The following is a 288,358-nucleotide window of genomic DNA, read 5'->3' on the forward strand; positions in this document are numbered from 1 at the left end:
CAAATCTCTCTCACTTCACTTCTTTGGAAACACTAATGAAATGTGTCTTTCATTTATTTTCTACTTTCACTATATTCCTCCTTTTAAGTTCATAGATTTACTGTATAAAACAAATATTAGCATATGGAGATAGTGATTGATTTTGAATATATCATCAGCCAGTCTTCATAGCCTCCATAAGCTCATAAGTAGCAACAATGTTTTCCTTATAGAGTTTTCCCTATAGCAGGGGTGTCAAATGCAATTTCACTGAGGGCTGCATCAGGGTTGTGTTTGACCTGGGGTGGGGTGGCCAGGGTGGGCGTGGTCGGCTGGATGTCACTCATTTCAGGGGCCCCTGTGGTAGCCTAAGCACTCTGCCAGTAAAAACAGAGTTCAGGAGGGCCACAGGCGGCCCTCCTGGACTCCATTTTCCATGGCAGAGGGTTGCAGGAGGCCATTGCAGCTGACGACGGAGCTTGAGAGACCACATACAGTCCTCCTGAGCTTTTGTTTGCTGGTAGAGGCATCATGGATGGGTCCCTTGCTGTTTCCAGGATAGCCCGCGGGCAAGATCTAAGCACTCTGCGGGCTGAATCTGACCCATGGGCCTTGAATTTGACACCCCTGCCTTATAGAGTAGCTCCCTATGCTGCAGAGTAAACTGCTTTTTCTACCCTGTTTTCCCCAAAATAAGACCTCCCCGGATAATAAGTCCAATCGGGCTTTTGAGCACATGCGCTAAAATAAGCCCTCTCCCAGAAAAAAGCCCTCCCCCAAAATATTGCAACACAGGAGCAGCCATGAGGTGACCACTCTCGCTGCCTCCTGCACCTCAAAAATAATAATACGTCCGCAAAAATAAGGCCAAGTACTTATTTCGGGGGAAACACGGTATGTAGAGAAATTTGAAAAAGACTTCCTGAATGGACCTCTTTAAAATGCATCCAATATTCCTACAGGGATATTTCAGAAGGAGGAAAAAAGCTCTTTAGATTCTGGCCATTGATAACTTGTTGATGTTCCTCAGGTGACTGACATTTGCAATTTGGAATCTTTTGTATTTCAAAACAATTTTGAGAAAACATACCGGTACATTTTGAGGGAAAAAAATCTACAAACTTTTCAGTCAGGCAACTTAAGCACTGAGGCATGTTCTGATAGCTATTTATTTTCCCTAGGAGAAGGGATTTATTTATTTATTTATTTATTGGGGAAATATAAACAGCCAAACATGAACACTGACAATCCATGTGAATTCCGCAGGATCAAATACAATTTCTGCTTGAGATTCTATCTATCATTCTATAAGATTTATTGGCTGCTGTATTCCAGTGTAAACATTTTTCTGTAGTTACAGATAATGGATGAGCTGGACATCTAGAGAGCACTGGTTTGGGAAAGACTTAAGGTAATGCATTTCCTTTTCTTGCTAGTGTTAAGCATTGCCTTAATTTGATTATATAAATTATTCTAACTAATTATTGTATGACTTGCTTCTGTATTCTGTATTTCACGGAATGGTTTGGTGCTTTCAAAGTATTTGTGGATATGAATAACCATCCCAAACACATTATTGAATATGAAACCCAATTTAAAACATAACATACTTAAATGTTCTACACAGCATTTATTGTCATTTATTGTGGTTAGCGTAAACTATATAAATCACAAAACAATTCTTTCTGCATGGCAGTTTTCTGCCTGAAATTTGTTAACAATGCTGCATTTTAGTATAAAGTCAGGGATATATGGAGAGTTAGCTATCAATCATTGTTTTTAAGTACAGTGGGATACAAATCTTTATAATATAAATTACTTGTTACAAAAAAAGGGCATCTGGGTTAGCTAGTTAAGTACAAAAATCTGTTAACCTCTATAAATAATGAAATGCAAGAAGCTCAATAATACAACACATACATCGGGTTACAGTATTTGAATATGTAATTGCAGACATGTGGCACAGGCACATTTTATGGGACAGGCAAAAACACTGAACACATTAAAAGTTTAAAAATGTAAGCACTTTGGGGGGATATGAGCACACGATATAAACATCAAGCAACACTCTGAGCAGACAAAAGGAGCCACTGACAGTTGTAACGCATCCGAACCTGGCAGAAACCTGTCCAAACAGCTGCAGTGGGATACTGATTGATTGTGTTTTTATTCTTACTGCTCAAGTGCTGCAGACAGTCATCAGTCTCAGAAAAAGCCCAACATGGGCACCGCCACCCTCACAAACGCACCCAGAAAGTAATTTAACAGATGCCTGGAAGAGTGTAGCACCACAACTTCCTCAATTAAAACAAAGCAGGAATATTCAGTAGTGGTGAATTTTTCTCAGCAGTGTGAGCTAGAATATGGAAAGGGAATTTTTATGTCATTTATAATGGAATGCCAGATCGGGTGGGTGGGTGGGGAGGAAGGAACAGAGCAGGGTTAAAAACTGCTTACTGATTAATATACATTCAAGAACACTTGAAGTAGGTCATGCTTTTTAATATATTTTTTAAGAAATGTGAGGTGTTCAGGAATACAAAAGTGTTTTTGATATTAACCACAACTCCAAAATGGAATCCAACAGACATTAAAAATGAAAGGGATGATTCAAAGTCATTTAGCAGATCTGAAGTATCTTTTTTAATCAAGTAGAACAAAAGTCAAACATTTCTGATGGAAATTCTTAGAGAAATAATAACATTTTTATAAAAAATATTTTCATAAAAGTTCTGCAGGTAGACTGTATATATGTTAATCAAAGGAAAACTCCACAGAATACATTGCTTACTCCTTATTATAGTTAGGAATAGAATCCTAGTCTATGATTTGTAAAGGGACTAATTTTTTTTTACTCCTAAATAACTTTCTTTTATCAGTTTTTAACTAGATTTGGGGTAAATTAATGACTAAAGGTGGCAAAATTGTTTGACTCTTACCTGCTGGTCATGGTATTCCTTTAAAGAGACCCATAGGACCCAATTACGGTTACAGAGTTAGCTCCATTGTTTCCTCTTAAATGATTTTAATCATATTTATATAAATGGGAATCCCCCCTCATGTAAATGAAGAATGATTTGAGTCTATGAAAATTATCATATTCTTATATGATAGTTTCTTGTGATGGAGCTCGAGAGTTATAAAACATGAACTGAAAGAACCTGTTTATTTAATTTGTATACTGCCACATGCTTTCTAAACAAGCATTACTCTGTATAATTCAAAATGACTATCACTATAGAAATGGCATTGCAGGATGGAAAAAGTGGTGATGTCAAAAAATCAATTAGCATTACAATGTTTAGGTTTTGGTTTACTTTAATTTCTACATTTGGTAATCTCACCACTATTATTATATACAAATAATTATATACATGTGGCATCAGGAGTAATCAAAAGTAAAACTGGCTGTTTCCCAGGGGAGGGGGTAAATGTTTTTAACACAGAGATTTATAGATGAAATCACTTTTACCTCTCAATGTACAGATGTAAATTATGTAAAAGATGGCATTCTTTGCAAGAGATTTCTTTCTTCAGTTGTTTTAAAATTAAAGAAAAATCAAGCAAAAAATGAAGAAATAAAACCAAATCCTGCAGTATTTCAAGACTTATTCTACTCTAGTTTTGATCAAGGATTCTAATATCTAATATACAAATTCAACTTAAGAGCAATGCAGTGCTGTATTATGAACAAGGCAGTTTTAAATTTTGAAGCAATCTTCCAAAATCAGCAAAACTGGAAGATGGATACATTCTTGGAACTCAATGGAGTGTTGTCATGTATAACAAACAACAAAAATTTCTATTCTCAGGAAGCTTTTTTTTCCTTTTTACAATATTCAGTCTGGAATAAAATTTAAAAGAAATCTAATCCCCTGAAAATAGGGGTATTTAAAAAATATAGACAGTAGACTTTCAAATATAATTCAGAGACACTGAATTATTTTTTTAATAATTCCAAGGGCTAGGAATTCTAGCATAACACTAGTCATGAATAATACATCCAATGATTGTTTAAACATACTTATTGTTCTTATTTCTTGTTTTTAACTACAACTCCATTTCATCATCATTTTTATACAATCATCAACTTAATTTTAATTTACAAAGGAAATTTGCACTTGAGGCTTCCAAATCCTAACAAAATACTGATATTTTCATTGTTTGATGAATGAGATTTTTCTCATCTTTCCTATTAAATTAATGGTTTGCATTATTATTATTTTCTTTTGAAAAAATCAATTTGTAAGTGTTAAAAAGTAGGGGTGGGGTACATTCTTTGAAAAGTCTGCTGTTCTTTGCATCAAAATGAATTCCTTGGTTTCGAAACTTACTCTGGTTCTCAACGACTGTAATTTCCACAAAACTTTGGGTCTCCCTTTACAGCTGGATTTAAACTTTGCCCATACCAGCAAAATTCTGCATTATGGCTATTATAATTCAGGAAACTCTGATACAGCGAACTGGTTTGTTGGTAAATAACAAGAATTCACGATTCAGTAGTATAGGCGCCATTACTGAAACGAATCATAAATCTGATTCACAGAATTTATAAACAGACTTTCTGGGATTAATGCAAAAATATATTTATTGCAAGCTCTAACACATCCTTCTGTATACCAAACCATAATTCAGCTGAAAGAGAGACAAACAGGTACAATGTTATCTGAGAAGCGTCCTTGTTTTCTTCACATCCTTGAAGGCTCAAGATCTCTGTCTTCTAGTAAATTTATCAGAAAGCCAAAGCTGTCTTTTACTGACTCCATGTCATCCAACGAACAGGGTTTAAGTATCCAACGTTTCCCTCGTGCAAGTGGTTCAAGTTCCAAATACTTTTTGATCTATTTAAAAAAAGAGAAAAAGCAGCATTTTAAAAAAGTAGTTCTGTTTATTTGCCGGTTTATCATTTATTCTTTTCAAAATAGAAATGGCTGAATGCTCATTTTTGAAGTTATTTCTTGCTGTTCTTGACACCAAGTTGATCTTGTGCACTGTTATATGTTTATGTTATGGATAACTAGTTTGCCTAAATGCTATTTTTCCATTATACAATACATTATACAATAAGTTTCTAAATTAGAGATATTAGAGACATTTGGGTGACTAAGTTTGTTCAAATTCCCCAAGAGAAGATAATATAAAGACACTACAAACCCCAAACTAATTTTAATGAAATAGACAAACATCAAATTCCATTTAAAGTTATATGACTGGAAATATTCAGAATGATTATTAGTAAATAAGATAATTTTGTTGCACATCAACATCCCTCAGACAGCAGATTTAAAGTTATTTAATTCACTGGATTTCACACATCCTAAAAGTTACAAATCAAGTATAAACAGCTGTCAAAACAAATTTAAGATGTGTTTTTTTGAAAGCATATGTATAGACTTTGCAATGGGGCAAGGATTACTCTGAATTTAACTGAATTGACTAGCGAGCATTTATGGAAATTATGGATATGAATTTAACCTTGAGAATACCAGACTAACAAAGGCATCGTAAAATAAGAATCATGGAGATTTCAGAACAGGTGCTGGTATGCCTAAAGCTGATTCTACACCCAAATATGAAATATGAAAAGTAAAGAAAGAGACCAAGACTTTTGCAGCCCAATACAAAGTATAAAATAGTCTTCTTCCTCCATTCCACTCACAGACTACAGAAGCTTTCTTCAAGTTAAGCTTGAATTCTGGTGACTTTCTATAGACCTTCAGGTTGTATTCTTGGCCATAATACAGAAGTGGATTGCCTTTGCCGGGGATGTTTTCTCAACTTTTTAGTAAAGTCTATAGCCCTGGTATTTTGTGAAAGTCTTTCATTCACATACTAAACAGGTTTACATTAGTCTTATCTCAAAATCTAATAATAAAAGAATATCCACCACATCTGAAGATAGCAAATGATTTAAGGATTTTTTATTAGTTTCCCTTCCCAGCATTCACAGTCTAAGTTGTCCCATTAACTTTATTTAATGGGACAACAGATCCTGAGGCTTTATTTTTCCCTAAATGTTTAGATGAAGGTAGTACATAGACTAATTGTGAAGAAAGTGATTCAATGTATATTCTACCATCTAAAAATATCGTACATTTCACTGTATAATAGAGATATGACTCCTTTAACTTCTTCTTTTTTTGGTTGTCAATAAATTGTAGAAATATATTAAAGAGAAACGAATATTAATAGCTAATACTAAAAGTATTTGTATTAAATACTTAATAGTATTTAACCGAATGCTTGATTAAAATACTTAGTGTTAACTATTTAATACTAATTAAATTAAGTATTCAAAAACTAATACTGATACAAACGTATTGGAAAAGTCAATGATGCTAGGAATGGTTAGTGGAAGAAGAAGAGGGGGCAAGCAAAGAACATGCTGGCTTGATGCCATCAAAACTGATGCAAAGATGAACATCCAGCAACTGAAAGAAGCTGTGCTTCACAGGGAAGCATGGAGAGCACTTCCCTATAAAGTTGTCAAGAGTTGGATACAACCGAATGGTTAAAACAACAGCAACAATACTAGGGTCAACAACTTCAGACACCATATCTTAACCACAGTGCTAAGCAAGCACAATTGGAATCAGAATTTCCAAAGCTAAGCAAGATGGTTGTTAGGTAAGTTTACCCAACCATTGTTCAGTCAATGGTATTGAGATGGGCAGCTATAGAAACTGAATAGGTAGGTAGGTAGGCAGGCAGACAGACAGACAATAAATCTTGCAGTTAACCACACAAAATATATAAACTGATTTTAGAATATTAAATCAACAGCTGTCTATACTACAAAACACACTATTAAAAAGATAAAATTTGCATTTCTGCAACACAAAACTTAGTCAAACTTTAAGCTTTCTTATTATTTAAGATCATATATCACTGTAAATATGACTTCCATTAACTAGCTAAGTATTTGTAGTTGTTGAAATAAGAGAAAATCAATAACTCTGACCACTTAAATGGAATTAAAAATAAAATCAACTGGCAAGGTATGGCCAAGTATGAATTTAAAGCTAAGATTGAAAATATAATAAGAGAAATGGGTACATTTGTTTAGTTTAGATGGCTATTTTCTTATCAAACTCAACTTATTTTTGACTCAAAGATGCTATTACTTTTTCAGTTTTCTCAGTTGCAATACAGAAGGATTATGGAATATTCAAAAAGGAAATGCAGAGAATGGATGGCAGAGGGAACATGGTCAAAGGTTGCCAAAGTTTTAGAAGCTATTATTATGGCCTTGAAATGTCGTTGCTAAATTACAAGATACTATGTCCAATGAAAGTTGCTTCAAAGAGCTTAGTCTACATACATAAATGCAACCCTGTGTCTAAGAAAATTTATTTACAATTATTTTGTTCCTTTTCTTCATAGAATGCACAGAAGTTCAAAAAATGATTATGATGAACTTACCAAGTGGTTATACTGCTATGTGGCAATATCATAGAAAATTCCAATTTTATTGAGCAGTGCTAAAATTATAATAGGTATTAGAAAGATATACCCCGTGACTTGATATGTAATTTGCTCCTTAATTTATTTCTTTTCTTGCATTCTAACTACAATATATTAAAATATAACTGCCATTAAAAATGGCACCAATACAGAACAACAAAGTTTGCTAAGAAATATTCTGATCACTGAACGAAGTTAATGAGTTTAATTCCCAAACTCACATATCAGAGACAACCAATTACCCTGTCTGAAACACAGACTTGTAAAACTATCAAGTAATTGTAAAATGGTCTGCTACACACGAGTAAGATGTTGTTTAAATGGCTTGTTTGACTAGATGCACTCACCATGAAATTGATTCTGTTAAAACAGTATTTTAAAACCACGTTTACGTTAACTGCATGGACAGAAAATGAGAAAAAAATCTGGCATTATAAAGGGTGGGCTTAGGTATGAGTCCAATTTTATGAGGTCGAGGGTTACTTGAATGAGAAACTCATCAACTGTGGTCATGCCCTATACAGGAACTAAGGAGGCTGCATACAATTAAGTTATGCTACTAATTCCATGTCAAGGACAATAAGGTCCTTTCTAAACCATCATAAAAGCATGCACTTAAATTATGTGGCAAGGGGAAGTTACACAAATCCCTTATCATATTTGTGTAGAAGCACCGTGTAAAAATACTTATGTTTCATTCTTCAAGTAAAAGCACTGGTAACTGTATGGTTTGCATTTTGTTGTTTAAATTTCTGCTTATAGCTAATGCAGCATTTGATAAAAGACCTCTATCCATGTGCATATACCATAAGAAGAGCTCTTTTGGATTAGAATGCCTAGCCTGCTATTCTATTTTTACAGTAATTAATAAGATGCCAATGAGAACCCCAAAGGGGCTGAGAGCTCATGACAGCATCATCCTGATCATTTCCCCCCAACAACTGGTGTTGAAAAACATAACTTACTGCCTTCATAACTAGACACTGATTGCCTTTGCATTAATGACAGCACTTGTGACATAGGCAACCCAAGTTTGCCACTCAACACATACAGCATAAAGCTGTTGCCAGTTCTCATCATAGTATATTTACATGTATTCTCAGGTATACCTATGTTCACATGTATCATTTTAGAAAACAGACCTCTACTTATATCTACCATTCTTCCCACTCCTATCCTAGAAATGCCTCAATGATACCTTTAACAATTATTGTATCTAAAATTTATTTTACAATTAAAGTATAAGAATCCTTACCTATTTTCTATCATCTTAGTTAATTAAATAAAAGAGGAGTGTAAGTCCTTACAAATTGTAACCATAAGTATTGGGGTTTTGAACAATGAAGATGTACCCCCATCCCAATTTTGCAGAAGTTTTTTTTTAGCGGGAGATACAATTAACATATATAAGCAACGCAGAATTTGAGCAAACCAGGCCTGGTAAAGGACAGAACCAACCTATTTTAGTGTTACAGCTGTAAACACTTGTTGAAAGAGAAAACAAATTCATTTTAATGTGTGTTAGTGCTGGGATGCATCTAAATTAAGTTTTCATAAGGTTAAAAGGAGGGGAAATGTATTCAATTACAAGGCAGAATATGACAGTCTGAAGCCAGGAAATACTTTTGCAATAAAGCTAAAGGATCTCAATCATAAGAACTATGTGAAGAGCACAGAGACCCTCTCAAAGGATCTCTTTGATCTAAGACAGGCCAATCTGTTGCTCTCTTGATGACATTCTGGCGGCTCCACCCTTGTTTCCAATATACCTCTGTGCCCTGGTTGCTGTTCCCAGCAATCTGTATGTAACTGATAGGATCTGTATTGCTGTTTCCCTCCTATCAGTTACATACAGACTGTTGGGGAATAGGAAAACTAATCTACCCATAATTTTATACATCTGAAGGTGATATTGAGGGAAAGCTCTAACTTCTATTCCACATTAATCTAGGAAAATCCCTTGGTTCACTGTGGACACTCAGGAGATTGAAGAGAAAAGACCACCACTCCCAAATAAAAACAAACAAGAAAGTAGGTGTTTTTATAGGGTGCCAAGGTTTTAGGATAAAAGTGTTATCCAATTCAAAAACAAAGAAACATAGACACACAGCTACACATAGACACAGACAGAGTCAGAGAGAGACAGAGTGAGTGAGTGAGTGAGAGAGAGAGAGAGAGAGAGAGGGAGGGAGGGAGGGAGGGAGAGAGAGAGAGAGAGAGAGAGAGAGAGAGAGAGAGAAGTAGAATCTTGTTGGAAGTGAATCAGTGGTGGGTTCCGACGTGCACCACATGAACATGTGCAGCGCGCGCATGCATACTTACCTCTTGCGATGCCTCCGTGACGCTCCAGCTGCTTGGCGGAGCGTCGCGCAGGCACCACACGCTCCGTGTGCGTGGACGTAAAAGCTCAAATACAGGTAAGGAGCTTGGGAGGGCGGATAGGCCCTCTGGAGCACCGGAACAGAATGGTACCTGGTGCTCCAGGCAGGCACTGGTACACCCGTACCGGGGTGTACTGCCTGCAACCCACCACTGAAGTGAACAGATAGTAACTGAATTCTTAGATATATTTTTCAGAATCTTCAAACAGTAGGAACTTCAAATATATAGGAAGAAATATTCATTATTAAATTAAGTGGAATCAACAATTTTTAGCAATGCATGATGTTGTCAGTTTTATAAACATATATAAACACATATACTTGCTTCTTTTCTGATAGGGGATTGCAGATCAAAGCAGGAAGCAACACTACCACACCAATTACAAATCCATTCAAGATCTGAAGTCTGGTCTAACCCGAGTTTACCAACTAAAGAACAAAACTACTAATTTTTGTTGTTTTGGTTTATAATCTGAATTACAGAGATTGGTCTCAAACCTGATGGTGATAGTATATCAGTGAGCAATGTGAAAGGAGAATTAGCTAAGAGAGAGAAAATGGTGATTGCTAAGCTTAGTCAGGGAAATGTAGAGACTTACATATTTTTCAGTTATATCCTGTCTCCAAAAGCCACTCAAAGTTTCTTAAACAACACAGAAAAGTGGAACAGCAATAAAGTTGTGGCCTTCCAAATCAGAATTGTCTAATAAATATTTGATTTTTTTTAAAAAGTGCCAACAATAATCAATTATCAGAATCAGGATAAAAAGAACATAAATACAAGCCAAAAAACCCGATTAAAGATTAAAAAAGACATTGATTTTACACACCAATTGGAAGGGAACAGAATTAATAATAGGCTACCCTAGAAAAGAACTTATTTCCTGCACTGCAATTATAGAGTGAATCTTCTTGCTTTCCTAAATAGATAACCTCAAACAGGTTTATAGCAGTAGGAAGATATTGTTGCTATTAATACTGAAATGAATCTGGGACCAAGATGATAATAGAAGGTATAAGGAAGGGTGCAGGAAAATACAGATGACCAATGGAAGTATTCAGCTGGTTTGGACCAGTTCGCGTGAACAGATAGCAGAAATCGCGGGTGGGGCGTCCACCTGCCCTGGCTCGATGCCATCCTTTTTAGGGATGTTTTTTGAGTAAGATCGGGCACATGGGAGCATATTTGCGAACTGGTAGGAAAGGTAAGTGAAAACCACCCTTGGATAACATGTAGAATCATCTATGGACTGTTTCTTCCAAGGTAGTCAGATTTGGGTCAGATTTGATCTTAATAAGTGTTTTCTCTATGAGATCTACCTGCTTAATATTAAGGATTAAAAATTATATGAATGTTGCTTCATATTCACAACTGTCTAAAATAGTTACTAGTTAATTAGTAGTAAGGCTATTAATAGCCTGGAACAGATGTTCAAAAAAGATAGCAGGGGACTGTGCTTGGCACAGAGTCAATGTGAAACGAAACTGATTAACAATGGAGAAATTAAAGAATAATATGGAACAATAAACTGTCTAGAGAGCAAATGAGAAAGATCATAAAATTTGATCATAAAGTTAATATACTTTTATTACTGTCTCACAGCAGACTAGTAATAGAATATTTAAATTTGAAGAATGATGTACAAATTCTTCCATGCAATAGACAATTGCAGACAGCTCAATATTTATACCAAACACAAATGAACCTGACTAGATTTTTCTATTACGTGTTGCATTTATTTATTATTTGAAATCTTTTTCAATTGCCCCTCTTTTGTGCAGACATGAAAACAAAGCATGGATAAGGAGAAAACATCAATACAGCAAAATTTTCATAATGAAGCAGCTGAAAGGGAAAATAAAAGAACAATCTGATAAGCATAATTGTACCTGAAATGTCTGGACAAATAATTCCTATTTTGATTTGGGATTAAAACAGATTTTTTTAAAAAAGATTGATCTTAAAAATAATAAGCAGCCACTGCTACTCCTTTAGAATTGATATAAAATACTTACAGTGAAATGTACTAATTATAAATCTGCAGTTTCATTCTGTGCTAACTTAATAACTTCTTTGCTGTTGTATATTTCTAAACTTTCAGCAATTTGGGAAATTAACAGAGTATTGGTCAGTACCACCAAGAGTGGTATTCATCAGGTTCTGACCAGTTCTGGAGAACCGGTAGTGGAAAGTTTGAGTAGTTTGGAGAACCGGTAAATACCATCTCTGGCTGACCCCACCCCCATCTATTCTCTGCCTCCCAAGTCCCAGCTGATCCAGAGGGAATGGAGATTTTACAGTATCCTTTTGTTGCCACGCCCACCAAGCCATGTCACGCCCACCAAGCCAAGCCCATAGAACCGGTAGTAAAAAAAATATGAATCCCTCTACTGGTACCACCAGAGTATTATTGGGGCCAATCTCTTCAATAAAATACTTTGTATGAAAGGTCACTGAGAAATAGAAGGATTGCTATTCTCACTTTTTTAAAAGATTCATTTCAGGATCATTTCATGCTGTCCATTCATTTAAATTTAAACCCAACTGAAGTGGATTTTTGCTTTTTTACAAAGAACTTTCAGTCAAGTTACCACCATCTTTCCTTGTTCAAAAATATGATTTCTTTGATTCTATATCATTTTTGGTGTGGCAGGCAACACTACTTCAGATAGGTAGATCTATTAAGAGCCAATAAGAGGAAAGAATACAGAAAATACAAACAATCCTGAGATCTCCATAGGAACTTATGCATAGATCTTGAAAAGAATGTCACAACACTGTGAAGATTCTGTCTTAGTATCTAGAGGCTGGGGCAAGGGGCTGCGTGGAAACAACAGACTTCAGGTCAATCCTAGTAATTCTGAGTGGCTTTGGTTTTATGACTTACTAGTTCTGGAAACGTTCTATCTGTTCTTTCAAAACTTCAGCTGGGGCAAAATGCAGTGGTGTAAGCAATTATGGGTGTCGGTCATTGAATACATGTGATATTTCTGTTCTGTAAGCTGCATTGGCTATCATGATGCTTCCAGGTGTCACAAGCTTCATAGCTTGGGGCCAGGCTAGTTATGGAATTGTCTCTCTGCAGTGGTGCCTATTCATCCCTAGATCCAGCAAGAGAGGTCCTAGGTCCTTTCATTTTTAAACAAATCATTTTTAAACAAATGATTTGGAAATTATCAGTTATGTGCAACTTGAATAATAAATGAAATGTACAACCTAGAAACTATTAAAATGCACTAGTCCTAAAGACAAACCAACTGGAACAATAGACTGAAACCTACCCACAATATGACTTATGTTATACTACTTTTGTGTTTTAATGCCCAATATATGTCAGAATTTAAAAAAACATCAGAGTTAAGCAGCAGAATTAAATACATGAGGTCAATGACTGTGAATGAACTCTTCCACTGTTCTTAATTGAAGATTTAACAAACGGAGCCAAGCCAAGTAACAGGAAAGTGGTATTTGTCTGACCTTGTGACAGATTTGTTAAAGCTATGAGCATCTTGACAGGTAACATCTGGGTTCACCTCTTTCTGGGAACTTGGAAGATTGCCATGCCCTTAACTTTTCTACCATAAACCAACTTTCTAATAGAGCCCTTTCTGAGCTGGTGCTTTCCAAATGTGTTAGGAGAGCCAATTCAATGTTGTTGGAATTTTGGGGATTACGATCCTCAAACATATTGTCTAGGCTGTGTATAAGTATATATGTATATATACATACATACCCAGAGGCTGCTGTAGTGGCTATAAAATATATATAGTATATTTTAAAAAACCTTGAGATTCAGACCTAAGCACCATCATGAAAATGGACACTTACTTTTGCTTTTCATATAAATGGAATGTTTTAGTAGGTGAATGCAAAATGTTGACCCCTTTGGTAATCTAAAGAATTAAATAATACTTTGTAGGCTGTGAATCATTTATTTACCAGAGTGCTCCTGACAGTGCTAAACCAGAAACAATGAATGAGGGCTAATATTACACAAGGAAATAGCATGAAAACCAATGTGGATTTTTCTGAAAAATGAACTAATAATTATTTTTGCAATATAAACAAACTCTTTACACCCATGGCCTCTGATTTTTCAGTCAAAAGATTATTTGACAGCTTTGAAATCTGTACACAGAAATGCATTATTAACATGCAAACACTATCTGGAATTAAAGTGAAATTTCAATGTTTAAGACTTTTGTATTCAGCATTACCTGTAAAAACTGATAAAATCTGATCAATTATTTGAGGAATAAACATGGTTTTTCTTTGAAGTAAAATGAGCATTTACGGTAGAAGACCTATATGGGTAATATTACATGTATTGTGCCGTTTTTTTCTCTTAAAATGAACATTTGATCTGATAGTAAAAATAAAGGTGCACTTTACAATGATATTATTTTTTGTTTGCATCCCTTATTAAATATTCCAAGAATGAACATACTTGAAATACTGATGATGGGGATACGATATTGCATCATGTCTAAAGACAGTGAAGTAATTTAATGTTGCGAATATATCTTACACCACTCATGTTTCTGTCTTCTAATGCTTTGACTTCACTCCCCACCTTCCAGCATTTTCAGCCTAAAGCAGCCACTCCAATTTATTTAATGGCCAATCCTGAAAGAGCAATATCTATTAAGGATGAAATATATTTTACTCTGCCAGGGTTGAATTCATATCTTGTCACATAGAATGGACAGTTTGATATACACAATCACAAACCATACTAACATACAGACCATTAAATAACTTTTAAGCTTACAAAGAATAGCATGCAACTGCCCTTAATACTACTAATCTAGACAGAATAGTTTGAAAGAATCACATGATCTAAAACTTTGGAAAAAGTTTCCAAGTCTCCAAATATATGGAGTGTATTGGAATAAAAAGGCTGATTCCAATCCAAATTCATAGCAAAAAAAAACAAAAAAAAATTGGCAAAAGCATTTTCCTCAAGATCCAGATCGTGAAAGTTATCATTTGCTATATTTATAGCAGTAACAATAAAATGCTGCCAATAGAATAATAAAACAGGACAATATAGCCTTCTATATCAGTGACTCTCAAATACATTGTAAGAAACTAAAGTTTGGGTAAATAATTGTATTTTATGCGGCCCTGAAATTGATTGACTGACAATTACTGATTGTATTAACTGTTGTTCTGTTGTATTAACATATTCCTCTGCTTCCAAGTTGCTTAAGGTTCTTTTCCTCATGCTTATATGAGCTTCATAGCATCTTTATGTAGATTAAGCTGAGGAGCAAGTGACTGACCCTAAGTGTCCCATGAATATGTGAATGAGAGGAAGGCATGAACTCAAGTGTCCCTGTTCTTAGATCAATACTCTAATATTTCATTATATGTACTATCGAGGACATGCTCAGATAGAAAGTCATCAAGTTCAATACCCCACCAGTTACCTCTCAAGTTTATTTCTCTTACAAATGGCTACAATAGCTTCTGGAAAGCATAATTCATATCTCTTCCTTGGTTGGGCAACTCATTGTAAACACCACTGCTTTTATTATTTTCTTTATTTCAAATGTTCTTTTGCAGAACTGCCAAACTGATTCACTTGCATTTCTGAATAGAAGTAGAATTTAGAACTTTTTCTCTTTCTATTGCCTTTCTTCCTTTTCAGCAAATCTCTCCATACTATTTATTAAATATTTCTTTTCTTTCTAATATGTCATCTTGATTTTTTCCCATAAAGATTAATGTATTTGTTGTTGCTGTTAGTTGCAAAATTGTGTCCGACCCATCGCAACCACATGGACAATGTTCCTTCAGGCCTTCCGGTCCTCTACCATCTTATGGAATCCATTTAAGCTCACACCTACTGCTTCAGTGATTCAATCCAGCCTCCTCATTCTCTGTCATCCCCTTCTTTTGCCCTCAATCTTTCCCAGCATTAGGCTCTTCTCCAGTGAGTCCTTCCTTCTCATTAGGTGGCCAAAGTATTTGAGTTTCATCTTCAGGATCTAGCCTTCTAAAGAGCAGTCAGGGCTGATCTCCTTTAGGACTGACCGGTTTGATCGCCTTGCAGTCCAAGGGACTCGCAGGAGTCTTCTCCAGCACCAGAGTTCAAAGGCCTCAATTCTTTGGCACTCAGCCTTTCTTATAGTCCAATTTTCACACCCATACATTGCAACTGGAGATTAATGTATAGCTAATAACAAGTATGAGCCAATATTCTTTCTGATTTTCTAAAGGTTTTATATACCCTATTGAATCAGCAACCCTACTTCTCTTTATATTATGGAAATCTTTAAATTCATCTAATTTCTGCAAAACAGACCATAACCCACCCCACCCCCCAAAAAAATAGATCAGGCAAGCAAAATCCTTCATAATGAAAGAAACAAAACTAAATGGAAATTGTAGAAAGATTCATTCATACAGTTCATTTTATGATAACTGTTCCCTGGCATGATGAAGAAAAATATATATTAAGAAGTTTAAACACCGTAGCAGAACAAATGAAGGCAAAAACCAATTTGATGTAGGATTGTTGATGTCTTTTTCACTTCAAAATCAAGAGCACCTTGATGTCAGAACAGCAGAAGAGAGAACTTATTGAAAAGGAATGTATACTCTTTTCTCTCTGCTCCTGTCTCATGCTCATGTTATATAGAAAAGGATTATTTCGCCAAGTGCCCTGTTTCCAATAATAATAATAAATCCCAGTTCTTCAACAACTCCTTTGAAGTGAGTTGTACATACTACTATTGCTTACTTCCATTCTGAGAACTTCTGTTCTGAGAACAACTTTATTTACCTACTGCTCTTTGGTTGATGATAATGCCTTAGGCTCAATACTGCCTTGACTTTTTTAAAAAAATCCACCTTGAGCCATTTCACCACAAAGCTGAAATTTAAATATCTTCTTAATTAAACAATTAACAATCCATCAATCATAAGGAAGCCATTTCAAAACAGGCATCAGAAAGGATTTTATTCTACAAACATTAGGTTTAAAAGTGGACTCAGGAACCACGCTCTAATGCTCTGTGATTACTATAGGGGGAAAATCCTTCTCGTAACCACTGATTTTATCTACCTCAGGCAAGGGAAATGTATACATGCTTCAGTGTTGTTTTTACTAAAAATGTGCTAAAAAGATATATAAATAACAGAAATAGGATTTCATTCTAACAATTACAATATTATAATAAAATCAAGATTGGACTCATAGTATATATTGTGTATCAGCAGCGAATTGTACAGGAACAATGAGATAATGAAAATAAACATGAAGAAAGGCAACTGGACTTGTTTTGATTTCCTGTGTCTACTTCAAAACTGACAATTAATCATAATTAAAAGTGATTTATTCAGAATCTGACATTTTTCTATTGTTAAAGCTTCTTTGCAAAGAAAATCTTTATTGAGTGGTTGGTCCAAACAACTGAATCACAATTTTTATCCCCCCCCTCCCAAATTAGTGTCTCTCATTGATTTATCCTTAAAACTAAGCAGCTCTTTACTTTCTTCCATGAGACAAACAAAAATCCAGAAACTTAGTAGTAGGTTTAAAATCTCTTTTTAATTAAGAGAACTAGTTTGATTTATACCTGAAGATCTTCATAACAAAGAATTTTGACACACCAGCACAACATTGTACATACAAGAATGAACAGAAATATACTGCCATGGGCCACCAATCATATTCTTGGTCAAGTAAAGCATTAGGCACAGGCCTCATTTCTTATATATAACCTCTATTCAAAATAATGCATGAGAACCTTAAATCTCTTTTTGGATTCATACATAATGAAAAAGGGAATTATTATTCATCTTCTCACCCTTGCCAGGAACATTGTCTAGTTGTCACTAAGATACCTTCTGAAAAACATTGTAAGGAGTAACAGGTGGATTTAAATCACTTATCACGAGAGTCAGAAGCATTTTATTCATCTGTCACCATAAAAACAAGACTATGCCCTTAAGGTAGAACATGACCACAACTTTAGCTTTTTTTTTTTACATGCAGTACCTTCAAAAATTCACCTACATAATGAATGTCTAATTAAATTGTACAATCCCTTTCAAGCATGGGTATTAAAAGCATTTGGTGGGATGAGATTGATTTACAACCCCACGCAACAAATGTTTAATACAAAGGGAAATTCAGTATGGACAGGTTTGTGGAACTTCTCTTTCTCCTGCTAAGGAAAGTAGAATGGTATTGTACAACTATGTCTTGAAAAGGCAGTTATAAATTTTAATGTATTTTAATAAGCATTTCTGCTTTATTCACAGTAAACTCTGCAGTATAGATAGTCCTTGACTTATGATCACTACTGAGCCCAGAATTTATGTTGTGAAGTGAGATAGTTGTTAAGTGAATTTTGCTCCATTTTATGACCTTTCTTGCCACAGTTATTAAGTGAATCACCACAGCTGTTAAGTTAGCAACACACTTGTTAAGTGAATCTGGCTTCCCTACTGACTTTGCTTGTCAGATGATTTCAAAAGGGGATCACATGACCCCAGGACACTGCAACAGTTATAAATATACAATACAATACAATAGTAGAGTTGGAAGGGACCTTGGAGGTCTTCTAGTCCAACCCCCTGCCTAGGCAGGAAACCCTATACCGTTTCAGACAAATAGTTATCCAACATCTTCTTAAAGACTTCCAGTGTTGGGGCATTCACAACTTCTGGAGGCAAGCTGTTCCACTGATTAATTGTTCTAACTGTCAGGAAATTTCTCCTCAGTTCTAAGTTGCTTCTCTCCTTGATTAGTTTCCACCCATTGCTTCTTGTTCTACCCTCAGGTGCCTTGGAGAATAGTTTGACTCCCTCTTCTTTGTGGCAACCCCTGAGATATTGGAACAATGCTATCATATGAACCAGTTGCCAAGCGTCCGAATTTTAATCATGTGACCACAGGGATACTGCAACAGTTGTAAATGTGAAAAATGGCCATAAGTCACTTTTTTTCAGTGATGCTGTAACTTCAAATGGTCACTAAATGAACTATTGTAAGTCAAGGATTACTTGTATTATATATGTATTTCTTTAATTTACGTAAATTCTATAAAAGAGGAAACTCTAGGGAGTTTTGTATTCACAAATACTATTTTACAAATTCCAAAGTTTGAATGAAATATGGCTGCATTATATCATCAAGACAATTACAAAACCTCATGAAGTTGCAATTGTCCACAATCATCCAAAACTGCATCACTAAAACCCAGCATCAAAATATTTCATTTAACGCAACTGCCCATTGAAAATGAAAGGAAGGAGGTGTGGCAAATGGTTCCTTAACAGGCTTAAGGCACCTATTAATAACATAAATAATTTCCTCTACTGTCCTGCCTATATCCCTTTTATCAGGCTGGGAACATTTGTTTCAAAGCTATCATGCCTCTAGTGGTATAATTTCAGTACTTACAGCTCAGAGAATATGGCACAAAAAGAGGGCGCACTCTGGCCTCCAGCACAAGTTCTGACAATGGTGCTTGCATCATGACATCATAATGAAAGAGACATGGCCTGTGTGCCTGATAAGACCCACCTGTTCCAACTAGCCGGCCTGGCTCAACTATAGCTCTATCCTCTAATCCCCCTGGCAATTTTAAATTTTAGGGTATTTTAATGTTTTTTAACTCTATTTTTTAACTCTATTACTACTGTGTTATTTTATGAATTGTAATAATTGATGCTGTGAGTTTTTTATACCTCCTCCGTGCAACATGTGATATGTTTTTATTGTACGCCGCTCCGAGTCCCTTCGAGGAGAGGGAGCGGCTTATAAGTCTAATAAAATGAAAATGAAAATGAAATGAATGAAGACCACACAAACAATGTAATTTGCAATTAGTCGCCTGATGACACAACCTTGCAGGCACTCATGGAGTGATACTCAATAAAGCTTGTTTTTAGAATTTACTTGTATAGTTTTCTTAATTTTAAAAATGCAATGGGATCTTAAGTTTTTAGTCATCATTGTTCTTATCGAAGGTAATAATAAATAAAATCCCAGAGTTGTGTTTTAAGATGGGCAGCCATACACCTGATAAACAAACAACATACTATTTACTATGTTCATGAATCTTGAGTTTGGGCATTTCTCTTTGGCATCCTATATTTCATAGTATTAAGTGCAGTTACTTAACACATGCTAAATTCATAACACAATTACAGTTAAACTAATTGAAATTTATATTGGTTCAGACAGAATATTTAAGCATAATTACTTTTTTTTAAAAAAATTGTCAGACAATTATTCATTAAAATAAAAACTCATTATACAATGTATTATCCATTTCTCACTTCAACACAGTTTCCTAGAAATAGCTCAGGAACAGTAAACAACTGCAATGAATGTGAGCTAAGTAAGCATTCTCTTTTATAGTTGTAATACTTTATTCTTCAAATACTGAAAGAAAATGAGAGGGCAAATAATACAAAATTCTCAAAAGCCTTAGAATAGAATCTAACTCTCAAAGTAAAAGGAATTCCTCAATTTTTTTTACAATATGTGCAAAACATACCAAAAAACCTGGCTCTCTTTCTTTGACACTCTCAATTGTAAATATACCCTGTCATTTACATTCAGAATGTTTTTTAAGGATTTGTTGTTGTTATGTTTTGCTGGAAACTAGTATCAACTTACTTTTTTATTATTTGTATTTTTAAGATTTCTTTCTTCTTTGTTTAACATGTTTTCAACCCTTGTTGAGCATTTTAAAAGTGACATACAGTGTATTTAATCAGTTTATGTGGGAGCATGATTCTATTCTTATGTCTGAGCATGATTCTATTCTTAATAAGTTGTGGGTGCTCCATCGCTGGTGGCTTTTAAGAGGAGACTGGACAACCACTTGTCTGGAATGGTATAGGGTGTCCTGATTGAGCAGGGGGTTGGACTAGAAGACCTTCAAGGTCCCTTCCAACTCCGTTATTTGCTTTCTGCACAGCGTATATTAACACCAATTGCAAAATGTTAGGAACAAGGATGAGACAGGAAAGATCATTTCAAGATATTAGTTCTGTTAAAAAAAGTATTGATTTTACAATTTGAAATAAGCATCTTGGTGTTACCATGACAACAGACACTACTACATCAAATACTTTGGAGTTTTTGAGGGCTTTTAGAATAACCTTTTAAACTTCATAAATAATATTCGACCATCTTAACATATACATATATAAGTATTGTTATACATTATAAGTTGACTGCATACAATATGATTGAAGAAGGAAAAAGAGGGGCAAGAGATACTGGCTTGGCTAAAGGTGTTCATGCCAGACAGATTCTGTGAACAGGTAAATTGTTGACTTTTACATTATAATTTTAATCCTATTATATTTACAAAACCATGTTCTAAATTGAGATATATTAATGTCATTTATTATAGCACCTGAGGAGATACGTTCTAATTTATTTTTCCAAAAACAAAGCCTTATTAAAGTGGGGTTCTGGAGTTTGGGATTACACTGAATGATGGGAAAAGTAAGAACAGAAATGTAAGAAAATGCACAAACAAAAGTTGTTCTTCATCTCTGCTAATGCTGTAGATATCACTGAACACTGAACGCTATGAAACAACTTTCAAATGCTACTTTATCACAATTGATATCCTATTTCAGGGGTGTCCAAACTTGGGAACTTTAAGACTTGTGGACTTCAACTCCCCGAATTCCCCAGCCAGCCCCATGCTGGCTGGGGAATTCTGGGAGTTGAAGTCCACAAGTCTTAAAGTTCCCAAGTTTGGACACCCCTGTCCTATTTGAACTTGAGAACGTTTATACTTTTCTTCTGAAAAAGAAATTAAAATCGGAAAAAACATTATCTACAACTGCCACTGATTTACGCAACCCCATTTTTAAAATACTTATGGTACTACAGTGAATGTATTATAGCAACAGCAGTAGCACTTACATATGCTTCCTACTGCTTTACAGCACTCTCTGAGTAGTTTACAATGTCAGCATATTATCCCCAACAATCTTGATCCTCATTTTATTGACTTTAGAAGGGTGGAAGGCTGAGTTAACCTTGAGCTAGTCAGGGTTGAACTTCTGGCTGTGGGCAGAGCTAGCCTGCAATATTACCTTTTAATCACTGCGCCACATGATGGTTAGAGGGTTTAAAATAATACCATTATTTATACCCAACATTATGAAATCATAGCTGCCAGTTCTTTAGCTGGTATTGGCCTTCAATATGCATCAGGTTTGTCCCATGAACCATAGATGTTGTAATGTATCAGTATAATATGTGAAACCATCCCTATCTTTCACTGCTAAACCACTGCCCTGTACTTTAGAATAATGTGAGAAAATACTATACGGATAGTTAAGCATTCTTTTCTTCTTCTTCTGCCCATTTCTACAATTTCTATGGGAGTTGTATGCTGGGAGAACTCAAGGACGAAAGGGCCCAAACCTGAAAATAGTAATAACATCTATCATAAAGAGTTGATCAAACTCTGTATGAAATTAGCCCAAAGACCGAAAAGCCCTGTCCTGATTTTTTTTTTAAAAAGATATAGCAAGAGATGCTAGAGCAATGCTTATAACTGATGCTAGAAAAGCAGTTAGAGTTAGGATTTAATTCTTACTTACTGTATTTTTCGGAGTATAAGATGCAACGGAGTATAAGACGCACCCAGGTTTCGAAGAGGCAATTTTTTTTAAACAGTAGGTAGGTAGATAGAGGGATAGAGAGGGAGAGAAAGAGTGATAGAGTGTGTTGGCACGTAGAAAGGTAGAGGGATAGAGAGAGAAAGAGAAAGAGAGAGAGAGAGAGAAATACAGTAGATAGGTAGGGAGAGAGAGAGAGTAGGTAGGTTGGTAGGTAGAGGGATAGAGAGAGAGAAATAGAGAGAAAGAAATACAGTAGATAGGTAGGGAGAGAGAGAGTAGTTAGGTAGGTAGGTAGGTAGGTAGGTAGGTAGATAAAGGGATAGAGAGAGAGAGAGAAATACAGTAGGGAGGGAGAGAGTGTGTGTAGGTAAGTAGGTAGGTAGAGGGATAGAGAGAGAGAAATAGAGATAGAAATACAGTAGATAGGTAGGTGTTTCTGCTGGCACAGCAATTGATCAATGTAATTCTCATCAATCAGTTAAAGAGCTTTTGGAAAGGGGAAAAAAGTTTTTGCACTCTGCAAACCTCCCAAAAATGGCCCGTTTTTCCAAAAAAGAGAGGCATGAATAGCCTTGTGGGAGGCTTGCAGAGTGCTCGGGGGGGGGGGGGGGGACGAGCAAAAAACAGTCTGTTTTTCACAAAAACAGACCCGTTTTTTCTAAAAAAATATATGTATGCATAGCCTTATGGAAGCTTTTAGAGTGCTGCTGGCCCCCCCAAAATATGACCCATTTTTCGCTCATTTCTATTCTCCCCAGCCCCCAGGAGCTCCTTGAAAGCCTCCATAAGGGTATTCATGGCCATTTTGGTGAAGGGGGCGGGGCTTCAGGAGGCAAAAAATGCTGTATTCGGTGTATAAGATGCACCCAGATTTTCAGCCTCTTTTTTGAGGAAAAAAGGTGCGTCTTATACTCCGAAAAATGTGGTTTATATGTCTATGGAGATTATCAATCATGCAAATCATGGTTGTTCTAAAGGTGCTTTTTCCAAAAGCCAATTGAAGAAACTTCTTAAAGGAGAAGCAAAATAATAAAAACCAAGAAAGTCCAGTTGCCTTTTGGAAAAGCACTTTTCAGTCTTTGTTGTTGTTACTTACGAAGTCGTGTCTGACCCACCGCAACCCCATGGACAATGCTTCTCCAGGCCTTCCTGTTCTCCTGCTTCAGTGACTCCATCCAGCTACCTCATTCTCTGTCATCCCTTCCTTCTTTTGCCCTCAATCTTTCCCAGCATTAGGTTCTTCTTCAGTGAGTCCTTTCTTCCCATTAGATGGCCAAACTATACTTATATACAATTTTTCTACCTGTGAAATAATAGATTTTATGTCCCTAACAAAGCAGCAGACAGGTTTAACGAGGTGTAAACTTGCTCAAATTTTTAGGTATTAATTTATTATATATAAACTTACAGAACTGCTATAGTCTCACTCCTGCACTAAGTTAGCAAAAGAAGAGTTAACACCTTGGCAATCTCTTCACTTGTTAACACCTTGGCAAGTATTTCATAGAGGCAAACGTGGAATAGTAATAATACATAATATACTCAACAAAGGAGCCAGATCTTCAGGCAAAGATCAGAACACCTGTGAGAATGAGAGGAGAAAAAATAATAATAACTTCACTCCACATTAAAGAGGAAATTCCCTATGCAGAAAGGCAAGGCAGCTGCAAATTATTTCCATCCAAACCTTGAAGAATATTTTTTGCGCTCTGCCTCCTGCAGAAGATTTTTCTGCCCTACTTTGGGAAAGCACTATATTTTAATTTTGAAACTCCTGGTACTCAAAAACATGAAATGTCTTCTATCTCTGAAGCATTAGTTCTGAAGAGCAGGATGGGAGAAAAATGAAACCCGTCTCAATTAAACAATGAAGTTAGGAGCAAAATAAAAGAGGGATCTCAAGGGGATAAAAGAAGAATTAAAATAACTCTGTATCACTGAAGCTTATGTAGACATACAGGCAACAATTCATCACTGGACAGAGCTTCCTGGCTCAACTTCTAACTCTTACACACTGTCACAAATAAAGAGGCCCACTGAAGTAAGTCAATTTATTTTAGTTCCAGCTCTACACATTATTCAGCTGCCAAAAACAGAACTCAAACTGATAAACTGAGGCCTCTATTAACATTTCATTGGTTTATCTATGGCAAATCAAGATTCATAGTTAGCACATATGTAAAAAAAATCTACAATTTCTTTAGTGTTTCTGTTCTAAGTTTCAAAATTTATCAACATTCAGGCTTAGAAAATGAACACAACATGCTGCTACTGCTGCTTTATAATCCTCTTCTTTATAGCATGACAAGCTTCACTCCAAGGAACTGATGTTTCCCCAGCATTTGTTGCAGGTAAAGTTGGAGGGTCAAATCCCTTAGTAGCTACTTGAATGGCAAGACAACTCGTCAATTGTCCTTAAATCTACATTAGTGCCAGTCCTATTGCTGCTCATTTCTGTTTGTTCACATTGTACTCCAAAAACTTTCTTTCACCATGTAAAGGTAAACCTGGGGAGCTTCTACCTTCTTGAGAAAAAAAAAACATCCAGTTCCAAGCCTTGGAAATGAGTTCTTTCTTACTGCTACCAACGTTTTTGCTTGTAAGGGAGAAATATCTGCATCATCCATTTGTTATGTATGCTTTCCAGAACAATTGTCAGTATATTATCCAACTATATAAGCACAATTAGTTGTAAAGAGGAACTTTCTTTCATGTAAAGAGAATATCTTCCAAGTCTGACAGCTTTATAAATATATTAGATCCCCCCCCCCCGCCACGCCATGTACAAACTCAAAACAACATTAGGTATTTTTCCAGGTACAATGAATGACTAGCTCAAAATGAATCTAATGACTGAAGATTGCTTCTACAGAGTCAATTAAGATTTAATAAAGAGTGTATACAAATGTTTCTGGGGAACTTTAGACCACATACTACACTGCTTGCCAATGTTTAAAGCTGTTACAACTAGGTACTCAGGCAAGTGCCAGAGAAAATAAAAGTATTAATTGGAATTATTGCAAATGCATTCTTCCTCATAAATTATAACCCCTTTGCTGGCCAAAACTAGATTCAAAATAGAAACTCAAGGGTTTTTAAAGAACCTTTTATGTTGTTTGGTAAAGCTAAAACTGATCAAAACAAGTTTAAATCTATTCACAATCATATTTCAAAGATGTTATTACATAAATAACATTCAGAATTGGCTTGGGACGAGTTTAAAAGATGTTTGTTCTAAAAAGACTGTTTAAAATGAAAACACAGATGAAAGGTTTATTTGTTAATGAATACAAATCGTAAAATCTTTTTGCGGATCGTTTTTATGTTCTATAAGAGTGAGGAACTGTAAGGAAAAATAAAAGAAACATTAAGAAACACTGTGCAAATCCAAGTTTGAGCCCCAAAGAAAATTTAGAAAAGAGATATCTGTTAAGGTTTTAGACAAACCATCCAAACAGCTGGAAAAAATGTTGTTCTCTGAGGGAAATTTATAATACATTTGACTCATGTTTTTGTGTAATTATGGAAAGAGAGAAAGAGAAAGTGCCAAAAAATTACCAACTTATCTGGAAAGTGGAGCTTTTTGAGTTTTCCCTAATTAAAACACAATTGAAGAAATATAATATTTTAAATAAAAGAGACAAATAAATTATTGATTTAATTTTTTAAGTTATGAGTTTGTTATATTACCATGCCCAAGATTTCTCAGATTTAGGATATATTTTTTAAAAAATAAAATATCACATCACTTTTTAAACCACAGATCCTCAAGGATATACTATTTCTAGATTACAGGAATGTATTCTATTTTGGGTTACTGTTGCCCTTGGTTTGGAAATTGTTGAGGAGAATATTTGAAGTATCACACATTACATCTCAGTTGAAGCAAACAAAACTATCTGAATAAGGTGCAATACTATTTTTTGATATTTAAGGCTCTCATAACTCAGAACCAGGATCCTTGGCAGCCCTCCTTTCTTTACGAAAACAGAGCCACAATTTGCTTTAACATTGCTACAAGCCAGAGAAGATAGAACAGTAAATTGTATCTGTTGATTCAAGAAGCCCCGCGTGACAGTATATAGAAATGTTCAGTAATGCAATAAATAAATTAGAATCATTTTAGTCTTTAGACGCAAAGAAACAGCAAGATTTCCTTAAGTAGTGCTGCTCTGCTCATGAAAAAGTAAAGAGACCGTTCATTGACAGTGCAAATACATGGAAATCAGAACAATATACTATCACACCCATCCAAGGGCCAGTGGAGACCCAGTGGTAGATACAGTCGATAATAATGACTAAATCAACTTCCTATGATGAGATAAAGCTTTACATAAATATTACAATAACCTTAGACTTTGCAAACATTATGCTAAATACTTATTATCTACAAATAAAAATGCCAATGAGCAATTTCACTTATACTTTTGAAAGGCTAATAAAAATGAAGCTATCATTGTTTAGCAGATAACAATTAACCAGATAACTCCTGTACAGAGTCAAGAAACAAAAGCCAATAAAGAAATCTAAAGGGAATTCCTAATCAGTCCAAAGAATTTAAGCACTAAATCCGCATTTAATTAATCATAAACCAGAAAAACACAAACATATTCATTAGAATTACTGTGCTATAAATTGAGCTCAATTTAGAAAAAGGTCAGATCATGTTGAAAAATTGACAGAGAAACTAAAAGCAAGGAAGCATTGTATTATGGTATGTGTACTATGTACATAAACCCTTCTCAAGTGTATAACAACTTTATCTTGGCAAGCAAGAAACTCAGTATTCCAATTTTAGGAGATAAAAATAGTATTCTCTTAACAATTTGTCTCCCCTATTCTCCCCTCCCACAAAAGAGGAAAATAAATAATTATCAGATTGAGGTAATCAGAAGAAAAGCAATACTTTAGTTAATCCTTTGAAATTCTACAAATTTTTATAGTCACAGCCACGTTTCTGCTATATTTAATTTTCATAAAAATTGCCTCAAAAAACTACAGCAAGATCATTATAATATACACATCCTTAGAATTATAAATGTATACAGACTCCTGACCTCCTAATCCTTCCACAATGAGCAATGTTATCTACACATTTCATTCAATTCCATCATGATAATTTTTATATTTTAAACCATCAAAATTTAAACCGGCCAAAAAGAAAGTACTACATCTACTTATCTAACATTTAGAAGGTTTCAGCTGCTAACTTTTGTCTTTTACTCCTACTATTTTCATCCAAATATCTGAAATAGAAAAAAAAATAGCTAGAGCAATTTGTTTATTTTCAGGAATAACAATGAATCAGATTTCAAGTCTGAGATTGAAATTTGGGTCCAGAATTTGAATCAGGAGATCTCTGAATCAATCCAATGTGAAGCAGGCTGTTTTCCAAACTGGGATCAGTATACACATGTATTGACTAATTTTACAAAAATATGTGGAAAATAAAATATCGTTAATTCCTAAGCATGAGCAAAAAAATTTCTTTGAACATAATCCGAAGCCACAAGGCATCATATAATTAGTTCTGCTGCGTCACTATTTTCATCGCATACTTATATAAGTTTCACAAATATAGTAGTTACTTTAAGGATACAGAAAAGATACACATTTAGCCAATTATAGATATTCTAATTATCTGTGAAAGTGTTTGCTTTTCTACGTTCGTGTCTGCAAAGATTTGGCACAAGTATATAAGTAATACCAAAGTCCAGTTGGCCGAACTATCGAAACTGAAGCAACGGAAATCTGATATCTTGGAACAAGAAATTAAACTAATGTGGATAATAAGCCCATAATAATAGAAGAATGTCTCTACTGTTTAACATAGATCTCTACTAGGCATTATTCTGCATACATAAGTAATGCAAGTTGCCATCAACTTGAATTGTTTACAAGTTTCCATTCTTCCACTTCCTATCCTTCTCTACAATTACATGTACAATCGTTGTACATATTAACCCCTGCCCAGGTAGTATTGAAAATTCTGTCTCATATCCAGTTCATAAGTCTTTATGCCTCCGGATATTTCACAATATAAAGTGACAAAAATATTGTCCTAAGTCAGAAAGTTCACATTAATTATTACAGAAAGATTTACATGACAGTGAGAAGCCTTGTGACATTAATAAGAACATTGGGGAAAAGTCATTTTTCATCCAATAAATTGGATATGCTGTTCCCAACATCAGAATCTATTTACAAGTTGATGCTTGAAATACTGCCAAGTCTTGCTGTACAAGATGGATGAAAACATCTCAGTACTAGACTGCTTTTGAAACTCATCGAATTTGGTACTTGATGCATTTTGACGAGAAAATTTGTCCTAGTACTCATTGTTTGTTTGGTACTCGATGCACAAGGTACAACTAGTTGGTGCCGGTTGCCTCGTGATTCGCTACCCTTTCTAGCCGAAACAAAGGGTCACACATTAGTAACAGGGTAGTTCTTGCCCTGTGCACAACCCTTTACAGTCTTATCTTCTGTGTCTATTCATTTTGTCTATTTTTGCACTTTTGTTCTCACCAGTACAGATAAAGTGATGTTTTTATTTTATTTAATCTAAATATTTATTAATTTTTAGCTTTATTTCTCATGTAAAGTAACCCTATCTTTTTACATATTGCTTTAAATGTGGATTATCTTTAGTTTGGGAATGCATTGATTTTATTTAAATTATTCCCTATGGGGGAAAATATTTGGTATTTATCATTTTTGGTACTGGTCCCACCTCCCAGAACCAATTGACAAATATCATAGTACCACTAAAGAGGTAATATAGATTATCAACACACACATTAATTTATAATCTATTACTGACATATTTAGTTATAGTTTGTGTCATGCCATATGCCTAGCTACATTCAAAAATTGGTGAAGACATCCCAGTTCACATCTACATCAAGAATACATGTGAGTACATGTGTATGGGAAGTCATTCACACAAAATTACACTATCAAACATTTTAGAAGCTGAGTTGTATTAGTTTATTGTGTCAAAACCTGATTTGAATACAAATTTTCTTGTACTCAAATCATTCAAAAGGTGCTTTTTTCTTTTCAACATTCTGTTTTTTAATTTCCAGGAAAAAGTCTGCAAACTTTGGAAAAATAATACATATTTCAAAATAACTGCTCCATCTCTGCACACTATTCTCCAAGGCCTCATAAAAACAAGTATCAAAAACTTTTATTTCAAGTTTAAAAATATGGTTTCTTACAACAATTTCATGGAATTTCATGCTTTCTAGTGGAAAGAGAAAAATAGCTTGAAACATTAAACCACCTTGACAGAAATATGAAATCCTCCAAGTGGCAATAGTAGATAGTTATTTAATTCATACAGTTTACTGTTGACTTTGGAAGATGATAGTATAATGCAGATAGTGTACACAATAACATTGGGTTGTCATGTAGGAATGTTGCTTTCTGGTGACCATACTGATGTAATATCCTCAAATAAACCTATTTTGAAAAAATATTTTTAAATATTTGTGGAAAACTTAATATTTCGTAACAAGACAAACTTTTTCATGGGAAGGCCACTGAGCAAAGAGTTACACAATGGGCAAAGTAATAACAATGTTTTAAATTAATGATTGTCCAAGTACTAAGACATTCCATTAAGCATTGAATTAATACACACACACTCGGTGTGTGTGTGTGTATTTTCTTCATTTAAATAGGAGGTGCAACAGTATTGATTCATGAAGATTATCACTATGTTAATCTAATGTCTATTGCAAAAACAGGAAAAAAGTCAGAAAGGATTCCTATATATGGAAATAAAATGAGATACTGAGATAAATTATCATGTTGTACAATTATCATAGTACATCACTTTTTCCAACATCTCTTCCAGATGTTTTAGGACTTCAACTTTCTAAATTGCTATGCTGGGTGGAGATTCTTTTCCTAAAGAATTATTTTCCTAAAATATCCAGGGGACACTGTGCCCTTCGTGCAGCACAATTTAAAGCTAAGGATAAATTACCTGCTTGAACTCACTTTTTATCAGTAATTTCTTTGAAGCAAAGAGAAGTAGGGTAAACCGTTAGGCATTCTCACCTCTTTTTATCAACCTAGCGGGAGCATGACACCTTTATTTACAAAACTTTGTGTCAATGACTCAATCAATGATATTACCTGTTGCAGTTGTCATGAGACAGCTGCTCTTTCAGCTTACCCAGTCACTTTATTAGTCATTCATTCCAATCTGGAAATACTGCTTTTTTTATAATGACTCCTCACTACAGTGATCACTCTAGCCTAGAGATCAAACTAATAGTGCTGCAACATCAGGTGATATACATTTAATTGTATTGAATTGCCAATGGTTCCAAGACAGAAATCTTAACTGAGATGGAAGCAGGCATGGGCAAACCACTTGCAAACATTTCAACTATGCTTAAAGGCACGAACATGTCAATAAGTGATTCCTAGATGGATTTTTCTCTTCTTCAGAGTGTTTTCAGGTCTGAAATTACTATTATCACAAGGGATTAAAGCTATTCTAGCACCTTAAGTTAGTTAATTTATTAACTGTGCAGAGTAGGCCAACCTGAATAGAGCAAATTAGTGGACGTTATGAATTCCCTTTAAAACATTTCTTGAATCTGTGTGGTTTATCATATGGAAACAGTATTTATGGTAAATCATGCACCATTTATAAAGGCAGGTAAATTGTGTCATGCTAAATATGGTTTGAAGGAAAATTATAAATGGAGAACAATTGACAAAGAATCTAGCCAATAGGAGAAAGTCGTAATTGCCTGCCCACCGACCTTTTATGAAGATCTGAATCTTCTTCAATGTTCAAGCAGGATTTGTAGATGGAAAAACTGTTTAAACAGGAAGAAAGGCTAAAAGAGAGAGAGAAAGAGAAAGAGAGAGAGATGGACTATACAGAGTTAATTTTCTACTACACCTTTAATGACATTTTCTGGTAGAATTTACTTTGGTAGCTATGTGTTTCCGATGGCAGGAACATAACAGCATTATAAGTACAGTTCAAAATAACTGAGAAGAAATAATATACTAGTATCAGTAGTATCAGGGGCAGATGATGGATGAGTTCTTAAACATTATGGACCTTTATTTATGTAGGAGTACCAGACTGTCAATACATTAATATCCAATGAGGGATCTTTTTGTATGATGCCCAAACAATGGAAAACTCCCCCAAGGAAAGATAAAAACTTATTAAAATTGTTATTCACATCTGTAATATGTTAGCTGATTGAATGCTTTCTACACTATATTGCCAAAAGTATTCGCTCACCTGCCTTTACTCGCATATGAACTTACTGTAAGTGACATCCCATTCCTAATTCATAGGGTTCAATATGATGTCAACCCACCCTTTGCAGCTATAACAGCTTCAACTCTTCTGGGAAGGCTGTCCACAAGGTTCAGGAGTGTATTTATGGGGATTTTTGACATTCTTCCAGAAGCGCATTTGTGAGATCACACACTGATGTTGGATGAGTTTACGTGGCCTACCACTTCGTGGCTGAGTTGCTGTCATTCCCAAACACTTCCACGTTCTTATAATACAGCTCACAGTTGACTGTGGAAAATTTAGGAGCGAGGAAATTTCACGACTGGATTTGTTGCACAGGTGGCATCCTATCACAGTTCCACGCTGGAATTCACTGAGCTCCTGAGAGCGACCCATTCTTTCACAAATGTTTGTAAAAACAGTCTGCATGCCTAGGTACTTGATTTTATACGCCTGTGGCCATGGAAGTGATCAGAACACCTGATTCTGATTATTTGGATCGGTGAGCAAATACTTTTGGCAAATATAGTGTATGTTACAAGTTTTATTTCTTGAAATTGCATTATATTAAGAAGGTACAATTTTGTATTTAACCAATGCCATGGAATATATTTCTAATTATACAACATTTGAAAACAACTGAGCAATACCGGGGAAAGTGACACAACTTAAGGAAGAATAAAATAAAAAATAGAGCTATCACATCATTGAAATTAAGTATAAGCAGGTGCATTAATGCAAAAAAACAATTTTGAGGGCTTTTTATTAAGTTATTCTGAAACTCAAGCAGGAACTAGATGTTTTCTGAAAAACCTGAGTGGCAACTAATACAGCAGCCTTATGTAAGGATTCAAAGCTATTACTTTATGCCCTAAGGAGTTCAGCTTTTCTCCATTCTGCCAGTCATTAGAGAATGGCAAACAAGAGGTAGAAGGTTTAGAATGCAGAAAAGCATCATGAATAATTAATCTGTTCCAAGCATTTGCAGAAGCACATAAAAGAATGAGACACATGACTACATTGTTCTTATTGGTAGAATATTTTCCTTGCTTGTAGAATATTTCAAGTAATATGGATTGATAGCTCCACTAATATAGAAAGACAGCTTTAATTATTACATATTTTGAAATATTACATATTTTAAAATATGTATTTTTAAAATAAATTATCATAAATAAACAACAACAACAAAAAACCCAGATAGAGGAACCACCCATGAGATCACTATTCTCAAGACTCAGAACAGAGACAGCACCCCCGCACATACAAACGTATGGATCCGGAAATGTAAATGCCATCCAGAATGTAGATGACATTTTTGTCATAATAAAAAAGGAACAACTTTAGAGAAGATACATGAAACAATCAACATCTTCAAAGATATAAATTCATAAGGGAAGAAGAAAACAACACCAAACTAGCTTTCCTGGATAAGTGCCTCACCAGGGGAAACAAGGACAAATTGGAAATGCAAGTCTATCAAAATACATCCCAAAAAAACAACCAAGTGCTCTATTACCACAGTTAACAACCCAACTTCCCACAAAAGGAGATGTGTAAGAACATTATTTAGATGAGAAAAAATGTACTGCAGCAACCCAGCACACCAGAGTAGGAAAATAGACTGCCTGTACAACATTTTCCAACAAAATGGATACCTACGCAATATTATCAAAAAGTGCCAATCAACACGTTATGTCACAGTTGTAAGAAAGATTTTATCAAAAGTGTTTTAAGAGAATACGTTAAATTACTAATTAAGTCTTAGGGATCCTGACAAATGTTATGCTTAGTGTACAAATGTATTTATAATTGTAGGATAGTGAATCCAAATAATAATTGAGAAGTCTTTAAGAAGATGTTGGATAGCTATTTGTCTGAAACGGTATAGGGCTTCCTGCCTAGGCAGGGGGTTGGACTAGAAGACCTCCAAGGTCCCTTCCAACTCTACTATTGTATTGTATTGTATTATTGTATTGTAATGGTGATTAGAAAGCTGGAAAATCTAATGAGTAATACAAGTAGAGTATTTTGCTAAACTTGACTCTATGCTACCTATACATTCGCTAAATTAAATCAAATTATTTAAAAAAATCAAGACAAATGGTAAAATACCTCCCTTCAAAAAGTGTTGAAATGTTAATGTGGCCGTCTTTTAAAAAAAATCATACTGTAAGATTTAGCGGACAAAAGTCTACTTTCATGGATACATAAAGGTTAACTTCAGTTAGCACTCATGGTTGTCGAAAACAATATTCATTTTTAAATTTAAAAAGATTCTTTTTCATTTTGGCAAACTGTGGTAATCTTGTTAAGAGTTCATATTTCCTTATAGGTTGGATGTCACAAAAAGTAAATATAATTGTTGGAAAGCATTCTGCATTTTCTCTGCTGTCTCAAAAATTCTTTACTGCATAGACAAAAATTGTGAAATATTCTTCAAGCAGCTTAGAATAAAACTGCATAATGCTTATCATTGCCAGCAGTTGTAAATTTCATAACAACAGGCTATACAAACAGTTTGCATATGTCATGAACTGCCTGGAACAATCCTCATCTATACATTTATATAAGAGAAGCAGTGGGATGAGATTCTTGCTCAGTGAAATCCCACTGCAGAACTCTTGGCAGAACCAATTCCCACCCAATTCTTTGTTCTTAATGACCTGGTAAAGTGGTATGCCCTCAAGTTTATGAAAACAATGGCAGGTTGAAAGTCAAATAATGGTAAGGCAGAGGAAGCCTTGGAGAAATGGTGCCATGATGGTGCCAAATGAAACTCATCTAATGGTCCCAAATGATACTCATCTAATCAAGAGCCAGGAGATCCTCCAGAGTTGAACTGCATCCTGATTTTGACTTGAGTATGGACCATGATGTTTTCTGAATGAAAAGTTCTGACTCAAATCTATTCAGAGCTTTTCATACAAAAAACATGGGCATGGTCCATGCCCAAGTCAAAATCAAGATGCAGATCTACTCTGGAGAATCAGTGTCAACACTAACTTTCCTTATACTTTGAACTATAATTTGTTTTGGTAACTGCCTTTCTAGATAATTGATTTTTGCTGATGCATATATTATACTTGTTGATCAGCCTCTAAAACCTGGCCCTTGTAATCAGCTAATATAGCTTGAATACAGGACAATGCATTTTCTTGCCGATTCTATTTCTAAAGTACAAATGTGAATAATTCAATTCTAATGTCGGTGTCTGGAGGCCGTACGGGTCTGGATGGATGGCAACCGACTAAAACTCAACCCTTCCAAGACGGAGTGGCTGTGGCTTCCGGCCTCCCGGTTCAACCAGGTGTTTCCATCTCTGGCCATCGGGGGCGTCCAACTAGCCCCCATGGAACAGGTGCGCAATTTGGGCGTCCTCCTGGATGCCCGGCTGTCCATGGATAACCATGTAACAGCCGTGGCAAGGGGGGCGTTCCATCAGGTCCGCCTGATGCGCCAATTGCGCCCCTTATTGGACCGGGATGCCCTACGCACAGTCACCCATGCGCTAGTGACGTCTCGCCTGGATTACTGCAATGCTCTCTACATGGGGCTTCCCTTGAGATGCACTCGGAGACTACAGTTGGTCCAGAACGCGGCCGCGCGGGTGATTATGGGGAGGACTAGGTACTCCCCTGTAACACCTCTCCTGCGCGAGCTGCACTGGCTTCCTGTGGTCTACCGAGTGCGTTTCAAGGTTTTGATTATGATCTTTAAAGCGCTTCATGGCACAGGGCCTAGTTATATGCAGGATCGCATCCTGCCCCACACATCCCTACGACCAATTCGCTCACACAGAGAGGGACTTCTCCGGGTGCCGTCCGCCAAACAGTGCCGGGGGGCGACACCCAGGAGCAGAGCCTTCTCTGTGGTGGGCCCAGCCCTGTGGAATGACCTCCCCCGTGACATCAGGATTACTTCCGATCTCCGCTCCTTCCGTGTACAGCTGAAGACCCACCTCTTTCAATTATCTGGCCTGGCTCAATCGTAATTATTCTTATTCCTCCTAACTGTTTTTAAATTGTATTTTAAACGTTAAATCTTAATTTTATATCGGGTTTTTACAATTGGGGTATTTTAATGCGGGTCTTTTAACTGTCTATATGATGTAAATTGTTTACCTCCTCCGAGTCCGTGTTTGTGTATCTGTATGTATGTTCTGTATGTACGCTTATGTGTTTTATATATTTTCTGTGTTTTATATGCCCCATTGTACGCCGCCCCGAGTCCTACTTGGAAAGGGAGCGGCTAATAAATTCAAACTTATTATTATTATTATTATAAACTATTTGATTTTTTTGCTTGAAATGTCATTTCATATTGCCAATACTTATTGTTAATTAAGACTCTATGAAAAACTGATTACCAATGAAAGTGCATTATTTGTTCTGTGTTCTTTATTTTATGAATACAGTTAGTTAAAATGCTATCAAACTAAGCTCATTCCTGAGTCACTTCGAGCCCATGAGAAAATCCCATTTTCTTTATGTTGAAAATGCTCCAATTCCTTGAGAAGTGCTTACATTCATCTAAATCCACTATGGATTTACAGGATGGAAAATGCATGGTAAAGATTATTTCACTATCAAACAGGGGTAATAATTTTGTGCATGCTTGACGAACTGAGGCTGTCATCAATTGTTATTAGTATTGCTGAAAAATTAAAGTACAAGTTACTTTCTCTGGAAGCTACAAAAGAGGTTAGTAAAGTGATCAGTCTGCCTCTGCCTTACAGAGTTGACTCTCCAATTCTTAAAGAAGTTGCAGCTTATCTGCAAGGTTGTAGAAACCTGAAAAAAGAACTTTGTGCTAGCCTGAAAGTGCCAATACACCCACGGCTACTGTGTAATGAGTTTAATGGCTCTTATGTAGCCAAATTAGTACCCTCATTTTTTAAAATTCACATGTAGAAGATGAGAATCTTCTATCCCTGGAGATTCTCCAGAGTCCTGATTTGTTTCAAAGCTTCCTTGTATCAATAACCTGTTAACATGCATAAAACTAGATTGCAAAGCATAAAAACACGGTATATAGTCATTCCTGATCAGAGCATTAATTTCTGGATGATACAAAAACTTTGCTATTGGTTAAAAACTATTTCTCATCCATGTTATAGTAAAAGTCAATACTACATGGGTTTATCCCTAAAATCACAGATCAGATACTTCAGTTCAGGCCATAATTAACAGTTGTTTTGCTGCTGCTTCAAACCAAATTGTTTATTTTGTTCAGTGAAATAAAATGTTTTATCATCAATTTTTAATGGAAATTTTATTTTTAATATGACTCATGGTGAAGAGATATCAGAACAATAAGAAGACATTTTCATTTAAACATAAAATCGAAGACAAATCTTCACTAATGCCTTTTTCACTAATTCACTATATCCAACCATCAGTTAATTTTATAATTTACTGTAAATCAAAAACACAAAAAAAGATGTGCCTCTAAAATTATACTTTTATATACCCAAGAAACATAATGTTTCAAACATTATCAAATAAGACTATTTTAAATACAATATTCTCATTCTGTATATCATGAATATTTATACCAAAGGTTTTTTTTTACTAAAAGGTATAGAAAAGAGTACGATAAGAAGTTTGAAAGGCAGACTATAGAGGGTCTTTTATCAAATTATTCAATTGTTTTGACAAATATTCTTAAATTTTGTATCAGCGACATGATATATCAGATAAACCTGAAGTCCTGCAAATAAATATCTGTTCTTTCCTATCTCTGGTATGAAAGTAACACAGTGAAAGGAAATCAGCTTTTCCTTTGTAAATTAAAATTAGGCAAATCAAATGGCAAATCAAAATGTCCAACAAAAACAAATGAGCAGAAAGAAGTTAAGAGGCTTGCATTTGCTTTAGACCAATGCCTAATCATTTGTAAAGGCTAATGTCTTCCCATTATATGGGTTGCTCAGGGACAAAAGGAAATGCCAGTTACTGGACACTTATTCAGGATCATTATTGCACATTAAATTTATATATCCGGTTCTTCATTTTTAACTTATACAGACCTTGAAGGGCATAATGCTGTTACCTAATATCTCTTAATGACAAATACTAAGGCTAATATTACTATTTAGACTCATTGATAATTACTTCTTTTTCTATGTATTTCAAATCAATTTAAGTTGCAAAAATGTATTTTTTCTATTAAAAAAAACACCTTATGGTACATTTTAACTTTTTGCTTTATAATTTGTCAGCTTTTGTGTTCTTTGAGCAATATGTCATTATGTCTTTAATTCTGTGTATCTGCAGTAGGATATACTGTTTAAAATCTAAAGTACTCTCAACATAGATGGCGGGTAAAAACCCATGAACCATAAGTAAAGTCTTATAGGAACATACAAAAAAAGAAAAAGAGAGAGAGAGAAAGAGAGAGATTGTTCTTCAGTCAGACTTAAGCCATTACTTTCTTCAAAAGAAGAAAAGGCACAAGTTAAGAAAAAGGCACCGCCAAAGACTTTCTACTCAAAAGTGCATCTCCATGAAGTTTCCTGCTGAGAGAATATGAATGCCCCGAGATCTGGGAAAAGGATCCAAATAGGATTTCAAACATCCACAAATTTTAACTCAAACATGTAGGTATTTCACCACGCTGCTATTGATTCGATTTTTCTGTCTTAGTTTAAGGAGGTGCTAAACAAAGCAGACAAGTCCTACATGTATTTACATTCCAAAGTTCCCTTTACTAAACCTTCCTCCAATCCTCCAACCCTCTCATCACTTCAGAGCTAAACAAACCGTAAAGTCTAACCTGATGTTTGTGGAGCAATGTGTAACTAACTTAAGCAAAATGTTCCTCAAAAAAGGTTAGGGGGGAAAAAACCCTGTGGTTGTTATTACTTACACCACTGACCCAGTATAACACATAAACTAATTTAAACCAAGGGAGACATTCCTGCCTCGCCTCTTCAAAAACATTGATTTTCAATTTATATTTGATCACATTCTCCAGAATGAGATTGAAAGATCATCAAAATACAATGGGACTCTCTAGGTAAAGTTCCAAAGGAATTATATATGAATCTAAAATGTAAGCCAGAAATGTTACAGTGGTGCACCAAAAGCTAAAATGATATAAATAACTATCTATATCTATGGTGTGTTATACTTTATGGTATATTATATTTTCAGGTCTCTTACTATAAAGGTAGGTAAAATAATATTTTTTAAAAAATTGTATAGATTTTTCAAATGCAATTCTGTACAGCTACCTGACTTTCTGCCTGTCTGAGGACATCTTTACACTTATTAATACAACATTTCCAGCTCACAGGATCACATCTAATGCACCTATGCATTAGATGTGATCTGAAAACTGGGAGTCCAGCAATTTTTTTCTAACTAACAACTGCATAAACTTGTTACCTGGAAGGTGGAATAAAAATCTAATAAATAAATAAAAGGGGTCTTTTATTCCTTTTATTCCTCGGATTCCTCTGGATTTTTGCCATCATAGACTAAAACAACTCTCTTCCTATAATGTGTAGATATGATCAATTAAAAATAATGATTTTTTTTGTATTACGTTAACCTGTTCTTACCATGCAATGAGATATTCATATACAGTCCCAATATTTTCGGAGAGGGTTTATTTTCAGGGGAGAGCTTATTTTAGTGCATGCGCTCAAAAGCCTGATTGGCCCAATTATCCGGGCAGGTGTTATTTTTGGGGAAACAGAGTAGCAATGTCTAGGCCAGTGATTGCACACCTATGATACACTCCCCTTCCCCCCAATACATGATGTTTGGGTGACATGCCAGTGTTCACCAACATTCAACAACAGCTATTCTCAAAAGTATGCCCTGTTCTCATGTGATTTTCAGAGGAAGTAGAGAACATAGAACATGAGTTTGATTTTCTCACATTTCATTTTTGTAATTATTTGACATTTCGTTATATAATGTATAGAATCACACATGATTGGAGCGCATTGTTTTAAAGAAATGAATATGCAAAGAATGGTTTTTTCTTTTGTTTGGGGACGAGAGTACAAAGCCAGCAGAGTCAAGTTAGACATTTTTCACATATTTGACATACAGAGCTCAAAAGGTTCACCTCACTGGTGAGCCTTAGCTCTAAGAAAATCTAAGAGATCTTTCTCCGTTTTTTTTTTTTTAAAATTATTCCTACCTTACTTAAACAAATGGGAAGTCAGCTATCTTAATAGACTGGCTGGGAAAGAAAAGAAAGCAAAAAATGATCTCCTTTATGGTGACAATGATTGCAGCAATCTTGAAGACAATTCTAGAAAAAGGAAGATGGTTTCTCGGTAGCTGTTCTAACGGAAAGGAAGAAGAAATATCTATTTTCCATGCCTAGCGGGGCAGTGGGGAAAAATGTTTAGAAACAGCCCACATTTTCCACAGTAAAGTCTGCATGCTAAACGTTTCCACTTAAAAATAATGATGCACTGAATTAAACAACCAAATGTGCTTTATATTTTTGCAATAATATGTCTTTGTAATTCTTTGTCATTTGATAAGAATAAGGCTAGTTATACTGAATCTTATCTGAATCAGATATATGAATAAATTTTGAAGCATATAACAATAGGAAGATTATTAATAGAATAACTATGCCTTTGGAGACATAGCCCCTGTATTTTGTCTAACTAAAACAGATTGCATTGAAAATTTCATTGCACATTTTTAAGTTAAAATATTTGAAACAGTGGTTTACATTGTTTATTTTATTTATTGAATTTATATAGCTGTCCATTTGATGTGCATTTTACTTTGGTCAGTGTACACAACCAAAACACAAGCTAACAAATACCTAATTCAATCATTAAAACCAATTTAAACAGTTAAAATTATAAAAATAAAAAGACAAGGAAGAGTAAAGAAGAAATTAGGATTTTTAGGATATAGGACATTGGAACATTTTTAGGATATAGCAATTAGAACATTTACGATATACAAGGTAGTTTGTCTACAAATAATGTACAGAAACAAAATTACAACAGCTCAATAAAGAACAACTACTATTTTAATATGGTGACAATTAACATTCAAAGGCCCTACAAAAAATTTCATTTTTCAAGCTATCTGAATGGTAAATATCAAGAGAGAATTAAGGGAGGCTGCTCAGTAAGAAATGGAACATCATAGAAAAATACTGTCTTACACACACACACAATATAGATATATAGATATAGATTATATAGATATAGGGATATAGAGATGTATAGCTATAGATAGATGTACAGTGCCAATGTGATATTTCAGTTTTTTTCTTTTTAATAAATGTACATGCATTTTTTAAATTCTGTTTTCACTTTGTCATTATGGGATATGTAGATTAGTAAGAAAAAAATGAATTTCAACAAATGTAGACCAGGCAACAGCATAACAAAATCGATAAAAGTGAAAGGAGTCTGAATGCTTTCTGAATGCACTGCAGATATAGATAGATATCTACCCAGGATGAGTGTACAGAACTTATCAGAAAGAAATACAAACCATTTTCTCCAATCCATTATGGAACTGGATTTGGGTAGATACAGAATCCTATATGACAACAAAAAACATTCAAAAGCACTAATACTAAAATACTGAACTGACCTCTTCAGTTTTAATTTTTTCCTTTTAAATAAAATTTTCCTCCATGTGGTTTATTAAGGGGAAAAAACTTTAGCACTTTTTTAATCAAAGTATTTATTACCATGTTTCCCCGAAAATAAGACAGGGTCTTATTTTCTTTTGCCCCACGAAATATGGCCTTGGGCTTATTATAGGGGAGGGCTTATTTCTGGGGCAGGTGAGAAGCGAGGCGCACCTTTTACCTTTCCAGCTCCGTCGCGTTCCTCGCCATTGTGCTCAGAGAATCGGCTGGTAAAAAAAAAACCTTCTCGCAAGTTGTCAAACATCTTGAAATCGCGAGAAGGTTGTGTTTTTTTACCAGGGGCTTCCCTGAACACAATGGCGAGGAATGTGATGGAGCTGGAAAGGTAAGAGGCACACCTTGCGGCCCAACACCGCCCACCTCGCCCCAATGGTAAAGGCAGCCTGTCTGGTTCCCTTCCCTGCCATCCCTTTAACGAGGGGTGGCAAGTGGTGGGGGAGAAGCGAGGACATGCGTCTCGCTTCTCCCCCCACACCTACCACCCTTCGCTAAAGGGATGGCGGGGAAGGGAACCAGGCAGGCTGCCTTTACCATTGGGGCGAGGTGGGCGGTGTTGGGCTGCGAGGCGCGCCTCTTACCTTTCCAGCTTCGTCGCATTCCTCGCCCTTTCGTCCATTGAATCCCCTTGTAAAAAAAACCTCATGAGTTGAACTCATGAGTTTTTTTTTACAAGGGGATTCAATGGGTGAAAGGGCGAAGAACGCAATGGAGCTGGAAAGGTAGGAGGTGCACCTCGCTTCTCCCTCCCCACCTGCCACCCCTTGTTAAAGGGACAGCAGGGAAGGGAACCAGGCAGGCTGCCTTTACCATTGAGGCAAGGTGGCCGGTGTTGGGCTGCGAGGCATGCCTCTTACCTTTCCAGCTCCGTCGCGTTCCTCGCCATTGTATTCAGGGAAGCCCCTGGTAAAAAAAAAAAACTTCTCGCGATTTCAAGATGTTTGATTGAACTTGCGAGAAGGTTTTTTTTTCACCAGCCGCTTCCCTGAGCACAATGGCGAGGAACACGAGGAAGGGAACCAGGCAGGCTGCCTTTATCATTGGGGTGGGCGGTATTTTTTTGCATGAGAAGGAACAGCCGGGAGGGGGTGATCACATTGCTGGCCTGCCGCTGTTTTTGCGGCAGGCTCTTTTTGAGCGGGAGGGAAGGGCAGGGGTGGAAGCCCTTTGCTTCACCTGCTGCTGTTTTTGTGGTGGGCTCTTTTTGCATGGGAGGGAAGGGTGCGAAGTGGAAGCACTTTGCTTCGCCTGCCACTGTTTTTGCGGCGAGCCCTCTTTTTGCCCCGGTAGGTGGTACAGTGGTAATGGCGGGGACCGGTTGCACATGCGCTTAAATAGTTGGGGGCAGGCTTATTTTCAGGGGAGGGCGTATTATGGCACATGCTCTGAAAAGGGCTTATTAGCAGGGCATGTCTTATTTTCGGGGAAACACGGTACCACTGCTTAATAATACTTAGAAGAAAAATAGTAATACAGAGTGACTTTACGGGGGGAAATGCATCTCACCATGTCTTTAAAGCTATTCTAAAAATCAGATTCGTTTAGTTATTACTTAAACTTCTCTCTTGAAATTCAGGTATAGTCCCTAAGGCTTTATAAACAAAATGCACTTAGCTCAACTATAGAACATTGTCAAGGAGTACTTAATTATATTTAGCTAGGATGATTATAAATACCATACAGTCTTCAATTGCTGTAGCACAATATGCTAGACAAAGAATTAAACCTTGAAAAGGTTTTGACATGTACAACTAATTAATAAACTTTTGTAAACCAATTACATTTTGAAGGTTTTCATTTCATTAGCAGCACTGTGTATATTATGGTGTACCATACAAAAAAGGTAAAAATGCTCTAAAATTACCCTCTAGATGGTTACATTGCAGCATCCATAAAATTAATTTGGTGACAATATAGAAGTAGTTGCTATTAATCTTCTCTTGGGAGGCCCAAACAATCTAGCCCAAACGTCTTGGGTTGTTTTCCCCTTGAGGATTCTCATTCATGGAATTCTTTCCAAGCTCTCTTTATTAAAATCAGCTCTCTTAAAAGTCGAAGACTTGAGTTTGTTCTATTGCTTGTGCTTGCATAATGTTGAATTCCAATACTGTATGATCATCCCCCATCCCCCAGAGTTCCTGTAACTTCAACACCTTCTATCATTTCATCTCTGTTAATGAGAATTAAGTCCAATATGGCTGACCCTCTAGTTGCCTTCTTTACCTTTTGGGAAACAAAGTTGTCTGCTAGGTTTGTCAGCAATCTGTTTGATTTTCCACAAGGTGCAGAGTGATGTCAAGGTAGTTAAGAATCGTCCATTAATATTGTGGTGTCTTTCCTGCATACCTTAGTTAACTGACTTGGAAAAAGTTCGTCTATTTCCATTGGTTAGGTAGCCTGTAGTATATACCTTTGGCAATGTCATTCTTTTCCCCCAATCTTTTGTATTGACCCAAATGCATTCCAGATGGTTTTCATTATTGTTCTGCTATATTTATGTAGAGATATGGTTATTTCTAGTATATAGTGCAACTCCACCCCTTTTTTTATTTGGTCTTTTTCTTTTCAACAACTTACATCCCTTTAACTATATATTCCATTCATGGATTTCATCCCACCAAGTTTCCATAATGGCAATAATATCATATGTGCCCTCATGTACTTGGATTTCTAGTTCACCCTGTTTATTCCTCATACTTTGTGCATTAGTATACAGACCCATGATGGCGAACCTATGGCACACGTGCCACGTGTGGAGCCATATCTGTGGGCACGAGGCGTTGCCCTGTGACAGCATGCGCGTGCTGGCCAACTGATTTTCGGCCTTCCAGAAGAAACTTCTGGTAGGCCTGTTTGGCCGTTTTTTGCCATCCCCAGGCAATAGGCCTACTGGAAGTCCAGAGGCTTCAGTGAGGGCTCCATGCATGCGTCGGGGGAGGGAGGTTGTGTGCGCATGCCGGGAGGAAGCCATTGCATTGTGTGCATTGTGGGTTCTCCTTCTTTACCACCTGTTCGATTAGTGCACATGGTATGGCACACACTACCTAAAGCTTGATTTTTTTTAACAGCAACCTTAATATTCTTAACCACACAAATTGTTAATGACATATTAATGAAATGAATATTTTTTCCTGATCCTCTATTAGGAAGCATCCCCAAATCTCCACATGCGCTAAATGTGGATGAATGTGTTTTGATTGGAATAGGAAAAACTCATACAAAATAAACTTAAAGAAAATAGAACAAAGAAAGAAAGAATAAGAATTCAAGAAATAGAAATGGAAAGAAATATGTAATGAAGTAACTACCAAACTTGAAATTAATAAATCTTAATCCCCTCTACAGTTACAAACAGATAATCTCTTTATCCCATGCCCCATCCCTTATCTATAAGCAAATCCATAAAACATCAAATTTTCAATTCTGGTGTCAGCATAAAGTCTGTAGAAGGCTACCAGAACTTTACAAAAAAAAAAGGCTGAACTTTGATCAACTAAACCAACTCTATATTTCTTCCTTTTATTTTTAATAATGTTAATATTTAGTCTATCCATGTATTGTCAGGGGATTTAATTTCCCTTCAATTATTCTTCATCTCATCACACACTGACTTCAGGTTTTAACCATTCTTTTTTGTAGACCCAATATGAAAACATTTTATAGGTCCCCAATCCCCAGGGATACAGCCCGTTACCAGGCCTTGAGCTGTTTGCAATCAGGCCACGGAAGTGGTGGGTGAGCGCATGTGCAAATCCCCACTTGTGTGAGCAGCGGGTGAGCATGGGCATGTGTGCCCCATTTTCAGAACCATCCCCTCTCCCTCCTCCGATTGGTCCACAAATCTGGAAAGATTGGGAAACTCTGTTCTAGGTTATTCTCTTGGTTAGTCACTTGCATTTCCCCTTTAATTTTTAAATTTCATCCAATTTTTTTTATATATCCAATAAAGAATCCTATTTCAAATAATTGCCTTGCCCTGTCATTTATAGTTCCACTTTCAGTACTTTCTCTGTCTTGTCAGACAAAATTCCACCCACATCTGTCATTCCGTCAGTAACATTATTATCCATTAATATTCCAATGTCATGATGTTTTGTGTCATTTTTTAAGTCTCAGGACTAAGTGACACGAAAAGCAGACTTGTATCCCCCCCTTTCTACTTGGAATCTTTAGTCCCCTCTAGCGTTTAGTTTCTAAAATCATAACGTCACTTGTTTTTTTCTGATTTACAATAACCTAAAATAGCCAAATAAATCTGGTTTATTTTTTTGCACCCAAATCCACTTTTTATAGTATAAGAGCCAATATTTATTTTATTTATTCTAATAAACCAAATTTAACTGAACCCTTAATTCATTTATACGTTTCATGTAACAGAATCTTATTTAGCTTTTACTCTTTATTTCAAAATTCTAAGCTTTAAGCTTCTAAACTTATGGTAATTTTTCTCTTGTTCATCACTGAAGCTAAATTCACTCAGGAATGTTTTAAACTGATAGCTAATCCCTTCATTTCCCAGCACTCAAACTGCAGAAGACTCTCATCCACTTCTTGTCCAGAGGTTTTTGCCACAGTCATTAGCTCCACATTGGCGGAGTGGAGTAAGTCCACCAGAAATCCAAATACAGGTAGTTCTAAGTTACAAGAACTGGGACTTGAATGTTGCTGCTAAATTTATGTTGTGTTCATAAAGTGTGATGCTATATGACTACATTGCTTAGCAATGGAAATCCCTGCAGCCCTGTTGCTGTTGTTAAGCCAGAATTGTGAGTCATTAAGTGAGTACCTCATTCTAACTTCCTGATGGCTTCCACCAACCAAAGTCAGTGGGGAAGCCAGCAGGAAATTATGAGTTTCAGGTGGTTCACAAGGGGGCGCAATGTGAGTACAAATAGCAGAAATTATAATTATTGTTTAACAACTGTCTGCTTTTGCAAGATCCCAAGATTAAGAATATTAAAAACATTTATTATATTAATGTGTTAAATTCTGTATTTAATGAAGAATCATCAAAGTACACCTGTAATACTCCAGGCAGTCACCCACAAGATATAAATATAATCTTGTATTATATAATTTACAGGAGTAATTCTCTCTGTCTTTTTTTATATATAGGAAAGCAGGAAGACTTTGTCGGCAACTAGCCAAAGAATGAATAGAGAGTGTTCTTTTTCTGAGGAACCTTTGAAGGAATGTGTTGACGTGTTGGACAATTATCTCAGCTTCTTCTGGCTGATTTTCATCAGTCATAATTGGCATGAATTCATATTATAACTGATCGGGAAAATTCACTTTATTCCAACCACACCCATCATACCAATGGGTTAGCTCAGGACAAGATAGAGCTTTTTACATAGTTTCACTTTGGTTCTTTTTACAATGACCCATGTTCATGGCTCTGAACATGAAGCAGATTGCAAAACCATAGAAAGTGTATTATTTAGAAATGCCTTCTCAACTCCTGGAGCAACAAACCAAAGTATTTCTGGAATTATATCACAGTTTCAATGAATAACCAATCACCTACCAGAAAGCATAATTTACCACTACTATCAAGTTATTACCTATTTTGATTATTGCTAGATATTTACTCTATTAAACTCTAATTACATTACTCAGAATATTTGACATCCCCAAAGCAATCCACCGAGGTTTTTAACTATACATTGACTTATAACCTGAATAAAGATGAGAACTTTCATTGCTAAGTGATGCAGTTATTATGTGAGTTCCATCTGATTTTATGACTTTTTTGCCATGGTCGTTAAATCAATCTGGCTTCCATTGACTTTGCTTGTTCAAAACTCCCTAAGAAGGTCACAGATGGTAATCATTTGAGCCTTGGATGTTGCATCGTAAACACCTATTGGTTGCCAAGCGCCCAAATTTTGATCATATGATTGCAGGCTGTTATGGTCCTGTGACCAGTGGTTGTAAATGCTTTTATTCAGCACCGTAATAACTTTGAAAAGTCAAATGATCATAACCGAGGACTACCCAGCTTCTGCCAACCTAGCAGTTCGAAGCATGTAAAAATGCAAATAGAAAAATAGGAACCACCTTTGGTGAGAAAGTAACAGCGTTCCATGTGCCTTTGGCGTTTAGTCATGCTGGCCACAATACCATGGAGACATCTTCAGAACAGCGCTGGCTCTTTGGCTTTGAAACGGAGATGAGCACCCCTAGAGTTGGGAACAACTAGCACATATGTGCGAGGGGAACCATTACCTTTATCTTATATATCTATTTATCTATCTCTCAATGTATATGTTTAAATACTGAAGTGATACAGAAATGAATATTGACTATAACACTTTATTGACAGATATAGCAAACATTTTAGCTCCTAAGGAATTATTTTATTTTGGTTGTATCAGTTTTTCATTTTTCCCAACATGTGCATTTCATTCAATTGGCATATTGCAGTGATGGTGAACATTTTAGGCACCGGGTGCCCAAATTGCGCACATGCTTATGCCCAAGCTGAAAGGTGAACGTGTGCGTGAACACAGACATGCGCAGCAGAGACCCAAAGACTAGCTGGCCAACGGGGCATCCCAACACCGGCAGCACGCCAAGAGGTAAGATCTTTTTCTTTCGTGAGCTTCTGTTTCATTGTATTCAGGGAAATAAGAAATTTACAAAAGAAATGCCATGGAGATCTGACATGGGGTGACAGGTGTGCGTGCCAGCAGAGAGGGCTCTATGTGCCACCTCTGTCACGCATGCCATAGGTTTGTCATCACGGGCATATTGTGTATTTCTGAAAAAAATCCTCAACAAACCAATTTTCACATTCTGCTTCCGGTTTCTGATGACGACGGACATGTCATCCGCCGTTCACCATCTTGGTGGGCTCCCCCTGATTTAGGGGGGGCACAGGGTGCCTTGTAGGGGCGCCCTGACAAGGGGGCTGCTTGCTGGAGCCCCCTGGAGCGGCGGCGGCCGCAGGGGGGCTGCCTGGTATTGCCCTAGGTGCCGGGAGGCATAGGGGGTGCGTGCTCGTGCCTTCGTCCTGAGGGGATCGGAAGAAACTCTACACGTGAAGGCAACAGCTGAAATGCGGTGGGGGGGAGTTCCCCCGGGGTCTCTTCTTTTCTGAACAAATAAGTAAATAAGGATTAGCAGCTTTCTTAAGACTCTTCGATCTTGGAAAAGTGTAAAGATTGGAGAGGGGTTTCCCCCCCCCCCTCGGAAAAGCGGCTTTATACGATCTCTCTCTCGGAGGAGAGAGAGAGAATTGGGAAAAAAACTCTTTTGATATTCACTTCTTTCAAGCAATGGGACAATGACTTTCTAGATCAATTGCGAAAGAAAGAACGTGAGCTGACTTTATAAACTATATATGGAAACCTTTTGAACTGTTGTTCTCTGATCCCCTGGGAGGGCTGAGCCAAAATGGTGTTTCCTCCCCCTTTTCTATTGCCGCTATAAATGAAATGTCTCTCTTAAAAAATTTTCTGGGTTGGAATTATCATACCCCAGTGAATCCTAGAGGCATCTCTTTGTATATTCTTCCTTGGACTGGAAAAAATTGATCTCAACTGGCGTGGAGTTGTATTGAAATATTAATATCCCACATTGGATTTTGCCTGCTTGTGATCTCGCCTGACGGTGCATTTCTACAGACGCCATCTTTTTGCCTAGACTTATAACTTTCTCTGTGTTTCGTAATGCCTGCTAAGAAGCCTCCCTCCTAAACCGGCTTCGGCACCAACATCTTCTGTCTCAAGCCCTGTTCACCAACAAACACAATTATCTTCTTTTTTACAACCTAAAGCTTTTGAGGGGGATCAGCTGTCTCAAGAAATGTTTCAACAAATGTTCCAGATGATCATAAAGGGACAGGATGAAATTAAAAAGCAGTTGGCAGACTTAAATGAACAACTCAGAGAAAATCAACAACAAACTTCGCAAAATAGACAAAAGATAGACGTTCTGGAGGAGAGTGCTGTGGGGTGAGAGAAGAGATGAAGGCACTACAAAAAGAAAATATTGGAATTGAAAACTACATGGAAAAAATGGAATTTGAAAGGATGTCTTTCTTTCTTAGATTTCAAAATATACCTGAAACGGAGGGTGAAGATTTGAGGGAGACTATGATAACAATGTTAGCAGACTATATTAAAAGAGATAAACAACAGCTAGGGTGAGATATTGATCTGATATATAGAATTAACTCAGCATATGCTAGAACACACAATGTTCCAAGGGAAGTTCATGTTAAATTCTTTAGAAAGACTACAAGAGATGAGATTCTAAGGGTTCAAAGGGGGGAACCTTTAAGATATAAGGACAAAGAAATAACCATTTTAAAACAGATACCAAAGAAAATAAGAGATAAGAGGGAAAAATTTTCCTCTTTAGCTAAAAAATTGTATGAAAAAAATATCTGGTTTAGATGGCTAATACCAGAAGGGTTGTTGATTTTCTGGGAGGGTGGTAGAGTGAGAATCAATACAGTGATGGAGGCGGAAGCTTCATGGAAAAACACAAGACTCTTCTAGACGGAACAAGAGACAGTACACAAGACATGAAAGGGGGAGAGGCCATGGCTCTACCAGCAGACAGGGGGGACAAGGCAGCAATGAAACTTAGGTTACAGAAATGAACTGAAACTACATTGCAATTGTTGATACAATGAAATGGTTAGAAGTGATACAAAGTAAATGATTGAAGATGTTAAAGAATTTGAAGTAATTTTTTACTGCTAATATGTATGTAATAATGATATTTTCATATATACAAAAATAAGAGAGAGATATGAGATCCCGGGGGAGCACCACCTTCCGTATGATGTAGCTGTCAAAATTTTTCCCCTCACTTATGTACCCTTTTCCCCAAAATATTTGTAAAAATCAATTTTAAAAATTTCAAAAAAAACAAAAACAAACCAATTTTCACATAGTTTTCATTAATGCATTATATAAATACAGTGTTGTATATTTTACACTGATGTTTACATCAACGTCTAATGGTCATTAGTGTATACATTTGTATAGGGTAACTACATTGCTAAATTCATAATAAAGTTAAGATCGAAGTTGATACACATGTTGCATATGACATTTAAGTAATACAACTGGAGTACTTTAACAGTATTCACTCTAAATTATATAAAAAACGTAAAATATAATAGATGGATGGATGGATGGATGAATGGATGGATGGATGAATGGATGGATGGATGGATGGATAAGGAAGGAAGGAAAATGAATACTTTTCTGACTCATCCTTAGACTATCTATGCTTTGATTAAAGGGAAAATACTCTAGCAAAAGCCTTTATGCTAGAAATGTATGATTTTCACAACTCACATTTGCAGAGACGTACCAGGATTGTGAATACCTTTCATTTGCTAGAGCCTATGATACTGCATTTCAAAGAATGTGATTTTTTCCCCCCAGCACTGATAATGTTTTATTTACGGCAATTTTAATTTTAAAAAATAGCATAAATTGGTTTGTAAATACAATATGACTATGACATGTCAGGTCAAGTCAATCATCAAGCCATTTTCCAAGGAAATCATATTTACTAGTTGCACAATCATTGCCTTATTCCCTATGACTGAAGCTCTACCTCCTTTTAACATGTATCGCATACAAAGGTATTATTTTGGAATCTGTTCATTCAATTTATATTTGCAATATAAAGAATAATTTTACTCATTATTCTTGAAATCTGTTCTGAGAAATGTTTGATTTTTTAAAATTATCTACTAAAGATTTACTAACCGTACTACGCTAGAGTTATTACAGTTGCTGTTGAAATGTATATGAAATCAAAGGATTTACAGAAAGAAGATGTAAGCTTTAGCCACTCAGCTTTCAATAAACAATTTGGGAGCTCGACTTATATTTTAGCAGGAAAAAATACTTAGTTACATCTTTGCAAATACACATACAAAGAAAACCAGATCCTTTTGCACACTTAATGTTCTGCTAACCAGTATAATTCTTCTACATTCATATCTTTTTTTTCTACCCTATGAATTCTTCCTATTCCACCAGTCTCCTAAATCTTTATACAATCCCCTAAGGGAATTCACTTAATGACCATGGTAGTTCATTTAATGAGTACAACAAAAAAGTCATAAAATCAGATGCAGTTCACTTAACGGCAGCATTGCTTAGTGATAGTTCTGGTCCCAAATGGGGTTGTAACTCAAGGACTACTTATACATGCTAATTATCATAGAAAGGTCAATGGAGTAAAATGTGGGCAATTGATTCAACTATAGACCTTGAGGAAATACAAAAATGTCTTGTCAGCATAGATGAGAAGGAATTAGCCTTGCTAATTAGCCTTGCAAGTAAAGTTTTCTACTAAAATATCATGAAAAACGGTGCAATGTCCTTCGTAATATCTTTTCTAAGACATACCATGTTCCTTCACTATCCTTGTCAACTAAACTGGATGTTATATCAAAAACGGGAGGTCAGATCGGTTTGGAATTATTTATTCCTGATAAACACAAGCAAATGGATTTATGCTGCTAAGCAATTTATATTTTGAAATGTTCACAAGCCAAGAACTCTAATCTATATATGCATATCACATATCTGCATCTGTACGCTGATGACACTCAGCTGTATATTTCCACCCCAAACCACCCCAACGAGGCCGTCGAAGTGATGTCCCGGTGTCTGGAAGCCGTACGGGTCTGGATGGGTGACAACAGGCTCAGGCTCAACCCCTCCAAGACAGAATGGCTGTGGCTTCCGGCTTCCCGGTTCAACCAGCACATTCCATCGCTGGCCATCGGGGATGAGCAATTAGCCCCGGTGGAACGGGCGCGCAATTTGGGCGTCCTCCTTGATGCCCGGCTGGCTATGGAAGATCAGGTGGCAGCCGTGGCGAGGGGGGCGTTCCACCAGGTTCGCCTGGTGCGCCAATTGCGACCCCTTTTGGACCGGGAGGCCTTGCGCACAGTCACTCACGCGCTGGTGACGTCTCGCCTGGACTACTGTAATGCTCTCTACATGGGGCTCCCCTTGAGGTGCACCCGGAGACTGCAGTTGGTCCAGAATGCAGCCGCGCGGGTAATTATGGGGAGATCGAGGTTCTCCCATATAACACCTCTCCAGCGCGAGCTGCACTGGCTTCCTGTGGCCTACCGGGTGCGCTTCAAGGTGTTAGTCACCATCTTCAAAGCGCTCCATGGCACAGGGTCTAGTTATCTGCGGGATCGTGTCCTGCCCCATACATCCCTGCGACCCATTCGCTCATACAGAGAGGGACTCCTCCGGGTGCCGTCCTCCAGAGAATGTCAGAGGGCGGTGCCCAGGAGTAGGGCCTTCTCTGTGGTGGGCCCTACCCTTTGGAATGACCTCCCCCCAGACATTAGGACAACAACCGACCTCCGCTCCTTCCGTATGAAACTGAAGACCTACCTTTTTCGACTAGCCGGCCTGGCATAACTCTACAGCTTCTCCACCCCTTGGTCATTTTTTAACTGTTAATTTTAGTTTTTTAAATTTTTAATGTTATTGGGGTTTTAACTTTTTCTAAGCACTGAAATTTATTTATTCATTTTTACGTCCTCTATATGATACTGTTTTGATTGTTGCTTTTGTACGTCGCCCCGAGTCCCTGTGGGGAGAGGGGGCGACTAACAAGTTTAAATAGATAGATAGATAGATAGATAGATAGATAGATAGATAGATAGATAGATAGATAGATAGATAGATAGATAGATAGATAGATAGATAGATAGATAAATAAATAAATAAATAAATAAATATATACAATGTGTTAAGAGTATGCATTTCAACTTCAGCAAATATTTCAGCACAAACATTCTGTGGCTTTAACTATGTTTATTCATAAGTCTTTTCAAGTAAAAAAGTTCAGATGTCAAACATAAAATATAATTTTAAAAAAATGACAAGGTGACATTACTTCCGGGCAAAATATGGCATAAAAATATACCAAAGATGTATAAGTAGTACTTGATAATGTATTAATACAAAATCAATACAATCATTATTAATATTTATTTCTCAATTCATTCTGAGTATTTAATTCATTTTATAAATAGGTTCTATATTTAATCTCCAAAATAAGCACTGTAAGAAATCAATATAATTTACTCTAAAGATCTGTACTGTTTCAGAATTTTGAAATTCCTAAGACAATAACCGATTATAATGACTGATTTCAAGATACTCCACCCTTATTATTGAAGCCAAGTAAAAATAAATATATAAAAAGTTGAAGGAACAATAATTTTCTTGTAAATTATGATAAGCCAAATCTGGTTATGCTTTCATAATATTTCACAGTATTTTAATAACATAACTTTAAAGCATACTAAAATTCTTCTGCCAACATATAAAAAATAGTTTCAGCCCTATAAATATACATCAGAACAACAACTGAAATACTATCATATTGATTCTTGTGTGGCATCACAACACTTCAAAAGAAGCTAACTAGCTAGATGTAGCAAGAGCACCCTGGTACTATGACTTCAATCAAATACCTAGCCTATTTGTATCTTCTTCTACCTTTCTAATTCAAAATAGCCTTGCCGCTATTTCTTCCCATCTTGGTTCTGAAACACAGATGTTCAAAGTGTAAGAGTCAAGTGTCTGCAATAACACAGAACAAGAGAACAAAACTATATTAAGTGTAGGCAATATTTAAGAAATATTTTGAGTTTAGGCACGAAGAGAGAGAGAAATGGAAAGTGTGTGCCTTGTCCTGTCCTTGCAGAGCTACTCAAGGGCAAATTAGTTTGGACATAATAAAACACACCATCCAGTAGTCACTAGAACTGCCATAGTTTTTTTTTTTCCATTTGCTTGTAAATAGCAACGCCTGACACTGACAGACACATAGAGGACGATCATTGGGATTTACCTTCCCAACGTGGGAAGGCCTAATTACAACAGCTGCCCAGAATATTCAGGACCAATTGCCAAATAAGGTAAGCCCTTTATATCTGCGTTAGCAATGTCAATACTGCTCTGTTCAGTTATACAATCTTCTCGCTTATATATGTAGTCCTCAACTTACAACAGTTCATTTAGTGACCGTTCAGGGTTACAACAGCACTGAAAAAAGTGACTTTTGACCTGTTTTCCTACCTCCGACCGTTGCATCCCTGTGGTCACATGATCAAAATTCAGACGTTTGACAGCTGGTCCATATTTATGACCGTTGCAGTGTCCTGGGATCATGTGATCACATTTTGCGACCTTCTGACAAGCAAAAGTCAATGGGGAAGCTAGATTCATGAATCAAGGTGAATATAAGTCTCCCGGGATAATGTTGCAGGATTTTGTCTTCTGAGCATTTGGAATCGTGCTGGAGCCTATCAGGAAACTTCTCTAAGTCCGCTATTAACACACCAATCTACCTCTAAAATGATACACATCTAAAAATATCATATAAATATCACCATATTTATATCACATAAAGAACAGCCCAGAATGCAGAGAAGCTCCCTGAGGATGGGCTCCAGCATGAGTCCGAAAGCTCGGAAGATAAAATTTCTGGTCCCAGTGACAGACCCAGATTGGATCTTGCAAACTAGAGTCACTTTACAATGGTGTTGGCAATTTAATAACTGCAGTGATTCACTGTGGCAAAGGTCATAAAAGGAGACAAAATTTACTTAACAACTGTGTCTTTTAGCAACTTTTAGCAATTTTGGGCTTAACTGTGGTTATAAGTTGAGGACTACTTGTAAATTTCACTCACAAAGAGGAAAACAGAGTAGAATGTACAAGTTCTTCTTCTTTCTTTGTATGGTAGCTGCCAGCAGACAGATCTCTTTTATTCTTCAGACTCTCCTTGAATGGTTCGAACTGGGAAAGTAGGATATGTCTACTCGGATCTCTACTTTAAACATGTAGCAATATTTAGCTTAGGCCAGCGATGGCGAACCTTTTTTGACTCGCGTGCCATAAGTGGGAGGAGCGCAGGGGGGTAGTGTTTGGGCATGCTGCACCCATAATGCAATGCGCTCCCCCCCAGTGCGCATGCGCGCACTACAGGCGCTCCCCACCATTTTTTGCATGCTTTTTTTTTGCCCTCCCCAGGCTCCAGAGTATCCTTTCCTGACAATACCGTTCCTGACTTTCCCAGGTTCTTAATCATAAACTTGTGAGATGCCTCCATTATTATAAATTTCATCTGTTCTTTCCTTGTTTGTTTTTATAGTTTTTAAAATGTTTTTATAATCAGTAAGTGATTTGAAGTATTTATTCGGTTTTTTTTAGTTTTGTTGTAAGCGATCAGAATCATTTTGGTGATATGGACAGTTACATAAATAGATGGATGGATGGATGGATGGATGGATGGATGGATGGACGGACAGACAGATAGACAGAGACAGAGAGACACAGACACAGACAATGTTTGGCATCTTGTAAACACCTGAAGATCTGGATCAAAAGGAACTGTCAATCACACCCTGTCTTTCTTTTAAAGAAGCCGATGGATTCCATTTTTTGGATTGCAACATTTGTCGCAAACATCTTTCTGGTTATTTTCATATGAATAATGTCATTTCATCCAGTTCTACCTGTGCAGGGTGGGGTGGAGATTTTTTTTCATCCTCCCTCTCCTCTCTCTCCCTCTCTCTGAATGGTTTTCTTTAATGTTTTTTTTTTACTTTCGCTAACTACAGTTACAGAAAACGTGCTCAGAGAAGCTTTTGGTTCGTGCTTGACAGTTCTTTTTCTGGGAGGGGTCCTTCCTAGTGCTTATAATGCCTCTTCTTTGTGGGAATTGTTATGCAAACCCAGGATGCCTGGTTACTTGTCCTTCACTGTGGATTGGCAGGGGATAAGCATCCATCGGCAAATCACCCAGGAAGAGGTTGGGTTGGAGGAGCACCGGTGGACCATTGGCGGGGAAAAAGCACTGGCAGAGGGCCAGCCAAGAATAAATACCTATGATGGGTCGTCCTTGTTGGAGTGGGCGCAGCCATGTTCCCATGGTTAGTTGTCCTAGACTCACTCTTGGAGCCCTGGAATAATCATATTTTTAGATCTGGCATTTGATTAACACGTGCATAATTTTTCTTCCTTTATTAGAGTATAAAATCCTCTATAGAGCAATACATGCCATATAGAAATGCAACACATATAATTGGCAGAAATAATTAATTTTACCTATAAAGAAATTTTAAATAGCCAAATCATGTTATATTTATTTATCTCTTATTTAGGATTACAATATTTAATGTATATTTCTTTATACATAAGAAGATTTAATATGTTTAACAAAGCCAGAATTAAAGAACAAAAGATCGATAGTATGTGTTGAGAACAGGAATATTCAGAATAAGAAACTGGCTTCAGAAAATCTTCTATTTGATTTGAATGTACTTTAAGTGCTGGTAGTCTGGATTTTATACCTTTGCTTATTTCCTCAAATGAAGTGGGAAAATATTATTTTATAGCAAGTAGTGATCATTACCAATATAATAAATAAATGTTCATGGATTATTCTGTATGTAGGAAACTTCTTACAATTTTTCCTGTATTTCACATATTTTCTTTTTCACCTGGCCTACTCTACTGAGTAAAAAGCAAATAGATACACCCTAATAAAATGGGCATTTGATATAATATTGAATTATAATCTTTCAAAAAACAGATTCTGTTAAGCATTAAACTCAAAATGATACATATATGGAAGGAAGCAGGGACTGGAAGTAACCACTCACCTCAGATGTAGGTAATCATCTTTTGTTAGCTTTCTCTTCTTCCTCATCTGGATCAGTTTCAACTATGTGACTACAAAGACATGAAACACCAAAATAGCAGCAGCTACATATCCTCCTCCTGACAGTGTAATTTTTTTTTTGCCTTAAGGCACTGTCTAGCACTAAAATCATTGTCTGTTTACTTCCAACTGATGCTGCCGTTGATATCAAAAAGATTTAACTCTTCCTGATATATGTCTGAAGAAAGACTTATAAACTTGAACACTATGCTCGGATTAAAAGAAGCCAATGCAGTAACTCTTGCCAGTACATTTAAAATGTAGGTGATGATAACAGATATTTTCAGTTCTTATAATCAATGAGGATGATGTAAAGTAAGATTTTAATTCTGTCCTTCTCATCTTTCTGTTATTGCAAATTTTCCACCAATTTAATCTTTACAGAACTATTTCTTTTTATCATCCTTATTCTTAGGACAAATATGTTCAAAGAAGCTCATCAAAATATTCCTTTCCCCATCTTATATCTTTTCTCCTTCTGTTCAATTTTCAGGAACAGTATTTTCCACTTTCAGTAACAGATACAGTAATTCTAGACACCAGTCAACTTCCTAGTATTGCCCAAATGTTTGATTACAATTCCCATCTTACTCAGCCATGAAATGCTTTAGTACTGAACTTTAGCTTTATCCTTCCTATAACTTATTGTTATCAACATCAGCAACTTTCAGTTTGCACCCTTTTTCCTTCTGCATAATAAAATGTTATCTGTAAGTTTTAACCTACATGTTATGATTTGATCAGTTTATTCTGGGAAGTGATCCTGTAAATTTTCTTCAATGAAAGAAGAGCATATAAATTATGTCATCATATAAGAAAAAACAGAAAAAATCCTTATAAATGTACAGACAGCATCTTTTTTTTCACTTTTATAAACTATTAATAAACAATTAGCAAATATTGGATAGCATGCACATTTGCTTGTACAAAGGCTCTTCATACTACTGATATATATTAGTGATTCATAATATTAGTTATACTAGGTGTTAAAGAAGTGCTATGAAAATGAGAAACAAATTTGAGGAGAAAACATATGTTAAAATGTCTTGAAGAGCCTGCTAGGTTGCTTTATGCCTTCTTATATATTTTCAGAAATGAATCGCTACAACTTCAAATATAAACACAGAGCTAAAACTATACAATAACCTAGAGTAGAGAATAATTTTAGAGAAAAAGTCAGCCAAATGACTTAGGGCTGGTTAGTCTCTCAGCCTAACCTATATCACAAGGTTACTTTGTGGGGGAAATAGGAGCATTATGTATATGCTGCAGTGAGTTGAACAAAATAAGGTGCCTTATAAATCTAATAAATAAACTAGAGAGAAATTGCTTTGTTTTTCCTAGTTATGCACCATTAGCTCAGATCTAACTCCCAGTTCTGATGGTTATATGAACCAATATTGTGTCCCCCACCCATTGATTTACCTCTAATCCTGTATTTAAATAATATCACTGATCCTTCTTAAACTTTTCTTCTTAATTCAAAATGACCTCTTCCGAGTCAACACTTTTACCCAGCAATGCCCATATTCATATCTCAGCTTGTTAACTTTTTGACCAAATTTAATCACAGCTGTGATATTTTCCGGGTCTGCCATTCTTATATTCACTATAAGAGAAACAAAGATGGGAGAGTATTCATCCTTGTCTCACTCCTTTCCTGATTCTGACTAATACTGTTTTTCCAATACTCACAGCTCCAGTGAGCATTGTTCACTGTGAGGTTCCTCAAAAATACCTTCTGACATTCTTTTTAACTTTCTTATATTCCACATTCTGATCATAGTCTACACCAGGGGTGTCCAAACTTGGGAACTTTAACGCTGGCTGGGGAATTCTGGGAGTTGAAGTCCACAAGTCTTAAAGTTCCCAAGTTTGGACACCCCTGGTCTACACTATCAAGGGCCTTATATAATAAATGAAGCCAAGGTTAACCTGCTTATATTCTTCTACTTGCACCATAGTAGCCTGTCTTTGCTCATGTCTCCCTGCTTTCTGGGAAACTAGCCTGCTTCTTTCATGTTTGTCTCCATCCCTGTCTCTATTCTTCTGTATTAAAATTTAAACTAAACTTTATTTAGTGAAGAATTAGTAGTACAGTGATTTAGTTGTTCCCACATGCTCCATTCTCCAATAAAGACAAACAGAGTGATGTGTGACAAACACTATACCACACATGCGTTTCCCCCTATTTCCCCTGTTAATTTTAACTGCATCTTCTTTTTCTGCAGCTTTAAAGAGTTCAGTGAGTATTTCATCTGTACCTAATGCTTTCCTTTTTGACAGCTCATATTTTGACTGATGTACCTCACTTTCTAGTAGAGTTGGCTTCTGGCAATTTATTCTTTGTCTATAAATGATTCTGTCATTCTGTAATCCTATTTGCAAAGGCTTTCATTACAGTCTTCCCATCTTCCTTTAAACTAATTTGCCTCTATCAGATATCTGAAGACAAACAGGCTCAGACCTAGTTAAGACTTGGTTGGGAGGCACAAGGGAATTCCAGGGCTGTATTTAGACTGGAAAATCAAAACATACCCTGGAAGAAGGCAATTTTGCAACCTCGCCAACCCAAACCCACACACATGGTCACCAGGCATCTTAACTTACCAACAAATGCATCATTCTGTAGTCCCATTTGTAAGAATTTTAAAATAGAAATTCCATATTTCTTTATCCTGATTCACTCTAACAGATTTGTCCTTGCACTTGAATATTTCTACTTTAGCTGCAAATTTTCCTATGATTTCTCTGACCATCTTTATTTTCATTATATTCCTCTATTTGATGACATTTTTAATTAAGATATTTCTCTTTATCTTTGCTTGATGCTGGAAGTTGACCAATAGTTCATTGTTTTGTGGCTATTATATTAGTTGGTTCCAGTGGTGGGTTTCAAAATTTTTTAGAACCTCTTCTGTAGGTGTGGCCTGCTTTGTGGGAGTGGCTTGCTGGCCATGTGACTGGGTGGGAGTGGCTTGCCAGCCATGTGACTGGGTGGGCGTGACTCACTTAACAATGCTATTGCTTAGCAACCAAAATGTTGGCTCAGAAACTCTGGCATTTGAAGCATGCAAGTCTTAAAGCTGTCAAGTTACAAGACCCTTGCACCCCTGACTCTTTAGAAAAAAAAACCCAGGGAGTTCAAACTTGACAGCTTTAAGATTTGTGGACTTCAACTCCCAGAATTCCTCCTCTCGCTCTTCATCTTGATGATGTGCGGACGGGCGGGAGGAGGGAGCTGGAACCGGTTCTAACTGGCACTGTAGATTTGTAGAACCTCTTCTACAGAAGAGGTTAGAACTGGCAGGAACCAACCCCTGGTTGGTTCTTAAACTCACATGGATCCTCTTTGAAATGTGGGACTATTTTATTCTGCTTCAGTTTTTACAATGTCTCTTATCTCTTTCCACAGCTCCTCAAACTCCCCGGAAATATGTTAGGCATACTGTATCACTTCCTTATATTCTGGTTGTTATCTTCTCTAGGTCATATCTAATTTGCCTACTATCCTTCATTTTCTTTTTTTAATTAAAGTTTCTTATTTTTCCATTTTCATAACATATAATCACATGTATATACATATACATGTACATAGCCAACATCATATTGTATTATTAAATGTTATATCAATTCATCTTACCAACTACTCCCAAAAACTAATTATTGGCTCTTCTGCTCTCCATTTACCCATATAGTAGTTTCTAATTATCTAGTTCTTTTCCTGTTGAGTCTTTTGTCCCACTTCTCTGTTCCTGTCTTCTCCCTTTTCTTTATTTCGACAGATCCACTCCCTTCAAATTTCCCCAGGTAACCAAAAGAATAATTTATATTCCTCTTTGTTGGGGCATAACCTCTTGCTTCAATTTTCCTTATGCAACTAACAGCTTCCAAGACCACTTTTGTCAGCTTTCTTTTCCCTTTTGTTGGGACACTTCCCCTTTCCACAATTTTCCCTACACCATTGTCGAGACCAAAGGAGTTTTTTATCTGCTTTTTATTTCCCTCCGCTTCTACCCTTTCAATGTCTAGACCCCCTTCTTCTTTGAGTTCTATAGCTATCTGCTTCTCTGAATTCAAAATTCTAATTAGGTTTGATTTTACTGATTTATGTATATTTTTAAAAATGCCATAGAGTTCTTCAAATTCCCAGTTTTCCATGATGTCCAGTTCCAAAGTTACAGTTAATTATAAAGTTATGCAGTTCATATTTCACAGTTCTGTTCCACCTTAAATCTATCTGCTTCAATTGCTATGGGGAAAAATGATGGTGCCCATCTTAGTCTTTTATTCTATCTTAATGTCCAGATCCAAAATTGCAGTTAGTTATACAAATTTTGTTTCAAGATTCTGGACCACCTTAAATTCAGACCAGAAGAGAACTTAAGTCCACCTTAAGTCTATCCACTTCAATTGCTCTGGAAAAAAGCAATGGGGCCCATCTTAATCTTTTGTTCTTCCTTGATATCCAGTTCCAAGATTGCAGTTAGTTGTATAAATCTTATTTCAAAATTCTGGTCCACCTTAAGTTTAATTAATCCCTCTACTTTGAAACCGGAAGAGAAGCTAACACCATCTTAATCCTCCACAGCAAAAAAAAAAGAAGAAGAAGAGAGAGGAGAAGAGAATTAAAAAACCTTCGTAATTCCCAGGCCCGATATTTATTCTTTGCTTCAATCACTGCTCAAAATAAATTACTTATAATAAGTTTGTAATCAGCCAAAAGTTTTCCTCTACCTCTGCTTTTCCAAATTCTGATTTATGGCAGTTGGTTAATTAAAACTTTCTGGACAGTCAAGGTTAAGTTGTCTGTTATCAGTAAGAGGACGTGCTTTTTTTTCTTGGTTATATTAGCTGGAAGGAATTCAAACGAAGTAAAAGTATTGGCTTCTGTTTAAGATCCAAAGCCAAATTTAGAGTTTAAAATTGGGTGGGTTTGTCACTTCTCTGCTTTCTATTCTTCTGTTCAAAAGCATTTAAAACAGAACTTCTGGAGGGGCTGGTGTTACAACCCTCCACCTTCCTTTCTTCCTTCCTTTCTTAGGGAAAAAAAAAGTCCCGATCTGACCATCAGTATTATTTATGTTCTCAAGATTTCTTTGCCTTTTCCAGATTTAATTTATAGTTGTGGGTCAGATAAATTATCTTACCAGGACTATCATCTCTCCCGGTCTCCGCCTGCTCCATTTGCTTGACAAAAAGCCAGCATCTTGTCAGCCATGATGAATGACGCCCCGACTCCGATTCATAGGCAAATCTCTAACTCATGAGGAATCTGTTGCTCCCCCAAGGGTCTAATGCTGCCCTTCTTCGTCCCCACCTCCAGTGGGGGTTCAGATTCAAAAAAATCTCGGAATTGGATTGTCAGCCAGGGTTAATGTGAGACTCTTAAGAGCCCACACACCCCACATCAGTCCAGCTGGCAAACTTCCTGTCGACTCTCCTTCATTTTCTAAGCATAGTCCATGTTTTAAGGGTATGGCTCAAACTCTTAATCCTTAAATTACTATCATGACGGAACCAAATCTACTGTTACAGATAGCAGAAGAAAGAAAGAAATGGTCAGGCTAATAGTAAATAGCATTTATGTCTCTATTTCTTTGACTCTTAATGATTTCTCTCATGACAAATCTGCCATGTTGCTAATCATATGAAAACCTAAATTATAACTAATAAAAATAGTGTACAGAAGCTGGTAACAACAACTATTGCATTAGAATAAAGTTATTTTAATTTTTTTTAAGTATAAGTGTAACAGTTTAACAGTATCTCAAATTTTTCAGATTGTATGTTTAAACCTGAAGGACGGTTTGATGGTGAACCTATGGCATGCATGCCACGGGGGGCACACAGTGTCCTCTCTGTGGGCACACGAGTCCTTGCCCTAGTTCAGATCCACCGTGCATATCTGCACGCCTCCCACCGGCCAGCTGGTCATGAGGCCTCTGCTGTGCATACATGGGGAGCGGTGTATGTGCAGGGGGGCCACACATGCGTGCACTGGGGATGAGGCACGTTGGGGGCACACATTGCATTTTGGGGGGTTCAGGCACATGCGCTTTGGGCACTCAGTCCAGAAAAGGTTACTGGCCTATACAAAGTACTTCCAGGCTGGAAAATTCTTTCTTTACAGAATGTAGTTGGAAGAAAGATAGATATAACCCACACGTAGTCTTCAACGTATGACTATTTGTTTAGTAACTATTCAAAGTTACAAGAAGTGTGAAGCCACACTTATGACTATTGTGGCATTTCCATGGACACATAATCGTGATTTGGACACTTGGCACATTTACAATGGTTGCAGTGTCTCACGGCCACATTGGTGACCTTCCCAGGGGGTTCAGACAAGCAAAGTCAATGAGGAAACTGGCAGGGAAGCTCCCAAGGTGCAGTCGCATGAAGTTCTCACTTAATGAGCAGGATGTTTTGTTTAACAACCACAGCAAAAAAAATGGCATAAGATTGGGTATAGTTTTATGATGCATCACCTTCTGATTTCTTTTGTGGTTGTAAATTGAGGACTACTTGTACAGGAAGTTTTCTTAATTATGGAATGTCATTCATTTCTCCATTAAATCCTGAATGAGTTATTTTAAGGAAGCACAAAAGTTTACTTTTTCCACTGATTTTATTGTGATTTAATACTATTATATGGAATATATACACAGAGATACTGATTTTTTTTAAATAAATTTTTTTATTATAATTCTATATTTTAGCTCTCTCCAAGATTTCTGGAACTATTAAGCAAATGATAAATATTTCTAAATAATTATATTAAAAAATAAAAATGAACACTTTGAAAAACATGGTAACTTAAAAATCTATTTTTTGATCAGCAAGAAAAAAAGTCAATTTGAGCACAAATTTAAATAAAAATGTCCAATAAATTCATCAAATATTACCTCAATAATAGTAAATTAAAAAAATTATGAGGGTAGAACAAGAAGCAATGGGTGGAAACTAATCAAGGAGAGAAGCAACTTAGAACTGAGGAGAAATTTCCCGACAGATAGAACAATTAATCAGTGGAACAGCTTGCCTCCAGAAGTTGTGAAAGCCCCAACACTGGAAGTCTTTAAGAAGATGTTGGATAGCCATCTGCCTGAAGTGGTGTAGGGTTTCCTACCTAGGCAGGGGGTTGGACTAGAAGACCTCCAAGGTCCCTTCCAACTCTGCTATTGTATTGTATTGTAAATTTGATCATCAAACCATGTAATTTCCCAGACTAACATGCCTAGAAGCATGTCTAGATTTCATTTTTATTCTGCTGCATTGGGGGGGGGGGGAGAAGGGGTGTCCATTCCAAATGAATTTTAAAATATTCCCATTTAGCAGCCATCGCCAAATGGATACCTATCATCTTAATTCCCATCACCTTTAGTAAGCCTGCATAATTTCTTAAATGATACTGGCCCTACTGGTTGGAGTTATAAATTATTTATTAATAAGTGTTTAAATAGAGACATTAAGAAGTTTAAACATAGTTTAGCTAGTAGAGGTATAAATTTAACTTAGAAAAACATAGTAGAACTTCTATGTCATTATTCAATTAGAATGTAAGACTAAGCAAATGTTCTTGGAATGTTTTAAAACATAAATTTAAGAATCCCATTTGAAAAAAAATACTGATATTTTATGAAGTAGATAGTTTTCTTGAAAGGATCTTAATTTCTTTTGCATATGACTCAAATAATTTTAAGTAACTTGGCTCTAGAAACTGCTCATGAGACACATCATCTTCTGATGTAGCAGTCTGAAATGCTCCTTCCTTATTCAATGAGACTTAATTAGTATCCATCAATTGGCTAAAAGATAAAAACTGTGGTTTTCAGTCTTAAAACTTTTGTTGCTGGCATGAGGATGAAACTAAGCGGACTTAAGCTAGGAAAAAACAACTTAATTAAAATGGGATTGTACATTTGTTCTGTCACTTTAACAGCTACCTATTGATGTCAGCTTCCTCAAATCATGATTGCTCCAAAAGGGTGTAACTTGTTATGGTTACTAATTAGATAGATTTAAAGCATTTTAAAGACAGATGCTACACTGTGATTTATGGATTTTTGTTGTCACATAAGAATGACCTCTTGAACTCTGTCTTACAAATCTAACCTTGCTACTACTCATATCAAGCATTTAATACTCCTTTTAGCAGCAAAGTGACAAAGCTTTATACTGATCAAACAAAGGAGCCGAGCCTCATAAATTTATACATGTAAATAAGTATTGGAGCTTCAAATACTTCAGCGTAAGCACTTCTCAAACTTATAATGCTAAACATGCAAATTAACAAATCATATCAAAAAGTTAAGCATATCTAAATCTCAAGCAATGTTCCTGATTATATACTGTATTTTTCGGAGTATAAGACGCAGCGGAGTATAAGACGCATCAAGGTTTTGAAGAGGCAAATTTTAAAAAAAGTAGATAGAGGGAGAGAGAGGGAGAGAGAGAGAAATACAGTAGGTAGGTAGGTAGGTAGGTAGGTAGGTAGGTAGGTAGGTAGGTAGAGAGTAGGTAGATAGAGGGAAAGAGAGGGAGTGAGAGAGAGAAATACAGTAGGTAGGCAGGGAGAGAGAAAGAGTAGGTAGGTAGATAGAGGTAGAAAGAGAAAAATACAGTAAGTAGGTAGGGGGAGAGAGAGAGAAGTAGGGAGGGAGGGAGGGAGAGAAAGAGAGAGAGAGAGAAATACAGTAGGTAGGTAGGGAGAGAGAGAGAGAGTAGGTAGGGAGAGGGATAGAGAAAGAGAAATACAGTAGGTAGGTAGGGAGAGAGTAGGTAGATAGGTAGGTAGGTGGATGGATGGAGGGAGGGAGGGAGAGAGAGAGAGAGAGAGAGAGAGAGAAATACAGTAAGTAGGGAGAGAGAGAGGGGGTAGGTAGGTAGGTAGATGTTTCCAGGTGTATTTATCCATGTGCTGGAGAAGGAAATCACTGAGAACCTGCAGCACCTAAAACTTAGTTTCTGCTGGCACAGCACTTGTTTAATGTAATTCTCATCAATCACTCTAACTAAAGAGCTTTCCAAAAGGGAAAAAAAAGTTTTTGCACTCTGCAAAGCTCCCCAAAATGGCCCGTTTTTAGTGAAAACGGGCCCGTTTTTTTCAAATAAAAAGCATGAATAGCCTTGGGGGGGGGCTTGCAGAATGCTCCGGGGTGTGTGTGAGAGGGGGCAAAAGAAGAGCAAAGTCCAGCCCATTTTTCACAAAAACGGGCCCGTTTTTTGTCAAAAGAATTGCATGCATAGCCTTATGGAGGTTTATAGAGTGCTGCTGGGGGCTGGGGGGGGCAAAAAGCGGTCCATTTTTTGCTAATTTCTGCCCTCCCCATATTATGTAAGCAATATTAAATTTAGATTCAATCTAAAGATGATCCTTGATTTATGGACCTTTTGAAGTTCTAATGTATCTACCTGAATTCTAAGTTCCAGTGGTTGGTTCCCCTCTGGCAGTTACATTACTGCACTTCAGGTTCTCAGCAATGGACGGCATTTATGGCCATTTTCACTGGCCCACAGGCACACGATCACATTTTATGAGAGTTTTGCTGAAAACTAGCATTTACTTCTGCTCTTTGGCAAAACTGCACCCACAGTGAACCATTCTTTATATTAACTATCCCACTAGGATTCTGACTAACCAGAGATAAAAAGATGCTTCATTTTCATTTGTATTGCCCATCCTCATCCCCCATCATAAGGATTTAACAACTTAAACCAGGGGTGTCCAAACTTGGGAACTTTAAGACTTGTGGACTTCAACTCCCAAAATTCCCCAGCCACCATGGCTGGCTGGGGAATTCTGGGAGTTGAAATCCACAAGTCTTAAAGTTCCCAAGTTTGGACACCCCTGACTTAAACACTATATAATGAGTTATGGGCTCCTAAAGAATAGATAAAATATACCTAGCCCATTTCATTCCAATTTTTGTTCATAATGCTTTTAAGATGCAAATCTTCCTTAAAAAACATATTTAGAGCCTTGTTGCTTCCTAAGATTTAAACCCAGTCTAGGTTGTTTTTAAAAAAAGAAGATTGTTAAGGCTAACTTAAAACTAAAATTTTGGAATCATGTCAACTGATTGTTGATTGTGTTACACTAACATGTTCTTGTAGCTAAAGCCTAAATATAAGTCTTTAACGAATTTTTTTTCTTTTTTTTCTTTTTCCTGGGAAGATAATTAATTCCATTAAACTCATTACATTTCTGATCAAACATCTGCTTGCAGAACATGGCACTAATGATGAAACTTTGTATCTTCATCAGACGCCGTGACATGACATACAAATTACACAGTCCTTTCATTTGTGTGATGATATCATGATGCCTATGACAAAGTGCTATTGGAAGCACCAATCATACAGAAGCATACAGATTTACATTCAGAGACTATAAACTCATTTTGACTTTATCATTTCAGAATGTCAGAATTGTCTAGTAAGTAATTAAAATGAAAATAATCTACAAGGCAATAATAATAATTTTTTAAAGGGCACTTCACTTCACAGACAACCTGAACTGTAATTTATCTCACAATTTGTTGAATAAACTAAACTAGCACTATACAGACATATCACAACTTCTGCAATTCCCAAATGGCAATTAGCAAAATACCTTACTTTTTCATAACAATTCCCTTTATAAATTCTTTCTCCGCAACCCAATAATAGTTCACAATACTTTGTATATACTACACTTACTAATTTAGTTATCTGGAGCTGGTTGACAAGTTTCTAATTTATTTTCAAAAGCATTGTGCCAACATTAGACTATAGGAGTGCATTCTTGAGTTTAAAGTACTTAATAAATGTGACACAATCTATGAACCCAGATCATAATTTGTTCAATACAGGTAGCCTACGATTTACAACCACAATTTAGCCCAAAATTTCTGTTGTTAAGTGAGACATTGGTTAAGTAAGTTTTGTCCCATTTTATGACCTTTCTTGCCATACTTGTTAAGTGAATCACTGTAGCTGTTAAAGTAATAAGCTGGTTGTTAAGTGACTCTGGCTTCCCCATGTACTTTGCTTAACAGAAGGTTGCAAACTGTGATCAGATGAGCTTGGAGATCAGTTACCAAGCATCCTGAATTTTGATCACATGATCCATGGGGAGGCTGCAAAGGTCGTAATGGTGAAAATGGTCATAAGTCACTTTTTTCAATGCCATTGTAACTTTGAACGGTCATTAAATGAACTGTTGTAAGTCGAGGATTACCTGTATATACTTTATCCTGTCCTTCTGGGTACATTCCTCATAAGGTTGCTTATATGGTAGATGCAGTATCATATTTAAAAGAAAACATCAAAAACATCAACTCTTTTCAAAGGTGAAATAAAATAGATCAGCTGTAGGGTCCATTTATAAATTGCGAACAAAACGAGCTATTTTCTTTTCTGTTCTTTGTAGTAGCTGATCTTACCCATCTTGAGGAACAAACGAAACACTAAGACCAGTCATAACTCCTGAGATAGTTCACATGGTCTAGCTAGGCAGTTGTACAAAGCATTGAGGGTTTTAAAGGTCAAGCAGAAATCAACTGGAAGTTGCTAAAAATATCCAACCAAAGGAAGTCTACCACCCCTTGGAGGTAGTATTTTCCTTTGCTGCATGTGTTTAAAAAATATCATAGATAGATTATTGGTGATAGGTGTTCAGTTTAGAATCCTGAAGAGAGTAGGGGTTGGGATCAGTACTTCTTTTCAGTGCCAACAGAGCACTTGCACAATCAGTGAGAAACATGGTGAATCATAATGTTCTTAATTCTATCTATTCTATAAAGTTTAGGTAATGAATGCCTTCATACAACTACTTGGAAAAAGTTCAGCTCTTGCAAACTGACAGCCTTATTGTCTAAATTTCTTTCTCATTTTGGAATTTATTTATTGATCATATTAGTATGGCCACCCATCTCATGTGATATGACTCTGGTATACAAACAGACAATTTAAAAAAAATTCCAGAAGTTCAACAATTAATATTATTAGGAAAAGGATAAGAGAAGGGATCAAATTATGAACAATGGATTCTCATCATATTACCATTCCCTTGTGACCGCTAGGCCTGTTCACACAACCAGGTTTTAAGGGAATACTGAAAAAATTAACCGACAACAACCAAGACAGCAAATATCAAGTGCACAACAAGACAGGTTAATTTCTTCTGAACAGATTTCAGAGTTATGCAAACTATTTTTTGTAAATCTTTTCAAATAACAGTACTGTAATGTGAAAGATAGCAGGTTCAGCTAGGTAGTCATCTGTTAGCCAACATTTTTATATCTAGTGGAAATAAGCACATTTATACTCACAGCATGTTCAAAACTCATTAGCACATATAAAACATGTAGCACATAGGAACAAATAATTGCTTTGTAAGAGACAAAACATAAAGTTCTGGCTTGCTTAGTAGTGTTTAGTGTTTTTGCTTCCTGTAAATTGCTCGCTGAGACATTTTTCTCCTGTTCAATTTAGAATGTCTGCCTTTTTTGCATGTTATTAAATAAAATACCTCTCCAAAGCATTTTTAAATAAACATTTAACTGTATAACAATACTAAAACAGACACTTAATTATAAAAAACATGTCAGTACACATATGGCAGCAAGATGAATTATGGACATCTGGATCACTTTTGGCAAGAAATACAGTTAAGAGTCTACAGCCAAATTTAGCAATCTGTCACTAACAATATGTACATTCATTTTTGAAGATACTAAGGCCTCAAAGTGATTTTTAGAATATATTTATTCATCAGCTTTTCAGATCTCCTTAAAAGAACAAACAGGTGACAAAACATATTGCTCAAATTGCCCAGAGCTATATAAACAGGAAAAATTTTGACTCTCTCTCGACAGACACAACAGCATTCATAATTTAAAAGCAGCTCTAATGCTTCACTGATGTATGCCGAAACCAAGGATCAAAATACATTTTTATGACTAACTGGTAATCCAAACAGAATCTGAGGGTTTGGTCAATTTAGAGTAGCACACTGCTAGTAAAACAATATGATAGTCAGCAAATATTACAATAAAAAGATTAACTTTAAGAAGAGTTTATCTGATGATTTACAAAACAGCATCAGCAACTGTTCTGCTCGCACTAAAAGGAAGCTAAAGATAAACAATTACACATGAGCACAGCCCTATCTGGGCATTCAGCTTCATGCTACTCCACAGCAGCCCACTCCCCTAAAAACATGGTCCACAGTTGAAATGCACCCCAGTATGTCTCTTCTCTTGTTCAAAACGACGGCTAAGATATAGAGAACAGCCTCTCTGTTTTAAAAGCATATATAGGTTAATATGCAATCCCTTTAAGAAATCTGATCTTTGACATTCAAGTTACTGGAGTTAAGAAAGTATATAAATTATGATTTGGTGGACCTGGTGGTTTAGTAATGATGCCTTCCTTTTGGAAATGTATCTATTTATTAAATCAATTTATATAATTGCTTATCCAGCATAGTAATCAGAGGAGCAGAATGGTTATAATTTATTGATACTGTATTTGCTTGCATGGAGGTATTTTGGATTCTATATTCTTCTGAATGAAGGCCTTTTCATTTCTCCGAACAATAGAAAACTTTTTTTATCCACTCTAGTTTTAATTCTCAGACTCCTTTTTTTAGTCTCTGGTAATGTGACTCCAATAATGCAGAATCTTAGCACAAGTCAAAAACTGGTTAGACAAGGAGGAGCTGTAATTCTGAACTTATCCTAATATGCAGCTTCCAATGCAGTATAAATTGGTATTATATAGATTTCCTGGGCCATCAAGAACAGCTATACTCCTATTTAACAATCCTCTTGTATATAGCCTAAATTAGATATCAATGCCCCTAAGTACTTATTTCCTTTCCAATGTTCCCCAAATAATTTGGAGATAGGGGTTTTTTTAGCAGCTGACTCAACAGAAGAGAGATAAAAGTGTACAATATAAACTAACATTTTGATGAGCTATAGTAATAACCTTTACTATGAGAATACAGCTATCAAATTGTAAAATAGCCATGGGTAACTTCATGTCAGCTACAGCTTGCATCAATCTTGTTAACACCCCTTTTATTATTTCAAAAGAATGTAAAGTGATATTTCAAGTTTTGTTTGTATTACTGTGTTCCTTTGGGTAATCCCATAGTTGATCCAGCCCATGAAACAAACTCATTCTTTGCTTCAATAAAACATGTTTGCTGAAATCTGAAAGCAGTACAAAGATCTGAAGCCCAATTGCTAGACAAATGTGCTTGCCAGGCACATGTACAAACCTATCTTAGCAGACAGCTACATTCTTCCAAGACCAATCATTCAAAACTAATATAAAATGGCTGATTACAAATAAATCCTCAACAAAAATGGAGATTAAAAATAAGCAAAAACATAAATGCAACCATGTGAAATATCTTGAGAGAATGTTCTTACCATTTTGGTTAAATAATTGAACTTTGATTAGTAAAATCATCGATAATGCATTTTATTTAGTTTTATTTAAAATTTAAATTTAATTGTATATGTTGTAAAGTCAAGAAAATTTCCACTAACCACTACCCTGTTTCCCCCAAAATAACACCTCCCCGGATAATAAGCCCAATTGGGCTTTTGAGCGCATGCGCTAAAATAAACCACCCCCTGAAAATAAGCCCTCCCCAAAATATTGCAACACTGCTGCAGCCATGAGGTGACCACGTTCGCCGCCTCATGCACCTCAAAAATAATAAGACCTCCCCCAAAATAAGGCCAAGGGCTTATTTCGGGGGTCAAAAGAAAATAAGATCCTGTCTTATTTTCGGGGAAACACGGTAGTACCGGTATTAATTCACTTTTAAAAAAAGAACAAACAAAACAAAACATTCAGCACATACTACTGTATAAATCTTTCTATCTAGACTGCAGGTTTTATGGTTCTTGCCTTTAAAAAAATATTACTTAGAGCTGGCATGAAAATATTTCCGAATAAATAAGGAAACGTATGTAGGTCTCTAAAGTGTGCAAATACTCATAAATAAATACTTTTTAAAAAGAGTAATTTATTTTCTCACACCAAAAGTTTTATTTTATGTTTAATTAATTCAGGAATTAATAGATTAAGACTATGAAGAATTATAAACAGCCAAGGGCTATCCGAAAAGCAGGAACATACACTCCATATTACCGTAAGGACTGAAGAGAGTTATACTGATTTGACTAGCCTTATACATTTGTGAAATAGTCAGTCAGCCAATCAGTCAGTCAGTTAGATATCTGGGCATTAAATAGTCCAAATGCATTTGACCAAAGCTGTTACCAAAGAACAAATTTTCATCAAAAGAAAGTTATCCACAGGCTGCTGTCCACTACTACAAATTAAGAAGTTCAGTATTGGCTCTTAGTTTCTTTACAACCAGTGAATTAACCTGGATCCACCCAACACAATGGATTAGGCTAAAACAGGACCAGATGGTTCGTGGTGCAGCATGTTGTAAGACATGTTGTTAGAGAAAGCAATATTTAAGCATTGGACTCAGCCATCAAATTTCATTGAGTGATTTTGAGTTAATCTCGTTGACCAACCTTTCTCAGAGAACCGTTGTAGGAACAAAATTGAAAAGGGAAATGCTATATACTCTATGACCTTGAGTTTTTGAGAGAGAGAAAATGGATTTATAAATATCACAATAAAACTACTATTGTGAGACACCCAAAGTTTATCCAAAATTAATGTTTCCAAATACTGAAACAATTTTAAGTAGATGATTATAACCCCAACTCAGGAAATTCATCTCATCCAGCTGTTCTCAAAATTTTGTTTGGATTATTTGTTTAAAAATTTACAGGTTTCCACTATTCAGTTGTGACCTACTCAAGGGGGTGGTGCTCATCTCTGATTCTCAGCAGAGGGATCCTACTTTGTCTGGGAGATGCTTCTGTCATCATGTGGCCGGCGTGAAAGTTCAGCACACAGTAACCTTTGTGCCAAAGCAGTACATATTTATCTGCATTCTTTCAAACTCCTAGGTGGGCAGAAGCTAGGATGAGTAATGGGAACTCATCACATCAGATGGTGCTCAGGTCTCAAACTCAGGCTATTGGCTTGCCAACTGACAAGCATAGCATTTTAACCACTAAACCATTATGCTGCCCCAAATGGATTGGCCATTACTTGATCACAAAATTCATTTTCAGCTTTGGAATGCATTTAAAATGCCAGTTAATGGCCACTTCTCAGGATGTGGTGTAGTTCAGCCTGCAAGCCCGTCTTCTTCCATAGAAAAGACTAGAAGATGTTGCCAGAATGGTTGGGCCTGGCAATCAAACCTAATCTAGGTTTGTTTACTGCTTTGCCTCAGGTGTGCTCTCCAAAGCACTTCCCAGAAAGAAACAAGTCTCACTGCTAAAGTCCCAGAGGAGCAGAAGGAAGCAAAGGAACAAGACTACTTCAAGTTGGTGAAGTTTCAAAGCTCACAAAACTGTAGGGAAGGCCGTGTAGGACACTGTCAACGAAGTTGGTTTAAGTGCAAAGGCATGACCTTGTGTGGGTGGCCGGGAAGAATTTGATCATGTTACTCTTCTGGGAGTGGATAGAATCTTTTATTAGATTTTATCTTTCCTGCTGTTGAGAGCTGTTTGGGTATATGTGACTGAGCTCAAGTGGTATTGTCTCCAACTTTCTTTTCTGGGGAAAGATCCTTGAGAAGGTGGTCAGGTTGCAGTTAGAGAAGATCCCATTAAAAATAAGAATATCTGGAGCTTTTCAATTGGAATTTAGGATAATTCCCAAGATGGCATGGACTGCATTTGTTGATTCCCAATGGCAACGGCTAGTTGCACCCATTCCAAGACTGGACTGTCCTCCTTATAGTTACCCATGTCTTGGTTATCCTGCAACGTGGTCTCCCTTGAAGACTACTCAGAAGCTATAGCTGTTCCAGAATACAGTGGCACAATCAAAGAAGGACAAGCCTCACTATGTTCTTGTAACACACCTGCTCCATGAGTTTCTCATGGTACCAAGTGCAATTCAAGGTACTATTTATCTGTGGGACCATTTGCCTATATAAAGCAATGGAGTTATGTTTCTTTGTTGATTAAGTAATGTCATCCAGCAAGACCAAAGAAGCAAGCTCCCTGTAAGAACTTTTGCTCTTTGGAACATATCCCACAGAGATTCAATATATGGCCATCACCTATGAGCCTTAAAAATAAGACTCTTCCCCCAGTTCTTGGGCTAATGTGATTTGGATCCCTTTAATTCAGAGGATGGAAAAAGTGCTCTTTTCTATTTGCTTTTCTAGCTGTTCTTCTTAGAGTTTCCCATTTGCTTTTAACTATAAAGCTTAAGGTTGTTCTGAAATCGGAAGCGTAGACATTTGATGAATAAATGGTTAAATAAATATCACTTGCTGAAACTTGGATTTAATAAGAGACAAAGTTAAAGCAGAATTAAGATCTCTGTGTTATACAGAGCAGAACAGAACAGGGTGACTCTGACACAGCACCAACTAACCAATTAAAATTAGATTTAGTAATTGCTAGTAACAATTTCAGTCACTTGGAAATAATTCAGATTTCAACAGGATATTTATAACAGGGTTGCAAAATTTAAGGTTGCATTTCTAAAAATAATTATTACAGGATTCTATAGTAATGTGGTAAATGTAGTCAAATGGGACTATTTCTAACATGTAGTATCTAACCCTGCGCAAATAGCTCTTTGTGTAAATAGATATTTCCATAAATTATTTTCAAACAGATAAAATATATATTTTACAAAGGGAAAATTTGCTTTGAAGAACAGCACGTTTTCTAATTAATAAAAAAGTCTGTAGTATCAAGTACCTAGAACAGGGGTCACCAACCTTTCAGACCTCAGGGACCACTAAATTCTTAATTTTAAATCCCATGGACCACTAATATGATTTTAAAAAAAAGATAAATAGCATTTAGTGCAATATTAAAAATGCTAATAATTTTTCTGCGGACCACCAAAATTTTCTCACAGACCACCAGTTGGTGACCGCTGACCTAGAAGGAATACTTAAATAATATGATAGGAGTTAATGTAAATTTGCATCTTTTAAAACATTTTAAAATAGTTTAAATGGATTTTTAAGAAATGAAGGAAGAAAAATTAGAGAATATGAAGTAGAAATTCTCTCTGGAAATGTAAAGAACATTCTGTACTGTGGAAAAGGAACTGAAGCTCTCTTAAACCTGCAATACTTGGATATAAAAGCATAGGCTATGAAAGGAATAAGAATGCATGGAATTTAACAACAAACTTCTTTCTCCCTCTAAAAACTACAATCAGCAAAGCTCCTTTTGCATCAGATCTGTAGCCTATTGTCTTCTCAGGGACCTTTCCAGACCTTTAGACACCAGGGGTCAAAACCCAAATCTTTCACAATGAAAGCCCTTCCTATCTCCTGGTACTTTTGTCACCTCCTACTTTTCTTTCAACTCCTGTAAATTTCTCAAGTCCTTTCCATCCCTTTCACCATCACACGGTTTGTTCCTCATCAGTTTGAAACTCTCGCATTGCTCATTTTATCTTCTGCATCGTGCATGGAACCTTTCCTGGTTCATTTCTGAAGAATGGGTTTCTCCGTTAAGCACAAGTACCCCTTTTTACTGTTCCACAATAAGGTTAATTTCTTTACCTCCCTTGATCTTGTGTTCTGGAATACAGGGAAAAATTAGGCAATTTAAACTATCACACTTGTCAGATAAATCAGCACACCAATTCCACACACATTTATATGAAGTTTGATCCAAATATGGTGCACTGGGTTTTTGTCTTTGTTTTTATTGGTTCTATATATTTTTATTGGTTTTGTGGTTTCCTTCATGTCTAATCACACTTGGCCAATAAAGAATTCTAATTCTACTGTCATGGTAAAGCAACCAAAACTGGACTCTAACATAGTCAGCCATATCAATTTTTACATAAATAAATCTTCATCAATACAGCAGGTAATACTCACACAGTAGGAGATATGGCTTTGAGGTCTGTAGGAATTATCTCAACATTTAAGGATGATACAAAAACAAAGTATACCTCATTTTTCAGGCACACCTATTTGTGTTGCTACATATAGCTCAATGAATAACAATAATGTATCTGAAGGGGCTGCACTTTCATTTCTATGACAGTTCAGAAATAATGACCTCAGTATGTTACAAATCAAAGACTATCTGTGTAGCACAATAAATATATATTAAATATATACACATTCGTGCATCTCCCCTCATGCCAAAGTTTTCAAGCCTACTTCCAATGCAGCCAGTAGACAGCAATAAAGCAGCTACATTATGGTTCCCTCACTATTGGTATTCTTTCCTTCTGGATTTAAAAATCAGTAACATGAGTACATGGTGATTGACCTGAAAGCAGAATAGCGTTTTAATCCTTGGTTTTCCTTTTCATTCAAATGGACTTAAAATCAGTCAAGCATGAACCTAATATGCAAATGCTATTTTTGTAATTAAAATAAAACTTTCCATTAGACCCAATATTTTATAAGACTTTAAGGAACGGCAGACTCAGAATAGCTTTGGAATATTTTTTTTCCCACAGGTAGAATTGCCAGGTTTATACTCTCAGAAATCAACATGCTTTGGACAACAAGGTTTTAAACCTAGCAAACAAATTGTAGTTTGCTACAGCCTTTTCTGACCCACTGTGAAATAAATCAGGCTATCATGATCTAACAAGTCTTTTTTTCACACTGTTCAATCACTCTTCTTCTCCTCCTCACAGACACATTTTCTCTCCCACTCTGTCTAGCCATCCTCCCATCAAAGCAAACAAAATGTTCACTGTAACCCCACATTATTGCTCATTAGATCACAGATTAGTGAAGTGGAACTGCCTGAAGTTCTCAAATGAGAGCTACACTTTAAAAAAAACAAAAAACAAAAAAAACCCCACCCATGCCAAATGAAGGGGAAAAAAAGGCGTAAGCATGGGGTCATGCAGATCAATGATCAAAAGGAAGAAAGGGGGGGAAATCTTTTTCTTCCAAAATTTTCTAAATCACGAATCAAAACCAATAATAGTATTTTTTTTCTTGTTTAATATGCAACTATACAGAACTGGTGGGCTTCTTCCAAATATGGAAAATGACATGTTAGCATTTTCAGGCTTTTTTATTTATTTATGAAAACATATGCTGGCCTCTGGCACTGCCCTCTACTCACCAGGAATCTTAGAGGTGGTCTCACAAAAACCAAGGTCTTATAAAGTACTCCTGTTAAGATATATTCTGTTTCAATTGTAGAGTCACAGAACTCATTAATCAATCATTTCTTAAGTCCAAATTATAGTGTATAATTATTCGTTACATGTGGTTTCAAGTAAGTCAAAGTTTTTCTTCAATAAAGAAACTCATCTTGTGAGAATACATAACAAAATTAAGACTTCAGCAAATGAAAGCATAGGCAATGAAGTAGCATTCTACAAAATCTGTGGAGTTCCCAGAGCTTGAGTCTAAGATACTGTACTTAGAGCTACCGCTACATTTAAGATGGCTTCAAGAATATCAGAGGGAGCCTTTTCTCAATAATGAACTAAATTGTTTTATTTTAAATTAAGATTTGCAACCTGGTGCATTCAGGTGTGATGATGATTCATATAATCACTAATCAGAGCAATTATTGGCTAGATTGAAGGAAGGAAATGGAAATCATTGTCTGAAAACTCTAGACGTCAAACGGTTGGGTAAGAACATGTACTGTAAAAACTTCATGGGCCTCCCAGATGGAACAAGCGACAGCAGGTAAGTACTTTCCATAATTTGCAAGATGTTATGATGCGCCCAAAGTCTGTATATCAGGCATCTACACATTTAACAATAAAACAAAACAAAACTATATGACAATTGTTATCTTATTGCCTTTCAACTACAGAACAAAAAAACTATGCAGTTATTGCTTTATTTCTGCTTTAGTATCTATAAGTTTCCTACTGCTGAAGCCACAAGCCTGTATTAAATTAAAAGAGCAGATTGCTTTTTTGACAGAGAAATTACTGAATCATATTTTTCAGTCAAAATGTTCAGTAAACTTCTTATTCACTTCCATAAACATGGCCCAGTAGTTTTTTTAAAACCAGTTATTGTAAGAAAATTCACAGCTGCTGTAATTTAAATATATTTTTTGGTATTACTGCCTTAACGCTTAATTTTCAAAACAATTAATGTATTTCTGAATGAAAAAAGGATCCTATACTTGTTTGTCCAAAAAGAGCAATCTGAAATTCATCTTCCTATATCTACGGAAAAAGTAAGGAACAGCCATGCTAATGGGGAATGTTGACATTTGTGACTCAACGCGTCTGAGGACTAGGTTGGAAAAGGCTGCTGAAAATTAGCTATAAAAATGCATTTGTCGACTGAAGTATAAGAAAAGGTTTTCTATCTTTTGTAAGAATAGCTTTTCCATCCAGAGAAGCAAAATTTCAGATTATATATTACATTCTCTCAATACGGCTAAAAATTGAAGCTGAATAGAATATTAATTCCTGGAAATTTTAGAGATATTGATTTAGCAGTGTGTAGCAGTGTGTATACATGCAAAAGGGATGTGGTGGCTCAGTGGCTAAGATGGTGAGCTTGTCAATCAGAAAGGTCGGCAGTTCAGTGGTTCGAATCCCTAGCGCCATGCAATAGAGTAATCTCCTGTTACTTGTCCAAGCTTCTGCCAACCTAGCAGTTTAAAAGCATGTAAAGATACAAGTAGAAAAATAGTGACCACCTTTGGTGGGAAGGAAACACCGTGCACCTTTGGCCTTTAGTCATGCCGGCCACATGATCACGGGGACATCTTCTGACAGTGCTAGCTCTTCGGCTTTGAAATGGAGATCAGCCCCGTCCCGTAGAGTTGGGAACGACTAGCACATATGTGCGAGGGGAACCTTTATCTTTACTATACGTGCAAAACAAACTGCAAAATTTCAAGGCATGGTAATAGATTTCTATTAGGTTCACCAACCAAACAGGTGCCATGGCTCTCCAGAATCTCATCCATTCAAACTCTCTGCAGTTTAGGTGCAAATGGAAGTTCTTTCAAAGCCTAAGTGAATGAAGGGAACATGTTGGGGAAGAAATACCAATCTTGGAATGAAGGATTAATCATGGTTGCATAAAAATTCTCCCATTCATTTATTGATTTGGCTTTGCAAAAGATAATGATAAAGCCTTAACACAGCATAGGATGGCAAAGCGGAGTTACAATTGGAGACAGAAGTGTTAACTGAATCTGACAAACCTCAACTAAATTTTGTCATTCCCTACAAACTCAAAAAGGATTCCTACATTTAAGAGATCATAGAGCAGGGGTGTCCAAACTTGGCAACTTTAAGACTTGTGGACTTCAACTCCCAGAATTCCCCAGCCACCTGGCTGGGGAATTCTGGGAGTTGAAGTCCACAAGTCTTAAAGTTGCCAAGTTTGGACACCCCTGTCATAGAGGATTAAAAACGGTTATTGTAGCCAGTAAATGTTAACACTGCTTGTATTAGCAAATACTATTTATTCACATTATAGAGATAAATGTACTGTTAAACAGATATCAAATCTTTTCCAGATCTTTTAAATATTATGTTTCTGATTTTTCATGTGCTTGCCTAGATTTCAAGTGTTTCAAATCTAATATCTCTGCATAAAAATATGTCTTTTTGATGTATTTTTCCAGATAAGGGTCCTCTTAGAGTTAATCAATTAAAGGCTTCATTACCTTCAGTGGGTAGGTTAACTTGTTATTTTTTTCGATCTTTGCCTTTTTTGCTTTTCTGACAGCATCTTCTCCTCTATTCCTCTGCACACAGTAAGAAGCTAAATAAGCCCAAAAGATCAGTCCTGCCATCTCAGAAATCCTTTGCATGGAGCTTTTGAAATTAGGCAAAGGGCCCTATGTTGCCCAAGATTTTCGGAACATTTCAACTATGTACAAAATAAAATAATCTCCAATTTAATGCTGAAGTAGTATTCAATGCAGTATTAGCAAAATCATTTCAAGAATTTAATTATATGCATTACTACATTGTAGTCTTACAAAGATTGTTCACAGATGGCAGATAGGAAGTACATCACATTTCTCAGAGGGTGTATGTGTCTGCCACTGAATCACTGAGAGAGAAGAGTGATTTGTTATTCCTTTAACAAAGTGCCATTATACACTAGACAGACTTCATTTCAGAATAATGGGACAGACATTGCCCCTAGCATTATGTTTAATTCAAAAATTCAATACTGCCCACTTGACAGAAGCACTTACCGATTAATACAGTTTGTGAGGGGTATTTTGCAGGTTAAAATATGGAAATAAACACATGTTCATCTTTTAGGGCTTTTTTTTTAAGTAAGCATAATATAGTAAATTATTTTTATAGTAGGATGCACTATCTAAATGATTAATACAGCCAAATAAGTACCGGTGTGTACTTCTACTGTTCTGAATTTATAAAAAACATAGGATGGCAGCCTTACAAATCTGAACAGAACTCTGCCATATTTCATTTTATTGTTGGAACTCCCTGTTACAGAATGAATTAGTTATAGTACATGCACATATTGTCAATATAGATTCTTTTTCAATGCTGAATTTGCACAGTTGCATTCATGCGCATTTCCCGGATAACTCAATGTCATGGAGGATCTTCAGGTGAATCTACCAAATACTCATATTACAAAACTGATTGTGCTACTTTTTCACTTTTGTTTTCACTGGCCTGTTGTTTTTGATTAAAAACATTTTAATCAAAAACAACCTCAGTAAATAAAAGTTATTCACCTTTCTACATAGATGGCCAGGTTCAGCACCAAAACTGAAGCTAAATTATCAAAACTACAGTAGATTATCAAATGTGTTCTGCAGTTCTATTTGTCTACAGCAGGGGTGTCCAAACTTGGGAACTTTAAGACTTGTGGACTTCAACTCCCAGAATTCCCTAGCCAGCCATGCTGGCTGGGGAATTCTGGGAGTTGAAGTCCACAAGTCTTAAAGTTCCCTAGTTTGGACACCCCTGGTCTACAGCAAAATGTAATCGGTTGAAATGTAAAGTAGAATAACTCAGATTCAAATCTCACAAGATGAATTCCATGGAGAATATTCAAACTACTAAGCTATAGCTTTACTGCCCATTTTTAATAGCTAAGGTCTTAGTAACTAAGCCTCCTCCTTCCCCTCTCCTCCTCCTGGGAAATAGGTATTTCAAATGGTTATTTCAAATATTTAGATGTATTTGGGAGGTGTTTTCCCACTACTTTTAACTGTGTAACATTTATTTTAGGTTTATACTATAACCATTGGGTATTCTCCACCTCAAAGTTTCAGGAGACCATGCTGATTCTGTTATTTTCAATGATAGTCAAAGGGTATTCAAGAAACCAAAATAAAAGAGTTCTTGAGCTGTTGATTACCTCATGATAAGCCATACTTTTAAAAAACACAACAAAAAACAAATAAGCTTTGTTACTTGTTAATCAACATTGACAAATAGATCATCAAACTCTTACAGTTTTTTTAAAATCATGACCTCACTTACCATGATGCATAATATTCAACAGGCTCTTGTGCCATAAAGAAACTGGATAACTTTACTAAGCTTTCTCTTATATTCACATGAACTATGAAAGTGGCCATAGTTACAACAGTACTAATCTCTTGCTGGCAATTTATCCCTTTAAATTTTATAACTATCGATCTTGAAAGTAAATAATAGTCTATTGTAATGAAATACAACATTTTGCAAAAAAAAATGCCATTGGCTATTGGTTCTCTGTGGTAGCTAGTGAACAATGAGCAATGAGCATTGCTTAAACATAAAAGACACACTAACATAAATGCAGTTTAGTTTCTGTTTCTTGAAATAAAATCCTTTGGTCAGTTTCTAGAAAACAGAAATTAACATGTTATATCTCTCTTACAGGTATCTTTATGTGAATCAAGTTACTATGATGCTATTAACATATTTTGATTTATAGTCTTAATACAAATAAAGATTCCAAATTTCAGTGAAACCTGAAGCAGCCCCTAAAATCTCTACTTGCAATTCATATCCATTTCTCTCCTTTTATTCCATGGACTGTTACTGTTTTTTTTGTCCTCAAATCAGTATTGGCTCCTGGTTTGGACACTTTAATTTTCTTTAATCTACTTTTTCTGGAGTCATTTATCTAGCTATATACCCCTATTATCATTTCCACAACTCTTGCCTTTATTTATTCTTAGACTCATATTAAGTATATTCTATCAGTTAAGTCCAGTGATGTGTTCTCAAAACACTTAATGTAACCACCTTGCTGTCCACCCATTTTATTGGTTCTTTTTTGCAATTCCATTGTTTTCTTCTGCTACACTTTAGGTCAGACACCATCTCCATCACATTCTGTTTCCTCATATCCCTTCTGTGTCTTTTACCACACGCTTCACGTGCATGTATTGTTGCAAGTCTTATCTACAAACAACCGAGATGTTTTTCAGCATCCTAAAATCATCATTTTAACAGGAGCTTATTGCAAACTTCCCATCACCTCTACTTCTTTAAGCTGTTCAAATGAACAGGTCAGATTGTAACATGCTACAGACTAGACTCTACAAATGTCTTTGGAGCACCTGCACCTGTCTGCAACTCTAAAGAAGCTGTGGGTTTTCCCAGGATCGCAGGGCAGCTGTAGACGGGCAGATGGTCTCACACCCTAGGAGGCACCTTTTCCAAATTGCTTCTAAAAGGCTGCTCATTCCTACTATAGATCAGATTTTATTGGGTGACTCTATTCTATCAAATAGAACATGCCAACCTTTAGATGGCAATGCAATCAAAATGAACACAAGCAAGAAAAATGTTCAACTTATATCACTCTTGATTTATTCTCTTCAGAAAAATTATTTCTCGGAAGAAATGATGCTGAACATATTCAGAATGTCCACTTCTGAATGCATCCAAAGTCTTAAAAAAAAAAAACCTCAAGGATGTGACAAATGACAACTGGCATTTACTTTGTTTTTAAAACAACCCCTTATTCATTCTCAAGGTGACAGCTTCATTAATACTGTACTGAATATAGATAGGCACACAAAGTCATTAGCATCTAAGGTAGTCTAGCCCAAAATGCATACTGGATACTAATATCTGTAATAGAAGCTCAATGGCTTATTTAGATCAGTGGTCTGTTGATTTACATGAGCCTGACATGACTCAGTAAATAGATCAATCAAGGGATAATAATAAAGAGGGTAGAAACTGCATATGATTAGGACCGGGTAAGATGTATAAAAGGGAGGGGATTGCTATCTTGGCCAAGGAAATTCAAAACCTTGCAAAAGTGATGGGTTCCAGTCCAGATAATCTTACGAAACCTAGTTCTATGTAGTTCATTAGTATGATGATGATTTTCACAATATCAGTTATACTTAATCAACTAATAGGATAGTGAAACAGAAATCATTTTTACTTTTAAACACAACATGCTATCAAAATCTCAAAAGTTATATAATGGATAACCAAAAAGGTAAATAATGAATAAACAGAGTGAATCATGAGCAATGGGACTCTGCAGACACAAAAGAAGAAAAAAATTAAAAATCAAAAACCCCCAAATAAAATAAAAATGATTAAATGCAAACTCAGTACTGATGGAAGAATGAATACCTAGATAAAAATCAAGCTCCCCAGAATGGAGAAGTTTGCGACATACACAAATCTGTGAACTGACAAGAAAAAAAAAACCCTCTGAACAGGCAATTAAAGGGGGGGGGGAGCACACAGCCCAGATGGATTTTCAATGGAGTACATTTTCAATGGGTATCTATAAGAGCTTCCTAGACAGCATTATAGAACCATTCAGACAAAGGTTCTTGGATGCCATTCAAAACAAAGTCTGCATTATAGTAATTAGCAGAAAATGGAATGCTTAATTAACTGGGAAAAAGCCTACACTTTGCTCATCATACAGCCCCATCAACTGATCTATTTGGATGCCAAGAAAACAGCTATGGTCTTGGCTGTAAGATTGCAAAGATTTCCCCCCCCCCCCCCAAATTAATAAACCAAAGCCAAATTGATTTCATCCAAAAAGTCATTGCTCCTAAGCCACTCATAATAAGGACTGGAACTTCGCATTCCAAATCTATTCTAAAAATCTATCTTCTTCCATAATACATCAAAAGTGAGAATTTGGAATTTAATGTAGTAAAGAAATAAGGCAACATACACAGATGAACAACAGGGCATTGTGCAAACAAAAGCTTTCTTGAAACTTAAAAGTAGATTTAAGTTGTCCCCACTTGGTTTGTAACAATAAAGACATCACATATTAAAAACCTATGTGGGGACAAATGAGAATACTAAAATAAGATAATTTTTCAGAAGCAGTCTAATTTTACATTGAAGCAGATGATCTCATTGCAAGGAGACAAGTGCAATACTTCCAGAACTTTATTATATATATTATACTGGTTACCAAGTAATTCCTTGATTTGAGTGACATTTGATTTGCACATATAGAAAATCATATTTCTTGAATCATCATTTCTTTGATGTCCAAATCAGTTTATTTGAAAATTAAATGTTAAATTTCTTCCCAAAGTAAGGGGAAGAATCTCTCCTTTTCTCTTATGCATCTCACTTTTCTCTTGTGAGATATCTATAATGCAAATCAATGTATTTCCAAAATGTTAGCTTATTTTATTACAATAAAAATGTTGGATTTTAAAAAGATAAATGGAAACAACTGAATAAAGCAATTATAAACTTACTCTTAAACACACTGTAAAACTAGTGTAGCTGAAAAACAAATCAGGCATTTTTTTTTTCATATAAGCAAACAGTATTGCGATTTTGCGTAAGTTTCAAATAGTTACATGTGGTTCTTTTCCTAATGGTTTGGATAAATAGTTTACATCATACAATTTTAACAGTTTCCCCACGCAGTTTGGAAACCTTGCTTATAACTCCCACAAGTGAACATCACGAACAGCTGTCTGTGGAATCTTCTTGGCTCCTACAGCATTTGAGGCAAAAAAATTTCGGTAACTATTACTCAACATTTTATACACCTTGTCAGATTGAGAATGCTTCTGCAATCATTATTTCTGAAATAAATCACAATTATGCCAACACTAAAGCCTTGAATCCCTTCATGAGGAACAACTACTTAATATTGTGCCTATATAAAAGTAATAGATAAGGCCGAATTTTAAAGTATTATACCTCCTAGCAGCAAGAATGACTTCATCTAATATGAATCTGCCTGAATATTGGTATCAGTACTACCAAAGAAATACATTCAGATGCACGCAAAGACATGGCCTCTCACTGCATTGTTTGCTATTCAAACAAGTTGCTCCCTGGGTTTTTTTTGTTTTTCAGAAAAACACGTTCAGAGTCGCTGTTACCAGGGGAAAAGACAAAGAATCAGAAGCACAGATTCAGGAGTTTTCACTCTTTTTATCCTAAATTTTGTTTCACTTTTTGCTTTTCATACCATAAGGACCCCCCCCCCCGAAATGTGACTAGAAAATCTTTGCTCAGAAAGTGGTAGAAGCCATTGTTTCAATAAAAGGATTCTTTTCTGTGCATCATTTGCTTTGTGCATTAATCACAGAGAATATTAGAACTAATTAGGAATTAATACATATCTTCATATGATCTGTATACTTAATTAAGGTATACAGATCATATAATTGTTTGCCTCTTGTAAGTGGAATCATTTTTGATGTTGCTGTAAAATTAGACTGAATATATGGTTTAATTTTTTTAATGTCCTTGGATATGAAAAGCTGCCACCTTTATCTAGCTGTTGTGTTTGTATACTTTGTATATTTGTTCAGTATATTCAACAGTGATTTATAGCAATTCTCAATAGATTCGAACAAATTTTTCCCAGTCCTATATTGGAATGCTACTGATTGTCAACTTTTTATATGAAGTAATATTATTAAAAATTCAGTGTCAGGTTTACTGAAGTTTGAATTTTCAAGAAGTGAATATTGGCCATCATCTTCTTTGCCCTTCTTTGAATTTGTTCCAAATGCTTTTAATTCTCCTTAAAGTGGGGCCGAGTTTGAGTTAAGAGCTAACCAATATAGACATATGCTAGATTTTTAAAAGTGGAAGCTTTAACAAGTAAAAATCTAATACTTTTAAATAAATTTTAAGAAATATATTTGTTAAGGATATATAAAAGAAAATGTTAAGGTAGTAAGATAGAAGTAGAGAAACTTCACACAGATTAAAAAAAACACAATACACATAGGCAATCCTTAGCGTAGACAGTTAAAAGTATCTTTTCTTCATTCATTAAGAATTATGTTCATCCAAACTTTACAGACTCTACATGTGCATCAGATATACATACAGTCATGCCTTTACCATTATTGCATTCAAACAATTAGTAACACACATGTTGTTGCAGAACAAAACATACCTCTTGTACTGAGCGAGCGGCTGGCTTGTCTTGATGATTGGCCAATATTAAAAATGGCAAAGTGCATAATTGTGGATGCTGCAGCGCAGAATGCAGTTCATTCCTAGCAATTTCTAAATCGTCTTCTGAAGAAGCACTGTCTAATACAAATATTACTCCTTGAGATCCTTGATAGTAGCGACTCCAGTATTTTCTGATATTGTCAGCCCCTTTGGTAATTATCAAATAAAAAACAAGCATGAATATTAATCAGAAGACATACAGCACAAGTTTGCATACATCTTGTTTAGGCATATCAGAATTACGTTTCAATGCTTTCTTTTTATCGTATTTTAATTTATTACACTATTAGAAAATTGCATATCAACATTATAGGAAATGGGCTTCTAGTTTCTAGTCTGATGGCTCTCCCTCACTATCCATATCCCTAAAAATATTTACTTCTGCCAATTTTTTCACTGATTATATTTTTCAGCTGTAGCTTTTTCATCTTAAAAAAAAAACAAAATTAAAATTCACTCTCTTGCTTTTTAAAATATGTTCCTTCACTTCTCTCTGAAACTCTTTTGCTGACTTCTCTTCTATGCTTTATTTAATCAATTTGCATTATTCAGCAAAGAAATTTTGTTTTTATAGAACTACTCAGCACTAAATTGGGTATTTATCCAATGCCTTCATAAAACATGGTTGAATAATTAAGATTTGTTCTCTGAGCTTGTGGGTTGATTTCTGAACTCCGTGGCAACAAAATGTTTGGAAATCAACCCACAAGTTCAAAGAACGAATCTTCGCCCTTGTCCTACACCCAAGTTACAGCAGGGGTGGGTTCCTGCCCGTTCTAACCTCTTCTATAGAAGAGGTTCCACAAATCCACCCCCGCCTGTCTGCACATCATCAAGATGAAGAGCGAGAGGAGGAATTCTGGGAGTTGAAGTCCACAAGTCTTAAAGCTGTCAAGTTTGAACACCCCTGGGGTTTTTTTCTAAAGGGTTAGGGGTGCAAGGGTCATGTAACTTGACAGCTTTAAAGCTGCATGCTTCAAATGCCAGAGTTTCTGAGCCAATATTTTGGTTGCTAAGCAAGAGCGTTGTTAAGTGAGTTTCACCACATTTTACAAGTTGGCCATGCCCACCCAGTCACATGGCTGGCAAACCACTCCCACCAGGTCACATGGCCGGCAAGCCACTCCCACCCAGTCACGTGGCCGGTAAGCCACTCCCACAAAGCAGGCCACACCTACAGAAGAGGTTGTAAAAGATTTTGAAACCCACCACTGGTTTAAACCCAAGGTTGGTAAAATGAGGACCAGATTATTGGGGAAAATATGCTGACTCTGTAAACCGGTTAGAGAAAGCTGTAAAGTAAATAGGTCTAAGTTCTGTTGCTACGTTCTGTATGCCCCGTTGAGCATTTCCAGCCATAAAATTTTGTGCCACCCTCTGTAGTCATAAGGCCACATTTTTTGCTTGGCAAAGTGTTCACACTTACAACCAGTTCCCAAGTGCTCCACGATCATGTGATCACTATTTGCAATATTCTCTGCTTACTTCCCAGAAAGTCAATGGGGAAGCCAGCAGGGAAGGTTGAAAGCTGCTGTCGCTTGTTAAAATCTCCCTCTCATCTCTGGGGGCTGGCTGCCTCCTAAGTGAAGCTCAGTCCCTCCACTGGTCTAGACAAATGAGTCTTGGATCCAGAAGGCATAAGCTTCATTTTTGCAGCACAGTAGAGGTGTTCTACTTCATGCATGGAGGGAAGCTTGGCTACTCCATCAGGCTGCAGAAAATGAGACTTGTATCCTGAAGATCCAAGCGCTGTTTCTGCACTCTGGCTCAGCTCCTCCACTGAGCTGCAGAAATGGACTTCCGAGTTCCATTTCTACAGCCTGCCTGAGGCATACTCTTTTAGCCTTCTAGAATGATGGTGTTCTAGAACTTCTACACATCTTGAATGATGGTGCCAGAAAAAAGATTTCTATCCTTCAGCAGGATGGTGATCATTAGCTTTCTAGCTCTAGGAGGGGCCTTTTTTCCAAATCACATGATTTGGAAAAGAGTCCCTTTCAAGAATGGGACCCATTTGCAGGATGTCACAAGGCAGGCTTGATAGGAAGGCTATGTCCCATATTAGCTGAAGTTGCATGCAGCTGCAGAAAAAGGACATGATTGAGCAAAGAGAGGGTCCTCTCCCCAGAACTCAGTATAACAAACTGCATGATCACTTAATAACCACAACTGGGAGAGTTGGGATTGTGGTTGTTGAGTAAAGCTGTTACATGGGCGTCTGACTTAATGACTGCTTTGCTCAACGATGAAGACTCCAGTCCCAGTTTTGAACATAAGCTGAGAAATACCTGTATGTAGAACAAAAAATCCACAAAATAGTTTTGCTTTCATGTTTTCTTTGATGCCAATCAAAAGAGTCATATTTCCAAAGTTATTTTTCACATACATAATTTAGATGAGCAATGAAAACTTTATGAGTGAAACCAAACTCAAAATGTGGAGCTGAGGACCAAATTGCTGATTCTGTAGAGGCAGCCTAAATATATACAACAGATCAGCTAACATAGCCAAATCGGTGCTCAGAAAGCAATACCAGACTAGTATTCCCCAAGTTGATGTTCTCTATATGTATCAGACTTCACTTCCCAATGATGCTGTTTGTTCAAGAAGTTCTGTCTAATATCAAGATCCATAATGAATGGCAGTCTTGCTATAATATGTAAATAATGGGAAATGTGCATTCTAAGTACAATGTAGCAGCTCTAAGAAAAAAATTCTGTATCTGATAATTATGAATGAATTATCAGATAGTAGAATGTCTCGCAGTTCTTTGAACACCTGAAGAGTTGCCTTTCTTTTGTCTGAAATTTTTACATGCTTAGATAATATTTACCTAATTATTTTAAAAAAGATAAATTTCATCAACATGTAACATATATAACATAAAGCCTCCTTTTTAATGCATCTTTTTCTGTTTACACTTACTCATGGTTTGTATTAACTGGAAATATAGTTCAATTAAATTATAACTAAGGAAACACAAAATCTTCATTAAGCTGTTGCAGTGTCATCTGTCCCAAATCTTATACATGGTATTGATTAACACTGTTATTTATTGTACATTATTTTGATAGTAATACATCTCTTGGAAACTCAGCACGATGTATCAAACTGCTATATCTAGCCACCTTCAACAACAATTCTTAACTTATCTCTTTTTTCAAAAGTCAATTTCCCTGATCCGACCTTTTACTATTTAAACATTTTTCCTCACTTTCTTCCTGAGATAAATCTACTTTAGATTGTACCAGGCAGTGACTACACCTAGTGGTGAAAAGGTAGTTGATAAGTATGAAAACTATTGCTTCTTGTCATAAATCAAAGGAATCAAAAGCTACCATCAGTTGCGCATATTATAGATATATAGTGTTCTTTACCTCCAAGTTCTTTTACATTCAATATTGCATTCTGGAACGGCACTGCTTTTATGCTAAAACCTGAAAATACAAATAAATTAAACATGTACTTTTTTTCAATACATTTGTTCACTCTAACATTATTTTCCTCAGTTAATCTATTAGCATCTTGTTAGCTTAAGTTAGTAAATTCAAATGTGCTAATAATTGTTACCATAAGTTATATAATGGGTAGATAAAAAAAACAAAAGTACGCAAATATATTTTACATTATTTTAATTCAGAAGTCCTTGGTATTCCCTGAACTTGGTTGTTTACTTGCAGACATATCAGTACTCAAACAGGTAACATCATCAGTGCTAGCAAGTATGGGGTTTGCTTCCCATTTATATATAGTTTTTGACTTGCAACCATAATTGGGACTGGAACGTTGGCTACTGAGTCACTAATCAAGATGTCATGTCACTGATTCCTCAATGGCTGCAATCCTGACATGCCTGGTTGCAGTCATTAAATGATCTTTTGCATTTAATGCCTATAATTGAAGAGGCAAAACAAAACATCAGTTCACCTGTAGTTGACACTATATTTTCTCTATTTTCACTGCAGAGCTGAGACAACAGGCTCGTCTTCCCAGAGCCACTGAGACCTATGCAAACCAAGTCATATTCTGGTCGTGGAGGTGGAGGTCCTTTGCAGCAAAGGGCTCGAAAGCACTGTTGAGAAAACATCAAGAAAGATTGTTCACCTTTTGAGAAGTAACAAGAAAAGAAGGAAATAATATTTGCAAGACAGAATATTTGATCATCCAGAATCAAAATGCCTATAGATAAATAAGAAGAATATCCTGGTTTTGCTACATTATTACATAGAAAGGGTTATTTAGTTCTGCAATCTCTATCCCCAATGCATTATTACCTAAGCTAGGAATGCTTTGCTAATGTTTTCAAAAGGCCTAGTATACCACAGTCCTGAAAGAGAAATGGATACTATTCATGGAAATGCAAAAAGTTTTCCAAGGCCCAGTCTATATATTTTTTATTAAACCATGAAATAATTTATTTACTTCACAATCAATAGTTGTGGCACGCACTAAAAGGATTCCATTAATTCTTGAATGATACATATGACTTTCCAATGAGTCCTCAATCAATGAGGAAAGCACTTTTCCTATAGGTTACACAGCAGGCCTACATTGCCTAGTTCTCCCTTATTTTAATCTTCCCATGTGAAAGTTCTACATGAGAATAACGATCTGCCAGCTTCCAATATACTATGTTCAGACTCAAACCCAAGACAATAACAGATCTCTTTACCACTGTTACATAACCAAAAGCTTGGGGGAAAGCATGAAATATTTAGCAGAAATCTCTTAGAGGAACTATTTCAGCAATCCTTTTAAAAGGAACAACTCAACATGCTGAATTTTGGAATATTTCAAGTCTGCTGTTGTCACTCATTAACATACAGCTCTCATGGTTATCAAGCATCTTTGTAAAAAATATTATGCAATACGAAACAATGTGCCTGCAACAAAACTGGGATTCTTCTACAATTTGGGCAGGAAAGTCATTAAACCTTGGCTCCTTTAGAGGGCTTTGGGAGCAAATTTGTTTGATTAAAGGCTCCCCATTTTTTATTTAATCGAAACACCTTTATGCCACTTTAGTCATTAGTTTCTAAGCAACTGATCCTAAGCAGCAACATATATAACAATACAATACAATACAATACAATACAATACTGTATTATACTGATACACACACACAAAATACAAATGCCACCAACCATTATTATATTGTTAGACATAAAAACCATGACTCCATGAATCAGGGAACACAAAGATTCATCCCATAGAGCAGAGGTCCCCAAACTTGGCAACTTAAAGACTTGTGGACTTCAACTCTGGGAGCTGAAGTCCACAAGTCTTAAAGTTGCCAAGTTTGGGGACCTCTGCCAAAGAGAGTTACTCATATCCACACATGTTTTTCAATACATCTGATTATTAAATGTGAGGGCATGACCCTTATCCTCAATGGGAAGGTGTTCTATAGGAGAGGAGTTCTATAAAGAACTGGCTTGTTGCTGGCAGGGGCGGGGGCATTATCAGTAACCACAGTCTACTTTCTTTTGTGGCACACCTTAGGGACACATAGGCCCCAAGTAATGCAGACTTTAAAGGCTATCTCATTTGTACCTTGAATTACAATCTGAAACTAGCCAGTCACTAAGGCATGTTACATGGAATACTGGAATGCCCTGCTTAACATTAGTATTTTGCATTAATTGCAGATTGCAGATTTTTTAAAGGCAGCCCCCATGAAGAATGTGTTAGAGTAGTCCACTTGTGAGGTGACAAGGACAGGAGGGGCTATAGACACCACTTCTATTCCAGAACAGCTGCAATGTGTTTCAGGTTTGTTTATTCCCCTCATGCATATGTTTACGCTGATTGCATGTTTTTAATCTTTGTATTTTATATTTTATTTAGTCATTTGTTTTTGTCTTCTGATGTTTTTTAACCTTCTTATTGCCTGTGATAAACAACATGACGTCAATCTGTTTATAGATTACCAAACATTGCAAACATCATTGCAAGAGTCATTGGTTTAACATTTTATGACAGATGTCCGTAATTCATGTCAGGCAAGCAAATGCATCTGCACTTTTCAAATGTGTATAAAAATAGCAAGACCTACATACCACTTCATAGTGCTTTACAACCCTCTCTAAGTGGTTTTAGTCACTGCATCACCAAGCTTAGGTACCCCTGCGAACACTTATGTAATAAGGCAAAATGTGGTTTTGTGTGTGGGTGTGTGTTTGACATAGTGAGCCCATATATACCATGCTTTGCATGTTATCTCTCTCTCTCTCTCTCTCTCTCTCTCTCTCTCTCTCTCTCTCTCTCTCTCTCTCTCTCTCTCTCTCTGTGTGTGTGTGTGTCTACTTGTCTAGGCACAGAACATATAGAAATGCATACACGTAAATATATAGCCACATACGTATATACTTACAAAAATGTATAATTGCTAACAGTGTGATAATATTGAATTAAATAAACACGGTCTACCAATTAACACCAAAAATAATTCCCCAAAGGTTTGACCAAATTCCTTGGAATTTGTCTTCCATGTCATTTTGTTGAAAAATAAATATTCACATAAATCGTTAAAATAATACATATCAATAATTTATTACTGCAGATCGTTGTAAATTTATCCTTCCAGTGTTATATAATAATTGTTTTGGCTAGCCCCCACAATAATTTCACCAATCTTGATAACTAATAGGTTCCAAATACTGGGACGAGAGCCAACAAGGACATGTGTATCTCCTTGACATTCAACAAGAAATCTAAAATCATGTTAAAAACCCAAGTGGATTTCATTCCAAAATGTGACAATAAGGGAACAGACCTACTTTTTGTAGTTTATGCTTCCAGTTTCTACCTCCAAAGGAAAGCTATTACAGCTAACATGTATTAAATATACTCTGCAATATCCAATATTTGCAAAATAAAAATTTATGCAGTACTAACCTCATCCTAACATCAAAAACAGATAGTTTAAATTGTTTTAAGCAACTTACCATTTATTTATTTATTTAAAAAGTATGTTCCAAATTATTATTCCAAAAATTGTCTAAATGATTAATATCAATTTCATCAAATTCCTTCAACTTTTACAAATAGTTTTACTGGCTTAGGAGCCTTAACCGTTTCCTCCAAAACCTCTACCAGATGTGGAACTTTATAGGCCACAATTGTATCAAGAATAATCCAAATAACAAATGTTAAATTGAATAAATTGCCAAAAAACTCATTCTTTTAAAAGTCAAATTTCAGTCTTACAAAAGTTTTAAAATTGCTGCATCAGAACTAGACTGATCAAAATAAGAAAATTGAGAGATATCCACAAAAGATATTTGGATTAATAATTCAGGAGTTGTCATACTGTGTATTTTGTTTGCAGATGCTCTGTCAATCCTCTTGGCTTGACGGCTTGTCCAAGAAACCAAATCTAAACAGACCAATGCTGTTTTTAAATATATGTTTTTAAATCTGTTTTTCTATCTATTTTCAATGTAAGCATTTTATTTGGTAGAAAGCGACAACTTTATACTGTCATTAACCCTAACCTATATAGTCAGCAAAAGCTTTCTGCAGAGGCAATCTGCAGATCTTTTAGCATTGGTGACAAGACATACAGTAGATCCCTAGAACATTGCCTGAATAAAATACATTCAATCTACCATCTTCCTAGGAAGAACACGTCATGTTCTTCTGTTCTGTAAGCTAACAGAAAGTTGTCTCTTTCACATGGCCTCAAGAAGAGAATTTTACGTTACTTCCAAAGAGGAAGGAAAATTCTCTTTTCTATGACAATCTCTATGTGTGCTATCATACCCCAACTAAGCCTTTTTTCCTTTTCATGCCTAAAATTTTCCAAAACTTTACTCAAACGTTTCTAGTTGCAAAACCTAATCAGCTTGTTGAATTTTTCTAAACTTGTCCAGATTGCCTGAAATTTCAAGCAAATTAGACAAGTTAAGTGATTGCTCACCAATAACAAATAAAGTGGACTTTATTTAGATTTATATTATTTATATCAAAGAATGTCTTGTTAAGGGTGTTTTCTTATTAAAAATATTTTCTCTTTATTAAATGTCCTCTTCTTCTGCATATATCTTATATTTTTATGTGTTAGAATTATTGTTGCAACTTTTTAAAGTATTAATTGTTCTGAGGCATAATGGAGAATCAAATATATAAGGCAAGCATTATAAACATTATAAACAAATGCTATCATGCCATGAAAACATATAATGACATAGAAAGAAAATATATGTGTTAAGAGTCATAAATGATAAAACAATCATGAGCTTGGGATGATTGGATGTATCAATCAAAAGATGGCAATACTATAATATATCCCACAAGAGGGAAAATAAGTGAACAAAGTATTGGAAAGGACAGGAGCCTTAGAATACCCTTCCTATCAGAGAAATCGGAGAACAGTTGAGGAATAATTTCCAGACAATTTCCAGAAATAGGTGAATCTCTTTTAAAGCCTATTTTTTAGCTATTTAATAAAGTCATTTTGTTCCTTTGTTAACCAAGTGTCTATGTTAACCTATGTCTTCCCATGTTACCAACAACAAGAATAGAATGTGACAAAACTCTAGCCTAGTTATATACAAGTGTAACCATCTCTGCAGATACGGGTGTAGAAGTTTCATGAATACAAAAGCAAGTTAAAAATGAAATAGAAAATATCCAGTAGATGACACCAATTACAAATTATATCCATTATAGGTCATTACAACACAATACAATCTCACAGAAAGAATTGCACTAGAAATAAGTCCTACTAACTCTTTTTAAAACTTATTTTGCCAAAACCAAGGTATGTGCTTGTTACATTCATTATAGTTGAAATGCCAAAAGAAGATTGGCCATGATCAATATTTACTCCAGATATGTTTGTGTTCATGAGATGTGAGCAGAACAAAATAATTACAACTATTGTATCACCTGTAATTTTAAAAAACCATTTAAAATTTCCCTATATTCTTTATGAAACTGGCATCTACACTAATTCTGTCAACCTGTATCTTCACATTATTGTAGTTGATGCTTCTATACAGAACTTTTACCCTACACTTCTAATGTTTTTTAAGGATTTTTAGTTTTATACCTACATTTTTATACCTACTTAAGTGTTATGACTGGAACCAGAAATCAAGAGAGGGGAGTGCATTTAAATATATATATATATTAAAAACTGAACATACATTCAGTTATAAGAAACATGATAGCATCCATAATTTTTCTTAGCTTTGCCAATAAATATTAGCAGACCCACACAAGGATTCTATTGATTAAGGATGTCTGAGTGAACTGAAATAGCTGCCTATTTCATTAAGAACTAACTACTCCCTTATATTACTTTGAGGTTTTTTTAAAGGTAACCGAACAATGGAAATTAGGATTGTCAGGACTACTGTCATAAATAAGACATTGCACCTTTGCTGCATCAATTAGCAACAGAGTACCTGGTCCCAATTACTGCTGATAAGTGAGGATTACCTGCAAACCAGAAGCACTCTCTTCTGGTTTGCAGGTAATCCTCACTGCAGGTAAGGACATCCCAGTTTTCTGATCTTTTAAAGCTACTACCCACTAAGACCTTTCTAATGTTTTGTATTTTAAAAACCACAGTATTTGCATAGTCTTGATTTCTAGGTTTTTGGTTTTTTTTAATATTTTCTTGTTCAGAAATAGTACCGAAAACACAGATGACTCCTTTTGTGTAATAACTGCTGAAAAACAGCCCTTTGCAATGGTAAGAGCCATCCAAGGGTAAAACTCCAGGATATCTAGGAGAAGCAAATGAAAAGAGGATGTTATCATTTTCTAAAGGCCACAGTTCTTTCCGTTGTTGTCTAAAACCAGATCTAACCAAGGGGTGGTTTCCGGCTTCTGTTACTGCTGGTTCGCTCAGGGACGCGCTGTGTGTGCATGCACAGTAGTAAAAAAATTGCTTCTGCGCAGACATCAATTCTCTTACTATTCTGCTTCTCAAAAGTCCAACTTTTGCTTCCATAGAGCGTTACAGGGAATACCAGTGCCTGCACTATTTTGATCTTTGGAGATATAATCATATTACAGCATTTGAATATCTTTTCCAAGGCCTTTGTGTCAACTCTACCAAGTGCTAGTCAAAATAATCCTTATTAGCCAACGTGTTACTGCCAAAAGGCCTAGTTCCTCCTTTTCCAAAAAGATTAAAATTAATGCTGGGCACCCTAATTACTAAAGCAAAATTTCACAATTAAATAGGTAGTTCCAGAGCTTTTGTACATTAAGAATATAACCAAGTATAAAAATCATCTATTTGGCTAAGCAAAATAAAAATAAAAGATGAAGAAGAATGCAGATGTAAATAAAGTAATATTGTAAATAACATGTTCCAAACACTCAATTCCTCCTCATGCTTATAGCCTTTGCAATAGTGGTATCTTCTTCTTCTTTACTTCATCTTTTAGCATTTCAGATGTTGATGGAAATAGTGGTATTTTATCATATTTGTCCTGTAAGATTGAGGAAAATAAATGGAAGAGATCCATCAGATCTCAAAGCAAATTTTTATTAATAAATTCATGCCCAATAATTTCAATCATGATCAGGGATTATCATATTAATAACAAGATGGAGAATTCTTTTATACTCTTACTCCTCTAAAAGAACATTTTGAATCCTATTCAATCAAGCATTATATGGTTAAAATCAGAGCTTTCAAATATCCATCTCTTAAGCAGGTATCCCATGGGATAGCATTCAGCCTTTTGAACCCTCCTTTCTCAACTTTCAAAAATTATTTATTTATTTAGCTGCTCCTATATCCTGTATTCCTTATCCTGAATTCATGGCGCTGCACATAGAGAGTGGAGATAAAACCAATGATGATACTGAAATATGTGTATATTAATATCCACTCTTGTACAACTGATTTTTCCCATTAGACTGTGCTCACAAATGAATGAATGAATGAATGTACAATAGTTCTGCAATATCATCAGCCACCAACAGCAGTTTATGCTATTATGTGTCTGTTTAAAGCAGCAGCATATGAATTAGCAATACATGTGAATATTCAGATGTATTACATTGAAAAATAAGGAGTGTGGCTCTGCTTTTTTCTCAGTCTCAAATCCAAAATATTTCTTTCCATTGAAACTTGAGAAACAAGTAAAAATAAATCCATTACTTAGAATACATTACTGAAGCTGTAGCTCTCATAAGCAATACAATATCATATGCTACTATACCTGTGCATGTGCGTACATAAATACATAAAAAAATACTCATACACATCTACAAGACAGATCAACAGATCTTCAGTCTCAAGGGAACATATTTTCAGGTCCCAATCCAAACACTATAGCAATATAATTAGACACTATTAATTTTCTAGCAGAACAGAATGAAAGTCCAACAAATGTTGATTTTTTTTTAAATGCCCTCACAAACCAAAAGCTCCCAACCCTCCAATTTATCTTTTGCTCTGGTCAACAGCTAATCGTTCTTGCCTTGCATAGAAGCTCTGACCCTTCCATTTGAGGTAGTATGATCAAAGGCACTTTGGCCAGACTTGGAAAAACATTTTCACTGAGAATGGACATAGTGCCTGTCAAAAGGTTATTCCCACTGTGTGCAGGGAGCAGCTCATGTTACTTTAGTGTAACATGAAAGTTCAAACTCTAGCCACAGTAATCCACATACATGTTTTTCTTTCTAAAAGCAGCATATGGAGCACACTCTCCAGAAGAATACACCTAACGTCTGATCATCCGAAAGAGGAAATAAAAGGTTTCCGTTATCCATCGTGCAGCGAGTCACTTATTTTTAATCATCTCTCAAACCTGAACCATCTATTTGAAAATTGTTTCTATTGAATCTGAGATTGAGAAGGACTGGGAGCTTTGTAAATAAATTAGGCTCCCTATATCGTGTAGAAAACAAAATAACTTGGCAGCGTAAATCTTAATGTCAGTGATAGGAAGGCTTTGCTGAACCATTACCATAAATCTGACAAACGCTAATTTGATGGGTGGCTGTATCTGTCTGCTACAAAGCCAGTCTAGACAGTCTATTGAGAAATCCTAAAACACAACTGTTTGTTCCCCTAACACCATCTGGATCTGGCAATAAGAGCCGACCCAGAGCCATTCACACATGGATCAAAGCGCATGCTAATGCCATCATGAAGTCATACACATAAAAAATTCAATCTGAGAACTCTAAGCAATTTTGCTAAGTCCTCAGTGGAGAAACCTCCAACTTCGCTCGACTCCAGCGAAGGGCATGAAGAGGATGAGGGGGCTGTGGAGAAAAGCACAGACTATTTAATGAGCTTGGCCCTCCAGAGGAATGTTAGGCCACCTATTGTATTGGAAAAGGCTCATGTCACACTTCAGTCTGCACATCCATCAGGGTGCCGCCTTTTCAAAACTGATCCGAGGCCTTGGTAATTACCTGTTTCAAACAGACAACCCCAAAAGAACAGAAGGGTCTCCTAGGTATAATGCTTCAGTTTATTACAATAAGCGATTAGCCTGTTCTGCATTATAACAATATTCCAAATCTCCCTCATTAAAAAGTGTACTGTGGCATTAGATCAAAGCATTAAGGGCCCCCCATTGAATCACGTTAAGTATTACAAATGTAAAGAGCAGTCTGGATGCCAAGAAAATTTAGTTCCCTCTCCCAAATAGAACTTGGATTTAAATCTGAAATCTCTCTCTCTCTCTCTCTCTCTCTCTCTCTCTCTCTCTCTCTCTGTGTGTGTGTGTGTGTGTGTGTGTTTTTGTGTCTGTGTGTGTTACAAGATACCCTCCCCATCACTGTCAAAAACCTTTCCCAAACACCATTAGACAGCTTCTACCTCAAACGTTTCACGTTAGCCGTAAGCTTACAGGGGTAATTTTTGACATTTGCAGTGTATTGCGTAGAATTTGTTCTTTTTCTTGCAAAAAAGAGCATAAAGTACGTTAGACAACTTGGGATTCTTGTACACATTAGGGAGGAAGAAGGGATGTTCCTTCAATGCTAGTAAAAATGCTAATATTGATATTTCCCTGTGCTTGCAGATGGACAGTTTTGCTTTTAAATAGTCAGACCAGGATCTGACAAGCAAAATGAGCTCAAGAAATGAGCTTTCAAATAATCAAGTATAATTTATGGCTTTTATGGACATATCTGACCCTTCCCTCTCATTGGATCAGGTGGGGCTTTTCAAAGTTCTTTCCATCTCTTAAGTGCCATATATGCTTTTTAGGTAAAATTGGATTCATCTGTGTAATTTGCACTTCCTTGGGTTCTGGATTAGATTACCAAGAGTATCAAACCTATATTCTATTTTACAACCCATAATCTTTGTGTTGTAGATTAATGTATCTCTATGACTACAGGTAGAAGTTCAGTCTCTAGCCAAACCAATTCTACCATTATTGTTGTTGTTGTTGTTGTTGTTGTTGTTGTTGTTATCTTTATTCATTAAACATGAAACTCAGCCAACTGAACATTCAAAAATGCAATACAAATACCAGTGACTGGTGCTAATGGTTGATATGGTTTGCTGCCAGCATCCTAAGTATCAACCAAGTACCTTCTTAAAATATAAGATGTTCCAAGTAGCACAGGGTTTTTTGCAGTTCTGCTGGTGTTATTGCAGGAAGCTGCAATTTGTTGATGCATCTTGTAAAATTCTTGGAAATGTATTATTATTATTATTATTATTATTATTATTATTATTATTATTATTATTATTATTATTATTATATGACAAGAGATAGATTAATTTTCAAATAATAGTTCAAGGCCAATTAGACTAATCATTTATCAACATGAAGGTAATAATTTCAGTTACAAGTTCCACAATTTTACATACAATTATGAACTTTATATTCAATTAATATATAGGCATGTTTTCCCATGGTAGTTTTGAAAAGCAAATTTTATAATGAGCCGTTTTAGAGTAGACTCTTGAATAATTCAGAACCAGCTGATATAATGTGAAGATATCACAATGACATATCTCTGATTCACTTCAGCTGACTTTACATTGTATAATTTTATCTATGTGCTGAAAAGCAAATACAGTAGTCCAGTAAAATGTAACTAGTATCCGCTGTTCTGTTTTAGTTCACTGATTTGCAAATCAGATAAATATTAATTGAATATGTGAATTTTTTGTCAACTATTAAAAATTAGATTCTTCTGTTTGGTGGTGATGTGTTTGCAACATAATGTGTTCAAATTGTTCAATATTTTCATACACACACAAACACATAACACTATTCACTGTTCAGTTTGTAAATGGGCCTGTTCTTTTAAATATCCCATTCGCTGTTACCGAGTGATATTAAGCATAAAGATTTTCCCATGGGAAATACCAGCTACAGAAGGAAAACCATCTGGACTTTATTATACTGTTAAGTTTAATATATAGTATCAAAGTCTCAAAAGCAGATAAATCACAGTATATTTCAAAAACTAATGTTAAGGCAGTTCTACAACTAGAATTTCAATATGAATGAAATCAAGTACTACTTAAAAGAGGGGGAGGGAGGGAAGGAGGGAGAGAGAATGTGCACAAATCCACTTTGACCAAGCAGAACAATATTGCCATCTACTGTTCAGTACCATGATACTTTTTTTGGAATTAAGAGTATCTATATGTTAAATCAGGGAGAATCGCTACAAATAACAAAATTGGTGAAACATTGACAATCTAAAAGGAAACATACATTTCAATCATCATTCAAGATCATTGTAACCTTTTTTGAGCAAGGCATTCATATCACTCAAAAACAAGCTGCTAAAATTAGCTGTATGCTACTAAGAAAACTTCAAGGATGTGTCAATGTAAATACAAGGAAGAGAATGGAATATGATGTTATTTTTTTCTTTAATATTGCTGTCATGTGTCATAGGTGAAAAACTGCTAAACTATTCAAGACCTTTAAAGCTATTCCCTATATATTGCATGTTCAACTACACACAACAAACATAATAAAAAAAGAATTGCATGTGAAACATATTAAATAGGTCCGCTGCCTTGAATTTTTTATAAAAATTATACAGGTAGGATATAAATTAAATAAACAAATAGTGCACCCTTCATAGATAATAGTAATCTTAATGGATGCATATTACAATACCCATTAGTGGTGGGTTCCGGGTCCCAGTACGGTTGGAACGGGCCTGGCGTCACTCACATGGACGCGTGTGGCGCTCGCATGCATCGTACTTGCCTGCAACGCTTCCACAAGCCTCCGCGATGCTCCAGCTTCTCGGCAGAGCGTCACACAGGTGCCCTAGGCACCATGCGTGTGCACGGAAGCGCCAAAGGCTTAAAGAACAAGTAAGGAACTCGGGCGGACAGATGGGCCCTCCAGAGCACCATACCGGAATGGAACCCAGTGCTCAGGGCAGGCTCCGGTATGCTCGTACCAGGGCGTACCACCTGCAACCCATCACTGTACTGGATGTCTGTGAGAATAGAAACACTTGTTCACTAGCAGTCACCTTCAAAACAAGAATTACAAAAGAAATTGACACATTAACTCTTCCTTCCTACTATACAAAATTGCCAAAATCAAGCATCTCATACTAATATCCAGACGCATAGTCTATCCCTTCTAGAAAACCAAAATCTACATGTGGTGATATGTTACCAAGTGATTAGGCTGCTGTTCAACAAAACTACAGTAGCTTCACATGCTACTTTTAAGGAATATATTTTAATTCCCCATTTTAATGAATGATGCACAAATGAGCCAGAAAACTTTTTTTAACAGCCAAAAGAAAAAAAGGGGTGAATTTCACCTGATATTCAGAAAATAGGTTTCTATTACACATTCTTCTTCCACCGCACACATAGTTGAATAACTGTTAGCCATGATAAGATTTACAATTCTTTTTGTCATCATGGTATTTCTTTAGCTCAACTGATGGGATAGCATTTAGTTATCCTCTACTTGAGGTCGTGCACATGTTTTTCCTCAGCCTGATTTTTAGCTTCAAGACAATTGCCTGAGACAAATTGAACTTTGATATGTGGGGGAGGAGTTTTTGGAATTTTGGAAGAATTGTTTTCCACACTCAGCTTTTAAATCCTGCAATTAAAAGGGGGGAAGAGAGATAATAAAAGCCAAAAACATTTTTCCTTGATTTCTGAAAACATATAAATCACATTTTCCTGTCAGTATTAGTCATTCCAGTTCATCTTTTCCCCTCCCCTTATTCCAGGACCTGGGCATTTTACAATCTCTGGGCCAATTCAGCCCTCTGCCTGCCCCATGTACGGTCAATCCAAAATTAAAAATCAAATGAAAATAAGTGTATGCCACAAACACAATACAACTGCACTGTTTTATTTTGAAGGTAACTTAAAAAAAAATACATATGTGCATGCCTGCCTGCCTGCCTATGGACCTCCACAACCCTATTGGTTCGGCCCTCCAGAACAGTTCCAGTTTCTCATGTGGCCCCTTCGGAAAATTAATTGGCCACCTCCTGTTTATTCTGTGTCTGTTAAAGAAATGAAAATATATTTAAAATATTGCACCATAGAAGAGTTTCATCTTTCTTGCACCTGCATTCTGTCTGTATTCTCAAGAGGTAATGAATTAAAGTTGATGACTTTGCTTGCCCTGAGATTTGTATAATCTAATTTGCATGTATTTCTCTCACTTTTTATTTTAGCCAATATCCTGCACAAAGATAAGACTCCACATTCCCCCCCCCCATGCAAATGCATTTACTAGAAGATTTAGAAAAGTTAGCTTATTTCACTCTAATGGAAAGTATATTGGTCCCAGCAGATTCAGAACAGCAGAATTGGAAAAGTCACTCAATCCAATGAGCCAATCTATTGCTCCGTCCAGACTTCTAATAAAGAGCATCTCAGCATCCCTGAATGGCGTACATATATTAGAAGGATAAGAAAGTACTATTCTAATGCTACTTCTAAAGTTATTATTCAGTTTTATACAACTTTGAATCTCTTTTCTACCATACTATTTCCTCTTTTAATTCATCATAACTTTCCCACTCATAGGTACTTTCAAATATCTATTAAAACAAACAAAAGGATAGGAAAGGTAAATTTAAAACATGAAAATCTATAACTAGTGGTTGTCTAGCATCTGCATGAATATATTGAGCGACAGAAAGTTTAACAATATCCCGGGTGAGTATTTTCACTACTGGAACACTGTATTATTTTGAACATCTTTTAAAAAACTGTTTTAGAATCATAGTAAGAAGAAGCCATTTAGGCCACAGAACTCGGCTCCTTGCTCAGTGCAGGAATTCACATTAAAGCATCCCTGGCAGATGGTGGTCCAGCTTCCACTTGAACACATCCACTGACGGAGGTCCATGACCTCTCTGGGTCACCGGTTCCACTGTCAAATTGTTCAAACTGTTAGGAAGTTTTTCTAACATTCAGTTGGAATTTGCCTTCATGTAACTTAAATCCATTATTTTGTGTCCTGTGCTCAGGATGACAGAGAACAGGTCTTGACCTCCTTCTGTGTGACATTCTTTTGGAAATTTTAAAAATGCGATCATAGACTTCTTGGATTTTGTCCTCCAGGCCTAAACATGGCAATTTCTCCATTCTCTCTTTGTAGGATTCCATTTTATTTAATTTATGTATGCATTTATTTGTATCCCACTTTTATTATTTTTTTAAAATAACTCAAGGCAGCGAACGTACCCAGTATTCCTTCCACCTCCTATTTTCTCAACAACAATTCTGTGAGGATGGTTGGACTGAGAGAGTGAGTGACTCGCCAAATGTCTCCCAGCTGGTTTCATGGCTAAGGCAGGATTTGAACTCATGTGGTTTCTAGCCTGATACCTTAACCACCAGACCCAACTGGCCCTTCTCTGAATCTTTGTAGTTAATATGAATCACTTGTAGAATACAATATTCACAAATGGGGCATAGTAGCTAAGGGGTACTGACAAATGAGAATAAAGTGAAACTGTTACTCAAGATTTGGAACCTATTTCTACTCACAGAACCTAAAAATACATTTGCATTTCAAGAAGTGACATCACATTACTGCCTCATATTTAGTTTGTAATCAATTCTCTTCTAAAATCTTTCACAAAAAATTATTTATGAAAAAAAAATCTGAAACTATAATATCACAAAGCCAAATATTTGGGTATTATTGAATGATAAAGAACATGGCATGATTTTTAAATTAATTTAAGAATGCTATTATTTAAATTATTAATTAATTTATTAATTATTTAAACTATTAATTAAATTGAAGAATCCTTCAATTTCTTCTCACATAAATATATCAATTCCTACAATATCCCTCAGTTCTGAAACTTTCCAGTATATCTGAATCCTTTATCGAATGTGGTAAGTAAACCTCAACTCAATATATAAAACTTGCAGTTGAAGAGCAGACTGGAATAATCTGGGAATTATACTTCTCTTTTGGCAATCTCCCTCTTTTTTACTATCTTTTCAATAACATAGGTCCGGGATGGCGAACCTATGGCACACGTGCCACAGGTGGCACGCGGAGCCATTGTCAGGGCACGCGAAGGCGCTGCCCTGTCAGCTGGCCAGCGGGCATGCGAAGCCTTCAGGGGCCCTCCAGAATGTCCCTGAAGGCTCCAGAGGGCTTAAACCGGCCCTAAGAGCAAACTGGAAGTGACTTCCGGTTTGCTCATAGGGTCATTTTTCGTCCTCCGGAGCCTTCAGGGAAGCCTCTGGAAGGCCCCTGAAAGCTCCTGAGGGCTTAAACCAGCCTTACAAGTCCATTCCTGAACTTCCAGTTTTCCCATATGGCTGGGTTTTTTGCGCTCCGGAGGCTTCAGGGAAGCTCCTGAAGCCTCCAGAGGCCCTCGGGGGGGGGCTGTTTTGCCCTCCCCAGGCTCCTATAAAGCCTTTGGAGCCTGGAGAGGGCAAAAAAAGCATGCAAAAAATGGGGGGGAGCTATGGTCATGTGCGCATCTGCTTGCAAGTTCAGATAAATAACACAGACAACCAAAATATACTAAAACAATGGGTAGAATTTTTTTAAAAATAACTCTCGGGAAAAAATTCAACTGAGCAAGGAAATCTGAAAAAAACATATTTCTAAAAATGGGGCACATCTTGCCAGCAGTCTTTTCATCTCAATGCCTGTTTCAGACTAAGCCTTTATTAGCAGTTTGTTTGTTTAGGGAGAGTTCAAATCTTGTTTAGTCTCTGGACAAAAGGTCAGTCTCACTGACAAACCTTGAAGAAGGAGAATATCCAGCAGGTGCTGCTTTCTTCCGGGCAACCTGAATAGACATAAGCCACGTCTAATTTATTGAAATAGAGTATTTCATACTTGCTCTTAATTAAAAATTTCCTCGGAGATTTACATCACTATGAACACAGCTATTAAAATTAACTTAAAATATTATTATTTTAGGTTTTACATATAATATATAACTTAATTTTAAGTTTAATATAATACTAGCATTAAAATATTATTATAGCAATAAACATAATAGAAAAAGTAATTGATTAAACAAACAAAAACCACAAAAAGGCAAAAAGAGCATTTTTTAAAAAAAATAAAAAATAAACTGCAGGCACACCATGAAGTCCTGATCTGGTGCTAAGAAAAAATATAATCTGAGTCTGACATATCTTGCAGGATCATATGACAAGAGGTGCTTTATGGAGGAGTTGGATTCCAATCTGCTTATTGTTCAAAAGTACTTCAACAATTTGGTTTCAGTTTAGTAGAAGCAGCCAATAGTCAGAATAGATGCAACATGAACTTTAGTTGCCCCATTCAAAACTGCCAATTAAATTGTGCAATAACAAGTTTCCAAAAAGTCTTTTAAGTATAATTCCATGTATAATGCTTCACAACAGTGTTTCTCAACCTTATCAACTTTAGGATGCTGGCTGGAGAATTCAAGGACCTGGAATCCACACAGCTTAAAGTTTCTGGGGTTGAGAAATGCTGCTTTACACCATTCTAATTTGCTAATTCCTGCCTACAGAAGTATCTGTAGTTAATTACGATAATGCCAAGATGATGAAACATGCATTGTATTTCCTGATGCAGGAGCTACCTTTTTGTTATTTAACTCTCCATGGATGTTTAGAAACCAAAACATTCAAAGATAAAGCCAGTGATTCTTGTAAGGGTTGGATTTTAGTGCAAAGTCTAGGATCCAGACATCAAAGAGTCTCCAAATTATCATCCATAAAGAATAACTACTGTGCATTATAACACAGTTGCCAAAAATTCATTCTTCCCTCTTAAAGCAGTTATTAGTCAGATATCTGCTTTCAGACAATTGGATAATCCCCCACCCTAAATATACATACCGTATTTTTCGGAGTATAAGACGCACCCAGGTTTTGAAGAGGCATTTTTTTTTAAAAAAAGTAGATAGGTAGATAGAGGGATAGAGGGAGAGAAGGAGAGAGAAATACGGTATTAGGTAGGAAGAGAGAGAGAGAGTGAGTAGTTAGGTAGGTAGGTAGATAAAGGGACAGAGGGAGAGAGAGAGAGAGAGAGAGAGAGAGAGAGAGAAATAGAGAGAGAGAGAGAAATACAGTAGTAGGGAGGGAGGGAGAGAGAGAGTGTGTGAAGATAGGTAGGTAGGTAGAGGAATGTATATAGAGAGAAATAGAAAGAGATAGAGAGAAAGAAATATAGTAGATAGGGAGGGAGGGAGGAAGAGAATAGGTAGGTTGGTAGGTAGAGGGATAGAGAGAGAAAAATAGAGAGAAAAATATAGTAGATAGGTAGGGGGGGAGAGAGAGTAGGTAGGTAGGTATATAGGTAGATAGAGGGAGAGAGAGAGAGAAATATAGTAGGGAGGGAGGGAGGGAGGGAGGGAGAGAGAAGTAGGTAGGTAGGTAGGTAGGTAGGTAGGTAGGTAGGTAGGTAGGTAGGTAGATGTTTCCAGATGTATTTATCCATGTGGTGGTGAAGGAAATAGCTGACAACCTGTAGCACCTAAAACTTTGTTTCTGCTGGGGCAGCACTTGATCAATGTAATTCTCATCAACCACTCTAACTGAACAGCTTTCCGAAAGGGGGGAAAAAGTTTTTGCACTCTGCAAACCTCTCCAAAATGGCCCGTTTTTTGTGAAAATGGGCCCATTTTTTTTAAAAAAGGGGTGAATAGCCTTGGGGGGGCTTGCAAAGTACTCCTAGGTGGGTTAAGGGACCAAAAAGGAACCAAAAATGCCCCGTTTTTCACAAAAACGGGCCTTTTTGTCAAAAAAATTGCATGCATAGCCTTATGGAGGCTTATAGAGTGTTGCTGGGGGGTGGCAAAAGACGGCCCGATTTTTGCTCATTTCTGCCCTCCCCAGCCTCCAGAAGTTGTCTGAAATTCTCCATAAGGCTATGAATGGCCATTTTGGTGAAGGGGCGGGGCTTCAGGAGGCAAAAAAAATGCTGTACTCGGTGTATAAGACGTACCCAGATTTTCAGCCTCTTTTTAGAGGAAAAAGGGTGTGTCTTATACTCCGAATACCATACATACATACATACATACATACATACATACATACATACATACATACATACATTTATATGTCTACCTTTCTCACCTAGAGACAACTCTAGACAGCTTATAGTCATTAGTTCAGCTTACAATTATGAGTTCAAATTACATATGCTGTGGAAAGAGTAAAGGACAAAAACAAAATAGAACTAAAAATGTTTAGCAATGTGTCTTCACTATAACCCACTATATCAACATATAATTCTCTGAGGATGGGCTCTAGCATAAGTTTGAAAGCTCAGAAGATTAACCTCTGGTCCTGGTGACTGAACCAGATTGGATCCTGTATACATATTAATAAGCAGTGAACCTATACATTTGGTCTATTAAGTAACTATAGAATCCTTGGTGTTCTTTGAGTTTGGATGTTTGCTTGCAAATGTTTTGTTACCAGATTAAGTGACATCTTCAGTATACCTATGAAAGTACAGTAACCTTTGTTTATGGTTAAGAAGTCCTAAACCTTTAGAACTACTATGGATGCATGGAAATTTCACATTTTTCTTTGCAATAAGCTTCTTGCTCTGTATACACAAAGAAACAGAAGGAAAAAAATAGCTTTCACCTTATAACCTGCCACATGTTCCCTTTAACAATTTTAATGAGTAATGAAGGAAAAATATTCAAACTCAATAATATGTAAAGAGTTTGTGTATGTATTTTCACATATCACAACATTTTAAAGCATTTTGAACTGCCTGCATTATATTATCTCTAGAGATTTTCTAGCTCATGGTACTTGCTCAATTAAAAATAAATTGCACCCTCTAGTGGTCCAACAGATGATGCTGTGTAGCTGCTGTTTGTAAGCTATATGTTAAATAGTCCTTTGCTTAAAATAAGTACCATTTTCAACTGCTGAGACCTTGCTGGATGAAAAAGTCAAGGCTTTTAAAAGTGCCACACGGTGAGAGTGATGAGGAAAAGATCAGAAAGGACACATAGTGGGTGGAATAGACATTCTAAATTTAGCATCCTGAACTTTTTATTGTTTAAAACTTTTCTGATCCAGCGGATATTTTAAACATTTCAAGGTTTCCGGGTGGGGGGGGGGAGGGATAGGGCTTTCTTTCCTGCTATCCTCAAATATCCAAAAGAGTAGCAGCTTAACCGTTTTAGCTTATCTGCTCAAGGTATAGATGTTCACAAAATAAGGTAGTATTATTCAAGGCAGACTTCAACTGAGAATATACAAATATCCAAACCTTACCTGCTCCTAATTCACTAAGAAAATATTCAATTATCCATTGGTTATTATTGGTCAGACAGTCAGACAGATGTTTAGGCTGGATCTGGCATTTTTATCCTTGTATTGAGTCCATCTGCATAGGCAGTTCAATAATATTAAAGGTATCTTTGCAAAATGTAAGATGTTGCTGCATTTGCTACTGACTGATTAGTTGGGGGTGTTACTTGGAACTCTGTCGGTGAGTTTGTCAAAGATATTCAAGTGGCGCGCCAATTGTTTTTGAAGTAAGATTTGAATATAAAGTCTTTTATTACTGTACTTCATTTACAGTGAGGCTAAATATTAATAACATATTGATTTAAATGGATTTATTTTAAGTGCCTAAATCTGGGTCCAACATTTCGTCAAGAGTATGCAGGATATTAAATTCAGGCATCACATTGTTGTAAAAACAATAGTTTTATTGCCACAATTTCACTAGTATTTTTTTATATCACAATGCTTTCATGTATGTTTTGTTTATTTATTTTGTTTGCATTATACTCACTATGAAACTAGATTTTTATTACAATCAAAGCCAGGTTCCTTGAGAAGTCCATCATTCCGAGAAACATGGAAGTTAGGAGAAGATGGGTGGACTTGATTACAGTGATGCTGGGATCAATTTGGTTTCAGAATATCCTGGAGAATAATTACATATGTGATGTGTAAGAATAGGTAGACAGGCAGATAGGCAAGTGTATAGGTACTGTAGAGAAGCAGGCAAGCAGGCAGGCAGGCAGGCAGGCAGACAGATAATACCTCCTCTTCTTCCAGTACTTACATCTGCATTTAATTCAGACATTTTTTAAAAAGTTCACAAGCCCTTCCAATCTCTCTATATAAAAACCAAATACCACTCACTCATCACGAAATTTCCAGAACCGTAAAGCTACAAACTTAAAATTTGGCACGTATGTTCCTCTTGGCTTCAAGGTGCTAAGAAATGATTTTTTGAGATGACCATCAGATCATTAGTATTTCTTATACTATTATAGTAATTAATATGCTCTGATGCTAAGGAGTTCTACCCCACCTCTCCACCTGAAAAGAACTCTGTTCCAACTGCCATTTGCCTTATATTAATACGCTTTGATGCTAAGGAGTTAGACATTCTACTACTCCTCTCCACCTGAAAGGAACTCTGCTCCAACTGCCAGATGCCTCGGATTCCATTACCTGAGTTCAAACTGGCAGACATTCCACTCCTTTACTCAGGAGTGTTCTGGGACTTCTTACAGTATTAAATGTTGGTACCTCACCAAAATGTCTACGCCTTCCACATATGGAACTGCTTCTGGACTCAAGGCAGTGGGAGCAATATTCCTTATGTGTTTCAATCACTGACCACCACTGAGCCAACAGATTGAACCGGAGTGAACCGGGATTCTTCTGCATTGCCCGATCACATAATTTCATCGGGAAGCACGGGTATCCAGCTAGTATCAGAAATAAAACAATGTCACATAACTCTGTACTGACCATCATGGTCAATAAATGTTCAGCTATCTAGCATTATGAATGCTTTTAACAAGTCAATTAAATAAATGCAACCACAAGTATATGAGCCTTTTAAAATAACTACATATATACATACATACTGTATTCTCACTCACTCACACACAACTAAACTGAACAGGACACAACCCAGGAAATCTCTATTTCCTTCCTTTCTTCTTTTTATAATAACTCTAAAAACATGCTTAATCTTCACTACATTGGTCAATTGGATAAGAAAATGTAAACATGTTACATCTTATGGTTGCCAGGTATCTTAGGTATTCTGCCTATTTTTAGACATCACAGAGTCCCGTGCCATGTGCAAAGAGTTTACAAGTTTTGAACTTTTGGAAAGCAGATTTATCATTTTATATCCAGGATATGCTGAGAAAGTCTATCTCCATCTCCCAAAATAGTTTTATTGGAATCATGTCCTTCCTGCTGAACTAAAGCAGGAAAAAGTTACAGCCAACCACTTTTTTTCCTCTTCTCCTCTAGAAATTTTGAAAATGGAATGGGGTGAATATTACAGCATGGTGACTTCAAGTGTTACGTTTATTGAAAGAGAGATAATAGCACGATAAAGCAGCAATTTTAAAAGGTTATCACGTTTAAGAAAAAAAAATCTTTCTCATAACTATGCTCATTTTTTATGAATTATGCATGAATTATAAGTATAGCTAAATCTAACAAAAAATGGGCCTTCTGTTGGAGAATCATCATAGTTCTGATGTATTCATAAGACTCAAGAAATGGTACATTAAGGACACAAAACCTCTATCATTTAAACTGAGTGAAACAGTGAAATATCACTGAGAGCTCCCAAAACAATGATTGGGATAGCTGTATGCATTCCAATCTCCATCCTCTGGGCTGTTGTGTATCCCATCCACCCCTTCTGCATTTCTGTGCCATAGAACCTGTTAGGGTTTTTCTTTTAATTGAGAGTCCTGACTGTAAAGTAATAACCTCCTCCATTTAGCATTTAAGTATTTAAATATTTATGTATTCCACTGACTGTATACCGCCCCGAGTCCCTTTTGGGAGAGGGGGCGGTCTAGAAATATGAATAAAGTAAAGTAAAGTAAAGTGATCAAAAGGCAAAGTTCTAGTGATAGAAATTGGCTGTATGAACTTTTTGTCGTTGTTGCAATAGAACCCCTATCAAATTATTGTGGAAAATTCTATTCTGAAGGCTGAATTTTTAAATTCATTCATTCATTCATTAAATGTATTTGCTGACCACCTCATTTTGAAGCAAGATATGAAAAAGCTAGAAATGTGAGTGCATAACATTTCTGTTTTATCTTGCTAGTCTCTCTGTAACTTCATGAAACAAAGATGTTAGCCAGTGAATCCAGTGATCCTGTATAAAACAAAATACAGAACTTTACAAAGAATTAAAAATATCAAACATCTTTTATAACTGGTTTTAAAGTTTAAATCAAGCAGATAACCTCATGTGTTTTTATTATAAATTTGTATTGGTTCAGTGCATGATCTGTTTATGACTGATCATGTTCAAAAATATTCAAAAATTCATGTTCAAAAAACAATTGTACGATTCCATTCCAGTTCAGTTTTACAATTTGACATCATTTCAATTTTGTTCATCGGCAAAAAATCATACTATGTACATATTTAAAACTTTTTAAGCTAGCAAATATCTAGCATGATATCATGTAACCATGTCCCTTAGCAACAGCAAATCCAGCAGTCCACACTCCCATCAGAAGACTTCTTGCTGGCTTCCAATAACTGAATTTACTGGGGAAATCAGCAGGAAGTTTCAAGTCCCAGTGACTTGCAGGCAGGGCAGCAGGCAGGTAAGTGGCTGCTGCCAAGTGAGAGAAGATGCCTAACCTAGCACAGTGGCATGCACAATAAATTTTGGGCGTGGGACGGCTACAAACAGCAATCCCTAAAAAACTGGTTGCTAACAACCAGTTGTAATTTGTTAACACCATTTTGATTCTGTCTTCAGGGTATTAAGTATTTAATCTGATTTATGTCATATGCATGTTTTGAGGAGCATTCTCTTTATTTCTTCATGCCATCTCATTATGGTTGAGAGTACAGCATAAGTCCCATGGCTTTTCACTTGATAACTCAATTTTGATAAAGACTCTTTGAATATAATTTTTGAAGCAGATGTGTATCAATAAATATTTCTGTCTCCCATTTCATACATAATAATAATTTTGTAGGTAAAATGTAATGGGCTACTTTGTCAAATTCTTTCCTGAAATCAAGATACATTCACCTACATTTTCACAATCTATTATAGAACTCAGTGGTTCAAAAAGTTGTTAAGATTATAAGATTACTCTGGCAAAACTCATTCTTGAAAAATCTATTAGAAGTTTCTGAAACCACTGCATTGCTTTCAAAGTGCTTACATATCATTCTCTCTGCAATCTGATCTATAATCTTTTGTGTATTCTCCTCTAGTCCAGTACTTCACCTGTTGTCCAGGTTTTCACAAAAATACAAAAAATACATGCCTAGCCTAATAAATAAAATCTGTTACTTAGAAAAGGTGTTATCTGATTTTGGCCACCACAAATTAATACAGCTCTCTTTCTACACTTCTACAGCAAGAAGCACCAAGCTCAGCAAGATGGAGCAGAAATTCATAAAATGCATATTTCCTACATGCATATTTTTTAGCTTCCAAATCTTCACAAAACACACTGGTTTTGTTGTTTTGCTTTTCTCAAAATTACAATTTTCTGGAATTGTAATTTTAATACCTTACCCATTCGTTTCTACTGCCAAGGACTCCTTACTTATAACTGCTCTGAATTTAGTGAACTCTTTATCCTTTGAATGTCTATGGAGATTCTCAATCATCCAGGTCATGGTTGTACCAAAGGTGCTTTTTTCAAGAGGCAACTGGATTTTCTGGTTTTTCTTTGAAGATGTTTTGCTTCTCATCCAAGAAGCTTCTTCAGCTCTGACTAGATGGTGGAGAATGGAAGGATTTATACTCTTTGCAGACAGCTGGTCATTTGCATTCTTTTAGCAGGTCACCTTGAGGTTTGTCTGTGTCATCAAGGTGTCCACAGGGTCACCTGAGTGATGCAAATTGGTGTGGAGCCTTCTTGAAACTGTTGCAAGGACTGTGTTGTAGATTGAAGATAGATGATGTTGAGAAAGTGCTGTTCAATTTTGACATAAATGGCCTTTTTATAAATCCTTCCGTTCCCCACCATCTAGTCAGAGCTAAAGAAGCTTCTTGGATGAGAAGCAAAACATCTTCAAAGAAAAAAGTCCAGTTGCCTCTTGAAAAAAGCACCTTTGGTATATTCTTTATTCTTTGAGCACAAGAACTAAGTAGAAAAAAGGAATCTCCTTTCACAGAAGAAAACTTGTAAGAAGTTGCGAACCAGATTTCAGCCAAACATTTATTGTAAGATTCTGTTCATCAGTACATTATAAGCACTCTTTATCACATAACATCAAGAAGCTATTGAAACGGGACATCAAGGAAACTACAAAGAACAGCTTACAAAGAACATGTGGGAAAATTCCTTCGGACTCTTGCTTGTATTGAATTATTTATATCTGCATCCTGTTTAGAGAATGAATTGAACATGTCTACACTTTGTTGACATACTTTTTTACAAGAATTACCTCTTACTAAAGGAGAGATTCCAGTCAGCAGTTGCTTCCTGTCATTCATATTACCATACAACCACCACCCAAAAAATAATTCAATTGTATATTATGCATTTTTAAACACTCTTAAGGGGTCCCTTGAGCCTTTTACGCAAAATAACAATGTTATTTTATATTGCAATTGGAAGAAGAAGAAGAAGAAGAGGAGGAGGAGGAGGAGGAGGAGGAGGAGGAGGAGGAGGAGGAGGAGGGGGGAGGGGGAAGAGGAGGGGGGGAGGAGGAGGGGGAGGAGGAGGAAGCCTACTTCTTTAAAACAGCATCTACTCATGGATTGACTATATTCAAAATAAATATCAGACTAAAATTTTTCAATTAGCTTATGAGTGAAAGCACAAGGAATGCTACAATTTACCTAAAGTTAGGTTAACAAAAGGGGAATTAAAGCACAAGAGGAGGTAGGATGTTAAAATCAGTTAGCTTATGCTAGCGTATGATTGTTAAATGTTTATACCCTGTATTTTGCTCTGGGAAGTTGGGGGGGAGGGAGGGTTGGAGGGTGGAAAGGGGAAGGGGTAATACTTGTAAAACTTATTAAAACTTTTAATAAAAAAAACAGCATCTACTCCATGGCATACGAATTGAGGATATGAATTAAAAGTTGAGGATGTAAATTAAAAAGTTGCTCAAGGGTCACAAATCTGAAATCTCTGTCACTTTTATGTCTTGCATTATGTTCTTCCATACTCAATATTCATGTAGCAAGGGTGAACTCAACAGAAAGAAGTGCATTTGAGGGTAGGGCTGGAGATCTGTCAATATGCACTCTGGATGCCCGAGCTGAACAGTACAAATTTGTGTCCAGACAACAATTCTTTTAAGTCTTGCAAGATAAGTCAGGTAAAGGAACAGACATCATGATATTCCAGAAATGTCCCTTTATTGTTTGAGATTATAACAGAATACTGAAAACCTGCCCGTTTTATATCAGACAATATCATGGTGAGTTTCTTTCCCACACTTCATTTTCTGAACTGTATTACAGGTTCTCCAAGTTCCCTCTTAATGACTCTTTCATATATTTTCCAATATCAGTTCTAAATATAATAAACAGCTATACTGATTACTCCTGGAAAATATATTAGAAAAGCTTATAATGAGACATTCATTAGTTTTAAAGAAATACAATATTGTCGGAATGAGTAAAAGAACTAAAATCTAATACTTCTAGAAGATGTTAGGAAAGCTTGTAGTATTTCTAATGAAATACTATGTTCTCTAAATGAGTGTTCATAAACTGTAGCAAAGTTGGATAAACAGATTGCCTCTGGGAAGGAGATGGGTAGTTCTTAAATAAAATAAATAAGCGAAGATGCATAACTCTAAATTAATGGACTAAACAACTCTTTTTTACACATTTAAAATCTTTTTTTACAAGACGCTCTTTAGATAAAGGTTTCATTCATTTTCTCATTTGACCCAGTACAGTCCAAAGTTATAATTTAGAATCAGTATTCCAGCAGTTCATTAAATTATTAATTTAAAAGCATCATAGACACTGGTATAAGTAAATACATTAATTTTGTTTCCTAGTTTACATAAGCTTATGTATAGCCAAAAGAACTATCTCAATCACAAATTCTTGATATATGAAAAATCAATTTCAGCACTTAAGGTGACTCTACTAGCTCCTTTCGGTCTCAAATAGAAGAAGAATTCTTCTAGAATAGAATTCTTTATTGGCTAAGTGTAATTGGACACACAAGGAATTTGTCTTCGGTGCATAAGCTCTCAGTGTACATAAAAGATATAAGTGATAAATAATGAACATGGTCATCATAAATACATTCATCATGAATGTGTTTATGGAAAGGATCTCACAGTAATACAATACAATACAATAGTAGAGTTGTCCTTATGCTTTTCTCAGACTGGGCAAAAGCATCACAAAAGGATGGAATTGAATATCAAATATACAAATTTTCTTAAAGCATATATGTTGCATCTTTTTTACAGTGAAAAATTTGGGAATAGTCCACAGTTCAGATGTAAAATATTTTACATGCAAATACTTTGTCAAATTCCACATACCTCTAGCTGGAATGGGAAAACCCATAGCCTGAAGCCCTGGACTGCATTGACCAATAAAAGTACATTCAATAAAATGAACAAAACAAAACTATCCTCCAAAAATAAGAACTACCGTGCTTCTCCGAAAATAAGACAGCGTCTTATTTTCTTTTGACCCCTGAAATAAGCATTTGGCCTTATTTTGGGGGAGGTCTTATTATTTTTGAGGTGCATGGGGCGGCAAGCATGATCACTCATGGCTGCTGCTGTGTTGCAATATTTTCAGGGAGGGCTTATTTTCAGGGGAGGGCTTATTTTAGCACATGCGCTCAAAAAACCAATTGGGCTTATTATCCGGGGAGGTCTTATTTTCAGGGAAACAGAGTATTAGCAATCACCTATGGGTGAAAGCTTAGACATAATGTAGCAAAATCAATTTATCTCGATTGTTTAACAAATACCGTGTTTCCCCAAAAATAAGACAGGTCTTATTTTCTTTTGCTCCACGAAATCTGGCCCTGGGCTTATTATAGGGGGAGGGCTTATTATTTTCTTGGGCAGGTGAGAAGTGAGGCGCGACTTTTACCTTTCCAGCTCCGTCGCATTCCTCGCCATTGTATCCAGGAAAGCCGCTGGTTTAAAAAAAAACTTCTCGCGAGTTCAATCAAACTTCTTGAAGTTGCGAGAAGGGTTTTTTTTTACCAGGGGCTTCCCTGGACACAATGGCGAGGAACACGACGGACCTGGAAAGGCACACCTCGCGGCCCAATACTGCCCACCCAATCGTAAAGGCAGTCTGCCTGGTTCCCTTTCCCATCGTCCATTTAGTGAAGGGTGGCAGGTGAGGGGGGAGAAGCGAGGTGCGTCTCTTACCTTACCAGGTCCGTTGCGTTCCTCGCCCTTTTGTCCAGTGAATCCCCTTGTAAAAAAACCTCATGAGTTCAACTCACAAGTTTTTTTTACAAGGAGCTTCACTGGATGAAAGGGTGAGGAACGCAGCGGAGTTGTCAGTCTTTGGTAGTGCTAGGATGCGCATCTTGCTTCTCCCCCCCCAGCTGCCAACACTCGCTAAAGGGACGGCAGGGAAGGGAACCAGGCAGGCTGCCTTTACTATTGGGCAAGGTGGGCGGTATTGGGCTGCGAGGCGCGCCTCTTAAAAGAGATAACATCGAAGGAAAGTGAGTAGACTTTGTGACTTCATTCTGTACCATGTTAATTTGAGAAGCAGAAAAGTCATTATATTTACTTAATATTCTCCCCCATTAGATGTGAGAGAACACATAAGAGTTGACACAACTCTAGCTGCATGTGTCACATTCTAATAACCTATACAGAAATAATCCTGAACAGAAAAAGTGGGAACTCAAGATGAAATCTGAACACTAATTCAACTCTAAATATCTCTCTTGAAATGCTGTATAGACTTGTTTCTTCTTAATTAAAAGAGGGTCCAGGGAATATGAAGGACACCTCCTGGTAACTCCACAAGTGAATCAGTCAGGAGTTGCAGGACCTTGGACAGCTCTATGCAAGCAAACCTGTTCCTACAGGAATAAAAGTAAAGACTCCCTGGAGTTAAATTGGAATACTGGTGATTTTCCAGTAGAATCGAGGGAGGGGTTACGCATGGGTTTTGCCACAGCCTGATTGGTCCATAGACTGAGGGAAATTTCTATAATATTCCTCCATTTCCCATTGGCTCCGAGTTTCCTCTCAGTCTTTTGGTCCAAGCACTGCTTTGGCTCCTAGGTAGGAAACCTTCAAATATTGTAAATCTTGCTAGAATTCATTGATTGGATTGGATTAATTGGATAATCTAAATTACTAAATTTATCTCAGCTGCAGCCCCTAGGGACAGTCATTTCTGTTTTGCGCGAGATAGGAGAGCCCTTTGGGGCGCCCCACCTCCTACCCTGTGGGACCAAGGGCCCTGTCCGATTCCTGGCCAGCGGGGATGACAGGCTTCAAGGCGCAGGTTTCCAGGAACTAGATTGTGAGTTCGGCAGAAGAACAATTGAGCCGCATAATTTAAAAGGCAAACCGTGGCTTTTTTTTCCAGTGCCAGGAGTCTCCTTGCAACAAGCAGCACTTCCATTGATCGCGCTGTCTTCCTGCCGCTTGGAACTTGCCCGAACACACTACCTTCCTGCCATTCGAACTTGCCCAAACACGAGTCACGGCGGTTAAAAGACAAGCCACAGCCATTCCTAAGGCTCACAGTAGCAGGATCGGAGGCTCCTGTGGCCATTTTGAAGCAGCCACATGGAGGCAGCATTTACAGAAGCCTTGTGGTCGGCTACTCAGCTTCTTGCATCGTGGCCATTGATCGAGGCCAGCAGGTCCTTTTCTAGAATGTGGCCCACAGCTCCCGAAGGCGCAGGCACTGGCGGGACCTACAGTGGCCCTGATACTCTGACAAGTGAGTGGCTGCAATGGCAGCAACAAGATCCAAGCTCCTGCAGGCCCCATCAGAGGCTCCAAGCAAATTCAGAGAAGGGCAATTAGACAGGCCCAGAACCAGGGCCACGGCTTCTAAACTCTCGGCTGACCAACTCTCTTCCAGAGCCGCCACTAGGGATGAGCTTAGATGACAGAGAGCGCTGGAGAAAACAATTGCCAGGGCAGAAAAGCAGGCCCAGTCCACTAGGCCCACTTTGCCAGCAGATCCAGATCTCCTATCAGGCCCTTATCTCTCCACTCGGGTTCACCTCCTAGAGGTTTCAGCCCATCTTCCCCTTCAGTCTCTCCTGCTAGATCCCACAGGCACTCCAGGCAGGAATTTTCTTCTTCCTCCTCCATCTCCCCAAGAGCCATTGGGGGTAAAGATGTGGATCCTTTGGAGGGCCCCTCTAGGTCCTACCATACCTCTTCAGGGCTAGTTCCTCAGGAACCTCCAGTCCTGGGTCCATCGCAGTATGACCTTGAGGACCTGGATTTCCTCCCTGAAAGTACTAGGAGGCTCATTTCTACATGTATCACACGGGGCATTGCCACCGGTATCTCCCAGAGAGAAAAGGCATCACAATCTGGCAGGGCCCCAGTGGCTCATCACAGACAGCACCACGTTAGGCCCCCTCCCTCTCCATGGTCAGCGAAGGCTCTATTTTAGGGGAGGACATCCATCAAGACATGGGGTTTTCGGAGGATGAGGACTCAGTTCCTCATGATCCTCCAGCGTTTCCTGGCCTTTTTCCACCGGTCACTTTTACACATGGCCAGGAAGACCACTAAGATTGGAACTGGGGACCCGATGGTCCCTCAACCTAGGGATCCAAATCTGGCAATGTTTTCTAACACTGCCACAAACAAAGAGGAGACTCCTGTCCTTCCCTTATTTCTAGAGGTGGTAAAGAACCAATGGGCCCGTACTTCCACCTTTTCCAATCCTGGTAGCAGCGATTGCGTTTCTACAATGTTGAGCAGGCCTTTACCCAAGCTCTACAATTACCAGCAATCGATACCCCAGTGGCAGCTCTGGTCTCTTCCTCCTCCGTAGTCTCAGGAGATGCAGCTGATAAGATGAAGCCGGAAGACAAGCGTGCAGAACTTACCTTGCATAAGAACTTTAACCCTTCTACCTGGGCAATTAAATCTGCTGCGGCAGCTTCTTACTTTAACCGCATGACTGTCATGTGGCTTCGTCAACTACAGGACCGTATTCCAGGAGAGGATGAGCGGCTGCATCAAGATATCACTAAAATCATAGCCACCTCTCAATTCTCTGCCAATGCGACTCTAGATTCCGTAAAATATGCTTCTAGAGCTCTTGCCATGTCGGTAACTTCCAGACGGTTACTGTGGTTGCGCAGTTGGCAGATGGACAACAAGGCCAAGTGGAATCTGGCAGCTGCCCCTTACACAGGCACTAATCTATTTGGGGAAGCACTAGATCTTATTCTAATAGAGAACAAGGATAAGAAAAAGGTCCTTCCTTCCAATGCCAAGAAGACAGACTCTCGCCCAGCCCCATTTAATAGACCCTCTTACAGGGCTCCCGAGACTGACCACCAGCAAAGGTACCATTCCTTTAGGTCTGACAGACAATTCCAACGTCCCTTTTACCAGGATCGAAACAGATACCAAGGTCAGTCCAGGCAATCCTATCGCGAGGGGGGGAGCCATCCCTTCTGCAGGAGGAAATTACTCCAATCCGGATCTCCCCATAGGCACACTTTGTGGATCAGTGGGACCTGATCACCACGGACGCCTGGGTCAGGTCCATCAGCAGGAACGGCCTGCGACTGGAGTTCCTCTCCACCACCACCCCCGATGCTCTTCAGGGTGTTCCCTCCCTCACGGGACCCAGAACGACAATGCCTGATGGATCTAGCTATAAATCATCTTCTCGACATTCAGGCAGTGGAGGCGGTTCCGTTGATGGGCAATTACACCAACCTGTTCGTGGTACCGAAGAGCTCGGGGGGCTGGAGGGCGATTCTGGATCTCAAGCGTCTAAACCAATGTCTACAGACGCTTCAAAATGTCATCCCTCAGGTCCATTCTTCTGGGGATCCGTCGGGGGGATTTCTTGGCCTCGGTAGACATAACAGAGGCCTACCTTCATATCGCGATCCTGCCAGCCCACCGCAGGTACCTGAGGTTCTCACACGGGAACCTCCATTATCAATACCGCGCCCTTCCTTTCGGCCTGGCCTCCGCTCCTCGTACCTCCACAAAGGTCCTTGTGACATTGGCGGCTCACCTTCGCTCCACCCCGGTGAGACTCCAATGTTACCTGGACGATGTGTTAGTTCAGGCAGTCATCGACCTCCATCTTACCATCCGGTCCCTTCAGTCCCTGGGGTTCTCCTTCAACTTTCCCAAAAAGTCATCTTTCCTCCTCCATGCGTATACTACACCTGGCGACAGTGATCGATTCAGTAGCGGGGGTGGTCCACCTCTCTCCAGACCATCTGGTCAGCCTCCGAAAGCTCACAATCAGGGTTCCCAGAAGTCGGTCATTTTCCATCCTGACCTTGTCTCAGTTGCTTGGCAAGATGGTGTTGTGCATAGGGATAGCGCCCTAGGTTCATCTACACTCACAGTCCCTCCAGTGGACTCTCATCCCCTTCCAGAGGAAGTGGATAAGCAACTCCCTCCGATCCATTCGTCTCCCAGCAGACGTACGGCTGTCCCTCCAGTGCTGGCTTTCCCCGGCTCTGAGACGGGGTTGCACATTCTGGGAACCGGACCGAGTGACAGTGACTACAGAAGCGAGTTTGTTCGGTTGGGGGGCCTTGATGGACTCCAAGCTGGTGGAAGGTCATTGGACTGCCGCAGACCTCCGCCACAACATCAACTGGCTGGAGCTAAAGGCGGCTCGCCTGGCCCTCCAACACTTCAAAGACTCAATCATAGGATATCACGTACTTCTCCTGACAGACAACGTAGCCACAAAGGCCCACATAAACCATCAGGGGGTACCCACTCCCGGAGTCTCTGCCTAGAGGCACTGAAACTTGGTGCCTGGGCGGAGAGACACTTGTCATCACTGGTGTTGGAGCACATCTCGGGCATGTCCAACCATCAGGCCGACTGGCTGAGCCGAGCAACACTGGACAATGGTGAGTGGCAACTCCTTCCCAAGTTGTTCCAGAAGATCTGCCAACGGTTCGACACCCCACTACTAGACTTATTTGCTACCCAGGCGAACTCACAACTGCTGAGATTCTTCTCCCGCTTCCAGACCCGAACCGCGGAGGATATGGACACCGTCTGGAGCAGATAGCTGCCAGTCCTCCTTTACGCCTTTCCCCCTATTCCCCTTATCCCGAGGACCCTCAGGAAGATAGTGACAGAGAGGGAACACATCATCATGCTAGCCCCATATTGGCCCAGGCGGCCCTGGTTTGCGGACCTTGTCCAGCTATCTGTTTCCCTCCCGTGGAGGATACCTTGGGAGGAGATTGCCCTGTGCCAAGGGGTCCTCATCCACCCGGAGCCCCAGTGGCTCCACTTGACCACCTGGCACTTGAGCAGCATCTCCTGAGGAACGCTAACCTGTCCTCCAAGGTCATAGCAACCATCGAGGCCTCGAAGCATCTGTCAATCACTCGGATCTACAACTCCACATGGTTGGCATTTGTCAAATGGTGTGATCTGCTTGGTATCTGTCCAACTGAAGCCTCGGTGGCTCAGATTCTCAAATTCCTACAGAATTCCCATAACACCTTACGTCGCCAAGTGGCTGCATTGTCCTCTGTTCTCGGGGGGGGAGGTAATTCCACACTCTCTCACCTCCCCCTGATAAAGCGGTTCCTAAAGGGGGCGGCAAATCTCAGGCCTCCCCCAGTGCATAGATTTCGCACTTGGGACCTACCCATTGTCCTCAGGGCCTTAACGGGAGCGCCATTTGAACCCTTTCGAACAGCCCACCTTAGATTGTTGTCCCTGAAGGTGGCCTTTTTGGTCGCAGTGACGTCGGCCAGATGCATATCGGAACTGGGCGCTCTGTCGCGATGATCTAGGCCAATTTAACCAGGATAGGGTGGTCTTTCGTCTAGATCCTACATTTCTTCCAAAAGTAAACACTCCATTCCACAGGGCACAAGAGATAATCTTGCCTAATTTCGTCCTGCCCCTTCTCACGAAAGGGAATGTGGCACCAACTGGACGTCTGCCGCACCTTGCGCATCTACCTCAGGCGAACATCAGAGGTGCGCAGATCCAAGGCTCTCTTTATTTCATTTCAGCCCGGGTCCTTAGGGGCCAGGGTGTCTTCGGCCACTATTGGCAGGTGGCTGAGACAGGCCATCATGACAGCCTATGAAGCATCCGGTTGAACCCCTCCGGCAGGGATCACGTCCCATTCCACTTGGAGCGCCGCCGCCATGGCAGCATGGGCCACCAGGGCCCCATTTGAGGACATTTGCCGGGCGGCCGCTTGGTCATCTCTGACCCCCTTTATCCGCGACTATCGGCTAGATGTATTCACCTCCACGGAGGAATCCTTTGGACGCAGGTGGCAGCTGCCTCTCCCCCTGGGTCCTAACCTTTCCCTCCCTGGGACTAAGCTTGGGTATGTCCCATGCGTAACCCCTCCCTCGATTCTACTGGAAAAAGAATGTTGGTTCTTACCTGAACGTGTCTTTTCAGTAGAATAGAGGGAGCGGTTACGGTCCGCCCTACTTAGCGTTAGGGATGGGCCAGGTGGAGGGTCGGGAGGTCCCTTGGTTTGCTTGCATTTTGCAGGTGCAGTCCTTCGACATCGAGGAAACTGGGAGCCAATGGGAAATGGAGGAATATTATCGAAATTTCCCTCAGTCTATGGACCAATCAGGTTGTGTCAAAACCCATGCGTAACCCCTCCCTCTATTCTACTGAAAAGATACATTCAGGTAAGAACCAATGTTCTTTTCAAGAATATATTTATGAAGTGGTTGCCCACAACCTTCTTCCATGAGGTATTTCAGTCTCCCAGTCAAATTTACAGAGATGTCCTGGTGATTTTTACATACCAACCAAACCCTTCCTTGCTTATTTCAAGAAACAATGGTTTGCTAAAAATGTTTATCCCTTTTGCTAGATGTGATAAGTGTAATATGTAGTCCTGGACATATAACCATTTGTTTAGCAACCATACAAAATTACAGCAGCATTGAAAAAAGTGACTTACCACTGTTGCAGCAATTCCCACAGCCATATGTTCAAAATTGGGCACTTGACAACCGACTATCTATTTACAACAGTTGCAGTGTCCCAGGGTCATGTGATTGCCATTTGTGATCTTCCCAACTGACTTCTGACAAGCAAAGTTAATGGGCACTTAATGACTGTGCTTTGCTTAGCCAGCCAAGTTCTGCTTTGGTATTTGGAAATGGACTCAATCTCATTTCTAGCAGGAACGATTTGGGGAAGATTTTCCATCCTTGGTCATGGATGAGGCTGGAACTTGCCTGAAGAGCATGTGGTAACCATGGCTCAGAGGGCCTTTGCAGAACGCCACACTGTTCATCAATTATATCCATCCCTGGATTGGATGGTCCTATTCATGGTCATTCATGTTTCATCACCCCTTATGTGTTGCTATTAGTTGCGAAGTCATGTCCAACCCATCACAACCCCATGGACAACATTCCTCCAGGCCTTCCTGTCCTCTACCATCCTCTGGAGTCCATTTAAAATCACACCTACAGCTTTGCTGACTCCATCCAGCCACCTCATTCTCTGTCTTCTTCTTTTGCCCTCAATCTTTCCCAACATTAGGCTCTTCTCCAGTGATTCCTTCCTCCTCATTAGGTGGCTAAAGTATTTGACATCCCTTAGGTACACATACATAAATACAAACATAATAATATGTATGTATAAATGCATATATAACATATACATATAGCAGCTAAAAGCCAGAAAGAGAAAATACTACTAAAGGCAATAAAATAAAAGAAGGCACTGAATAATATCAAGCTGGTCAGCAAATAACTAAATTATAACCAAGGCAGGCTTTGCATCCATTAGTGCCTCACTTTCTCTTTTATTGCACAATATTTTACTACAATCCAAGTTGTAGAGTTTGAAATATGGAAAAAGTCAAATCATATAATCATTGTCCATTTTCCAGAGTAATGTCAAAGCAGGGATAAAATAAAGATAGAGTATTACTAATGTCTCCATTGGTACCACAGTAAAACGACACATGCTGGACCTTCGTATATTTATACCTCATCCCAAACTGATAAATGATTTCAGATGTTTTGTGTAAATGTTAAACAGCGAGAAGAGAAAGCCAAATCTTGCATCACCATGACACAACCAGCATCAGGCTATCATCTCTTCTGTTTACGTAGGAAGAAATGGAACAAATCATGCTATCAACCCCAATCATAACTGAATCCATAAGGCATTCAAGGTGAAATTTCTGGAAATTTACAGAAGGCAATAGGAAACTGGAAGTGATCTGATCATGGCAGAGAATAACAACATCCTCTGTCAGAGTGCATCCTCTGTCAAACAGCAATTAGCAATTTACAGCATGGAAGCACGCATGTGGAGAGAAATACACCCAAACAGGGCCTCTTCTTATTAGAGGTGCTTAAGGTGACATCAGTCAAAAAACCTTCCCAGCATTATATCACCATAGCAGCTGGTCAGCTATTAAATCATTACTCTGACATCCTCCATCCTCAGATCATAAGCTAGATTCTTTGTGATAAAAGCACCTAATGTATGAGTTGGGCCAGAGTCTCCCAGGGGATCAGGATGCTATGAAATGCTGGACTCTCCTTTGGCCTCGTGGACATATATTCAAATAAAAACAACACACAAGAAAGATGCAGAAATATATGGATTTTACAAGGAACCCCTAGAATTAGATCAGATATTTCTAGGAACAGATGACAAATTAATAAAGGAAATTTATAATTACCTATTGATTACTATTTATTTATATAATGATTACTATTAAAAGCGTTTTGTGTGCCTTCGGCGTTTAGCCATGCCGGCCACATGACCACAGAGAAGTCTTCAGACAGCGCTGGCTCTTCGGCTTTGAAAAGCAGATGAGCACCGCCCCCTAGAGTCAGGAATGACTAGCACATATGTGCGATGGGAACTTTTACCTTTACCTTATTGAACTTTAAAATGGAAGAACAACATGTAAAAGAAACCATGATAATATAGCCAAAAATTTTGGATATAATATAGAACTAGACAATTGGCAAAAACTTTAGGAAAGAAATTACAAACTAACCATGTCAACAGCATACAAAGAAAACCTTTACAAAATGTTCTACAGATGGCATTTGCCACCAGCAAGAATAGCAAAGATGTTCCAAAACATATAGCCAGCATGCTGGAAATGTAAAGATATACCTGGGTCCTGTTACCATATGTGGTGGACTTGTCCAATGGCAAAAAAATATTGGTTAAAGATAAAAAGGCGGTTAGAAGAAATAATAGCACAACCAATAGATTTAAAACCAGAGTTGTTCCTATTAGATATACTACAGGGGAAATACAACAAAAGAACTATATATTTAATATCATGTGTAATAATGGCAGCGAGAATTATGTACGCACAAAACTGGAAACATGAAAGTATACCTATAGATGAAACTGTAATAAAGAAAATATTAGACTGTGCCAAAATGGACAGGTTAACGGTGAAAATTAAGTATAAAGAGAAAACAGATTATTTAACATGAGATTTTTAAATAAATCGTTAGAAAGCAGAAGCAGAATTATAATTAAAGATGATTAACAAAAGTATCCTTTATCATTTATAAAAGATGATTAACAAAATAGAGGTAAATGTATATATAAATATATCTAAGCATTATAAGCAATATTATCATTGGATTATATTTGATTACAGATTAAATTGTATAGAGTGACTAGAAGTGAATATTATATTGTATATATTATGAAAATAATCGCTATAATTATAATGTATAATATTATGTGTATTCAAAAGAGATTTGATACAGACTGTACACTGTCGTCGCAGAAATGGAAATGTGATGTATAACAAAGGAAAATGTATAATAAAAAATAATATATTAAAAAAATGCTGGGCTCTCCTACATTCCACACACACTTATAATATGATTGAAATCCCGTAGCACAGGGCTCTCAATCCCTTGCTACTGGTCCACAGGCCGTCAAACCGGACTACGCAAGTGGCAGGTGAGCATGCAAAATTCGATTTGCGCATGAGGGATTAGGTTGTGCATGTGAAATCGTCCCTTCCCCCCACCGCTGCCACTTCCTGGCGCCGCCACCACTGTCAGTCCGTAGAGTCGGAAAGGTTAGGGACCACTACCCTAGCATCAATAGTTCAGAAGGTTCTAGCACCAACAAAGTCCATGAGCATAATAATTTTCCCCATGATAAAACATTGGTTAGTCATATTTTTGTTAGTCCCTAGGACCATGATGGTGAACCTATGGCACGCATGCACGCCCTGGCCAACTGATTTTCGGCCTTGATTTTCACCTGTTTTCCGCCCTCCGGAGGCTTCCCTGAATGTGTAAACCAGAAGTTCGGGAACAGACTTTCGGTTTGCTCGTTGGGCTGTTTTCTGCTCTCCAGAAGCTTCAGGAAAGCCTCCGGAGCCTGAGGAGGGCGAAAAACAGACCTACCGGGCCCACTGTAAGTTGAAAAACTGGCTATTTCCAGCCTGTGGAGGGCCTCTGGGTGGGCAGGGGAGGCCATTTTGCCCTCCCCAGGCTTCAAGAAAGCCGTGTGGGCATGTGTGGAGCAGAGTGTGTGTGTGTGTCACACATGCATGTCTAGGGGGCATGGCGCGGGGGAGATTAAATTATGGGGGTGGGCACACAAGTGTGTGAAATAGTATGCACACGCATGCTTTTGGCACCAGGGTGAAAAGGGTTCGCCATCACTGCCCTAGGATTTAAATTCACAAAGTACACTGTTGTCCCACTGTCAGTAGTAAAGAAGGCAATTTGTAAAGTATGTGGATATACCTTTGAACTTTTATCTACAGTTACAAAACAGTCGATTCCATAAGTTGATCTCAAGATTCTAGAGAATTTCTGAGCGTATCTTTTGGATTAATTGAATTCCACTAATTAAACAAGCATGAAGAAATGGTTGAAGATCTATTCAAAGATATGGTATTGAAGCAACTGAAGCAATAGATGTAAATTCATAAAAAATACGATTGCTTAAGTAAAAAATGTACTAAATTCCCTTGCTACATCCCCCAATTTTGGCAGCTGAAGCCAGAAATCTTAAAATTGCCAAGGCTGAAAAACAACGCATTCATATAATTGAAAATAAATCTTAAAACCCATTTATTTCAATACTCTCTTTTAACATTTCTTTTGCTTTAAGAACCAAGCATGAATCCCTAAAACCTGTTTAATATTTAAGATCTGCCTTTAGGAGACATGATTAAACCATAATTGCAAAATTTCAAATCTTTTCCTATGCTAAATTTCTTTCATTATTAAACACAGGATAGCAGTAACTAACATTCTAATAATTACATCGCAAGCAAGAACTACTTTGCATTAAAAATGCAGCATAATGCTTACCGTGTAAATGCCAATTCTACAAACAGCAAATGAAAGCTGGATACATTCGGACATTTTCTAAAAAAATTGAAATAAGCATTACCAAGTATTATTATTGTTGAAAAAAAGGAAAGGATTCCTCAAAAAAAGTTCACAAATATATGTGATGTGTTCTACCACCACCTCCAGCAGAACTGGAAAGAAGCTCTAGTTCTCCTTCCTGCAGTAGGATATCTTGAGGACAATATAAGTATCAAGAGCCATTTTTTAAAAAATCAATGAAGTATACGCTTACCAGAATATTACTTTTTACAAGAAACTTCTGAGTGCTTTATCCTGGAAAACGTCATTAAAATATATTATCCATATACGTTTTTACACAATAAATTTCCCCCAAAAAAGAACTATAAAATGTTGTGGCAGTCTTTCAATTTGGTAGTCTCTCATATTTATGTAGCAATGATCTCTAGCCAAAATAGTAGCTTATGTGAATGTATTTCATATTTAATTAATCTTCCCTACCTACAAATATAGGTAATACCCTCCATCAGATACGAGGCAGGAAAAAGACAATGCAATGAAGTGAGAGTTTCACTTTTAATACCTGTTGTAGATCCTTTTCCAAAATTCTTATGTACTTGACCAAAAGTGCTTCTGAGGAACATGGATTAATCTACCATGTATATTATAAAACTGCAAGACAGAATTCTTAACATATCTGGCTTATTACATTTGAAGGACAATATTAGTGCCATCTTTTCAATCTCTCTTACTAAGTAGACCATTATCCTTGGCTAAGTTGTCTCCAAATGAGCTAAAAATTTAAAGCAAGGAAACAAACCATGGACAAATTCCAGGTATTGTTTGTGCAGATACACCAAGGGTTTTAATGGTAGATTAAGTACTTAACAACGCACAGAAAGGGTATTTATTGTAAATAATTCTTTTTGCTGATATATATAAATGATACTGGAAAAAGTAGAAACATGAACTCCAAACACTTCAAAAAAAGAGGTGAAAAATAATTTTCACAATAATGTAAACTTCCTTTTTATAGCCTGAAAATTAATTCCATGACATTGCATTATATTTTATAATGGTGTACTTTAGATGGTTAACAGTACTACTACACACTAAATATCGGCAGTGTCTGTTAGAAACAATTGGAAATGTAATTTGAATTATCTTCATGCAGTACATTAAATAAGGAATTTGTTATTTTAAAGTTATGGACATATTTCTTAGATCACCACTCTTAGATCAGCACTCAATCAGGAGCCATCTCTTTCCAGTATGTTGAAGTTAAATAATAAATATATTTCTCCAGAAATTCCAATAGCCTAACTTTAATTAATTAATATTGTCAAATAAATTAAAATTGACCAGGGAACAATTCTGCAGCAGTGTTCTGGTTCTTTATGTTTAAAGACATATATTTTATATGCAAGACTTTAAAACTGAATTTTAAAAAGTAAAAACCTAATGAGCATAAAGCACTTCGTTAATTCAATCTTGATTTGTAGTTTGAAAGTTATCTCATTTGAAAGTCCTCTATGAAACATTTATTTTAAAAAAATATGCATACAATGCTAAAGTATTCCTCACATTTTATAAGTTCAGCACAACAAAATCCAGCACAAGAAGTTCAGATTTATTATTTTAACAGAGAAGTCAACAACAAAAAATGATTATATAACTTCACTTTCAATTCTTATTCAATAACCAAATTAATTCACCCTGTTGGCAATTGTTACAAGAATTGTGTTTTCCAACTGCAAACAAAATAGGATAAAGGGTGGCAACTTCATTAATGGAATAATTTTTACTGAACAATTTTTTAAAAAATAAATGGATACAAACTTCCCTAGTTTTCTAAGGGGAAAAAAATAAACAAGTAGACATTTTGTTTTGTGCCCCTGAAAATAAGATTATTAAAGCTTTTATGAACTAAATTCAACTTCCTAAGCATTTTTTAACTTTTATTATACACATTCTTTCTGCTATATTAGGTAAAAGTGCTGTAAGAGAAGGAGTAAACTTGGGGGCAGCATCAAAACAGGAGTAAGTCTAGAGCCTCTGTGTAAGTCCAACCCCTCTTGAATTCCACTGACCTTTATCTAACACCAAGAAAGTGCTAACAGTTAGTTGAATAGATTCTTGTTTATAGGTATGATTAGTAGTAAATCAATTTAACTGGAAATTCTGTGTGTCCCTGATCTTGAAAAAGCAAAGGTACATCGCCAACATTCAACATTCAAATAAAGGGACAATTTATCAGTTGTCTCTACCTGGAAAACTCTTGATGTGCCAAACTTCAACTCTCATGATTACTAGCCAGTAATAAGATAAGGCTCTCTATTTCTTCACACTCTCCATTCCTCTATAACAAGAGCAATCTTTCAGGCATTCTAATTGGAGCACCACTAAGAAGTTTACTTTGAATTATCCAATAGTTTTTGAAAGAGAAGAAACTAGAAATCCACAATGGATTTCTCCATTCTCTCTGAGGGGGAGCTGGACCTTGCAGGGATAACGGAGACCTGGTTGGGCCATGAGGGTGGTTTACCCCTCGTGGAAATGTGCCCACCAGGTTTCCGCGCATTCCATCAGCCTCGGGCCCTGGGTAAGGGTGGTGGGGTGGCGGTAGTTATACGGGAAGGTCTAGAGCCGAGGGAGTTCACTGTTCCTCAGATATCTGGGTGTGAGTCCCTTGGTGTGAAATGGGGCCCAGGGAGGCAGTTGGGTTTGCTGATTGTATACTTGGCTCCTCGCTATACATCAGCGGCCCTGCCCGAGCTCCTCGAGCTGATCTCGGAGACGGCGGTTGAGATCCCCAGGCTTGTGGTTATGGGGGATTTCAACCTGCCGTCGACGGGTGCAGCGTCTGAGGTGGCTCGGGAGTTCATGGCTTCCATGACAGCCATGGGCCTGACCCAGTTAATTCAGGGCCCCACACACGAAGGTGGCCACACATTGGACCTTGTTTTTGTATCTGAGCAGTGGACGAGTGATCTGGGTATAGGGGACTTTGTTGTTACACCCCTGTCATGGTCGGATCACTCATGTCTCCGGCTGGACTTCCCTGGCGCTACCCCCTACCGCGAGGAGGCGGGACCAGATGGTCCAAGCTGGTACCGCCCCAAGCACCTGATGGAGCCGGATAGGTTCCAGATGGAGCTTGGGCCATTACCTGTAGCACTGACCCGCGCTCGGTCGGAGGACCTAGCGGCCGCCTGGAATAGGGCGGCGGCTGGGGCCTTGGACCGGGTTGCGCCTTTGCGACCTCTCCTGCGGCAGCGACCCACCCGGGCTCCTTGGTATACCGAGGAGCTGAGGGTGATGAAGCGCCATAGGAGACGTCTAGAGAGCAGGTGGAGGTCCTCACGCTCCGAATCTGATCGAACACAGGTAAGAGCCTATTTACGGACCTACCTTGTGGCATTAAGGGCGGCCAAACGTAGATATTGCGCTGCTCTTATTGCGTCCACGGATAACCGCCCTGCCGCCCTGTTTAGGGTGACCCGCTCCCTCTTGTCACAGAGGACACAAGGGGCACCCTTGCAGGGCAGAGCAGAGGAGTTTGGGGAATATCTGCAGGATAAAGTCGCTCAGATCCGGAGCGGATGGGCCCCCCTCAGTGGACCGGACGGGCCGCCAACAGCGAGTCTTGTGAGACCATCATGGGAGGAGTTTGATTCTGTTGCCCCCGAGGATTTGGATAGGTTGCGTGGACGGCTGCGACCCACCACATGTTTAATGGACCCGTGTCCCTCCTGGTTGGTACTGGCATCTTGGGAGGTGACCCGAGGCTGGCTTCTGGGCCTGGTGAATGCCTCATTGGGTGAGGGATCCTTACCAGCCGCCTTGAAGGAGGCGGTGGTGAGACCCTTACTTAAGAGGCCTGCACTCGGTTCCGGTTCCGGCGGCAGCGGCGACGGGCAGCTCTTTGCCCGCTCCGGCTCTCCGGTGGGCTTCCCCACTCCTTGGGGGGCACAGGACACCCCACAGAGGGGTCCTGCCGGAGGGGCGGCATCGCGGGGAGCTCCTGCAGCGGCGGCGGCCGGCGGGAGGTCTCTCGCGCGCCCAAGGCACCGGGGAGCTAGATCGGAGGGCGCCTCGCGTTTCTGCGCCTCGCGCCTCGCTAAAGCCGTCTGGAGAATGAAGCAATTGAAGGAAGCAGCTGCGGTGCGGTGAGGTTGCTTCTCTCTTCATGCCCTATTTTGCACGAAGAATTAGTTATAAAATAACTTTAAAATAACTTTCGGAGTATTCTGGAGGCGCGGCTGGAGGGAGGGGGGTTTCCCCCCCCTTGGACAAGCGGCTAGGAATAATTTTGCTCTCAGCCCCCGGGGAAGGAGGAGGGGGGAGAGCCAACGAATGAAGCCTCACCCAGGCTGAGATGATTTTCTTTTCAACTTAATTTTACTTTCTACTGTGATTTGTGGACTTTTGGAACTTTTTTAAAACTTTGTTATGCCTCTGTGCCCAAAACTGGCAGGGCAAGATGGCACACTTCCGTTGTCTTTATGAATTGTGAAACCTGACTCCACCTTTAAAATTCAGGCTTCCGGTCTTTGTCTCCGTGTCTCCCAAAGGAATCTCTTGTGGATTGGTATTTTTTGAACTTTCTAGGGGAAACCTTTCATCTATTGCCAGACTTATTAGAGAGATTCTCTTCTGCCTGGTTCTTCTGCTCCTGGACCTCACCTGGCTACCCTTCTTTTCTAGCTGTTTATCTTATATATGGACTGAACTTCTAATGTTATAAAGGATGGCATCCAAAAGACCACCTCCTGGGAAACCTGGCTTTGCCACGTCTGCTCCAACATCTGTAACATCCAGTCCAGCCACACAGTCAAAGATAACAGAACTGATGCAACCTAAGACTATAGAGATGGACTTTCAACAAATGCTTCAACAAATTTTACAGGGCCAGGAGGAAATCAAGAAACAGCTAAGGGAAATGAAAGATGAAATTAAAGAAAATCAAGCCCAAATTTATAAGAACTCACAGAGACTGGATCTTGTGGAAGGGGGGGTGGAGGAGGTGAGGGGGGGGGTGGAAGCTGTGCAGAAAGGGAACAAAGATCTTGACATCCAACAGATGAAATTAGAATTTGAGAGAATGTCCTATTATCTTAGATTTCAAAATGTTATAGAAGAAGATGGGGAAAATATAAGGGACATCATGACAAACATTCTGGCTGACTACACACACAAAGAAAAACAACAGATGGGGTGGGATATAGACCTGGTTTATAGAGTGAACTCGGCTTATGCTAGAACACACAATGTACCCAGGGAGGTTCACATTAAATTCCTTAGAAAAAGCACAAGAGATGAAATTCTGGGTGTACAAAGGGGGCAAGCATTGACATATCATGATATGGAGATAACCATTCTGAAGCAGATCCCTAAGAAGATTAGAGAAAAAAGAAAAAATTATTCGCAATTAGCGAATAAATTATACCAGAAAGGGGTGTGGTTTAGATGGTTGATGCCTGAAGGTATGCTGATATTCTGGGAGGAGACAAGAATTAGAATTAATTCACCCATAGAGGCGCAGGCCTTTATGGAAAAAAATAAAACACTCCTAGAGAAACCACCAGACACTACAACGGACACGCAGGACACGGGAGGGGCCAGAGCTCTGCCAGTGGAGGGAGATGGGGCAATAGCAAGAAGACTCAGATCACAAAAATAAACAAGAAAATCATATTATTATAAATTGACCGAAAGTGAAAATGGAATTATATTTGGATTTTATACTGTAATGTTTAATTTGATTGAATTTAATAATAGAACTAATATGCTGATTGTAATCAATTATATACTAATGCATTATATATAAATGTATACTATGGGTATGGAGGGAGGGGGGCCTCACACATTTTGCAACTGCCAAAATTTGTATACCTGTCCATTTACCCTTTTCCCTATAAATCTTGAAAAACCAATAAAATTTTATTACAAAAAAAAAAAAAAAAAAGAGGCCTGCACTCGACCCAATGGAGCTAGCTAACTATCGTCCAGTCTCCAACCTTCCGTTTTTAGCGAAGGTTGTCGAGAATGTGGTGGCGCAGCAGTTTCCACAACACCTTGACGAATCCGAGTATCTAGACTCACGCCAGTCCGGCTTCCGACCCGGGCACAGCACAGAGACAGCCTTGGTCACGTTGGTCGATGATCTCTGGAGGGCCAGAGATAGAGGTTGTTCCTCTATCCTGGTCCTATTAGACCTCTCGGCGGCTTTTGATACCATCGACCATGGTATCCTATTGCGCCGGTTGGAGGGGATAGGAGTCGGAGGTACCGTTTTGCGGTGGTTCGGCTCCTACCTCTCCGACCGGAGGCAATGTGTGTTGACAGGGGGACAGAGGTCGACCCCGAGGCCACTCACTTGTGGAGTGCCACAGGGGTTGGTCCTCTCGCCTCTCCTGTTCAACACATATGTGAAGCCGCTGGGTGAGATCATCCGTGGTTTTGGGGTTGAGTATCACCTCTACGCTGATGATACTCAGCTGTATATTTCAACCCCAAACCACCCCAACGAGGCTGTTGAAGTGATGTCCCGGTGCTTGGAAGCCGTCGGGGTCTGGATGGGGGACAACAGACTTAAACTCAACCCCTCCAAGACCGAGTGGCTGTGGCTACCGGCACCTCGGTTCAGCCAGCTGATTCCATCGCTGGCCATAGGGGGCGAACAATTGCCCCCTGTGGAACGGGCGCGCAATTTGGGCGTCCTCCTTGATGCCCGGCTGTCAATGGATGACCATGTGGCAGCCGTGGTGAGGGGGGCGTTCCACCAGGTTCGCTTGGTGCGCCAATTGCGCCCCCTACTGGACCGGGATGCCCTACGCACGGTAACTCATGCGCTGGTGACGTCCCGCCTGGATTACTGCAACGCTCTCTACATGGGGCTGCCCTTGGGACGCGCCCGGAGACTGCAGTTGGTTCAGAACGCAGCCGCGCGGGCTGTGATGGGGAGTACGAGGTACTCCCACGTAACACCTCTCCTGCGCGAGCTGCACTGGCTACCTGTGGTTTTTCAGGTGCGTTTCAAGGTGCTGATTACCATCTTTAAAGCGCTCCATGGCACGGGACCTAGTTACTTGCGGGATCGCATCCTCCCACATACATCCCTGCGGCCAATTCGCTCACACAGGGAGGGACTTCTCCTGGTGCCGTCCACTAGGCAATGCCAACGGGCGACACCAAGGAGTAGGGCCTTCTCTGTGATGGGCCCAACCCTCTGGAATGACCTCCCCCCCGACATTAGAACCACTTCTGACCTCCGCTCCTTCCGGCAAAAATTGAAGACTCACCTGTTCCGATTAGCAGGCCTGGCATAATTACAACTGTCCCTCCTGGCAAATGTATTATTATCTGGTTATTTTAGGGTTTTTTAATCTGTTGTGTCTGTTTTAGGGATTTTAAAAAATTATATTTATTCAGCTTTGTACAGTTCTTTTAATTGCATTTTAACCTCCTCCAAACTGTACATATTTAATTTTTTATTGTATTTTTGTGATATTCTCTATGGACTGTACACCGCCCCGAGTCCCTTCTGGGAGAGGGGGCGGTCTAGAAGCACAAATAAATTGAAATTGAAATTGAAATTGAATGCTGTAAGGCTGGAGCACCTACCAGTACTGGTCTGTCCTGCCTGCATAAGGCAATAGGGAAGACATCAGGTAAAAGGGATGAGGCAATCCAGCTGGAGCACTTGCTATGCCAACCGTAATTCTGCTACCCTTTACCAGAGTGATATGAGGAATGCCAGTTCCCTGTTCCATCCTGCATTGGCCAGCTTGTCTTTGTTGGAGAAGAAAAGGTGGGCACCCTGGGGTGAATCCTAGAAATATATGGATGGAAAGGATCTTGAGGTCTTTGTGTTTTAATTTTCTATTTCTTGTCTAGAATATAAAAACTTTGTCAACGCTGCCACCCTGCTCTTCTTCATCTCTGCTCCATGATGCCAAACTGCCATAAGCCCCAGGGGAAGGAGGAGCTAACTCTGGGAGGGAGAAAAGTCAGAAACCAAAACAATACCAAATACTGGCAGAGACATTGGCCAGCTGACCTCAAGGCTACAAGCGTGGGAATGGAAAGTGGAGCATCACTGAGCCCGCCAAGAAACAGAACAGTTACCAAAACAATCTGTTTGAATTCCATTGAACACTAAACAGATAATAAATAAAGGGAAACTGAAAAAGTAAACAGACAGATTTCGCGTACAAACCTCAGACCTGCCTTTATCTTCCTTGTAACCACTTCTCTTTAGTAAAGTTACTCCTTTCACTAATGATGCAGTTGAAGGCTCTTCTCTTCTAAATGACCGAGTTTAAACCCAGACCAATGGCTGTCCACAACTCCAAGAAGCAAGATGTCCAATACGCTCACATCAAACATTTCCTTTTTATTTCAAGTTTGGATCTCCCCTCACTCCCGAACAGCACAAAATACTTTTTTATCTGATCAAGAAATTAAGGCTCATTGCCTCTTCTTGCCTAGAGGAATGAATGGCACCACATCTGACCTGGCATCATGAAAATCCTGGTGTTAAGACTCAGCTTGCCTTGAGTAAGAGCTTTAATCTTCTGTTGGTAAAATGGGTATTTCCTTAATTAAACCATGTATCTGTTTAAGGCGCTATGGTTTTGATTATTAACAGTGGGCATTTTAGAATGCAACATTGGATTGGAAGACGGTTTTCCATGTAGAGCATCAGTAGCTTGATAAAAGAAATTTAGCCAGGCTCTACTTTTGCTACTTTGTTTTCTTGGGCAGTTCCCTCCCCTCTTTTTTTTCTCTGTTTTTAAATAGAAGCCTGGATAAAATGGAGATTCTGTCCCTAGAGCAGCGATGGCTAATCTTTTTGTTGTTGGGTGCCAAAAATGCAAGGGGTCGAACGCAATAACGTGTGTGTGCCAGTATTCATAATCAATGCAAAGTGCGTCCCCACATGCACATGCGCACACAACTACCACCACCCCCACACTCACACACACACACACACACACCGCACTACTCGCCTCCAAGTTGAGCTTGACATTTTGGGGGGGGGGTTCGCTCTCCCCAAGCTCCAGGAAAGCCTCTGGAGCTTGGGGAGGGCGAACGATCATTGGTACTTACCTGAATGTCGATTCTAATGATGAGAAAGGGAGGTACTACCAGTGGGCTATCATCAATCCTGATTGGTCCATAGACTGAGAGAAAATTGTTGCAGCCACACCTCCTTCTGCCCAGTTTCCTCGAGGTCGTAGGGATTAAGCCTGTGAATCAAATGTCACAGCAAGGAAAGAAACAACAACTCCCCCCAAGCCGCTACTCTACTTAGGGTGGCACCTCCCTCTCTCATCATTAGAATTGCCGTTCAGTTAAGTACCAACAATCGTTCTCAATGATGAGCAGAGGGAGGTGCTACCAGTGGGACATACCAAAGCTAGCGTCCATAAGGGAGGAAGAATTATAAATTGGCAGCGGCTGATGGAGCCACTACTAGCTGCAACACTCTATGGCTGAATGATGCTTCAGCCAATGCGTAAGCATCCAATCTGTAGTGTCGAATAAATGAAGTAGCAGTCGCCCAAGAAGCTGCCCTATAGATATCTTCAAATGACGCTCTAGTCGCCCACGCCGCCGTGGTGGCCACACTGCGAGTAGAATGCACAGTAATTCCCTGAGGAGGACTTTTGCCCTTAGCTAGATAGGCCAAGGAAATGGCTTTCCTTAACCACCTACCTATTGTGTTAGACATCACCTAAATACCTTGTGTGGATGGCTGGAATGACATAAGAGCTTCTGATTTACAGAATGAAGCTGTTCGCCTGAGATAAATTCTCAATGCCCTGCGGACATCAAGCCTGTGCCAGAGTCGCTCCCTAAGATGAGATGGAGCAAGACAAAAGTTGGGTAACACTATCTCTTGTGCCCTATGAAACGGGGTATTAAGTTTGGGTGGAAAGGCAGGATCTAGCCGTAATTTCACCCTATCCTGGTGGAAAATGCATAGATCGTTATGCAAGGACAGAGCCCCAATCTCTAAGATGCGTCTAGCTGATGTTATAGCAATTAAAATAGTCACTTTCAGAGTTAGAAATTGAAGGGATACTGAGCGAATCGGTTCAAAGGGCGATCTAGTCATAGCCTGTAGAACCAAAGTTAAGTTCCATGTGGGGAACCTATGTACCACCGGAGGGGCAATATTGGCAGCCCCTTTCAAGAACCTCCTAACTAAAGGAATATAAGACAGGGGAACCTGACCCTCACCTGGTAGAATGGTGGAAAGTGCCCCTGTTTGGTGACGTAAGTATTATACGCCAACCCCTTGTCTAACCCAGCTTGTAAGAAGTCTAAAACTTGTGGCACAGATACGTCCTCTGGCCTAATGGACGTCACCTCACATCACTGTACAAACGCCGACCACATAGTGTTATATATTTCAGTGGTCAAAGGTCACCTGGCTGCTTCTAAGGTGGAGATAACCTTAGCAGAAACCTGGGTCCTACTTAAAATGTCCCTTTCAAGTGCCAGGCGGTTAGTTTGAGCCATTGAGGCTCTGGATGAATTAACACCCCCTGGTACAAGCAAATCTCCTCTCTGGGAATTCTCCAAGGTGGAGACACTGACAGTTGGATCAGGTTGGCATACCACGGCCTCCTGGGCCCAATCTGGCACCAATAGAATTATCTCCGTCCCCTCTGACACTATCTTCCTGATGGTCCCTGGAAGAAGGGGAAGGGGAGAGAAAGAGTATAGAAAGCCTGATGGCCATCGGCATCTCAGCGCATCCGTGTCCTCGGCTCCTCGAGTCCAATATCTGGTCACAAATCTCAGCAGTTGAGAGTTTGCCGGAGTTGCAACCAGATCGATCACTGGAGTCCCAAATCTGTGGCAAATACACTGAAATATGTCCAGGTGAAGCTGCCATTCCCCGTGGTCTACAGTAGCTCGGCTGAGCCAGTCCACCTGGTGACTGGCAGTCCCGGAAATGTGATCCTCTACTATCGATATCACATGAGTCTCCGCCCATGAGATCAGTTTGTGTGCCTCTGTCCACAGAGCCCTGGAATGAGTCCCACCTTGCCTGTTCACATGTGCCTTCGTGGTGATGTTGTCGGTAAGAAGTAACACGTTTGTGATGCAATTCGTGCAGAAATGACGGAGAACGAGACGTGCCACCTTGAGCTCTAGATAGTTGATATTGTGATGCAAATCTGTCTTTGTCCAACGGCCTTGCGTCATCTTTAAGCCCATCAATGCTCCCCAGCAGAAGAAACTTGCATCCGTAGTCATGGTTACTCTATGTGGCTCTCTGAACTGCGACCCCCAGTTGAGTGCCGCTGACAGCCACCACCGGAGTGACAGGCGGACCATCGGAGGCACTGGAATGGCCAAAGGTGAGTTACTCATCATTTCTCTCTGATATGGGATCAAGGCCCACTGCAATGTCCTGGCATGAAAACGCGCCCAGGGAACTATCCCTATGCAAGAGATCATTGTCCCCCAAAGACATGAAAGATCCACTATCAGGACACACACACACACCGACTCTGAAGTTTCCCGAACTAATTGTTGCAATTTGGATCTACGTTCTTGAGACAGGAAGACCATCCCTTTCTTGGAGTCAATTACTGCTCCCAGGTGCAGCAACCTCATAGTGGGAGGTAGAGAACTTTTATCAAAATTAACTGAGAATCCGACCCGTTGGAGGGTCTTGTTGGTGATTTGGACGTCCTGCATGATCTGCTCAAAAGTATGAGCCTGAACCAAGACATCATCAAGGTAAGTTGTAATCACACAGGAATGGACCTAGGGAAAGCTGCGACAGCCGCCATGACTTTGGTGAAAGTCCTCAGAGCTGAGGCCAGACCACATACTGATAATGAACCCCCTCTTTAGCGAACCTTAGATATTTGCGGTGGGAAGGTAAGATAGGGATATGTAAGTATGCCTCGGAGAGATCTATGGAGGCCATAAAGTCACCTTTTCTAACACCCTGCAATATGGAGGCCAATGATGCCATTTTAAATTGGCGGTATACAATGAATCTGTTCAGACGTTTCAGATCCAAAATCAACCTGCCAGTTCAACCACAGGAGGCGTCTTGAGGCTACAAGAAGCAGACAAAGCTCGAGAGGCAAATTTAACCAAATCAAGAGTGGCATCAGCGGAATATTAGGTCGCTGCAATGATCTTGCTAAGATCTTTCATTGTACAGGCGTCCTCTAGGGGTGCGCGCTCCTGCAATTGTTGCAGCCACAATAGAGTTGTTCTATTAAAAAAGGAAGCAGCGGCTGCTGCCTTAATAGCCCAAGTGGAAGCCTGAAAACTCTTTCTACAGATAAGTTCTTCTTTCTTATCCTCAGGCTTTAACTTGTTTGCCACATGTCCCGCAACTACAGCTGCTGAAGAAAACAGAGCGGCAACAGGGGTGTCAACCGTAGGCACTTGGAGGGCCTGGGAGAAGATTTGCTCCATATTGTAAAGCTTCCTGTCATTTACCCCAGGGTTTGGGAAAGTGCCAGGTTGGCCCCACTGATTCTTGACCACTTCTAGAAATAGAGGTGGAGCTGGCACCTCTTCTTTATCTAGGGCTGTCTTGGCAAACATAGTTTGTGTTAGGTCCTTGTGGGAATCTGAAGTGGCGGCAGCAGTGCTAACACCCAACTTAGTTGTAGATTTCACCTTGGTTAACAACTGTTTGAATAGAGAAGGTTGGAAAAGTCCGGCAAAGGTAGGAGTGACCTGCTTTGCTGAGTCCTCATCATCAGACATTACCAGCCCACGCATGGGCTCATCCCCAGTAACTGACCCTTCACTGGCTAAAGAGGGCGAACCTGGAGCCTACGCCTCCTCAGTAACATGAACCGCCTTGGCTCCCTTGTCCACAACAACCGGTCGGGTCTTAACTGGTTTTTTTTGGGGGGGGGAACCCTTGGACTCTTTAGCTTGTGATTTCATGCCAGAAGAAATCCCATGGGATATCGCAGAAGCAATTAAACTTTGAATGTTAGGGGGTAAATTCTGCAATTCCTCATAATCATCCTCCATCTCTTCAATGTCAGGAAGCTCTGCCTGGGGAGCCAGCGAGGATGAGGAATGAGGAAATCTCTAGAAGAGCCCTCCAGGGGATCTCCCATCACACCGCTCATGGCCCTAGGGGAGACAGAGGGGGAAGGGGAAACATCCATTTGAGCACCTCTATCCTCTCTAGTGCTAAGGATGAGGCAGGACTAGAAACTCTGGAGGGAGACCTGCTCGCCCGACTCTGTTGATCCAGCAAACGCTCTGCCCGGGCCACACGTTTCTCCAAGGCCCTCTGCCTTCGTTGTTCATCTCGCAAAGTGGCCCTGGACGGCCTTTGTGCCGCTGGTGTTTTTGCGGCTGTAGGCCTAGGTCTCGCCCCAGCAACTTGCACCTCAGAACCCCGAGTCCCAGCTGTGCCCTCTTGTCTGGAAGACATGCCTGCACTAATATTCACTTGCTCCACTGGCAACCCTGTGGAAATTCCACTCAATGGGTCCTCCTTCCCTTAATTAGCTTGCGGCTCCAACTAGTAAACCTTTACAATCCTTTCCAACTCTCTATAATGAAGGATGCAGCCTCATGGCACCTAAAATGGCCGCCGCTAGTCTTTTTTAAGTTCAAAATGGCCACTGCTTGTCCTTGCAAGTCAAAATGGCCATCACCTTCAATTAACGGCCGCCTGCTTCGGTAGAAATGCGGGCAGCTGAGGAAAACACTGGATTACACGGCAATAATCAAATACTGCACTTAGACAGCTTGCCGGGAGCCCCCTGCAAGAATCCTGCCAGCGTTTCCTTCAGTGGCTGCTGGCTCGCTGCAAGGGAAGGAGAAGGCTGTCAGAAAAACTTTTTAAAACTGAGCCGTGGCTTTTCCTGCCACCCCAGGGCCACAGCCGCGCGAGCCAGCTATAATTATACTCTCAATCCACTTCTTATCTCATCTGCCGTGGAGCTGTAATTTTAAACACTGCTGGATCCAGCCGATTGCGATCCGGTGCCGCACAAGGAGGCAATGAGCCCGACGCCTCTCCCACTTACTGAATCAAGATCTCCAAAGTTTGAAGAAATTTTGATAAGGAAAAGACCGAATTAGCCAAATTCTCCTCAATTAATGATAAATCTCATGGAAAAACAGTAAACCCACAGAAAATGGCAAGAGCTATGAAGAAACCCAGCCTAATTGGACCATAGACTGAGAGGAAACTGGGCAGAAGGAGTAGAGGCATGGCTGCAACTATTTTTTCTCAGTCTATGGACCAATCAGGATTGATGATAGCCCACTGGTAGCACCTCCCTCTGTTCATCATTGAGAACTTCCGGTTGGCCCATTGGGCCTGTTTTTCACCCTCCCCAGGCTCCAGAGACTTTCCTGAAGTGTGGGGAGGGTGAAAATGGGTCTCCCCTGGCCCTCTGGAAGGCCAAAAATCAGCTGGCTGGCATGCGCATGAGCGTTGGAGGTAACGGCTTGTGTGCCAGCAGATATGGCTACACGTGCCATAGGTTCGCCATTATGGCCCCAGAGTAATGAACTAGAACGAGTAAAATCACCCATAAATTACCTGTATCATAATTGACCAATTTATGTTTCTGAATAGTAAAATAGAGTTATACTTTTTGCGATCTATGATTTGGGGCATACTATTTACATTTATAGCTTTTCCTAAACCTATAAATATAAGAATCCTTCACAGCAAACTTTTTTTTCCAAGCCTGATGCCTTTTAATGTACTGAACTGCAATCCCCATAATCACCAAACATGGTCCTAGCCAAGCAGCACAGAATAGATAAATATCAAACCTAGGTATTATAAACATCAAACTTTAAAAAGTGCTGAAACATGAGACTATAGGGTTTTGCAGAGAGAGATTTAGCTAAGATTTTGCAAGAGGAAAAGGTTAGTAGCTAGCTAAGAGTTTCAACGCTGGATCATTTCCAAGTTTCATTTACTTACAGTTTACTGCAGTTTTCTGCAAGGTGTTTATATGGTAAGCATGAAAAAGAAAAAAATATTTGCATTCACAAACTGATTCAAGTTAAACATTGAAGACTACCAGACCCTGTAGCAAAACTTTCAAGCAAGCAGCATGGAGAGAATCATACTTTATTGTCATTACGCACTCCAGGTTCTGGAATCCTGTAGTTTATAAGTAAGAGTCAATAAGCAATAAACACAGGGAGCTAGCATGTGACTATTTGTTTCTGCAAGTCCAAAACTGAAATTAACACTTTACAGAACCCAATCTAGCACATGCCACAATATGAAATGAGAAGCATTTTTTATTCCAAGGTCCATTTTCAAGACTTCTACTGTATGCTGGTCTCTTTAAAAAATGATCTACAACCAATTTTCCTGTATTGGAGGCACAGATTTCCAATTGGACATTTCAACTCACACAGGTCTTTTAGCGTAAGAGTCCATAACATATGCCTGAAGAAAAGCAATTGTGTGTTTTATGTTTGTAAACTCCCCTTGCCTTCTAGCATTTCCGGTTAATATCTTCTGAATAATGGAAAGAGATTCTTCTAAAAACATCATAACGTTTTCAGAGGTTCCAAAAGGTAATCTGAAAAAAACTCTCCGTAAAATTTCATAATTGTTAAAGTTCATAATTCCATTACTCCAAATAATATCCAAATCTTATGAGATCTTACATCAAAAGAATACCCCCCAAAAGCCTCAAATCTCATTGAGTTTGAAAATACAAATGAAAGTCTACTGATTTTTTACTAAAAGAATATCGATCAATATTGTTATGTATGTTCTGTGTTTTGTTTTGTCTTGTCTTATTGTGGTTTTTTTTTCTTTGCTGTGTCTTCCCTATTGTTTTTAAAGATCAAAACATTTAATAAAAATTATTTATTAAAAAAAAAAGAATATCAATCAAATTTGCCATCGGTAAGTTGCTTATATATCTTTGGCATTTTTTTTAATTGGAGGCCTGCTATCCCGTAAGTGAACAAGAACTACTTAGAACAGTGGTTCTCAACCTTTCCAATGCCGCGACCCTTTAATACAGTTCCTCATATTGTGGTGACCTAGAAACCATAAATTTGGTGTCTCGGTTCCTAAGACCATCGAAAATATGTGTTTTCCGATGGTCTTAGGCCAGGGGTGTCCAAACTTGGGAACTTTAAGACTTGTGGACTTCAACTTCCAGAATTCCCCAGCCAGCCATGTTGGCTGGGGAATTCTGGGAGTTGAAGTCCACAAGTCTTAAAGTTCCCAAGTTTGGACACCCCTGTCTTAGGCGATCCCTGTGAAAGGGTCGTTCGACCCCCAAAGGGGTCCCGACTCACAGGTTGAGAACCACTGATTTAGAACAAGCCAAGAAGGTCAACTGACAATACTGAGAGAAAAAGGATATCATGCGTAGCTCACAAGGAAGAAAACTCAGAAAACCGGAACAGTGTGCATTCACGTGTATGTGTGCGTGTGCATGTGCACATGAAGGAGTGCCAGAAACGCAAAGGCCAGCCGGCCGGCGCAAGCATGCCTGGTTTTGGGGCGTTTTTGGACTATTTTCAGGCCGTTTTCAGACCATTTTTCGGGCTGTTTTCAGGTCGTTTTCCAGCACTCCAGCACCCGTAAAGAGCAGCTGGCCAGCGTGTATGTGCGTGTCAGATATCAAAAGAGCAGCTGGTGATGGAGCGCATGCCCACAGAGAGGGCTCTGCATGCCACCCCTGGCACGCGTGCCATAGGTTCGCCATCATAGCCATAGACTATTTCTGCAGCAGTGAGAAAGGAAACAAGCTGGAAGGATGTAATTGTTATATGTACATGCATACAAACTATATACATACTCACACCACATTTCCTGGAATATCTAAATACTTCCAAGCTTGAGCACCCAAGCTACATGTGGAATGCATTAACCAATGAATTGATGAATCAAAGCAGTGTTATTAAACCACATGCTGAAAAAGGGTTAATCTTGCAAAGTTCTACATCTACTCTGGAAAGAATTCAGAGAAGAGCAACAAAGATGATTAGGGAACTGGAGGCTAAAACATGAAGACCGGTTGTAGGAATTGGGTATGTCTTTAGGGCAACCTGCAAACTCCCTCAGCTGAGCTTTATCTCCCAATTTTCATATGGCTAACTAAAGGGAAATTACAAGTGAAACATCAAAGAATTGTACAAAATAAATATCCTGTTCTTCTTCCCAGACTCGCATTTATTTGTGAGTCTAAACTGAACGGAGCTGAACTTCCTGCTGCTTTTTATTTAAGGCAATTCTGCACTTCAAAAAGTAATATTTGAGAAATACAGTATATACATCTTTTAGCCATATGAGGACTGCTCATGTTCAAACATCACTATCAGCCAGGAATGAAAAAACCTGCAGTTCATGCTGAATAGTAATGTGCTCTTTTCTATCAATTTGGAGACATAAATTAAAAATAAACAGTAATTCAGCATGTTGGCTGGTGAGAAAAGAAGTATGAGACTTTCTGGTTTAGATATATAGGTAGTCCTTGAATTCCAACTGATTGTTTAATAACTGTTCAGAGTTACAGTGGCCTCAAAAAAAAAATGCTTTACGATCCGTAAAGCACTTTCAGCTATTGCAAAATGCCACGCCACCTCTCTGCAGTCATATGGTCACATTTCAGGCATTTGGCAACCGGCTTACATTTACAACTGGTTGCAATATCCTGCAGTCACATGATCACGATTTACAATGTTGTTTGCAGGTTTTGCTGGATTCAGACTTGCAATTGTGTGATTCACTTAATGATTATGTAATTCGGACTAACCACTGCATGATTTCCCTAATGATCGCCATTAAAAATATTTGCGTAAAATAGGCTCCAATCACAGGGATGCCTTCCTTGACATATGACTGTAATTTTAGTCCCAACTGAGTTGTAAGATGAGGACTAGTTCTATTAAAGCCATGGACAGAGCCATCTAGGTTTGTTCAAACCAATCTGAAGGCAAAAGATGCCAACCAAAACTGATTTTGTTTAAACATTTGTTTAAACATTAAACAAATAAACATTTGCAGTTTATTTTGCTGACTTCACGCAGTGCAATATCAGGACCCTGTGAAACTGGCTGAAACTATTTGTGAATAAAAATTGTGTCTTTTATTATAAAAGCAAAATTATTGTGCAATTATCATTCTCTGAGTTTAATATTGTTTCTCTGAGACATTACACTTCTTCCATAAAAAAGGTTCAGTCAATTTGAATACCTCTAACTTAAACTGAGATTCTTTCTAAATGTCATTTCAAATACAATCAGGCTTTCAAAATCACATCTAATAATTTGAAAATTAAGTAAATAGATTGGAATTAGCATTCATCAATGCTCAGAAAACTCAGAACATGCCATTGCACAATATTGGTAACCCTCGACTTACAACAATTCATTTAGTGACTGTTTAAACCTACAACAGCACTGAAAAAAGTGACTTGTGATTTGTTTTTCACACTTATGACCGTTGCAGCATCTAATGATCACATGATCAAAATTCAGATGCTTAGTAACTGACTCGCACTTATGACCGTTGCAGAATCCCGAGGTCATGTGATCACCTTTTGCAATCTTCTGACGAGCAAAGTTAATGGGAAAGCCAGATTCATTTAACAACCGGGTTACTAATTTAACAACTGCAATGTTTCACTTAACAACTGTCAAGAAAGGTTATAAAATGGGCAAAATTCCCTTAACAAATGATTCACTTAGCAACACAATTTTAGGGCTCAATTGTGGTTGTAAGTCTAGGACTATCTGTAGCCCGTGCCAGGCTCTTGCCAAGATCAAGTGGTCTCAATTCTAAGAATTCTCAGTCCTGAGTTCCATTACATAAGTTGCCTTGTAATTCATTTCATTTCATTATTCATTCATCATTTAACATATATAGGGTATTTTATAGACTTCTTGATCTGTAAGGAATCTTTTAGATCAGGGGTGTCAAACACAAGGCCCACAAGCCAGATCTGGCCCATGATGTGGTCAGACCCAGCCCATGGGGCCGTCCTGGAAAATGTAAGGAGCCGGCCCATGTCGCTTCAGCCCGGTCTACCCAATGTGAAGAGGAAACATTGGGCCAGTGTCGCTTTGGCCAGGTCTACCCAATGGGATGAGGAAACATGACAGAAGTTTGGGGAGAGGCGTCAAGCTGGCCACGCCCACCCAGTCGGCCACACCCAGTGACTGGCATTAGTCAGCCCACACAGTCAGCCACACCCACAGTCAGCTATACCCTTCTGGACCTTCCAAGGTTAACCAAAGCCCTGATGCAAAACAACACCCTAAACAAGAACTATCAAGGAGAAAACCACACTCCCAGGGCAAGCTATTGCATTTAAACAGAGAGCAAATCAGTACTCCTTAGGACTACAGTTGTTACCTAAGTGGGTAATGAAATATTTGTAGCTTGCATTCAAGTAACCAAGCTCAGAGAGCACCAAGGACTCCATATTAATTCATTTGCAGAAACACTTCTTCATAGGTAAATTGGAATATTGGAGATATCAGAAAAAATCCAAAAGGACAGTCCATATTTTCCTATTGCCACTGCTTTAAACAAAAAGGTTCTAGATCAGTGATGGCGAACCTTTTTTGGCTCACGTGCCACAAGTGGGGGGAGCGCAGGGGGGTAGAGTGCGGGCGTGCCGCACCCATAATGCAACGCGTGATCCCCCAGTGCGCATGCGTGCAAAACGCGCGACCCCCCCCCCCATTTTTACATTTGTTTTGCCCTCCCCATGCTCCAGGGGCTTTATAGGAGCCTGGGGAGGGCGAAAAGAGCCTCCCCCGACCCCCCGGAGGCCCTCCGGAGGCTTCAGGGACTGTCCAGAGGCTTCCCTGAAGCCTTCGGAGTGCTTAAAACCACCCTCCGAGCTCGGAGGGTGGTTTTAAGCGCTCCGAAGGCGTCAGGGAAGCCTCGGACGGTCCCTGAAGCCTTCGGAACGCTTAAAACCACCCTCCGAGCAAACCGGAAGTGACTTCCGGGTTGCTCGGAGGGTGGTTTTAAGCGCTCCGAAGGCATCAGGGAAGCCTCGGACGGTCCCTGAAGCCTTCGGAACGCTTAAAACGACCTTCCGAGCAACCCGGAAGTCACTTCCGGTTTGCTCGGAGGGTGGTTTTAAGCGTTCCGAAGGCTTCAGGGACGGTCCCTGAAGTCTCCGGGGGGCGGGGGGGCTCTTTTCGCCCTCCCCAGGCTCCTATAAAGCCTCTGGAGCCTGGGGAGGGCGAAAAATAGCTTTTAAAAAGGTGAACTCAGCTGGCCAGCGCGCGCATGCGCGCTGGCCAGCTGACAGGGCAGCGCCTCGCGTGCCCTGACAAATGGCTCCGTGTGCCACTTGTGGCACGCGTGCCATAGGTTCACCATCACGGTTCTAGATGATCAACTGGATAATGAACTTGCCTGCTAAGTAAACACTATAACTGTTATTGGATACTGATTGGCAAACTTCACTATTTAGCTACTAACATTATGTAGGATCAGGAGAAAAAAAACTTTAATCAAATTCTTCTAAAGCAAAGGTAATTATTTCTGCAGCATACTCTAATAAGGGGGTGGACAAGGTATTGCAGAAATACTGCACATTTTGACATATGACAGAAATCGCTTTCATAGTCTTACCTGGTGGTAGACATTTTGGCTTTTCATTCTCTTCAATTGGGTCTCTGCAACTGACACAGGCAATAATTTGATGGGGGTCAAAATATCCAACCATAATTTCTATTTCATCTAAGTATGGAAAACTGCAGAACAGTTTCCACCCACCCTTGCAAAATCCACAGGTGATTTTGAGCCAGTTACTATCTCTGAATACTTTACAAAGCAGCTGCTTGGGGAAAGACCGGAGGAGATACTATTATATACATTCCCAGACAAGAAAAGGATTTGAAAATCATAATCCTAATGTGGCGGTCCTGACTATAAATAAAAGTACTTTTTTAATTTAGAAAAAACAAGTCTGAAAGTTGAGTCGTGGCAATTGGACTTATTTTCTTTTGGTTGGAGGAGTTTCGCTGCAAATCTAAGCAGCTTCATCAGTCAGAGAAAATTAGTTGGGCAGAAAGTCGTTGGAATGTACCAACTCCTGTTGCACCAATCTCAGAAGAAGAAACTTTGGGAAAGAAATTCCTTAAGTTAATGCCAGAGTTGGAACAGTCCAACGGCTCTCTGCTTATTTAACTTGCTCTGACTGTTACAATAGCAGAGTTGGAAGGGACTTTGGAGGTCTTCTAGTCCAATGATAAATAAATAAATGAATAAGCAGTGAAATGTCTTAAACTAGGCCCAGTTGCCATGACTTAACTTTCAATCAACTTTATCTGGATGGCTGACAACCTTCATTGACATATAAAGGGGGGAAAAGGGTTTCTACAAAAATTACTGGTTTTGTCTATTTTTTAATTTAGTAAATCAGATTAATCTAAAATCCAGAAAAACATTTTAGACTCTAATTTTAGAATGCAAAATCTCTACTTTTCATTACAAGAAGAAAAAAGTCCATGCAACACAAAGATGTAAATTAAAACACCTATTCTTACACCCTGTCCTCAGATGATGTAGAATAGTGTTTCACACACTTTTAAAACTGGTTTAGGATCAGTAACAAAGCATTTTGATCTTATAAAAGTCAACAGGAGCCAGTCAGACTCAAGGCAACACATACACCCTCCATATCGCATTAAATATTATTTTAATACTGATAATGGATATTTTGAGTAACTTTACAATTAATATTGTTTCTGTACATTAATTATCTGTTCTGCAGGACACGTCCCTTCTATGTTGTTTAATCCACCATTAGCACTGCAAAATTGGTGTGACTATTTTCCTGGCAGGGCTCAAGTGTTTTCAATAAAAATGAATGAATGAAAATATAAAGGGCTTTTGCTGCAGATTTTATGCGCAGCATTTGAATCTATTAAGAGTCTTCTCATAAAACAAAACTTTATTAGACATTTGTCCTTGTGGCATATAACCAAATTCTGTGTTAACTATCACCATGCATATACTCAGGGGTGGGCTGCTGGAGGTTCGCACGGGTTTGGGCGATTTCTAGTGAAGATTCTGTGCGGTTCAGTGAAGCCCCAAATCCCACTCCTGGCTGGCCCCTCCTGCCCCTCCCACCCTACCCCTCCCAAGAGTCTTCACACAGCCCATTCATCATGCCAGGTAAGTGCAGGGCCCGCACAGAGGCTCAGGGGGTGGGGGGGAAACAGGCCTACTGGCGGTTCCAGAAGTCCAGAAACATGCCTGTTTACGGCCTCCAGAGGACCTCCGGAGCCTGGGGAGGGTAAAAATGCCCCCCCCACTGTGGTGCAGGCCAACTAGGCTATGCTCACCCTGGCCACACCCAGCCAACAATGGGGCCAAGCACCCGTTGTTGCAATTTTTGAAGCCCGCCCCTGCATATACTCCATACCAATCTATATTCTTTGATTCTCAGTTAATCTTCATCCATCATGATCCCCCATACTTCAACAAGCTGTAACATTTTAGAATAAGATTTTAAACGTTATCACATTGAATACTGATTTGTGGCTAAACTGTTTTATAATAAATGTCTAAAACCAATATTTCTCATTCATGAATGAATATTTCTATATACCACTTAAGCATCTCTTACATGCCTACGATTAGTGAATTGTCAAGAAGCTCAGAGTTCTTGACCCCAAAGTTTCAAATCTCATTGTGCTCAACAAGAAAGCAGGATGCCTATCTCACTTATGCTGAGTTACAGTGTACATGTCCATCTCCCTACAGTGATAGTCCTTGACTTATGACTATTCATTCAACTGAAAAAACAGACTTAGGGCCCATGCTCAAAATTATGGTGATTGCAATGGTCCTGCAGTCAAATGATCAAAATTCAGGCCCTTGGCAGGCTGCCCACACTTAGGACCACTTCAAGCTCCCCACCTGCCTATCCGTCCCATCACTGACTTTCACCCAGCCTTATAGATGGCAATCAGCCAAAGAACCAGCTTCTCTTCCAGTTTCCCACGCCCAGCCATCTTGGCCAAAGCAGATGTGCCTCATTGTCTTTGCTGCCTCCTTTTTGGACATTTTCATTGCCTTTGCTGTCTCCTTTTGGATCCTTTTTGCTGCCTCCTTTTTAGACACCTTTTGCTGCTTCATTTTTGGACCCAGCATCTTCCGCGAACATTAGCTCCATATAGCTAAAGCCGCACTATCTTTGAGAAGCTTTCCAAAGATAGCGCAGCTTTAGCCATATGTAGGAAATATTTGTGGGAGAAGTCCAAAAAGGAAATGCAGTCTCTTATCTCACTGAGGTTCAGGGTGGGTGGCACCAAGCCCAGAATGGCTTGGATTGGGGTGAATACCCAACTAACAATACAACAGGGAGCGCCAGGAATGCCATTGTAAGTCACTACAGTCAAATGACATCTTATCTTAGGACTGCACTAACTTATGATAGAAATTCCAATCCCAGTTATGATCATAAATTAAGGGCTACCTATATATCCTCTCAGGATAAGCAATATTAAGAAAATTACAAAAAAAATTAATAAAAAATAGTCAAATTAAAGAGGTTGGATGTAAGGGGGGGGAAAGGAAATACAACTAAATCTAATTTTCACCAGCACCAACTCTTCGCCATGCATTTCCTCCTCGCAAACCATACCTGTTTTCATCATGTCCTTCTACCAATGTATCTTTTATTCTTCAAAGGTCTGTATCTTTGTGATTTGGATTCTCACAACTCCACCCAATCACAATTTTCTTGTCTTCTTCCTTACAACCCATTCATACTTCTTTAATATATTTGTTTAGCAATTTGATTTTTATCCATTCTCTCTAGGACCAAAGAACCTATCCCTATTCATTTTTAATTCAATCAACATTTGCTTTTGAGCACATACTTTTTAAGGGTCCATCTTGTCAGTGCATTTCAACTGCCTTTTATGTTTCTCCTGACATCCCAACTTTCCATTATTTAACGAAGGAAGGAAAAGCACACTCATATCCTAATTTACTATTTGTACTTCTTTTGATAAACATTAATTGCTTGTTACAGATCACATCATACTACCAACTATCTTTCTTTCTGAAGGCTTGCCAGCAAGCACATGGACTGCTGTATTTATAATCTAGCTTTAGTGTCCAGATGGTCTTCAAGGACAGACACTTTTAGTGCAATGCAGTAACCCAAGTGTGAGATGACAGATATGATTGCTGTCCATCCATCTTGTTCACGGTAAAGCCACATTGGTACTCAATCTAGTCAGGTAAAACTTGTCCTGGTCCTAAGTTCCATCTATTTTTTCTAGAAGAAGTCATGGTCCAGAAGAACTTAAGATTATGACCCTGCTCTTCCTTTTGGAGGACAAAATTGATATTGTCCTGAAAATTGATATTGTCATGAAATTAATAGGCTTCTGAATTAACAGCTACTCTGTCTTTTTTGGAATGAGCAGGAGCCTGTTTTTTTTTCCCCATCCTTCAGAAACCAGGTAAGAACATTTTCTATATGAGAGTTAAAGATTTATTTAAAAGATTAAATTAATAGATAACTGCCCCTAAGTTAAAAGCACACACAGGCATGCTTTATGAACCCTCCCTTAATAAAGATGCAATAAAGAATGTGTTTCAACTAACCTTCATAGATCCTACATACTACAAATGTAACTGCAATTGTACTTAATAACAATTAGAAACACACATGCTCTTATTGTACTGTACTAAGCATTTGTACTGAACAAGCAGCTGTCTTGTCTTCATGGCTGATCCCTGTTAAAAATGATGAAATGTTTCTCTCTGGATCTTGAAGCATATAGTGCAGTTTGTTACCTTCTGTCTTATCTAATGCAAATAATATTACATATTCAAGGTCAAAAGTGTCAACCTGCAAGACCTCAAGAGTTTTTCAGAGGTCAGCAAGGCTTCATCAGAATTACCCACCAAAGTTCCAGAAAATCATTCAAGTCCAAATCATTCAAGTCATCCAATGATGGGAAACTAGCTGAATGTATGGAACTAGATACCAACTGGACAAAACAATGATTGCTATGGGGGGGGGGGGGCTATGTAATCAGGCTGCCTCTTTATGAAATCTCAGAACAGCAATGCTGTTTGTATTTATTTGATGGATGTTTTTACTGTTTCTTTATTTTAGAATTGTAAGCCACTCAGAATCACTTGGTTGAATTGAGTGGGTATAGAAATTGAATAAATAAATCAAATCCAGAAGGTGTCAATATCATTCTAATGTCCTGAGTAATTCAGACAAAAGTGATACATCTCCTTTAGTTAACGTATTCAAAACAGCAGAATTTCAAAATTAAGACAAAAATCTCCCCTCCCTTCTATTTACAAGATGGATACTGATCTTGAAAAAAATATCTACAATCGCTTACAAGTTATCCAATACCTACTTTTCACGTGTTTCAAGTAAATTTTTGTCTTTCGGTTGTCTCTCTCCTTGTGATTCAACTGTGACTTTAAAAAAAAATGCATGAATATGAATTGAGTACTGCACAAGAGCAACATGTCTTGTGAGAAGTACTGAAGTCGGCATAAAGGAGCTATGCTTTTCCATACAGTATCTGCCAACAAGCACAGTAGGAATGGTCCATCACTGCCTGCAGAACAAAGCCAATGCCTTCGATGTCCCCTACTATTCTCCTCCTAGCAATCCACTCCCCCACTCTAAAATGAGTAACTATTTTAAATTCTTGACTCTAGTTATAGTTTAACCTTAAACTGAAATTGCAATACAAAATATATTCAAGGTTTTCCAACTGGGCTTTTCAAGAGAAACTTAGCAGCAAACAAAAGGCATCTCTCTGGGAAACCTGGCTCCCAGCAGTAGCCTCCTTTTTGTTTTAATTGAGGAATACCTGATAAGTTTCTAAGGAAACCCAAGATGTGAATTTGGAACTGCTGCTTGGTCTCCTTGATCATAACATATCTACAAATGCATCCATAGGCAAACTTATAGCAGGAACTGTGAATCATTGATGCACATATACAAATTCTTTTAACTATTGAGGTTCCAGATTAAGAAGACTTCACCGATAGGAACAACGAAGAGATTTTGAAACAGCTTTTGGACAATTAAGCACAGCCCAGGCAACCAACACTTAAAATACATTGTATTTGATTGCTAGCTGTTTCATTAACATGAGCAGAACTCAATTCTGTGTGGCCACTATTCCTGAATCCACTACTTAGAAGAGGAGCAAAAGAACATCACTAACATGCAATGTATTAATGATCACGATGGCTGTAACATTTTTAGTGCAACGGAGAAGCTGATTTTGCAGGAAAAGAGGTCTATAAGAATGCATTCAAATAATGTTTTGATGTATCACATCATCGGAATCTGGAGCGTTATTGCAAATATTAGTTAAGCTGCCAACTTTACTCATTGTAGTTTAGCCTACCTTAAGAACAGTTTGGTGTGTCTGAACCTAAATTCACAATTAATTTGGGTATCACTACCCATCCCCCCCCCTGAAAAATGAGGAAATATACAAGAGTGATCCAAAAAGGAGTTGCTCCTGCAACAGCGTCTCTTTTTATACACACACGTGTACACAAACACATATAGACTTCTTTTGAGAAATAAAGGGGATATTAGAAGCATCAAACTATATTTGGCATTAACCATAGTTAATCTATGATTGCCAGTGGATTTGGCACTAAATAAGTAACGATTTTGGCAACAGCAAATAGCAATAGCACTTAGACTTATATACTGCTTCATAGTAATTTTTACAGCCCTCTCTAAGCAGTTTACAGAGTCAGCATATTGCCCCAAACAATCTGGGTCCACATTTTACCACCTCTGAAGGGTGGAAGGCTGAGTCAACCTTGAGCCGGTGAGATTTGAACAGCCGAACTGCAGCTAGCAATCAGCTGAAATAGCCTGTAGTACTGCACTCTAACCACTGTGCCACCTCGGTTCTCAAATGTTGCAAAACCTGAAGATTCAGATTTCAATCAGGCAAATGATTGGTTTGGATGACCGCTATATTTGATGTTGTTTCTTTTCTTGGTTTTAAACATGTTGCATTGTCAAGATGGGAGATGAGTGGCTGTATATAAAGCTAATCCTCAACTTACAAAGTTCATTTAGTGACCGTTTCGAGTTACAATAGCACTGAAAAAAGTGACTTATGACTATTTATCACACTTATGACTGTTGAAGCATCCCCATGGTCACATCATTTATATTTGGATGCTTGACAACTGATTCACATTGATGACGCTTGCAGTGTCCCAAGGTCATGTGGTCTCACTTTGCAACATTCTGACAAGCAAAGTCAATGGAGAAACCAGATTCATTTAACAACTGTGTTACTAACTTAACAACTGCACTGATTCATTTAACAAATGTGGCAAGCCAAGTCATAAAATGGAGCAAAACTCGCTTAACAAATTTCTCACTTAACTTAAATTTTGGTCTCAGTTGTGGTTGTAAGTTAAGGTCTACTTGCATTGTTAAAATAAACCAATAAATATGATCCTCCTTTTTGGCTCTAAACTAAATGAAAAACCTAAAGTATCAACCAGTAAATAGTTTTGGGGAATAGAGAAACAAAGGCTCTTGCCAAAATAGTTGTGTTGATAGTTTAAAGATCAACTGTCAAACTAACCCTAAATTAACTATGGTTAATGTTAAGTATAATTTAATATATTGCATGAATACAGTCTCAATCAAAACCAGTTCAAGGATCTATAAAGGTCTTGGTGGTATTTGCTTCCAAATCAGCCATAAAACAGGAAAGTTAATGTCAAATCATTATCTATACTACAATGCTGTTTTGAGTTGAATTGAGTTCAACTTTCAAGACATTATGGATATATCCATGTAGTTTTCAAGGCAACAACATAGAAGTGATTTGCCACTGCCTTCTTCCAGTTTTTTTCTGATTTTTATTCTCTGTCTATACTACAAACTTAGTATTCCCTCGAGGTCTCCCATTCGAGTTTGACTCAAGCTGAGTCAAAGTTTGACGTAAGCTAAGTCAAAGTTATCAGGCACTGCCACCTGCTAAGACTACCTTGAAACTACTGTGGAAGAAGTAATGGAAGAGATGCAAGTATATGAAACATTTTAGTTTGTGGATGCATAATCGCTGACTGTACAACAGCCATAATTACATCTTTAATTTTGTACCTTTAGAGTTTTTAGCTGAAAAATGGAACAACAAATGTGTTTTGTATTAAGCTCTATCCCCATAACAGAGCTGATGGAAGTCACAACGCTAATGGTGGAATGGAATAAAAAACTGTATTTTCTTTCATAGAAGAAAAAGGAACTCTGATGCAAAACATATTAATTAAAATGCTACAAGAAATGAACTGACTGAGTCCATTAAGAAAATTAAGAAAATTTCCTTGCACTTTGCACTGATTGCAAAGGGCAAGGAAAGTTACCTGTAAGGACATTAGTCTATAAGGTGAACGTATTTCCAGTACACACGGAAAAAAACATGATAAACATGTTTTAAAAGATTATGTAAAAAGCCTGCAAAAGTAGAAGTGTGTGGCAAAACCTCACTTCATTTTGATTTGTCCAAAGTATTCCAGAGATGGATACATGTTCTACTAACCTAGCCCCCAATGAACAGACTTTCAAAAGGTAGCAAAGACTGAGCAATACGGGACAGCCTTCACTTCTTACCTGCAATCAGAGACTTTCCCCCAAAAAATCCTGAGGAATAGTTTGCTATAGTAGTACCTGACTTATAACCATTTGTTCAGTGACTGTTCAAAGAAAAAAAATGGACTAATGGTTGTTTTTCACTCTTACAACTGTTGCAGCAGTGCAGCGGTGGGATTCACTTACCTTCCATAACGGTTTGCAAATGTGAGCACACACGCGCAGTGCTTCTGCACCTGTGCAGTACTCTCACGCATTACGTTGGGGTGGGTGGGCGGAGCCTTGAGCCGCCACCGCTACTAGTTCACCTGAACCGAAGAGAACTCGGCTGAATACCACCTCTGCTCCAGTGATCATACAATCAAATTTCAAATACTTGGCAACTGGCATGTATTTATAATGGTTGCAGTGTCCTGGATTATGCAATCACTGTTTGTGACTTTCTGACAAGGAAATTCAATGGGAAGGCAGATTCACTAAACAAACATTTTACTAATTTTAACTGCAATGATTCATTTAACAACTGTGGCAAGAAAGGCCGTAACATGGGACAAAAACTTAACAACTCTCTTGCTTAGCAACAGAAATTTTGGACGCAACTGTGGTCATATACTGTATACTGCATTCGATTTTTGTTAGCCAGGTTGAATGAAAATGGTCTAACCAGTGGACTCAGATTCCCAGGAGAATTTTTTTTACAAAGGGCTTGAGAATGCCAGGGGTCACTTTAAACAAAGTATCCGGGATATTGATCTTTGATCAGTATCATCAATCATCATTCCCTGCATCACCCTCCACTTTAACACAGATGGCTAGTGCCCGCATGGAAGGCCAAAGCAAAGATGACAAGACACAATAAATGCAGACATGAAAATGGCCCAGTTGGATTCATATGTTGTGTCTAATCATGCAAGATGGTGTTTGTCAATCCAAAAAGCAGAGCTATACCTGTGGGAATAACACTAGGAAGATGATTTCCTTAGAGTCCTGCGAAAAAATCAGGTGGAACAACGGCTGATGACCTCTTTCTATCAGCCCACCATAGAAAGTGTCCTCACATATTGCATTACAGTATGGTATGCTGGTTTAACAGCTACGGACAGGAAGGCACTACAGAGAGTGATCAATTCGGCACAAGAAACCATTGGTTACCCTCTGACACCACTAGATGACATCGCCAGATCTCGCTGCTTTAGCAGAGTAAGGAAGATACGCAGAGATGATTCACACCCTGGTCAGTGTCTCTTTGCACTTCTACCATCAGGCAGAAGACATCAAAGTATAGCCAGCCGAACAAAAAGGTTTAAAGATAGTTTCTATCCTTGTGCTGTGAGACTTTTAAATACAACCACAATCACTCCATGCACACGCTAGTTTTTTTTTCTCTCTTTTTTCGTTTCTGTTTTAATTTTGCACCAGTGAGGTTAAAACCAATTTCATTGTACTTAAGTACAATGACAATAAAGATTATACTTATACTTATGATGGTGGTGGTGGATATTGAACTTCAAGTAGTTTAAGCAGTTTAGATTTAACATAACATTTATATTTTACGAATTCTTCTCAATGGCATGTTCCAGTATCTTATCTGTCTCGAATTCTAATTCTCATATTTCGACAGCTTTTCACCTTGGCAGCTTGGATGCATTGCCCTCTGCAGTTCTGTGGGACGGTGTAAAAACACCCATTTTTAGCAGTTGAGATGCTTCTGTGGAATCCCTGAGCCATAAGGTTCTTTGTTTCTCTCCCTATAGGGAAGCAAGGAAGATCTACAGTATATTTATCCTATTTTAAAGAATTACCCTGGTAGTGAACACAAAGTCTGCCTGCCACTGACTGCTTCTACCTAATCAGGACCCTTACATATATTTCCAAGTTGTCCGACTTCGTGCTATCATTTGTTGTATCCAACAATCCAAGCTATGGTTGACGTTTAGCACACGTCTGGGTTATTGCCACTGACATCTGTCCTACAGTTACTATAATAAAAATACAATACAATTACATAATTATATAAATGTAAGTGTAATAAAAATGCAATAGAATTACATAAAATACATTGTTTTATTAACAATTACAAGTCTTATATTTTATTGTTGCTCTTTCTGGCCTAGAGAGCCTTAAAAGGAAAAAATAAACTGGTTGCATTAGAATAATTATGTGCCATTCATGTATTTGTCATGGGATTATTATATTTAGGGTCATCATTACTTTAAGAAAGGAACAGGATGTGAGTAGGGTAGGATAGGATAGGGTAGAGGAGAGGAGAAGAGAAGAGTTGGAAGGGACATTGGAGGTCTTTAAGTCCAAACCCATGCTTAGACAGGAAACACTATACCAGTGATGGCTAACCTTTTTTGGGCCAAGTGCCCAAAATGTGCATGCGCGTAAACCCCCAAAATGCAATGTACATGTAGCCCCGCACATGCGTCCCAACCCCCGTATATCCTCCATCCCCCCATGCATGTATGCACCCCCCCAAACATGCCCTGCCCCCCAATGCATGTATGGCAGAGACCCGATGATCAGCTGGCTGGCACAAGGCATGCATGCATGCGCAGTACTAGGGCCATGGCTCGTTTTCCCACTGAGAGTGCCATAGGTTCGCCATCACAGCACTATACCATTTCAGACAAATGTGCACATTTTAAGGTATTGTTTATCAATGATGTTTTAATGTTTACATTTTGCCATAGATTTCATTGTTTAAATTGTTACTCATGCTATGAGTGCTTTAGCTACTGAAAGTCATCATTAGCCAAATTAAATTGGCAGCACCCAAATTTGAGAAATAAGTAAATAGTTACCCAAAACTGTACATATATACCAAGAAGCAGGGAGGAATGATGGGCAACTGGAATAGAGGGGGGGGGGACTCTTATAGCAGTATTTGTGTGAGTTGTAGCCCAGGTCCTTTTATGAACTTGTCTGGCTGCTAAGATCTGCAAAAGGAGCCCATAGGAACTCACTCCTGCTGTCCAAGGCCTTCTTCGTGGTTCACCAGATTAGTTCCTTGTAACCCATAGCTCTCTGCCTATGGCAGGGGTTGGCAACCTTAAATACTCAAATAGCCAAACTGGAAGCCCCCTGTTCAATTCTGGAGCCAATCGGAAGTCCTGTTCCCCCACCAGAGTCTCCTCCTAGCGCAGCATCCATTTTTGCCTACCTGTCCTAACCAAAAGCCCTATCAATTGTGGAGCTGACTGGAAAACCCACCCCTTGCCATAAAGTCTCCCACCCAACCGGAAGCTACTCTCAAAATTGTGGCACCGACCAGCGATAGGGAGCCACAGCAGAGGGATGAAAGAGCCACATGTGGCTCCAGAGCCATAGGTTGCTGATCCCTGGCCTATGGAAGGAACTTTCATGAGATCTGCACTGGATCTCATTTGGCTCTCCCAATGTGTAAGAAATAAACATGTTCTTTTGCCGGGATTTTAATATTACTGGAAATTAATAATATGTTTTTTATTTTGTTTTTTAAAAAGTAACTTCCTTGAGTATGTATTAGAAGGGTGATATACAAACAAATAACACTTCTAATCTTTTCTGTTCTTTGGTCTTAAAAGCACAAACTCTGCATGGGCATGAGATCATTACAATCATCAATGCATCATGTAAATTTCACTGAGTACTTGACTCCCTAATGGTGCAAAACACTGAAAATCATAATGTCAATTACATTATTTTCCAAGTGTTGTTTTTGGCTGAATATTAATAATATATCCAGCATCTGTCTTAACAGTTTTATTGTCCTCTAGCTGTTGTCTGTTATGCAGTAATACAAGTAGAAAGTATTCAGTGAATTCTGAAAGGTCCTGTTAGAGAAAACATTGCCAATAACATCAACAAGAGTTCAGAACATAAATTCAGCTTTCTCTTAGCCTAAAGCCATTTGCTAGGGGAAATACAACCAAAAATTCATAATGGAGTTCTAGACTCTATTCTTCTATAATTTGGCTTGCTTCTAAGCCTTGCAAAGCAAATATCTACCCAAACTAAATATCCAGGCACTTCAAAGAAAAGAGACTTCATATTCCAATCTCCCCTTTATGTAATAAATAGTTAATTAAATGAAAGTTGGGGGTAGACGGTAATATGAAAGCAGCTACAAAGGTAATACTTTTTCATGAAACAAGCAATTCAAAAGCACACACAATTTGCTTCACATTGCATGCAACAAAAAGCAAAAATAAGGACAAGAGGTCAAGCTAGACTTAGCAAAGGGCATTTTGTAAGTTTGTCATGTACAAGAACATATTTCAAAGTCAATTAGACACATTCTGCACACTAGAATACTTTTCCATTACATTCTGCAGCAGTTAAAAGGTTTAATATTTGCTCCAAGTAATAAAAAGCTAGCTTCAACCAGATACAAATTTTGAAAATATTACTTCAGAAACCTCCAAGGTCCCATGTAGTTATAGTAATACCTGTTCTCAGAATAGTCAAGTTAATTACTAATAGTCCTTTAAGCTATTTTTTTTAAATGTCACATAGTGTCAATACAGCAAACATTTTCCCCATCAACACACAGGCCAAATACAATTTAGCCCCACAAACATTTGAAACAAAATAAAAAAGATAAGCTTTGCTTTTCTAATAGTCTTATGCTTTTTTGAAAAAGTAGTCTTGCTTTTTAAAGTAATTTAGTTAGAAATAAATATTTTAGGTAATATATTGTTCCCAGTGTAGGTGCCACATTTATTCTAAAAAGCATCTTTACTGATAGATCAATAAAACACTTTCTTCCTGCTAATAAAGGCATATTTCATCTCAACAGAAAAAAAAACTTCAGGAAGATTATAGCTGAACCATCTAGAGCCCTTTAAAACAAGACAAGCTAATTGCACAATGAAAAGCTCATCTGAAAGTATCTTTAGTCTGTATCTCTTCCCATACTGGGCATCAAAAGAGTAACTTTTTATGATTTTTCATGGTATGTAATTTATGACCATGCAAACAACCCCCAATCGTTGTCCTATACATTTTGAAAGGCAAAAAGGAAGTCAAGTTTAAAAGCATGGGAAAAAGCTAACATGAACCACAGTGCTTCTCTTAACAATAATCAGGTAGATTGTGCATTGCGTTATGCATTTAAAATGTTAATTAAGGCATAGATTAGCGTCAAGATCTCGCACCATCCATGAAGGCAATTCAGATTAATAGCTGCCAGGCCTTTCACAAACCCTAAACTCCTCTAACCTTGAAGTAAACCACTGTGATACAATCTCTCTATTTTAACAAATAAGCCAACTCTCATTAAAGGCTGCTAAATGTCTTCTGCTAAATACCCAATTATTTAAGTACGGAATAGTTCACACTCGTTTCAATGCAATGCATTCAAGCGTCCTCTCAATTTAAGCATTTAGAACCCAAGCTAGGTGACCTGGCTCAGGACTTTAGAAGCCTAATAACCCAATGAGTGAGAGTGTAGTAGTCCATTTAAGGCTTTAATTGTTCTGAAAGTCACCAGATTCAGAGCCTGGAGCATTCCATTTTCTAGCCAGGAGTTTACATAAGCACCACTGCAAAACTTTCTTCTCCACTACCCTTGTCAGCATCAAAGAGGGGGGAAAAGGTGATTTCTGACTTGTAAAAATCAACAGCCAAATTTCATCTAATCTGAAAGGACAAGCAAACGAAGCTATATACTAACTAGAGGAACTTGAGGACCTCTGGACGGACGGACGGACGGACGGACACACAAGCAAGCAGAAAATAGACAGGTATAAACAATGGAATTGGGAAGTTGCAGGTTGAAAACAGGTTCGCCCTAAATAGGGAGCAGGAGGAAGATTTTTGCATTCACTTTGCACCGGGGGACTTACCAGATAATCCATGAACTGGGGTAACTAGATTTGGGCGCCGGGGAGGGGTTGACAAGAGCAGGCTGCAGGCTGCAGGCTGCAGGCTGCAAACGTCTGAAGAAGCGACCCACAGCCCCCCCGGTGCTGGCGAGCCCCTCCGTCTCACTGCCTGCAAGGATAGGAGGAATCGCCAAAAACCCCGAGCGCTTCCGAACGAGGGAGCCGCTCGCTCTCTGCTGGCTTGCTTGGCTAGTTCTCGGGCGTCAGGTCTCTCCACCTCGCCGGCTGGACGCGCCAAGGATTAGCGGGCTTTGTCGCCTGTGCCCGCCGGAGCTCCTCGCGCTGCCTCCGCCGCCGCCAAGCGCCCTCCCGCAGCCAGACGGAAGAGGCGGCTGGCTGAGCGGCAGGACAGAGACGCTCGCCACCCGCTGCAGCGCCTCAGAGCTTTCAGGAACAGGCAGCTTTCCCCCGGGAGCGTCACCCGTCAGCTGATCGGCCACGTGAGGGGAGCGAGCGAAGGCTCTTAAAGGGACCAGGCGCCCTTTCCCTGTCCCCGCGTGCTACGCTAAAGGGAGAAAGCCCCCCCGGAGGGGAGGGAAGGAACGGACGGAAGCGCCAGCCGGGGCTCCCGTCAGCGGGCGGGGAGTTTGCAAAATGCAGTGGGAGGAGAAGAAATGAATGAAGGAGACGGGAGCGGCGTCAGGGCACAGAGACATAGAAATAGAATCCTTTATTGGCCAAGTGCGATTGGACACACAAGGAATTTGCCTCTGGTGCATTTGCGCTCAGGGTACATAAAAGAAAGGATACGTTCTCAAGAGTCATAAGGTACAACAAAGAATGATAGTCATAGGGTACAAATAAGCAATCAGGAAACAACATCAATATAAATCGTAAGGATGCAAGCAACAAAGTTACAGTCCCACAGCCATAAGTGGGAGGAGATGGGTGATAGGAACGATGAGAAGACTAATAGTAATGCAACCTTAGTGAATAGTTTGCCAGTGGTGAGGGAATTACTTGTTTAGCAGAGTGATGGCATGGGGGGGGGAGACTTTTTGTGTGTCTAGTTGTCTTGTTGTGCAGTGCTCCATAGCATCGTTTTGAGGGTAGGAGTTGAAACAATTTATGTCCAGGATGTGAGAGGTCTGTAAATATTTTCCCGACCCTCTTTTTGACTCGTGCAGTGTACAGGTCCTCCATGGAAGGCAGGTTGGTAGTAATTGTTTTTTCTACGGTTCTGATTATCCTCTGAAGTCTGTGTCTTGTTGGGCTGCAGAACCAAACCAGACATCTGAAAAACCGTAGCCTTTCAGTCAGCAGAGCTGCAAGGCGATCCGTAAGCAGGAGCTCCTCCCTGGCCTGGCGCAGTTCTCAGCTTTTTGGGTCTGTGCTTGACTCTGGTTCCCAGGATCAGCATCCCTAAAGCACGGGTGAGGGCCTTCCGGATGCTTCCCTGCAGTGCTAGGTACTCCAAGGGGTTTGGAAAACGACTGGGGGAAGAGTCTCTTCTAGTCAGAAAGTGAGGAGCAGGCAGAAAAGGCACCAATTGTGGCTCCTTCCAACTAATCAATAGAGTGAACCATGAACGATGGAAATGCCCCTCATCCTGATCCATACAAGGAGGGGGACAATAAAGTGGTAGGGCCTTTTTCCTTCTCTCAGTCTTTGCAAGATCTGCCTTTAATGAAGTGAATTTTTTCCTGGCCATCCTGACATCTTCCTGAATATAAACACTCATGTAAAGCTTTCAGGGTGGCATTTGAAAAGAAACCTATTTAAAAGACTTATAAAGGTAAAGGTTCCCTTCTCACATATGTGCTAGTCCTTCCCAACTCTAGATGGCAGTCCTTATCTCTGTTTCAAAGCCGAAGAGCCAGTGCTGTCCGAAGACATCTCCGTGGTCATGTGGCCGGCATGCCTAAACGCCAAAGACACATAGAACGGAGTTACCTTCTCACCACAGGTGGTCCCTATTTTTCTACTTGCATTTTACATGCTTTCGAACTGCTAGGCAAAACCTGGGACAACTAACAGGGGCTCACTCCATTACACGGCACTACAGATTCGAACCGCCAAACTGCCGATCTTTCTGATCGACAAGCTCAGTATCTTTGGCATTGAGCAACTGTGTCCAAAACACTTATAGCTGCTCATTAAGCAAAAGATCTCAGTGTCACCCCTGTAATGTAAACCAGAGCAAGGAATAAATTCCATGGAAGACTAGAACTACTTTTATTAAGATGGCTATGTATTAGAATCTTACAGTCTGATAGTGATTTACCTCCTCCTCCTCTCACCCTTATGTGAATTAGGTTTACACTTAACATTCTTCTTGGGTTTTAGCCACCTTTGTCTCCTTGTTGATTTGGTAACATACCACTCTGTCAAGATCATCTTCTGTATTTTCTATGCTGATGGTGGGTTGCCAGCCATAAAAAGTAATCATATAAATAATTTCAAACCCATCCCAGTTTTGAAGTCAGACATTTTTCCCAACAGCAATAACCATGGTAAGGCTGCCTATGCAATTGATTAAAGAGCGCCAAAATAAAAAACAAAAAACAAGATAGAAGAAGAAGGTGCTTGTTGTAGAATTTCAGTTTCGTAGCCACAACAGGAGAAAATCAATTTGCATACATAAAGAGGATAACATCAAGAGAACACAGCATTGATGCCGAGCTGATATCAGTACTATCTCTAGAAAAGGGCATATGATCTGAAATATGACCCCATGAATACAAATTGGGATTATTTGGCTCTACTGCTTTAGTGCCCAAATGAAGAAAGAGCCTAAACATAAATATATACTTATTTGGCATGGCTGTTCAATTATATCCCTCTAATGGTAATGTAGTCCAGCACAGATAGAATTTTGCAAAAGATATTTTGCTGAAATCAAGTTATACTATGTCTGTCAAGATTAAACTAACCATTCAAAGATCAGATTGTTTGATTTGACATATTCAAGCCATGCATTCATTTCTACATGCTTACAAACCAACTTCTTAAAAAATCAGTTCCAGAACTTTGTCTGGTGTCTGTATGAGGTTTACCAGAATGTAGTTACCCAGGTTCTCCTTCCCTTCCCACCTTTTTGATAATGGAAACATATTTGCCCTTTTTCAATTCTCCAGCATCCCCATCCTCCACAATTTTTCAAGCATCATGGAAAAAATATCATACAAAAAAATGGAAAATATATATCCTGGACAATGGCATTTCCTTTACTAAAGCTTTGACTGGTAGATCAACATGTTGTTGCAGACAGACATCCAATCTAAAACAGCTATTTCTTTTATCCATAACAATTATATTACAAATATGCAGGATATAGCAATAACGCCCTGAAACAGGCATGTTTAATCTAGCTTACTTGTGAACCCAGCACTGTATGATCAGTTTATGGCTCAACAACATATCATTGCAAGTTCAGATAAATTGATTAAATAAATGATTTCATTTTTAAAAAATGACACGTAATCACAGCGAATGTTATCTGCTATTGCAGAAATTCCTGTATGGGCTCATTTTGTAATTTGATATATCCTACCATTTGTGAACAATAGCTTGCTATATTCTGGGACTTGGTTTGCAATGACATAATTATTCATGGGTTAATTGAAAGAGTTCATGGTGAAATAACTGAACTACAAATATTAAGTTTTACGTTCTTAAATTTCAATAAGCCCAAAGACTTTTCATCTCATGATTAATCTCTTGTTGATTAAAAAAAATAGATTTGTAACACACCCAGTATGGTAATTATTATTGTCTTTCCCATTTCTTCTTGCTTTATTACGTAGATATCTTAAATTTCCCATTCCTATTGCATTCCATCTACTTTTATGTTTCTTCTATAATACCAATCTTGTTTTCATCTAACAAGCACACATTTCCACAACAGCTTTTTTTCATATTTCAACAAATGCTCCTTGCAACAGAGCATATTTATACCAACATTTGCACATCTTAACAATATTTCAACTATTTTTCTATTTTTAGGCATGCAGAGCCATTAACTTTTTTCTTTTTCCTTGTATGACAAACATATTGATTCCATTTTCCAAATACCTTGATCTTTATTCATTTTGAAATTCATGTAATAGAATCTAACATTGGCTCAAATGATTTTGATTCTTGGCCAATAGAGTTGCATTGATTGCATACGAATGAACATATACTTTCATTTTTCTAAACAATATTCTTAAATCTCCATACAATGTCTTATACATATTATCCATAAATACATGAAGCAACCAAGGAGAGATTAAACATCCTTGTCCTCCTCTCTGCTCAATATTGAATTATTTCCCGAGCATATCCCTTCTTTTCACATCTGCTTTACACCCATCACGTATCACTCTTATTGGGTTCAACAATCAAACCAAATAGGACAATGTAAATTGCATACTACTGAAATTATGACATATTCATCCTACTATTAACCATGTGTCCTTCAAATACTTGCTTTTCATGCTGCATGAATTATATTGGAATCCACATCCTTGTCCAAATTTCATATCCTTGACCTGAGACCCATATAGATCAATTTCAGAGTTCTTTAGCAGATTTAGCTGTGCCAAAATGTGACATTATTTTTTGTTTGCAGTTCTTAACTTATTAACTGACTTCCTGCATTTCCACCTACATTTTTATTTCAGAAATTTTAAAATAGTCTCTAAATATATTTAGGTACATATTTACCACATTTGTATATTCTCTTCCTAGCCAAAATGCTCAAAAGGGCATCCACTGCTCTTCACACACACACACACACACACACACACACATACACACCCCTCCAGATTTTTTTTTGGGGGGGGGGGGAATTCCATAACTCAAGTCCATATAATATTTCTATGAGGGAAATTGTAAGTTTAAAAATGTGGTGATCTTCCTTGTCTTTACTTCTTCTTTTTCTTTGGGTGTCAAGGGAAAATGCAGAGTTCTGGCTCTTGCTCTTCTGGTGGCCTCAACCACTGTTGTATTGATTTTGTTGTATTGTGTCATTGATGTTGTCTCTCCATCTTCTTCTGTGTCTACCTCATTTATTTATTATTTATTTATTTATTATTTTCTTAGATTTTTAGACCGCCCCTCTCCCAAAAAGGGACTCGGGGCGGTGTACAGTCAATACAATAAAACCAATCATAATAATTAAATACATTTAAGCTACATTTAAAATACATTTGGAGGGGGAGATAGGCTGTACTAAGAAATAAATACCTAAAAACATCACAATTAAAACCCCAAACCCTAAAATAAAATAAATCCCTGGGAGGTAAAGCTAAGAGAGTGCCAGGCCAGCTGATTGAAATAGGTGAGTCTTTAACTTTTGCCGGAAGGAACGGAGGTCGGTGGTAGTTCGAATGTCTGGGGGGAGGTCATTCCAGAGGGTTGGGCCCATCACAGAGAAGGATCTACTCCTAGGTGTCGCCCGCTGGGCATATTCTTTGACCTTCTCCTCTTTTTCTATATGCCTTAGAAATGGTATGGAATCCCACGACAGATCGCTAGATAGGTAGATGGATAAAATTTGACATAAATAAAATAAGCTGTTATATTCATATATTTCTCCATGACTTGTTGAAATGGGAAATCTGGGGTTCCTACCCTTTGCGTCATATAAAGGTATACTACACTTCCCATGCTTTATTTTTCCCCACTTCTTCTCTCCTTTTGATAATAATTGTTCGCAAAACCTTTTCAGATACACTTAACAAATTTATCTCCCTGTAGTGTGGTATTTCATCAATGTTAAATTTCCCCTTTGTGTAGGGCAGTGCTTCTCAAATAGTGAGGCGGGCCCCCCAGGGGGGGCACGAGGCTCCGTAAAGAGGGGCTCAGCTCAAATTATTTTATATATTTTTGTTTTGCAGGTTAAAGTTTTTTTAAATATTGTGTTCCTTTAAATCCTGTGCTCCTTTAAATCTTTTCTGCTACAGTTAATAAAGCTATTCTTTGTTGTAAATTGATCCACATTTCTTTCTTTTTTTATTCTCTTATACGTTAATAAGGATACAGTGTTATGCAGAGGTGTACTTATAACAATTTTATAGACAAATGATACTATTTACAGTTGCGCGGGGGGCGCGAAATGTTTTCTTTTTCCTAGGGGGGGCATGACAGAAAATAATTGAGAAGCACTGGTGTAGGGGAATAATAACAGCACTATTTCAGCCCTCAAGGAGAGATACACATACAATGTAGAAATGTTCCTGCATTGTGACTCAGTAGGCAATCACAGCTATGTTCTCATATTTTTTTTATTTCTACCATCTGCATCTGTAGCTTTACAATTTTTCAACATTCACTCTATGATTTCTTTTTCATCTTTTCTTCTAGATGGCGGTGTAATTAACATTTATAGAATTCATTTTAGTTCCAGTCATCAGCATACTACTATCATTGCCATACATTTCTCTAAAATACTCCCTCTAGCTGTTTATTTCTTCAATTTTTACTTGTTGGAATTTGACTCATTTTTAAAATTTAATTCTATCCACCTTTCAGTTCTGTCCTGCTCAGTTTAGGCATCCATATCCACAGTTCAATGCAGCAATTCCCATCTACAGCCCAGATATGAAAATGTTTTCTTCACTTAGGCTTCCTCCTCTGGCAGATTACCAATAATTAATCTGAGCAATTGTTAAAACCTGCAAGGGGTGATTTTACAGGATCTGTCTAATCAAAGGGGGCATTTGCCATGCATGCAGGAAAGAATTTTTCTTTTGTACCAATCTTACAGAATACTCTCCATATAAATACACATTTCTCTTGGCTTTTTGATTTAGCCTATTCAATTATGGAATTGCAGCTTAAATGTTTTAATGTTTTGTTGAGGTTTTTATCTGTTATCATTGAGTTTCTATACTTATATGCAAGCATGTTACATAAATGTCATTAATAATGCTTTGCTTTTTTAAGCAGCCTTGGGAACTTGATTGAAGGACAGTATAAAAATAGAAAAAAATTGGGTGGCCCAGTAATATATGGGTATTACTAGATTTGCAATATCGTGCTGCATTCAATTAAAATATGTCAGAGTTTGAAGGGAAAAATGTAAAAATAGTCAAATAATAATAATAATAATAAATATTTATTTCTTGGCCGCACCCTCTCGGGGTGGCGTACAATAAAACATATGAAATAAATATATAGACAAGACATACATATAACAAAGACATATACCAAGACATGTACAAGACAAATATTATGGTAGTAGTCTCATTATCAACAAAACTTACTATATCATTGTACTTAAATCTTCAATGTAGCTATGGAAGCAACTTGATAGATACACAACACGTCTATTACTTAAAAGAATTGAAATCTATTAGAAATACATGTAAATAAATAACACTGATCTTTTAATATATAAAAATACTGGGAGCAGAGCACAAGTAATTTCAATTCCCACTGGTCTTCAGTAGGAGCTCTTTGTTCTAAATTTGGTGTCATGATTGGAAAGAAATTGTTTTAATTGCTTTGGGAATATTTAACCCAGATAGACAGGACTCAATGGTGGGTATAAATTCAAAGCAGCATGTCCTTGAAGTACTGAGCATTACAACTGAATAGCATTCCTGGGATATATACTTCATGGATGCTGCCTCAATTTAAAGGTCCCCCCCCCCCGCTTCCAAAAGTTAGATTGGTTGAGTTTCTACACCATCCTTTGGTGAAAAGGAGGGATGGGTGTGTCGAAGTATAGAAAACAGTGGAAAAGGGGAAGCTGGAAAACATTTTATTTTCCAACCATTCTCCTCCCTGTTCCCATTTCCTGAAGTGATTGTTTGACCTTTGCCAACAGGATAACAGCAGGAAATATAAAAACAAAACAGGGTTCAATGAGCAGATGCAAAAATGTAACAAGGGCCCAGTTCAAGTAAACAGAAAGTCGGATGCAACCCGTTGTGCCATGGGAGAACCATCTCATGAAAGAATCTTAATTTCACCTTGGTTTTAAGACAGCGTATGGGCTGCTTGCAGTCTTTATTGTTGCCATTTTTGCACTTCTGGAAACAAAATGCCCCCTTTATAAGCACAAAATTCATCCAAAATTTTATATCGCCTGCTTTGTTCTTCTAAACATGAACATTGTTTAGAAGATGATGACCAGAAATCATATCCTACATATAATATTTACATTAATCAACTATACCTCGAGTATCTGGAGATATGCACATAATAAAGACCTATAATTTCTAATCTTCTTATTGTATTCAAAAAATGTACAGTTTGAACTACGGATTTGTTTTCTGGAGCATGAAGCTTGAATCTGGCGTACAGGAGGCACAATATGTCAAAACTGCTAAAATGCTGCCTTTGTTGTTCATGTGAAAGAAGGAGCAGCAGCACACACATTAAAAAGGTAGCCAATTTCTGTTTTTATTTGCACAGTATTTGAAGTGGATGCATAGCACAAAAACATACAGCTTAGAGGAAATGGTTGATTCCTATATCTTTTCCTTCGTTGTATATTGTGAGAGAAAAGTATAATGTTTAGCAGAATGTTTCTACAATAATTGATGAAGCACTCCTAAAATATTCTGAATAAATATTACAAATTCAAGGTTAGGAGACTCCCAAAGATGCTGGTTATTTGGTTTGCCTCTGATTTCCACATCCTTGTTAAGTGTAAGAAATAAATTCCTCACAGCTTTTTATTGGAATAAGAATTATTTCTTATGCTGTGCAGTTTTTTTACCTCATTTATTTTATATTGGGTCTTCTTGATAAAAATTAGAGAATGGAATATGTAGTATAAATCATCATCTCAATGTTATGCTCCAGTAAATATAGATTAGCTGTTTTTCCCTCATGTAGAAACAAATCATGATATATTACATAAAGTGAATTATCTTGCTGACTAAACTAGCCTTGGTGAGGAACATATGGCTCCAACGAAAATGCCATCTTACTCTATATTCGTCAGTATAACTATGGAATTATTTTCCAATAATTAAAATATACAAAAGGGTGGTTTATAATGGTCTAACATTATAAATATCAATACTCTTCCTGTCCTCCTGCTTCAACTTTTGCTTACACAGAATGAAAAGATAGTGCAGATTATTGATGTTCCTTTCTCTGATTTCAAAACCACACTCATCTTTTTCCAATCCAACTTCCATTAATTTATATTTGGTATACAGGTTGAATAAATACAGGGAGAATAAACATCCTTGTCATCCTCCCTTGCCAATTTGACAGATTTCTCTCTATCCTGCTCATACTGTGGCTTCTTCACTGTATATAAATTCCAATGGTGGGATTCAGTTTTTTTTACTACTGGTTCTGTGGGTGTGGCTTGGTGGGCATGGCATGGCATGGCTTGTGGGCATGGCTTGGTGGGCCTGGTAGGGGAAGGATACTGTAAAATCTCCATTCCCACCCCACTCCAGGGGAATGTTACTGCAAAATCCCCATTTCCTCCCAATCAGCTGGGACTTGAGAGGCAGAGAATAGATGGGGGCAGAACCAGTCAGAAGTGGTATTTGCCGGTTCTCTGAACTACTCAAAATTTATGCTACCGGTTCTCCAGAACTGGTCAGAACCTGCTGAATACCACCTCTGATAAGTTCCCATGAGAAAAATGGCAATCTCATTTTTCTAAGAACTTTCCACAGGTTGACATAATCAACATAGTCAGAGTCTTTTCTATCAATGAAAAGTCACATTGACTTCTTTTGGGTATTCCTTAGTTTTTTTCAATTACCCAATGGCTATCAGAAATAATGTCTCAAATTCCCTGGCCATTTGTAAAGTCATCTTGAATATCTGGCATTAGATATTCACATAATCACATAAAACTCTAATTTGAGTTGAATAATCCCAAGGATTATTTTTCTCGTATATGAAATTAAGGATATTTAAAGTAGTTTCTGCACTCTCAACATTACATTATAGTTTAGAAATCTTACTTTGGGATTGTTTTAACACAAGTCCATTTGGATGAGCATTTTATGAACATTTTGGTTCATAAACCAGGACTATAACTTTTAAATAAAATAAATTAATAACTTCCAGTCTTATCCAGATTATTAATAAAGTTGTCACTCAATCACAATTTAATCTTGAAAAGCAGCATTTAGTCAAAGGCAAAGGTGTGATTATAATGTGAAATAAATAATTCATGAATAGTTGAAAAAATAAGAATAAATTCATGAATATGCAAAGACAATAAAGAGCTATAAATATTATATGGCTTGTCTTATAGTAGAGTATCACAGCAAGAGAATAAATGCACAATTTTCACATGGCTTTTTCAATATTTACATTAACAAAGGTTTATTTAAAAAAAAACAATGAAATAAATTATAAGGTACAGGAAATTTTATCATTGTTCATTTACTATCCAAGAAGTACATGATCTAATATGTATCAAGTCATTGTTTATGACTTACTATTATGTATGAACCAGCGACTATGACTTTGTCAACAATCAAATTTTGTTTAGCACTATAGAGAACTCTAGAAACAGAATAAAATTTACAACATGAACAGTCTAAGAAAGATCAGTCCTGCTCCTTGAACAGGTCAACTTTCCAAGAGAGGTTCACATTAAATTTCTTAGAAAGGGGACAAGAGATGAGATTCTGGGGGCACAAAGGGGGCAAACGTTAAAATACAAGGACAGAGAGATAGCCATCCTGAAACAAATCTAGGTTTTGCTGGCAGGCGGGGAGGAGGAGGCAACAATGGAAAAACTCAGATCACAGAAGTAAGTTAGAAAAATAGTGCAATTGCTGATATAAGGAATCTTTTTGTTTGATACAAAATAAATGATTGAAACTATTGAAAGATACAATGTAAAAAATAAGCTGTCAAAATCTAGTTAAGCAATAACATCTTGTTTACCATTATGTAAAAGTTATGAGAATTGGGGGGAATACCATTTCCTGCATGATGTAGCTGTCAAAATTTGTAACCATACCCATCACGCTTTTCCTTAAAATTTTGCAAAACTAATTAAAAAAAAATTTCCAAAAAAAAAAGAACAGGTCAACTTTCAACCATATCTCATTGGTATGGCTGGAGTCCTTGGTGTTCTCTGACCTTGGTTATTTTCTTGCAGACATTTTACTACCCAAACTAGGTAACATCATCATTACTAGTAAGGAGTGGGGTTTGCTCCTATTTTATATTCTAGTGGTTTGTCTTCAACGTAAGCGCCACTCTTGGTGATTTCATGGATATAGCCACATACTGAAGATGCTTTTTCAGTTTTTCAAAATAGCCTATAATCCTGATGTTTCCTTGTAGACTTCCATCCAAGTTTGAAGCATTCTGAACATCATTTTTCTTGGAGCTGAGACAAGATTAGCAGGTGCCAGAAACCAAAACCAAACATAATGTGCCTAACACAATTTATAATCACAGCTAATGTTTTTACATATATTCACTAACATATCCATGACGCCAAGTGGTCTATCAGGATTCCCATTTTACAAATTACAAAACAACTATACGGATCATTTCAGAAAAAAATCTATTTCAAAATATTTTTAGTGAGGAAGAAAAAAGTCAAATAAAGATTCAGGAAGAGAAGTTAATACTTCTGGATTAAAATAGAAAGTTAGATTTTTCTGGAAGCAGTAACATCATGAGACAGGAAGTAAAATTTGCAAGTTTCATAATCGAGTTCTATTTACCTGAAAATCAAATTACTTAATTAGATAGTATTGGGAAGTGTTTCTATATCAACAGTATATACTGTGTACATGTTAAGCCTTGTACAAAATAAAAATAATCATCTGAGGAAAAGAATGTTGTCAGTCAGGTTGTTCAACTTTGCATTTTAGTTTGTGCATTAGTAATCTTTTTTTTAAAAAATGCACCAAGAAATAGTGCTTTAATTTAGAATGCATAGTGCATACTACAGAAGTACTGCAAGATCATCAGCAGTTATTCCTTAATGCCTTACTTTTAAAAATAATATTTCACATGATCTTACCTTTGATTTTAACTTTTCAAAGAAATAACTGTTCACTTTTTTTGTATCTTAAATTGGATACTGAGAGTATTTGTTCCCTTGCTTAGAATATAACTTGAACTACATATAGTAGTAGCATTTTCCCAAAAAAATTTCAAGAACAATGTGAAGTTCACTCTAAAGCATTACTGAATTATAACATGTTCATCATACCAACAGTCATGTGCACTTTCAATACTTATTTCTAATGTTGCATGAGTTATAGTGGAATCCATACGCTGTTCTGAATTTAGTACGCCTGACTTGAGACACATATATGTCCATTTCAAAAGGTTTGTTCACAGTTCATAATAGAAAGCTATGTATTAATGTTTAACATGTCTGTTTACATTTCTGTTTTCAGGGATTTACAAACACTTTTTGAATATATTTAGTAACATATTTTGTACATTTCTATTTTTCCTTCTTTCCTTGTTTTAAAAGGACATGTATTGTTTTCTTCACATATGCATATACAATTCCATTTTATTCTTGTAATCCAGTGAAGGTTGTTTATTTTGTTTATAAATCATATTTATACAGCCATCCATTTTACAAGCAAATGACTTTTTAGGTCAAAAGGACAGGTTAATCCAGATTGCTGAAGGGCTCAAGAAAGATTTATTTCAGACTTTCTTAAATTACTCCAAGAAATTCACAGCTGAAAACTGTAATAACAGCACAATAGTTTCGTTTTCTATCTTCTGTTTAAGTGACATCTTTCAATCAACTAAGCAAAAACTAAGTCCAAAGGATCTTACATAATTTAACTTTGTTTTTATGCTGTTCATTTAAAAGGATGCAACAACACAATGGGTGAACTCAGTTCATTAGGTCACCGTACATTAATCTCTGACCTGGAACTGAAAGGAGGTTAACATATTATAAGGAACCTACCATTACTTCCATAACATGGGTAGAGTCAGTATCAATTTGCTTGCATTTTAGTTTTTAAATAAACTAATGTAATTATATAATACCTAACAGTGTTGAATGTTCTGTTCCACTTCTTGATTACACAACTGTTCCATGTAATTTGCACAGTAGTATTTGTAGAAACTGTTTCTTTTAAGATTTTCAAACTAAAAAACATATGCTATGTTTAGAGTAGTATTTATGTAATTTAGGTCCTTGTCATATGCTATAGTCCAGAAATTTCTTCAGAGTTGTAGTTCAGACAGCAAAGCTGGGAATGAATTCTGAGACATAATTTAGCATTTCTAAGATGCTCTGAATCTCATTCTGATTTATCATTTTGTCTTTACTTTCATATGGTTTAATGCCATCTTTCATAAATAATTCACCCATATATGAGACTGATATGAAAATTAATTTAAAAATACAAGAATGACATGGGAAAAGATGTTATACTGGTTGCACAAATGAAATTGGCTGATGTCTTAATACCTTATAATGAATAGTATATTAATAATAAAACAACAAAGGGGATCTTGATAATTGTATTGGATTTACAAGAGAGACATGTTAAAGTTTTGCAGAATTTTGTGAGAAGGAACAAACAAACAGTGAAATCAAGTTCTAGATTCTTATTTACAATACAATACAATAGCAGAGTTGGAAGGGACCTTGGAGGTCTTCTAGTCCAACCCCCTGCCTAGGCAGGAAACCCATACCGTTTCAGACAAATGGCTATCCAACAACTTCTTAAAGACTTCCAATGCTGAGGCTTTCACAATTTCTGGAGGCAAGCTGTTCCACTGATTAATTGTTCTAACTGTCAGGAAGTTTCTCCTCAGTTCTAAGTTGCTTCTCTCCTTGACCCATTGCTTCTTGTTCTACCTTCAGGTGCCTTGAAAAATAGTTTGACTCCCTCTTCTTTGTGGCAACCCCTGAGATATTGGAACACTGCTATCATGTCTCTCCTAGTCCTTCTTTCTATTAAACTAGACATACCCAGTTCCTGCAACCGTTCTTCATATGTTTTCGTCTCCAGTCCTCTAATCATCTTTGTTGCTCTTCTCTGCACTCTTTCTAGAGTCTCCACATCTTTTCTATATCGTGGTGACCAAAACTGAATGCAGTATTCCAAGTGTGGCATTACCAAGGCATTATAAAGTGATATTAACACTTCACGTGATCTTGATTTGAACGGATTAAAGGTCAAGATCATTAAAAGTAAAAGGAAGGAATAAAAGTGGGTTTATTTGATTAAAATAGATATTTTGCTGATCAAGACTGAACAATGAGGGGTTAAGAAATTTTGTGTAGATAAGAAATGGGACATAAGAACAGATCATTTGTCATAATTTAAAAGAAGGTGGTTAGTTACTACAATTATTTATTCACTAACGCGTGCGTCTGCCTTCTTGCTGCCTCGGTGGGCTCCCCTGGATCCTAGGGGAGCACAGGGTTCCTTGGAGTGGCGCCCTGCCGTAGGGGCGGCTTGCTGGGACCCCCTGGAACAGCAGCGGCCGCAGGGGGGTCTCCAGCTTTGCCCCAGGAGCCGTGGAGCGCAGGGAGCACGCGGAATTCCAACGTGCGCTTTGCCAAACGCAGCCAGGACAGAAATGACTAATTTGAATGCAGCAGCTGAAGCGCGGTGAGGTGGGGGCTTTCCCAGGTCTTATACAGTTTAAAAACCTTATTGACTGTTTTGCAGTTTTTTTCCTGGACTTTGTTTCAACTAGTGAAAGAGTTAAAAGTGGAGGGGGGAGGGAATTTCCACCCCCCTCGGAAAAGCGGCACTTGGAAAATCTCTCCCTTGCGAGGGAGAGAGAGAAAGTTCAAAAAAGTTTAAAATACTTTCACTTCCCTTGATTGATGGGGGGGGAAAGGAAAAGAAAACCCCCTTTTTTTCTCTTTTGATTACAACTGTGAGAGAAAGGATGATGAGCTGATTCTTCTCTAAGCTATCTATGGGAATTATGATTTTGCTGTTTCCTAACCACTGGTGCTGGCTGAGTCAAGATGGCTCACTTCCTCTTTCTTCTTTGTCTGTGAGCATGAGACCTTGTTTGCCTTGATCTAATTTCCACCCCAGAGATCTCCAGGAGCCTCTTCAAATAAACTTTTTTCCCTGGATTTGGAATGTTTTGATCCATCCATCTGCTTTGGTCTTGAATTAAACAACTTATTCTCCTTTGGACTTGCCTGTTTGGTAGCCTCTACCGGCTGTGCTTTCCTACAGACACTATTCCCTATACAGAACAATAACTATCTCCGAGCTTCATGATGGGTCCAAAAAAACTACCACCTGGAAAGGCTTCATCGGCCCCAACATCTTCTACGTCCAGCCCCATTGCCCACCAGTCACAGTTGGGGTCTTTTCTACAACCTAAAGCCCCTGAAGAGAGTTCAAAGGATTTCTCTACTCAGGAGATGTTTCAGGCTCTCTTAAAGGGACAGGATGAAATGAAAAAACAGTTGAAGGACTTAAATGATCAGCTCAGAGAGACACAACAAAAAACTACACAGAACGAACAGTGGATAGGTGTACTGGAGGGGGGGCGGTTGGGATGAGGAGTGGCCTGGAGGCAATCCAAAGGGGGAATATAGAATTGGAGAATCATATGATAAAAACGGAATTTGAAAGGATGTCTTTTTTTCTTAGGTTTCAAAATTTACCAGAAGTTGAAAATGAAGATCTTAAAGAGATTATGACCACAATGTTAGCAGAATATATTAACAGAGATAAAGAACAGCTTGGGTGGGATATTGACCTGATCTATAGGATTAATTCAGCCTATGCAAGAACACATAATGTTCCAAGGGAAGTTCATGTTAAATTTCTTAGAAAAACCACAAGAGATGAGGTTCTAGGAGCTCAAAGGGGAGGACCATTAAAATATAAGGATAAAGAAATAGCCATTCTTAAGCAGATCCCAAAGAAAGTAAGAGATAAGAGAAGGAAATATAACTTCTTAGCAAAAAACTTATATAATAACGGGATCTGGTTCAGGTGGCTGTTACCAGAAGGCATGTTGATTTTTTGGGAGGGCAGTAGAATTAGAATTAATACAGTTGCGGAAGCAGAGGCTTTCATGAAAAAACATACTGCTCTATTAGGTGATGTGGGGGATCCTACACAAGATACAAAGCAGGGAGGGGCTGAGGCTCTGCCAGTGGACGGGGGTGGAAGAGGAGACAATGAGAAAACTCAGATCACAAAAGTGAATTGAAACACTATTCCAAATGTTGTTACAATGTATTTTTAAGGAAGTGACAAAAGTAAAATGATTGAAACATACTGATGATTTGGTGTTAAACTTAAAACGGCTAATATCTATGTAAATGTTTATAGTTTTCTATTTTTCCTTTTTGTAAAAGTTGCGAGACCCGGAGGGGCTTCTTCCCCCCCCCCCCCCCCGCACGATGTAGCTGTCAAAATGTTCCATAACCATTTACCCTTTTTCCTTTGTAAATTTTTTAAAAAACCAATAAACATTTAAAGAACAAAGTCATTACTTTATATACTGGATTTTGTTTTCTTTTTGTTTACTACGTTCTTATTTTTTTCTTGTCTATTTTTTTATCCACTTTTTATTTTTTCTTTTAATTTTTTTAGCTTGTATTAGTTTTTCTTTTTAATTGCAATGTTTAATAAAATTACATAGCCCTGTAGCTTCTCATTGCTTGCCTATAAATACACCCTATTTTCTTGTATCGCTGTCTTGCCTGTGGAATGTCGCTGAACATGTTCATGTGTGCTTCACCTGGCTTTGCAAACCCATAATAAAATACTTCAAAAGAGACTTTAAAAAATGGAGCAGCAAGGTTATGAACACTGCACCAGTCTAGAATAACAGCTTTTTAAAATTGATGGCATTGATTACCGGGAGGCTTCCCAAGCCAATCCAAATTATGCTTACTATGCTTGACGCTTATACAATGCAATAATGGATTACATCAAGCAATGTCCTGCCAGAATAGATTCTGCTCTTCCCCTAATCTAGTCATCTACAGAGGGCTTTCTGAGTCATCCTACTTGCAAGATCCAAGCCAGGGGTGGGTTCTGAGGTTCGCTCAGGGACATGATTCGGGCGTGCATGCACTTGATGCGCGCTACACCCGCATGTGCAATAGTAAAAATTGCTTCTGTGCATGTGCGGAAGCAAAAAACAAGATGGTGGCGCCTACACCACCGCCGATAGAAGTGGTTCGGGGGTGTGGCCGGCCGAGTTAGTACCTACTTGGCCGAATCGGTAGGAACCCCCGTCTGATCCAAGCCCACAATATATTCTTTCTCCAGGGATATATGCAGTGCCCTTCTTCCTTGCATTTTCAAGACAACAAATCATTAATCATCATACTTTTATGTTTTAGTGCTACATTATATTTATTGCTTTTTAAGATTTTGAGTTTTGGAGTCTTTTGGAATTAGATAGATTGAACTAACTATTGCCAATCATAACTTTAAGCCTAAAATGATGTTTCGGCACAACCATTATTCTTACTTGGTTGCTGATTTTGCTGGATTCTGTAATAAGTCAATTATCTTCAGTAGCTGAATCTCTCTTCATCTTGTGAAATAATCTCAGAATTTGTTTTAAGAGATAAGTCACACAAGCTTTACAATATGCACCATCTCAGTCCTCACTACAAGCATATACAGGTAGTCCTCACTTAACAATTAGGTCAGTTAGTGACTATTTGAAGTTGCAATGGACCTCCAAATGCTACTTACCTGGTTCTACAGTTCCAATGGCTACATAGCCGTCCAGTCACACGATTGCATTTTTGGCACTTGATAACTGGCTCACCTTTATAGCCAGTTATAATGTTCTGCAGTCACATGACCACAGTTTACTATGTATTTCGCTTGTTTCTGGCCTTTTTGAGCTGGTTTATGGCAAAATAATAATTCTACCCATAGGAATATATGGATTAATTTTACAACAAAAACAGTTGTACAATCTTACAATGGCTCCATTACCATTGTAAGTAGAGTACCATCTGTACTGAGAGACAAGTGGTGGGATTCAGCCAGTTCGCACCTATTCGGGAAAACCGGTTGTTAACTTTCTAAGCAGTTCGCAGAACCGGTTGTTGGAAGAAATCCCATTTTGTTTTTTTCCCACTTTACAGGCAAGAAGGAAACATTGTGGTGTTGTTTCTAGCCTAATCTTTATTGCCCTGTTTACAGAAACTGCCTCTCCGGTTAACCCTTATTACATTGTCACAGCTAAGGCAAAGCACCCATCAACCTGAGTGACGTTATGTTGGCCACACCCACATGGTCACATGACCACCGAGCCACGCCTACCCAGTTGGTCATTAGGGCAGAGAACCGGTTGTTAAATTATTTGAATCCCACTACTGTGAGAGACCAAACATGGATTCCATTTTCTCCCACTGTTGCAGAGATAGGACACAGACATAAGATAACTTATTTTTTCTGTGTCATTGCATACTTAACCCCTGTCAACTGGCCTGAGAAACAGGGAACTTGCAAACTTGAGTTGGAGAACGAAAGGCTGGGCAGCCTGTTTTTGGAGAGATAAGGCTGGTTATCTTGCTAGGGGCATTTACATTCAACGTTATCCAACTCTTGCGGCAGCTTGGTCTAGTATTTAAGGCACCAGGCTAAAAGCAGGAGGCTGTGAGTTCAAGTCCACCTGAGCCACAAAAGCCTGTTGGGTGACTTTAAACGGTCACTTTCTCTCACTCCAAATAAACCCACAGGGTTGTTGCTGAGGAGAAAATAGGAGTAGTGCATATGTTGGATATGTTTGCTGCCTTAAAGTCATTTGTAAAAATAAAAAAGGGAAACAAATACTAAGGCGCTTTTTAAAAAAAAAAGGAATTATGAGAATAAAACCCTTTTCTATTTTTCCGTTGTTTGCAATTTTTGTATATAAATTTATTTTAGTATTTTATTTTAACTAACTTACATTTTTTAAAACCACTTTTGTCAGTTTCATCAGAAAGAATAGTGTAAAGCAAAAAAGAGATCTAGCTACAGTGTGGGAAATGATGGCAGAAATGAGATGCACAAACATTTCAGTCTAAATATGTGATGGGGGGGAGGGGGGCAGAGAAATGTTTCCACAAAGTCTTCAATAAATTATAGGATTTATTTCCATATCTTTATCCTAGTACCTTCATACAGTAATACATTTCTGGAAGTTCATTTCAAGCAATAGGAATAAATTAAAATTGCTACAAATGCAAATTTCCCAGAATGGCAATGATCCTTTGGATTCCATCTGAACAAGCTTTCTACTTTCATAGTGGACCGTAGTTTTGATCTATTCACCCAGTGCAAAATTGACAACATGTGCATCATTATCACACTCACAATTTTGCTTTCAATTTTACTCTACTTTTCCTTCATTTCCAAAAATAAACCAGATGATCTAATTCTAAAGATAGGACTGACTTTCTTTTAAAAGTAATATAGCCACACATTGTTAGCAAATGCTGACAGTGGAATTCCTAGTAGTTTACACAGCAGAAAAAGGGATGATATCCCAAAATCTCTCTACAGTCAGCTGTAGAGAGTCAGTCAGTGACAGATAAAACTGACTACACAAAAGCAAAAGAAAACAATGGTGGAGACACTGAAATGAAAAAGATATACTGGGAATGAATAATACCCAAAAAGTGAAGACAGGGAGATTCACAACAGTTTTTTTCCAGAATATATAATGGAGAAAAATGGAAATCATGCCTTTATGATTTCAGTTTCATATTATGTTAATAGATTTAAGCCAGCTGTCAAAATACACTATTTTTCAAAAATAGCTTCAGCAATCAATAAGTAATTGACACTACTCAAGTGAACAATACTTAAAATTAAATCTTCCTTCAAAATAAGTTTAGTCTTAAATAAGACTAAACTCAGCAACTAAATAAAAACAACTACAGGCACAAAATGATCTCTATTTTAGAAAAATCACTGCTGTCAAAGAGAGTAATTAGAATACCCAAATTAAACTTTAGGGTAATAAACTATTTCTGCCAGTTTTATAGTCTTCCATTTTTAATCTCAGAGTTTTTTTCAAAACAGTACAATAAAATATATGAGATATCTTCAACTTCTCCTTTATCACATATACATACCTGTTCTGCTATTGGTGTTCTCTTATACCTGCCCTGGAGGAGTGCTGAGGGGAGAGTGTTAAATCTGGCTCTGAAGAAAGCTGTTTTTTGTTTTGGGAAGATCAGATCATTTGCCGATTCCCACACAACCTGTTTGATTCTGTCCCTACTGTGAAGACGCAACCTATTTAGTTCTTCTTGGGACTCCATGTCCTTCATTCTATTGATTACTACTTGATTTGCTTGGTCAAAGCCTAGGGACATTAAGAATACCGGTGAGAGCACATAAGAGCTCAGCTTGTAGTCTATCAACCGCAGTGGTGGATTCCGGCAGACACTACTGCCAGTTTACTCAGGACAAGCCCCGCATGTCCAGTACAACTAAAATTGCTCTGCGCATGTGCAGAAGCAAAAAACAAGATGGCTATGGCACCGCCAGGAGAACTGGTTTCAGAGCGTGGCAGGCCTGGGTTGCTGCAGGTTCCAGCGGCCCAGGCTGCCAAGCTACTACCGGTTCAGCCAAACCGGTCCAAACTGGTAGGAACCCACCACTGATCGCCTATTTCCAGGAGACAGTCCGCCTGGAAAGAAATACATTTTTAGCCAATGAATGATCATCATCTTCCAGGCTCTTACCTAAATTTGAGGCATGCCTGTCTCAATTCTTAACTGGGCATTTGGAGTTCCTTTAGGTGCAGCTAAGATGGCTCGCAGAAATTTGGTTTGTATGGTTTCTAGCAAGTCTTTCTTTGCAAGGATTCCTGTTTGTACCCCAAATAGAATTTGCACCAATGCTTTGGCCTCGAAACGTTTTAAGGCAGCAGATACTAATTGACCTCCGCCTGTGTAAAAGAAATACTTAACTGCATTTGAGGACCTACAGGCTGCTTGCAATATATGATCCAGGTATGCCTTCCATGTCCCTTGTTAGTGGAAAATCACCCCAAGGTATCTAAATGTCCTAACCTATTCTAAACTATGTCCTTGTATTTGCCAGGAGTATTGGCTAGGTCTTTTAGCAAAAAGTTTTGATTTATCAAAGTGAAGGACCAACTTATTCTGTCTACAATATCCAAGTGTTGCCGTAATTGCTGTCTTCAGTCCTATGGGGTTTTATGAAAAAATAGCAGCATCGTCAGCATATAGGAGAATTGGAATTTTGCGTTGTGCTAGGTTAGGAGGATGTAGATCTGGTTTCTATAAGAGATCAGTCAGGGGGTTAATATAGAAGTTAAAAAGGGAGGGGGACAGGATGAAACCCTGCTGTATCCCTTTTTGTACCCTACTAGGCCGGTTAAAGTCCGTTGAGGATTACACTCACTTTCAAGGTAGAATTAGCATTTAATTTTTATATGAGGAAAAGGAGGCGTTTATCGATAGTAGTGCATTTTAATTTCTCCCAGAGAGTGTTCCTGGATATTGAATCGAAGGCCCGCTTAAAATCAAGGAAGGCCACAAAAAGAGGATTATTTTTATACGTATATTTTTGAACCAGATGATGAAGTACTAAGATATGATCCAACGTTGACTTCCTTCTCTAAAACCAGATTGTTTGTCTTTGATTATCCCCCCTAAAATTAGCCAATTCTGAAGTTTATAGTTTAGGTGTTTGGTACACAATATACTAATAACACTCTGAAGACTAATGGGTCTATAATTGCCTGGGTCATTTCTATTACTCCTTTTATAAATTGGTATAATAATTGCTAATCCCCAATCTCTTGGCATACAGCCTGTTTTATGTATAAATGTAAACAGAGAGGCTAAAAGTGGAGCCAACCAACTGGCATTCTTTTTTATTATTTCTGGCAGGACATTATCAGCACCAGGTAACTTATTAGCCTTGAGGGCTCTGATCAACTGGGATATCTCTTCTGGTGTAACAGGGGGCCAGTATCAGAGGTGGGTTCCTCCCGGTTCAGCCTGGATTGGGCAAACTGGTAGTAGCAGCGGCAGGAGGCATCTACCCGGTTGCTTCTGTGCATGTGCAGAAGTGTCACAAGCATGCCCAAACCAGTAGTAAAAATATTGGCAACCCACCTCTGGCCAGTAAAGAGTTTGGTCCAAACTAATTTGGCTCTCCTTAGTTACATAGTCGGGTTCTGTATATAGTTCTCCAAAATATTCTTCCCAGGTATGAATTGGTACCTGATTAGTTTGCGATGGGGGGGATTTCCCCAATCCTCTGGTGATGTACCAAAAAAGGGATGTATTTTTTGTCTTCACTGATGCAATTAATCTATGCCAAGACTCCTTCAGAGTTGCACTTTTCTTTTCTTTTAAAGGATGTTATATTATGCCTTCAACTGTTTTAAGTAGTGAGTATGATCCTCAGAAAGGGCGTTTTTACTTTTTCTGTACTCCTTGTTATATATCCTTTTCAGTTGCATGCAATCTATATCAAACCATTTTTTATTTTTTAACACCAGCTTTTTGGAGTCAGCTAGTGTTCTGTTAGTGGGAACTGATTTGAAATTTCAAATTAAAGTTTCAAACCCCTCTAAGTATGATCCTTCAAATTTATTTCTTAGTAGAGATGTACATAGTTCTATGGGTGACAAGCTCTATAATGGTACATGAGGAAGATCAAGGAAATGGTCTTAGGGAACTGTCAGATAGGTGATAGATTAAGGTGACCAGACGTCCCACTTTTGGCGGGACAGTCCCGATTTTTAATAATTTGTCCCACAGCGTTTTTAAAAAGTCCCGATTTTTGGTAAGGTGCGCAGCCATGCACGTGGCAAGAAAACACCGTGCAGCAGTTTGCAACTGCTGTGCAGTGATTTCTACTGTCATAGGCTCCGGAAGCAGGGGAGGTCCTTTGCAGGCGGCTAGAAGTGGCCGCCTGCAAAGGACCTCCTCGGACTTGTTTTGATGAGTGTGAGGTGACTGACGGTAGTTTGCACCAGCCGCGCCCACTCAAACTATTGTCAGTCGCCCCATGTTCAGCAAAGCAAGCCTGGTGAGGTCCTTTGTGGGCAGCCAGTCCTAGCCGCTTGCACCTGGCGCTGCAGCTGAAGTGAACCCCCAAAGCCCCTGCCGCCACTAGAATAACTGCTGCTGCTGTCTCCTCCTCCTCCTCCAACTGTACCACCACATTTGCTGCCCGGCGCTGCGGCTGAGGTGAAGCTGCCAAAGCTCCTGCTGGCGCCCCTGCCCATGGCAGCGGCGCCTCCCCCTCTGCTCGGAGCACCTGAGTTGGGCCCCATGTTACCCCTGCCCCTTCCTCCTCTGCGGTGCTTTTGAGGAGCCATGAGGCCATGGGAGCCAGTAGGAAGGCAGCGGAGGGGGCGGGAGCAGGAAAAGAACACCTCATGGCTTCTCAAAAGCACGGAGGAGGAGGCAGGGGTAACGCAGGGCCCAGCTCAGGTGCTCCGAGCGGAGGGGTGGCACCGCCGCCTCTGATACGGGCGGAGGCCCCAGCGGGAGCTTTGGCAGCTTCACCTCAGCCGCAGTGCCGGGCAGCAAATGTGGTGGTGCTGTTGGAGGAGGAGGGGAGGAGGCAGCAGCAGTTATTCTGATGGCGGCGGGGGCTCGTCGGCATCTTCAGTGGCAGCCCTGCCCCCGGTGAAAAAACCTGAAGATGGAGCAGATCCACGCAGATGATGTCACCACAACATGACTGGAGGAGGAATTCTGGGAGTTGAAGTTCACAAGTCTTAAAGCTGTCAGGTTTGAAGACCCCTGGGGGGGTTTTCCCTAAAGGGTGGGGTGCAAGGGTCTTGTACCTTGACAGCTTTAAGACTTGCACTCTTCAATGCCAGAGTTCCTGAGCCAACATGACTGGAGGAGTAATTCTGGGAGTTGAAGTCCACAAGTCTTAAAGCTGTCAGGTTTGAAGACCCCTGGGGTTTTTTCCCCTAAAGGGTTAGGGGTGCAAGGATATAGACCAAATTTTTATCAAGAGCCCCCCCCCCCGCTCCCCCTGTCAATGGTGTCCCGCTTTACCAATGTTAAAATCTGGTCACTGGGCAGAGCAAAAGTTCTGAAGGATCTCTCCCTTCAGGATTCCAAAGTAACACCTCTAATGAAAGAAGACTCCAAGGCTTGAGGTTCCTCAGAGTTCCATTTTATTAGAAATGTCAAATTGGTACATCTGGGAAACCCTGAATCTGAAAGCTTTCAGGTTTTCCCCACCCAAACAAAAGTTCAGATCCGTGCCCAGCACACACATGTCCATCACATGGTGCAATCAGGCACTGTCCCAACTGGAAATGCCTCCCAGTCACACCATCGCAGCTGCAGGGCAAGATGTCCTTGACTCTCTGAGAAAGGAATGCTATTTTGTCTATAGCTTTCACACTCCATATAATCCCCCTTCCAATTTCCCACAGTATTAAATGTGGCAGGCTTGAAGGCCCAATGCTAAAGATGACTTCCAGGCCTGACAGGCCACCTCCCCTCATCAGAAGTTCATGTCCTGTAATGAGAATAACACAGGGTGTAACTTAAAATCAAAAGCCTAACCACCTCTTCCTTCCTCTCCACCACAATTCCCTCAGGGGGAACCTTTGGTTTATCAGGGTATTTCTCGTGGAATTATTTGACTAGGCTATCTACCTTCACATCCCAACTTGCACTACTATAGAAAGAAATGTTATTTTGACTATATCTCTCACATTCCATATAATCCCCCCCTCCTAATTTCCCACAGCATTAAAAGTGGCAGGCTTGAAGGCCCAGTGCAAAAGATGGCTTCTAGGCCTGAGAGGTTAGGCTATAAAGGGAATGGGGAGTGGGGAGAAAGAGTACTTTCAGACTTGCAAGTTTCTATTAATGTAGCTTTACAATAAAGAAGAATTTGTTTATCTGGTTGTAAGCTGATAGGCTCTTTTTTACTATCCTTTCAACAGGAAAATAGGCTTCTCTCATACAAAAATGCAGTTAGCATTTCCAAACCAAGCTTGCTTGATATATTCTATTATTTCTTTTCAGACCACAAGATGTCAGTAGAGTACATTTTCTTCAGAATGAAATCAAATTCCTGAGGGATGCATTAAAGCCATGTAGGAAAAGAATTTATATACATCCAGTGGTTCTGCAGAGCTTTTGAGCAACACAAATTGGTCCTCATATTGGGAGTTCAGGGCAACCAGTGGGAAACGTGATATTCTTGTACAACTGGATGTAAGCCTGTTCCTTTTCCAGATGATGAGAAGAAGATTGCATACAGATAAAGATTTTTTTTAAAAAAAGTATTGTATGATTGTCTTTAGGTCATTTCTCCTTTTATTTGGTGGGATTCCTCCTTATATAGATTTTCCATGATCCCAATAAGCATCTTAGGACTTGTATTGCTGTATTTGGAAGCTGGGTATTTGCCATAACTTAGGTGTCAAGTGCGCTGACCGCGTCCACCCTGGTTTAGCAAAGAGGGGGAAAGTCGCGATACGTCATGTGACGACGATGTGATGATACGAGTTTGACACCCCTGCCTTAGGAGAAAGATGAACAATATGTGCCAGTTGCACCAGACTCCCACAATATGTTAAGGATTAAACTAAAAGAAGAAGAAGAGGGTCCATTGGGAAGACGGTTTCTGGAGTTTTAATGATTGAAATTAATTATTTATTCATATCTTGTTCATATCTTTTCTTTTTCCCAATCTACTGAAATGGAAAAAAGGGAGGAGGGCACAAGTTTGTCTCCACCCACTCTGCATTAAAATAGAGGAACCCAGGAGCTTCACTGATATACAAGTACTCATCGTTCACCAATGATAATTACGATCAGGAACTCCCATTCCTAAGAAAAACGGCCATCAATTATGACATCACGTGACCACACCAACTTACAACAGTAGTCTCAGTAGTCCCAGTTGCTCTCTTTAAGCAAACCGCATGCAGCTGCAACACCCACAGTCACATGATCATCCTTTGCGACCTTCTGCTGGCTTCTTCGCTGTGTTTGCTTGTCAGAAGCTGACAATGTAATTCACAAGTTGCAATCACATGACTGCAGGAGGGCTGTGATGTCTTAATTGCCGTTGCCAAGTGCCCAAAGTGCAAGCATTTGACATCAATGATGTTACAGTGGCTGCAATTATGAGAACCTACTCTAAGTCCCCTTCATTCAGTGCTGTCATAACTTTGAGTGGTCTCTGAAAGAGTGTGCACTAAACAAGGACTACGTATACACTATGAATTTACTTAAAGGGCACAGAAACTGATTTAACATGATTTTTTACATCAAGGTTTACATTCATTTTTCAAGAGAGGCTACACAAGTCTTTTAAAATCTATAAATAAATCTGATTGAATATTTCAATATTTACCTGGACCATAATCACTATCCTTACCTGCTATATATTGCCTTTGGACTACCAGATTGGATTGGATAAGAGACAACAGCATTTCAACAGAAGAGTTTTACCCACTTTTGATCTTGGCCAGCTTACTCTTCTCTGTATGTCACTTCCTTCACCTCAATGGAAGGTACAATCAACTGTACTTGCAGTGTTTTGAACCCTGACACCCTATCAGGATGGCTATGGGACTTCTAGGAACTAAGGTTCACACCAGTTTTTTTCATATTTTTTAATTACCGGTTATTTGGGCGTGGCTTGGCGGGCATGGCTTGGCTTGGTGGCTGTGACCTGGTGGGCATGACAGGGGAAGGATACTGTAAAATCTCCATTCCCTCCCCACTCCAGGGGAAGGATACTGCAAAATCCCCATTTCCTCCCAATCAGCTGGGACTCGGGAGGCAGAGAATAGATGGGGCGGGGCCAGTCAGAGGTGGTATTTACAGGTTTTCCAAACTACTCAAAATTTCCACTACTGGTTCTCCAGAACTGGTCAGAACTGCTGAATACCACCTCTGGTTCACACATCTGTAATTTACCAAGGTTCAGAAACACTGCTCTATGTTATCATTAGATAATGTGTGAAGCATGCTCACCAAATGCCACATGCATTAAGCCATTTTTTTGTTAAATGATTCCTGTCTCAAATGTAATTGAACTTTCCTGAATGAACCGCTATCATTATGAAAGCCTTCATTTCTCTGCATCACAATTTCGTCAGTCACTGACCTGTGCAAAAAGATCTTACAACATAACTCATAATGTCACATCCACTGGGGAAGATATTTTCAGCCACATTTCTATAGTGATGGAAACACGTGCTCTGCTCTAACCTTTCATTGACACTTTGTCAAAGTACAGAAAGTACGTTTAAGTAGTTAATTTATTAAACATTAACTGCTGGATGTCTTATAATCAAACCAAAGTTTTTTCAGTACAGCTTGCCTGTCTGAAAGCATATTTAAAAGCTTTATATATTACATATTAATGTATACCTGTAGCATATTTCACTTTGATATATCTAAAACCTAAAATTCAGGGCTGGTCTGAATTCCTGTGGAAATATGAGCATGCTGCTCTGTATACGCTAACTAAAATACTTCATTGATTTTATTGAACTGCCTTTATACATTTCCTTAAGGATTTGCGTATGTGAGAATAATTGTTAAGAGAATTGTTAACTACTCTGCTGTCTTACCACTGTGTACTTAAGCAGATGGCTCTAGGTCAGTGTCTCTCAACCTAGGCAACTTTAAAAGGGGAAAACTTCAACTCCCAGAATTCCCCAGCTAGCTAGACCTGATGTGAGAATTCCTGAAATGTGCATGCAATACATTTAAATAGTCTAAGACAGGGCTGTCAAAGTCCTGGGCCGTGGGCCGGAATGCATCACATGCTGGTCATGCCCATGCCAGATTTAGCAAATGGGGGGAAACTCCCAATATGTCATGTGATGCTACCATGATGATATGAGTTTGACACTCTTGGTCTAAGATATTACAAAAAGATACAGGAGTTGCCACAAAGAAAAGAGAGTCAAGCTATTCTCCAAAGCACCTGAGGATAGGACAAGAAACAATGGGGTGGAAACTAATCAAGGAGAGAAGCAACTTAGAACTGAGGAGAAACTTCCTGACAGTTAGAACAATTAATCAGTGGAACAGCTTGCCTCCAGAAGTTGTGAATGCCCCAACACTGGAAGTCTTTAAGAAGATTTTGGATAGCCATTTGTCTGAAACGGTATAGGGTTTCCTGCCTATGCAGGGGGTTGGACTAGAAGACCTCCAGGGCCCCAACTCTGTTATTCTATTCTATTCTATAAGTAGATGCTACTGTAATTATTTTACAGGTTTGTGCAAAGCATTCCAGATGGATCATTTGAAAAGCCGGTGAGCATGAGCAAAGCTTCTGTCCTCCAAGGGTTAAAATAGCCTGATTCTCTAGAATGCTTTCTCAGCTGCTTCACAGCTGTCTGTGCATACATGAGCATGCACAAACAACTCTTCTGCCAGGATCATCAATGAAATGAAGGGACTGTATGCACATACAAAAGAGACAGCTGCGGGCAGCCTTCTAAAGAGTGATAAGAGTCTTCCAAATATATAGTCCAGTTCTTTAAACTGGCAGAAGAAATGCTGTCATGCCTTTCTAAAGGTCTTGTACAGACCTTTTACATTTTATCTCACTTAGCCTGTATCTGGTATCTAGTATTGTAAGTCTTTTGCACAAATGATTACAATTAAATATAACTTGACCTATGTATTGTAAAGAAAGCAAAAGCAAATTAACACCTGGACCTTTTTTTTCAGGATTTAGTACCTCACTTCCCATTATATGCAGGCTAAATTTTTCTGCTGTGTCAACTGCTTTCTGGGGTCTCTGAAAAATGGGCTCAGTGGTATCATTAGAGACATCATTTGCATTTTCAAACTAAAATAAAATGTTGACAACCTTGAAATTCCAAAAAGAAAAATTCCATGGAGCATACCCAGTGCTAGTACCATAATATAGAGAGTAAAAACTAATTATGTGTATATTTTTATGAATGTTTAGGAGGCTATTTCTTCTCCATTTCCATTTTGCTCTATATTCAGAAAAGCTTTACCACCTCAACTGCAATAATTAGTGTGTGCTGAGCTTTGCACAAGGACGATATGTTGTATTTCCAGTGATAGGAAGGAATAAATGTGACTTTCTTATAAGGAATAGAATATTTATAAACATGTTACCAAAACCAAGTATTTTCATCAAGGATGGAGAAAATTTCAACTTACTTACTAGGAACTATGCCTTGCAAAACCCAGCATGATTCTTGAATACAATATTCAAACAAAAAAATTGTTGACATCAAAAATTTATGAATGGAATTAGAATAAGTAACATTTATTATTCCTTCAATAAATTATTGCCATCTTAAAAGTTCCTTTCTCTAAAAAAGGTAGAAGTATTAGCTATTCTACATTAGAGAATGTTGTATAAACAGAGCTGGATAACAGACATGGAATGGAGCCCAACTCAGCAGTCCTGTTATAAGGAATGAAGCTGACAAGGCAATTCTTTTTGGAACTAGAGACAACTATGCTCTTATGTCAACAAAAACTAGGTGCTTTCACAATTCTCAAGAAAATGCAAAGAATCTGTTGATTCAGAAAAAAGGGAGAAAAAAGTCAAGACTGTAAAATCTTGAGTATAAGTCTATAAAAAGGTAAAGGTAAAGGCTCCCCTCACACAAATGTAGTAGTCATTCTGGACTCTAGGAGGCAATGCTCATCTCTGTTTCGAAGCCAAAGAGCCAGCGCTGGCCGAAAACGTCTCCGTGGTCTTGTGGCTGGCATGACTAAATGCCAAAGGCAGACGGAACGCTGTTACCTTTCCACCAGAGGTGGTTCCTATTTTTCTACTTGAATTTTTTTAAATAATTTTTTTTTTATTTTCATAATAAATACATAAAATCTTCCTTCTTTACATACTGTAGAAAGTGTATCAGTTGGTTACAAAAGGCTTTTGTGCATCTCTTCCACAGTCATCAAGCATAATTCATATTAACTCAAGTATTTTAACTCAGATATTATACACACACACACACACACACACACACACAAACATATACATATATATATATATATATATATATATATATATATATATATATATATATATATATATATATATATATATATATATATATATATATATATATATATATATATATATATATATATATATATATATATATATATATATATAATAATTGTTTAAACGTCCTTTATCATAAAATATACCAAGATTTAATACGTAACCACATACTGGCATTTCATTTACTATTTCTAAAATCCTCCAATAACACTGAATCCTTATGTCCTATTCTAGCTAAACATCCATAATATTTAATAACAAAATTTTCTAATCCTCCTTTCCAAATCACTGTTTACATCCAGTTTCCTTATACATATATATATGTTGTTATCATTATCCCTCCTTTATTGACTATATCCTGTATCATAACATTCCCCCCCCCCCCCAAGACTTAACTGAATCTAACTTAGTTCTTTTTTATTAACCTTTATATATAATCCAAAAGGATTTCTAATCTTCCTTTCATGGACACACACGTGCACGCGCACACACACACACACACACACACACACACACACACATATATATATATATATATATATATATATATATATATATATATATATATATATATATATATAAAATAATTGTTTAAACGTCCTTTATCATAAAATATACCAAGATTTAATACGTAACCACATACTGGCATTTCATTTACTATTTCTAAAATCCTCCAATAACACTGAATCCTTATGTCCTATTCTAGCTAAACATCCATAATATTTAATAACAAAATTTTCTAATCCTCCTTTCCAAATCACTGTTTACATCCAGTTTCCTTATGTTGTACCCATACATATATATATGTTGTTATCATTATCCCTCCTTTATTGACTATATCCTGTATCATAACATTTCCCCCCCCCCCAAGACTTAACTGTATCTAACTTAGTTCATTTTTATTAACCTTTATATATAATCCAAAAGAATTTTTAATCTTCCCTTCATGGGTACCATTCAATATTCATATCCCATTATTGCTTATCACAACACTACACATTGTATACATTATTATAATTATCAATTATTTATTTAACTATAACTATTGTCACTAAATTTCACTAAGTTTAACTAGTTTTAAATTATACTCTTCCATCTATCAACCTGTATCTTTCCCAAAACAGTCTCATGTCTTCTGCCATTTGTGGTGTCAGTCCTCTAATCATCTCCTTAATCAAATTTGTATGGACTCCTATTAGCAACTCCTTGTTTATAAAATCTCTCATATAATTCCAATGCCCTTCTTCTGTTTCATTAATCAGCTTATCTTTGATTATCAGTAGTGTTATCAATGATGTTGCTAATAAAATTTATCTCTTTAAATCCATAAATTCTTTTGTTTTTTCTTCTTCTGTGTCTTGCCATCAGGGGTAGAGTTCCCCTCCATTTAATTCCTCTTTCAGTATTCCACTCTTTCCATTTTCAGAAACAAACCAATCACCATAAATATCAGCAAATTTAATTTCTTTATGGTCATTTTCCTCTTCAGTTTTTAGGATTCTAACCTCCACTTTTTCCACTTTATAAACATCTCCAACTTCTTCATCATATTTTGCTGTTAGATGCTCTAAGTCTTCCAACTTCTTCTCTGTCCTCTCAAATGTGTTTGATAATTTCTGAATTTCTAAGAATATCTTTTACAGACTTAAAGTTTCTTTCTGCTGTTGAAATTGTGCCATTATCTCCAGCTAACAAACACTGCTGCTCTAGCTTGGAAGGTTTTTACAAGATTAAGCATAGACTCACAATAAAGTTTTATTTTCACTTTTCTCTGGTTGAAGATATACTTCAAAGGGACATCTGTATGCTTTTCTTCTTATCACTCTCTATAAACAAGCAGTGAGACCTTGGAGTGCCAAGCCAGGATAATCAGTAAGAAAAGTAAAAGTGTTTCCTTTCCAATACACAAACCTCCAGCCTCCGAGCAGCAGTGTCATTGTTACAATTTTCTTTGTTTCTTTTTGTATCTTTTTTGTATTTAAAAAAAGTCAGATTCTTGAATGAGTTAGAAAAACACCCACAGTAATGAAAAAGGAGAATTTTAGTCCATAGGTTACAAAGAATAATAGAAAAAAAATAGAAGAAGAAAACTTAATCCATTCGTTTTAAAAGGCTTGCATAAATTCCATCCATGAACATAGCATTTAAAAAGTAAGATAACCCACTGTCCAAAACCATTCCAAACTTAATTCCACCGCTTATTTTTTCTGTTCTCCAATTTAGATTAATTTTATTTTTTAATAGGCAGTCTCTTTTAAAACGGTAAAAATTCCTCACCAGCTGAAACACTTTCACTTTCCGTAGCCTTCTGTTTTGGAGCTGCCCCGACTTCATCAGCCTAATGGCTGGATTTTTTGTCGCCAGCTTGAAGAACTTCTCTTGGATCGATCAGTGACTTTACGATGTCCCTGAGATCAGCAAGACATATTCTTCCTGTTCACCATCTCTGCGGGACGGTTTAGGTCCGATTGGACCACCCAGCGGCAAAAGTATCGGCTGCAGTCTCAGAGCATCGACACCGCACGTCTGTATCATCGCGATGTTGGCTCCTTCCTCTACTTGCATTTTTAATGTGCTTTCAAATTGCTAGGTTGGCAGAAGCTGGGACAAATAACGGGAGCTTACTCCATTACACATTAGGGATTCGAATCGCCAAACTGTCGACCTTTCTGATCGACAAGCTCAGGGTCTTAACCAATATATATATTGAACCTTCCTCCCATATTTAGGCATACCAGGGGTTGTAACACAAATACATACCTATTTCCCTGGCTCAACTGATAAGGAGGCGAGCCTGTGGCTTAGTGGCTAAGACTCCTGCCTAAGATATAATACAGCCCAGGTTCGAATCCCAGTAAGAATATGGCTAGCTGATGAGAGCTAATTAGCTCGAAATAGATCTATACTAGTCTCCCTTTATTTATTTATCAGTACAAATACAACACACACACACACACACACACACACACACACACACACACACACATATATATATATATATATATATATATATATATATATATATATGGCAACATTAAAAATAATAATATGGTTTTCTGCCTGCATGGTCTTCTGTGATGAGCCGAAAGGACAGAAAGAGGGAGTAGTGACCTTCCTCCCATATTTAGGCATACCAGGGGTTGTAACACAAATACATACATACATACATACATACATACATACATACATACATACACACACACACACACATATATATACTGTATTTGTGCTGATAAATAAATAAGGGGAGACTAGTATAGATCTATTTCAAGCTATTTAGCTCTCATCAGCTAGCCATACCCTTACTGGGATTTACTGGGATTCGGGCTAGCTGATGAGAGCTAAATAGCTTGAAATCGATCTATAGTAGTCTCCCTTTATTTATTTATCAGCACAAATACAACACAAATATAAAAAGGCAACATTAAAAATAAAAATATGGTTTTCTGCCTGGATGGTCTTCTGTAATGAGCCGAAGGACAGAAAGGGGGAGTAGTGAGCTCCCTCCCATATTTGGGCATACCAGGGGTTGTAACACACATACATACATACATACATACATACATACATACATGCTTTTTAATATGTATGTCTATATTATATATATAATTTATTATAGTCTGTGTGAGAGACTGTGTGTTGGGTTAGGGTTAGGGTCTCAAAGCACCCTATTGGTGCTCAAATGAAGCTTCACCGCCCCATTGGCACACAAATTATTGCATTCTTTGATAATGTGACAAAATTAGTGGACCAGAGGAATGCCGTTGATATAGTTTACTTGGACTTCAGTAAGGCTTTTGATAAGGTAGACCATAACCTACTACTAGATAAAGTAGAAGAATGTGGGTTAGACAGCATCACCACCAGATGGATTGGTAACTGGCTGACCAACCGCACTCAACGTGTAGTTCTCAATGGAACTGCATCTACATGGAGGGAAGTATGCAGTGGAGTACCCCAAGGCTCTGTTTTAGGCCCAGTACTCTTCAACATCTTCATCAATGATTTGGATGAGGGAATAAATGGGGAACTCATCAAATTTGCAGATGATACCAAGCTGGCAGGAATAGCCAACACTCCAGAAGATAGGCTTAAGATACAGAAGGATCTTGACAAACTTGAACATTGGGCACTATCTAATAAAATGAAATTCAATGGTGAAAAGAGTAAGGTTCTACATTTAGGCAACAAAAACGGAATGCACAGGTACAGTATAGGTGATACCTTACTCAGTAGTAGTAACTGTGAAAGGGATCTTGGAGTCCTAGTGGACAACCATTTAAATATGAGCCAGCAGTGTGCAGCAGCTGCCAAAAAAGCCAACACAGTTCTAGGCTGCATCAACAGAGGGATAGAATCAAGATCACGTGAAGTGTTAATACCACTTTATAATGCCTTGGTAAGGCCACACTTGGAATACTGCATTCAGTTCTGGTCGCCACGATGTAAAAAAGATGTGGAGACTCTAGAAAGAGTGCAGAGAAGAGCAACAAAGATGATTAGGGGACTGGAGACTAAAACATATGAAGAACGGTTGCAGGAACTGGGTATGTTTAGCTTAAGAGAAAGAAGGACTAGGGGAGACATGATAGCATTATTCCAATATCTCAGAGGTTGCCACAAAGAAGAGGGAGTCAAACTATTCTCCAAAGCACCTGAGGGTAGAACAAGAAGCAATGGGTGGAAACTAATCAAGGAGAGAAGCAACTTAGAACTGAGGAGAAATTTCCTGACAGTGAGAACAATTAATCAGTGGAACAGCTTGCCTCCAGAAGTTGTGAATGCCCCAACACTGGAAGTCTTTAAGAAGATGTTGGATAGCTATTTGTCTGAAACGGTATAGGGTTTCCTGCCTAGGCAGGGGGTTGGACTAGAAGACCTCCAAGGTCCCTTCCAACTTTACTATTGTATTGTATTAAATGAAGATTCACCAACTCAAAGTGTCTCATCAACACTCAAAAACTTTTCACCGAGACTAGAAACTTTTGCAGAGAATGGGTGCCTGAAGTCCCATGAGATCAAGGCACTCAGAAGCTTCCACTCTGTGTGCGAAAAGTATTTGCATGCCAATGGGAAGCTTGAAGCAACGCAATTTTGCTGCCCCAAAGCCTCCCATAGAGTGCAAATGTTTTTCTATGCCGAAACTGGAAGCTTTTGGAGGAAACTTACCAAGGTTGCCCGCCACTCCAGAAGTGGCAGGCAGTCCCAATGAGTCAGAGAGAGCTGGGCACTCTCGTCCTGCTCTCCCTCTGTTCTCACTGCTCCACTTTTGGAGCGCTGGGAGGAAGCAAAGAGAGGCTGGAGAGAGGACAGATCACTAGATCTTCACAAGGTGAATCTCCACAGGCAAGCCCAGTGGAGTGGCAGAATAGGCAGGGCAAATGTTGCAGTGCCTCTGCAGTCGTTCGTAAGGATGAACGATTGCCATGGTGCTGCAACATTTGTAACCTCGGGAATATGTCATAAGTACTTGGGGGAGATGGTTATGTCACAACTTTGAACAGTCGCTAAATGAACTGTCGTAATTCGCATATTACATTTATAAGTATAATTATGTATATCTGAAACAACAACAGTAAGACAACACGAATGATATCTACTGAAAATAAAAATCTCTCAACAGTTACAGCTTCTATAATTAGCACTCAATTGTCAACATTTCCAAAGATGTAGTGTATGGCAGGGTTTTTAGTCACACCCAGAAAAGTGATAAGCTCTGACAGAGCTAAAAATATGAAGCTGCCTGAGCTGATTAACTAGTAGGCAAGAGGAGAAACAGCTAGAAAGACGGCATTACCTCAGGAGCCTGTTGTGTTCAAAGAGATTATCAGCATTATCTCCTCAATGGAAAAAATTGTTCTACGCCACCAGGTGGAAACTCCAATACGGTATCAGGAACATTTTCCTGATCAAGATTTGGAAGCCTGCAAATTAAACCACTCCTTGTTTGCGTTGCCAAGTCCAGCACGGCCAGCGCAGATAAAGAATATTGGTGCATCCAAGGCAGCGGCTGAAACAGAGCAGGGAAGCACAGATGAAGCAACCCCCAGATTTCAAGCCTTACTAGATGTAGTGCAGTTTCGTCCTGAAGATGTCATAATACAAGTCTTTGAAGGGTGGCTCCTAATCAAAGCTCAGCATGGACCCAGGATGGATGAACAGGGCTTTGTAGCAAGAAGTTTCACTCGGCAATATAAATTGCCAGATGGCGTTGAAATGAAAGATCTGAGTGCTCTTTTCTGTCACGATGGCATTTTGGTTATTGAAACTAAGACATTTGGCGGTAAATAAATTCTTGACTGTTTTGTTACGGGTGAGACAATCGTCTTCCTCCTTCTGATGTCGAGCATGTGCATTTGGAGTTAAAGCAAGCTTTTAATATTTTTATTCAGTTTGTTCAGAGGGGGGGACCATTTGAGAAGCTTGTTTGCGTGACGTGAGAGACAATATGTTTGTCCTTACAGCTGCATGTATACAATCAGACATGCTTAATAATTTTGACAAAATAGAAAAAGTTTAAAAGGAAACAAGGCAGATGTAAAATGATATACAATATCTACAAAAGAGAATGAAAATGGAAGGCTGCATTTAAGGTCTCAAAGCTTTATACTGAAGGAAAAAGTTACAATTTAATTAATTTAATTTAACGGTCTGCTGTATAGGTTTTGCTGTAAAGCTGTTCATACTCTTGAAGAGACATGGCTGCCAATCTAAACAATGTTAAACAGTCCCAAATATAGGCAAATACTTATTATTTATTGCATGTAACAATTTAACTTCAAAGAATTATTGTTTCTGCCAAATATTTTTTGTCTGTGTTTCTTTAAATACTTGAGTATTCTGCTTTTGGTAGATAACAACTGTTTAAATCTGACTGCCTTTTTTCAAGCATAGTTATTCTGATAAGTATGATCGCCGTTCTAAATATAGTCAAAAAATTCAGAAAAAGATCCAAGCTAAATACAGCTTTTATTAGAGGCATATTTGGAGACTCTGAAAGAAAGATAAATTAACAGCAACTTTGTTCTATGTTTTAAAATATTTTCAAAAGACCAAGGCTTGATCTAGAAATTCTGATAAAAGAGTTCCACTAACACCAGCTATAGTTTCTGTTAGATAATTTCTTGGGAGAGTGAAAAAAAAAAGGGGGGGGGACTTTTAAGAGCCCTGAAATCCACAGATCCTTCTCTTAGAGATGATCAGTATGGATACAGGCTGACTGGAAATTTATTTTAAATGAGCAATGTCAGCAATCTGATTGTTCATTAAAATCCTCCTGCCATTTCCACTTAGTTCCATGGCTTATATTTCAATGGCATGATGAACCAATAGGTATACCTTTTACCATATGAGTATCCATTGGCTGGGCTTGGCCAAAAGAAAGTTGAATTTCATTTTCCTTAAGAACCATTTTGTATGCCTTCCCCACTTCACTTATACATTTACAGATGATATTCTAGATGTGTACTTAGGATGACAGCTGCATATTTAGACTGTAGGATACTGTTAGATACTTGCTCTAACAACAGTGGTTTCCACCAAGATCCTCTGCTCCGGCGGGAACCGAGGTTTAATCCTATTGGTCGAAGGGTCTGACAGCTCCCTATAAAAGGGCTGCTGTCAGACTCAACCTTCGCTGGATTGTTCTCACTTGTTGTACTTAATAAAGAGCTGTTGTTACCGTTAAGCTTATGTGTGCCTATCCATTACCCAATCTAACAGATACTACACAAGAAAAGAAATCACACTGCTGTGTTGAACAAAAACAAGCCCAAATCAATATGGAAAATGGCTCCTCCTCCTCCTCCTCCTCATCATCATCATCATCATCATCATCATCATCATCATCATCTCCTTTATACTAATAGAATCTTCACATGTTTTGTTTCTAAATCTACTTTTAAAAATAATATATGGCTACTTGAACATACTTAGATGTATAATCTGCTAATAAATATTAATTATTATAACATATGTAATATTATTGGAAAAAGTATGCAGAATTTATGTTTAGAAATAAGGGTTGTATTTCTGAATTTTGCCAAGGGCAAAACTGCTACATAGTCAGCAATGCTTCTGTAATTAAATGATGTATTTGTTTACAAACAGAGTCTTCTAAGACTCTGAATGATAGTAAGATAGTTATTGACAAAACAAGAAATATATTGTATGATTTATAGTTAGGTTGTTCTTCTGATTTCATTATGTCTAATGTTTTGCTGATATTTTATTTCTGTATTCTATTTATTATACATTATGATTATTTCTATAATTTGTTAAATCTCACAGTATTGGACTGATCTCAAAATATTTTGAAAGAACACATGAAAGTATAACTACTACATGTGACAAGTTTGTAATCTGTTAAGATACAGGGATATAAGAGATGTGGGAAAACTGTTTTTGAACAGAACTGAGATTGTGTTATATTACCATGTCACTGCATGATATATATTTATTTACCAAATTTATTATGATCCCCTTCTTCATGGTGGATTCAGAAACCAGGTATCTTAGAGTGATAATCAGCACTCTGATTTGCTTTCAGAAGCAACAGAACACAAATGTTATGATGGTTTGTCCATAACTGCCTGGGCTGTTTATTTCAAAGTAGCTGCAACTTCCATGTAGTTTTCAAGGACAGCCCCAAGTAGATTGCATTACAATAGTCCATCCACAAGATAACCAAACATGAGCAACTGTCCCGAGTCCTTCTAGATCAGAAACATCACAGCTGCCATCCGACATAATGCGGCACAGAAATATACTTTTGAAGCAGCTTATTAAATTTCTTCAACTGCTTTGGGCATAAATAAAATCCACATTTCATTAAATAAATTAAAAGAAGATTTGTATAAGTTAAAAAAAATCACAAAAAAGCATTCTATAAATACAAAATTATTTCTTGATCTGAAATTTTAATGTTCCCTTTTGGCAAAGCTCCCCTTGCATCTATTATTACCTTTGTTAAAAATGCAAACTTTATGAACAGTGAAACATCGGTTCAAGCCATCTGGAGAAAAAAACATGTTTATCATGAATAAGGAAATCAGCTCCTATCCTATTCAAATACAATAAGGGATTTTTTAAAATATCATTTCAAAGAATTACTTCCATATCAGCAATCAATTCAGTCCTATTTAACCCCTTATCTCAATTCAGAAAAGTAAATAGTCTTCCAAATTGATTCAGGTTAATTTGATTCAGAAATTTGATCAAATTGACTTTGAATGTAGACTCCAAAAACAATGATATGCACAATTTTCATCCAATTAACCTGTAAGTAATTTTAATTATGACAATCAGTTTGGTGTAGTTGTTAAGGCATCTAACTAAAAACCAGGATACTGTGTCACCCCTCCTCCCCTCTTTCACTTAGGCACGAATCCATATGGGTGACCTTGGGCCTGTCAATTTCTTTCAGCCCTAGGAAGAAAGAAACATCAAGCCATTTCTGAAATCTTGCAAAGAAAACTGCATGGACTTGTACAGGGAATCTCCAAGATTCAGACATGATTGAATAGTAGATTTTTAAAAATTAAGTCACCACTCATTGTTATATGGCAGCAATTTTGCAGAATTATATTTAACTCTTGAGCAAAAGTGCTGGGTCACAGAGTGCACCATTACTGCTTTTAGCTCTTTTTAATGTTGTTTTTTGAACTTGAAGTCTTTGCAATTTTGGTGGCCCTAGCCTAGAACCAGCCCTGTGGTGTGACAAGCTAAAGATTGCAAGTTGTATCACAAAAGTTTTTATTCTGCAATATATATATATATATATTTCATTCTAAACACTGTGCCATGGTGACGCAATGGTTAGACTGCAGTACTACAGGCTACTTCTGCCGACTGCCAGCAATTTGGCAATTCGAATCTCACAGGCTCAAGGTTGATTCAGCTTTCTATCCTTCCAAGATCGGTTATATGAGGACCCAGATTGATGGGGGCAATACACTGATTCTGTAAACCACTTAGAGAGAGCTGTAAAGCACTGTGAAGCGGTATATAAGTTTAAGTACAATTGCTATTCAATTTTGCCTAGTTATGAGGCATGCTTGATGAAACTTTTGCACTTTTTATAACCTTGACAACAAATCTGGAAATAGGTTGTGATTTGCCTCATATTCCAAATAAAAATTTGCATTCCTCTTTGCTTGTAATGCTGTGTCATGTTCGGACTTGCAAAAAATTTAAACAGAGATTTGGAAAACTATGTAAAGATTTCCATCTTGAAGCATTTCATAGACTACATTATTCCAGTGTATACAGTTTAATTGAAACAATCCCTGACAGCATTTTTCTATGACATCTGTTAAAGCTTCTTTATATTCCCAAAAAGGGAAATTGGCAAGGTGATTTCTCGTCTCCCACATACATGACTTGGATTTGGTCCAGAGCATCTTGGCAGGCATCAGCTCTTCCTATCTTGTTTAGTCTTGAGCAATGAACAAAATTTTCATTTGCCCCATTATCTTCTTTCTCTTTCAATTTCTCTTAATAATATATTTCCTCCCCCCCCCCCCTATCTACACAGGGGCCGGCAAATATTTTCTACAAAAAGCCCTCTTTCTTTTCCTTTGGCCAAAGAGCAGAGTAATTATTGGACAGCATCACCCCAGTAGCAAGAAGGTTGATCATAGGTCACAGCTGCTTGTCCCCACTACCACCCCTGCCTCTTACCCTGAGTTTGAATGAGGTTCAGGCATGGTGATTTGCCATCTGCCTGCCCTGCTATTCTTTTGGCCCATGGGTCAATGTTCTCTTTGGCCCTGATCTACATGGTCAATATACTCCGAGAAGTGGTGACTTATTGCTTCACCACCATCTCAGAATTTGCCTTGAACAAAAAATATTCAGAGGGGTTTAGGATATTTCTGTATACTCTGTTGAAGTTTAAGCCAGGGACAAAACTTGAGGAGTGGAGAATGTTATCTCTTGAAACTTTCTTCTGACTACGCTAAAAGAGGCGTTGTGGCTCAGTAACCTAAAGACACCGGAGAAGGTCTATACTCCAGCAATTTGAATCCTAGCACCACATGAGATGAGCTCCCATCACCTGCCTTCACTTAGCAGTTTGAAAGCATGCTACATGCAAGTAGATAAATAGGTACCACTGTGATGGAAAAAATAATGGTGCTTCATGCAGAAGTATGAACTTATTCGATGTTGGACCTGCCTGAATGTGACTCCTAAACACAAAGTGACATTGGTGGAGGAAAAAAGCTCCGGATGATGCTGCAGAATGCCATTAGCCATTCTGAGTGTGGAACTAGTTCGCCCCTTGTGGTGCACTTCTGGATAGCGCACAAGTGTGCTTTCAAAAGGATACACAAAGAATATAATTTGCCAGGAATTGCTGCACTCAGTTAAACAATAATTCTGTTTTATAGACAATTGCAAAATGTTATTAAATATATATATGAATAATACTGCATGCAACAAAATTGAACACTGAATTGCAATTACTTATTTTACAAATGCAATGGTCTGATGACTCAAAAAATGATAAATACAGTACATCTGATCACACTAAAATGAATTTAATTCATCAAAAATGTTCACTTCTAAGGAATTCAACAGTTTGTTAAAACATAAGTTTGTCCACCTTCTTATGCTGGAGAAGCAACAGATTTTTGCATTAATATGCATACTTCCATATGCTTTTGATAGTTACTTTTCAGTGAATGTTCCTACTATTGTAAATTAGGTTCTTGGTAGGACTAATATGTTGATATGTTGGTAAATTATATTCCACAAATTTGGAATTTGTCTATGAACTTTATGTTTAATATGCTTAGACTATTCCCAAAAAGTCACCATGAGTTCATGGGAAAAGGCTAACATACTAGATGCCAAACATTGGCTTTGAAATGTGCCAACTCTCAGCCTTTGAACTAGTTCTTGAACAGTGTTAAAAAGGACTGGACAATATGATTCTTGTAGTCAAAGTTAATTATATTGTTCAAAAAATGTATTGTAGCAATGTTTCTATAACCATACTATTGTATCTGATTTCTTAAATTTCTGTTTGCTAGCTTATTTTGTTATCTTAATTAAACTATTCAATTAAGGAGAATTAAAGATTAGATGATCATGTCATGTATACTCAGTATTCTGATATATTGTTATGGTTTCTATTGCTGGGAATAGAGCTGCCTCTAACCTCTTAAACAGGCAACATACAATAGAAATAAAACAGAAACTTCATAAACTTTGCGAGAAAGTTTAATTTCATCCTACATCAGGGGTGTCCAAACTTTTTGCGAGGAGGGGCAGATTTGGTGAGGTGAAAATGTGTGGGGCCGATCATTCAGCCTGACATTCTTTGAACCCTTAACATTAAATGCGAATTAACTACCGTATTTTTCAGAGTATAAGATGCACCAAGATTTTGAAGAGGCAAATTTTAAAAAAAGGTTTTGCACTCTCCCACGAAAATGGGCCTTTTTTAAAAAGGGCATGAATAGCCTTTAAGAAGCTTCTAGAGTGCTCCTGGGGGCTGAGGGGGGGGCAAAGTTGAGCAAAAAATGGCCCGCTTTTTGCTCATTTATGCCCTCCACAGCCCCCAGGAGCACTCTGAAAACCTCCTAAAGGCTATGCACAGCCATTTTGGTGAAGGGGGCAGAGTTTGGGAGGCAAAAAATGCTGTATTCAGTGTATAAGATGCACCCAGATTTTTAGCCTCTTTTTTGAGGGAAAAAAGATGCATCTTTATACTTCGAAAAATACGGTATTTTATGAAAGACTAAACAAATAACTCCAGTGGGGAGAAGAGGCTGCGGGCCGCTTGAAATTTGAAAAAGGGCCACATTTGGCCCCCGGGCCGCACTTTGGACATGCGTGTCCTACATAATCAAGTCTTCCATGTTTCCCTGTCCCTCTAAGCCGGTTTTGATTTGAAATCACATAATTTATTAACTTCATGAGCAACAATATTATTTGCCCTTGGTTGCTGATTCTGTTTCCAATACAATATGTCACAGTAGATACTATTGTACAGGTAATTCTTGACTTACAAACATTCGTTTAGTGACCATTTGAAATTATAACAGTACTGAAAAAAGTGGCTTATGAATGTTTTTCACACTGCATTTTTCACACACCATTGCAGAATATGGTCACATGAGCCAAATTCAGGTGCTTGGCAACTGGCATGTATTTATGTCGGTTGCAGTGTCCTGAGGTCATGTGATTACATTTTGCAATCTTCTGACAAATGAAGTCATTAGAGAAGCCAGATTCATTTAATAATCATTTAATAACTTAACAAGAGTGGACGGGATGGCTCAGTGGCTGAGCTTGTCGATCAGAAAGGTCAGCAGTTTGGCGGTTCGAATCCCTAGTGGCGCATAACGAAGTGAGCTCCCGTTACTTGTCCCAGCTTCTGCCAACCCAGCAGTTTGAAAGCATGTAAAAATGCAAGTAGAAAAATAGGGACCATCTTTGGTGGGAAGGTAACAGTGTTCCGTGCACCTTCAGCGTTTAGTCATGCCGGCCACATGACCACAGAGATGTCTTCGGACAGCGTTGGCTCTTCAGCTTTGAAACGGAGATGAGCACCGCCCCCTAGAGTTGGGAATGACTAGCACATATGTGAGAGGGGAACCTTTACCTTTTAACTTAACAACTGCAGTGATTCTCTTAACAACTGTGACAAGAAAGGTCATAAAATGGGGCAGAATTATTTAACAATTGTCTTATTCCCAATGAAATTATGGGGCTCAACTGTGATCATAAATTGAGGATTACCTTTATATTCATCATATGGCTTTATCTTTATGCTGTAGCCTGATTTTTCTGAAATCTTTTGGCGCCGCCTAGTGGGATTACATGAGTTGCTAAAGTGATATGGCACACTGATAGGCTAGGAACTAGATAAAAAGTAATTTAAAATTAAATGAAAAGTTTTTGCAGCATAGCAACAAAAACAAATAAAAACGATTACCAAAGGAGCTATCAGTGGAAAAAGCAAAGTAAAACAGGCAACTTCTGAAGAAAAGAGAACTGCTGCAAAATAGAGTGGAAACAGATATTTTTAGGAAAGGTCCAGGAACTCCTCAGCCAAGCTACAAATTTCCATTACTTTGAGTGAAAAATTGTGCTAAAATGAAACAATCAATTAATCAAATATTTACTCCAACTATCAGGTCGTATGTCATTCAAATAAGAGGTTAAAAGACAAATAATACTTGAATTTATTTATTGCTAGAATAAATTAGAAACAATATCGTTTGCATTTCTCAAAGCAGTATTTGAGCCAAAACAAGTTTTCCTTTAACATTTTTTTTCAAATTTTCAGGGAAGTCTGAAACGTGAGTAAAAAACTTAATTTACTTAATTTAGTGAGTCTTAGAAATGTAAGACATGTAATACATGTTGATAGGAAGGGGTATGTAATCCATACTCAAAATCAAATATGCATTTCTTATTGTATGATGATGGGACAAAGGCCAAGACCCAGTCAATAAAGGAGATATAAAGATGAGATGGATGGATGGGAAAACTATACAAAAATGAGCCTCACATCATTTCTACATGTAGAGATAGAATCAGCAAGCTGGAACGTGGCATCTTGCAAAATGAAATTTAAAGCGCCCTAAAATTTTGCTAATAACAATGCTATGGGCATTGATAGCATGCCAGCAGACCTGTTGAAAACCATACCACATGATGCTGTTGACATGCCACTCACAGTTTGTAAGCAGCTATAGAAAAATACATCACAGTACTAAACATTGTTCAAAGTACTGAACGGTTATGCTTACCTCATATGTTAAGAACGTGGTTAAGATTTTCCAATCCAGACTTCAAGAATAAATGCAATGAGAACCTAGCACAAGTTTAAGCTGATTTCAGAAATAAATTTGTTTTTGCATTATTGATCATACTAAGGATATTGGTGAGAGAGAAATAAATCAAGTTGTGGGCCCCTCATCTGCATCCTAAGGAATCCATAATAACTAGGAAGTGTCAGAATAGCATATGGAACTACTCATTGGTCCAAAAATAGGAAGAATGCCAAAGTTATATATGGTCACCCTTTCTGTTTAGTCTATATGCAGAACATATCTTGAGAAATGCTGGACTAAAATAAACAGAAATCAGAATATAAAAATCCTGGAAAAATATTAGTCTCAGATTGGCTAATGAAACCATAATGAAGTAAGGAACATTAAAGAACCTCTTGATTTGGTCTGTTGTTTAATGTTTAAAGGAAGCTAAAATTATGTCAATTGTATCAATCTGATACAAGTAGATGAAAAAATAATGGAAGTAATAATAGATATTTATCTTCCTGGGTTCAAAAAGCCAGACATGTGAGTAATACTGTGAAATAGAGAAATATACGCTTCTTGGACTAAATACTATGACAAAGCCAGGCAAAATCTTAGTATGTAGAGATATTATGCTGACGACAAAGATATGTATTGTAAAGCCTGTATTATTCTAGTTGTAATACATAGCTATGGAAGATGAACCCACATAAAGGCTGAAGAAACGCTGGTGAACCGATAGCGGAAATTTTAGGCAGTTCAGAGAACACGCAAATACCACCTCTGGCTGGCTCCACTCCCATCTATTTGCTGCCTCCCGAGTCCCAGCTGATCCCAGCTGATTGTCTGGGTCTTTTTCTGTTGCCCTCCACAGGAGAACGGAGCTGGAAAGCAGGTTAGTGGGGTGAGGAGAGAATGGGGATTTTACAGTATCCTTGCCCTGGAGTGGGGTGGAAATGGAGATTTTGCAGTATATCCTCCCCCTGGAATAGGGTGGAAATAGAGATTTTATAGTATTCTTCCCCTGGAGTTGGGTGGGAAGGGAAGGGAGATTCTGTAGTATCCTTCCCCTGGAGTGGGGTGGGAATGGAGATTTTACAGTATCCTTCTCCTGCCACACCCACCAAGCCACGCCCACCAAGCCACACCACGCCCACAGAACGAGTAGTAAAAAATGTTTGAATCCCACCAGTGGCCTGGCCAGTAGTGAGAATGTATACCATCCTGCATGGTGTGGTAATTTAAATAGCTTGGTTTTGATGGATCTGGTTTGAGGGAGCTGGACATTCCTTCCACTCTATGAGTGAATATGAGTGACCCCTACATGGCTGAGTAGAGGCAGAAGCTTGGGGCAGGCAAGATATGGGTCTCCACTGCCCATGTTAGATGGGGTTAGGTCCAGGAGTGGATTGGAGGGGAACACGGCTGTAATATCCTGTTTTTATTGAGCCAAGGAAGTAGGCTATTCTAAGGGGAAGAGAAGATTCCAATTGGTTATGACTCATTTTTCTGACCCAATCCAGATCACTGGGGTGCCAGCACTCAATTAATGCTGGTTAATGCCTGTCTGTCTGTCTATAATAAGACTATGTCCATCTGTTTGAGGTGTCACAGAAACCCAATTGGAGGAAAGTCCCCCTCACAGTAATTTGCCCAATCAGGTTTCAGGTCCTGCACTAACCTCAATACAAGGGCCAGGAAAGTGTAGTGATATTAATTTGTCATCGTAATTTACTTGAAACTATGATCAGGCTACCTAAAATTAGGTAGCCGATTATGAGTACTTGTGTGTTACATTAGGCCAATCCTAAAAGAGCAGCTATAAAATTAAATGTGAATGCCTCATATTAATTTCTGTCTAAGGACAGGGAAGAAACTAATTCAATTCACAATTTATCAAATCTACACAATTCTAAAATATAAAATATATTTAAAGCTTATCATCAGTATTTCCATGTGTACTTATATGTTGGGCAAAGGCAAAGAATGCATTTGTGGAATTAACGTTAAAAAACAATTTCATTAAAAGAACTTTACCCAAATCAAATTGAGGAAGGGAGGGTATGTCCATAAGTTATTAAAATGTATGTGAATTTAAATTAACATTCAATGTAAGCCAACTTTTAATTTTTAATTGTTTAAATCACAAATCATTATATGTTTAAGTATATTGTGGGTTTAATTTCTCTATTTATACCCAATTTCTTTATTTATACCCAATCTGATTTCCCTACTTAACCATCACTACCAGGACTATTAATTTTATTTTGTCTTTATATATAATCTGTCTCTATATAAGCAGAAAGTATCCAGACTTGGATGATCTTAAAAAGCAGAGTTTGGCCTTGATTAGCATTTTAAGAGGGAGCCTTAATCAAGATTGAAAATCATTACAGAATGCAAAAAAAAAAAAAACAGCCTTATGTTGCCAAGAAAACAAACAGGGAGATATGCCCTTGATGCCATCAACAACAGTGGTCCGATATTTAAATCCTCTGCTTTTGAAAAGGCTAAGCAGAGTCAGAGTCCCCTATCAAAAGCAGCACCACAAAATTAGGAACACAAATTGAAATAGGGAAGAAAATGGTAAGTGAGCACCTGTCTACCCTAGATGAGTTCAAATCACCAGGACCGGATGGATTACACCCCAGAGTTCTGAAGGAACTAGCAGACGAGATCTCAGAACCACTGAATTATATCTTTCAGAGATCCTGGAACACCGGGGAACTACCAGAGGACTGGAAAAGAGCTGATGTGGTTCCCATCTTCAAAAAAGGGAAAAAATTAGATCCAGGAAACTACAGACCTATCAGCCTAACCTCAATACCAGGAAAGATTCTGGAAAAAATAATCAAGCAACGAATTTGCGAACACCTAGAAGCAAACAAAGTAATAGCCAAAAGCCAACATGGATTTGTCAAAAACAGATCATGCCAGACTAATCTTATTGCATTCTTTGATAATGTGACAAAATTAGTGGACCAGAGGAATGCCGTTGATATAGTTTACTTGGACTTCAGTAAGGCTTTTGATAAGGTAGACCATAACCTACTACTAGATAAAGTAGAAGAATGTGGGTTAGACAGCATCACCACCAGATGGATTGGTAACTGGCTGACCAACCGCACTCAACGTGTAGTTCTCAATGGAACTGCATCTACATGGAGGGAAGTATGCAGTGGAGTACCCCAAGGCTCTGTTTTAGGCCCAGTACTCTTCAACATCTTCATCAATGATTTGGATGAGGGAATAAATGGGGAACTCATCAAATTTGCAGATGATACCAAGCTGGCAGGAATAGCCAACACTCCAGAAGATAGGCTTAAGATACAGAAGGATCTTGACAAACTTGAACATTGGGCACTATCTAATAAAATGAAATTCAATGGTGAAAAGAGTAAGGTTCTACATTTAGGCAACAAAAACGGAATGCACAGGTACAGTATAGGTGATACCTTACTCAGTAGTAGTAACTGTGAAAGGGATCTTGGAGTCCTAGTGGACAACCATTTAAATATGAGCCAGCAGTGTGCAGCAGCTGCCAAAAAAGCCAACACAGTTCTAGGCTGCATCAACAGAGGGATAGAATCAAGATCACGTGAAGTGTTAATACCACTTTATAATGCCTTGGTAAGGCCACACTTGGAATACTGCATTCAGTTCTGGTCGCCACGATGTAAAAAAGATGTGGAGACTCTAGAAAGAGTGCAGAGAAGAGCAACAAAGATGATTAGGGGACTGGAGACTAAAACATATGAAGAACGGTTGCAGGAACTGGGTATGTTTAGCTTAAGAGAAAGAAGGACTAGGGGAGACATGATAGCATTATTCCAATATCTCAGAGGTTGCCACAAAGAAGAGGGAGTCAAACTATTCTCCAAAGCACCTGAGGGTAGAACAAGAAGCAATGGGTGGAAACTAATCAAGGAGAGAAGCAACTTAGAACTGAGGAGAAATTTCCTGACAGTGAGAACAATTAATCAGTGGAACAGCTTGCCTCCAGAAGTTGTGAATGCCCCAACACTGGAAGTCTTTAAGAAGATGTTGGATAGCTATTTGTCTGAAACGGTATAGGGTTTCCTGCCTAGGCAGGGGGTTGGACTAGAAGACCTCCAAGGTCCCTTCCAACTCTACTATTGTATTGTATTGTATTGTAATATTTGGATGGGAGGCCACCAAGTAATACCAGGGCTCTAGACTGATCGAAAAACATCCCAAATTTATACAAAGTGATTGGGAAGAAAACTCCAGGGCGCCTGACTGGACTTCAATCGCTATTGAGGGCTTCCCGTCGAAGGGTCCTGACCCAACCTCAGCCTACGGGCCCCCCCGGAGCCAGAACCCCTTTTTCAGCGCCTGAGGCCGTTTCAGCGGCTTTTCCCTCGCTCCGAGGCGGCGTCCCTCCCGCGCCGAACGCCAGAGGGCAGGCGGCGCACCGCGATAAACCAACCCAAAGCCTCGGCCCGCCGCTCCGGCCCCATCGATGGGGGCGGCAGCTCTGGGCTCGGCTTCCCGGCCCTTTCTCTCGGCTCTGGATTAGTGAAACTGGCGACGTGGGACAGTCCCCCGACCCGGCCCCTTCCCTGGGCGCCTCGAAGCGGCATTCAGGCGCTCGGTTGGGGAGCGCGGCCGCCGAAGGAGAGGGCTGCCCTTCCCGCGTCTTTTCCGGAGGAGCAGTGGAGAGGGAGCGGGGGGCTCGGGGTGAGGCGGAGGCGGCGTCCCGGCAGAGGGAGGCGGACCGGCCGTTGGCCCGCCGAAGGGGCGGGCAGGGTGGCCGGCCGGCCGGCGGGGGGCGCGAGCTGCGCCTGTTCGGCGCCGCTGTGAAGCGGCCCTTCGGCTTCCATCCCTGCCTGGGCGGCGACCGGAGCGGCGGGGCCATGGCTTTGCTGCGGGCCCGCGCGCTGTACGACTTCAAGTCGGAGAACCCGGGCGAGATCTCGCTGCGCGAACACGAGGTGCTGAGCCTGTGCAGCGACCAGGAGATCGAGGGCTGGTTCGAGGGGGTGAATAGCCGGGGCGACCGCGGCCTCTTCCCGGCCTCCTACGTGCAGGTCATCCGAGCTCCGGTGGCCGAGCCGGCGCTCCCGCCACCCGCGCCCGTCCCGTCCCGCTACGCGAACGTGCCGTCCGGCGGCTTTGAGCCCCTGGCGGCGCCGGCGACAGCCTTCATCCCGCCGCCCGTTGCAGCCCAGCATCATCAGCTGCCTCCGCCGGCCGCCGAGCCCTTCCAGCTGCCTCCGCCACCCGCCTCGTCGGGCTTCTCCTCCTTCCAGACGGCGCGCTCCTACGGCGGCGGCTCTTCTTACCAAGCCAGCCAAGGCAGCGACGACGATTGGGACGATGACTGGGACGACAGCTCTACCGTGGCGGACGAGCCGGGCGTCCTGGGCTGCTCTTACCCGGACTACGAGAATGCGGTCATAGGAGTCGGCGGGGCGGGAGGCTCTGCCAGCAGGTATTCCCTTTCCACCCGGTCCGATCTGTCGCTGAGCTCCCGGAGCAGCCAGCCTGGCGGCCCCTTGCATCACCCGGCCGGCGGCGGCGCCGCCAAGAGCTCGGCCACCGTCAGCCGCAACTTGAACCGTTTCTCCACCTTCGTGAAATCCGGAGGCGAAGCTTTTGTGCTGGGTGAGGCGTCGGGTTTCGTGAAGGACGGGGACAAACTGTGCGTGGTGCTGGGCTCCTACGGGCCCGAGTGGCAGGAAAACCCTTACCCTTTCCAGTGCTCCATCGAAGACCCCACCAAGCAGACCAAATTCAAGGGCATGAAGAGCTACATTGCCTACAAGCTGGTGCCAAGCCACACCGGGCAGCAGGTGAACCGGCGCTACAAGCACTTTGACTGGCTCTATGGCCGTCTAGTGGAGAAGTTCCCCGTCATCTCCGTACCCCACTTGCCGGAGAAACAAGCCACCGGCCGTTTTGAGGAGGACTTTATCTCCAAGCGCCGCAAAGGCTTAGCGTGGTGGATGGACCACATGTGCAGCCATCCCATCTTGGCCCAGTGTGATGCCTTCCAGCATTTCCTCACCTGTCCCAGCACGGATGAGAAGGCCTGGAAGCAAGGCAAGCGCAAAGCTGAGAAGGACGAGATGGTGGGCGCTAACTTCTTCCTGACCATCAGCGTCCCTGCTGGTGGCCCTGCTGCTCTGGACCTGCAGGAGGTGGAAAGCAAAGTAGATGGCTTCAAAAGCTTCACCAAAAAGATGGATGATAGCACCATTCAGTTGAACCAGACTGTCAATGAGTTTGCCCGCAAGCAGGTTGCTGGGTTCAAGAAGGAATACCAGAAAGTGGGACACTCCTTCAGGGGCCTCAGCCAAGCCTTTGAAATGGACCAGCAGGCTTTTTCAGTTGGCCTCAATCAGGCCATTGCCTTCACTGGAGAAGCTTATGATGCTATTGGTGAACTATTTGCAGACCAACCCAGACAGGACCTGGACCCAGTGATGGATTTATTAGCTCTGTATCAGGGACATCTGGCCAACTTTCCAGACATAATCCATGTCCAGAAAGGTAATGTAAAGCTTCAACTGTATAATTATGCCTTTAAAAAAAAACTGATGTAGATGTCATGGACACAAATCTTTCCTCAGGTCATGTTTTTTACTTCTTGATAAAAACATCCCAGATGAGTAATTCACATCAATCTATTAAGAAAAACAAAAGTGTTTTGAACTGTAATGGCTTTATTATGGCATAGGTTTCTATCCATTTCATTCTTGTAAGCTTTGACACAGGCTGTGTTTTCTAGATTTTCTGCTCTTTTGATTTCACTGCTTATATGTACAGGGATACACAGAAAGAAAAAAGAATCTGTAAATTGAGAATAAATTTCTTCATCTTTGCCTCAGATGATGTACATTTTAGATTGCAATCCTACATATATTTAATTAGACCTGAACTCCACTAAACATAATAACTTCCATTAAATCCATTAAAGTATATACTTTATTAGCAGCACAGGTGATTTTTACAGAACCATGAGATTTACAGTGATGGGATGGAGGATGGGGTCATCATAACTGGAGCCAACTACATCAAGATTTTTATTCATTTTTCACTTGCAAAAATATAGAAATATTTACCATCTTAATTATGGTATTAATTACTATGAATGTTCTGGTATAATATTGCACATATGTGTTGAAGAGAGGGATTCTCTGATCTTCACCATCCTCTCCCCAATATATATTTCTCTGCTCCAGATGCTTAAGGCATGCAGAACCTTTGTCTTTTATCTTACAGGTTTTAGCAAGGAGGGAGATGGGACCTCTTATATCCACAGCTCTTGACAAAAATTGTGGATCCTTTAATTGAGGAAACTCCTAATGAATCACTCAAAAATTAATAGTGGCCATCAACAATCACAACACAATTAACTCAGCATATATATGACTAGAGATACTTATTGGCCCCTTTTCCTCATTATATTCATTGAAATTTGAAGCTGCATATTTGTTAGTACTGGCAAATATATTTCGAATAAGAAATATCTTACAAAGAAGGGACTTGGAAGAGAAGAGAAATAGTAGTTGTGTGTTTACATCTGAGAGCCATACTTCATCTACCTGCATTTCATTTATTTTTCTTATTTCATTAAGTTCATTGTACCTCCCCACCCACCCTTCAGTAAGTTTTGGCTAGTTTACAAAACCTGATACTTAGTAAAAACAGTTGAAAACATAAACAGAAACAGAGCCCTAACTGAAAACAACCACAGTAATAGAGACATACCAGTACCATTCACACAAACATTAACCTCAGGCCTGTATATAAGATAGTTCTCTGCCTAAAATTCTTTAGCTTTCACTGCCAATTTAAAAATGATTTCTTTCTTTTAAATTTAAATAACAGTTGCAACTCATGCATGAAAACTCAATCACACTTTCTCCGGCTTCATTATCATACTATGGCTTCTGCTACCCTGTCTATTTGACACAAATCACAGACTCTTCCTGTTTTTATTCTGTTCAAGTACAAGACTGAGAACAAGGCTGTTTAGTCATTCTGGGCAAGTGCCAATGTGTGTGTGTATGTGTAATCTGAGGCAGTCATGGGCTCTGAGCATCAACCATGGATGCTCAGCTTACAAGAACAGAATAAGTGACTCAAGTGATCAGATTGGCTTTGGGGGAAATACAAAAGTGCATCAGAAATCATATTTTGCAAATAAGCAGTTGTGTCTTTTTATGTACTTTGTGTGCCTATCATTAGAGTCTGCCACCATGGCAAAACAATAACATTGCCAGATAATGATTACACCACATGTGAATGATGGCAAGAGACTAGAGTAGATCTTATTGTTTGCTTGCCTAGATTCAGAATAGCAGAATAGATGGGGAATTCTCTAGGTTTGGAGAGGAAAAGGTTCCTCCATTAGCGATAAAATATATATACAATGGTATATATACTTTGGCTTCTTTTCCAAGAAAATACTAAAATTCAGAAGAAAAATGTGTAAGGATACCTTTAAAAAGGTTATATTTCTTTAAACAAAATACTTCTGTAGATGTCTACTAATTTAATTCATATGTGCAGCTTGAAGCTCAAATACCTTATTATTTTAAAATATTTTGTTTAATTTCCATGAAGGTCTAATATGCTTTGTAGCAATTGAGTAACATCTTCATATGTTTTAATGAAGGAAAAATGAACCACAAATATCTTAATCAATTTCAGTCCACATATGACTTGATTTCTCATCAATTACTTATTTTTTATTAGCTGGGTAACTCTCTTTGGGATAGGATCCAGAGTACTGTATATTATAAATCCATTATGATTGAAAGTAGTAAGTTTCATTGATCTAAATTTGTCAATGCGGAAGATTTAATTTGGATTTGAGCCATATTTCTTGGCTCATGATTGTATTTCTGTTTTTGTGTATTCTTCTTCCCCAAGGATCAATTTCTGTGTTTAGTTTCTAGGTAAGTTATGATAGAGAAAAATTACATGAATTCTAATGTTTTGTCATGAAGAACTCTTCTATGAGAACTTTGTTCAGATGAATTTATAAAGTTGATTTTCATTTATAATGCTATATTTGTCACACTTGTATCTGATTTTCTTTTTAGTTTTAATCAGCTAATGTATTCCTGAATAGGTAGGAAAGGATAAGGGAATCCGTGGCTGGTATTGGGTTTTATTTAAGTGATTTTTTTTGTCATGCAGATGGAAACACTTGATGTAACAAAACATTGAGAAGGAAGAGAAAGATGGCAATACTTAGACTGATTGTTGAAACAAGATCTCTGAGGAATATGAAGAGACATTTATAATAGTTTAAACACTTAAGTAATTCAAGTTTAAGTACAAAACATATATTGTAATTACTAATACAGTATTTCAGCATTAGAAACTCTTATTCATGTATGAATATAGCAAGACTACTGTGATTAGATGAATAGATAGATGGATAATGATAGTGTTATCATTATCATTCTGATTTAAAATTAGAATCAATATAGATTTTTCAAGGAGATTGCTTGATTTCTGTAATATAAAACTGATAAAAGGCCATTGTCCTAGACATCAGTTTGGATATTCTCATGGTTTTTTGGGACACCCTGACAATTGAATTGCTTTCCTCAGCTTTTCTTTCTTGAAGAATTTTCAGAATAAGCCAAGAGAGGGATACTTGCTTTAATCAAGCAATGTGATCTCTATTACATTTCAGTGCTATTCTTCAGATTAATTTAAGGTAAGCCTGTTCAATCAGTGCCAGTGTGATTAGTGTTTAAAATACTATTACATTACAGCAGTATAGCACAAAATGGTGTTCATTCAGCCAATTACTATTTGAAGAACATCAAAATATGACTATATACTTGCATTTTCAGTAATGTGTGTGTCTATGTATATGTAGGTGCATATACCTAAAACAATTTCTAAAGATTTTTTTTTTTAAATTACAAGTCACTTGCATTCATTGTTAGAAAAAACCAAGGTGCTTCTGGGTTGAAAGAATTAACTAGTAACATCACTGTTGTTCAGGGGACGCCCAGTTGGGGCTCCTTTTATGCCCCTATTAATGTGCCCACCGAAGTGGTACCTATCTGTCTATCCGTGATTACACACTTTTGAACTGCTAGGTTAGGAGGAGTGGGAGCAAATGGCAGGAGCTCGCCCCATCATGCAGCAGCACTCGGGTCTCAAACGCGGGGTTGTTAATCGTCAACCCAGTGTCCTAACCATGTAAACCACCTTCAAATTACAAGTACTAACTACAGATTTCAGCATTGTATAACCTGACATGCTAATCTCTTGATAATTGATTAAATTGCTAGTTGGGAACTGGGATGTCCTTGGGTGGAGGAAGATTGACCCATAAAGCAGAATATTTGTAGCTCAGAGTTGCAATGAGGGGTCCTTGGTGTTCTCTGGGGTTGCTTTCTTTTCATGTCTTCTTGCTGACACTTCATTACTCAAACTAGTAGGTAACATCATTAGTGCACTGCAAGAAAACAATCCCAGCTCTGATATGACCACAAACATTGACCCGTCATGGCATCTTCACAAAACCCTGACGACCTGGTTTTGCCAACAGGCCTGGGGCCAGAGTGGGATGGAGCCCGATTTGATTGATTGAGTGCTGTCACCAGGGGGCTAGGAGTTTATTGTTGTTGTTTTTTATATGGGGTTTTTGATCTTTGTAAGTAGCCTGGAGTCACTAAGAGTCAGCTGAGCAACCATATACATTTTCTTAGATAAATAAACATGTCACATCCTATTCAAATGAGGCATGAGTGTTTCCTTGAAAGAAAAATCGATAATGGATGTTTCCAACTATTAGAAAACTTGCCTCGTAAATCAGCCCATATTATAATTAATCTATGTTGGGACAATCATATTACCCGGGATTAATCTCTTTAACATCTCAAAATTGCCATTGAAATGTTGTCAAGGGGGTCCTTGACCACTCTATGCATGCATATAAAAACTCCGTCTATATATAACCCTTTGTAGAATTTTTTTATTTACTTAATTTTAAACAAAAATATATTTATATATGACTGCTCAACTCACTCTCAATGATTCCAGGCGACTTCCAGGCGATAAAACCCACAAAAACTACCCCTACCCTTGACATCTCAAGACAGAGGTCACTTGATTAGAGTTTCACAAATTGTATCTTGTAGAGCTAAACAGACAGCCTGCAACCCACATTCTGTACCTGCTTTTGCAGTTTCAAGTAGATTAGCAAAAACAAGAACAAACCATCAGAAACACACAGAAATTTAATGAGTTGGAGATGGACTAGTAGGCACCGGGCACAGCAGTTTCAGCAATGAAGTATGATGATACCAAAGTAATAAGTGTACAATGATGTAAATATACAAGTGCTGCTCTTGTGTAGTTGCATCAGGATGGTTGCTGCAACTACATAAGTTGTGGCCTTTGCATGACTTGTTGTTAGTTGCGAAGTCGTGTTTGACCCATCGCAACCCCATGGACAACATTCCTCCAGGCCTTCCTGTCCTCTACCATCCTCTGGAGTCCATTTAAGCTCACGCCTACTGCTTTGGTGACTCCAACCAGCCACCTCATTCTCTGTCGTCTCCTTCTTCTTTTGCTCTCAATCTTTCCCAGCCTTAGGCTCTTCTCCAGTGAGTTCTTCCTTCTCGTTAGGTGGCCAAAGTATTTGAGTTTCATCTTCAGGATCTGGCCTTCTAAAGAGCAGTCAGGGTTGATTTCTAGGACTGACCAATTTGATCACTTTACAGTCCAAGGGATTCGCAGGAGTCTTCTCCAGCACCATAGTTCATAATCTGCATGACTACATCATCTTGTTTCATCCATGGACAATCATGATTGGATACTTTTGCCTCTTAATGGCAAACTAAGCTAATGTGATCTAAATGCTGAAGAACATTTCAGTGTTTTACTCATATCCACACATAGCATCTGCTTTTATAAAAGTTTATCAGTACAAGTATTCCTCATTTAGTGACCACAATAGGAACCAGCAATTTGCATGTTAAATGATGTTGTCACAACGCAAACCATCACAATTTTACCATTTTACTTCAGCTTTCCTTTGCTTTAAAGACCTGCAAAGGTTGCAAATGTGGATATCAGGGACAACGTTACTTTGTCATCACTGTCATAACTGGAATCAGGGGCAGTCGCTAAATGAAGACTACTTGTACTGAGGCTGTAATGATTTGAGATATTCCAAAATTTGTGTTTTGTTAATTATATTTTAAAGTCTGTCATATTCTTTATAGTTTCTGCAGTGATGTTTTAGTCAATAAAGTGCTGGACTTGAAGACAGGACGTCATATTTAGACTTGAAGGCTGTTGACTTTCCGTTAGTAAACTTAAGGGCTAATAACACTGCATGTATTGTTTGTTAGGCTACGCTTTCTGGGAGAAAAGAAAAGTTTGTAAATCTTGTAAAAATACAGTTGTAATTCTTTTAATTCAAATGTCAATGTGTTTCTCATTATTTGTAACCATAAAGCAAGCACTTTAGTGGGATTGTAAGGCAAATACAGAGGTCAGTTGTTCTACCTAGCAAAAGATGGATCACTGAATGAGTGAACGAGTACTGTCAAGTCAGTATTGACTACCTAGATCCGTGATGCACGCATACGCATTCCGGTTTGGGCACTCGGTTTCCAGCACACACATGCATGCTGGCCAGTTGGTCTTTGCGCATGCTGGAGTGCTAGAAACCCAAAGACCAGCTGGCCTGTGCATGCATACGCACCGGGCAACTGGTCTTTGGGTTTCTGGTGCGCGCATGCATATGCATGCACACGCATTCCGTTTTGGGTACTCAGTGCCAAAAAGGTTCGCCATTACTGACCTAGATAGTTTCCAGAATAATTAACCTTCAAACTGGCCTTTTAACCCCTTTGTGGTATATTCACTGCTGTCATAACTGAATCCATCACCTTGTCACTCACCGGTCATTTGATTCCTCTTTTTCCTTCAACTTTTCCTAATTATTTATTTCCACATATTGATGTGTCTGAGCATGAAACAAGGACTACGCAAGTTTAATAAGCGCAATTTATGAAGGATAATGTAAAGTTAGGTCAGAGTATTTACTATTATTAATGCTAGTGCTGCTGTCTATGCAGAGCTCAGTCAGCCTCTGATTTTAATTAGTTGTAAAGAATGAAGCAAGTAGTAATATTGAAGAGCATGAATGACAGGAAAATCTAAATCAAAGTAACAATGCACAATTGAGCCTATTCATAGTAAGGTCAGCATATTTTCAGTTCGTTTCCAGCATATATACATCCCATTGGGCTATCCAGCAAGTTTAACAGCTTACCTTATGAACAAAACCCTCAGAAGTCAAACATGTTCACAAAGTATCATAAAGATAAAGTTATTCATTTCTACTTTATCTTGGAGGTAGCAAATCCAATCAGTCGTCACCAATGCTGTTCATCAACTTTCAGATGGAATATCTTTTACTAGCTTCTCTATTCAGAGATTCCCCAGCCTCAGTCACTCATGCTTTCACCACTTTATTCTAATGTAGGATTAACTTTGACAACCGCTTGAGGTCTGCAGATAGATTACTAATTAGGTCTTGGTTTTTGTATTTGCTATCCTCTACAGTTCAGTTCAAAGTGCTGGTTTTGAGTTAGTTTTATGTACTGTATATGTATATGTATTACTACAATGGGTCCTCAACCCTCAGGCCGCGGGGGTGTGGAACTGGGCCATGCAAGCAGAGGGAAAGCACACTCATATGTGCAGCTCCACCTGGGTGAACGGTGTGCACGCACGCAAGATTCCATTTGTGCGGGCGGTGGGTAAGTGCTCCTGCCACTTGCGCAAATAGGGCTGCGCACACTCAGGCATGAGCCCATTTTTTGCACAGAACCATGCCCTCTCCCCTCCCACCGCCACCAGTCCACAAAACCAGAACTGTTGGGAACCGCTGAGTTACAACCACTAATAAGAACAAGAGAGAGACTAAGAAGCTAGCAAATTAGTGTTCAACTTTTACCATACCTTGGCTGTCAGTGGTTCTTGAATGACTGCTTGTTTCCATATACAAGTCCTCCAAATTGAAATTTTCTATGAAGGGCGTCCTTTTTGCCATCTGATATGAGGGCAATGGGCTATCAAAAAATATATACACTTGTTTAGTAGCACATTAGCATTGAAAATTCTCCCTAAAGAGTTCAGCTAACACATATCTTTCTATCTTTTCTACACAATAAAAACTTTTATTGGCGTAATGTAAGCTCTCCAACTTTAAGTTAATGTTATTTAAAATTAGATTTTAATTTTAACATGAGATTGTGATTCAAAAGGTGTATGTATGTAAATAAAACTATTAGTGCTTAGCTATTTCTAGCAACAGCTAAATTTTGTATTTCTTCCTTCTCTCCCTCTCTCTTTCTCTCTCTCCCTTTCCTTCCTGCCTTCCCTCCTTTGCAGTCTTTCTGGAAAATCTTTGAATGCTGGAAAGAAGTAAAGGGAAAATTGTGACTGAACAAAATAATTGTTCTGAAGCAATAACAATGGAAGAATCATATACATAAGGTGGTAGATATGTTTTCCATTCCTGTCCAAATATGAACCTTTGGACTCCTGAACCTTTCATGATAAGATGATATTCTTGTTCTAAGCAATACATTCTGCCTCATTTCTATCTATACCATTGGCTATACTTTTTCTTCCCCTTTGTGTCTCTCTGCTTCAATTCAAAGCTTACTGAGTTACAAAGCTGGAATCTGCTGTGCTTAGAAAGATAGAAAGATAGATCAGCACTTTGACTCCAGGGTGCAAAAGGGTACCAAAGCTGTCCATTGCTCAGGGATATGTAGCACCATTGTTTATCCCATAAAAACCAAAAACTTTGGTGCTTAACGGAAATGCAACTGATATCAAATAGGCTATCTATATGCAAGATTATAGAATTAATTAAACTATTCTGTATAATTTATAAAATCCTTAGGTCTTGAGAAAACCTGAGAACTTCCATTTTAAAACAATAAAAAGGTAGGCTAGAATACATGCCATCCCCAAACTTTGCATACTGTTTTTGCTGAACATTCTGGCAAACAAGTGTACTTTTGCCTACTACCCAATTTTTTTCATGTAGGATTTTTTTGCCAATGGGAGCAGCTGAACAAACGTTGACTACCTCTCCTTGACTATTTACATCCAATTTTTTAAAAAACAATTACTCCCCCAAATGCTAGAATCTTAAGAGAAAGACAAAGTCTAGAATTAACGTTGGCTTGTTAGGAAAAATCAGTTTAGAGATCCTAATCCACATTTTAACACTAAATGAACCATTTATAATCATATCTTGATTTGTTTAACAGCTCTTTCTGAATGCAAGTGAAAAGAGTTGGGAGGTTGCATTAGCACATGTGCTCTTTCAAAAGTCAGCCATTCTGGGTTGCTTGACTCATATAATTTTAGCAGAATTTTCACTAGACCACCCTTATATGATATAAAGTAATAGATATCTGTTATTTAGTATCTGTATTCAATTCCTGTTGTGTTTTTGTTGTAACCAGAGCCAAGAAATGTGGGGAGAGAACTGAGAGCTGTGGTTTACCTCCCACTTTGCTTTAGGTTCATTCAGTGGCAATCCAAAACTCACTCAGACTTTTCATTGTCAGAGTTCAAAAGTTTCGCATTAAACCTTGTTCAGATACAATATCCTGAAATTAGAAACTTTTGACTGTTAGGAAATTCTGAAGCAGAATAGTTGGCAGTCTTACAGAAGAAATAACCCCATTTAGATTAAATTAGATCCAGGTAAACAGCTTAGCCATAGAAGAAGACACATTCCTAAGACTGCCACAAAATCTACCTTAATCAAACAATAAAATGTATTGAATATAAGCAGAATAATGAAGAAAGACTCAAGATATAATGATAAAAGTAAATAAAATATTATACTGGAAGACTGGTCTACTTAACTCTAGATAAAGTGATACACTTCTATGCCAGTTAGACTCATCTTTAAATGGAATCTTATGTATCTTGCCTTATTGGATGAGCATTTGGACTTATGTACTGCTTCATAGAACTTTACAGCATATTGCGCCCAACAATCTGGATCCTTATTTTACCAACTTTGGAGGGATGGAAGTCTGAGTCAACGAGCCAGTCAGGATTGAACCCTTAGCTATGGGCAGAGTTAGCCTGCAATATGCATTCTAACCACTGTGCCCTGTCCAGTGGGGAGTGAAATACAGGTAGTTCTCGACTTAAAACCACAATTGAGCCCAAAATTTCTGTTGCTAAGCAAGACAATTGCTAAGTGAATTTTGCCCTATTTTACGGCCTTACATGATTGTATAAGTCAATCTGGCCCTCCCATTGCCTTTGCTTGTCAGAAGGTCACAAAAGGTGATCATATGACCCCAGGACACTGCAACTATCATAAATATGAGCCAGATGTAAAGCATCCAAATTTTGATCAAGAGACCATGTGGAATGTGGACATTACAACGGTCGTAAGGGTGAAAAACAGTTATAAATCACTTTTCCAGTACCATTGTAACTTTGAACAATCACTAAATGAAATGTAAGTCGGGGACAACTTGTAGAGAGAGACGAAGAGTCATTTGTGGGGCAGTTATTCTCAAAAGTTTACCTGGCCAGTTGAGAATGAGTCTTGTTCATTTGCAAAGGTGGCTGGGACATGATTAGAGGAAGGTATGAATTGGGTCATTCTGTTAGTCAATTTAAAAGGCAGCCAGGACCAGACTACATTCCAGAAGCATTAAAGGAAATTGCACAAACTGCCTGAGAGTTTCACATTGCCAGCAGTTGATTCACACTGCACTTAATTGTGATCGCAATATAAGTAAGCTATTTAAGATTATTTTTTTAAAAAAATAATGTTAGTTAAAGGTATTTTGTATTCTTTCTGAAAAAGACATGCAATATGATATAGATATAAATCTAGAATTTGTTTTAATAATCAATGTCTTGATTACATTTTTTTAATAAAATGGAACAGCAGTAGGGGGGAATGAAGATGAATTTATAATGCCTGCCCCTGATTTATTTTATTTTGATAGTTTATACTTGTACATACCAATTCAGTCAAGTTGATGACTGAAGTTGATTAAAATCTGGTTTTAGCATTCTGTTTACACTTAACAGAAATGTGAAATAATATTCAGACTAACTGAAACTTTTCCAACAATGAACCTGTTCAAAAATGAGGTATCATATGTCTTTATTTTTATTTCTCAACATCTGCAATTTGAAGATATTCCCTAGCCAACATTCTGAGAGTTGAAGTCTACATGTCTTCAAATTGCCAAGGTTGAGAAACATTAGTTTTGTCTCACATTTTTTGGAAGTGTCAGATAAAGAATGCCCCATTCAGCAATATCCACATAGTGAGGTGGGGTGAAGTTGGTGGGAACAGCATCAAGATCTAGACTCCTGTCAAAGTCGTAGTGTGAGATGGGCAGCCATAAATTTACCAAATAAATCTATGGCTGCACCGTTTGGGGGGGGTACATTGAACTTGTAAATATGTACGCAGAGGACTGAACTTGGATCACAGTTGTACATCAAATATTTTGCAGATTTTGACATCTTCCTTTCTATGCTCATGGTTCCGACTCATGTTATGCTGATTGGAAAAAGCAGACACATGGAGTGCAAAACATTCCAATTAAGTGCAATCTTGCGGGGAAATATTTTGCTAGGCAACATGAATGGATGGGTGGGACAGAATTAGAGAGTACAATTGGAAATCCAAAGATGAATGAGAATGATGATTATTTGATGAATATCTATTTTTGAAAAAGGTTATCGTTTTTATCAAGCGTATGTTTGCTTATGCATACTCATGGTAAAGAAATGAAATTATTTGGATTGAAACTGAAGCAAGAACGCTGGAAAGAGTATTCTGGAGATTTGTTCCAGAATAATAGCAGTGTGTCAAAGAGTTGAAATGTAACAAATGTTACCAGTGTTAGCATCCAAGAAAAATATGCCTAACAGCTAACCTGAATCTGCTGTTTACCATTTCTCTGGTTCCATTTATGCCTACAAGAGCAACAGAAAGTAAGCCCAACATTTTCCCCTAATGGCAAACTTTTGGAGTTGTCTGACAACTGTTATTGATATCTTCTATCAATACTTTCTTCTGCAGGCTACCCATCCTTTCTATAATTGTTTACAATTATAGAACTTGGCTTTCTTTTTATTTATTTTATTTATTTATTACTTGAACTTATTAGTCGCCCCCTCTCCCCACAGGGACTCGGGGCGACGTACAAAAGTATTATATAGCGTACAGAGGAGGTAAGAATAAATAAATAAGTTACAATACCTAAAAAAGTTAAAACCCCAGTGAAATTAACCCTTAAAAACTAAAATTACCAATTAAAAATGCCCTGGGCTGGAGAGGTTGTAGTATTATGCCAGGTCAGCTAGTCGAAACAGGTAGGTTTTCAGCTTCATACGGAAGGAGCGAAGGTCGGTTGTTGTCCTGATGTCTGGGGGGAGGTCATTCCAAAGGGTGGGGCCCACTACAGAGAAGGCCCTACTCCTGGGCGCTGCCCTCTGGCACTCTCTGGAGGACGGCACCCGGAGTAGTCCCTCTCTGTGTGAGTGGACGGGTCGCAGGGATGTATGGGGCAGGACGCGATCCCGCAGGTAACTAGGCCCTGTGCCATGGAGCGCTTTGAAGGTGGTAACCAGCACCTTGAAGCGCACCCGGTAGGCCACAGGAAGCCAGTGCAGCTCGCGCAGGATAGGTGTTGGGAGAACCTCGATCTTCCCATAATTACCCGCGCGGCTGCATTCTGGACCAACTGCAGTCTCCGGGTGCACCTCAAGGGGAGCCCCATGTAGAGAGCATTACAGTAGTCCAGGCGAGACGTCACCAGCGCGTGAGTGACTGTGCGCAAGGCCTCCCGGTCCAAAAGGGGCCGCAATTGGCGCACCAGGCGAACCTGGTGGAACGCCCCCCTCGCCACGGCTGCCACATGATCTTCCATAGACAGCCGGGCATCAAGGAGGACGCCCAAATTGCGTGCCCCTTCCACCGGGGCTAATTGATCATCCCCGATGGCCAGCGATGGCATATGCTGGTTGAACCGGGGAGCCGGAAGCCACAGCCACTCTGTCTTGGAGGGGTTGAGCCTGAGCCTGTTGTCATCCATCCAGACCCGTACGGCTTCCAGACACCGGGACATCACTTCAACAGCCTCGTTGGGGTGGTTTGGGGTAGAAATGTACAGCTGAGTGTCATCAGCGTACAGATGGTATCCCACCCCAAAACCACGGATGATCTCGCCCAGCGGCTTCATATATATGTTGAACAGGAGGGGCGAGAGGATCGACCCCTGTGGGACCCCACAGATAAGGGGCCTCGCGGTCGACCTCTCCTCTCCTGCCAACACACATTGCGTCCGGTCAGAGAGGTAGGAGCGGAACCATCGTAATACGGTGCCCCCGACCCCCAACCCCTCCAGACGGCGCAATAGGATACCATGGTCGATGGTATCGAAGGCCGCCGAGAGGTCTAATAGGACAAGGATGGAGGAACAACCCCCATCCTTTGCCCTCCAGAGATCATCCACCAACGCGACCAAGGCTGTCTCCGTGCTGTGACCGGGTCGGAAGCCGGACTGGCGCGGGTCTAGATAATCAGCTTCCTCCAGGTGGCGCGGAAACTGCTGAGCCACCACACTCTCAACAACCTTCGCTAAGAAAGGAAGGTTGGAGACAGGACGGTAATTTGCTAGCTCCGTTGGGTCCAGAGAAGGCTTCTTGAGCAGGGGCCTCACCACCGCCTCTTTCAAGGCGGTTGGTAAACGGCCCTCACCCAGCGAAGCGTTCACCAGCCCCAGTAGCCAGCCTCGTGAGCCCTCCCAGGAGGCCAGTACCAACCAGGAGGGACACGGGTCCAATAAACATGTGGTGGCTCGCAGTCGCCCGCGCAACCTGTCCAAATCTTCGGTGACAACAGGGTCAAACTCCTCCCAGCATGGTCTCTCAAGACTAGCCTCAGACGTCCCCACTGGAGCACTGAGGTGGGTCCATCCCCTTCGGATCCGATCGATTTTATCCTGCAGGAACTCTCCAAATTCCTCTGCCCGGCCCAGCAATGGGGGGTCCCGCTGCCCCTGTGACAAAAGGGAGCGGGTCACCCGAAACAGGGCGGCAGGGCGGTTCTCTGCGGACGCTATAAGGGTGGCACAATACTGACGTTTGGCCACTCTTATTGCCACAAGGTAAGTCCTTACGTAGGCTCTTACTTGTGCTCGGTCGGATTCGGAGCGGGAGGACCTCCACTTGCTCTCTAGGCGTCTCCTAAGGCGTTTCATCGCCCTTAGCTCCCCGTTAAACCAGGGGGCCCGGGTAGATCGTGGCCGTCGGAGAGGCCGCAAAGGCGCCACCCGGTCTAAGGCACCGGCGGCCGCATTATTCCACGCGGCTACCAGGTCCTCTGCCCGGGGGCGGGGCAGGTCTGCAGGAGGTGGCCCAAGCTCTGCCTGGAACCTATCTGGTTCCATCAGACGCCTGGGGCGGAACCATCTGGGATAGTCTGGTTCCGCCTCCCCGCGGTGGGGAGCAGCGCCAGGGAAGTCCAGCTGGAGAAGTGAGTGATCTGACCATGACAGGGGCGTGATGACTAAATTCCCTCTTCCCAGATCACTCGTCCACTGGTCGGAGACAAACACAAGATCCAGTATGTGGCCTCTTTCGTGTGTGGGGTCCTGAACTACTTGAGTCAGATCCATGGCTGTCATGGAGGCCATGAATTCCCGGGCTGCCCCGGATGCCTTTCCCGTCGATGGCAGGTTAAAATCCCCCATCACTAATAGCTTGGGGGTTTCAACCGCCATCTCCGTGATCCACTCGAGGAGCCTGGGCAGGGCCGTTGATGTATGGCGGGGAGCCAGGTATACTATCAACAGGCCCAGCTGACTCCCTGGGCCCCATTTCACGCCCAGAGACTCACAACCAGATATCTGCGACACAGTGAATTCTCTCGGTGCCAAATCTTCCCAGATGATTATCGCTACCCCACCACCCCTACCTTGGGCCCGTGGCTGGTGGAATACACGGTAACCTGGAGGGCACATTTCCCTGAGGGGCAACCCCCCCTCTGGGCCCAGCCAGGTTTCCGTTATTCCTGCGAGGTCCGGCTCCCCCTCTGTGATCAAGTCACTGATGAGGGGGGCCTTATTAATCACGGACCTCGCATTACATAACATCAGCCTAAGGCCCAGGCTCTGCCGATCCTGTCCACCTAGCCTGCGGGGGTTGGTACAAGCGACCGGGCGTATCCAGGGGCCCCGGTCTCCCAACCGACTGTATGTTCTTCTAGTGTCCTCGCGCCCACCCCTCCCTACGACCGTCGCAATTGGAATTCCCCTTGTAGGAATGGTGTTTCCTCCCACCCCCCTCACTCCGCTCCCCTCCGTCCTGACCCCACCTGTTGACCTGGCTATGTCCATACCCCAAGGCCAAGTAGCCCTCCCCCCCTCCCTGGAACCCCTTAAAACCTTTAAAAAACATTTTACTAAAAAACCCCTAATCCCCCGCTTCCTCCACCTCTCTGGGTTAATAAACCCCTCATCGAGGTGGGCCCTCTTCAGGGCAAGGGGGCATGCCTGCGAGAGGGGGGACCCTCGCAGTCAAAGAATGTCAGACCTTGAATAGATAAAAATGTTAATCAATCCATGACTATGGCTGTGGCAGGGTTTTTCTTTGCAGCAGGTCCAAGATGTAACTTGATGTAAAATAGAGCAATGAGTATTTGACAGGCAGATAAGATGGGAGAGGAAGCAGACCTCGCAATCCACAGTAATCTACAGTCCACCAGCGAGGCCCAGAGGTAGTTCTTAAGGCCCAGAGGCCCAGAGGTAGTTCTTAGAGTATACAGGGATCGCACCTCAGCGGGGGTGCGGGTGGGGGATGGGCGGGGGGGGTAGGCGGGGTGCCAAGGCCAGCTGCTCAGTCTATTGATCTTCTGGAGGTCGCCCAGAACCTCCGGCGACCCCCTGGCTTTCTTCTCCAGCCCCACCGGCCCCACTGGCCTCTTAGCCAGGTTGCGGTCAGAGAGATAGATGAGAAATAGGGCGCCCGATATTCCAGCGCCATTTCTGCCGCCCCGTCGCCACCGCCGGTCGGATCCAAACGCCGCCCCCGCACAGCAGGATGTAGCTCGCCTCCCACACGTTCTCCTCACCGACTCGCTATCCTCCCGGAGTCGCTCCTCCGCTGTCCCGTTGTCCCGCCGCCCTGGCAGCCACATAGACCTCCTCCTTTCTGCTCTTGGTGTTTTTTCGCTGCCGCGGCTCGGCCTCTGCGTTCTCTGCATTCTCGTCTCTTCGCCGTCCTCCTCCTCCTCTGCCTCCGTCCTCCTGGCTATCTGGGCCCCGCCCAGGGTCCAAGCTGTTAACAACGAGAGCCAGGGTTGCCACTTAATGATTCTAGGCCCCCAGAATGACCAACGGGGGCCGAAAACGCCTGCTGTCCCTGCCAAAGAGCCCCATCGTTTACAGAGCTTTGGGAAGGTCCGCCATTTTCCCCCGGAAGCTCCTCCTCCTTTTTATCATCTTAGTAGTCTTCCTGATTTGGTTTTATTTGTTTAATAATGAACAGGTGAAAATTTATTGTAACAATAATTTTGTTATTTAAAAAACACTAAAGCACATGTTCATAATTGTAAAACATAAATTTTGCATACTTTCATCAAATCTGTTCCGTGATACAGGATTTTAAGCTATTGCTTCCAGAAAAGATATTCAAGTTAAAAGGAATTCCTATCTTAATGCCCTCTGTGTATATGTACTATTTTTTGTTTTTCTGACATTTAGGGAAAGTGATTTTTTCAGGAGATTAATATTCAATAACTTTGGAGTGCAGAAAAAGAACAATAACTGTGTGGAATCCAATTCAGTTCACTCACTGAAGGATCTAGTCATCTCAGAAACTTATAGCATCTACCTGTACCTTGTGATTTGTCTCAGTATTATTGTAACTGTCAAAACCAAATGTGTGAACTAGATACGGATCTGTATCAGTTCCTGCTCTTGAATGGTGCAATATGTTTTGATGGGATTGTGGAGAGTTTGTACTGTAGAACAAAAAGTTGGACTTTGCAAGCTATAACCGTTGAAACTGAGATTGTATACCATCTTGAACCACACTAAAAAGTTAATGTAAGCATAATTTTTAAGAAAAGAAAGTAATTCAAAAAAAATTGTTATATTTTAAATTTGTCATAACACTAAGAATTAGTATTAAGCTTCTATAGCTGTGACACAGGGTTGCCCGTTCCTCTTCTGGGTTTCTAACACGCAGGCACGCACGATGATCAGCTGTTTTTTGCACATGCGGCAGTGCTGGAAACAGGAAGAGCTGGTCTTCTAGTTTCCGTTGTGCGCATGCGCAGCAACCAGCTGATCGTCGCACGCACATGTACACCAGTAACCGGAAAGCAAGCTTGCTGGTGCACATGTGCGCACCAGAAACTGGAAATTCATTTCCCTGCACGTGCATGCCCACTTGGAAACTTGTCTTCTGGAGTGCGTCCCCAGCAAGCGCACGCATAGTGCATGCACGCATGCTTGGTGCCGAAAAGGTTCACCGTCACTGTTCTATAGCAATGCGATGCTAACCTTATCTGGGTCTGAAAACCCTTATCAGCTTCACACTGATAAACCAACTATAAGACGTTAGCTTTACTTTTCTGGAAAGAGAAGTACTGTTAAGAATAATGTTTACTGAATTAGTCAAGACAGAACATTACTTGCAACAAGGAAGGGGAATGCAGGGGTGCAGGATATCTGATGAGCCATCTCACCCCAATAGAACTAGGCCAGTGGAAGAGGCTAGCTGTGGACTCCGTCTGCTAAGAAATGTCAGCGGGTAGAGTCAAGGAGAAGAGCCTTCTCTGCTGTGCCCCCAGCCCTGGGGAACACTCTGCCACCATAGATGAGAACTGCTCCCACCCTTTTGGTCTTCTCAAAAGACATTACAATTTAGTTCTTCCGGTTGGTTTGGTGTCCTGAGGAGGGGGGGTGGCACTCACTGCTGGATGAGGTTGACAGGATAAGACCTCCTTTCCATGCCATCTGTCTGTTGGGCCTGGTTTTTTTTTATTTAGTTTTGAATTTTTAATTTGCATAGTTTTAATATCTTAATTATTTTTCTGTTTATCTTTTTATGATCTGGAGAGATTGCCCTAATTGGGAAGATAAATGGTATATAAATTTAAATAAATGAATAATAAACGGAAGGTTATTAAGAAAGGACAGGTAAAGTTTTTGTTTTGGTTTATTGCCTTGTAGCTTCCCCTAGCCTGTACTCCTCTGTGATTTTTGACTTAGACTAGTTGATCTCTGTGTGGTTCCCGTAGCTTCATATTTTGAAAGTAGATTTCTAAGGTAAGTGTGACAACAGTCTTTAGTCGTCCTGGTTCCAGCAGAGTGGGCCTGTTACAGTTTCTGTTGTCTAGGGAGCTGTGGTGCCTGCATTGTGGAATCTTCTCCCGACCCTCCTTCACCAATAGGATTCTTTATGATACCCATTTTTGAAGATATGATTCTATGCCCTTTTAAAACAAAGTGCAGGTAGTCCTTAGCTTACAACCACAATTGTGACCAGCATTTCAGTCGCTAAGTGATACAGCTTAAACAAGTCATCACGTGACTGGATCCAGTTTTACAACCATTTTTACCACAGTCATTAAACTAATTACTGTTGTCCTGAAGCTATGTGGTCGTTAAATGTGTCACACAATCATTAAGTGAATTGGCTTCCCCAATAGATTTTTCTTGTCAGATGCCAGCTGGGAGGTCACAGATTGCAATCCCATGATCACAAGATGCTGCCACTGTTGTAAATGATAGCTGGTTGCAATTTGTAATTTTGAGGACAAATTGTAAGTCACTTTTTCAAGGCTATCATAGTTTTGATCAACAGTCAGGGACTACCTATATAGAGAATGTGAAAATAATATCTAACCAGTTCATCCCTTCCTACCAGCACTTGTAGTAAATATTTTACAAACTTAGGACATTTCCAGAAACTATCAGCTCACTCGACTGTTACTTTTATAGTACCACCTACTGTAGGGTAAGACATGGTTTTTCCAGTTGAGTCCTAGGAGTCTTGGAAATCCTGATGCTATTTAGAAACTTGCATGTCAGTAATGAATTCAGAATAATGGTTCCTTGAAATTTGGCAACCACTATATCTCACAGTACTTCTATGAACAGACTCTATAAAAGAGATTCTGCAGCCATTTGAAAGAGCTTCTTCAGCAAATTCTCTTGGAAAGTTTTAAAAATTTTAAAGCAGCTGCTCCAACAAACTGACTTTTTCCATACAACACTCACACATTCTGCTTGTAAAACTCAGGAGGCACTTTGGCTTAATTTAATGGTAGCTGCATCTTTTTCAAATCCAGTAGGTAAGATGACCTTGCTTGGAACTAGTGATTAAAATCCCATTATAGCTAGTTGATATTAAAATGTCTTTAACATAATGCTGGTTTGTGGAGTCATTGATTCCAGGGTTACCTTTCAGAGTTGTCTTTCTTGCAATTCCACCATGCCTTAATCTGTAACAACAGACTCCAAAGGGAAGGTGACATCATGGGCCACCGTTCATTTATGTTGGGATGTTTATGGCCGCTGTTTTTAAAAAAATAGATTGAGGGAAGCTGGGACAAATGTTTGATCTGTATGTCTTTCTGAATTTGGAGATGTACAAATTTAGCCGCAGATTTAGGTCTTCTAGAATATGTGTAGCACTTAACATTTTTAATGGCTTATATGAAAGATTTATATGAAAGATTTTATGAAATAAAATGAACAGAACTATGAAAACATATTCAAAGCATGGTTATATGTTTCAGACTATTGTGCAATTATAATGTGATTTTCAACCAGCTGGGTGGGGAATTCTGGGAGTTGAGATCCACAGGTCTTAAAGGTTGGACACCTCTGTTCTAAATGGTTCTTCGAATTTGATTTTATTTAATTCAAATGAGTGTGTGAAGACAAAGGTTGTTGGCTTGAAGTCTGGGTAAGCCAGGTGTGTCCAAACCTGGCAACTTTAAGACTTGTGGACTTCAACTCCCAGAATTCCCCAGCCAGCTCTGCTGGCTGGGGAATTCTGGGAGTTGAAGTCCACAAGTCTTAAAGTTGCCAGGTTTGGACACACCTGGTATAAGCAAACAAGAAAATTCCAGGGTGGTTCAAAATATCTCTAGCAATATCAAATGTTCTCAGTGAAAAAAAAATATTTGGTTAATAAACAAATGTGGGTGATATTTTGTTCACTTTTTGTTCCCTATTCTTAAATACAGATAAAACATTACAGAACGTGGAGACATAATATCTGAGATTGAAAGCCACAATATTTACCTACTCTTTTGAAAGACAAAAGCTATTCCAATTCAAGCATCTCTTAAATTCAAGGCAAAACAGATGTTTGAATTGCTGAATCGTTCTGGTTTTTGTTTAGACAAAAAAAATCAGACATAGGTTATAATATTCAAAATAACAAGATTTATACTTACAGTGTCTATTTAATATAGTACTGTAACCATTTATAATTTATGTAGAAATTAGTAATATCTTTTTAAATCTATTTTTCATCTTTCAATAATTGTTTTGTTTTTGTTCTTTTTCATTCAACGTGCAGGAGCCCTTACCAAAGTGAAGGAAAGTAAGCGGCACGTAGAAGAAGGAAAAATGGAAATCCAGAAGGCTGATGGCATTCAGGATCGTTGTAACATTATTTCATTTGCCACTTTGGCAGAGATTCACCATTTCCATAGAATTCGAGTCAGGGACTTCAAATCACAAATGCAGCATTTCTTACAACAGCAAATCATTTTTTTTCAAAAAGTGACCCAAAAGTTAGAAGAAGCTCTTCACAAATATGACAACGTTTAATGTTGCTTAATTAAATAAACTTTACATGGTGGCTATTTCTTGGATTGCAGATGGAATCAACCACAGAGGCAAATGCTGCTCTAATGACCTTTAACACCTCTCAGGGTGTTTTGCAAAACTCTTTTTTTGTAATTGTTCTGAATTCCAGAACCTAATAATTGCATAAGGAGAAAATAATTATGCATACATAGCAGAGACTATACTATACATTGTAACTAAATTATACCCAAAATGCCTACACTACCATCATAATGTCTTTTGAAATAATGATTATACTATTTGCCTTATTGCTTTTTTGAAATATGGTATTTTAGTGCATATGCTATAGACCTCAACATGTCGGGGTCTTTAAGGAAGTGGGCTAATGCCCATTTCATACGCCTTTTAAAAATTCTCCTTGGTTTGAATTTCTTAAATTCAGCCAATTCTCTGTTTACAAGTTCCTATTAGAGCAGCTATGCGATTTTGTGCCTTTAGCATTTTTCATTTTTTTTTCTAGTAAATGACATTTTTATGATTGAATGAAGGGTTGGCACCTCTGACAGGGCTTGTTTTCAAACCTCATAGTGACTCAAAAATAACTAGTTATATAACTTGCACACTAGATATTATGGTATATGTTGGTAAAGCAACAACAAAATTTGAAATCATTTTAGACTCTGTGTTGATTAAAAATACTATTTATTATTTTTACCAGAATATTAAGTACACAAGCAACAATGCAGCATTGCTGTATTTCCTTTCTTAATATGTCAGCATAAAATCTTTCTGTGTAATACACCTTTGGATAGAAACTTGGACCATTTATCTAATAAAAGAATACTGAATTATGTCAGTGGGATACGACTAAAGATTCAAAGAGTAATGCTTGCATGCATGTGTCTTGTTTGGAAGATTTTTCTGGCAGTTGATTTGTTTGATTCTAAACATGGGCCCACATTGTCACTTGAAACATGCTAATGCCAGGAAGCATTACTTGTTCAGTAAAAGTATTTGTTGGTTACAAAAAAAATACATGTATATTAACACATTTTGTGCTCATGATTCCTATTCTTTAGAGGGGTTAAAGAACCCACGGTGTGAAAATGTTAATTGAGACCTTAACACAAAGAGATGCTGGGAAAGTTATTTTACTCAACTTACATACCCTCTATCACAGGGGTCTCAAACTTGATTTCATCGCATCAGGGTTGTGTTTGAACTTGGTGGGCCACGGTGGATGTGGCTAACTCGACATCACTCATGTCAGGGGCGCCTGTGGTGGCCCAAGCAGTCTGCCAGCAAAAACTGGCTCCTGAGCTCTAGTAACGGCCTCTTGCACTCTCTGCCAATGAAAACTGAGATCGGGAGGGCCACAGGCAGCCCTCTCGAACGCCGTTTTCACTGGCAGAGGCACCAAGGGCCAGTCCTTTGCTGTCCCCACGGGCCAGATCTAAGCACCCCATGGGCCGGATCCAGCCCCCACGACTTGAGTTTGACATCCCTGCTATATCACTTTCTTTTGCTGCCGTCTTATTTTAGTGGTGGCTGGGAGAAGTCTTTAGAAACAACTTATTTCTGTATTGTTAGAATGCTTTTTGAATATGTTCTAAAACCTGACAGAGTCTCCAGGTTTTAGTAAATCAATCTAATTGCAGCCCTACAAGTTTGTTTATACTGGGCTGTTAATCTACTGCTAGACAAAAAACTTTTTAAAAGAACTTACTGAATAGTACATCCAATTCAACTCGGTTGAGGAATGACATCTAGATATTTCTCTACTGCATAGATATGGCATATTTAAATTGGTTCCAAATTTAGAAAAATGATATTCTTCTGGCTTGATACTGTACAGAAGTACATCTGCATATAGTTGGAGAAAAAGTTCACACCATCCGTTGAAGTTGCTCCAGTCTCCCTGCTTGAAGTTTCAGTAGCAACATTACAGAATACAGGCATGGAGATTGGTGGCCTGGGCCCAAATATATATATACATATACATATACATATACATATACATATACATATACATATACATACACACACACACACACACACACACACACACACACACACACACACATATATATATATATATATATATATATATATAAATAAATTTTATTTTATTTTAAAACTTTTTTAAGGTAAGTAAACACTTATGTTTTTATTCCAGCATTTTAGAATATAATTGGTGAAATTCTAGAAAAAAATACATAGATAATATGCACAATCAAGGTAATTTTCTGCATGTTGACTAAAACATGTAATTTTATGCTGATCATAAAAAATGTGAAGACTTTTGTCAAGTTAAGATTGACTCCTATTGATTTGAATCTATGAAGTTTGTTAACAGAATGCCATTGTAAGTATCTTAGGTTTGCTTGTTTTTTGTTTACATCTACACCTGGCCAACTGCTCTGAAATTTTCAGGTGATCTTCACTTCCAGAGAAAGAAATAGCTAACTGAAAATGGCTCTGTGGAAAAGCAGACCCAATGACCACAGTGGAATGAAGAGCCAGTGAATAGACTGGCTATTTGTAATTCCTCTGTGGACAAGGAAGGGACTTGAGATCAGTCACAAGTGCTCCAAACAGCTGCTCCCTGCAAGGAGATCACAACAGAGTAGTCTCCAGCAGGTTTTAGAGTTCTGGGAGATGGGGCAAGTCACTTTGCTCAAACTGCAGTTGGTGCCTTTGAAAGGAAACTGGGTTTGTGACATTCCATTTTTAATCACATCCAGAAATACTTTAACTACTTTTCAGGTATGAGTATTGAGGTACTTTCTCAAACATTTCTGCTGCTCTTCAGCTTCCATTGTCTTTATTTCTGAAATGTGTTTTTTTTTTAATGAATTTTAAAAAGTGCTATCTGACAACTGAAGAATCATTCTTCAAGGAGGGGCAGATGAATAAGGGGAAAAGACTCTGCCTTGTTTTTAATTTCCCTCAACAAAATAATATGAATATGGAATGTATGAAGTAGGAATCATATTAGGACAAATGAACAAGTGCTGCTGTTTTACTTGTTCAAGAAAATGGTGCCAGCATTCTAGATGTATATACGCATTCTGTATTGCGCTTGTCTAAATACAAAAGCTTACGTAATGGCTTTTGTTTGAGAAATTATAGCAATTTTTATTCTTCCTGATTCTTAGCCTTCCTGATGCTAATCCTTAAGGAAGTGAAACATTTTGGTTAGAGACAGTGAAACTCATCAGTAATTCCTACAGTCTCATTGAAATGCTTGTCATGTGAATATTTTCCATAGATACAGATTCAGATTTATATGTCTGAACTAAGTAATACATAAATATGGCAAGCACATTTAAAATCTGCTGGTTGAAGCCCCACCCCCTTTTGTATGAGCATTGAAAACATACAAAAGGGAGTTGGCCCATTGATTGTGCAGTTATGGCCATCATCTTGACTGGTTACCACTACATCAAAACAATACCCTCAGCAACCACTATTACTGATGTTTTTAAATATAGAAAGATATTGCATATCTCACTGCATCAATATGAAAAGATGCCTGTGTTACAATTTTAAAAGGCCAAACTATCCTTCTAGATTTATGGCAAGAAAGGCATTATTCTATTCTTTTACTAACACAAATCCACTAATTATATATATAACTTTGTTCATGCACAGCTTTAAATTTATTAGAATGGGATTATGTGTGTGAATTAGGTGAGTGAATTATTCTACAAATCATCATCATTAGGTTCTGTTCAGAGCATATTGGGCAGCAAGTGGTTTCCAGTGGTTTCAATCATTTGCAGCATCTTCAGCATCCTCCCAAGGGACATTAATGATTTTAAGATCTTCCTTAAGTATCTGGCACCAAGTTTTCCAAGGCTGGCCTTGTCTTCTCTTTCTTCCAGGAGGTATCCAACATAGTCTCATTTTTGGATGCCAGTCTGTAGGCATACATAACATGGCCAACAAGCTGCATGTGACGTAGTACGTCTTCATTAGTGATGTCACGTTACGAAACGCGGAAGATTCTTCTCAAGCAGCATTGTTGGGAAATGTTTAATCATCTTGGTTGTACACTTCCACATTTCACAAGCATATATTGTAGCTGGTATATCAAAACTCTTGAAGAGTTTTACCCTTGTAGCTTATGGCTGCCGTAGACCAAATTGGATGCATGCGTTGAAATATGACCACCATTCCATTTGATGGTTAATGTGCTTCTCTGTACCTCCATCAATAAACACAATGCTACCAAGATAAATAAATTTATGTTCTACCAATGATGGTTTAAAAATCCTGGCTTGATATTATCTGAGAACTACATTCAGATGAAAGAAAGGCATTACCTGATCTGAAGATCTGAAATGACAGTGAAACAACCATGAAGAACAGGTTAGAAGGGAATGTAGCTCGTGAGTTAAAAACAAAAAAAACGTCCCTTGAATTTTGTGATAATAGTTGAGTAACTATTGCTCAAGTATTTCAAGTGATTTCTTAAGTTACACATCTGTATAACTTAAGAAATAATTTAAAATACTTCCACACAATAGTTTGGAGGTACTGATCTGATTCTTTTGCTGTGAATATATTAAATAAGCTTTGTCATTGGATATTTTTTTTGTAATGTGGATGTTTATATGCATGTTAGAATTGATAAGGAGGCATGTGGGAATACATATGAAGTCTTATTGATTTTGGAATAGGAAGGTACAGTATACAGCTGCATTTTTCAGTTGCTGCTATTTTCAGAGGAATTCTTTCAAATACTAGTAACCACAAGCTAATTCTTGTCCATAACTTCTTGTTTCTTTTCATGGGAAATGAACAACTTTCCATACAGAGTTTCTTCTCCCCCTAAACACTCAGTGTTATAGTTTGTTTATTTTTAACTTATAATGATGGGTGAATTCACTCATTATGACATAGCATTATATGCAAACCATGGCAATTAGTTTTGTTCAGTGAACTGTTCTTTTAAAAAATCTTTATGTGGGGAAAAAAGCATGATAATTCAATGTTGGATTATTTCTTTTTAATTACTGGTTTGTTTTTAAAATACCTACATGGCCGTCAGTGTTAGCCTTGACTTTCCACAGTTGCAGTTTAGGGACAAGCACACTCAAAATCTAACATAATATTGTGCACTTAAGCTTCTTGAACAATTTTATTTAAGCACATTCGCTGGGTTGAATAGTAGAATTGAAGAGTTTGGTTATCAATCTGTTAAAATTTTCATATTCTTATCTGTTATTTTGGATATATATTTCTTGTACAAAACCTTTAGCTTGTAAATATTCTCAGATTTAGATTTCTTAAAATAACTTTAGTTCTCAAAAATGAAGTGGTAATCAAGAATCCGTGTTTCCAAAATATAAGGAGATTTTCTTATATTTTGCCCAGCCTCTCATTTGAAACCACAATGCTTTCTGCCAAGGAGACTTTAGAACATGAATGTGCTAGGCTTCTACAAATTAATACAAATATTATAATAAACTAGAAATAGGTCCATTGAACTAAGCTGTGGTTTTTATCATGGTTTGCTGAACAAGCCATAATGATTTGGTCCATGTATAACAGGTCAAACTCACATCATCACGGTGGCGTCCTGTGACATATCAGGACTTTCTCCCCCTCCCCCTTCGCTAAACCAGGCGGCGTAGCCAGCATGTGACGCATCCGACCCACGGGCTGGGAGTTTGACAGCCCTGATCTATAAGCATAACATGTGTCAAAAGACTTCGCTAAACTAAAGTAAAACAACAGGAGTTACTATGATACATTGATTAGCCCAAACTACCATAGTTCTCTTTGAAACTGTAGATTATTTGGGAAACAATTCAATATGACAAAAGTTTGTTGGCTTTTGTACCTATAGTTGCTACAAGAACAATTTATACCTGATTTGGCCCTCAGAGAATACAATGAAATGATCACACAAATGCTAATAATGCTAATAATAATAATAACAACAACAACAACATCTAATGCTATGCATGTCTAGTTAAAAGGGATTTTCACTACTCACAAAGGGATTTTCTTCAAGGAACCAGCATACAACTGCAGCCTGGAATTGAGGCAATTGCATTTTGAAATATCTAGAACACACTCTATGAGTCTTTGCTCTCATTGTTATGATCCATCCATAGAAAAGCTGTGTTACTTAATTTTAAAGGAATAGTTACCCCTCCTGTTCTCTTGGAATGTATTTAAAGTAAAATTATTCAACTAACATCCATTCACTGATGTCGAGGTTTATATACAAATGTTTCCAGTAGTTAAGAAAAGAGGAATTAGTAGAAAATATACAAATAGGTTTGGGTGGCTCTCAAAGTTTCAGTATAGTTTTGAACACTCCCTAACTAAGGTAACTGACAGTTTAAACTTTTTTAAAAAAAATTAACCTTACTATGATATCATTAGATTTTTGCCTAAATTTTCTGATCATTGAAAAACAATTGTCCTGCCACTGTTCACTTAAACAAAACTTTTTGAAGATAAAATATATACAACAAAGACCAGATCTTACAACACAGTTTTGTTTCCTGAATTCCTCTGCTGGCAGCCCTCCAACTATAAGTTCCTATGTGGGTGTGGGTGTGGAGGTGGGGGAGATCAGCAAAGTATTGCAGCAGCTTGTTCTCCTACATACTCTAATTATTTTGTCCTGTGTTAAATAACAGTAACCATTACTGTGCAATGCTAGTAGATTAACATTAGGGAGTAGTACTTGGACTTTAAAAATGGTTCCATTCAAATGGAATCCATTGTCTCATTCATTAGCAGAGCTCTCTGCTTTTGTATAATAAGTAATGATCTTTGGGTTACATACCAGTCTTTTGATATGTATGAGCTTCTAAAGCACAGACGGAATTTTTTATATCCCTGTCTGTATTGTTATCATATACACGATTATTATGGAGGAAGATCATATATAAACATGCATATTTAATAATGGTCAGTTCAATTATATTTATGTGCAACTCACCTAAAGTGTTTTGTTTTGTTTTTAATTTACGGTCGCAATAAAATTAGTGTAACTATTATAATTTATGGTCAAAAGGGAATCCATGCGAAGATGAATGAAGCTAAATTATATTAAGAACAACCCACAAGACCTCAATCCATGTAGTCCTCAATTTACAACAGTTCATTTAGCGACCATTTGAAGTTAACAATGGCACTGAAACAAGTAACCTGACCATTTTCTACACTTATTGCAGCATTCTCATGTGATTTAAATTTGAATGCTTGACTACTGGTTCATATTTATGACGGTTGGAGTGTCCTGGGATCATATGATCACCTTTGGTGACCTTCTGACAAGCAAAGCCAATGGGGAAGCCAGATTCACTTAACAAATGTGGCAAGAAAAGTTGCAAAACTTTTTTGTAGGATAAAGCTCACTTAACAAATTTCTCACTTAGCAACATAGATTTTGAGCTCAATTGCAGTTGTAAGTCAAGGACTACCTGTATTACCTCGTCTTCCATATCTTTTTTTTTCTTTTCTTTTTGGTAACCATTCTGTTCAAGAGGCAGATGGAATATCTGTGCCTTGGAAGCATTAAAAGTCCATTGCCTAAAATAGTGTACTCAATTCCATTCAAGGGAATGGAAATCAATATGTTTTGTGTTTGCCAGTGAATCTCCTGGCAAATTTATACAGAACTTCAATATACAATTTGAACAGAATTTGCAGGGCATTTGATGCCGATGAGCATGTGAAGCATGCTAGGTTTCTGAAAAATGGTGTTTTGTAGTTGGGCCCTGTTGAATTCTAATTTTCGAGCAAGAAAACAATGTCTCCTGTGTGTCCATTGATTAGGGCAGTATAAATGGTATTTAGCGTAGTTGTTCTTACTGCGATGATAATACCACCAGGTAGCTGTAATTGATACCTTTTATTCTAAAAATTTTTAAAAAACATTTGTTAATTATCTCTCTTGGGTTATTTGGTGGGAAATGTTATGAACGTATTGTAGAATTATCAAAAAGCCTGCCATGATAAAATTATAGTTTTATTACAGAAACCTAGAAGTAACAATTTTGGAGAGATGTAGTGTCTTTTTCCCCCCAATTCTCCAAAGTGCAAAACCACATTCAAAAACTTCATATGGCTTCTACTTCATATATATTTGCAGCATGATTTGGGATATGCATCCCATGTCCACCCCCCTCCTACATTTATATTTCTTCAACTGACTTCAGTTAAGCCATCAGGCAAAATTACAGTTTGTTGTTCTTTGCCTTAAAGCAGGGGTGTCAAAATGGCGGCCTCCAGGCCAGATGCATCATGTGCAGGCCACGCCCACCCCAACTGTCATAAATTTGAACCAGTTGCCAAGCAACTGGATTTTGATCATGTGGGGTGCAATGGTCGTAAGTGTCAATAACGGTCATAAGTCAAGTCACATTTTCCAGTGGCATTATAACTCTGAACAGCCATTTAATTAACTGCTGTAAGTTGAGGTCTGCCTGTATAAAGCTGAAATGTTCACATTAGGCTTCTTTCCTGTTACTAACAGTTATCTAATCTCCGGGCTCAATAAGTTGCTCTTTGCAATTTTAGTAAATATTTAAGTTCTTTTCAGTTAGATGATAAAAAAGGAAAAAGTACATAGCAAATAGAAGAAATCCAGGGGTTAAGAAAGAAACATTTTTAAATATTCCACACAAATGGATTCTATATGTCCAAAACATTTCTTTTTTTACTATTATTCTTTTAGTCTGCTTCAATATGTTAGGTTTCCATAAGCAAAATCCTCATTCTCAAGCATACTGAAGTAAATTACTAGTCTCTCGCTGTTTCCATTCCTATGCACGCAAAGGCCTGGAAAGAATACTTTTTGTTTAATCTAGTTTAGTTACATACTCTATGGTCAGAATGGCAGAGACACTGCAGAGCTTCTCCCCAAAGCCGCCATCATTCCCTCTTGATCCTTGAGATGCCAGAGACTGAATTTGAGATCTTTCAATGCTGCTTGGTGTTACCCTGAGGTTGTCAGGAGAAATATCAACAACCTCAGATATGCAGATGATACCACTCTAATGGCAGAAAGGGAAGAGGAACTAAAGAGCCTCTTGATGCAGGTGAAGGAGGAGAGTACAAAAGTTGGCTTGAAACTCAACATTAAGAAAACCAAGATCATGGCATCCAGCCCTCTCAATTCCTGGCAAATAGATGGGGAAGAAATGGAGGTAGTGACAGATTTTATTTTCCTGGGCTCCAAGGTCACTGCAGATGGGGACTGCAGCCAAGAAATTAAAAGACACACGCTCCTGGAGAGGAAAGCTATGGCAAATCTAGACAGTATACTAAAAAGCAGAGACATCACCCTGCCAACAAAAGTGCATATAGTCAAGGCTATGGTTTTCCCAGTTACAATGTACAATGTACTACAGCAGTTCAGAATTCCTAGTATGGCTGTGCGTCATGGAGTAATATTTAAAATCATCTGAAGGACATCTGATTGGGAAGTTCTGACTACTATTATGGAATGTCATTTGAGTACCAAATTCTACAGACAGTAGATCTGCTATCCCTCAGTGCTTAGAGCTTGTACAATTTTATGGACAATAGACTCATTTAGGAGGAGGATTTTACAAGTAGTCCTTGTCTTACGATCGTTTCTTCAGCAACTATTTGAAATTACAGTGGTGCTGAATGCAGGGACTTACAACCCTTGCCCAAAGGTACGGCTGCAGTCATATGAACAAAATGTGGGTGCTTAGCAATCCAACCACCCTTATGATTGATGGCAGGGATTTGTTTGCCTCCATCCCACCCTGCTGGGTCTCCACAGACCTTGGGCCTGTTACCCACCCTGCGGAGTTCCACATCTTTAAAGCGCTCCATGGCACAGGACCTAGTTACTTGCGGGATCGCATCCTACCCCATACATCCCTACGACCAATTCGCTCTCACAGGGAGGGACTCCTCCAGGTGCCGTCCACTAAGCAATGCCAGCGGGCGGCGCCCAGGAGTAGGGCCTTCTCTGTGATGGGCCCAACCCTCTGGAATGACCTCCCCTCCGATATTAGAATCACCACTGACCTCCGCTCCTTCCGCAAGAAACTCAAGACCCACCTGTTCCAATTAGCTGGCCTGGCCCAATCATAGTTTTAATCTTCAATCCTCCTGGCCGGTATTTTAAATTCCTGGGGTAGATTTTTAAGTTGTTTTATTATTATTGTACAGATTTTATTTAATTTGTTTTTATGTGGTTCTGATGTTTTTCTATGTATATGGTATTTTAACCTTTGTCTGTACACCGCCCCGAGTCCCTTTGGGGAGAGGGAGCGGTTTATAAATTTAATAAAATAAATAAATAAATAAATCTCTCTCCATCACAATTCGATCCACTTACTTTTCTGTACATCTCTGGGAAGCAGCTGATCTACCATGTAGTTCTCTTACACTAAGGCCCTGTAGTGGCTTCCTGGAAACAGGCACCATTTTGGGAGTAGGTACAAAGAATATTATTACATAATATAGCAATAGCAATATTTCAATACCACTTAGACTTATATACCACTTCACTGTACTGTACAGCCCTCTCTAAGCAGTTTACAGAGTCAGCATCTTGGCGCCAACAATCTAGGTCCTCATTTTACCCACCTCTGGAAGGCTGAGTCACCCTTGAGCCTATGTTCAAATAGTGCTTCATCGGAAGAATTATTATTAATTCTTGAATCTGAATTTTCCAAGCAAGACCTAAATGTACTTGCTTGGCTTAGACTGCTTGAACTGGGATTAACATTTTATTTAAATGCAGAAATTGTGCTCTCAATTTGAATTGAATTGGTTGGATAAAACTAACTATTAAAAATGACTTCTTTTTCTATTTTTATGATCTCGTAATAAGTCTCTGTAAACATCTACAATGTGCATGTATTTCTTTGTAAATGAATTTGCACGCATGTTGCAAAACTTTTCCTAAAATCAAATTGAATATGAGAGAGTAACTTTGTGATGGAGATGGAGATGGAAATTCTTATTGGGAATAGGTCCATTAAGCACCCTGATTAGTGATAGTGAAAAATAATTTTCTGATATATGGGAGAATGTACCCAGTCCTTCATGCACCATTTACATATTCCATCTGCCTCTAGAACATTTACTATCTTTGACTCTATTCTCTCTACTCTCTATTCTATTCTCTCTCTCCTCTTCTCTCTGCCTTAACTGACAAGAGCACACACACACACACACACACACACACACACAAAGAGGGAGAGAGAGATGGGATACAAGGACATTTTATTAATACTTCTGAAAGGTCAACCTATTCTAGCATTGCTTCCACCCAAGAAATATTTAACTTTATGAACTTGTTTTCCTTCTTTTCCTCTTCACTCCCTAAGGGGAATAAAAGGAATGAAAAGAGAATTCATCAGGCAGGCAAGCAGACAAGCATCAATCATAGGAGAAGCGTGACAGCAAAGCCCTTTGACAGAAAGATTGTGCAAAGCATTTGAGGGAACTGCTTGATAACACATGTTAGAGGATTTAGCAGAAACATTGTGTGTGCATGCACATGCAATCAGAAAGAGAAAGTCTTCGAAGGAGTCACATGAGTCTTCCAGAGACAAACCTGTCTTTATCATATGAAGAAGAATGCTTTACATGCGTTGTCCCAAAGGTGCTTTTTCAAAAGGCAACTGGACTTCCTAAGAGGAAAAATAAAAGTCCAGTTCCCTTTTGGGACAACCAAGACCTGGATGACTGAGAATCTCCATAGACATTTTACATAGGTTAGTACTTTTTTCGAAACACCTCTTTCAATTGCTTTACATAGCCCTAATTGATATGAATCTACAAATAAACAAGGATTAGACAAGAGCCTAATGAAATTTCATAACTCAAGACTCTAAATGTGCCTACTTCACATACAGTATGTGAAGGTGATATTGAAATACTCCTACACTTTCTTAACTGCTTTCCTAGTAAAAAGAATACTAATAGTACACAATGTCCTCTCTTCCCTTCTTCTTTTTCAAGCAATAAGCCCAGGGTGAGGTATCCTATAAAAGCATGAGCCACAGGATTATCAGGTGATTCAACTGAATGATTAGATCATCAAGAAGAACCTTATTGCTTAGATCAGTTGACTTATAAGACGTGGTTAGAGTAAATAAGACAGGAGAGCTGGGAAATAATAATTTGCTTTGAAGTCTGTCTTAAACAAGATACATTTCTTCTCTGACTAGTGAATTTAAGAATTCAATCAGATTACAGAAAAAAGAATAAGCTAATTGATAACTGGTCTCCAGTCAAATTCAGGAAAAAATGCAATTTGGGAATATCACAGATATAGAGAAAAGAGTTGGTCTTTTATGCAAAGAGAGTTTGCTATCAGCCAATTTCATGCTGATTAGGGATGAAGAGATTTTCCTACTATATTTCCAGGGAATCGGGTTCAAGAAGACTACTATAGCTATACTATAGCTGTGAAAGATGGCATGTTGATTGGTGGAACAGGAGCCAATGCACACAATAAGAATTATTTTGCTTTCACTTCTATACATCAGGGTTTAGTGTGTGGTGTAAATTCAGCCAGTCGGGTTTTATTCAACAAAGCAAATTTAACACAGTTCCAGCAATACAGACAGCTTGAATCCAGTCAGGATCTCAATATTCCATTAAACGTAGAAATGACCCTGCCTATATTTTAATGAAAGATGTCATTCCATCCCACTTCTCAACCTCTTTCACCCATATACTGGACAATTCTATTTTTATGCCCAAGATTAAATGCTGACTAACTGAATCTATTTAAACTCCATAAACAGGAAACTGAAGTCATGGAGAATGAGCCACTGACATAAATTGCTGAGTAATTTTCAGGTACAAAAAAATTGCCACCCTCTGTCTGAGTAAAATTGCTTACTATTTCTTTTCTTGCTTTCTCCACACTTCCTTCTCCCAAGATGCTGACTGTTCTTACTATCTAATGGTTCAAATTTATTACAGACATCTAATCACCTTGGAGTCACCCAAGAACATACATAAATGCATCTTTCTATGCCCTTTGCATATCTCCACCTGAATAATCTCTACAACTTCTTAAAATGAGATGAATTGTGCATTATTTTTCTGTTTGCATTACATCTAAAATATTCCTGAGAAATTTGTTAAAGGCTAAGTAGTTAATAGACTGGAAATCTAATTTGCACATGTAAAAGAGATGTAATACCGGTAGTAGTTGGAAATTGTAAACAGATTATTCCATAAACATGAGGTGAACAGTATCACCTCATCATCTTGGCCTTTGAGATTTTATAAATCATCTCATTATTTTATTGCCCATAGAATATTTCAGTGGCAGCATCTTATTTTCATTTTTCATCATGTACCCACATTTAAAGAAATAAAAACATGCTGAATAGTGTACAGCATCGCCACAGTATTTCTGCTACCAACAGTTTTGCTCACAGACGTGTGCAGCAGGAGTGTAAATAAATGTAGCTATTTGTTTGTTTGTTTGTTTGTTTCTAGCCTGGTGCCTTAACCATTAGACCAAACTGGAGCATGACATCATAGGTAGCAGTATCCCTAAGTAAATGTGGAATTCTAAAGGAGTTCTGGAACGAATGATTGGAAATTCCAAGACAGCGAACTGGGGTTAAAAATGAAGATAAACTTTGTAATGGTAATGGTAATGTTAAAATATTATAACATTCTTCGATGTTATCATTGGAGTTGGCCTCTACTGCTGGGACAGAACGTTAGGCCCAGCATTACTATAGTAGACAATGAAGTGGTTTCATTAATATTATCTTATGAAACCAGATTTTTATTAAATTGAAATGGACCCACTTCTGACACAGCAAAAGGATCACTTATGAATTATTTGTGAATTGTTTATCTAAATCAATACAAGCCAGTTTTCATCTCATAATAAATGTTTCTTTCTTTATCATTACTTTTGCTTTACGTACGCTTTGACTACATGAGATTAAAGGCTAAGCCCTAGAGCTTTTTCTGTAGCATCTTAAAAAGTACATGATATGGATTGTTGTTTTCCTTTGATTTAATTCATGTTTCTCTGTTTGTTGTTTCAGAAGTGGCTCTGACAAAAAATAACAAAAGGGAACTATCCTTTGCAAAAACAAAGAGAGAGAACAAGATTATGAATGTTCCCTCCTGGGACACAAGGTCACAAATGTTCACACAGTTCATATATAACAGATTATTATAGAGGGAAGAAATCCATTTCCTATTGCACGTATTTATTTTACACTCTAACAAAAGTGTGAAGTGTCCTTTCCTGTTTTTCCCTTGCATTATTTTCTAATGTCATTTTCCCCTTTAGTTTAACTACAGTATATTAACCCTTAAGTCACTGGAGGGAAGAAAAAACGTATAGAATCAAGGCATCATCAAAATTTGCGTTCCCGGGAATACAGGTCAAGTGCAAAAAAAGCTATGCAAAATAGAATCACTTTGGAACCAAGTGGCCTTTTAAATGAGCCAATCAATCAATCAATCAAATAAATAAATAAATGTCATTTATTCAAGAAGATGGTTGATTACAGAATGGTCCTTAACTTACAACCATTTGTTTAGTGATTGTTTGAGATTATAACAGCACTGAAAAAAGTGACTTGGGCCTCTCCTTGCACTTGAAGTATCCTCACAATCATATAATTAAAATTCAGCCACTTGGCAAACAGCATGTATTTATGATCCCAGCTTAGGACCACTGATTGCCATTTGCAACTTTCCCAGCTGGCTTCTGACAAGCAAAGTCAACAAGGGAAGCCAGATTCCCTTTACGGCAGGGGTGTCAAACTGACGATGACATGTTGTCGTCACATGATGGATCACAACTTTCCCCCCTTTGCTAAAATGGGGTGTGCGTGGCCAGCATGTGGATACATCTGGCCTGCGGGCTGTGAGTTTGACACTGTTATTTTAAGGATTCTCTGTATGTTTCTCTTAATAATTGCAGCGATTCACTTAGCAAACATGGCAAAAAAAATCATAAAATCAGGCATGATCACTTGACAAGTGCTGAATGATGGAAATTCTGATACCAATTGTGTTAATAGGTTGATGACTATATGTACAGAAAGGCTGACTTTTCCTCAAGGGCGTTTAATCATGCAACTGACTCATAACACATAAACTATAGATACTTTAAAAAAATGATTTATACATAAGGATCAAAGCCTCTGGTGCATTTCTCTACACTTATGTCATTCTGTTAAGTAGACACCCTTGTGTGATGGGGCATGAGGATGCATACTCTGCTCATCGTCAGCAAGCAACACTAACGCACATCAGGCATGTGATATTTCTGAATCGTAATCAAATCATCATTTGTTGACCATGCCAATTGGGGACTCGAGGAATTGTTGCCCGAATATCTGGAAAGCTCCAAGTGGATTATTCTAATCAAATAGAACTTAAAACATGGATACTGATAGCCTGCACAGAATGAAAATTGAATAATATTTAGAAGGCGGGCTTTTCATACACCAAACTATACGCCAAACTAATTTAAATCTTAAAAAGTATATCTTTGCTCTGTGATGTTTGGGCATGGAATAAAAGAGTTTTAATTAGTGGAACTATGTTCAGGATTTGTAATCAATATGTATGAGGTGAGTCAGATATTGACTCTAGAGAAAAAGGCATTAACCTACCTGTGTGCCTGATTTTTGCACGTATACAAATGGGTGTGATAGATTTGCTATCTATAATGTAGGCATGCCCTAGTTGAGAGAGCAGTGTTGGGGCTCAGCACATGACCATCTCCTGAGGCTGTTGCCATTAAGCTCCCTTATGCTCATTAATCCCTTATCTACATTCAGCTTAATCAAAACTGGGAGGAACACGGCATCCTAAGCCTTAGACAAATCAGCCGAGCAATTATCATGGGGCCACTCTGACATCTACAAAGCCTTTCAGCTTTGTTTGGGTCTAATCTTCACTGAGTTTTCTATTTTTAAACACATCCTCCAAAAGGATGGCATCTGGCTTTTTGCTTGTAACCGAGACTCCCTCTCAGGTTGGCAAAACGATGCTTAAAGTACCTTGTTGCTATTGCTTTTGTTCTTAAGGCAAAGGTTTGGATTTTGTTCTTACGAAAACGGCTTCCCTCCCTTCCAAATTTGCAATCACTCCACGCCGAAGAGGAAATGTGCACACAGAAAACTAGGAATGGGGGTGGGCAGAAAAAGAAGAAGCAAAAGCAGGACTAAAAATACTGAGACTTTCGCCCTGGTGGAAAGTCTGAGCTGCTATTGGCCAAACAACAGAACTCTAAACTGATCAGAAGGGCTGGACTCACACCCATTGTAGAGTAAAATGGGACTGGTTAGCTTGTGGTTTGTTTGATCATGCAGCCAAGCCATTGTTGAAACAAACGGATTATATTACAACATAAAAACGGCCATAGGGATTGTCATATTGGAGCTGTCATGGTGGAAACCACCCTGATTCCAATTGCCCCCACTCTTAAGTTGCTCCATTCCAGTAAGGGAGGTTTACGTTATTAACTAGTGTCATTATGAAGATTGTACATTTATGCTGCCAATCCATTTGGGCAATGTCTTGTTTATTGTTAAATGATTTTAGAATAGCATCTAGATTTATAATGAACAGACTAATTGGGCCTCTTCTATACCTCATTTTTAATGCACTTTTCCATTAGGAGATAGTCATAAAAATTACCCCACTAATAACTTATAATTATATGACCTATAATAATAGGCTTAAGATACAGAAGGATCTTCACAGACTTGAACATTGGGTGCTATCTAACAAAATGAAATTCAATGGTGAAAAAAGTAAGATTCTACATTTAGGCAAGAAAAACGAAATGCACAGGTACAGTATATGTGGCATCTTGTTCAACAGTAGTAACTGTGAGAGGGATCTTGGAGTCCTAGTGGACAACCATTTAAATATGAGCAGCTGCCAAAAAAGCCAACACAGTTCTAGGCTACATAAATAGAGGGATAGAATCAAGATCACGTGAAGTGTTAATACCACTTTATAATGCCTTGGTATGGCCACACTTGGAATACTGCATTCAGTTTTGGTCACCACGATGTAAAAAAGATGTGGAGACTGTAGAAAGACTGCAGAGAAGAGCAACAAAGATGATTAGGGGACTGGAGACTAAAACATGAAGAACGGTTGCAGGAACTGGGTATGTCTAGTTTAATGAAAAGAAGGACTAGGGGAGACATGATAGCAGTATTCCAATATCTCATGGGTTGCCACAAAGAAGAGGGAGTCAAACTATTCTCCAAGGCACCTGAGGGCAGGACAAGAAGCAATGGGTGGAAACTAATCAAGGAGAGAAGCAACTTAGAACTGAGGAGAAATTTCCTGACCGAACAATTAATCAGTGGTACAACTTGCCTCCAGAAGTTGTAAATGCTCCAACACTGGAAGTTTTTAAGAAGAGGTTGGATAACATGGTAGGTATGAAGTAGTTTAAAACTAAAGACAGAGTCCCAATCCATTATTTTTGTATGCAGGTAGTAATGTAACGGTTAAAGCTCCCACTGGCATTAATCTAAGTTGTAAGTGGCCCAGCCAGAAGCATAACCTTGTGCTGAGGAATAGAAGATTCCCTTTTTATGCATAAAGACCAATTGTTGTACACTAAATACAAATCAGAACATACATGAATAAGGAATTAGCCCTGAAGCTTTGCAATCATCAGAGAATGTTGTGTTCTGGACCAGCAGAAATGTTTCTCCTTGTTTTGGAGTCAGGAAGATTAGTTTCTGAATTTGTGCAGTCAGACATCTTAAAAGTATTGAATATTTGGTTCTTATTTCTCAGCAATCGCACAGCAAAATGTGATTGCTGTTAGTTTAACTCAAGGGTTCTGCTAAGCCAGGCTTTGTTTTTAACATTAGCAAGCCAAACGTCTTAGAAATTTAAAACAAAAGCACAGTTTGCTTTTCCTGTAGTTTGCACAGATAAACTACTTTAAAACATTTGAAGTTCTACTTCCTTCTTAAGGATAATACCTTTTGCTAGACATATTTTTTCTAATTTTGTCTCTTCTAGAGTAATTTAAAGTGGTACCATCACTGTTTTATGATACTATCTTATGATATAGTTTGCATTCTATATTATTCAACATTACCCAGCCAGCAACTCTCTAGGTAATTCTAGGAAATTGACGTACACACAACTTCAAGTTGCCAAAGTTGAGAAATACTATTCTGCTTACATACTTAGCATCTTCTACTAACTTAAAAAATATTTAGTAGTTTGGATTTCTCTCAATTACATTGTACTTTTCTATTTATGACTCTTTTCATATTGCCATCCAAGCATTCAGCGGAAGTCTGAGGATTTAAAAGGAAGCCTTCTTAAAACTGAATGTTGGATCGGGTAAAGGAAAGGCACACTCAGGCTTAGGCAACAACAGCTCTTTATTAACTCTGAGACAACTATGTACAATCCAGCGAAGGTTCAGTCTGACAGCAGCCCTTTTATAGGGAGTTGTCAGACCCTTCGACCAATCAGGTTGAATCTCTGTTCCTACCGGAACAGAGGACTTTGGTGTAAGCCATTGTAACTGATTCTGGTATCTAACACTCCTCCCCTCTTAGATGGGATCAATCGACTTGTGACATAGTCACGCAGATAGGCGGGCTTTCTGGTGGCTCACCCAGACCTGCACAGTTCAGTTGGTGGGTGTTCTTCAGTCAGGTCGGACTGACCTATTGACTCTGCGGCTTTGCCTGGTGGAAGCTCCTGGAATTTTTCCCAGCCCGCGGCTGGAGCTTCTGGAGCCGGTTCACTCGTAGCTCGCAAATACATGCCCCGGTACCTTTGGGCTTGAGTTGTCTGTGGAAGGAGTGACTTTGTGCTCCTTTTGGGTAGGGCTTTGGCTAACTCGTGCAGGAGTTATCTCTGGCTGCCTAAGATTGGAGTTGGAGAGGCGGCCACGGAGTTGGTCAACGTGCCTTCTCCAATTCCGACTGTCCTCGAGCTCTACTAGGTAAGAGCGAGGTCCGGTGATGCCTATCACTGTGGCAGAAATCCACAGAGTTCCCCCAGCGTAGTTGTGGGAGTAAACTGAATCCCCTACGCTAAAGTTCCTTATTTTGCTTGTCAAATCTGGGGGCGATGCAGCAGAGTAGTTTGGGTGTAGCCGGTCTAAGTGGGACCTTAGCCGGCGACCTATTAGAAGCTCGGAAGGGCTCACACACTTTCCAGAAGAAAAGCCATTTTTTTAATTGGAAAGAAACCTATTCTTGCAAAAGAGATTCGTTAACTTAAACAATGGGAAACCTGAACAAATAGCTGATAAATATTACAAGTTAGTGAAACTAAAGCATTGCAAAATTGTATTTTATTAACTTGACATATTTAAATCTACTAGCTGATAGCCCAGCATTGCCCAGGTGTTTATTATAGGGGGGAAATGTCCGGACCAAACGTAATTTCTAATGTTGGATTTCCCCCCTTTTACCAGAGGGAGCTTCCTTGGGAAACACTGTGAAGCCATTACCATGGCAACTCCACTGCACTGTACAGTAGAAGCCATTTTATGGCAGTACAGTAGAAGTCATTGAAAGCCACAACAGGCTGCATCTCAACAGAACAACACCCCGAAGGGTGTTAAGGATGTCTTACCCCCACAGTATTTGTTTCCAGAGAGTAAGTCATCTGTGTACCAAGTTTGGTTGAAATTGCTTGAGGCGCTCCAGAGTTATGTTGGAACCTACATACGTACATACACCCTTTTATAATATAGATGAGGAAACAGCTATTGTTTTCAAGGACATCACAGCATTTCTGAATGACAATATCTGAACCAAAATGAGTAGCTTCTGTAAATGGTGACCAAAGAAACTCTGTGGCAGAGGAACAGTGTAGGAAGTAATTCGTAAAACTATACAGGAACAAAAAGAAACAAAAAAGCATCCCAGAAGCAAATAGGATGGACCAGTAAAGCAGAACCTGTTCTGCAAAGAAAGAAAACAAGGGAAAGAAAATCAAATCTCAAAGGATAAAGGCAAAGAAGATTTGATTAAAAGAAATGAAAGCCCAGATCTATTTGAAGCAATTCCTTTTATTCCAGTGTTTCAAAACTTTGGCTTCTAAACCTTGGCAACTCTAAGATATGTGGATTTCAACTCCCACTGTTCTAAGCAGTTCCCTTGACCTTCCCACAATTTCTTCCAAAAGGTTTCACAATTCAGAAACAATTGGGCAATGACAGTTGCCAAGACCATTCTTCTGTCATGGTCCTGCTATTTGCAGCCCCATAATAACTACTATTTATACTTTTCTTAAAATAGAAATTAAAAAAACACAGTCTCCAGCTTCCTAACCTAATATCTTAACCACTATATCAGTCTGGCTCTGTTTTTCCATTCTCATATCAGCACAGTAAGTAAGGAAACTAACTAACAACTTGCTCTTTGATGTTACGAACCAAGTTTAATTTTTAGTAGTGTTTTACTTGAAGGAGAATTCACAGATAATATTCTTTCTTCCTACCTGATAGAGTGTTACACTCCTTTAGTTTTATCAGTCGTATTTAGCATTTTGCTGTATGCATAGAGCATAGCTGTAGCTATTCTCTGGAACATTGCTAAAGACCCTGAGAAGTTTCCATTCTTGTTGATCTAGAAATGAAAGGAAAAATAGTCATAATTAGCCAGGGTTGAGAAAGTGACCTTGGCATGTCAACTTAAGAATTTTTATTCCACAATCCAACAGTTGAAAGAGATCTTTTATGCATTTACTGAGGAAAGAACAGAACAGCCCATCAGTTAAAGTAAAAAAAAATGCACATAAATAAAGCATATGATTCAGATTAAGGTAAGATCTGAAGTTCTGTGTTAATATACTGGTAAAGGCTAGGATGTAATAGATGGCCTTATTGTTAATTGGAAAGTCAGAGAGCTGCTTTTAATCTACCGTATTTATTCGAGTATAACGCGCACACGTGTATAACGCGCACCCCTAATTTTCGATTAAAAATCGGTATAAAATTTTGTTTCACACCAAGCATTATAATTGACAAAAAAACGTTGTTGAACACGTGCGGCCATGATAAAAATCATTTATTGACAACGTAAACTGGTATAAACACAATACCGAAATAAATAAATGCTGTCCATTTTATTGCTGATGCCGTAACATGTGAGCGAGGCGAGGAAATGAAGCGGCAACCATACAGCGGATAATAAGAATTCTCACCCCCAGTTCGGGCCGCCCACTGTACGCGACGAGGGGACTTTTTTTTTTTCTTCGCCCTCGCGTACAGTGAGCGGCTGCAGCCCGGAAAAGGCGCAGTGCGAATTTACAATTCGCCTGCGCCCTCAATGGACTGGCCACCACTGCCACCCCACCCCAGCCCTCATTTATAACGCACACCCAAACTTTTATTTCTTTTTTTGGTAGAAAATTTTGCGCGTTATACTCGAATAAATACAGTATATAGAAATATTGTATACAAGTAGTGTAGGGAATCTCAAGTAAACAGAGGGGGGGAAATAGCAATAGCACTTAGACCTATATACTGCTTCACAGTACTTTACAGCCCTCTATAAGCAGTTTACAAAGTCAGCATATTACCCCCTGCAATCTGGGTTCTCATTTTATCGATCTCAGAAGGATGGAAGGCTGAGCCAACCTTGAGCAAGTCAGGATCAAACTCCTGGCAGGGTGCAGGGAGTTAGCCTGCAATACTATGTTTTAATCACTGAGCCACCACAGATATAGTGATTAAGATATTATATTCCTCCCCCTTTTTTTTTCCCCAGTATACATACCTGGAATTTACTTTTTGCTGAATTAACTTATTTAAAATAACATGGTATTTATTTTATGGCTATATAATTAAAACAAAATTTATTATGCATGTAGTCCTCGATTTACGACCACAATCGAGCCCAAAATCTATGTGGCTAAGTGAGAAATTTGTTAAGTAAGTTTTGCCCTATTTTACATCTTTTCTTGCCACATTTGTTAAGTGAGCCATTGCAGTCATTAAGTTAGTAACACAGTTGTTAAATGAATCTGGCTTCCCCATTGACTTTGCTTGTCAGACGGTTGGCAAAGGGGGATCACATGACTCCGGGACACTGTAATTCATAAATATGAATAGTTGTCAAGCATCCAAATTTAAATCACATGACCATGGTGATGCTACAATGGTCATAAGTGTGAAAAATGGTAAGTCACTTTTTCAGTGCTGCTGTAACTTTGAATGGTCTCTAAATGAACTGTTGTAAGTCAAGGATTGCCTGCTTATGGATATATAAATACCGTAAATATAAATATGATAACCTCCCCCCATGCAGCTCCCCCCATTCCCCATCTTGCAACTATGATTTTATTTTGATGGTACTTTGATTTTATTGTGTTAGAAATATCTCTGATGACTTTAATGTTTCTGCTTTGAGCGGTGAAGAGTTGCTTTGAAATGAGATAAAAATGAGATAAAAAAATTTCACCTTGAGCACATTTTTCCTCTTCTTTGTAAATCTACTCTAAATCTGGAAGCCAGCTGGTCATCTGCCAATTTTCAAATGTTATAATAAAATAGTCAACAATGGCTAAGACCACCCGTGACATAATGTGGTTTGGTTTTGGATTAGCCTTTTGTCTGCCTTCAATTTGTTTGTCAACAAACAAAGATCAAGCAAAGCTACAGTAACTTACTATGACGGTTCATACTATTCAACTCCTTAAATCCCTGATAGGAAATTCCAAAGATAAAAAAAAATATGCCATCCAAAGTCTTTCTGATAATGATGGAACATAAAGAAAGCTCTGGGTTCTGCTGACTCGAAAGCCTTTTCATTCTTTTGTGAAGCCATAGGACTGAGCAATTCAGCCACGCTTCCTGGAATTGACAGGGTCTCCATGGTTTCTGTCCATTCTATATGTTAGACAGAGTTGGCATGCTCTGGATCCCATGATTAGACAATATGATCCAATACAAGGACTTAGGAAACATGGCTACTCTGTCACACCTCCCGTTCTTGGATTGGGGGGGGGGGGAGAGTGCCTCCCACAGATTCAACCTGGCCCTACCCTCCCTGACTTTAAATACACTGTAGGAAGTTAGCACCCACCCTTCTCCTAGGAAAATGAAATATTCTAGGAAATATTAAAAAGGCAGAATATTATATTTCCCCGGATGAGAAATGTGGGGTTTTTTTAGGCAGGGAGCAGACTCACTCTTAATAGCCCCCACCCTCCTCAATAGCCCACAGCAGATGTCAGCACTTAAGAGATAAAAAGATAGCTAGGTTTATTCATAAGCAAATGCCCTCACCCAAGATCCAACAAAGGTAAGATTAACCCTCAGCCATAATAGGAATTGCCCAAAGCCCCTTCATTACATCATCACCCAGCAAGAGTCAACCTGGTCCCATGGGAGTCTGACAACCAATCATAATACATTTCTTACACAGGAACAGGAAGTGCCAAGGCAGGGCCCAAGAGAGGGTATAAATCTATCTCCCTCTCTCACCCATGTGCTTTTTTTTTTTGCTCGAGATCTCAAACCATGTGGTCCTGTCCACTGTAGGAAGTTAAAACCATCCCTATCCTAGAAGAATGAAATATCCTAGGAAATATTGAAAAGGCAGAATATTATATTTCCCTGGATGTGAAAAGGGAGAAACATGTTTTAAAGACAAAGTATCTCCCTGCAGCTTCCTGCCCATCCCCACTTTGTCAATGGGCCATTAAGATGCACAAGCCAGTCTATTCTACATAATAAAGAGTTCTCCCCTTCAGCTCCAGGGTGATGGGTTTAAGGCATGATAGCACCCTTTACCCCACTCACCACATGGCACCTGGAAACTCAACCAAACTTGGGACTCAAAACACAGCCTAGAGAGTTGCCCCTGCATGGCCCCATGGGAGTCTGACAACCAATCAGAATACATTTTCTTACACAGGAACAGGAAACAGAGAGGTGGGACCAAACAGAGAGTATAAAGCCAGGAACTTTCAGCATCTCACTCTTTCCTCGTCTTCACCCAACATTGAAGCATGTGATCACCTTTTCTGTTCAGGACTCTAGCCATGTGGTCCTATCCATCATTAAACCATCTTTCCAAGCAGCTTCCATGTCTCCCGTGTCTTTTTCCCCACTTCGAGCTGAACCCAGAAGGACATTTCTTCCAACACCACCATTAAACCATCTTTTCAAGCAGCCTCCATGTTTCCAGTGTCTGTCTTCCCACTTGGAACTGAATCCTGATGGACATTTCTTCCAACACCACCTTGAAATCTCTGCTGTTCCCCTGGGCCTTCTTGGTTGTCAGACCCATCTAGACTGGATATTGTATAGGGCAGCAATGGCTAACCTTTTTTGCCTTGCGTGCCATAAAGGGGGAGCGCAGGGGGGGGCGTGTGTGAGCATGCCACACCCATAATGTAATGCGTGACCCCCCCAGTGCACATGCGCACACTACAGGCGCGACCCCCCATTTTTTCCATGCTTTTTTCGCCATCCCCATGCTCCAGAGGCTTTATAGGAGCCTGGGGAGGGCGAAAACAGCCTCCCCCGCCCCCTGGAAGCCCTCCGGAGGCTTCAGGGACCTTCAGGACGCTTCCCTGAAGCCTCCGGAGCAGTCAAAATGAACCTCCGAGCAAACCGGAAGTCCGTTCCCGAACTTCCGGGTTGCCCGTAGGGCTGATTTTTGCGCTCCGGAGGCTTCAGGGAAGCTCGTGAAGCCTCCCGGGGGGGGCTCTTTTCGCCCTCCCCAGGCTCCTATAAAGCCTTTGGAGCCTGGGGAGGGCGAAAAATGGCTTTAAAAAAGGGTGAACTCAGCTGGCCAGCGCATACATGCATGCTGGCCAGCTGACAGGGCAGTGCCCCCCGTGCCCTGATAAATGGCTCCGCGTGCCACCTGTGGCACGCGTGTCATAGGTTCGCCATCACTGGTATAGGGGAAAGGGTTTTCATTGTTTTTCCAAATTGTATGACAGTCTGCTTAGAAGAAGAAAAATGTTGGATAGTTTTACACATAATACACAATAACTGCTAGACTGTGAGGTGCCATGAGAATCTCTGCTGAAATTGCTGATCGGTTTTTATTTTCCAGGTGCAACGGAAAATATTTTCTCTTAAGCTTTGAAGTATTAAATAGACTGAAGCCACTTCATTGGAAGAAATGTATTCTGTCCTGTAAGAATCTATTCCTTTCTTTCCCAGTCATCAAAGGATACTGGGACTTTAGTCTATGTTTATAATAGAATAACAGAGTTGGAAGAGACCTCGGAGGCTTTCTAGTCCAACCCCCAGCTTAGGCAGGAAACCCTACACCACTTCAGACAAATGGTTATCCAAGCTCTTCTTAAAAACTTCCAGTGTTGGAGCATTCCCAACTTCTGGAGACAAGTTGTTCCACTGATTAATTGTTGTAACTGTCAGGAAATTTTTCCTTAGTTCTAAGTTGCTTCTCTCTTGATTAGTTTCCACCCATTGTTTCTTGTTCTACCCTCAGGTGCTTTGGACAATAGCTTGTCACCCTCTTCTTTGTGGCAGCCCCTGAGATTTTTTTGAAAATATAATTTATTGCTTTATGGGAAATATCATATTTGCACATATCTGGTGAAAATCAACTCTGAAGGGCCCCTCGGTTTTCACCTAATTAAAAGTAAAAGGTTTTTCCGTCAACCCCAAACAATCAGTCACATGACCCAATTAAGGCAGCATCCGTTGGTCTGGTGATATCACTCCTCCTTCCTCTGACCAACCAACATCCTTGATACCCAGTGGAAAGTATTTTATTTTGACTACACAACCCCAGCTATCTCTAATCTCCCCTGCCTATCCTTAAGCTCCAGTGTGGCAGCCCTGAAGCCTCAAAATGGCTTCGACCAGATCAGCTTCAGATTTGACAAGTGAAACATCTACTTTCTCATTGCTTTAAACATTGGTGCCAAATTTTTCTGAAATTCAAGATTTGCCCTAAGCCAAACAGTGAAAAACAAAGTAACTAATTAATTGTGATGTAAATGAGGGTTATATGAGGCTTACTTGTATTTATTGATGCTTCCCTTCTCTGTTTTGTTTTGCTGTTGGGTTACTGCTGTTTTTCTTTGCTTTGCTTGCTGTGTATTTTTACACTTTTATGTTCTTAAAACCAAGCTAAGTAATTCCATGCGTGGAGAAGCAAAAATATACATTTATCAAAAACGTAATTAAATAAAAAACATGAACAGCATAAACAATGCTGGAACGGATCAATTGACATCGTTCTGTCTGTTACACCATTTTCAACAGAAAGGAAATGAAGTGCATCCATGTGGCTGGCTTTCCAAGAATCCTACCGTAGTTGTAGAAATCACAGAACAGTAGAAGTTACGCAAAACAGGAAAATAAACTGTGACCTTTTAAACAGAAGAGCTTTATTCAGCAGAATGGCACAAATTTACAGTTTGGAGGTGTCACTCAAATGCATTGCTATCAGGTTCCTACACTGAATTGGGTTTCGGAATCAAAGCAACGATTCAGTTCAAATAATCAAATCAAAATGGATTGCTTTGGACCTCATCAGAAGCCTTTTGCATGCTCAGACATACTAACATAGTTTCTCCACCCAAATCAATTTGAATTAAATTGGTGCAGTTTGGACAAGGATTCAAATACATCTGAATTCTATTCAGATTGACAGCTTGGATTGAGTCAAATCCAATTTGTCCAGACCTAGTACTCAGAGTTAAGTTTTCAATGGTGCTTTCTATCAAGTAAGTATGCAAAGAGTTGCAGACGAGAAGGAATAATCTGGAAGAATGACTCGCTTATTTTTTTTCTCCCTAGAGAAATAAATGTTAAATGCACACTTGCTTGGCATACTTTCCATATTTATTCTGCAAGAGCATTAAACCAATTTTCACAAGCAGCCCATAAAATACCGGACAGGTGGGGTATAATGGCATAAAAGAACAATTCAGCCACCAACATCCCTAACTGTAATTTTGAGTTATTATTTGGGCTAATACCTGTTTTGAGTTTGCACATTCTCTTTTTCCCTGCTTCTGCTCCCAGCTTGGGCCGATGACCTGTCAAAATCATCAGTGCTGAGATTAATGGATAATCTTCCTACCAGCCGGTAACATTGAGAAGGTGGGGCCCAGGATGTCCAACCTTGGCAACTTTAAGGCTTGTGTACTTGTAGACGTCTCTCTGCATCAATGAGGCGAAAACCATGACCAGGCAGCAAACAGAACCAAAATGAGTGATTTTGGGAGTAGGGACAGCAACATTTGTGCCATCTTAGTTTTCTGCTGGCCCCAAGTAAGAAAAGAACACATTCATTGTATAAAATCTCCAAATTAACCCACAGAAGGCTATTCAAAATGTGAGCAGATTGGACCACTTACTACATTTCTATTCCAGTCCCAGGAAAATATTTGTGTACATAGCCTGGACTTCTATTTCTAACTATTTATTTTATTTCTAAAATTGGATATAAACCTTCCACATGTTTTCTAATATGCCTACTCACTCATTCCGTCAATTAGTACAATTTTCATAGCACCGATAAAAAATAGCCCCTTTTTATTTACATTTTCAGGCAATTTTTAATTAGTAATTGTATGGCATACTTGGTACACAATATATTTATTTTATAACTCATAGCAAAAGAGCTCTGTTGTTTCCTAATCTAAGGATGGATTGGGCCTGTTTTTATTAAACTATACTGACATAGGCCTTCCCATCAGCAATTCTAAGCATGTTTGGGCCTGATTATATTCTCCTTTGCTACCTTTATTTTTTCCCTCTTCAGCATGAATAATTGGAAGGGTTCCAGAAGGAATCAGCTTTTGTGTAATCTGTGTTTGATTAAACAGAAGAAAACATAATTATACCTATTTCACTAAGACTGTATTGTCCTTAAATGTTATCAGTTCCTAGTGGGACTAGACACATTCTTTGCTGCCTTTTTTACTGTGAAAAGTAGCTTGCAATCATATTTCACCAGCTGCCATCTAGTTTGCAAGGCAGAAGGGAGTCACCAGCTACCCTCCTGCCTCACATTAAGACAAGAATTCTGCCCTAAGAGCCATGAGGTAATTAGCATCCAATCCAATTCTCCTCTTTAAAAATGCAAAATAAATAAACCTTTGGACATGATTATATAAACCATGATTTGTAAGCCAACAAAAAACCCTAGCTGGCTGATAGGTTGGACAGAGATTGTCATAAACCTGGCTTCAGGTGTTCTGCAATGCTCTCTTGTCTTGCTTTGTATGTACAACAATAGGCTCCATACTCTTAATACAGTCATTTTCAACTCTTTTCAAATTCAGCGGACCAGTGAAGCGGGTGAGGGGAGAGGGAATGGTTTCACATGCATGTGCTGCTTTCATTATAAAGCTTTGCATGCACATACACACGTGCTCTCCCACACTTCCATGGATGGTTCCAAACAGACTGTGGACCAGAATTTGGAGACCCCTACTCCAATATGTAGATTAGCTAGCTTCACATTATATCTCTAACCTGGTCCAGATAATACACAATGAATCATAAATGAAGCAAGCAGGTTGAGTTTCAACTACGCATAAATCACTAAGTCGCACATATATCTAATCAAAGTTAACACTACTCAAGCTTAGCATTGTGTGTGAATACATTTGCTAAGTTTTTAACTGATCTACTGATAATTTGCTACAGAAATTTGTTGGCCCAGGATAAAATGGTCTCCCTTTAACCTTCTTGCAACTGATAAGTAAATGACCTGAGGGAGATTTCTTTATTCTGAATCAGAGTAGAACTTGTATGGAGAGTAAGCAACACAAGCTGGCAAAGTTTAGATTCTAGTAAACAGAGCTTGTATAACAGTGGTTTTCTACATTACTTAACATCTTTTTTGTTTACTTAATATCTGATACACTCCCTATTTTGTTCTCCTATTATACTCCAGATTTTCAAAACTCCATATAGTTGTAGTTGCCTTGTGTTCCTATTTTATCTGCATGCAAATTTGGCAGTGTTACAGCTCCTACCAGTAGCAGAGTGTACAAAACTAAATAAATTGTTCTTCAATATTTTCTCACCTTTTCTTTGGAAAAATGACTTGCAAAGAATAAATCCAGTTGCTTTTTTAAAGGTATATTTTTCCTTTAAAAAGAAATCTATTTGCTACACAGTTGTGAATAGTTGCACAACATTTACTTTTAAACCAGTATTACTGCATAGCTGTATAGGTATGTAAGAAGTTACTAGACTTCTTTTTCCACACTGATAGTTGCACTACCCACACAAAGCATCTGCTTTCCAAGATACTAAAGTAGTTTATGCAATTACTGGATTATCATCCAGTAATCAATGTGTTTCAACATACGGTGTTTCAATTGCGTATGTAAAACAATCAGTACGTAAGGCTTCAAAAATGGAAAACCTCCAGGACAAATATGCAAACAGGTAGCTAAATTATTTAACATGGTACCCATATGGATTTGAAGGTGCTCAGCAATATCTTCAAAGCGACATATAATAAGATCTGGTACATTCCTTGTACATTTATTCTACATGTGCATGAAAAAATGATCATTTCACTGTGATTCCCAATTCTGAGTTACAGTTAAATACACTGTTATGTATTGCGCATATATAGTTGTGTTAAGACCTGCTAAAGTGAAACTAACCTTTAGATGACCCTCACTGTTAGTTCCAATTGTTTTGGAGGAAAACTTCGAACATTCATATTTGGATCATCAAAAATTATGATTGGTTAAGACCCTGTGGGCCCAGAGTATAAATTCCAGGCATTTGCTTTCTTTTCCTCAGTTCCAGTTTTGAGTCAATAAATGCTGTTGTAGCTATGCTGGTCTAGTTCTTGCCTACTGAAGTCCACTACATAATATTTGGGCCTAGGGTAGGGCCCCTCACAAGTCCAGGTATGTTGCTATGGTGTGGCAAAGGCATATAACTGGGATGGATGAAGGAGAAACATACAGCATGTGTATTGCATATTCTAGAAGTTTACATTCATAGCATTCATAGTTAAAGACTCACCTATTTCAATCAGCTGGCCTGGCACTTTCTTAGTTTCACCTCCCGGGGATTTATTCATTTTAATTGGGTTTGGGGTTTTAATAAGCTTTTAATGTACTATATTTATTATTCTATTACAGTCTTATAACCTCCTTCACCTACGTATTTAATTATTTAACTGTTTTGTGTATGTATTTTATAATGCATTTTAGTGACTGTACACCGCCCCGAGTCCTTTCCGGGAGAGGGGGCGGTCTATAAATGTGAATAATAAATAAATAAATAGCAGAATAGAAAGAGTATTGATGTTTTTGAATGTCAGTGATGTATAAGATTCCCAAGAAAAGCCAGACTGCCAAATAATCATGGGTTGTCCAACCAAGAATTCTCACTTCAAGTACAAATGACCAGACTCGAATTATCCTTCTTCAAACGCATTATGCAGAGATCTACCTCTCTGAAGAAGGCTTTAATGCTGAGAAAGGCAGAAGGAAAGAGAAGAGGAGGAAGACCAGCCACAAAGTGGATGGACTCAGTTGTATTGGCCTTGAATCCACCGTTGGAAAACACTGGGGGCAGATTGTCATGGAAAAGATCTAGCTATTTGGTCATTACAAGTGGGCACATAAATCATTAGTCATGATGAAGATGAACAATCATGGTCCCAGATCACATCACATGTGGCATCCCAGAACTGCTATGGAGTACAGGACCCTGAAATTTCTTTTGCAGTGGAGATGGACTTTTAAGGAAGGAAATGGATGCCATACTTTTTAAGTTTAGTTTAGTTTAGTTTAGTTTATTTAATTTATACTTCTTTCGCTCCACAACATCCCTGATAATAGCTTTTTTTTTAAAAAAATTCTCTGGGAAAATCTTGAAATCAGTCTCCAGCTGAAAAAGGGTACTTGTTCCTGATCTTCCTAATGCAACTATTTTCTAGTACAGTGTTTTAAAGTTTATTTTAAAATGGTTTTCATGGGCTGGAAATATCCTAAGTTGTATCCTAAGTTACTATTACAATTGTTTTTAAATTGTTTGAAGATAGAAAATATGTTTCTCTGCAGACATCAAAGTTAAACTACAAAACAAAACAAAACAAAAAACCAATCTAAACTGTATATTTTAAGCCCTCATGGAAGAGGAAAACATAGACTTTTCACATGGTTGAGGTTCCATGCTAGAAAGGGCAAATTCCAGGCTAAATAATAGAGAAAAGGCCCTCAAAATGAAGTCATTTCTGAGATTGGGAATTGCCCAAATCTCAGAAATGATATTGTAAAGCTATCAGAAATATTTTAGGGGAGAAAATGACAATGTAAACAATTACAATCCCCAACAAAGACTTGTGTGGCAGAATTGTCTTGAAACAGGGAACAACTGACAATATTGTTTTGTTTATACTTAAAATGGTCATTAGGGCAGAGAGACAGTTATTAAATTATTTGAATCCCACCACTGCCTGTATACCTATGAAAAGCCTTTTAGGTTAAAGAGAACTGTCCATAATCTATGGGTGGACTTCAACTCCCACAATTCCCCATCCAGCAAGGCTGACTAGAGAATACCAGGAGTTGGAGTCCACTCATCTTAAAGCTATCAAGGTTGACAAACATTGATAGGAGGATTGAGACAGGGAAGCAAGAGAGGGTGGGTCAGCAGTTGCCTCATATTAGGAGTGATAAAAATATGGTCTGCAAACACCCACATCCCACCACCTTCCTCTGTAGCCATCAGAGGAAGAAAAAATCCCAGTTCATTTTGACTTTCATAAAGTTTGAGGGGATTTTAAGGTATTTCATGTCACATTAATTAGGCCCAAAATTAGGTCCTTTTGGGTTCTCATATAGCCTGATTGATATATAACATTAAGCTTTATAAGTGGGTTTACGTATTGTACTAAACTAATAGAACCCCAGTATGGCTTTGTATGATGTGTGAATCCACCCAGTGAGGAGAGACAGAGGAAATAATAATTTATCAATCTCAAAATCTCCCCCCTGCCCCCGGCTCGTCAAATAAAACTGCTTAAAAGTAATGTTCTGGAACAGAAAAATTGTCCATTTCTGAAAAATATACTGTAGTACATCCCTTATTGAAGGACTTGCTATTAGGACATCTTGAAAAAGTTATAAAGCTTATAAAGACATTACGATGTTCCTCTTTTGGGGGGCGTTATTCTGCAATGTTTTCTTGTAGGTTTCTCTATTATATGTGGTAACAGAGATTTTCAGAGAGGGTGAGATCTTTGATGCTATTTCAGGAAAGAGAGGAGGGTAAAAGTAATTGCTTCGTTTATGGACATGAAATATTTTATTTTTAAGAATTAAATAAACTTTGTGTCCGAGTTAAGCCCAAGTCCGATCAGCAACAAAGTCCGATCAGCAACAAAATCATACAAATTGCAATCTCTGCAGGAAGTGCTGATCTCAAATGATTATGAGTAGACATTTCAAATGAAGCTGTCAGGAAACAAGTATGACCAATATGTTTCTTTTAACGCAATCCTCTTTTACCTAATTCAGTTTTGAGCAGTGAAACAGAGGGCTACAGTATTGAGACAGATGATTCATGCATATGAGCTGTAGGCCTCACTGCATTCCAGAAAGAAACTGTAATCAACTTTGAGCAGCCTAGATTTGCAGCAGAATTGTCCCTGCGACATCCTACCCTGGAACTCTATCAGCCCTAACATTCCTAAAATGAAACATTTATTTTTTGAATGGGGAAACAGCAGAGATTTCCAAGATACTTTAGAAGGAACTTTCACACAATAGAATCTGGCTGGCACCCAATCTTACATGAAACACACACAAAAAAATGGTTTTCTTGTGTACTGTAGCCTTGACCCACTGAATTCAGTAACGTCTATCCAGATTGGGAGCAGATCCCTAGGGTTTCAGACCAGATCTTTCCCAGCTTGCCTAGAGAAGCTTGGGGACGCAGCCTAGAACATTATGCATGCATTAGAATGAATTATGTGCCAGGGCTCATAAATACTGTTATGGTCTCTAGGCTCAGTTTCTCTTCCATTAGGTATGGATCCTCTCCAAATGCAAATATTGCCCACTGAAAAGAAAATGCATGAAGACAGCCTATTTTCATTCAGGATCCCATGTCTGCTTGCTGGAATTTCACATTACAACATTTTTATCATTATCCACCCAAACCAGCATCTGCTCTAAATCAAAATGCCTGTCTTGGGAAAGGAAGTAGGAAAAACCCAAATCTATTTACAAATATAAAAGATCTAAGATTGAATTCAGGGTTGACCTTAAAGCTTCCACATTGCTAGGATATGTGAATTCAGACTTTAACATTAATCTGAGGAATTTACTGCCACAAAATGTGGTCATGTTCCTATTCCCCCCCCCCCAGCTGTTGAAACAGGATACTTTATTGATAGTGTATTTCCCATATAAATAATGATTAAGTTGTCTTATTTGGCACTGGAAGTGAAAACTTCAGATCAGACATTTTACTACCTGTTTACCCATTTCTTCCAAAGACTCATATTTCCATTTCAGTCAGATCTATTAATTAAGCCCCCTAGTTCTTTTCATTTAGGAATTACTTGAAATTGTTTCAGTTGGTTTATGGACCTATTATAGCCTTCAAGAATCAACTATATATATACATATATTCTTCACTACCAGAAAGGCACGCGGTGACTCAGTGGCTAAGACACTGAGCTTGTCTATCAGAAAGATTGGCAGTTCGGCAGTTCGAATCCCTAGCACTGCATAACGGAGTGAGCTCCCATTACTTGTCCCAGCTTCTGCCAACCTAGCAGTTGAAAAGCATGTAAAAATGCAAGTAAAAAAAATAGGGACCACTTTGTTGGGAAGGGAACAGTGTTCCGTGTGCCTTCGGCGTTCAGTCATGCCAGCCACATGACCACGGAGACTTCGGACAGCGCTGGCTCTTTGGCTTTGAAACGGAGATGAGCACCATCCCCTAGAGTTGGCAACAACTAGCCCTTATGTGCCAGGGGAACCTTTACCTTTACTTTACCAGAAATTATCCTAAAACAATTCCCAAATATTTATTGACCTGATCTCTGGTTTCAAAGCTATGGAGGATCCAGTCTCTTACTTGAAAGAAAAGTATTGGCATTCTAAATGTAAATTCTGGCAAGAGGCAGAATTTTGAAATAATGGGTCTTTTTATCACAACCAGACTTACTTTGATGTGCATTTCTAGCCCTTTGTTCCTTCTTTCTGAATTCAGTTTTCCAGTAGTTTTAATTTATAAGCAGACATTCGAGTCAGTATTATTATCAAACAACCTTAAATGTAGCATCTCATTAAAACATTTCATGACAGTGTTTATTAAAGAAAATTGGGTAGCAGCTGCTTGATGATGTGGTTTTGTTTCAAGCTAAAGACACGTGCAGATGGGCACAATAACACAGCATTATTAATCAGATGCTTAACATTTCTTTTTTATAGAAGGCACAGCAGTGACGATGGGTTAATAAAATGCAAGCATAGTTTGTGATCTCATTCTTTAATTAAACAGATAATAGAAAAATATTGACTTGTGGGTCAGGTTTTTTGTTCATCCATTTCAACCTAGATGCTGTTTTCAAGCATCTTTTCTGTGTCAGGATTAGTTCCAGCTGTGGGTTGCTTTGCTCTTACACCACCAGCTGGAAAAGGAATTAAATCAGTATTTCTGCATTGTATTAAATACAGAATAGTGCTAGCAGGCTTCTCCTGGGTGTGTCTTCTTTTTAAAGACATCTTGTGAAAATGAATGGAAGCATGTTTGTGCATTGAATTTGGCCAATATGGTCCCCGTTTGAAATCAGTCCTACTATTCATTTTGTAGTTTTACTGGTTAGCCATTTAAATGCCAGCTAACTTTTTGCAGGGGGGGGGGGGATCCCATTATTATGTTTTCCATCTTTGAATTTTCTGCATCTACATTATTTCATGCATGTTCTGAGTATATACTTCTTTTATGAAGAAAGTAATCTGTTAAAGCATGATTTGTCTGTGTGTACTGAAAGTAATTTCTTTTTTAAAAGAAAAAGTACAAAGCTTTTGTGAAAAGCCATAGTGGTGGAACCTGGTAACAATGGTGCAACCTGGAAATGGAGCCAAGGGCTGCAGAAAAGGCAGGGAAATCACACAAAAACGTATCAATACAATATGAGTCCCTTCTCTTTCCAGATGTATTGCCAACTTTTTGCCAGTTTTTCCGGGTTACATAATCAAATCATAAAATTAATAAGGAAAGAGGAAAAAAGGGGGTTAGTGCTTTATAGACCTGTGAAATTCATATATATGAGGACTAGAACAAAAATATTTTTTCATCTTCATTGTAACTGTTATACTCGTCATACAAGGCAGTTGCTAAATGCGGACTACCTGTACTAAACAAAACCAAAACCAAAAGAAAGAATGCCCTATACCAGTGATGGCTAACCTTTTTGTGAAGGCGTGCCCAAATTGTGTATGTGCGCTTTCGTGCATGTGTCCAAACGCACAGTGGAATGTGTTAGATACCAGAATCAGTTACAATGGTTTATACCAAGGTCCTCTGTTCCGGCAGGAACAGAGATTCAACCTGATTGGTAGAAGGGTCTGACAGCTCCCTATAAAAGGGCTGCTGTCAGACTGAATCTTCGCTGGATTGTACATAGTTGTCTCAGAGTTAATAAAGAGCTGTTGTTGCCTAAGCCTGAGTGTGCCTTTCCTTTACCCGATCTAACACTGTTGACGAAGGTGGGATTGGAAGGCAACTAGGCAAACAAAAAGAGCACAACAATACAGCAAGTAAATCCAGCCTGGAGCTCGGCGCAGCATCGAGCAGCCATCTTTGAGCAGCAAATTCAAATGCGCTCAGGGACACAAGATGTCAATGCACGCCCCACCGACTCTGTACAACCCAGTCACCGAGCACTGGGAATCCTACATGCTGAGGTTCGACTGCTTCCTCGAAGCCAACGACGTCATGGGCCTTCCTGAAGGCCGGAAAAAGAACATGTTCCTGAGCTACTACGGACAAGAGATGTTTGAGACAGCAAAAGACTTGTCTGAGCCAACACCACTCCAATTGGTCGCTTAGTCAGTGCTACAACAGACGCTGAGGACACACTACACTCCCAGACCGTCTAAACACGTCCGACAGCACAAATTCAATATTCGTAATCAGAAAGAGGGTGACTCCATCAATGAATAGGTTGTGGTGCTCAGGAAGGCCGCAGCGTACTGTGAGTTTAGAGATCTCGATGAACTGATTCTTGACCACATCATAAGCAGTGTTCGAGACATTGGCCTGCAGAGGAGACTACTAGCGAAATCTAATCTGACGCTCCAAATTGCCCTAGACGAAGTCAGGGCCACTGAGTCTGCCGTTAAATCAACGGAAACCCTGCAGCGCCAAAACAGTCCTAAAAGCGTGCGGAAGAGCGCAGGCATGCATCGCGAGGCTACAGAGCCAGAAGACTCAGAGAGCAAAGATGACAGCTACAGCATGCGCAGTGACCGCACCAAGCCGGCACGAAAATTCGAACCGCATTTCCCACCTTGTGCCAGCTGTGGAGGAGACCATCTCAGAATACTTTGCCATTTCCGCAATGAAATCTGCCAACGATGTGATCGAAAAGGGCACATTGCCAAGGTATGCAGAAGCGATCACCCCGCTACAACCTGGAAGCCCAGAAGCTGACCTAACTGCCAGTAGAGACCCAACCAAGGGGCATGGCAGCCACCACCACGCCGAACAGAAGGCGACATCAAAGTCACCTACCATACCTCCATAGGCGACACGAAGCGGCCAAAAAAGCTGAAAGTCACAGTCCTCATTGAGGACTCTCCATGCGAAATGGAGATTGACACTGGGTCATCCTTGACCATAATTCCTTGGGCAGCACTCAAGCAGGCTATCCCTAGCCTTAAGAAGCAGCATCTTCGGGTTCCTGACATCCATCTTCGCGACTACCAGGAGAACCGAGTCCCTATCATGGGCCAGGACACCTTCCGGTTGAAATTCAAGACTTTCTGCAGCCAGCTACCAGTGACAGTAGTCAAGGGAGACCTGCAGAGCCTCCTGGGGCTTGACTGGTTCAAAGCCCTGGGCCTAGAACTGACCAGAATCAACACAATACAAGATGAAAGCACTGAGGAACTCCTTAAGGAGTTCGAGGACATCTTCGGCACCAGTCTAGGTAAGTATGTGGGGACCCCAATATCCTTTAATTTGGACCCCAACGTAGCCCCCATCTGGCTGAAACCCAGGAGAGTACCTTTCGCTCTCCGCCCTAAAATCGATTTGGAACTGGACAAATTAATAGGCCAGGGAATCCTAGAGCCGGTAGATCATGCATGCTGGGAAACCCCTATAGTGCCACCTGTCAAATCTGATGGGTCTGTCTGCATCTGCGCAGATTACAAGTGCACAATAAATAAAGCCTTGCAGCAAAGCGCTTATCCTGTACCCATTGTACCGCATTTACTACATTCATTAGGCCCCGGAAAAGTTTTCGTAAAATTAGACATGGCGCAGGCATACCAGCAGTTGCCTGTAGATTGCGCCATGGTGGAGGCCCAAACCATTGTGACGCACAGGGGTGCATTCAAATGCAACCGCCTGCAATTCGGAGTTAGTATCGCCCCTCGACTGTTCCAAAGTGTCATGGAACGGCTTTTGCAGGGGATTCCAGGAGTCATCCCCTATTTTGACGACATCTTGGTATCGGCTGCAGATAAGGCACAATTATTTAAAAGATTGAGAACTGTTCTGGCCAGAATCAGTGACAAAGGCTTCCGCCTCAAAAAGGAAAAATGCCAAATTAACATGCCAAGGGTTGAATTCCTAGAGTACCTCATCAACGGCTCTGGGATTCACCCGACCAACAAAAAAAATTAAGACAATCCAGGACGCCCCTACACCTCACAATCAGACCGAGCTGCAGGCGTTACTTGGGCTCCTTAACTTCTATAGTGTCTTTCTCAAACAAAAAGCCACAGTTGCTGAACCTTTACATCGGCTTCTCGCAAAGAAGGCAAACTGGTCCTGGGGCAAAGCTGAAGCATCTGCATTTGCTGCGGTGAAGAGACTGCTGTCAGCAGACATGTTTTTGGTCCAATACAGCCACACCCTGCCACTTGTTCTAATGTGAGATGCTTTCCCGTTTGGCGTCAGAGCCATTCTCAGCCACCGCATGCCCAATGGAACCAAGGCGCCCATCACCTATTACCTTGTCTGCGCCCGAGCAGAACTACAGCTAACTGGACCTTGAGGCTCTGGCTGCAGTCGCCGGCATGAAAAGGTTCCATGAGTACCTCTACGGCCGTGACTTTGAACTCATCATGGACCACAACCCACTACTGGGCTTGCTGGCTGGAGACCGGCCTACTCCTGCTTCTTTGTTGCCGCGAAAGACCAGATGGACAATCTTCCTCGCGGCCTACAGTTATCACCTCGTCCATCAACCTGGCTCTACATTGGGGCATGCTGATGCCTTGAGTCGATGCCCACTGCCTGAACTGCTTGCAGACCCTACCCCCGAGATGCCAGTCCTCCTCATTTACTGCCTAGAGACTGGTCCTGTCTCATCTAGTGACGTTGCCCGTCACTCTGCAAAAGACGCTACACTCAAACAAGTTTTGGAGGTGGCCAAGGTGTGGAGGAGGTGTGGAGGAGGTGGCCCAAGGGGCCTGTCAAGTCTGAATTTAAAATGTTTTACTGCAAACGTGACGAACTGTCTGTAATAAATTGTTGCTTACTGTGGGGGGACCGGGTCGTTGTTCCACCCAAACTGCGCATTGCAGTATTAGAGACTTTGCACGTAGGGCATCCTGGAATTGTCAGGATGAAGTCTTTGGCCAGGAGTTATGTGTGGTGGCCTAACATGGACATGGAGATAGAAGAATGGGTGGCTACCTGCACACCGTTCCAGGAGTCCAGACCAGCTCCCCCACAGGTGCCCGCTAAAGAGTGGGAGCAACCTCAAGCACCATGGTCTAGGGTGCACATAGATTTCGCTGGCCCAGTTCATTGCCAGACTGTCATGGTAGTTATGGACGCCTACTCAAAATGGCTAGAAGTAGTCCTCATGACCTCTACCATGGCAGAAGCGGTCATCAAGGCACTATGGAGACTTTTCTCCACTTCCGGTTCCGGTTGCGGTACGCGACGGGCAAGCTTTGCTCACCCCACACAGTACTGGTGGGCTCCCCTTTGATCGGGGGGGCACAGGATGCCCTGGAGGGGCTCCTGCCAAGGGGGCAGCGTAGCGGGGGATCCCCTGTGTCGGCGGCGGCCGGGGAGGGCTCCCCGCATCGCCCTAGGCACCGGGAGGCAAGAGGGGAGGCGACGCGGCGTCTTCGCGTTGAGGCAGCCGGATGAAATTCAAGATTCGAAGGACGCGGTTGCTGTGCGGTGAGATGGAGATTCCCCCCGTTCCTTTTGATGAGTAAAGGGAAAAAAAACTGTCAGCCCTTTAGAAAAGCTTTCAACTTGTGGCTGGGAAGTGTGATTGGAGGGAGGGGGATTTCCCCCCCCCCTTGGACAAGCGGCTTTAAACTGTTTTGCTCCCTGCCCCCAGAAGAGGAGGAGGGGGGGAGCCCTGTAATGGAATCACCCTCATAGCAAATAGCAGATTTCCTCTACTGCAATTGTGAAAATGAGGTAATGATCTGTCTTTTTTGAAAACTTTGAAAACTTTTGCCTTCGGATCCCGGAGCTGGCAGGGCAAGATGGCACACTTCCGTTGTCTTCATGTACTTTGAGAATTTGACTCCACCCACAGAAATTGCTGGCATTTTGGCTTTGTCTCTGTGACACTCAGAGAAATCTCGTGTTACACTTTATCCTGGACTTGGAGCAAAGGATTTTACTGCTTTATTGCCTAGGTCCTTAACTGCCTGGGCTCCCTGCCTCGCGATCTCTCTCAGCTAACCACCTTCCCAGTTGTTTCTTCTCTGTATTGATATCTCCATCTCTGAGCTCTGATTGCTACAATGCCACCTAAAAGACCACCACCGGGGAAGCCGGGATTTGGGGCTCCGCCCCAACATCTTCAACGTCCAGCCCCAGTGGACAACAGACACTAACTTCTTTGCTCCAGCCTAAGCCTTCTGAGGTGGACTTTCAACAGATGTTTGAACAACTCTTAAAGGGGCAGGAGGACTTAAAAAACCAATTGAAAGAAATGAACGAGCAGCTCAGAGAGAACAAAGACCATGTGACCCAAAACTCACAGAGACTGGAACTTTTGGAGGAGGGGACGGCTGAGATGAAGAGAAAGGTGAAGGGGGTCCAAAAAGGAAATCAAGAACTTGAGAACAAACAGATAAAAACGGAATTTGAACGGATGTCTTTTTTTCTTAGATTTCAAAATGTAATTGAGGCTGATGATGAAGATTTGAAGGATATTATGACAAATTTATTGGCTGAATATATTAAAAAAGACAGACAACAGATGGGGTGGGACATGGACCTGGTTTATAGAGTAAACTCAGCATATGCTAGAACACACAGTGTTCCAAGGGAGGTACACATTAAATTTCTCAGAAAGACCACAAGAGACGAGATTCTGAGTGCACAAAGGAGACAAGCATTAAAATACAAGGATAGAGAAATAGCCATTCTGAAACAGATCCCAAAGAAAGTTAGAGATAAAAGAAAAAACTATTCGCATCTAGCGAAGAAATTATACCAGAAAGGGGTGTGGTTTAGATGGCTTTTTCCAGAAGGTATGTTAATATTCTGGGAGGATACGAGAGTTAGAATTAATACAACCACTGAGGCTGAGGCCTTTATGGAAAAAAATAAAGTCCTCCTGGATAAACCTGATGACATTACACCGGACATACAGGACACGGGAGGGGCCGGAGCTCTGCCGGGGGGGGGGGGAGAAGAGGCAACACTGAGAAAACTCAGATCACAAAAATGAACTTGAAAATCCGTTTGATATAAAATGATTGAAATTATTTTAAGATAAAAGTTTATATGCTGACAAAATATTAATAAGTGACAACAATCTAATGTATTAATAAATGAAAGTTATGAGAATGGGGGGGAGGGCCATCTCCTGCATAACGTAACTGTCAAAATTTGTACTTCATCCACTACCCCTTTCCTTGTATATATTTTTTAAAACCAATAAAAATTTTGTTCAAAAAAAAAGGCACTACAGAGACTTTTCTCCACTCATGGCCTGCCCAATGTCTTGGTCTCTGACAACGGGCCCCAAATTACGGCCATGCCATTCAAGACCTACTTAGCAGCGCAGGCAATCAGACATGCCCTGATCGCTCCATTCCATCTGGCCTCCAATGGTCAGGTGGAGAGAATGGTGAGATCTACAAAAGAGGCCCTATCCAGGATGGGCCCAGGAGATTGGCAAACACAGGTTGATCAATTCCTCCTCACACAACACATCATGCCAAGTGCTACCTTCTGAGCTTCTAATGGGTTGCAGGTTGAGGTCCCACTTAGACCGGCTACACCCAAACTACTCTGCTGCATCGCCCCCAGATTTGACAAGCAAAATAAGGAACTTTAGCGTAGGGGATTCAGTTTATGCCCACAACTACGCTGGGGGAACTCTGTGGATTCCGGCCACAGTGATAGGCATCATCGGACCTCGCTCTTACCTAGTAGAGCTCGAGGACGGTCGGAATTGAAGAAGGCACGTTGACCAACTCCGTGGCCGCCTTTCCAACTCCAATCTTAGGCAGCCAGAGGTAACTCCTTCACGAGTTAGCCAAAGCCCTACCCAAAAGGAGCACGAAGTCATTCCTTCCACAGACAACTCAAGCCCGAAGGTACCGGGGCACTTATTTGTGAGCTCTGAGCGAATTAGCTCCAGAAGCTCAAGCCGCGGCCTGGGAAAAGTTCCAGGAGCTTCCACCAGGCAAAGCTGCAGCACCAATAGGTCAGTCCGACCTGACTGAAGAACACCTACCAACTGAACTATGCAGGTCTGGGCAAGCCACCAGAAAGCCCACCTATCTGCGTGACTATGTCACAAGTCGATTGATCCCATCTAAGAGGGGAGGAGTGTTAGATACCAGAATCAGTTACAATGCTTTACACCAAGGTCCTCTGTTCTGGTGGGAACAGAGATTCAACCTGATTGGTAGAAGGGTCTGACAACTCCCTATAAAAGGGCTGCTGTCAGACTGAACCTTTGCTGGATTGTACATAGTTGTCTCAGAGTTCATAAAGAGCTGTTGTTGCTTAAGCCTGAGTGTGCCTTTCCTTTACCCGATCTAACAGAATGAGCACCACCCACCTGTGCATGTGCAATACACACACTCTGCACATGCATGTGCTACCTCCCCGCCCCCCCCCTGGGCAGGGTGGGAGTTTTCGCCTTCCCCAGGCTTTCCTGAAGCCTGGGGAGGGTGAAAAATGGCCCAATGACCCAACCGGAAGTTCAGGAACAAATTTCTGGTTGCCCCATTGGGCCTGTTTTTCGCACACTCTAGCCTCCGGAGGCTTTCCTAAAGCCTGGGGAGGGCAAAAACAGCCTCCTCTGGCCCTCCAAAAGGCCAAAAATCAGCTGGCCGGTGCGCACGTGCCAGAGCTGAGGGACGGCATGCTGGCAAATATAGCTCCGCATGCCACCTGTGGCACGTGTGCCATAGGTTCGCCATCACGACCCTATACAGTACTGAAAATTAATGTTGATGAAAGAGATTTATTTCTATAGTAATGTCTATACTAGTTGGTAGCTGTAAGACTAAGCTGAAACTGCCATGCTTAAAGAGGAAGCAGTCATGTAAGCGGGTGGACAAAACCCAGACATTTTGTCTAAAAGATTCCTTAGATGATGTTGATAAGAAGGAACTAAGACATTAAGGAAAGAAAGAAAAATATTACCTGAACCAGAGAAAAGGAGATCGGGCTGAGCATATGGCAAACCCCCTCCCCAAATCCCATCAATAGCTACTAGACTTGTAAATTAACAAGGCAAGAGTAGCTGCCAGACTCATCACCCCCCCCCAAAAAAAAAACCCAAGCAAAGACTTTGGGAGATAAAAGGGGTTCTGAGAAGCCCATCCCTCCTTGAATCATTTTTTGGATCCATATTTGGTTGAGAAGGATGGTTAAGTGTTATTTGTGCATGTGAGAAAGAGCAAATGTTCATTGTAACCACTAAATTTTTGCTGTTATTTTAAATTCACTAGGTCTTCATGTATTCTTTAAAAACTGCTTGTATATCATTGTTCAGTTGAAAGTGATTTGAGTGTGGCTTTTTTTCCACTATGTGAGTAAGTGGCCATAAGCCGAGCATATAACAAACCTCCAGACAGAATGAACTGAAATAAAAATATGTATGCTTTTTATTTAGAGACGCGGTAGCTCAGTGGCTAAGACACTGAGCTTGTTGATCAGAAAGATCAGCAATCCGGCGGTTTGAATCCCTAGCGCCACGTACCGGAGTGAGCTCCTGTTACTTGTCCCAGCTTCTGCCAACCTAGCAGTTCTAAATCATGTAAGTGTGAATGTGCAGAGAGGAAATAAGCTTGGTAATGCTACCAGAAATAAATAGCCATGTTGAAATTTGTAACAAAAAGATTTGCCTCCTAGGACAGTGTTTCTCAAACTCAGCAACTTTACAACTTTGTTTAACTGAGAGTTGATGCACCATTGCCAAATTCCTTGTGTGTCCAATCATGCTTGGCCAACAAAAAAATCTTATTCCATTCCATTCCATTCATGGGTGGACTTCAATTCCCAGATTCCCTAGCCATCTTCTCATGCATTGTTTTACAAAGGTTACAGAGCTATAACACAATTTATGCTGATAGAAACAAATAGTGAGCAACAGTTCCCATGCGCGCCAGTTGTTCACTAAGAAAACCGCTCAATCTCTGCTTGTACCTGCTATTTTATTGTCTTGCAGTCTTAATTTAGTATGTCAGCCCTTTTGCTTAAAAAACAAACCCTGATTTTGTCTGTGATGTGTCCCCCAATGCATCTAAACAAATCCCACATATTTATAAAGCCCTAATCTATTCTATTTACACAAAGCAATTTCAAAATAACTTATTTCTTTGTTCATTCTTCTTCACCTGGCTTAGCTGCTTGGATTACGGATGAAACATGGCTAAATAGTCTCATGAACTAAAAGTTGGCTGGCAAGATTTCACCAGGAGGAAAAGGCAGCCGCTGTCTCAAAGGGTTACTCTGTATTTCAGTGAGACGCAGATGGTGAGGCAAAGAAAGCCAAAGATTAAAGCCAGGTGGCAGGAAGGTCTCCTCTCGGTGGTAATTTTTGGGGCTGTGCTGATAACAAAAGCCTTGGTGCTTTTGCTAGTCAAAACACAGCAGTTGTGTGAACAGATGAAAGGGCTGAAGTGTGATTATCTTTTTTGCAGAGAAAGAGAAAATGCAAACAGATGTATTACTTAATGTGAGTCATATTTGTTGTTATTGGATTTTTCTGCAGCAATCCAGGGGTGTTTTCTGGCTCTTGGGCATACCATCATGGATGCAGCATACACCATGCCACGCACTGCCTGCAGTCACCAAATTGTGGGGCTCCACCTGGAAATCTTGCAACATCTTTAGCAGTGGAGAGATGCTGCCGGTTTAACAACTGGTTCAGTGAGCGTGTGCTTTGCGCGCATGTGCAGCGCTCAAAATGGAGCAGGGCAGGTGGGTGAGACCAGCTCATCGACAGAGCTACCAGTTCGCCTGAATCAATCCAAACCGGCTGAATACCACCTCTGATCTTTGGGCAAGAACAGGGATGGAGAGCCACAACTACAGGTGAAACTCGAAAAATTAGAATATCTTGCAAGTTCATTTATTTCAGTAATGGAACTTAAAAGGTGAAACTAATATATGAGCTAGACTCATTACATGCAAAGCAAGATAGTTCAAGCCGTGATTTGTCATTATTGTGATGATTATGGCTTACAGCTCATGAAAACCCCAAATCCACAATCTCGGAAAATTAGAATATTGTGAAAAGGTGCAATATTCTAGGCTCAAAGTGTCCCACTCTAATCAGCTAATTAAGCCATAACACCTGCAAAGGGTTCCTGAGCCTTTAAATGGTCTCTCGGTCTGGTTCAGTAGGAATCACAATCATGGGAAAGACTGCTGATCTGGCAGTTGTGCAAAAAACCATCATTGACACCCTCCATAAGGAGGGAAAGCCTCAAAAGGTAATTGCAAAAGAAGTTGGATGTTCCCAAAGTGCTGTATCAAAGCACATTAATAGAAAATTATGTGGAAGGGAAAAGTGTGGAAGAAAAAGGTGCACAAGCAGCAGGGATGACCGCAGCCTGGAGAGGATTGTCAGGAAAAGGCCATTCAAAAGTGTTGGGGACTTTCATAAGAAGTGGACTGAGGCTGGAGTCAGTGCATCAAGAGACACCACACACAGACAGATCCTGGACATGGGCTTCAAATGTTGTATTCCTCTTGTCAAGCCGCTCCTGAACAACAAACGTCAGAAGCGTCTTACCTGGGTTAAAGAAAAACAGACCTGGTCTGTTGCTCAGTGGTCCAAAGTCCTCTTTTCTGATGAGAGCAACTTTTGCATCTCATTTGGAAACCAAGGACCCAGAGTATGGAGGAAGAATGGAGAGGCACACAGTCTGTGTTGATTTGGGGAGTCATGTCATCTTCTGGTGTTGGTCCACTGTGCCTAAGTCCAGGGTCAACTCAGCCGTCTACCAGGAGATTTTGGAACACTTCATGCTTCTTTCCGCAGACAAGCTTTATGGGGTTGCTGACTTCATTTTCCAGCATGACTTGGTACCTGCCCACACTGCCAAAAGCACCAAAACTTGGTTCAATGACCGTGGGATTACTGTGCTTGATTGGCCAGCAAACTTGCCTGACCTGAACCCATAGAGAATCTATGGGGCATTGCCAAGAGAAAGATGAGAGACATGAGACCGAACAATGCAGAAGAGCTGAAGGCTGCTATTGAAGCATCCTGGTCTTCCATAACATCTCAGCAGTGCCACAGGCTGATAGCTTCCATGCCACGCCGCATTGAAGCAGTAATTGCTGCAAAAGGGGCCCAAACCAAGTACTGGGTACATATGCATGCTTAGACTTTTCAGAGGTCCGATATTGTTCTATGTACAATCCTTGTTTTATTGATTGCATGTAATATTCTAATTTTCTGAGATTGTGGATTTGGGGTTTTCATGAGCTGTAAGCCATAATCATCACAATTATGACAAATCATGGCTTGAACTATCTTGCTTTGCATGTAATGAGTCTATCTCATATATTAGTTTCACCTTTTAAGTTGCATTACTGAAATAAATGAACTTTTGCACGATATTCTAATTTTTCGAGTTTCACCTGTATTCTTGTTCTTTAAGACAAACAACATTTTGACAGACCTTTACTGTATTTCATTTTTTTTAAAGGCAAATAGAAAGCAAAAGGGGAAAAAGCATGACCTGAAAGCCATGGTTATCACAGCCAGGATGTTCTGAAAACCCACAAGGCCAGTATTTGGGGGAGTGCTGACAAACAGACTTGAAAATCTTTGGCTTTTTAGTATGTTAATGGCTCATGCCTGTATTTTGTTTTGTTTTGTTGCCAACATCTTTTGGGAAACTCTATTTTGCAGAGATTTGCTGAAGGCATTTGGGGACTGTTTATGGTCTGTGGTTTGCAAACAGCCTTGCTGTTCTTTGCTGTATTTTTAATATAGAGGAGTGGATAATGGATCTGTTTGGTGTTAACATGCATCTGAACACAACAGTCACATCCGCACAATGCGGGTAGTACTCAACTTACAACAGTTCATTTAGTGGCCAAAGTTACAACAGCACTGAAAAAAGTGAGTGGTGACCATTTTTCACACTTACGACCGCTACAGCATCCCCATGGTCGTGGGATTTACATCTGGATGCTTGACAACCTGTTCATATTTATGATGGCTGCAGTATCCCGGGGTCATGTGATCCCCTTGTGCGATCTTCTGTCAAGCAAAGTCAACGGGGGAGCCAGATTCATTTAACAACATGTTACTAATTTAACAACTGCCGTGATTCACATAACAAATGTGGCAAGAAAAATTTTTGTAAAATGGGGCAAAACTCAGTTAACAAATTTCTCATTTAGCAACATAAATTCTGGGCTCTATTGTGGTTGTAAGTTTTATTTATTTATTTTATTTATTTATTTATTTATTCACATTTCTAAACCGCCCCCTCTCCCAAAAAGGGACTCGGGGCGGTGTACAGTCCACAATAAAACACAGATAAAATACAAATATAAATAGGGCTATAAATATATGTATGTATGTATGTGTATGTGTATGTGGAGGAGGTTAAAATTAAGAGTCCTGTACAGAAGAATAAATAAATATGAGGCTAAAAGCCCTAAAAACAATTAAAACTAAAACATTACCCTTAAAATAACCAGATGAGAATATACTACCAGGAGTTCATAGATGTAACATTTATAATCATGCCAGGCCAGCTAGTCGGAACAGGTGAGTCTTCAATTTTTGACGGAAGGAGCGGAAGTCCGAGGTGGTTCTAATGTCGGGGGGGAGGTCATTCCAGAGGGTTGGGCCCATCACAGAGAAGGCTCTACTCCTCGGCGCCGCCCGCTGGCATTGCCTAGTGGACGGCACCTGGAGAAGGCCCTCTCTGTGAGAGCGGATTGGCCGCAGGGATGTATGTGGGAGGATGCGATCCCGCAAGTAACTAGGTCCTGAGCCATGGAGCGCTTTAAAGATAGTAATCAGGACCTTGAAACGCACCCGAAAAACCACAGGTAGCCAGTGCAGCTCGCGCAGGAGCGGTGTTACGTGGGAGTATCTAGACCTCCCCATGATAACCCGCGCGGCCGTGTTCTGGACTAGCTGCAGTCTCCGGGCGCGTCCCAAGGGAAGCCCCATGTAGAGAGCATTACAGTAATCTAGGCGAGACGTCACCAGCGCATGAGTGACTGTGCGTAGGGCATCCCGGTCCAGTAGGGGGCGCAATTGGCGCACCAGGCGAACCTGGTGGAACGCCCCCCTTGCCACGGCTGCCACATGGTCATCCATTGACAGCCGGGCATCTAGGAGGACGCCCAAATTGCGCGCCCGTTCCACAGGGGGCAGTAGCTCGTCCCCTATGGCCAGCGATGGAGTCAGCTGGCTGAACCGAGGTGCCGGAAGCCACAGCCACTCAGTCTTGGAGGGGTTGAGTTTGAGTCTGTTGTCCCCCATCCAGACCCCGACGGCTTCCAGACACCGGGACATCACTGCAACAGCCTCGTTGGGATGGTTTGGGGTTGAAATGTACAGCTGCGTATCATCAGCGTACAGATGGTATTCAACCCCAAAACCACGGATGATCTCGCCCAGCAGCTTCACGTATGCATTGAACAGAAGGGGCGAGAGAACCGACCCCTGCGGCACCCCACAAGAGAGTGGCCTCGGGATCGATCTCTGCCCTTCCTGTCAACACATATTGCATCCGGCCGGAGAGGTAAGAGTCGAACCACCGTAACACGGTGCCTCCGACTCCCATCCCCTCCAGCCGGCGCAGAAGGATACCATGGTCGATGGTATCAAAAGCCGCTGAGAGATCTAATAGGACCAGGATAGAGGAACAACCTCTATCTCTGGCCCTCCAGAGATCATCAACCAACGCGACCAAGGCTGTCTCAGTGCTGTGCCCAGGTCGGAAGCCGGACTGGCGTGGGTCTAGATAATCGGATTCATCGAGGTGACGCGGAAACTGCTGCGCCACCACATTCTCAACAACCTTCACCAAAAAAGGGAGGTTGGAGACTGGACGATAATTAGCTAGCTCCATTTGGTCGAGTGAAGGCCTCTTGAGTAAGGGCCTCTTTCAAGACGGTAGGTAAGGATCCCTCACCCAACGAGGCGTTCACCAGGCCCAGAAGCCAGCCTCGTGTCACCTCCCAGGATGCCAGTACCAGCCAGGAGGGACATGGGTCCAATGAACATGTGGTGGGTCGCAGCCTTCCACGCAACCTGTCTAAAGTTAAGGACTACTTGTACCTTGGCTGAACTAGCTCATTTTCTGGGTTTGCTCCATGCATTAAATCATGAGTATCTACAGCCATGTCTTGTTTTCGTTAAAATGATAGAAGTAGCATTGTGCCAACATGCTGTAAGCTCCACCCCTTTGGGGCATGCAGGTGGCGTTCCAAAGTAAATACCAAAGTGGGTGGGGCTTCAATTGCAATAAGGTGACATTGCTTTCATAAGGCTAGCCCAGGGGTCGGCAACCTTAAACACTCAGAGTCACAATGGTCCCAACTGGAAGCCCTCTATTCAATTCTGGAAACCGACCGGAAGTCTGGTTTCCCCACCATAGAGTCTCCTCCTAGCACAATGTCCTTTTTCCTCTAGGTGTCCTAACTGAAAGCCCTATCAATTGTGGAGCTTACTGGAAAACCTGCCCCTTGCCATAGAGTCTCTTCCTGGTGCACCCTGCTTCCCCCCCCCCCCAACCGGAAGCTCCTCTCAAAATTGTGGTGCCGACTGGCAACAGGGAGCCACAGCAGAGGTTTAGCGAAGAGGGGGGGAAGTCACTATATGTCACGTGATGCCCAGGGGTGGGCTACTACGGGTTAGCCTGGGTTCAGGAGAACCTGTAGCTAACATTATGGCCGGTTTGGAGAACATACAAATCCCACCCCTGTCTGGCCTATCCCACCCCACCCTGCCCCTCCCACTCCTCCCCTCTCAGGAGTCTCCACGCAGCCTGTTTTGGATGCAAAGTAAGTGTAGGGCCCGCATAGAGGCTTAGGGAGGAGAAAAAACGGGCCTCCCAGAAGTTCCGGAAGGCCAGAAATAGGCCCGTTTCCAGCCTCCGGAGGGCCTCTGGAACCTGGGGGAAGCAGTTTTCGCCCTCTCACAGGCTTGAGAAAAGCCTCTGGAGCCTGGGGAAGGTGAAAACGCCCCCCCCCACACACACCATGGTGCAGGAGGTTGACTAGGCCATGCCCACCATGGCCACACCCACCCAGAAACCAGGCAGAAAACCCATTGCTGAAATTTTTGAAGCCCACCCCTGGTGATGCCGCTGTGACGACGTGAGTTTGACACCCCTGGACTATGTGATTTGACTGTCCCAACTTATGCATCAGTTCCTGCTGTGGTTAAGTGAATCACGGTGGTTGTTAAATAGCCCCCTGGCTGCTGCTTTCAACCTTAATTGCTGGCTTCCCCATTGACTTTGTTTCTTGCGAAAATTACAAATAGCTAGTTATGAAAGTTGCAACTGGCAATTGTGTGACTGCCGAATGTTGTAATTGCATGCCACTTGCCAAGCATACACATTGGGATCACTTGACTGCAGAAATGCCGCAACGACTGCAACCTTGTAGATTGGAGGTAAATCTATTTTTTCAGCACTGCCCAAACTTCGAATGATTGCTGAATGAGCATCTGGTAAGTGAGGACTTATATATACACTGTTTAGTATATGGCCTGAATATATTTCCTTATCTAATTAGTAAAAGGTTAGTGTAAAAACTCTGCCAGCGACTGAGAATAATCTCCTTTATTTCGGATTGAGTTGATGGAGTTCTAACATGCAAAAATACATAAGCCACAGGTATGAATGCACCATATGTACAACACCTCATGCATTTAATCACACACTCAGAATAACAAAAAACAACATAGGGTTCTCTTATGGCTTCTTAATATAATAGTATATCACTAGATCACAGTGGACTCAACTTTAAGACCAGGAAAATGTAAGATGCTATTCTCTGATAAACAAAATAAAGCAAAAAAAAAAAATGTAAGCATCAAATTAATTACCAGCATTTGTTTTTTCCATTTACTATATTACATGTATGTAGTAGTATAACATCCAAGTAGCATGGGTTACAATTGTCCCTACAAGGAATACAGTATTGCTTCTTTGTATAAACTGAGAAGTAAAATTATCTGATTCAGTTTATCATTTTAATGAATTATAACTAAATCCATTATTAGGTCACCTTTCACATCTTGGCTTATATTTGATGAAAATTTGAATCAAGATTATTGCATGCCATGATAATATTGTCAGCTAACACTGGGAATTGCTCAAGAAATTTTATCCCATTTTAGAATTGGATGTATGATGGGACAAAATTTCAATATTTTCTTATGTTCTATTCATAATTTCTTATATCCTTCTTACAACTATATGTGTGTGTGTGTGTGTGTGTGTGTGTGTGTGTGTGTTGTATTTGTGCTGATAAATAAATAAAGGGAGACTAGTATAGATCAGCACAAATACAACACAAATATAATAGGCTTGCCTCCAGAAGTTGTGAATGCCCCAACACTGGAAGTCTTTAAGAAGATGTTAGATAGCCATTTGCCTGAAACGGTATAGGATTTCCTGCCTAGGCAGGGGGTTGGACTAGAAGGCCTCCAAGGTCCCTTCCAACTCTACTATTGTATTGTATTGTATTGTATTGTATTATAAAAAGGCAACATTAAAAATAAAAATATGGGTTTCTGTCTGGATGGTTTTCTGTGATGAGCCGAATGGCAGAAAGAGGAAGTAGTGAGCTCCCTCCCATATTTGGGCATACCAGGGGTTGTAACACAAATACATACACACACACACACACACACACACACACACACACACACCAGGAGAATTAACGTTAGGTGGAACAGAAACTACATGGAGAATTGCCATTTTTACAATAACAGATCTGTTCTGAATATATAAAACAGGTGGCTTTTCAGTTACTTCTCCTGGCGCTGCAGATTAAAGGGTAAGCACTGCTTCGCTTTCATCAGCCTCTTTCACATCAGCAGCTGAAAACTGCTATCTTGAAGCAAACTGAAATCAAAGCTTATAAGGCAAGCAAACCATCTCACTTCATTTAGCTATTCATACATTTGCTCAGGGATGCTGGGATCTTCCCTGGAGCTCCTTTCTACCTCTGAAAGCTGCCAGAAGGAACAACTAGAAAGAAAAACATATGTGAACGTGGACTTAGCTGGGTGCCTATGACAGCCGTTTTGTGTATGTCAGTCCTAATAAAGGCAACCCTGAACAATTAGTTTACAAGACTAATTGTGAGAGAGAGAGAGAGAGAGAGAGGGAGGGAGGGAGGGAGGGAGGGAGGGAGGAGAGAGAGAGAGAGAGAGAGAGAGAGAGAGAGAGAGAGAGAGAGAGAGAGAGAGAGAGAGGGAGAGAGAGAGACACAAACCAATTTGCAACTCAGGTATTTTATAGCTGAAATGGAGATGTAGCCATGCTGTTACTATGAATTGTGAGGGCTCTGTATGTGCCTGCCTGCCTGCCTGCCTGCCTGTATGAGTTTCAGCTAACTGGACCAGCAAAAAAGATTTTGAATAACAATAAATCAGGATAAAGATGAGATCACAATACTCCTCCCCCCTCCTTTCCCAATAACCTTTTCCAGACCAAAATTGCTCATTGACTCAGCAGTCCACCGTTGAGACAAACCCCAGGAAGATCACAGGGGAGATGATACTGACTAGTGTGAAATACCTCCCCTCCCTGACCCCCACCAGCGACACGGTGTCCCATTCCTATTCCAATATTATATATCAGGAACAGTTCACTAGAACAACAGAGATGCATCCATCTCACATGCCACTAGCCGCATATGTAAGTCATTATTTTTTTGGCACGGGAGCCTAGCTCTTCAAATATTTGCTGATGTGGACTCACACAGGATATTTTTCAAAAGGAAGGCTTGGTGTGTACATCGCTTCAATATGCTGAATTTGCACTGATGCGGGCTCAGCCAAGGAAACAAGTTCCCTGCGAAAATTTTATGTCTAGTTTTACTGGAAATCCTTTTCCTTCCTGTTCTCTAGAAAAAGAAATCAGACAATGAACCAAGGCAGCAATACTTTACAACCTTGCATCGTATGAAACTGCAGGCTTTCTCTTAGAGACGATGCTTTTATCTCAAGATATTTTGCTTTCTGTCAAGACTTTGGGATGCAGCTGCGCGAATCCTCTGGAAAAGATCAGCGCAGATGAAAATTACTGAATGTGTCACCAGCTTCGAGAGAAGGAGGAAGGAAACAAATCCACAACTTTGACAGCCACCATTACATTCTCCTTCTATATCCAATTTTAAAAATGTTGAATTTATTTATTAAAAATCAATGGCGAATGAAGAAGTGATTGGGGCTTTGGAAAGGCCAGAAACTACCTTGGGACCACAAAATGTTCCCCCGTGCATTATTTTATTTACAGACATATATAAAAGTCTCTTCATTAAAGCCCTTTCATTCTTTTCTGTGAATGTGATAAGTTCTAGGAAGTAATTTTGGTAATTTCCAGTGAAGATGATTTATTTGTTAAGGGTCAATTTATTTATTTATTTTATTTTTTAAAAAATCAAAATTTTTAACAAATCAAAAGATAAAAGTATCCATTTGGCTTTAAAATCACTCCAAGAACTGTGAAGGATTTGTCTCCCACTAGAAGGTATATTTTATAACATCTCCTGGAGCAACCCTCCTCAATCTGATGCCCTTCAGAAATGTTAGGATTTCACCTTCCAGAATTCCCATGTAGAATGAATGCTGGGAATTTCTGTTGCAACTAGAAATCACTGTGTTAGAGAAGATTGCCATCAGGCCATTGCACTTCAATATCCCTTTTCAAGGAAAGAAGTTGCTTCACCTAGCCGTGGAATGAAAGTGGACAAGATTTGGAAGAATTGTGGCTGCATTCAACATTTTAGGTGAAATGGAGAGCCTGTGAGAATGCGTAGAGTCATAGCATTTGTGGCAGAGCAGGAGGTTGGAGAGCATTTAGCTTATCTTTGATAGAGCTATTTTAGAGCTGATTTTTTAAGATTTCCCAGCTCAAAGCAGAAGGCTTTGCCATCTGTAGCAACATGCATGTTAGAAGAGTTTTTGAAATTAACAGAAAGGAAACTCGTGGACTATATGTAGTTTTGGAAACAGAAGTCTTAGAGCTTAAAATCATGGCCTATAGCCATGATGGCGAACCTATGGCACGTGTGAAGCCATGTCACC

General features: G+C 39.1%; 3 protein-coding genes and 1 long non-coding RNA gene across 12 annotated transcripts; 2 read left to right on the top strand and 2 right to left on the bottom strand.

Annotated features, from left to right (window-relative positions):
* Window positions 1-2,598: 2,598 nt before the first annotated feature.
* Window positions 2,599-163,378, bottom strand: ARL15 (ARF like GTPase 15). 6 transcript variants are annotated; one of them, XR_014174788.1, is made up of 7 exons: window positions 162,915-163,378; window positions 128,465-128,521; window positions 90,518-90,662; window positions 89,968-90,027; window positions 86,529-86,737; window positions 84,964-85,103; window positions 4,684-4,820 (listed from the first exon to the last, which is right to left on the bottom strand). XR_014174788.1 is itself a non-coding variant. In XM_081945815.1 (7 exons), the coding sequence occupies exons 1-6, from the start codon at window positions 162,924-162,926 to the stop codon at window positions 31,254-31,256; spliced, it is 537 nt and encodes a 178-aa protein (XP_081801941.1). In that variant the 5' UTR covers window positions 162,927-163,378; the 3' UTR covers window positions 4,685-4,820; window positions 31,230-31,253. The 6 variants fall into 6 exon arrangements, 5 of the variants coding, with proteins under 5 accessions (XP_081801937.1, XP_081801939.1, XP_081801938.1 ...); XM_081945815.1 differs by lacking the exon at window positions 84,964-85,103 and adding an exon at window positions 31,230-31,307 and having other exon boundaries at window positions 4,685-4,820; XM_081945811.1 differs by lacking the exon at window positions 84,964-85,103 and having other exon boundaries at window positions 2,599-4,820.
* A 4,963-nt stretch (window positions 163,379-168,341) lies between these two features.
* Window positions 168,342-240,624, bottom strand: LOC309385810. 2 transcript variants are annotated; one of them, XR_014174291.1, is made up of 4 exons: window positions 240,463-240,624; window positions 221,569-221,678; window positions 213,620-213,743; window positions 168,342-168,409 (listed from the first exon to the last, which is right to left on the bottom strand). It is a non-coding gene; the product is annotated as an uncharacterized lncRNA (long non-coding RNA). The 2 variants fall into 2 exon arrangements; XR_014174290.1 differs by lacking the exon at window positions 213,620-213,743.
* Window positions 198,590-203,547, top strand: HSPB3 (heat shock protein family B (small) member 3). Of its 3 annotated transcripts, none has more exons than XM_081940541.1 (2): window positions 198,590-199,127; window positions 203,349-203,547. In XM_081940541.1, the coding sequence occupies exon 1, from the start codon at window positions 198,659-198,661 to the stop codon at window positions 199,103-199,105; it is 447 nt and encodes a 148-aa protein (XP_081796667.1). In that variant the 5' UTR covers window positions 198,590-198,658; the 3' UTR covers window positions 199,106-199,127; window positions 203,349-203,547. The 3 variants fall into 3 exon arrangements, with proteins under 3 accessions (XP_081796667.1, XP_081796665.1, XP_081796666.1); XM_081940539.1 differs by lacking the exon at window positions 203,349-203,547 and adding an exon at window positions 200,537-202,962 and having other exon boundaries at window positions 198,590-199,097; XM_081940540.1 differs by lacking the exon at window positions 203,349-203,547 and adding an exon at window positions 200,537-200,667.
* On the top strand, window positions 211,765-235,319 carry SNX18 (sorting nexin 18). The gene is made up of 2 exons (XM_081940533.1): window positions 211,765-214,104; window positions 234,223-235,319. Exons 1-2 carry the CDS (start codon window positions 212,466-212,468, stop codon window positions 234,474-234,476), a joined length of 1,893 nt encoding a protein of 630 aa, XP_081796659.1. The 5' UTR covers window positions 211,765-212,465; the 3' UTR covers window positions 234,477-235,319.
* Window positions 240,625-288,358: the final 47,734 nt, after the last annotated feature.

This window comes from Natrix helvetica (assembly GCF_964273705.1).
Source record: "Natrix helvetica genome assembly, chromosome: 2".
Classification (NCBI taxonomy): domain Eukaryota; kingdom Metazoa; phylum Chordata; class Lepidosauria; order Squamata; family Natricidae; genus Natrix; species Natrix helvetica.

Excerpts from the sequence above, each read along its gene's own strand:
- ARL15 (XM_081945811.1), bottom strand. Across the intron at positions 90,663-128,464 it reads GTAGAATTGGCATTTACACG|TGCTTTCGAGCCCTTTGCTG; the intron begins GTAAGCATTATG and ends TTTTCTCAACAG. Across the intron at positions 86,738-89,967 it reads GAATGTAAAAGAACTTGGAG|GGGCTGACAATATCAGAAAA; the intron begins GTAAAGAACACT and ends TAATTACCAAAG.
- HSPB3 (XM_081940539.1), top strand. The coding sequence starts at position 198,659 with ATGGAAAAAATTGTTCTACGCCACCAGGTGGAAACTCCAATACGGTAT. Across the intron at positions 199,098-200,536 it reads TGAAACTAAGACATTTGGCG|ATACTACACAAGAAAAGAAA; the intron begins GTAAATAAATTC and ends CCAATCTAACAG.
- SNX18 (XM_081940533.1), top strand. The coding sequence starts at position 212,466 with ATGGCTTTGCTGCGGGCCCGCGCGCTGTACGACTTCAAGTCGGAGAAC. Across the intron at positions 214,105-234,222 it reads CATAATCCATGTCCAGAAAG|GAGCCCTTACCAAAGTGAAG; the intron begins GTAATGTAAAGC and ends TTCAACGTGCAG.